This window comes from Squalius cephalus (genome assembly GCF_949319135.1).
Source record: "Squalius cephalus genome assembly, chromosome: 14".
In the NCBI taxonomy this organism is placed as follows: Eukaryota; Metazoa; Chordata; class Actinopteri; order Cypriniformes; family Leuciscidae; genus Squalius; species Squalius cephalus.
In genome coordinates this window covers 23,184,925-23,473,282 of record NC_137135.1, presented here as the reverse complement: position 1 = coordinate 23,473,282, position 288,358 = coordinate 23,184,925, and the positions used below count along the sequence as shown (strand labels likewise).

The following is a 288,358-nucleotide window of genomic DNA, read 5'->3' as shown; positions in this document are numbered from 1 at the left end:
ATTGAAGTACATAAATAAAATATGCAAGATACTTTGTACATCAACGACAATACACACCTTGTTTGTCTCGTATGGTATTAATTTTCAGGTTACTGAAGCATCTAGTTCTGTGGCCATGGAGCCAATAGGTTTCAAGAGAGGTGTGAACAAACTACTAGAACAAGTAATCAAATAGATGCTCTGACCACAGACAGATCGTCATCTATTCGAAAGATTTTGCATGTCGATTATCCCAACATTCAACACGAATTTGACATCTGGCATGTAGTCAAAGGTAACTGTCGCACAAATTAAAAATCATGTCTAAATACATATAATTATATTAATCATGAAATACACAAAAAGCAGCATAGTACAAAGGTTATTCTCAAGATGAAAAAATCTCAACTTTTCAGAATGTCGCAAGCAGGTCATGTGACATCAAACCAACCGATCAGCTTTGGCCTTTCCGTAACAACATTGAAAGCTCAGATGATCATAGCTGTACAGGGCAGGTTTATTATTTATTTATCTCCATAAATATATCTAGCAGTAGAGCTAATGCAAGGGCTCGAAATCCATTTATCCTTTGCTGAAACTTCTTCATCATCATGGCTCATGATTGCTTAGCAACGGCAGACACCACGAGAGCGTTTAGTTTGTCGGTTTCATTTGTTCTGCAAACTAGGTGTATGCGAGGAAAATGTGGCAGGAACATCTGTTTGTGTATGCATTTGTAGATTAGCCTAAATTGCAAACAAATCATTGATATTCACTGTACTGTATACTGATACTGTAATGGGAAATCCAACTAGAAAACAGTTGTGCACATTTTTTTCAGGATTCTTTGATGAATAGAAAGTAAAAAAAAAAAACAGCATTAATCTGAAATAGAAAGCTTTTGTAACATTAAAATGTCTTTACTGTCACTTTTGACACATTTAATGCATTCTTGCTGAATAAAACTATTCATTTCTTTAAAACAAATTATTACTAATCCCAAACTTTAGAACGGTAACAATTGACATTTATTTATATGACGTTAAAATTCCTTTTAGGATTAAATTGTGCATTGATAGGTTAAGCAAAACAAATGTGTTTATATCTGAGAAACTTTTATACACACACTTAACTGCAGACACTGAAATGACATACACTGTGTGGTACAGTACAAATATTTCGAGTGTTCCTTATAAAGAACCATGATTGTCCCTTATTTTCCTTTTCTGAAGTTGGCAACCCTACCTCCAAAACTCTGTTGCTCAGTAACAGAGCAAAACCATTGTGTTCGGTAATGCAGCGAGGATGACATATTGGATGACATGGGGGTGAGTAAATTATCAGGAAATTTTATTTGAAAGTGAACTAATCCTTTAAGAAAGGTTTGACTCTTTGACTGATGATTCCCACACTTTATTTGAATGTCCGTCGTCACAGATAAGATCACCTTTGGACGCCATAAGGCATATTACACCACCATGACTCGTTGAGAATCAACGTAAGAGCTTGTACAAAAAGAAAAGAAAACACCAAAATGAATAAACCTTGAAATAAACATACATCAAAACTAAATAAGTAAGATTAATGACTTAAAGGCACACTATGCAATAATTTTACCTTAATATAACAGCTTCAAAGTCATTTCAGTGGTAAACAAACTCATAGTAGGGCGAATCATCCTGGTAGTAAAGCTTGGGGGGGGGACGCCGCTGGAAAAACCAGCAATGCAAGTTTGAGAAGAGTGCCCCAGACAAATCTCGCGAGAATCACGACTTGCTTTACGGCAACGACGTCACACACATCAACAACATATGAAGCACGAAGACACTTGCGCGCATTTCAGACATGATTCTTGGAAGACTCGACGATGGAAAAAACAAAGAAAGCGCGGTTGGAAGAGTGTAGGAAAAGGAAAAGAGAATCTGACCGCGTGAGGAAACGGACAAGAGTCCCACTCGGCTTTCACTCGTTGGCGCAAGCTAAAAAGCAGCACTGGATGCAACAGCGATGCTGACCTGGCGATCTTGTTGATGGACTAGTAAGTAAATCTCTTATTTGTAAACTTGTTTGCGTTCTATGTTGTATGTCGTTGCGCTTGTTTGTAGTATGTCATTTTTTTGCGATGCTTTTATCCATCCATTTTATTCATTTATCCATTGTTGATAATTAGACCAGTCCAATAATTTCCACTTATGTAGCTAGCTTTCGATTATCAGAGCTGTTAGCAGACTTGCTAACAATCACTCGTTTCTCTTACGTGTTTTTGCGTTATGTTTTATTGCCTAGCTTGCCACACGAGCTAGTTTGACATAAACTTATTATTATCCTATTACCATCATCAGTAGTTCAGTAGACTATGCAGTATGCAGTAGCCTAATATTTGTATGAAATCGTGAAACATTACCTGGTCAATATCTTCAGAGTCTATCTGTGCCTGTTCCATGCCCGACGCTTCTATCCTACCGAACAGGTACCGGTGTACAGGGTGGGGGTGGGTATTTACGGCAGTGCAAGTATTCCACAGCGACTCTAGGGGTCGCTGTTTGACAAAAACACAATTTCTACATAGTGTGCTTTTAAACATACCTAAACATCATACAAAACAACAACCAACAAGTAATCTTGATACAAAGAAAACAACAACATAAAGATAACAGAGAGTCTATAACCATAATGTTACCTTGTTCTCCATTTAAACCAGGAGCTAAATCCTTTTAAACTCCTTGCAAACCGTAAATCTTTGACGCCATGACTATGTACTGTATATCTGGGTCTCCTTCCGTACTGAAATGTTTGGAGCACACGCGCATTAATCCCGTTCACGCGAGTGAACGTCAAATAAAAGACCTCGTTACCACAACACCAATGAAACCCAAGATCAGAAAATGAAATAGGATACAAAAATAAACAATAAATACATCATTTAAGGACTATGAAAATTTGAAAATAATAAAGCAGACAATATAACAAAGTCATTAACAATGCATAAAACTTGGCGTGACCGGGTGAAATATCCTATTTATGCATTTGACATGGCCCGAAGTGCTCCACGTCCATCATTCCTTCATCACTCTTATATTCTTCAAGATTTCTTTCTTGTAAATGTTGAGTGCGAAAAAACTATGAATAAAAACAAATCACACCTTTTATCTCGAAATCAAAATATTAATTTCATACTGCTAAAGATTTTACGTAAAGCACCTAAAGCTGCCAAATTTTGTTTTTCAGGTTTTTGTTTTATTTTCTATTGATTGAGCTTGGTCCTTCTATAAACAAATAGTGTTGCACACTATCTTCCAAGCAAACTGTAATGTCTGTAGGATTAGCTAAGAAGCTAACTGGCTAGCATTTCAGCAGACCAATTCTATATTCAAAATGCTTTTTGATGCAAATATCTCAGTTTCTGTGTGAAAGAAATTGCCAACATTTCTTCATGTTAATGTTTCTGCCCGAGGCCATGCTGAATGAAGAAGGTTGCTCAACATGCCTGTGCCAAAAAAAAAAAAAAAAAAAAAAAAAATTGTCTGAAACCATTCTCCGACTACTGCATGTTAGATACACAGTAGCCTTTCCTCTTTACATTCAGTTAATATTTGCCTCATTTTAGCATGGGAATATATCTTTGAAGGCTGAAATGAATACATTGCAACTGAATGGACAAGCCTCTGTATATAGACATAATAAAGTATGAAAAAAAAAAAAATTCTAAGTGAGAGTGAATCTGAAGGCAAATGATTTGCAAGGTTACGGAGGAGAACTCTTTGAGTTTGTAGAAACAAGGCATAAACAAAAAGTGATGCAATTTGGAATGTATTTGTGTATGAAAGGAAGAGACAGAAGAAGACAAGACAAATGGCACAAGCACAGGAATTAGTGGGCGAAAACCCGGGGCCCTTTAGTGTATCATGTGAAAGCTCAGTGGGTTTCACTCACTATTAATTGAGTACAAGTGTTCCTAATTCTGAGTGCAGAAAAGTTCATACAAAGTTTCCAACAAATTTACAACATGTGTGTACACAATTGTCATTTGAATGAATCTCAATAATAAATAAGGAGGCTCATGGACACTGCTTATTGTGTAAACTTAGCACTTTATTTAATTTCAAATTAATTTGCATTTCTGTATATATTATTATGACTATACTTTAATCCATAGGCTCCAGCATCCATGTGACCCTGGATAAAGCGGATGGATGGATGGATAGGAATAGGATGGATTTAGGCTTAACATTTGGGCAACATAACCTTTTAGCCTAAATTCAGAAGAAAAACTGCATGTGTAAACTTATTATTTCTGCATGAAAACCAGTTTTACACTCAAAAATATATAGGTACACAGTTAGTGAATGATACTGAGACCACTGAGTCAGCCCGTTCTCATCCCAAGGCGTCATATACTGACGCTTTTGACATTTCGTCTACATCCAACGCACATGGCACCCTTTAGCGTCAATATGAGACGCAGATAGATATGGGCCAGAAGGCGCCTCCTAGCAGTCTAACCCTAACCCTACCCCAGACCTAATCCTACCCATAACCGAACAAAGCTATCTCCGTCTCATATTGACGCTAAAGGGTGCCATGTGCGTTGGATGTAGACGAAATGTCAAAAGCGTCAGTATATGACGCCCTAGGATGAGAATGCGTTGACTGAGTCTACTGAGTCTACCCTGTCCACAAAGAAACACACTTCAACCTAAATGTTCACACTCTCAGACGAATATACCTGGTTCTCAGGTTTTGTACACCCTTGAATCCACTTAGAGACATCAGTTATCCCCAGAGCTTAAACTTGCTTCACTTTCATCTGTTTTCAAAAATTTATGAATTCTTGACAAGTCAGCAGATAACACATCCTCTTACATCACCGTCAAGCTTGTCAAAGAGATGTTGCAGATGGGGTCAAAAATGTGTGCGCGCAGTTGTGTAGATGTTGTGTGTAAGAGTTTGAGAAAGACAGAGGATCTGGATAATTGTAACTCTGCATGGTAATGTGGGCATACTTAGTCCTCAGTATAATTTCTTCCTCTCTCCTTCCTTTCATTCTTAGCAGCACCTATGCTTTCTGTGATACTTGGTTTGGGAGATTAAATGATTAAAATTCTGCTGCACGTCTTACCTAAACTGGTACACAGTGATTCTGCATACTAAAAGTCACTTTCAGGTTGACAGGAAAAGGCAGAAGCTTCTTACAACTGCATTAGTGAAATGACCAAGACATCTAAATTTAAGTAGCTCATTATAAGGGCCTTGATAAAAAATAGTTTCTTATTTTTATTGTAGCAAACAAAAATAAATGCATGTCATCTATAAATTAAAAATAAAATCAAACAAAATGTCATATCAAATTAGCAAAAAAACCTGATTTGTTATATTAATAGTACATTACATGTAATATTTAAGTTTATTTATTATTATTTATTTTATTACTACATTCTAATGTATTAAATGTATAATTTTTTTTTATTTAATCTTTATATATATATATATATATATATATATATATATATATATATATATATATATTAAACCTTGTGCAAAATTCTCCAATGCTGCTACACTAAATTAGTACTGTAAGCACCAGAGTTTAAACTCAGGGAAATCAACCAATAAACGGCTTGCTTACAGCTATAGTCTCTGCTGGGATGGAATTATTTTAATATTGGAGAAATATAACCTGCTTTAAAGAAACAAATAATTATTTTCTGATTATGATTTCAAATCTGAACATGCATATGTTGTAAATGGACAGCACAACATTTAAAGATTTAACACAAAAATTTACCATGTCTTGCTCGAGGGTACAGCCATTATCGCTGAAGCAGGGTGGTAACATCATTGTTATAAACTGAAATCCCAGAGAACCCTGTGAGTGGTGGTTCCAGGGTTTTAATAGAAACCAGGGGAATATAAGAACACAGATATATTCCATTTGTGCATCGGTTCTTAACATGTATTTTGACAGCAGCCAACTAACACTGCAACAAGGGAGAACAGTGCAATGATCAATGATTCCCTCTTGGGAAAACAGTCAATGTGAGGCTTAGTTAGTTCTTAAGAGTGTCAAGAAGATTGTACACTACTGTATAGAGAGGAAGTAATTTATTTTGAAATCCCACAGTAGAACATCATGCATCTCTCTGCTCTTGCATGAATGTCTCTGGGCTTTCATTAATGCACAATAATCACAGCTGAGTCTAATGGTTTCTCTGTCTCTCTCTCTCTTTCTCTCTCTCTCTTCCCACTCTCCCTCCAGGCAATGTATCTCATGCACGAGATGTGTCACGCTAAGCAGAATGAATGGCCACACTCCGAAAACACAAATTGCAAAGTAAACAGATTAGGGTGGAAAACTACTCCTCCATCCCCTTCCCTACCTCCTCCTTCCCGCTCATTTCTTCCTCTCATCTCCCTCTGGACCAACAGGATGGGACGGATGATGAAGGGGACTCTCTCACGCTGAGCGGTCAACTAGTCTGGGCTCTACTGGTTTAACCCTGAAATCAGTATGCAGTTTCCCTCACATGACTAAAAGATCACTTGCTTGGAATCCATCCCACTGGCTCGAAGTAATGGAGCATCTAGGCTGTGCACTACTGTAATTTTCATTACACCCCAGCAGACACTAAATTGTGATAAAAGGATTCATATTGTGGGTACATGCTTCCACTGGAGCAGAGACAGAGAGAGTGATAAAGAAAGAGAAAATGCTGTTTTTTATTTATGTTTGTTCACAGTATTTTATCTTGCCCTACTTGGGAGCAAAACAAAAGAAGTTACCGTCCAATGAAGCGACATTCGTTCATTCCTCTGAGGCAGAGTGTATAGGAAATTACATTTGGAAGTCTATTTTTCTGCACCAGAAACATTACGACACTGCTGACCTCATTTTGCTCTCCTCGGCCAGAGTTCTAAGTACAAACCCTACAATAAATTATAATATCTTAAGTTCAAACATTTATTCACTTATTGGCCTATTTCATTACCACATTGTGCAAAACTGTAGCTTCTACATATTTGGCATTCAGAAACATAAAAACAGTAAAAGCATTAACATTATCTCGAGCTTTAAACAGTCCAATGCGTTGTACCAACTATTTATTATAGGTTTTCTTCATTTGATAAGCAGCTGACTTCCTTGCTAACCCATCTTAACACTTCTTTCGATGCCATGTTTCTCTCAAATGTTGACAAAATATTCCCATATTTGTCTGCTGCTGATTATTATCCATTATTGGGAATCTTTGTGAATCCAGTAAAATTATAACGGCCGTTGTTACATCCCTCCCCGTCTGATTAGACTTGAAAATCTTGATGCTATATATCAACTTAAATAAAAGGCTTCAATTTGTTTTATTTACATTCGATAAGCCAGTTCGGCCATTTCCGGTGAACTGTCAGCTGAGCTGTGGCTGCCTTCAAGATCTCCCTTGGGTCAATATCAATGATGTACACCACCTGATCCAGACAAACTCTGAGGATTCATCAAGCAAACGAGAGAAATGATTTAAGCTGACCATTTCCAGCTATATCCATAGCCGCTTTCCGACCAAGTAGTTACAGGAACTTAGTTATAGAACTGTCCACTTCTAAACAGTTCTATGAACTACTCTTCCCCAAACTCGGTTTTGCTGTTTGCGTTTGCACTGGCCAAGTGGCCATAGGAACTGGTAGGAGGGGTAAGGGAGTGACGCAAGCACGCCGACTTTTATTTTGACGGAGCGACGGACCTTTATTTTTGACGGCGCTGAGAACGCCAGAGCAAACAATGCTCACATTCTCTGTGTTCATTAGTTAGCGATCTGTCTAACTGTACTGTTTAACATGTTATTAGATAGAATTGTTATAGAAAGTACACAGTATATGAAAAAAAAAGTTATTAACCTATGCCGTGTGGTTGATGTCCAGTGTTGCTAGCTGAGCAGAAATACATAATCATGTTTGACTTGGTCCCCTCAAAGTTGCGTTGGATTTTCTCTTCAGCATAAAGGTTTAGAGGCCCATCTATCACTGTTTTCCATGTTTGTATCTAGTTTCTGGAGTAAATCTGTGTGTTTACATAGCTGTTTTAAAAATGGCAGGTGCTGGTGTTTTGCGTGCGTTCGGTCATCAGCGTACACTAACGTCACGGGTAGTTCCTATAGTGCTGGTTTAGACCCTACTCTGAAGTAGGAGCTAAATTAGTTCCTCCAAATGGAGTTCCTAGTCGTTCCTAGTCGGCGTGTTCGCACCACAGGAACATACGGGTACTTTAGCCAATAGTTCTAGGAACTGTGAAAAGGTTCCTCCGGTCGGAAAGCGGCTCATAACTATGAAGGTAAGTGTAGTAAACAAAGTAACATAGGCTACCAGAAAGCTAGCTATTGTTATCGCTATACAGAGCATAAACAGTAACGATAGTGTATCGTCGCTAAATGGAATATAAAGTGTGCAGGATTGAAATATAGTAGGGCTGAGTAAAAACATTGATTTCTCGATTTGAATCGATTCTCATTTTGATGATAAACATGAATGAACATCAGAAGGTTAAAAGATATAGAATGACACTGAAATGAATCATGACTCATGTCATCACTCAATCAGTATTTCACCTGCGGAAAGACATACTAAACAGATTTTAAGGTATTTACCTCAGAATAGCCATTCAATGTCAATAAACTCATTAGTCAGCTAGAAAAATGAAACTCTAGAGAGAAGCATTTTGATAAATATGCACTATTTTGCATAATAATTGTATTTTTACATAACCTGGCTACACACACAGGTATGGTGAGATATGATTAGGTTGTCTCCTCTTATATTTATGATCCATTTCTTTCGCTGCGCGGAAAGTGTGAAAACTGATGGTAGACTCAACAGTGCTCAGCTGTTGTCCCCTCACGACACTGAAATGTAAATGTCTTTTTTCATCTAGTTTTACGTATGAACAAATTATTTATGCCAGGCCTGAATATTTAACGGATTATATTCTGATTATAGACTATCATTGGTTTCTTATGCGTAGAGTCAACACAGAAGATTTGAACATGTGAAAGGGAACCAAATTTGAAACCCTTCTCAATTTGAGAACTAATCTTTCCTCCAAGCTGAAACCATCATGCAGTAGTCCCATCACAAATAAGGATTACAAAAATCACCTGTAATATGGCCAAAAGTGGCAACCAATCAGGTTTTGTTTTTTTGCGGAGAATGAGTCAGTTGCATCACATTTCATGTAATGCCTGATTGGTTATCAAAGCAGTGTGAGGATTATGAGACAACAATGAAATTTGTAAGCACACAAAGAATTCAGAAACCAGAACAATCTTCTCCCTTTGGCTTCAGCCACATGTCAGCTTAGCATGTCATTGTTTGAAGGCCTCGACCCTAACCGCCCGCCTGCCCCTGACTCCAGTTATGGGGCTTAAGGTTGAAGCAATACTTTAATGAATCCAATGTGGGGAATTTTCAATATACAGTTCACACTCAACTAGTTATCCTGAACAATGAGAGCTGGAGAGACCCACAGCTGGCCAGAGTACAGCAAGACAGGGCTGCCAAACGTTTATGATAATGCCCATTTAGTAGCACAATGCAGGATTAGCACTGCAATGAACTTGGAAAGTGTCCACCTCAGTTCTTGCTCCCACTCTCTTACTCTCCCAGTCTCTCATGAAAACCTTTATTATAAAGATTAATCTGACATAAACAGCTATTTACAGTTAATATGCTTAATAAAGGGAGTGTGCATCCACTGCAAAAAATAAATAAATAAATCAGAGAATATAACAAATGAAGCTAATTTAAACAAGGAAAAGAACATATTTGCATTGGTCTAAGGGAATGGTATATACAGTATGAAAAATATATATTTATATAATAACATAATAAGAAAATCTTAACTGGAAAAAAAGAAATACTGATTAAAACTATTTTGGCTGTGTTTAAAATGCATACGTGTTTATGTGTTTATATTTACATATCATTTTTTAAATTACTTCATAGAGCCCTCTGTTGACAAGTTTTCATTGTGTGCACATCTGATCGTACTTCTGATGTGGATTTATTGTGCGTTTGTGTGGATTTTCGTGAGTCTTATTTGAGAGCTACTGCCATATTCTCTCTGTATTTTCTCATTTCAGAGGGTGATTGGTATTTGGATGGATTTGTCTATCAGACTCAGAGAGTGATGGCTAGAGCTTTTAACAAGTTAATTTTCTAGTCCAGTTTCCCTGTGATTGCTGGGAGACAGCGCAATCCTGGGAGAATTAAGTCTTGCTATCTCCAGTGCTGCATTGTATTGGAGCCCTGCAAACCGCTCCGCTCCAAAGAAAGAGATTTAGATGTTGTGTCGTTGACTGATAAAACCCTCCATCCATACAGATTCAGACAGAAAGAGACAGAGAAAGAGAAAGGAAAACATTAACATATATTGGGAAATAAATATCTAACTCACATTCTTACAGCATGTACATTAAAAGCCCACTGTATCATATTCCATACATCAATTTCTAATTCCTCTAAATGATCAGCATGATCAAAACTTTACTAAAAATCCTGTTGTACACAATCTTTTTCATGGATTCTGCCTCTGACTTATAGTTCATACTTTTTTAATAAGTAAAATTGATTTAGTGTAATTTTAATAATATCCAATTTCAGTGTGTCTTTCATGTCTTTTTTTCTGTGAAATCATTAAAAATAAAAATTATAAAGTAAATGTAATTACTAACTGGAATCAAGCTGCTTTTGAGGAATGCGTATTTGTAAATCAGCATCGTATTGCACTTGATTATATGTTTTTGATTATAAAATACATTCATTTAAATATAGGCCTAGAGTGACAACTGATATTTTTACTGTATATGCATTTTATAAAATTGATCTACATCACAAGCTTTCAGAATTTCATTGTACTTGTTGGTCATATACTGTAAAGAACAACTACAGCACCAAAGTGCATACTTTTACTCCGTTTGGCAACACATTAAGCGGCCTTTGAATAAAATAGAGGGTTTTTTTTTTCCATTTTTGAGTTTGAGCTCCATATTCTCACTATATCATATTATATGAGCATAAAATCCTGATGTGATGTATTAATTAAACAAAACATAAAACATATGCAATCCTTTTTGTTTATATTATTATTATTATTATTATTATTATTATTATGTCTAAAGGTTAAATATACAGTTGCATTTAAAAAACAAAATCTGACTCTAAGGTTTTACAGGGTTAAAAAATATCAGCTGCATTGTAACTTTGTAAATAATTCATATTTCATAATAGGAGGCAACGTGTTCCAAAAGACCTTACATAACAGAACTTTTAATAAAAAAGAAAACGTTTTTTTTTTCTTTATTAAGCTATTTTTCTTCCCACCCTCTCCATTTACTGTATATGGTTCCTGGAGAATTTAATGGCCATCCACCATTTGAGTAATTTCATACACCCAGGTCATATATAACCAAGACAGAAACAAATGAAGACTTTAACACCTGCTGCTCCTGGTGTCCAGCGTAGAGTTTGATAGATCAGGGGATGTCTGAAGAAATCCTCCTCAGGCGAGTTCCCCAACTCTCCGTCAGGAGACAGGGGTCATTAAGCGCTTTCATTTTTTTAAAGCAGAATTAATCCATTCTAATAGGTCACTCAGTTCAGAGGCAAATATAAGTAAGGCAAGAGAACAGAGCAATACATCTGCCTGCTAAACATACTAATCTGTCTGTTATTATTATTCTGGAAATAATTACCTCAGCCCTGAGAGGCATACCCGGAAAAATGAGGCGATCAGGAACGTCGGGGACGAGAGAGGGCCTCTAAGCTGAATTAAGTAGGGACGAGCCCCGCAGGATTGCTGCTTGACACAGACTGAGAGAAGATGAGATGGCGTCCTCAGGCCTCTTCATACTGACGGAGCTCTTGGGAGGCAGAAAGAGATGAAGGCTGGGAGAAAGAAGAGGCTGCCGCATGTGACCAACTGTCAAATTCAGTCCTAGAAGAAAAAAAAAGCCATGGTATATGTTAGGAAATCTCCTGAAATGATACAAACACTAGAGTAAATGATCTGAGGGGGACAGGAGACATTGGTGAGGTGTGTGTTTGTACATTTTCTATACAAATATGTGTGTTGGTAAGTTTATAGATCAACAAGTAAGCTGAATATAATGGGCTTTCATATTAGAAATAGATAACAAAGGGATTTAAACCATGGGCAATCATAATTCTGGGTTGTCTTGATCCATTTTTTACATGGTTCATACTTTATCGTGGGTTGGTAATTAATCCTGGGTTATCAAGTTTCAAGATTTCAGACTGCACACTTTTAAACCCCAGGTTAACATTCTAATTTGCATATTTAACATCGACGCCAGCGATGTTATGCATAAGGCATGCCCTAAATTAATACATGATTAACTAACTTTATTTTTCTATGTACATTTCTGAAATGCACTTTCTGTAAAGCTGCTTTGAAACAATGTGTATTGTGAAAAGTGCTATACAAATAAATTTGAATTGAATTGAATATTTATGAGGTAAATAAAAAATATTTTAAAATCGCAATAACTTCAATAATTTTACTGTATTTTGATTTTTTTTTTTTACAATTGAGTGTAAATTCTCAAAAACTACTTTCAAGAACATTTTTTAAAAATCACCTTTTTATGTTCGGATTTTTCTCTTAAAGGGATGGTTCGAAGTAAAATCAACCTAGGGTCCTTTGCACCATGACCTCGAGCCCGGACGTCGACGTCACTTCAGTGATTTGGGAAAAGCACGTAAAAGTCCTGGCAGAAAGCGATGCATAAGGATGTAGTGTAACGACGAATTATAATTTTTTTCCGAAGTGTTGACAACTTAGTGTTAACTAATAATTGTTGCAAACTGGTACTACCAACAAAATATTAGTGCATTCCTGGAACTGGGTGTCGTTACACTACATCCTTACAGTATGCATCGCTTTCTGCCAGGACTTTTACGTGCTTTTCCCAAATCAATGAAGTGACGTCGACGTCCGGGTTAGCAGTAGCATGAGCCGTCAGGCAAGTGTTATTTACATAAACTCCTGATGTACTTACAAACTTTCTAATGCCTCGTTTTATGAGTACATAACCTATTTGTACTACTGTATAAGTTTGGTTTGGGTGTTTGGCTCGAGGTCATGGTGCAAAGGACCCTAGGTTGATTGTACTCCGAACCATCCCTTTAAACACTGATAATAAACAGCATGCACATGTTTCTGTATAAAGCACAAGCATATGTAATAATGATTAATAAGTTTATGATTGGTTGTCTGTTGCTAAACAACATTCAAACAATGCGTCATTTCACACTGCATACCTTTGTTGGAATTTGGTGCTAACCCTGCTCTAGAGGGTTAACCGTGCTATAGCTGCTAAAATCACAACTGTGAAATGCTGGTAGGCTTAAAAGTGAGAATTTCCTATGTTTTAAAAAGATGATAACCCAGGATTAAACACAGTCTGAAACACCCTTGAGAGTGCTTGTTTGAATGAACTATTGGAGAGCAATTCCCTAAAATGCAAAAAGAGATGGACAGAATGTGAGTGTGTGTGTTTATCAGTGCACTTTAGGTCTCAGGGCTAACAGAGGTTCTGAACTATCTCTAGGCCTGACAGTGCCCTGAGCCCTCTGATGTCAATGTCCTCGTCACTTAGAAGCCAGCCATACATACACATGAGGACCTGTCACGACCAGGGCAACCTGTCACCTAGCAACACCTGCAAGCCCGTGACACCTGTCCTCACTGCTTCTCCAATCTCACCCTGTTTCACCCCGATGGCATCCTGTCACACCCTGTGCCATCTTATGACAACCTTATGTCACGCTGTCATAGATGGTGTCAAGCGGTGGCAGGGCAATACACCATGTCCTAATTTGTACGGGAGCAAAGAGGAGAATGCATGGCAGAAAATGAGCTAATATTTGAAAGAGGTGTCTTGCGTCGCTAAAGGAGATGTTTCACACTGCGTCGGATGCTGTGAAGTACTAAAATGTCCTGCAGTCAATGCCACATATAATATTAGCGAGTCTAGCGCTGAATAAATTGCAACACAACTTCGTCACTAGTTGTCATCTGTGATCCACACTTGCAATGACAGGTGCCACTGAATATACAGATAAATTTGTGACACCGATGGTTGGCAGTGTTTAGGTTTTGCAGTGAATAAATAAGTGCTACGTTGACTATCAAGAGTTTGTGTGCTACTACGGCTCAGGCACAACTTCTACGGTGCCATCCATCACAGTGAGCTTTCTGAGGGAACCTGCGAGGGGAAGATGTTCGGGTCATTTGCCTGAGAATGCGGAGAATGATGGCCCATTCCTGCCCAACAACGCTATCAGTCTTTGTTGAACGAGAAAGTGAAGCACGAGAGGGTTTTGGCGCGATCACAGAGGCACACCGTCCCTCGTTCCCTGTTGCCTCCATCACACGGCCTCTGCCAAGCGTTTCGCTTTGAAGTGCATCAAAGAAAGATTGCCCTGCCCCCACTTATGATAGAGAGGCAGCCGAGAGAGGAGTGGGAGTGGAGGAGTGTTTTGCGTAAGATGAATTTTAATTGTCTTTTCCCAGGGCTGATGATGTTTTCCGTTTAAAAACAGAAAAGGAGACGAGAAAGATGTAACTGATGAATTAGCCTTATGAGACTGAGGGTAGTGCCATAGCTTCACGAGACAGAGACAAAGAGAGAGAGAGAGAGAGAGACAGAGACACACAGAGAGACACAGAGACACACAGAGAGACACAGAGAGAGAGACACAGAGAGACACAGAGAGAGAGAGAGAGAGAGAGAGAGAGAGAGAGAGAGAGAGAGAGAGAGAGAGAGAGAGAGAGAGATCACCATCAGAGATACAAAGCAGAAATAGATTTAAAAAAACAAACAAAAAAACAAAAAACAAAAAAAACAACACACACATAATCCGTGACCAGCAAAAGCAGACACACGCAAACTTGGCTTCCAGATGAAGAAAGAATAATAAAAAGTAAAATAAAATAGATTAAATAATAAAATACATATATATATATATATATTTCTGTATTCTGACACTGTTTGTCTCAATCTATGCAAGACAATCATGCCAATAAAGAAAGTGTCGCAGGCCAGTTGTATAATAACATACATGAAGATGAAGATGAGGGCAAAAAGGTAATATTTAATAAATCCAACAGGTAATCCAAACGAACAGCACAACATACATGCATACATGCACATACAACATATCCACAATAGACTAAATATATTCCATTCAAGAAATTTTTAATTGAGTGAGAAAGAGGGAAAAGAAATAAATGTAAGGCAATAACCATGAATATATATATATATATATATATATATATATATATATATATATATATATATATATATATATATATATATATATATATATATAAAATACAATAAAATGCAAATAAAATAAAAATAATATTTTTTTTTAGAGAACAATTCTTTGTGAGTGACAAAAGTGTTCCCCATCTACAAAATGATCCATATAGTGTAAAAAGCAGCATATGCAACCACACACATGCAGCACCTGAATAAGCAAAAAAGTTAACAGTTTGGTTCTCTCTTGAAAGATCTCTTGGTTCTCTCCAAATTACACCGTTTCTTTTATGGCCTTGCAATATGTTGTACAGTGGGTAGCAAAAGTGAGACCACTTGTGAAAATACTATTAAAAATAAAGGATTAATAATGATAGTAATTTTAGTTTAATTTAGGTTTCAGTCAATGTCTTTCTTTGTGTTTTGAAACTTTGGAAATATTCTATGCAAGACAATGCCATTGAAATTGAAATATCATCATGAAATTGACTGAGAAAGAGAGATGGGAGGAAGGAAAGTATCATGAATAGGTAACCCAAAAGCCAGTAGAGGGCCCACCTCCCCTTAGGACAAGCTTTTCCACCATGGACCCTCAGAAAATAAAGCCAACAAAAAAGGAACATAAAGCATCAAAAAGACAAACCCTAGGGAGGAGTCCAGAAAGTTTGAGAAACAGACACATCTATTCACAGAGCTTAATTCATCAATAACTACGGCTTAATAGTAGGCATCTTGTGTTATGCAAAAAAACAAAAGGCATAATGCCAAATCAGCCTGAGCACATAATAAAGATCAATACATTTACAGGTAATCCATTTGATAGATCCATATATCGAGTTGCAATTAGCACAGTCATTTAAGAATGAGCACCTGACATTTGAAGATAAAGTAATCTGGTGGTTTAACCTCCACCGCAGTCACCCAGAGCACAGCTATCAATCAAATCAATAGATCTTTGCCTGCTAAACTAAACGTGGCATTCTTACTATTAGTTTGTTGCTTCCATTTGCATAGGCCGTTCAAATTTCTTATGCTTATACTATAAAGTAAAAACAGCAATATTGTAAAATATTATTACGATTTATAATGACTGTTTTCTATTTAAATACACTTTAATATGAAATTTAATCCTGTTATGAGTTACTCCAGGCTTCCAAAATCATTCTACTGTAATATGCTGATTTGCTGCTGAAGAAACATTTCTTATTATTATCATCAATGTGAAAAACAGTTGATTAATATTTTTGTGGAAACCATACATTTTTCCAGTTTCTTTGACAGAATAAAAAGTTAAAAAGAGCAGTATTTATTTGAAATATAAATATTTTGTAACATTGTAAATACTGTCACTTTTGAGCAATATTAATTTCCTTCTGAATTTATGCAAGTTGAAAATGCTTTCGATTTAATGTTCTCTTTAATTATGGCAGATGATTCCTTAATAGTATCATTGAAAAAAAACAAAACAAAAAAAAAACAATGCAGATGAACTTTTCAAACTAAGTGGTTTTATGAGATATAGTACGCTGAGGAGAGCCGTCAAATCATGTAAAAGATTAATCAAATCTTGCTTCAGCTCTGCTGGTAACTCAAGCCCACCTTGTAACAACAGTTCTAATTGGGCCACAACATTCTCTGAGGGTAAATAGTAAATCTCCTGAAGACAAAAACAACAAAACATTCAGACCCGTGCTGTGTGCTTTATGTGTGTGTGCCTGAGCAGTGGAGGAGCTGTGGGTAGGTGTGTGCGCTATCCAGAAAATTGTATACCAAATGTTTGTGCACTTTCATGTAAATAATGCTTATAACGTCCCTGTCCAATCTATCCACCAGAAACCTCCACTGTAATTAAAGTCTTTTAATATAGAAAATTAGAGTGTGTGATCTTTATATAGCAGCTAATTAACAGGGAACCAGTCCTCACTAATGAGACCCCAGGAAAGTAAGCACCCAACAAAATCTAAACAATCAGTAAGTTACACTATATTATGTAAGAAATGCATACGGTCAAGCTAAGGTGAATTAGGGTGATAGGCAAGGCAAGGCAAGTTTATTTATATAGCACATTTCATACACAATGGCAATTCGAAGTGCTTTACATAGAAGAAATTAAAATAATAAAAAGAAATAAGAATAATTAAAACAGTTTAGAAAAATAAAATAAAATACAGTACAGTACAAACAGTCGGACGGACAGCGGCACAGTGCTCATTCAGTAAATGCATAGCTAAACAGATGTGTTTTGAGTCTGGATTTGAATGTGACTACTGTAGGAGCACGTCTGATTTCCTCTGGAAGCTGGTTCCAGCTGCGGCTGGCATAATAGCTAAAAGCGGACTCGCCATGCGTAGAGTGAACCCTTGGTATTTCTAGCTGATATGATGCTAATGATCTGAGTGATCTGTTGGGTTTATATATTCAGTGAGCATATCTGCAATGTATTGAGGTCCTAGGCCATTGAATGATTTATATACCAGTAATAATACTTCCTAAATCTAACTGGGAGCCAGTGTAAAGACCTGAGGACTGGTGCGATATGTTGATATTTTCTGGTTCTGCTCAGAGTCCTGGCGGCAGCGTTCTGTATGAGCTGCAACTGTCTTATGGTCTTTTTGGGAAGGCCAGTGAGGAGTCCATTACAATAATCCACCCTGCTGATGATGAAAGCATGAACATTAAGTGATAGTGTGATTTCACCAAAAAACTTCAGACCAACATATATGACAGGATCACATCCTAAAATATGGTATTGTTAAAATTCGGCAGTGCTGGAGCAAGAAATGTCATCAAAATATGACTGTCCTAATGTTGTTATTAACACAAACTAAAACTATTAGAAATTGTTTTCAGTTAATGGAATAAATCTAAAATAAAATACATAAATAATTTTTTAAAAAAAATTAAGCTGAAGTACCAAAATTAAACTAAAATTAAATCAATTAAGGTTAAATAGAAATATATATATATATATAAAAAAAAACTAATAACAATATCAAAAGCACATAAAATGACTAAAATGTAAACTAAAATGAATATGAAAAATAAAAATAAAAGCTAATGCTATTTACTAATTACTATAATAATATATAAATTAGGGCTATCAAACAATTAATCGCGATTAATTGCATCCAAAATAAAAGTTTGTTTTTACATAATATATGTGTGTGTACGGTGTATAATTATTTTCTATATATAAATACACACACATGCATGTATATATTTAAGAAATATTTGCATGCATATACTGTGTATATATATTTATATTATATATAATTTATATTATATATAAATATTTTATATATAAATGACACATTTTTCTTAAATATATATGCATGTGTGTGTGTATATAGAAAATAATTATACTCCATACACACACATATATTATGTAAACACAAACTTTTATTTTGGATGCGATTAATCGCGATTAATCGTTTGACAGCCCTAATATAAATAATTCTAAAATTACACTGGACTCTCTAACATTAGTGTGAAAGATTACCCTATTCATCCTACATCAAAAGTAAAAATGGAATCAGAAAGTAGGTTACAGTACTTTAGTTTTCACAAATCACATCCTTAACTAATTGTAAGAGTCAACTAACATCATTAAAGTAAGAGTCAACTAACATCAAAGGGGAAGCTCCCCCCCAAAAATGTAATTCTGTCATCATTTACTCGCCATCATGTCGCTCCAAACTTCACACCAACAGTCTATTTGACTTTGGAAAACAAAAGAAGTTATTTAGAAAAATGTGTCAAATATTTTTGTCCATAAAATTAAAGTCAAATGGGACCAAAACAGCACAGACCCCACTGACTTTCATTGTATGGCCAAACAAAAAAAAAGAAAAAACCCTGGTGCATGTATGCATACTACATCCAATCTAACACACTAACCACAAAATCAACAGGAAGCAACCGACTGCATAATGCAGCAACGCCACCATGTCTGCCCAGTTTTTACAAATGTCTTCAAATTATATGCAAACAATATGTTTTATATCTGATGATCGAGACTGTCCTCAACAAATAAAGAAGTCTTTTAGACCGCAGAATGCGATAGCACTTGATTTCCAGCTATTTATTTTGGAAGGGTCTCACTGTTAAAGTAAGCTACCTCTGGCTGGTTTCAAAAGATTAAGAAAGAATAGGCCCAAAGGAGGGAATGCGGTGTCCTTTTTCAGATTTACCGCATTATTGGATCAAACACGTCTATCTTGCCTTTACAGGTACAATAGAGTCTTCTATGCTCCACTATCGAGGAAGGATGGAGTGCGGCACCAGGGAAACAGGATTCCAGAGCGGCTAAACTGAGAGGTGGGTATTCTCTCCCTGATCGGGTTCCTTCTGAAGCGTAGACCCTTGTTTGCTGCTAACTGGGCGAGAGGTAATTAGGCCCGGCTTCACAAAAGGCCCCACACTATGAGAGCAGACTGGATGACTCATTAGGAGATGAGAGATTAGATTAAGTTCAGGTATCCTCAGACCTCAGCTATCCACCTGCCCGGTGGAGTACACAGCCAGGCAGGTGATCCCTTCCCCTATCTCTGTGGCCCTTTGGTTACCTGACCCACAAGAAAAGGTCAGACTCCCTTGGGGTGACTAATGGATGTTAAAGGAAGAGGAGGGCAGGCAGAGTATCATTTCAATGCAGGCAGTCACGTCCATGGTGATTACTTCCAATTGTGAGAGCATGTAAAATGTGTGTGCATCAAAAAACATCCAATGCAGATTATGTCATTTAAATTATTGACGCGACATTCTTTTTGTGGAAGACTTGGTTAGACCATCTGACCTCAATGAAAAGTTACATCTACAGGTTTTGTTTTGACAGGCAGACTAACACAGGCGGGCAGCAAGTGTCAAAGTCTGTCATTGACAGGATTGTTAAACAATGAAAACAGTTTTGTCTCTCAGAAAACAAAGCGCTTCTTTGTGAGTGACAGAAAAGTGTTCCCATCTACACAATTAGCCATATTGTGTAAAGGTGTTGTGCGCAACCACAGGCATGCAGCACCTGAATAGGGTTTTTGAAACTTTTGAAAAGCCTTGACAGTTTGGTTCAATCTTGAAAGATAATCCTTTTCCACAACATATAAAGTACTAGCCTGGAAATCCAGACAAAAATCTGAAAGATTAAGGGTCTGGCATTGAGTAATGAAAATCACCCAACTCGAGGGGCGGCACCAAGCATGCATTTGAAAATCTAACTGCATGCAATTGGATAACACTACGACCAATCACAACAATACACGGGGTGCCGTATCCTTAGCTTAGCTACCAGCGGAGCTAACTGGTAGATTAGACTCTTGCCGTATCCGGTCGGCAAAACAGCAAAAACGTCCTTTTTGCAAAGGAAGGATTCGAGCGCCGTCTTCTGTTCCTCTTTTAGATAAAAAGCCAAGTCTAACTTGTTCATTGTAACGGCCAAAGCCGTTTCAAGCAACTGGTGTTCATTCACAGCCATCTTGCAATGTTTACTAATGACTTCGACGTCGCAGCGCGACCAAATATAGTACCTACTATTCAGTATGCGATTTCGGATGCAGCACGTTTCTACATTGAACGTGAACAGCTAGAAGCTTTTCCACACTGGACACGATTAAGCGACCGTTGCACCACTATATTACACCATTTCAACACCGGACGTAATCATGCCATGCCGCAACAGCTTTAGGCTGTCTACACTGGATGTGACAAAGCGACCATTGCAAAATAATTTGTTCTCCGTGTCAGAAATAGCATGAGCACTTGGAGTATGTTAGAATAGAATAGAATGGGGAATCAGTTTACTGTTGGGAATTTGCCATGTTGCGTTGTGCTGTGTAGACAGCATCACTGATTATAATGGGTTCAATTCTAATAATAATAATAATAATAATAATAATAATTATATATTTGCCATGGACTCCATATGTTTATACCTGATGATCTTTGATATCCCAGCATTATTCATTGTAATGTACATAATTTGTCTATTTTAAAAGGTCTGTTTTATTTCTAAAAAAAAAAAACTTTATTTAAAGGTTTATATTAAATGTTCAGTATGCTCTTTCTTTGAACCTTTTATCACTTATTCCACATTCACTGATCTTGTGTATGAAAACTAAGCACTGCACTGAAATGTAATTTGCACAGTGTTTGCTCAGCCCTAACCCTGTGCACACAAAGCAAGCTTTGACATGTTAAGAACTCCTCTAAAACCCCGAGAACTCTTATCTCACAACACAAAAGGCAATTGGTCGCCACAGAAACGGAGCATGATTTGCTCAGAGGATGAAGGGGTTCTTTAGTTTTATTAAAACACAAACCCTTTTCCCTCCCTCTCTCTCTCTGTGGCCTGTAGCCGGCACAATGCCCAGGTTTGCCTCATTTAAACTGTCTTCACATTGGCAGATTTGACAAGCAAGCAAAATGGCCAGGTTCCTCTGTCTCACCCACTTCTCAGAGGAGACTAAATGAACCGGCCGTCAAAAGCCAGTCAAACCAAACTGTCAGGCCAGGCACAGCGCCTCAGCTTGCCATGTACGCTGGGGTCCAGTTTATCTGGCGGTACCAAGAGGAAATAATGAGGGGAGAAGACTAATGTACACGCTGAATGAAAAGTACAAGAGGGGGTTACGTTTAAGTGCCGAAACGTCCTTTAGTTTTAAGGGTCTACAAAAGATGGATAATTGGCAGCAGTCTTTCACCATATGCTGAATGGAGAGCTGGAAAAAGAAGCATTATATTTTTACACTCAGGGCTGGCCCGCAGCATAGAAATAGGCAAATGCTAGGGGCGCCACTCATTCATAGGGGCAACAAAATTATTATATATATTTTTTACCAATATTATTTTAATACTATTAATTCAAAATATACACTGTTAGACCTTACCAGGTTTTTTTTACAGTACAATACTGGCAACACTGTTGCCAGCTAGTTGCTGTAATGAATCTTCAACAGTGACACATGCTGTAACTGAACCATTACGGTGACTAACTGGCAACAGTGTTGCCAGTTATATACTGTAAATAAAGAATTACAGTGAATAAGTGGCAGGGGTGTTTGCAGTTATTTACTGTAATGACACGAAACCACTCAGTATAATACTGCATATAAATTTACAGTATATAATATTTGCATAACGCCAGAATGACTACTGTATGATGCAATATTCTTCACTGTTATTGTCTTTAAAAAAAGAGAAAGCATATAAAATGTTCATACAAATATATTTTATTACTTTGGCAAAACAAATACACAACACAAAAGATTTCACAAAAATTAAACAAGAACAAATACTGAAAGAAAAAACAACAACAACACTGCTAGTGCATGACCAAGTAAATCAACCTCATTATCTGGCCATGTAATGGATGGATGTTCAGAATTGGCAAAATTACATCCTACAACCTCAGTAAAAAATGATAAACAAATTACAAGCATTCTTTTTTCCTTAACAATATAACAAAAAAGTAAAATAAATAAACATCAACGCCAGTGTATTTTAGTAACTTAACAATTCATCAAGCATATTTTCAATACAAATGCAAATTAAAGAAATCAATATTTACAATAAAAATATAACCAAATAGAAATAATGTTTTCTTCTTTTATAATATTATACACACACACACACACACATTAAAAAAGCCAGCGCATTTTAGTGAATTCTAGCCATTTATCTGGCATATTTCCAAGGGAACTGGCAAAATAATTACATCGTATCACCACAATATGAAATTATAACCAAAAAACGAAAAAAACAAAACAAAAAAACACCAACAATATGAAACAATAAAAAATATACACCATCCAAAATATAATAATCAGTCACCATTGACCCTCATGTTGTTCCAAACCTGTAATAATTCAACAAAAATGTAATTACCCGTTTATCTCTTTATAATTAAAGTCTTAATAAATACTACTTTTGCTTACTTAATTAGATGTTTTCCATTCAAATTCGGTGAGGCTCTGCAAAAATGTATGGACATGTGGATTAACATTTTGAACCTTTCTTTTAACTGTAGACCCAGTTTTGCGGCTAGTTTCAGATTTTGCAGCACACTTTGTCCCCTCAGGATTAATCCTCACAAAGAACCTAATGATCAAATCAGACAATATCAGTTTTAGAATGTTATCAGTTGTAAAAAAAAAAAAAAAAAAAAAAACAGTATTATGAGAAACAAGTGCAACTACAACAAATACAAAAAAATATGCTCGCACACACATATACAGTATTGGCAAAAATGTTTCAGAACAGTAGTTGTTCCCGTGTGTATTTGGACTAGCCGTTACTTAAATAAAACCATGATTGGACATAATGGTTTTTAACACTTACCTTTGAATTAGCTCAAGTGTGGCACTGGCTCCTGGTACTCAATGTTAAAAAACATAAAAGCAGCCAAAAAGCGCAGAGAGTACTGCAGCAAAATCCAGCTTCTCTTCAATGCAATGTGTCACTTTCCCCTCAATGCTGACCATCCACTTAGATGAAGTTAGAAGTTTATCTCCTGAAACCATAAAAACTGCAAAGAAACATATAGGTTGTTTACTATAGATTTTCTGCAAAAAAAATAAAAATAAAATAAATAAATAAATAAATAAATAAATAAATAAATAAATAAATAAATAAATAAATAAATAAAGATTACGCAGCAAAACCTTATCAATGTTCTTTTTAAAAAGGTTATTTTATTAGTTTTATTTAATTATACATTTAACAAAAAAAAAAAAAAAAAAAAAAAAAAAAGAGTGCATTAAAGGGACAGTCTTACACAAAATGTAAAAAAAAAAAATATGTACTTTACTCTCCATAATGTTGTTAGAAACCTATTTGTGCCATATACGAATGTAAGTGTAATCTATGTAACTGGTCTGTTTTATTTATTTGTTTAGTCTTCTTAAGAAATTCAATTATTTTGGATGCATTAAAAAAAGTTTTAACCATGCATTAGAGAGAAGTTTATAATCCCTTAAACCCAAGGGTGTTTTCCATACCATAATATATATATATATATATATATATATATATATATATTATAATATATATTTATTATATATTATAATATATATATATATATATATATATATATATATATATATATATATATATATATATATATATATATATATATATTTATTTATATTATATAAACTGATTTACTGCCCCATTTTATAGGCAAGACTAAAAATAAATGTCTTAACTGAAAGCAACTTGCACTGACATTTAAGATATGTCAGTGCAAGTGTTTTGTCTCAAGATGCACACTCAAGATGTAATGGTGTTTTCTAAGGCATGTTTATAAAATATTCTTAAATGTCCTAGTATAACTAAGGCCTAATCCTGGCTTAATTTTAAGCCATATCTGTGAAACCAGGACATTTATTATTTGAATGGGTTACTTTAGTGCTGTAATGTTATAATTACTTACATCTACTAAAATGAAGAGAGAGTTTTCTTTTTCTTTGAAGTATTTCATTGTCAGTAGGATGGCTGATATGGCAGTCTTGTTATTAGTTGCTGGTGTGGCTTCAATTTCTTTTAGGAGAGCCTGGACCTCTGCATCCATTTTAATGTCTGTTTTTGAAAGTAGTTCACAATCCTATTGCTTTTGCCAATCAGGCATTCACTGAGGCGACTGTTTACGTCAATCCCTGTAAGGGTTTCAAAATGATTGCATAGGCCTCTTTTAGTGAATAAGTATGGCCACTCAACTTCTATGTCACTAATGGCTGGAGGGGGACATGAATTAATCATTTGTCGCTGATAAATGTAAGTCTCTTGCATTAGGTTGTCCACATCAGACAATTCAGTAGAACAGTGGTTCTCAACTCCAGTCCTCGGGACCCACTCGCACATTTTGTATGTCTCCCTTATTTAACACACCTGAACCAGATCATCAGACTCCATGAACTGATTTGAGTGTGTCAGATAAGAGAGACATACAAAATGTGAAGAGCAGTGGGTCCCGAGGACTGGAGTTGAGAACCACTGCAGTAGAACATGGGCCTCTAGACTGAACTTTTCTAATACAAACTTTCTCTTCATTTCAAGAGATTCTGTGGTCTCTCCATCAGGCATGGAGGTAGGTTGCCAATTAATGCATCCATAACTATCAATTTTACATCTAACGTTTTTGACTGTGCAGCTGTTCAGTTCTTGTTCTGCTGGGGTTTTTTTTTGGGGTTGATGTATCCTGTGTTCTACATTGTCTCTATTAACATGTTCTACTCTGGTTTTCAGCTGTCTTTGAAGTGAACTATAGCCTTTTGCCAGTTGTTCCCCTTGTCAGCTGAGTTTGGGTTTGGGCAAAGTTCTCTCATGGCTGCCACAACATTTCTTACAAACTCTCTCCTCGGTCCAAGTGGAGCCTTCTCCTTATTGGATGCTGCATGTAGAAGGGCAGCAGGCATGCGTTCCCAAGGAATCTGGAACATACTGCGCCAATCAGATATGCAGGGGTGTAAGAAGTGGATGGTTGTTCAGATAGTAAGTCGTGTGGTAGTAATGGGGTGAATGTGGTCTCAATTGGCATTTCATCCACTTGGCCTCTAGATGCTTTGAAAAAATACATCCAGAGAAACAAAGTGAAAAGTTTTATACACTAAAACAGTGGCGGCTGCTGGTCTTTCAAGGAGGGGAAGCTAATTTCCGGCTTACATCATAAAAATTGTCCATTTATTTATACGTAAATATTATATTATACGTAATAATATAACAAAGGTATAAATGTATAATTGTGTGAAATGTATTATGAAAATTGGCTAGCAATTTCGAAGAGAAAATACCAAGAAATAGGTTGCAGCAGTTTGTCTTTCGACTACACTTGCAAAATCCGCGATGGGACTGAGCTCGAATAGCTTCAGCATCAGCGACTTTTTATTGTATGAAATCGCTGTCAATCAAAAGGAGATGCAGCCTTTCGACAGACCCTCCAATCATCACGCAGAAGCCCGGAGTCCAGGCCAGCCCATGATATGAACGTTTTTTTTAGTCAATAAAATGTTAACACAATAGTACATATTTGACCATTAATTTTTTTACATTATAGGGGAAGCCGAGCTTCCCTTGCAGTCTTAAAGAAATCCCCACTGCACTAAGCAGACTTTACGGCCTGGTTTTACAGACAGGGCTTAGCCAGATTTTATAAACGTGCCTTAGAAAAAACAATGAGACAAAACAATGGCACTGACATATTTTAAGATACTGTATGTTAGTGCAAGTTGATTTCAGTTAAAACAGCTCAAACATGCCTTTTAGTCTGGGACTAGCTAAAGCCTTGTCTGTGAAACCATTTTTTTACATTTAAATTCTGTAGGACTTTTATAATAACTTTTAACTATACATGGAACAGCTGTATGTAAATTATTTCTCTGTTATGAGTGTTATGAAATTTTAAGGAACATGATGGTGAAATTAATGAGCAAAAACATGGTTTAGCAGCATTTTTTGTCTTACCTCTTTGTTTGAAGTCCATTAGTAGTTTTCGACATTGTATAGGGAATAAGAAGTCCTGAAGATCTGTTACCTCCACTAGCGCAAGATCCTGTGTCTTCTGAACACCCACCACAAAACAAAGATGATTGACCACATCTTGAAGTTTGTTGACATCTAATTCTGGGAGAACTCTTTTGATTTCTTGTTCTATCTGCTCTGTGTCTGAAGTTAAAAAGAACACACTGAGTGATGTAATGACACCACAGAAAGGCCTGCCACTTCATACACTGGAAGGGGATAGTAATCCAACAGACTGTCAGCATTAACACACACACACTTCGGATCAGATTTTTGCAGAGAGTGAACTCCAAGGTCAGACAAAAGCACAGATTCATACAATTCAACAACAAAGTGGACATCGGTTAGACTAATGAGTATCAGTGATATTTTTCCAAAGATATGCCCACAGCTGTTGTGGTCTACAACAAAAACAAAGCCATTGGTATATTTGGTTCCTTTATAAACAACCCCTGATATCTCTGAAGTACTTTGAGTGACACAGTTAGCTGCCCTTATTGCAGTTTGTGTTGTTGTATTGTATAACTGGGCATTGTGTATATGTGTTTCACTGACATATTGAATTTTAGGAGGAAATAACTGACCACAAGCTAGATAGGACTGCATCATCTGGTGCCTTTCTGCCAAAGTTTTACAAAGATGCAAAAAATTGCGCAGTTTTCTTGCACAGTTCTTAAAATATGAATGTTTACTTTCAAACCTGAGGGTTCACAGGCGAATCAATGGTCCAAACTGTATAAGGTCTGCATGGTGCAACAAGTAATGATGCTTTGCTTTCAGACTCTCATAAGGAAACAAGGAGCTTCTTACAGAGGCATATTCATGTGTTAAAAACTTGAGGTAGCCAATCTCCATTTCCTTCAGTTTAAGGCACAATTGCCAAGCATCACTATCAATTGGATTTTGAATTTTACTTCCTACATAAATTGGTAAGACCCTCAATGGACACCAATTCTGTGTAGCAGAACCAGCAAGTCGTCGGCCATCTGCTTTAACAGCACATGGTGCATTGTGAAAGTCACTTCCTAAATGCCTGAATTGTGCAATGGCTCTATTCAGCTCATTGTAGGTGAAGTGCTTTTCAACTGTGACCAAATGTTTTTTGTAAACTGCCAAAATCATTAGCCAAAATACCTTCACATAAATCATGTCCTAAGCATGGAGGGAGTCCACCACACACATGAAAAAATTGAAGGGAATTGAAAACTGAATTGAATTTGATGCCATCTACCATACATTGATCAGTAGTTGTGAGCTGATCAACACTATGTGCATAATTTATGTTTGTTCTTTTTAGGCCAAGATTTAAACGTTGTTGGCGAAAAGTGTCTCTGTCAATTAGACAGTCCCGACAGAAATACTTGTTGGTACTGACATTTTCAGAAAAAAACACCTATACAATGAGACCCAAGATTATCCTCACAAATGACAATTAGCCCTGCTTTAAGAATAGTGCCATCTACAGACTGAAATCCAGAATCCTCTAAATATTTCAGATAAGCAACAAGGCTGGAAAAGACCAGCTGAACAAACTGTTTAAAGTTCTCATCTCTACACAGTAAAACAAGCTGCACTGGGTCAACTAATGAGCGGTACTGTGGCAGAATCTCAGTGGTCATGAACACTGCCAGGATTTTATGTTTCTTTTTACCCGAGCCAAGTGGATTTACAACTTCAAATGCATCCTGGTACAACATAATTGATAATGATGATGGATGCTCATGAAAGATGGCATTTTGCTTGCTGCATGTACCATCCTTTATATCCTCCATCACTTTGTCAACAGAATCAAGCATTTTTGACTGGTTGTACTGTTCCCTCACTGATGTTTGCCTAAACAGAGATGCAAGGGTTTCTTTAACTGGCACATGCTGACAAAAGCCTTCTTTACCAGCTGTGTCCAGGTATATCTGTTTTGGGTCAACAAAGTTGAACTTTTGTTTGAAGAAGTGTTTTCTGGTTTTGTCAGACTTTAACTGACCTTCATTGTACAAAGTTAAAAGATCTTATGTAACCAGTTCATCAATAATTTTGTCTATGTCACATGATGTCATATATCTGACGATAATAACAGCTTTTCTTTCATTCTAACAAGCATGGCCTGCATTCCATCAACATGAACTGCTTGAAATTCCTCGATAATGGATTGAATTGTACTGGCAGGTAACAACATTTTGCCTTTCATCTTCAGGTAAAACAGAGCCAAGTTATGTAAAAAAGCCTCTTCATCCGTATTTACATGACTTTCAAAAGACAATGTAGATGGTACCTCACTATTAAGGAATAGATCTGTAGGAGGTAGTTGACCATCAAGAGACAGATATGTTGGTGTTGCTTTCTCACACAGTTTGTGGAGACAAGACTGCTGTACTGGACCTGGCTGCTTATGCTTCCGCGATATAGGGTATGAGTGGTGAATGATGTTCTCACTCTAAAATATTTCAAGCAGCCTTCAACTGGACAGCAAACTTTTCTACCATCTCTAATATGAATTCGCAAGTGGAAGCTCAGCTCTGAAAAATTACTGGCCACAAATGCACACCCTGGGACCTGACAGTGGAGGTTCGCCTGTGGATGTCTATGTGTAACGTTATCCTGTTTTTGGGACTGCCTGTGATTTCTGTGCATATGTGACCTAACTGAGGAGAATGTCTTAAATGTACAAGGGCACTTCTGCATTCCACAGGTAAATTGAAAATTTGCTCTATGTTGGTGTATTTTTATATGTGTATAAAAAAACGCTTAGTTGGTGGAAAGGAACATTGCACAGTTTGCATCTGTACATTGTGGCAAATGTTGACAAACCAATTAAATGAATAAATAAAACATTACTAAATAAATAAACAAATTGAGTTGGTCAATTATTGATAAATTCAGTTAGGCAAAAATATTGTGCAATGCCAAGGGATGTAACTGAAAGTTGTGAGGAGAGGCAGCAAATTGGTTTCACACTTAAACTGAAGATACAGGGTTGTAATTCTTTCATTATGCTAATTTACATGTATGTTTTGAAAGATTTTTTCCACAGAATACACAAAAACTGTTTACTTAATTGTATTTAACTAACTCCAAACGTATCAAACAACACAATAAATGATAGATGGCAGCTTGCGTTCATTTAAGGCTAACAGAAACAGGCTAAAGCAAACAACTTCAGTAAGGTCATTGGCTTTGTTTGAACTTGTTGAATATGATTGTGATTACTTAATTATCAAGTTGAAAGGCTCATTCTCAGTTTATAGATGGATGACTGAAGACGAGGCAGTTTACTATAAATAATCAAACAGAGGTCCAGCTTTATGTGCTGCAAGTTTGCTACATCGTGACAAACAAGTAAAATTCTATTCTATTCTATTCTATTCTATTCTATTCTATTCTATTCTATTCTATTCTATTCTGATTATTAAATGGCATCTTGTGGTATTGTCATATCAAAAGATTAGTATTTTGGCAATATAAATATTTCTGTACACAACAGCAGGGTTTTAGATAGAAATAGAACTATCAAATGAGACAGGATAATGAGGGTATAAAAAGATTCACTTCACTGCAAAAGAAAGTCATTGTACTGAGTATTTTCATTGCTTTGTGCACCAAAATGATCACTTACATGATCAGAAGATGAGCTCCAAATCACCTTCTTATGATTTAGCTTGATGAACATATCTAGATCATCCCTTGATGAACAAAAAACATGCATTTTCAGATAACACCCAATTGTCTTTGTTCACTGGCTCCACCCGTCCCACTCTCTCCCTTCTATCATCAACAGTCTCTAAATCGAGCAGTGCATTTGCTCTGCAGAACTCTTACGCTTGTAGGCAATAAAACACATTGTTAAAGTGACATGTAATTACCCAGGCTCTTATGAATAATTAAGTCACTGCTGCTTATTATGTGCAAATGCATGAGGATGTCAGGTGATCAATAATGAGAGAGGATAGACATTACATAGCAAGCACTTAAATCCTGTCCAGTCTCTGCACGATATTTACATTGACTTCAGCGATTCAGATATTTGATCTGTTCTTTCAGATGTAAAATGTCAGTGAAAGCAGTCTTTGACATAAAAAAGGTTAAAAAAATAAAAAAAATAAAAAAAATGGGGCAAATAAATTCAGTTAGATAAATTAGGGCTACATATCTCCTTAAAGAACATGTAAGTGTTTTTGTTGTTGTTTTTGTTTTGGTCTCTAAATATAATGAGTGATTAAAAAAAGTATTAAATACTGATAACATCATTTGTTATAAAAATACAAATAATACACTACTGCTCAAGTTTGGGGTAAGATTTTTAAGGGAAATTAATACTTTTATTAACAAGGATGCATACTAAAAAGTTTCATTAAAAAAGTTACAGTAAATATTTTGTGCAAAGTCTCCAGGGGGATAACAATGATATATTGAAGAATTAAGGCACAATTTAGCTATATCAAAAATTTCACATTTAATACATAGGCTACTCAAAACAGCTTCAGCCAATGTAAATGTTCTCTTTGTTTAAACACTTTTGGCGTTTCATAACTTCTTAAATTCTTCTCAAGTATTTAATAAGAACTCCTGAATTATTTCTGCTTTTAGTAAAGGAATAGGGTACAGTAGATCTTGGAGCTACAACACCTACAGAACATTTAATTTAAAACACCTTGTCTCAAAGGACTTGAAATCTGAACTTCGGTCACTGCACCCAGTGATTTCATGAATCAGGACAATTTTAGGGCAAACTTATTTAAAAAAGTGCTGTGGTGGCTTTTCTTGCTATTTACTGTTTTGGGAGAAGGTACAATCAAACGGGTCCTGTATCCCACAGAGCCTTTAGCTTTGTTGTACCCTACCCTACAATCAAAGTGAATGACACTTTTTAAATGGCCGGTGTCATATTCCTTTTCAATCTGTTCACTGTTTGTTTTCTTGCCACTCCACACTTGTTGAATGACTGAAGGGATTTATGAAAGAAAGAGAGGAGCACTAGACATTGAAGGATGTAAGTTTAACCCATCTACAGGTAAATACACAACTCTAGGTTCATACAGTACATACAAGAGGTTCAGACATGCAACACAAATAAATGGACAGATTCACTGTAACAGTTTCAATGTAACTTTAGTAGGAAAATAATTTTGTACAGAGTCACAAAACCTGCCACCACACAAATATCCTCTAAAGGAACTCTAAAGCCTGGGAGGAAGCGATACTTCTAGATGAAGGAAGCTTCCGCACCTCATAAGCCAGGGAAATTGCGTCTCTCACCCAGTGAGAGATCCTGTGCTTAGAGGCGTCGAGCCCTCGGCGGCCAGCCCCAAAGCATACGAACAATTGAGACGACTTGCACCACTGGCCAGAGCGGTCCATGTATGCCTTTAAAGCCCGAACAGGGCAAAGCAAATTATGCTTCTCTTCCTCAGCAGAGGAAAAAGGAGGGGGACAGAAAGAGTGAAGCACGACCACTTGAGAGCTGAATGATGTGGACAAAACTTTGGTGACATATCCAGTTGTAGGCTGTAGAAACACCTTTACAAGACCTGGGGCAAAATCCATACAAGACTGACCCACAGAAAGAGCCTGCAGATCCCCCACGCGCTCCCCCACGAGAGGCCAACACTAACAAAAGTGCCACATTGAGAGTCAGAATCCGGTCCGGAGCTGACTCCAAGGGTTCAAAGGGAGGCTCTAATAGCCCCTCCAGAACAACTGATAAATCCCAGGTGACGTGCAGGCCTCAAGCGTCTAACTCCACGCATAAACGAGGAGACCAGATGGTGTCTACCTAAGGGGACCTCATCTGACTCCCGATAGGCGGCGATAGCCGCGACATAAACTCTCAAGGTGGTAGCAGCTGCTCCAGCCACAAATTTATCCAGCAGGAATTCCAGCACTGAACCGACTGGGCAGCTGACTGGGTCCACTGCATGAGTCGACCACTTAGAGAAATACAGCATTCTAGTAGAAGGCGCACAAGCGTTATCAATGGACTCCAGAACATCAGCGGGAAGACCAGACGCCACTGTCGCTAGCGATTGTCTCTTATCGGCCACAGCCTCCATATCTCGGGTCGAGGATGCCAAATCCTGCCCTGGAGCTGAGACAGCAGATCTCTCCTGATAGGAATCTGCCAAGGGGACCCCTACACCAGGGAGCTCAGTTCCGAGAACCACGTCTGGGATGGCCAGAATGGGGCTACCAGAAGGAGGCAGATTCCACACTCCCTCACTCGGCAAAAGACTGCAGGAATTAGCTTGACCGGAGGGAATGCATACAGTCTCAACTCCGGCCATGGATGAGCGAGGGCATCTATCCCCAGAGGCGTCAGATGAGACAGGGAAAACCACAGGGGGCATTGTGTCGAGCTTTGCGATGCAAAGAGGTCCCCCTCCGCCTCTCCGAACATGCTCCAAATTTTAGCCACTGTTTGGCGGTGCAACATCCATTCCTCCAACTTGAGCTTCCGTCTCGACAGAAAGTCCGCTGCGACCTTCAGGTCCCCTGGAACGTGAACTGCTCTCAGCGAAAGAAACCTGTCTTGAGCCCAAAGGAGGAGGTGGCATGCATGCCTGTCGAGGGTGCACGACCGTGAGCCTCCCTGCCGATTTACATGGGACACCACTGCCACGTTGCCCGTCCTGACAATGACATGACAGCCCATCAGGGCCGGGAGAAAATTATCCAAGGCCAGAGAGACGGCTTGCAACTCAAGGCAATTTATGTGCCACGAGAGAAGCTCGCCCGTCCAAACACCGCACGCAGGTCTGCCCTCGAAGACCGCACCCCAACCAGTCAAAGAGGCATTCGTCGTGACAACCTGGCGACAGCAAACTACACCCATCTTGACCCCCTGAAGTAAAAAGGGGGAGTCTTTCCACCTCCAAAGCGCGCGAAAGCAACTGCGCGACACTCTCAGCAGGCAGAAGACAGACCAAGAAGGGCGGATGCCCCTGAGTTTCATCCACCACAGGAATGGTCTCATATGAAGGAGACCCAAGGGCAGCACAGGAGAGGCTGCTGCCATGAGCCCCAGAAGCCTGTGACATATGCCCACCGCTACATGATGGCAGAGCCTGAAACGGGCCAAGCACGCACGGAGACTGGAAACTCGAGCAAGGGCCAGACGGGCCTGCATCGAGAGAGAATCTAGTTGGACACCCAGGAAAGTGGTCTGCTGAGAAGGAGTTAAGATGCAACAGACTGCATTATGCAGTAAGATAGCACATGGTTTAGCAAATTATGCTAATCAGATCAAAATCACTCAATATGACAAATAAAAGATAAAACTCACCTAGATACACAGGAATCCGATCAATAATAGATAATTAATAATGAATAAACAAGCGATGAAATTTCACACAATCTTCCAAGCATATGTGTATATATTTCCTGGATCAGCAGTACGATGTACTCTCTCTCTCTCTACCTGTTGCGATCTGTTTTGTATACGGATCGGCACGGAGCCGATTCAAACAATGAACAATGCAGCAAGGCGGGACATGGACAATACAGCATTTTGATTGGCTTAGAGAAAGTGAGTAATCAATTTTTTTATTTATTTTTTTACATTATCTCAAACACTATATTTTGCAACTGGGTTACACCAGCAAAGGACAAAACAAGCCATGCTTAGAAAATGAGCACGGGACAGAGAATGAAAGAGGCGAGGAAACGTGTGCAATAGATGGAGACGGTGGCATAAACACAATACGCTTGGCTCTCTTAAATGAAAATCCAATTTCGAAAAGGCTCACAGAGTTTATGTGAAAAAAAGCAAACAAAAAAGAGAGGCCAGAATTGGCCAGTGAGCTGAGAATACTCACACAGATGAGCTATGGTGAAAAAGCATTGCAAATCCTGAGGGCCCAGAGAGAGACAATGATCTTCAATTACCAGCTGCTCTGTTCCCAATTTCAGACAAGAGAAAAAAGGGATGGGGGTAAAGAGAATGAGGTTGAGCTGAGGAAGGCATTAGGAAAAAAAAAAAAAAAAAGAAAAAGAAAGAAAGAAAAGAAAAGTAAAAAAAAAGCTGGAGATTGTTAAATAGGAAATGAGACAGATGGAGAGATTGGCTGATGGTGAAAAAAGTGATATGCAGGGAAAAATTGATAAAGAGAGATAGAATTGTGGATGTGCAAATCAGAGCGGGAGAAAAGGGATGGATGTATAATTTCTAATTCATTCTATTAGATGGTGAGGGCCAAAGTAGCATCTCGCTCTCTCGCATTCCCCATCCGTTTCAAGTTGCTTTGTAGCCGAATCTCCATTTCCAGATCATATCATCTGTAAACACACTGCTACACTTGTCTGTGCGCTGTGCTCTCCTTGAATTCCTCTCATCTGTCCTCCATTTTAAAGAATGTAAATAAGTTAGCAATCTGTATAAGCAAGGGAATAACAATAACAATAAAGATGCATGCCTGCATCCAACCCTTTCTCACTGGAGGGAGTGTCTGCAATACCTTTAAAGGGATACTTCACCTCTGGGAAGATGAATGTGTATTTAAAATAGGTCATTTAAGTAGAAGAAATGTGAAGAAATTTTTGAATTTGGAGCTTTCTAGACTGAGAAAAGCCAGAAAATGTATTTTTGGCTTATGTGGATGAAAGACAACAACTCCCAGAATGCACTTGCTTCGCTGCCTTAGGAGGCCACGCCTACCGGTAAGAGTGCGCAGTTGTAAACAACAAAGCTAGCCTACGTGATGAGTTTGCGAGGGATTTAGAGATCGTACAAAATGTCCGGGATTCGGCTTTTGCGTTCTACAGTGGCCATTCATCATGCTTACTGTGGCGAGCAGGACGAGGCTGACGGCCGCGGGAGAACAGCGCGAGGGCGGTGGCGTCATTACTGAGACGCGCCGGGTCTCGCATCTCTCACGGAGGAGCGGGAATTTTTCTTAGCAATGGTAAAACGCACATCAACCCATCACTTGTTTAGCGTTCATGTAAACACTACATTCACATTCACCAATCGGAATGAATTCAGTTAGATTGAAAGGTGTGCATGTAAACAATGAATGGCGACCGCAGAAAGCAAAAGCTGAATCCCGGACATTTTGAACGATCTCGCCCGCCGGACAAGTCCGGGAAAAGGAGGATGGTTACTTACTCAGCTTTCTCCTACTATTCAGCTTTCTCCACAGAACAAGAGCCTGCTAGCTTAGCTTCCAAAGAAAGACGGCTGATACTGTGTACATTCTGTGAGTGAGATCCCACCCTGTATGGGCGGGCTGAAAACATGCGGAACAACGCCATCTACTGGCTGTAGTCTTTAGCCTCTGTCCAGAAAATCCTCCGATGACGCAAAATGACGATTTTTGCGTCATCGGAGGATTTTTTCCAGACAAAAAATACATAAATCTCTTGTCTCAGGGGGATATGAGGGTGGAAAGCATGGTAATTCGAAAATACTACAGGTTTTCTACTAATACAAAGCTTAATGCTAAATCCTGAAGTAACCCTTTAACTTAATGAAACCTCTAGAAAGAATGTCTGGGTTTACTGGGTTTACTGGGTTTACTGGGTAAACTCTCAAAAGGAACGGTTCTACAAGTTGAAATACCTGAGCGACCAACTTTGTGAATGCTGCATGCATTTCTGGCATTGCTACACAAATTTGTCATGTTGCAAAATGCTCGAGGGGAATTCAGTGAGAATGAATAGCGCCCAATGAAACCGATGTTTATTTTCACGCACTGTCTGCTTTGTTTTAGCACCTGAATTTAAAAAGGATTGTGTGTGGGCATTGAATGAAACGCAGGCTTTTATACTGAAATGCTGTTCTAAAAAATGCTTTTGCCTCACAATATATAATAAATTACTTTTAAAAATATATTAAAATAGATATTAGTTATATTGAGCTATAACAATTTTTCACAATATCACTGTTTATTGTACTTTTTGAGCAAATAAATGCAGCCTTGGTGAGCATAAGAGGTATACCAGTGATATACTGAAGAAAAAAAGCCGCAATATGCAAAATATCTTGCTATGTCAAAACTATAAATCACATTTAATATAGAAATTATGCAAAACAACCACTTCAGCCAATGTTACATCAATTGACCTTGCATATGTTTGTACTTTAGCTATGGTTTAATGATGATGTTTAGAGAGACAGGCAGATGATTACTGACTCTTATTCTTTCCTTATATGATCCAGAGCTGTTTTGTCAAGCATTTCCATGAAGTCTTAGCGATTTACTTGTTTGTATTAGCAGAGCAAAGGCGATTCTTACCTAGCATTGCAGCTGTCACAACACTAATTGCAGTTTCTTCTCAGTTCATTGAACAATAATATTTCTTTTCTTTTACATAGCGGTTATATTTCCACGTTTTTTTTTTTTTTCTTTTCTTTTCTTTTCTTTTTAATACCTGTGAGTATTGTTACCGGTTGATGGTCGGTTTTGCGTCAGAACTCTAGCGAACAAAGGCATCAAATTTGAAGCCTCTTTAAATCCTTTTCTGAGTGCCTTGGGTCATTATTGCCCTAATTAAATCAGATTTTATTTATTTTTTTATTTTTTTTTATTTTTTTTGAGATTCTGCATTTGATTACATGTCAGATGAAGTGCAGCATTTATTTATTTCTTTGTCTCGCCCACAAGGGAACAAACATTGCTTAAGATTCATCAGCAACTGTCATGTTCCAGGCACTCTCGCCGCGCCGGCTTGAAAGAGGTGCCGGAGGGCTTCCTTAACACGAGCCTCGCTAGTAAACCACGTTAATTACACTCATACTCACAGTTGCTGTCTCTTTTCTCTCATATTCTCATTCCCTCCCTCATTTTCCTTGTCTTTGTCCATAATGCACAGCGGCCTCATATTTACTAGAGGAAGGATGCTTATTTCCACTGCTATTCCACTTTCTCTTTGCTGTTAATTCTACTCTTGGCAGAGCTCCCAACATCTTACTCATCTCTCTCTCTCTCTCTCTCTCTCTCTCTCTGTGTGTGTGTATGGAACAGGTGGGAACAGAGAATCATAGAAATCGATTCTTCTTCATTTGGGTAAATGAAATAGGAAACAATCCCCTCTGAAAATCATAGAAAGGGCTTCTGAAGCACTTCCCTTCTCCTACATCTGGAGACTGGCAGACCGCTCTGCTCGCTGGCATCGCCTCACAGCTGATGCCATTCTCTGGCCAGGCACATCCTCAGAGGAGCCCACCAATCAGAGCTCGGCTGACTCCACTCTGACATCAGACAACCCTCGGCAGGAATGACAATGAGATTCAATGAAGATTCAATGAGATGAAGACGTGTGTGTCGCGTTCTTTAACGGTCCGCCTGGAAACAAAAATGCCGTGACGGCAAACACCCTCATGGAAGAAGAACGCTGTCATGTTTACAACAATGTTACAATGTTTTCAAAAGTATGTGATGAATGGAAAGTTTGCAGCATAGATCTCTTTAAAATACATCCAAGGGGTTTTCTCACTGGTCTGTTATTGTAGGGACATCGAAGTCACATTTTCACGCTACGCGAGACATCTATCTATACATATATCAGCACATCAGAATCTTTGACATGAACAAAATCTAACCAAAATTTTGCCAATGTCGTCTCTCTGACTTCTTTTAAGGGAGCAGATTTAGATAACCGCATGGCATGATACAGTCAATAAAACAGTACATTTGCAAGCAGGTTATGAATCATCACAGCACTCTGTGTTCCCGTCTGTGTACAAAATGATACAAGTTACCAGGCTTCATAACTTACCTGAGTCACTTTGAGAGCACTGTTCGACTGTAATGAAAAATAGAGACAACAAATAATACATCTTGCAAATAAAACACACTCTGCTCATTGTTCTAACATCAGGTCATACCTCACACTGTACAACAATATTGATTCACGGCATTTCTAAAAAAGTCTGTCTGTGCAGCGAAGCATTTAAGATGTAAGTTTAAAGTAATACTTACAAAAATGTCTAGATCACTTCCATTATTTCCATGGCTGCAGACTGATGAATTGAGACTGTCAAAAGGCCAATTCCATCTCTCCTTCTATCTACAGTTGGTATTACAGTGATGACATTTCTATTAGACTTCATCTCTATGGTGATACCTAAACAGGCACCCTCAGACTGGCTGGCAGGGCATGGACAACATGATGTTGTCGCTTTTATTATAGCAAAAAAAAAAAAAAAAAAAAAAAAAGAGAAAAAAAAAAGGAATTTTCTTATTCAGTAGTTGGGTCTTATTTTCCAGAAAAGCACAATATCAAAACATATACAAACAAGGGGGGAAATGTTTAAGGGGAAATTTTGTTTTGGTTTATTTTCAGATAACCGTATATTTCTACTAAATTTCTACAAACACTACCTAACTGACTAACTACTAAATAACTACACAATTTAGATCAAGCAAACATTATTATTATTATTATTATTATTACTATTATTATTATTATTATTACTATTATTATTATTTTTATCCTACTGACCAACTGCTTTATAGTTGTTTTAAGCATAAATCAAATCAATTTAGCGTAGATTGTTTAAAAAAGTTTGCTTAGATACGGCAATTGTCACAATCATGTCAGTTTCTGTATCTTGTTATGTTTAGTTTCATGGTCTTGTTCTATTTTGTTTCCCTGTCACCATTTCTTTCTCATTCATATTTTGTTACCATGGTTTCTGATTGAGTTACAAACCTGTTTCTTGTTCCTTTAATCATTCCTTCGGTGTATTTAAGTCCTCAGTTCTTTTCTTTCTGTCCATTGTTTGGTGTCGTCAATGGTTAATGTGTATATGTTTGTAATTCTTGGTGTTTATTAAAAAGTATATATCATTCATGTTGCATCACACAGTCTCTCTTGGATTTAACTACACAGCCCGGTGACAGTAATAACATATTAAGATTATGCTGATTTATGCAGAAAATCAATAATGTTTATTTTGACTGGAAAGTGAGAAAACACTTAAAGGAGAACTCCGGTCAATTTTAACATTGAGCTAATTTTTTTGTAAATTTGGAGTGCTGTCAGTACAGAGAACAACGACAAAAATCGGTGTTGCCTACACCGTGTTATCCTCTTTTTAAAATTTGCACCCTGTTGACTTCAATGGGGCAAGTTTTAAACCTGCTTTTAGTCTCTTTTAAAAAAAATTTAAAAAGAGGATAACACGGTGTAGGCAACACCGATTTTTGTCGTTGTTCTCTGTACTGACAGCACTCCAAATTTACAAAAAAATTAGCTCAATGTTAAAATTGACCAGAGTTCTCCTTTAAGAAAATTACTTGCAATGTGGTCATGAAACCTCAGAGAATAGGAATAGTGTATGTTTGAGTAAGATCAACAAGCTTATTCATTTCTTAGTCTTTCCATCCATTATTGAAAGAACATTTGAAAATCTAAAGGATGCAGAGCCTTGAAAGAAACTGAGAATATGAATGCATATATTTTTTCTCAGTTTTTGCCATTACAGAGTTTCAAAAAGAGACTCAAATATTGTTTGCCAAAAGGCCTTGGGAGAATGTCCACGATTCTAATGAAACAAGCAATAAGGGAAGAAAATAGAAAATCGCTAGTTCACAAGAGGACGAGAACTCACCACCTCTTCATCTGATACCCAGAGATCAGTGCAACACTGAAGAAAAGCTTCACCCATATCTGACTCAGATCTACTAAGCAGTGAAGTTCTTTGCTCTCCATCTGTCTGCTTGATCTTTGCTTAAAGTAATTGGCATGAATGTTACTTTAACTTGTGGTAACTGGAACTGCTGCTGAACTATCATGAACCGTGTCTTCACAAAGTAGGTTTCAATTTTAAATTGGCCAATACAATCTGCAGTGGAAATATAGTGCTCTGAGGTACAAATTGAATTTCGCCATGTTAAAATTGGATTTTGATATGCTAATTCACTTTTCGCAAATGATCATTTAAATCTTTTTTTGTACAGGCTTTCATTTAGGATGTGGCAAATTTACTTTATACTATCAGACAATCTAATTTATGTGACCACATAAAAAGGAATAAACGGCTTAACAGCTTCCTATACTCTCCTCTTCCCTCTCCTCCCATGTCTCGCTGCTATCAGGCTGTGATACTGTGAAATTCCCACACGAAACACATCTACCTCTGTGTAAAATCATGAAGGCCCACATAGGAGCGGGACCAACAGGCTTACTAACACCACAAAGCTGCCAACAGCTCACCGCTAGTGTAAGGACGGCAGCATGCAATTGTTATTCCTTCACGGCCTTTCTGGTTAATGCAGTTATGCAGCTGAAACACGCTAACCCTTCACCATGCACACACACACACACACACACACATTCCCATCTGAGAATTAAGCAGGCTTTGAGAGAGATGAGTCCCCGTTGATAGAGACAGCCCTCGTGATAACTGTGCGCTTCGACATCCAGCTTAATGAAACTCCCGAGATTTCCATCAATCTTCTTTCCTCCACTTTCTACTCCCCCTCTCTTTCTCTCTTTCCCTTTACTATGCTGACTCTACCCGCCCATCTCCCTGACTCCATCTCTCTTTCTCTCTCGCCGCGAATCTCTCATTTCAAATAAGTCCCTGTCTTCCACTCCCACCTCTCTCGCTTACTTTCTGCTTTTATTCTCTCTCTTTCCTTCTGTATAATGTCTTTGGATCATGGTATGTTGGCAGTCTTGAGCTCCAGCGTTGATCAGCTTCACTGTATTCTCATGAAATGGCAGCGTGCTGTACCCTTGAGCCTATAGCTACAGTATTTGGATGCTTGCAAAATGAAAGAAGTCAGCTCACATGGCGTGAAATGAAAGAAAAGAATAAGCTGATGCATGCGAAAGAAAGAAAGAAAAGAGAAAGGCTGAGCTGTTCTGCATGACGGAGATGAATCGAGCAGGGTGGGAGATTGGGGTTTTCTGCTAGACCACAAAATGGTAGATGATGCAATGATGCTACAATGCATAAATAAATAAATAACCAAATAAATGGATAAATTGTATTTTTGTCTTGTTTTGCAATATAGCGAATTCATATAAAATATCAAAATAAACAAAAAGGTAATAACCTCACTATTTTTTTTTTTATTATTTAGTTTTATTTAAAAATAATTACAGGCTATATAAAATGCTCAAAAATTTAAATAAATATTAATAAAAATAAAGTAGAGAGGTAAATGTTACTTTGTTTATTCTTATTTTCTTATAGTTGGCAAAGATTTCCTGAAAACAAGTCTTAATTTATTAAAAATGTCTTTTAAACAAGACAAAAAATACCAGTTGTGTTTCTTTTTTTTTCTTTCTGCAGTTTAAATGCATCCAGTTCAAATGCATCCAATGCAATTTGGCACTAAAAATGATGTGCTGTATTCATTCAGTTCGACAGAATTTCATTATTTCTGCACATGACAACAGAGTGGAGATAGTTCATAAATGTAGCTATTGCACTTTCTCCCAACAGGCTTTAAATGGCTCGTTCGGCTTCCTGCTGCTAACTGCCAGATGTGTTTAGCCATGTCCTTGGTGTAGCTTATTCTCTCTTAGACTTATATTTGAAACAGACACACGTCCATACATGAGGGATTGACGTGTTATATCACTCCTGAATAAGCAAGTGCCCTGGTGACCTTTAAGACTGTTATAGATGTTATTTATTTATAAGTATGTATAGTGACTTGATCCATGCACTTAAATGGTTCTAGAGGAAGAAGACATATCACAAACACTTCTGTATCTGGATTTTGAAGTGAATGTGTCTTTATTTTCTTCTCAATGAGTGTGGCTATGGAGATCACTGACAGCAGTTAAGGAATGACACTGTGCTTAAGCATTGGAGCCCTGCGTGCATTACTTTGTGATCTAATGCCCATCTCAACATAAAGGGGGAGGCCGGGTCCAGTGATCATTTCTTGGTATAGGTTTATTTTTGAAAGTACATACAAAAACCTCAGTCTTCACTAGAAGAAGAAGAAGAAGAAGAAGAAGATACAGCTCATTCAAAACATGCTAATGTAGTCACAATAGAACCTGCAAAACTGTCTATTGAAAATTAAAACAAAAACTATTAATGTTCGGTAATTTAAACAACTCTAAAATAAAATATTAATATTAGATGAAAAAATTCTAATTATTTCAGTTAGTTAGCTATAACTATAACTATAAATTACAGCTAAAAAGACCATTTAAATGAAAACTGAATGAAATCTTTTTCAAAATAGTAATAAATACTAATAGAATTAAAAAAAAAAATATTTACAGATGAAAGTTTTCTAGCAGAATTTAAACTGTACATTTACTGATTTTTGTACTCTGGAATTCATTTTTTTGTACATATAAATCAATATAAAAAGACACGAGAAACAGCAAGCATTTTATAGTTGGACTTACAACTAAACAGCCTGTGACAACAAGCCCTGGCCTCCGCTATACATCACAGAAACAAAGGGAGATGCTCAATACCATGGACAACTAATATCCATTCAGATGACAGTTTTACCATGTTTTAACTCACTTAGCACTACATTTCCCTTCACAGATAGGAGACTCCCATCCATTCTCCTATCATATTTTTACTCTCTTTCTCATGCTTTTCCTGTATTATTTTTAAGAGTCAAGAGAGGTTGACACAAAATTTAGTGCTTAATTTCCTTAATATCATAGCATAGTTGTGGTGATTTACGGTGTTAAGCCTGTGATTGAGTTAAGAATTTGGGAGCACATGGGCTTTGAACCGCTCTGCATTACTTTGCACAGGCTCATATATATCAATGCAGACTGGCTTTTAATGCAAATGGCCCAATGGTCGATATTGCTGTGCTTGCTTTCCTTGACATCTTCCCATTTCCGCCCTCAGCAACAGAGCATGTAGCATTTGAAATACAAATCACACAATACATACGCAGGAGAGGTGTTTAAGTGCACGAGCCAACTGCAGGAATTCTCCATTTTTTTTAACCCATTTACACTATTGATTTTCAAAATCAAAACACCCTGCCTTTAAGCAATGTTAAGATGGTGAAAATCAGTGAAACTGGGTCTATTTGTGAGCAATACTGTATGTGAAGATCAAGGAGAGAGTCTGAAATTAGGGGTCACAATTAGAACATTTGTAAGTGCTTATCCTTGATTTAGCAGTCAGAGGTCACATAAAGGGTACAGTTAATATGTGTGTATGAGGTGGTCATAGTGAGCTTATATGGCAGACCAGCCTTAAAATACTAAATGCTGGGGAGCACTATGTTGTGTGTGATGAAATGGATAAAGTAGGATAAGGTTTTGCCTCCAAAGCAAACATATGCGATGATATTAATCTATAGAGTGTGGCTGTTGGAGTAATTTCCCAAAGGGTAAGAAGATATTATTACATTCATCTTGAGTGCACGGATACACAATACAATATGATGATATACCATGACCACAACATAGGTAAGACACAGCTTCATAATTCAAAAACTTTGCTCCCCCACTTTTTTCAGTCTTATTTCCTCTCTCTTACTTTATTCATAACTTTGTCCCTATATAATAATGATTATCACATTAAAAGTAAAGTGGGTTAAGCAATCATATTACTTTTTTCCCAAGTATTGGATGTAGTAGGGCATTACTTTTTAAATATTATTCTAATCATGCTAATTTATGCTTTCTGACTGCTCAAGAAATACAAAAAATTGGTAACATACTTGGTAACATCTTTAATGTAATGTTGTAACAAGTTACTTTTAAATGCAACAATCCCAAATACTTTGTGTACGCCTGTTGTATGGAAGTGCCACAGTGAGGGCGTCTCAAGCAGGGATACGTCATGCCACTTCTGACCACAATGAATCACTGCTGAATGGATCGAAGTGCCAGAAATTGCTGACATTATGAAGCATGGCGTGCTCCTGGCGAGTAAATCTCACAGAGCTTCAAAATAAATGACCAACCACAAATGACCAACCTACAGGAACAAACTCGCTCTCTCTCTTCCTCATTCTCAATCAAACAGTCAATCAATCATACACACATTTAGAAACACATCTGTTTCTAGATGAAACCACACAGATGTTTTGCATCTCGCCGTATATTTTGCGGGTTTTGATGTTGCGCTGTGAGGGCTTCCGTTTACAAGCTTTGAGGGAGATTTTCATCACAACACAAACATGAAATATGGCGCACCCTTCTGAGAAGAAATTCATATATTAACAGACGGCTGTGTGCTGATAAAGAACTCTTTTCTGAACATGTGAATATATGACCACGCAAGAATTTCAAAAGAGATATAACATATCTGCACAATAATAAGACGTGTTTAACTTTGGTGAGAAAGGCAATGTGGGATATTATACAAGTTGTTTAATCACATCTAAACAACAATTACAAAAAAATCATTAGAATATGGGTGCAGTTCTTATTAATAGTAACAGTCTAATAAGTGACACTTTATTTTATGTTTTTAACACAGCCTTCTTGTCATAAAATACATAAACTTTTATGTAGGTGGGTGGGAGACATGACATGCAATTCTACCCGTCCATAATGTCATTACCTACTAAAAATAGGTATTTGTTAAAAATATATATCTTCATGTTGTTCCTCTGATAATATATTATTACAGCATGCCATAACTGTAGTTGGTGTATAAAGACCTCTACTTCAAATTTTTATCTAAACATCAAAATTGTCATGTGGTGTGACTGTCCGGGATATGTGTGACCTTACTAATATGACAAGATATATCAGAAAAGTATAAATAATTGATTGATTTACAGCTTAAGTAACAGAATTAGGCCATTTCAACAGACACAGAAAGTGTTGATGTCTGTGGATGATTTTTAAGCAAGTTCTGGCCAAATACATTTTGTCCGTAAAATGGGTGTCATATGGTGTGACACTGCAATCTATATTTTGAACGGGGAATAATTTGGACATCATTATGATGAAGAGGTCCACACTCAACCAGGAAGTTACAGTGTCATCTCTGGAGCGGTTTGCAAGGTCAAGAGTTGAGTTCTGGCTTTTTAATTTTTAATTAAAAAGCTCTGTATCTGATATGCTCACTAGTGGTCAATGTTTTGTGTCTTATGGTGTGACATTATTTACATAAAAATGAAACACTTTTATACAAATTTTACTTCTTAATTCTTAAAAATCATTCCTGCCATGTGGCAATTTACATGCCAAGTATAAGCTAGCTGTTTTTAGTTAACCAAGAGATTAGCTTAACTGAACAAAACGTCATATGGTGTGACACTGTATCATATGGTGTGACTTGTTTTTCTAGTCACACCATATTATATATTTGTCACACAATATTACATACACCTTTTTAAATGATAAATAAATAACTATTCAAAACATATTCAATGATAATAGTGAATGTTTAATAGTGAACATTAAATTACCTATACAATTAATGTATTTCTTCTCAATTTTATACTTAATTTAATGTTCTTGAAGTGAGATGGTGTTTGATTTACTCATATTTATGAGTTTCTTATAATTGTAAAAATTTTTGATTAATGTTTTGATTAATGTTAACTGAATTGAATTAAATAAATGTTGAATGCAAATAAAATATTTTTTTTTGCATTGACAAATTGTGGAGTGGTGCAGTTCATCATATAGCGTGACACTATATCATGTGGTGTGACATCCAGAATTGTGCCAGTAAAAATACTTTCTTAATTATAAATCATAAAAAAGTCAACGGAAGACAAGAGAAATAGTATCAGCAAGAGTCACAAGCATTTTCATAGATTTATAACCGGGTTTAACATAATTAATCTAAAATATATGGAAAGGTTGAGGATAGATGACTTACTTTGCATGATGATTTAGAAAAACAATACAAAATCTAATGAATCTGCACAAAAGAAATGTTAAATCTTAAGATAGTAATGAAAACAATTTATGTTGAAGTTAGTTACTTAGGGAGAGTATATCACATTTTCATTTTATATAGAATAACTTTTATGTCACACCATATGACAATTTTAGGCACTAATGCAACAAATTGGTGAATAAATCCAATTTAAAATACAAAATCTAAAAGACCACATATATTGTGGGAAATGTAAGAGTCAGTACAACACAACTCAATATTTTTTATGCCTAATATTTGAAGTAAAAAATAAAAACTTTTTTCAGGCTTATATGTCTCCCACCCAGGTGCCAAAATTCCTCTCTTTAATCTAAGGTTTCTAGCTCACTGTAATAGAATGGTAATGAGCCTTCATTTTAAGATGAGGTAATGAGACAGCAACTAGTATCAACCTAATCATGTTATAAAATATGTTATATTACATTAAAGAAGCCTTTAGTTGTAGCATCTTTTTGCCATGAATTCTATCATCATCATCAGCGTTTGAGCTCCAAACTGACTGGAGGCAACCTTCAGTAACTACTGACCTTAAAAATCAGAGTAATAGCTTTGTAATTGATAATGTCAAATGATCACACGATTCACACTTTTTTTCCCCCTCCCTCCAAACAACCATTTTGTGCATTCATTAGTGTGGAGTGCTTTCCAGACTTTCACAAGAATATCAAAGGTCACACTATAATGTCAGCCAGAGTACATGAGCTGTAGAGAGAGAGGGAGTGTTTCAGAAGTGCTGTGTGAAAGTCATTGGAGTGGAGTGAAGTCAGGCAGGGCCGGGCTGGAACAGACTGTGGCTGATTGACTGTGATCTGCAGGCCATCTTTCATGTGCTTTGAAGGCAGGGGGAGGGTCTCGCTACCTACTGACAGACGGAGCAAGGCCGGCTGAAATTGATATGACGGGCTTCCCCTTTCTAGACGAGCAGCTTTCCTTCTCCTTTTCCATTTCTTTTCATTTATTTGCTCTACCTTCAACACGTTTATCTCTTATCACAACCGAACTGTTTTTTGTAATACGCAGGCACTTATTTATCCCCTTTCTTTAATATGTGCACAAACTTGTGATCGAAACTTCTTATGCACACCAAAGCACCCTTTTCAGAGTGCATAGTGCAACAGCAAAGAACTTGTTTATATTTCAGATGTCCAAGGCGTGAGGGTCCACGCTCTTCAAAGCAGTCACAGAACATGATTTGCGTTTTAAAGGGAAACACACTGGAAAGAATAATTCACTGAAAACGCAAGGTGAGTCTCTGCCATCTCACTCTGTCCATCAGCCTGGACTTCTAAGATCATCTAACTTTGTGACGTAAATTACGTTAATGGCGCAATTTCACGTGCTTTAGAGATTTAAATGTGTCATTTGCATTAATGATTTAGAATTAATCACATGCGTTAATATATTCTTGTATTGTAATACATATTTTTACATTGAATTTCCAAAATAATGTTCAAACAACATGAACGTTATATTTTGAAAATTTGTTTAATGGCATCTTTTTTTACTAAGTACTGTGAATGAAGGCCAGTAGGCAATCACTGATACCAATGATGTCTCTATTATTGTAAATGGAGTTTTCTGGAAATTAAATGAATAATTATAGCTATTCAACATTACAGTATAATTGAAAGCCATATTTTTAAACATGTAATAGCTTTAAGAAAATTACTATAACACATTTTAATGTAAATACACTTAAAACAATCTTCTAAAAAAAACCCCATTATAATAAATTTAGCTATGCCTTTGATATTGTCATGAAGTCAACACCATCAACACCCTTCAGCTCCGCCCACTCGATCATCAGCCTCACCCGAAATTCTAATTCATCACACCTGTCACCATCACAGCATTTAAGCAGTCACTCTCTACACCATCACTGTCTGGTCTTGTTGATCACTACCACTCAATTTACCCGACTACCTACCAGTTCCGCTCACCTGTTGAAATCCCTGTTTGTCAGCCTTCGCCATCATCAGTCTTCTTCAGTTCAGCTTCACCGCCTTCAGTCACCTTGGTCTGCCAGGCACCTGCAAATGACAAAGAGAGTTATGCACGAGCTAAGTCATTCAACCAGACCTCTCACTAGGCGCGTTTCCATTACAGATTTGCGCAAAACTTTCGCGATTTTTATTTTATTTATTTTTTCTTCTAAATGTCGACAAAAAACTATTGTGAAATGACGGCGTTTCCATTAACCGATGTTATGCGACTAAAACTAAAAAAAAATTCCTCTCGCGATAAGTCATTCCAAAAATCATAGCAACGGACGTTGGTAGGTTTATGTAGGCTATATCTCAGCCACTGCACTGGCCATTATTATTTAACAAAGGAGACGTATGTGTGTTATCCAATCATTAATGGCAAAGAAAGACCCTTACACTTGAGAGCGGCACATATGAGGTTTTTCTGGGTGTTTCTCACTCATTTCTGCTTCGAGGTCTTGATTGTGGCATTTCTTAGGTTTAGAATCCAGTGTTCCTGTAATTCTTCTGTCTTTTATGAATTTAATAAAGAACTCTGTCTCGTATACTGTCCAAACATACCACGTCATCAAAATTTCCATTGCAGTTTTGCGAAATATTTCTTTTTTCGAATTGGCTGAAAAAACACCTCATGCGAGCGTAAACTTTTTTTTTTGCGATAAATGGGAGTTTTTGCGAAATTGACGTGTTTCCATTGGGCATATTTTCAATTAGCAATTTCAATTTGCGCAATTTGAAGGGTAATGGAAACGCGGCTAGTGAAAGCTTACCTGTTTCTCCTGCTTGTTCTCTGCTTCCTGTAAATAAACCATCAATGTGATTGCATTACCTGTGTTGTCTCCTTCCGTCCGCTGACAGATATAGTGTGTTGTACATATAAAATAGTGATGTTTATGTCTCTGTCAATATCAGCTCGCTCTGTCTGAATAAGAGCTGTCAGTTCGTTGTTTCCCCACTAAGTTTATTTTGTGCATTCATTTTCACAATAAGTAAGAAAATTACCAGTTAAAACATTCGCATGGTATCAATATTTTTATGCAAGAATGGATCTACGGTTGCCCAGTAGTAAAGCCACAACACAACAGAAATGATCCCGACCACTAGAGAGCTCTCAGAATGCGGTAAAATTAGTTTTCCTTTCCACTGTTCTATAGAGTCGGCAGTCTTACAAAGATATCAATACCATGATTACTTTTAACAGTATGTTGTATATCGACATGAAATATTACTTCAAAATCACCTATGTGCATTAGCTGCGTTTTTATACTCGAATGTTTGACACGCTACCACAGTGCTGATGCCTAAGGGAACGTCCGCATATTCCACCAAGTGGTTAAAAAGTATAATTTGTATTAATTAAAATGACTTTTAACATTTAAATACAGACATGTTCAAAATCCAAAGCTTGACTGTATTGGTAAGACTGACTTACTACAGGTGACATTTTTTCCAATACATCCTTTCATGTATTTACAGTAAACAATTATTTTTAGGAAAAATGACTAATATAACAAAAGGTTTTTTTCTTTTTTCATGTTTCAAAGGCTGTAGTACGTTCCTAGTGACCAGACTGACTTACTACTGGTGAAAATGTGCCATATTTATCAAATTATATTATATTAAATTATACGTTTTAACCACTTGGTGGAATTGGCAGACTTCCCTTAAGCATCATGCGCTGTGGTAGCAGGTCAAAGGATTCTCGAGTATAAATACGCCGCTATAATGCATGTAGGTGATTTTGAAGTAATATATCATGTTGATATACAATGGTTACATTCTCTTAAAACTAATCGTGGTATTGATATCTTTGTAAGACTGCCAAATCTACAGAACAGTGGCAAGAAAAAAATATTTTACCGCACTCCGAGAGCCCTCTAGTGGTCGGGAACATTTCCGTTGTATATTGGCTTATTTCCGTTGTGTTGTGGCTTGATTTTGTTGTGTTGTGAACTTAATTTAGTTGTGTTGTGCTCTACTGGGCCACCGTATGGATCCTCTCATACAACATCATCATCGTGACATATTCTATTTTTATATTAATTTCTTTCTTTTTTTAAAGGAAAAAAATACAGTTAGCAACCAACATTTTCTTTTACTTATTGGATATATTATTATTTAATAGTTTCAACTCATTTTTCAGCTAACCATAAGATCTCTAGTTCCACTCAAAAAAGTGCAGTAGTTTTAAAACTGCTGGGCCTCTTTTCAGCTCATCCACATTGTTGCAGCAGCTTTTGATATGTACATTATTCATTTTTAGTGGCATGCATATACCCTTGACAACACTACTGCATATACTCTATATATTGCCTGGCACACCCTTGTTGATTTTTTATCTCTTGTGTTTGATTAAATAAGAGGTAAGAATGGGAGAACAAGGCCCTGTGGAGAGCCAGGTGCACGATTATTAACCTCTCTGCCGGATGGATGTCTTTTTCACCACAGGCCTGCTGTGAAGAGCCAGCCAAGGTGGACGTCCAGACGAAGAATGGGCCAGAAGGGGAGAGAGGAACATTATCCTTGTGGCAGTCTCCCCCTGCTTTAGACACACACACACACACACACACACACACACACACACACACACACACACACACACACACACACACACACACACAGAGTGTAAGCATTACCTGATAAAATGTCCTTCACTATGACTTATACTGCTGTTCCTCTCATCTGTCAGGGTTTGTCAAAGTAAGTAGGGAAGCTGGCATCAGATAGCATTTGATATGTGCCAAGTCTAATTTAAATTCATTTATCAATTCACTGGTATGGATTTGCTTAATTGTACCACAGATTTCATGAAATATGAATTCGGAGAGCACTTTAACTTTTTGTCTTCCTGAGCTGAGGAGTCAAAAGGTTCTGTTTGCCCTCTTCTTCACACTTCTTATCAACTTCCTAAACCAACTCTTCAGACGTCGCTATAATTACTCTTGTGGGCTACACATTGGAAAACCATGTCCCTTCACAAAAGTCTCTCAAACTAAACTTCTTGTGGCTTTTTAATTAGGCTATTAATATGCGGTTAGCTCATAAAGGCCATGCCAAAAGGTATAAGTGACATAATTGAGCGAGCCACATTCGTGAGTTCAGGCCTGCACAGATTTTTTTTTTTTTTTTTTTTTTTTTTTTTGATGTCTAATAATTGCTTATTAGACATCAACAATTGCTTTAAGAAGTAAACTGGGTAAGAAAAATGCAATAAATAAATAAATAAATCTATCTAATGCCACCCTGCAAATAAAATGGGAGAGAACCTTAGGAAATGCTGATTGTGATTGACACTGAAGGTGATTTAAACTGATTTTGTACAGACATGTTAAGAAAGAGGGAGTGTGTTATTGTGGAACTGCTGAGCCACATTTAATGAGAAGCTTCAATCTTCATACTGTGGCTCCTTCTGGATCTTCAAAGCTCGGAGAAATAATTTCTCCAGAGATGTTCGTTGTTGATTATGTTCTCAGAGATATTATGTCAATAAAACATATGACTCTGTAACCTTAAATTCAGAGATGTTTTTAACCCGGTTTTTATTTTCTTTTTGAAATCTGAGATACCACAATGCATTACTAAACATTTTAGCATCACATTGATTCTTCACACATTTTGCTGATCTTAAGAAAACTGATTGTATACAGTACATAATTTTCCATTTCATCAAACATCATCCATGGAAAATTTTACAGTATGCTATGAATAATTGTTTATGAACTATTGTTTATTGAAATATGAACAATTAATTTTCACATGCAAACAGCTAAGCTCAGGTACACCTTTTTTTAAAGTCTACTTTATTTATTTTATTATCATTTTTTACCATCAGAGTAAAACAATACTAAAATTAATACAATTCTATTTCTAAAAAAGTATGCATACTTCAATAGTATCTGCTTAAAATGTTTTGGGTTCCTTAAATAGAGCAATTGCTGAAGGAAACACACACCTTTCTGAGGTTCAAGGTAAAGAAAATAACTTAAAAGAATAGGTTTTTGGGTAACACTTTACAATAAGGTTCTAAACATTTAAAGTTTAATTAAGTTGCGATGAAATGCAAGTATCAACAGATCCTTTTTATCCCCTTTTCTATACTGCATCAGAGTGTAATGAATTATCGAATTATCAGATATAGGGTAGGGACTTGGTTCTAGTCTTAATGGTGATGGTTAATGGTAAAAAGCCCAAGAGGAAATGGTTTTTGATCCCAAGTTAGTAGGCAACCACTCACCTTTCATGATCGACAGTGAGCCCATTAGATACGTTTCTTCGTATAAGTACATATGTTTATTTATTGATAATAACCTATTGTGAGATGTGTATGTTGATAACCTTTGTCAAAAAATTGCAAAAAAATAAAATAAAAAATTCTCCTATGGTATATCTGCTTGGTTTGGTAATCTGACAATTACCCTCAGATCTCATCTGAACCATAGTGCACACAGCAATGAAGTTGGTTGGTCTGGGGGTTTATTCCCCCTTCAGTCTATATTTAACAGAATTATATTCAAACAGGCAAGGAAACTCTGACTCCGGACACTTCTCATGAGCTCTATCCAGAATTCGAACAACTCCCATCTCCCAACTCCAAGGTCTAGATGCAACCGCTATAACAATTAGTTGGTTCCTTCGGCTACAAAATGACTGAACTCTAGTCTGAAGGACATGACTGTGTGATTGTTATTGATGTGTTTATCGTGTTATAGCTTCATATGTATTGCCCAAAACAAATTTCGCTTAGAGTACAAATAAAGAATCATCGTCATTATTTTTACATGGGGACCACAAATAACATAGTTGAGTCATTCTCACCAGAATATTATGGTTAAAATCAGTGAAATCTAAAGTTCCAGATTTGGAAAGGACATTTTTAGAAGCTACCAGCTTCTGACCAATGAGAGTGTTGCTGACTGTGCCTGTCCCTGTCCGCAGGTGTGTGTGCTGTCGGGGTGTGGGCTGATGTATGGGCAGAGGCCTTGCTCAGGTGTGAGCTAATCGAGTGTCAAATGAGCCTGAGAGGAAGCTTGCGCTGAACGGTTCAACGATGCAGCTGTGGCCTCCTCCAAACTTGCACACAAACACACACACACACACACACACACACACACACACACACACACACACACACACACACACACACACACACACACACACACACACACACACACACACACAGACATTCACTTTTCCGCACACACGCACAATGGACAACAAAAGAGTGGAGCTGAAAACGTTCACCTGGATGCACTCAGTAGTACCAGGCTGTGTCACGACATACATGTAAGTAGGACTGTCCATAAATCTAAACAAACGGAAAATACGATTTGCGGTGAAGCGAGTCAGTTTCGGCTTCTTTAATTCAACTGAACGGCTCATTACTTAGACTTGAAGGAAGGCACATTGTTTAAGGTCTCTTTTGCTGTCTCGCGCTCTGTCTGTTTGGGCTGCTTGCGCTAGGAAGGTCAGGGCAGGTGAAGGTTTCTTCACCAGTGTGGAAGGACCATCTGTGTGCGACTGGTGAACCGGCTGCAGACGGTCTTCTTGACCAGCCAAGGATGGCTGAGAAAGGACTGAGCTGAAACAAACTTTTTTCCATTCTATTGTCAGTCTACTTCTTTCAGCTCTTTCTTCTTCATTTTGCTCCCCGGAGACCGAGGGACGTGCAGCAGCTGTGCCCCAGTGAAAAGGGAAAGATTTAAGAAAAGGACTGAAAAAAACAGAAAGAGAAGGCAGGGTAGGAGATCGACCATGACCCATAAGTGTCACGGCATTGAACGGTGCACAGCATTTCTTATTCCATACCTTTTTGTGTGGCCATTTGGGCATCGGTGTATATTTAAATGCAAGGCGTACAGGAGTTTGATACCTCTATCACCCCCAGTTAATTGTGCCTCTTTCCTTCTTTAACTGTCTGCTCTCCACAGATTCACTTTTAATTAGTTGCCACGCTGGTGTGTCAGTGCAATGGGGAGATGTGCCTGACACACTCTCAGTCAGAAGCGAAAGATCTGCATCCTGTCACGAGAGGCAAATACAGGAAGTCTGGAATAAGTTCTGCCTCTCACAAATGATGCCAATGCTTGTTTTCATAGTGATTGTTCTCTAAACTTACATGTAAATAGCATCATGGAGAAATTAGCCATTTTCGGCAACCTAGAAAGCTACATTGCTGCCTACATAGGAAGCAGCCTTCTAAGGTCATGGAACACACTACATAGCATGAGCATTTTTTGTATGAGTTCCTGTTTAAGCACGCAGGAGACTCAAAACATAATTCAATTGAATACACGTGACCTGACAGGAATGATGGAATATTCAAAGAAACATAAATACAAATTTTGAATAAAAAGTAATTTAACTATTTAAAACAACAATTTAATAAAAAAAAGAAAATAAATAAATTGACAGATGAACGAAAAGTTAGCTCAGTAAATATACTGAAACACAGTATGAAAATATATGATTTATCAAAGTTCTTGTGTATTTATAGAAGAACACTGGATATTTGTGAGACATTCTAAGCAGATTCATCCTTTTGTGTAGTGTGTAAAAAGCTATAAATATTAAATGTTCTTCCTCATATGATGAAAAGACATCCATCCATCCAAGCAAGCCATTCGGCAATAATCTCCTGTACTCCAAAGCATTAAATGACTTTTCACAGTGAAGTAGCTTCACCAATACCAGCAGCTAAAAATGCTCCCCACACAATGACACCGGTTCCTCCATGCTTCACTGTGGTAGAGATGCATTTATTTATTTCTCACCAGATTTTATGGAGCATCACCATGCAACTCGTGTTTCATTGTGATTCATCACTCCACATACAACTTCCCATATTCTGCCATTTAGCCATTTGGGCTTTAGCTTTTTTTTTTTTTTTTTTTTTTTTGCCCAGGAGTGTATACACATTACACACTTCATGTTTTATTTAATTAAATTTATTCTACCCAAACAATTCTTCCTACTGTACTGGAGAGAAAGCAAGTAGCATGTTGATCTGCAACTCGAGGGCCTTCCATGCTGAGAACTCTGCTCTTGTTTTTTGCATAATGATGCTTTTAGTATTATGCTATTTGTATCTTTATAAAAGTTGCAGATGAAATATAATGCAGATAACATTAAGTAAATATTTTTCATCAGGTTAGATATGTATTATTAATAACTCAAACCCCCAGACCTGGAGCCAGGACAAAACAACTTGTGTGTAATTTAGTTTAATTACTCATTTATTTAATAATTTACTTGATTTTATTATCACGGGATATGACGCACACAAAATGTGCATCATTGTCCATCATTTTGCAAGCAATTGTTGATAAAGAAAAATGTTACTTCGCAATATTGGAAATATTTCCGTTTTAAACCATGAAGACAAGCCAGTGGATATTACACAAGCAATGTGCAAACTTTGCGCGAGAGTGAAGGAGTCTGAAATTCCAGTCAATTATTCACTACAGAAAGTGAAAGTAAAAACTGTCCGATAAGAGCTAGCAGAAACTACTTATTATTTATTTTGTGGCAATTACGTAGTGAAAAAAAAAAAATAGAAGAGAAGTATTTTATATATATCTATTAAATGAGTAAGCTAATGTAACATCATCACAGCATCAGTTATGCGGTGATGCGCTATGAAATTATTGTGGGGCAAATTAATTGTAATATTAATTTAATAATAAAAGTAGCCTAATACAAAGTTTTGTCATGAAACTCTAGTTGGAGCATCTGCTAGGTCCTTAACTCGATACAAAGCACAGCTGATTGGTTGCCGTGGCATCAGCAGCCAATGAGCTTGCTGCTCAGCATTCACATACTTGGCATTATTTGCTGTTAGCAGTCTTCAGCGCGCTTTCAGAAACCCTCCACCTTCCCCAGCTCCACCTGTATAGATCTGCTACAGGGTTATTTATTGTATGTTATATGTGCAGTAGCAGCATGTCTTACATGCTCACAGCAGCATGTCTGTGAATGTATTGGCAGCAGCAAGTCTCTGTACTTGCTCTGCAGCAGCAGCAGCAATAATCAACAGCAGCAGCAGCATAGCAGATTTATACGCCAAGACCAAATACATTAATATTGCCATATCCATTACCATGACAATCTCTCAGAGAGTTGTCATGACAGAAATAATAATACTAAATATAGCTGCAAGCAGCAATACGGGGCCAAGCCCTGCAAGGCAGAGCAAGCAACAGCCGCTGTAGCGCAATGCGGAGCCAGAAGAGCAAAACATCAGAAATTTAATGTACATCAAGCACAGTAAGCACATCAATTACAGCAGCACAGCTAGCATTTAAGCACCAACAGCAGTGCAGAGCCGGAAGGAATTTAAATTATTATTTTATACACAATTTCAAAGTCGCCCCACACTGGTCTCGAACCCACGACCACAATGGTTCGGGATTCATGACGCATGGTTGAACCACTTGCGCCACCCAGAGGACATGTTTTACAAAGCTGCAGAGGAGAGGCATCAGTGTGTGAATGAGCACACAAAATCATGTTAACGAGATTAGCATGCTAAGCTAACTTAATGCTAATATAGCTTATGATGTGGTACATCCAATGCTGGCAAAATAGATATCCTCAGATTCGACATGACGCAAGGAATCGATAGACACCAATTTTATGATTTTGTGACAAACTGTTCACAAGTTACAGCCTCTGAACCAATTATGGGTTGACCTCATTAAGTTTGCGACATCATAACTTTTTTTTTCCAGTATAGCAAAAAAATCGGGGACAGTACTTTTATGCGGCTCAGTCCGAAGATCATTTGAGTACATGTTTGGACAAAATTAGACCAATTTTGAAGGAGGAGTAGCGAAAAAACTGTTTTACATTCACTCCAATATGGCGGCCAGTCACATTGTTGATAAATAACATATGAGATATCGTTGAAATCGGCATAAGCCAAGGAATATATTGACATAAAGAAATCAAATTTCAAGCAATGTTAGCAAAAGTTATAAGCGTTTTTTCAAAAAACAATGATATCTCTGGAACACTAGGTGGCGCTGTGATCAAATTTCTCAGGTACCTTCGGGCCATGCTAATGATGATCCATACCAAATTTGGTGAAGAAATTTCAAATAGTTTAAAAGATATTGCAAATTATGACATCATTCAAAATGGCGGACACGTGGTACATCCCATCATGGCAAAATCGATATCCACGGATTTGTCATGACCCAAGGAATCGATAGACACCAAGTTTATAATTTTCTGACAAACTGTTCATAAGTTATTGGCCAAAATATGCATTTTCCATATCTCATGACCCGTAGGTGGCGCTGTTCCCAACTTTGGCATGGAACCTCAGATCATGCTTCCGATGAAGTGTACCAATTTTCGTTTCGATTGATCAAAGTTTGGCCGAGCTATAGCTTCTGAACCAATTTTGGGTCGACCTCGTTAAGTTTGCGACATCATAACTTTTTTTTTTCCAATATAGCAAAAAAATCGGGGACAGTACTTTTATGCGGCTCAGTCCGAAGATCATTTGAGTACATGTTTGGACAAAATTAGACCAATTTTGAAGGAGGAGTAGCAAAAAAACTGCATACTGTACTTTTCAAAATGGCCACTACTGTAATGGGCGGAGTCTTGATGTAAGATATTGGTTCTGATCAGCATGATGAGATAAATCAGGTGTACTAAGTTTCATTTTTCTAGATCAAAGGGTTCAAAAGTTATAACCATTTCAATGTTGGATTTTTGAACTGCTGGTGGCGCTATAGAGTTGGTCCTAGAGACTCAAAAATTGCTACAATTACTTTTCATTACCATCACTACAAGTGTGCCAAATTTCATCATTTTCCTATGTATGGTTCATAGGGCTGCCATAGACTTCAAGAGGAGGAAGAAGAATAATAATAATAAATATAGCTGCAAGCAGCAATACGGGGCCAAGCCCTGCAAGGCAGAGCAAGCAACAGCCGCTGTAGCGCAATGCGGAGCCAGAAGAGCAAAACATCAGAAATTTAATGTACATCAAGCACAGTAAGCACATCAATTACAGCAGCACAGCTAGCATTTAAGCACCAACAGCAGTGCAGAGCCGGAAGGAATTTAAATTATTATTTTATACACAATTTCAAAGTCGCCCCACACTGGTCTCGAACCCACGACCACAATGGTTCGGGATTCATGACGCATGGTTGAACCACTTGCGCCACCCAGAGGACATGTTTTACAAAGCTGCAGAGGAGAGGCTTCAGTGTGTGAATGAGCACACAAAATCATGTTAACGAGATTAGCATGCTAAGCTAACTTAATGCTAATATAGCTTATGATGTGGTACATCCAATGCTGGCAAAATAGATATCCTCAGATTCGACATGACGCAAGGAATCGATAGACACCAATTTTATGATTTTGTGACAAACTGTTCACAAGTTACAGCCTCTGAACCAATTATGGGTTGACCTCATTAAGTTTGCGACATCATAACTTTTTTTTTCCAGTATAGCAAAAAAATCGGGGACAGTACTTTTATGCGGCTCAGTCCGAAGATCATTTGAGTACATGTTTGGACAAAATTAGACCAATTTTGAAGGAGGAGTAGCGAAAAAACTGTTTTACATTCACTCCAATATGGCGGCCAGTCACATTGTTGATAAATAACATATGAGATATCGTTGAAATCGGCATAAGCCAAGGAATATATTGACATAAAGAAATCAAATTTCAAGCAATGTTAGCAAAAGTTATAAGCGTTTTTTCAAAAAACAATGATATCTCTGGAACACTAGGTGGCGCTGTGATCAAATTTCTCAGGTACCTTCGGGCCATGCTAATGATGATCCATACCAAATTTGGTGAAGAAATTTCAAATAGTTTAAAAGATATTGCAAATTATGACATCATTCAAAATGGCGGACACGTGGTACATCCCATCATGGCAAAATCGATATCCACGGATTTGTCATGACCCAAGGAATCGATAGACACCAAGTTTATAATTTTCTGACAAACTGTTCATAAGTTATTGGCCAAAATATGCATTTTCCATATCTCATGACCCGTAGGTGGCGCTGTTCCCAACTTTGGCATGGAACCTCAGATCATGCTTCCGATGAAGTGTACCAATTTTCGTTTCGATTGATCAAAGTTTGGCCGAGCTATAGCTTCTGAACCAATTTTGGGTCGACCTCGTTAAGTTTGCGACATCATAACTTTTTTTTTTCCAATATAGCAAAAAAATCGGGGACAGTACTTTTATGCGGCTCAGTCCGAAGATCATTTGAGTACATGTTTGGACAAAATTAGACCAATTTTGAAGGAGGAGTAGCAAAAAAACTGCATACTGTACTTTTCAAAATGGCCACTACTGTAATGGGCGGAGTCTTGATGTAAGATATTGGTTCTGATCAGCATGATGAGATAAATCAGGTGTACTAAGTTTCATTTTTCTAGATCAAAGGGTTCAAAAGTTATAACCATTTCAATGTTGGATTTTTGAACTGCTGGTGGCGCTATAGAGTTGGTCCTAGAGACTCAAAAATTGCTACAATTACTTTTCATTACCATCACTACAAGTGTGCCAAATTTCATCATTTTCCTATGTATGGTTCATAGGGCTGCCATAGACTTCAAGAGGAGGAAGAAGAATAATAATAATAAATATAGCTGCAAGCAGCAATACGGGGCCAAGCCCTGCAAGGCAGAGCAAGCAACAGCCGCTGTAGCGCAATGCGGAGCCAGAAGAGCAAAACATCAGAAATTTAATGTACATCAAGCACAGTAAGCACATCAATTACAGCAGCACAGCTAGCATTTAAGCACCAACAGCAGTGCAGAGCCGGAAGGAATTTAAATTATTATTTTATACACAATTTCAAAGTCGCCCCACACTGGTCTCGAACCCACGACCACAATGGTTCGGGATTCATGACGCATGGTTGAACCACTTGCGCCACCCAGAGGACATGTTTTACAAAGCTGCAGAGGAGAGGCTTCAGTGTGTGAATGAGCACACAAAATCATGTTAACGAGATTAGCATGCTAAGCTAACTTAATGCTAATATAGCTTATGATGTGGTACATCCAATGCTGGCAAAATAGATATCCTCAGATTCGACATGACGCAAGGAATCGATAGACACCAATTTTATGATTTTGTGACAAACTGTTCACAAGTTACAGCCTCTGAACCAATTATGGGTTGACCTCATTAAGTTTGCGACATCATAACTTTTTTTTTCCAGTATAGCAAAAAAATCGGGGACAGTACTTTTATGCGGCTCAGTCCGAAGATCATTTGAGTACATGTTTGGACAAAATTAGACCAATTTTGAAGGAGGAGTAGCGAAAAAACTGTTTTACATTCACTCCAATATGGCGGCCAGTCACATTGTTGATAAATAACATATGAGATATCGTTGAAATCGGCATAAGCCAAGGAATATATTGACATAAAGAAATCAAATTTCAAGCAATGTTAGCAAAAGTTATAAGCGTTTTTTCAAAAAACAATGATATCTCTGGAACACTAGGTGGCGCTGTGATCAAATTTCTCAGGTACCTTCGGGCCATGCTAATGATGATCCATACCAAATTTGGTGAAGAAATTTCAAATAGTTTAAAAGATATTGCAAATTATGACATCATTCAAAATGGCGGACACGTGGTACATCCCATCATGGCAAAATCGATATCCACGGATTTGTCATGACCCAAGGAATCGATAGACACCAAGTTTATAATTTTCTGACAAACTGTTCATAAGTTATTGGCCAAAATATGCATTTTCCATATCTCATGACCCGTAGGTGGCGCTGTTCCCAACTTTGGCATGGAACCTCAGATCATGCTTCCGATGAAGTGTACCAATTTTCGTTTCGATTGATCAAAGTTTGGCCGAGCTATAGCTTCTGAACCAATTTTGGGTCGACCTCGTTAAGTTTGCGACATCATAACTTTTTTTTTTCCAATATAGCAAAAAAATCGGGGACAGTACTTTTATGCGGCTCAGTCCGAAGATCATTTGAGTACATGTTTGGACAAAATTAGACCAATTTTGAAGGAGGAGTAGCAAAAAAACTGCATACTGTACTTTTCAAAATGGCCACTACTGTAATGGGCGGAGTCTTGATGTAAGATATTGGTTCTGATCAGCATGATGAGATAAATCAGGTGTACTAAGTTTCATTTTTCTAGATCAAAGGGTTCAAAAGTTATAACCATTTCAATGTTGGATTTTTGAACTGCTGGTGGCGCTATAGAGTTGGTCCTAGAGACTCAAAAATTGCTACAATTACTTTTCATTACCATCACTACAAGTGTGCCAAATTTCATCATTTTCCTATGTATGGTTCATAGGGCTGCCATAGACTTCAAGAGGAGGAAGAATAATAATAATAATAATAATAATAAGAAAACTAACAGATACAATAGGTGCCATAGCCCCTTCGGGGCTTGGCCCCTAATAATAATAAGAAAACTAACAGATACAATAGGTGCCATAGCCCCTTCGGGGCTTGGCCCCTAATAATAATAAGAAAACTAACAGATACAATAGGTGCCATAGCCCCTTCGGGGCTTGGCCCCTAATAATACTAATAATTATAATAATAATAATCAGTAGTTCTGTACCGAAACCTCCTCCAAAGGGCAATGGATTGTGGGCAATATTAGCCGTTAGAGATCCACACTTCGAAAATCTACTGGAAATCGAAGACCATCCGGGGACTCTTTTCAACATGCTATGCTTAGGGACACAGCATACTGAGATATTGTGAGATATTCCTATCTCACATACTATTTAGGATGGATAGTATGCACATTGGGGCACAGGGAACATATTTTACGAGGCAGCATAATTAAAGTCCACAACCGTTTGGAACAGCATTTTTGATGTCTCAAAATGGTGCTTCCGTGGGCAGCTCACTAGGTTTTGGAACAAAGCAAGGGAGTCGGTAAGACAGCAGGCTCAAGCAAGTTCACGTTTTCACTCCTGACCTTCAAATCTCTTTGGTGTGTTAAAACCTGGTTTCCATTGTGATTATGTACTCTGAGCGTTATGATGAGCTGTAGAAACAAGTTATGCATGGCTGCACCACAGGTGTCCCTGCACTGAAGGATGTTAGTTTTCCCCACACATTCTCTGAAGAGGACCCTCTCCATTCCCCGCAGTCACTTCACACTCAAACACCCTGAATACTAATGCACGATGTCCCTCTCCTGTTGATCCAAATCCGCATGCAGTTTATGAAAATCAATGCGTGCAACTGACCCCTGTCTGGCACTGATGGCTTATAAGAGGTCTATCGGAATTATTATTGATGGCACCTTAGTAATTAAGCGCTAAGATGCACACCCAGGATTGTATTTAGATGTCCTCGCATGCATCGTCTCAGAGGAGTTGGTTTAGTGCTCTGACATTGATACATCCACAGTTCAATCAATGTATAACAAATTATAGTTTAGATACTGTAATTAGAAGTTTTCTCCGAGCTGCATCCTATTGAGTCTGTCTCGCTTGGTTTTTATTTTTCCCAATCTCTCACCCACATTGCATACTATACAGCTTCAATTAAGAGTTCCTCTACTAGCAATTAGAAAAGAGAGCTTGAAGTACAGGACAGAACACGTTTTAATAGAGTTTCCAATTAAATGGTGTCAAACAACCATGTCACTGGAAAACTCCAGCGATGGTGGTGGAGGTGGTGTGGGTATGAAAGTGTGGGAAAGAGTGAAAGATAGAGGGACGGTGAGAGAGGTTGAGGGAATATAAAAGAGCATAGGCAAGGTAATTGCAGTAGTGGCCCATACACGTCTCATCTGCAGAGGGATTTAGGTTGTACTTTCAGCTGTGACAGTTCGCTAATGCTTCAACAGTCACTCAGCCTCGTGCCGTTATGCCACCGCAATCGACTGCTATACAGGGTAATAGAACAAAATAAATTATGATCTAACTGCACAAAGACTTCATGTCTCCGTTGTTTCTGTTGTGCTATACTAAAATAGACAACATGACATCAAAACTGACCCTGAATGGTTTATTTGTCTTTCTTAGGCGCCGTCATAGACTGTAAAAAAAGATGCACAACGCCCCTTCGCTCTCTTCCATTGGTGAGAACTGATATATTTTTATGTGGCCTATGTCTGCTCCGTTTCTCCGTTCCGCTCCAATTTTGATGTCTGTTGATTGCAGTACGACAAGATGCTTGTTCAAATAAAGTAAATACAATCTCCTCAGGCGGGGTTTATGACCTATACTAGGACCAGTCACCGGGGGGCGATCGAGACGCTTTGGCTTAACTTTTCAGGGCTTGTGCGGCACGCTTGGGCCCCGTTCACACAGAATCCGTTTTTCCGATGAGATACCTTTATATTGTTTTTCTATGTAAACGCGCTAGATGGACGTGTATTACTGTTGCACTCGCGTCTTTTGGAGCATCTCGCTCATGACAGTTAAAATCAGTTCAACTTTTTTTTAAAATGCATCTCTAGACACTGAGTTTTTTCCCCATTCCACTGCCCGCGTCTCATGTTTTTCAAAGCAAAAACACGTTCTGTTTGAAAGACACTTAAACGGTAGTAATATGCCATTACACTCAACTGGGTCTTTAAAAAATACATATTTCAACATCCAAAATGTAAAATGATTTTTTAAATTTGAGCAGATTAAATAGTTAATGGTTAGAGTGGTGTCACTGGTCTGCTTGCAGCAAAGACATCTATAAGCAGCAGTCTTTATTAATCATAAACTCAAACTTTGATACTCTGAAATTTCTAAAACACAGGACAGAACAACCAGGCTAAAAGCAACAACGACAGACAACTAGACAGCACTAAACTCAGACTTAAATACACAGGAAAACAAGAGGAACTAATGAAACTAATTAACAAGACACACCTAAAGGAAGGACTAGCACAATCAGTAACCAAGGATACAAACAGACAGGTGATGGAGGAAGATTAATTACTACCTAATTAATAGGTAGAAGATAGGGTTGCCAACTTCAGAAAAGAAAAATGCGGGACAATGCGTGGTTCTGCAGGAAAATAAGGGACACTCAAAATATTTGTACTGTATCACACAGTATATGTCATTTCAGGTTTGTATGTGTTTAAAATTTTCTCAGATATAAACACATTTGTTTTGCTTAACCTATTTATATACAATTTAATTCTAAAACAAATTTTAAGGTCACACAAAAAAGTCACATTACACACAAACCATAGTTCAAAATAATAGCATTTATCTGAAATAGAAAGCTTTTGTAACATTATACACTACATTTGAAAGAAATTAAAGAAAGTAATAGCATACTTTTCCTTCAGGAAGATTTCATGTTTTCTTGCGTGGCTGGATGTTGGACTCATGAACAATAATCACGTTGTTTGAATTCACCAAAACTGATTTGCCGAAATCAAAACACGGCCGGACAGTGAAAGGGATTTGCCGTTAGCGCGGGTCGGGGATCAAACCGGGAGCGACAGCAGAGGAGTCTGTTCGCAAATCAAACAATAATTTGTCCCAAAAGAATAATTAATTCTCAATTTAGAGTTTGTTATTCCAATGCGTGTGAGTGTGGGCTGTGATTGGTTGAGTGGGCTCAAGTGTCGTGTTGCTGTTGTTGTTGTATCAGTCAGTGGTTAGATCAGCGTAGCAGTCTATTTAATTGGGACAAATAAATAAGACCCAAAATACGGGACGTCCCGGCTAATTCGGGACAGTTGGCAACCCTAGTAGAAGATTAGCTAGGAGATAAACTGAGATGACATAGAAAACTCAGACAGGAACTGAACAGAAAAAAAAAAAAAAAAGGACAAAAACAAACTCTAAACATGACCAAATAATCTCAAATCCTGACAAGTGGTGCAGGTATGATGTCAGAACCTGGAAGACTAATTCACCACTGGTTCCTTCGAGATTTTCCTATGTTTTTTCCTAAGCCTGTGGTAAACATAGCTTTGCTGATACTTTGACATTTTGTTCTACAGTGTAAATCACACACACCCTTATCGAAAACGTGAATTTTGAAGCAGTTATATTATTTTTTAGAACATATTTTTCTAAGTCACTACAAGACATTTTGGGGTGTGTGTGAAATTTAATGTAAAATCCCTATAGTAAAACTCCAAACAAAAATCTCGAAGAAACCAGCAGCGGATTAGTATTCCGGGTTCTGACATCATCCTATGAACCAAGTTGTAATGTTATAAATTGTAAGTTGAACGTTGTAAGGCAAATATTTAGCTTTATTCTAAACTACAATGATAATTTCTTTCCCTTTATGCACATTTTATCAGTGAATTATTACAATGATACAATTTATCACATTTTTACAATGAATTCTATAAAATACAATTAAAAATATATATGTCAGATCAAATGTTTTTCTTATAGTAAAACATTGGCTTCAATGGAAAATACAGCAAAAGCAATTTTTAGGAGTGTCCTGGAAAATATGTAGATAAAAGACATACAGTATGTACTCAGAAGTGTCACATGATGGAAAATTTAGTTGTAAGTGCCAAGTTATCTTTAAAACGTATGTCCAACAGACAAAGAATGAACAAATTAATGAAGTAGAAAGTGTTTTAGACAACTCAAACATTACGTGCTAAATGTTGAGAGAACTACACGTTATAATAATGATGCATATCAACAAGAGCTGTAGCTCAACATCTTCATGGAAAATGAACATGTTTCAGACTGACAGTTATTCATCGGTGTCATGCCTGATTTAAGGCCCACCTCCAGCAGACATTACCTGGGTGGGCTCAGTAACACCTCACCCTTTCTAGAGAGGAACTGTCTTTGTTTTTCAATGTGAGGCCCTGATTGCAGTGGCAAACAGCTCTTTTATACCGCAGCCTAGTGGATCTGTTTAATACACTTGGCTGACTTTGATAAAGCGTTGCATAGAAAAGCCTGGCTCGCTACCCAGCTTTCTTCCCCCAGTTAAATTCATGATATGCCTATTCAGCGGAATTATAGCCGTGCTTTCAGGGTGAGAGAGACAGGAACATGGGTAGCAAGAGAGATACAGAGAGAGAGAGAGCGCCTTCGGCATAGTTCTCAGAATGTGACTTTAATGGTGTTGCAGCATGGTAAAATAAGAATCGGCCTCTTTTTCCCATGTTTTCCCATCATGCATTGCTCTGTAGCAACGAATGGCAAATTACAACACAGAACAGTGTAACATCATGTATAAACAGACATTTCAATTGATGTATAGGTCTCATATAGGTCTTATAGGGATTCTGGATAAAGAGTACAAATGAACATCATCTGCTTAATTAAATCTGAATGAATCATTTATAAATCTCAAAGTGTCCTTGGACTGGACGGCCAATTTTGACAAACAAATAAATTAATAAATGCATACATACATACGTACATACATGCATACATACAGGCATACATACATGCATACATACATACATACATAATCGGTTGTATCATTAAGGAAGAACCCTGAGCATCATTTGCCAGTAACAATGAGCAAGCATCTGTCAAGCCCCCTCCTCTGACTTCATATGATAAATCGAGTAAATTAGAAACAAACAAACACAACTTGAGCTCATTAGCATTTGTAGGCATATGTAGGCTATATACTTGTAAATTTTTTTATTTATTTAAACTGATGCTCAAATGTACAGTATGGGCAGCTTCTGAAGCATAAACTAGTTTACTTGAGTACAGTTTTAGAGATGCATAAATCTTTATGAATGTTACGAGTTCTATACTGCAAAAACTAAGAACTGTTCTAAAGATGAGTCTCAGATGGATTTGCCATACCTTTGCGAGAGGACTGCAGGTAAGTTCAATGCTCAGCCAAAATAAGGCCCTGATTCAAAACGTTTATCAGGAAATGGAGACCATTTGTCCATTTTAATGGCAAATATCTAGATAGCACTTTTATTAAGTCATTTGCAGTTTTTGATTGGTGGAATTAATTCCATTATTAGGCTCAATAAGTATGAAATAAGTTAAATACAGCGTCAGTGTTATGGTGTAATATTAACATCTGTTTTACTAATTTATGCTTGTGAGCTCTCACAAAGGTTCTGACATTTCTGGCCAGTCTTTAAGTATCACACAGAACAGAATGGAATGCTTATAAAGTCAACATATGTAATTGTGTTAAAGAAGTGCAATAAGTGTGTGTGTATATATATATATATATATATATATATATATATATATATATATATATATATATATATATATATATATATATATATATATATATATATATATATACACACTGTATAATACATAATAATAATAATACTGTATAATAAAATAAATTCCATAAAATAATCTACATGATTCATCAGTTTCAGTTGGTTATACCATTTCATGGACATCTGCTTCATAAATACTACAACATGACTACTGTGAAAAAGTGCTTTAGAATGCCAGTCTACAAAGTTGTCTAAACACCATACTGAATAAGCATGGTAGAGTAAATTGCCCAGTCTGTCTTTGCACAACTTGTAAAGCATATTTAGACATGATAAATGATTCCTTATTGGTTGTGTGATCTGTAAAAATCTGAGCTTCTGGTACATATATGCGGTTGAACAATTATGCCAGAATTCTAATTAAATCAAGTTAAATGTGAGAACTTCTAATACACTATTGCAAAAACAAAGCTTCATTAAAATATGGGCATATAAAAATAGCTGCATGCAAAACGCAGGTTTACGGCAAGATAAAAGAGAGACATTTATTCATTCTGTTACTGCTGTTATAAATATTTATCTTTTGATTAACACAGGAACCATTTCATCTACTCCATTTTTAGAAACAGACTGTATACATGACTGTTTTCAACATTTTTAGGTGGGCATCATTGTGTATATGCACACTTGTTTGTTTGCACTTGTACTTCCACATCCCAGCCAGTGAAGAGGATGTAATATACGCTCTGTCTCAGGTGTTAGTGCTGTATATAGGGCAGTGAACTGGTTAAATTTGGTCACCTGTGTGATTTGTGTGTTCATACAGCATTTCGTGTGTCAAACTAAGAACTGGCAGTGATTAAAAATAAAAATTTACATTGTGATTCGCAAGGTACACGATAATACAATTAAAATAGCATAAGCTGTCATATGTGTGCAATAATAAGCTGTCTCACGCCACATAAATTAACATACATACATTAATTAACATACATACATTAACATACAGTACATACATTCATTAGTATTATCCATACACTTTAAAAAAAAGAAAACACACAAAGTGCTGATTTGTGACACATTTCTTGGTTTCCGCATCATGTCTGCTTTTACATAAGTAATACGACCTCCATTTTAGAACTGTAAATACCCACAAGTAAGCATACTTTTTGTACAAGGTCATTTATCTTTTCAAAAGTTGTTGTGTTCATGAGTGAGTTGTGTTGTGGAAAAGGAAGTTTGAACAGTTGTTTTCTGACATGATTTGTGATGAGAACAGGAGAACAGAAGTGATGAGAATGAAGATTGATGGATAAAGTTTGCTATTCCTGTCTCGTAATTGACATGAATAACTCCTGACAGATACCACAAAAGTTTTAACTGAAAAAATTAACGTTTTGAAGGAAAAACATTCACAGTTACTTTTATAGGTAGTGTTAGGAATAATAACACTATAGGCTATTTTATTTTTATTATTAAAATGTAATGATTTTATGTTATACTGGTTAAAATGTTATTTTTTTAACGTTAATAATTCATTACTTTTTTTCCTCAATATTCTGCCTTCAAAGGTCAATGCTTTTCTTCGGTGGTCATAACCCCAAATTACAACTTTGACAAAACTTACCAACTGCTTTTAGCTACAGTATAGTTCATTGTCTTATAGAAAAGTGAGGATATATCTAACATTGTATATCTAACATGGTATGACAGCCTTTGAGCTCTGACAGCACTAATCTTCAGTGTTGGGGGTAACGCACAAGTAACGCACGTTACGTAATCAGATTACTTTTTTCAAGTAACTAGTGAAGTAATAAATTCAATTCACAACATACTGAATGTGTGGATTTGAGTTTCCTTCAGTCTGAGGCTTCATTTCATTTTTAGTGTGAAAGGGACTTGCCAATTTTTATTATTATTATTATAAATGAACAAACCAGCCAGGTGAGAAAAAGTAATGCAATTAGTTACTTTTTAGGGAGTAACGCCATATTACAAAACATTACTTCTAAAAGTAACTTTCTCAACACTGCTAATCTTGAAGTCTACACTAGCTTCCCTTTAGCTTTGCACCATGCAATCATAACTAATATATTTGCCACATAGCAAGATCTTCATTTGCGTCACTCTGAAACCCCTTGACATTTGTAATGATTTATCTCACTTTCTCCACTAACCTACATTCGAAAATTAAAAACCTATAATTATCTTCAATTAACGAGTTGAGAGTAATCAGTGATTAAGGGAATAAAGTGAAGGGGAGGGGGACTATTTTCATTATAATTTCGCTCTCCTTTTCTTAACTTTCACCTTTTATCGTAGCTGGTGTCGGTATGGTACAACATTTTTAATTAACCTTGTAAGTGCGTGTTTGAGTGTTTCCTCTCTCTGGTGGCCAGAGCTGTCTGTAAACCTCATTACAAAACTGGTACTCTTCTGTGGTATGATGGGACTGGTGACAGTTGTGTCCACTGAGCATTCATTACATCGCCGCTGGGTGACCAGGAATCGACTATGCCAGCTTGAAGTAGAACAAGCTGAGCAGAAGTGTAGCAAGCCAGTCCTCAGCTTTTGAAAGAGCTGCTGGGACACATACAAGTTAAAAACTTGTCAGAAAAAAAACAAAACAAAAGAATAACAGGGAAGTTATCTCTGCTGGATTTTTAAAAACATGCTTGCATGAGAACACCGCAAAAAATAGGTGTTCAGGGAAAATGGGAAAAGTAAATATTTTACAAAACTTAAAATGGCACTTTGTCATGACTTTAGTCAACATGAAGTCATGAAGTTGTCAACATTAAAAGTTCTATGAAAACTGCTCTCTTTATTTACATGGTTTTTGATGTGTTCAATATTATGTGATTAATCTTATTTCCTCTTTAAGAAACACACTAGCATTCAAAGGTTTAGGGTCAGTAAGATTTTTCTCTGTTTTATAAATGAAGTTTTTTATGGTCACCAAGGCTGCATTCATTTGCTCAAAATACAATAAAAAAACAGTAATATTGTGAAATATTACATGTTAAATATTTATTTTTCCTATTTTAATTCCATTCTTATTTTTTCAATTCTATTATCATCATCAATGTTGAAAAATGTGCTTTCCGTATTTTGATCAATTTAATGCATCCTTGCTGAACAAAAGTAAACTTACTAAAATCTTAAAATATTAAACTATTGACGTCACATGAAAACGCATGAGACAAAAAAAAAACAGAAAACAAAAAAACTTGTTATATGCCATAGATACAAAAGAGTCCTCAACATGTGGTATGCGAGAGAGAGAGAAAAAAAAGGGACAAATCTGAGATCATATGACAAGTATAAGTGAAAAAACAAAAAGGAAAAAAGGAACATGGACAACAAACAATGCAAACGTAAGTAATCTTGCACCAGTGAGTGTTGGGAAGGTAGTGCATGAGAAATAAATAATATGTTATAGTCATATTAAATAATACAAATAATACATACTTAAAGATGTAAGTATGTATTACCCCCCCCCCCCCCCAACATTTTACATATTCAAAATGAGTTTTTACAGAAAAATAAATAAATAATAATAATCAGAAAAATAATTACCGTATGCATAAACTACCTAAACACAGCCTCTTTTTCAATACATAGCACATCGTGTGATACAAGAGCCGTTCTTCTGCAGGTGCTCCATGTGTGCTGAGGATTAGTGGAGGCTGAAAAGGTCATGCACCCTTCCTGGCATTTCTGAGTCAGCCCCGATCCTGTAAGCTCAGATGCAATAACCTCCAGTTTTAAATGCTCAGCCCCAAAGTCTACTAAGAAAATCCCCCCCACAAAGTGCCCTCTGGAGTGTAATATTGTGACAATATCAGAACAGTTTCTCAGATGCCGACCAACAATGTTGCAATGAGAACTGACTTCCATTTGAGTGCACAAGCTTCTTACAGACTCCCTCTTTTGCAATCCACCCGAGCCTTGTCAGATTTAGTTGGCGTTATTGACAAACAATATTTGTATGGAGCAATGCCTTCAGTGCTGGATAAAAAAGTGCATTTATTATTAAACATGCAACTGTTTGACTAATGATCATAAATGATCTTGAATGAATGTTATATTGACCATGAGGGCTTTCAAAATTGCATTTGGCTTGTGACAAAAATACTTTAATCCATGTTTTATTTTTATTTTATTAATATTAATTCACAAGCTCAAAGCAAATAACTGTTCATGTGATTCTGACATGAAAGCACAAACTAGAGACTAAGCTGGGCTGAAAAAAGGATGCAAAGATAATCAACAGTACAAAAAAAAGTGACAAAATATTAAGTCGAATGCTTTTAAGTGATATTGTTCAAAGACAGTGTAGAGAAGACTGTCTGTAAACTTCTCATTCTTTTTTTATTGTAAAAAACGCTGTATAAATAAAAGCGACTTGACTATTTGAATCTAAATTCTAAAACAAAATCTGTAAACAAAATGGAAAGCATTATTATTATTATTATTATTATTATTATTATTTGAATCACTTGTTTAAAAATAATTAAATAAAAAAATAGCAAACACAGGATAGTCAGCTGGCAAAAAGAGAACACAACAGAGCTTGTAATAAAACGAGAATCAACATTGGCTTGGCTTTTCGGAAATGGTGAGACCTTAGTGATTTCAAATGTTATGAATTGAAATATGTAGCTCTCTAACAGAGTTCATTTTAAAGTGTTATCTATTGCGAAGGGTCATATTCATCCGCACAGTCACGCAGAGCTATAGCACAACCAAAACAATTTCTTCCGTAAAATGGATGCAGTTACTTGGTGTACCTTGTATGTTTATTTAGGCAATTGTGAAACATTAAGCAGTAGACTAAAAACCATCCTAGTATATTTCTACAAATGAATATAAGGGAAAGAAGGTGATTATTTTGTTGTTTATTAGGGGTATGCTTGCTATTACATGTACAGTATAATAATATTCCAATAGTTTTTTTTTTATTTTTTTTTTTTAAACTGCTTAAATAGAAAATTTACTTTACTCAGAAAGTTGCATTAAAAATATATTTGAGTAGGATCTTTAGGAAGAAAAAAATATGGCCGGGCATCCATTGGAATCTCAGTTTCACAATTCTTACGATAATATATAATATATTACAGGACTGTGCTACTTAAGATGGTATAATGTATAAAAGACCCCCATAGCTCTCTTTTAGATCTGAAGGGAAAGTTTATCCCATGTGTGCCTGGCACCAAGTCCCTGGTTATGCAAGAAAATATGAATCATTCATGCTTTCAGCCCGTGAGCTACAGCTCTGAGAACAGGGGAAGTGACATCAGTAATGAAGCCAGCCACAATGACCCACTCACAGAGACACATCCATTTGCAACCTAAAATGACCATTTCATGTGTTCGTATGCGTATTTGGGACTCTTGAAATGTTTAGCAATATGACAATGCAGATTATTCCGATGGATACATGTGTGAATGTCATTGCATTAGATAACAAAATATCATACCTAGTGGCATTTATTTTAAAGCAATCTGGGGAAATACTGTATGCTTCTGTAATGCCTTAATCATAATAGCCAGTAAATGGACATGCTATGTTAGAAAACTGGGGGCAGGCAACATGTTTGAGACAGATCCAAAGATGTCCATGCATAAACAGGAACCTGTTATTAGGACTGTGAAACAGAGATACAGTAGTAGGAAAAAGACATGGAGCTTCTGGAGCTAATGCTGCAGGCAATGCCTGCTGGGCAAGAGGTTTGAAGACAGCAGGTTAGTCTCCTAGAAACAAACTCACACAAACACACAACACACACACATCCTCAAAGGCATGAATTGAATGTATTTAAGCAGCTTGCATAAAAGACATTGAGTAATAATGTATACACACACAAGCACTTCGACTTTTTTAAAGTCTCAAATCTCCATTTTACCACAATGAATAATGAAGAGCGCAGCTAAAATGCAGCAATTAGCTCTGTCGATTTGCACCACACATCTGCGGCAGACATGCTCTCCTCGGATATAAAACGCAGCTTTTAGAGACTTTCACACTTCATGAAAATCCAATGCTTCACCGTGAGCACACTATGGGGCAAACGCTCACAGTCAGCACAGCGGAGTGAGCACTTCTTCTGGAGAGAGCGAAAATGCATATGAGCGTGCATTTAATCTTTATAGCAATTGGCCAAAGCTCCACCTCTGCCTGTTTTCTGATGAACACTCACTTATTGTTTGAAATTTGTCTATGAGCTAAAAAAAGATGCCATCTTGCATATTTTCATATATTTATTTCTTTATTTATGTTTGCTGTTGGAAATAGCCTCACTGCTTAACAATGGCTCAGCATAATTGCGCTGATAATGAACTTGTTTAGTGGACTGTTATGCCGAGTATTTGCAAAATATTGCATTTGGAAAATGATAGCATTAAAAGCAGTTCCAGACTCTGAGCGCATACCATGAATCACATAGAGCTGAGTCGACAGGCACAGCAGCTTGTGCGCATATAAAGACGTTTTTAAACAACAAGAAGAATCACTTTATGTGTACACTGAACTTCTCATTTAAAATGGGAACAATGATTGTTTGTAAGTGTTATTAACATAGCGTGTGGTAGTATAATGTGTACTACGTCCTGTGTCCAGTAATGCAAGTCTTTATAATGTTATGACTCTGGCGTATAGAACTCCAGCAGTATGTCAAAGCCAGGGTCAAATAGTACAGCCTCAAAACAGCTTTTGAATGTAACTTCCAATAAATAAACAAATAATTTTGTTTATTCATTTGAATAATTACAGTAGGTAAAAAGTGGCAGAAATTACCTTATTTTAAATAGTTTCAGTATGATCGATTCACACCACATTTCTATAAAACTACTTTGACTAATTAATTGTTATCTTCATTTTATTTCCCCAAAGTAGGTTTACTACTACTACTACTACTACTACTACTACTATATGCATAGAACGTTTTTGGCTGTACAGTAAGTTATTCACATTTTATTGAAAATGTGAAATTTCTAAAAAATAAGTCCATTTAAAAATAAATGTAAAAAAATACAACATTTACAATTAAAAAGCAAGTCATGATAATAAAATAACAAATTATAAATACAATCCTAAGATGAAACAAATAAATGAAAAAAAAAAAAAAAAAAAAGAAACACAACAACAAAAAACAAAATCCCAAAGAAAGGCCCCTGCCCTAATAAGCATCATATAAGTCTAGCTCTATATCAATAACACTATTGTAAAACAGGGTTCAAATAACATTCAGTAAAATAACCCCAAAATATTGCCAGTAATATTTACCTAAACGAACAAATTTAACCATAACAAAACTAACACACCATGCATCTAGCGTCAAAACTATTGCAAAAAAGAGAACATGTAAATTAGGGTCTCTCTTTTCTGACTGAAGTGGTACAATTTTCTGCTGGAGCAGCATACAGTAAAGGTGAAGTCAAATCACCACTTAATATGTCGCCTCATGCTTCGCCAGAGATGCTGCAATCACTCCTTTAAAATGCCTTGTGTGTTTATTTGAAACATTTGTCATGATTACAAATTGCATGCACAACTCAAACGTTAGCAGCAAATTCGAACAAACGGTTGCTAGAACCAGTTATCAGTTTAGTGAAATATGCTGTGTGTGTGACACACCTGTCAGATCCTAAAGGCCCTTTCACACTGAGCCTGACGAGATAAAGCTAAGCGAATGGCAGACGAACGAAGCTTTCACACTGAAACGATTGATTGCCTTCAGCTAATTCACGCCTGAACGATAGGGGGCGCTGACCGAGAATACGTTTTTCCTCATGTATGCATCTCGTAGGTTTTCACCGTTGGCTTTAATCTCATCCGCTGTACAGCATACAATAGGATAAATAGTTTGGTACTACACATAAACTAGCATCGTGTGCCTTTAATAACTTCCAACTGTGATCAAAAGTGGACGCTACACCTTTTCTCGTGTAAGCATTTGTCATTCTTTATTGTTATAAAAAATACAGTGAAAAACACATAACATATATTGTCGCAATCATATTTATTTGGCTTCATGTTTCATCTGTAGAAACATTACTCTCAGTTGTTTATGGGCAGATCTCAAAATGAGGAAATGAAAACTTCCGAATGACGTCATTCGTCTTCATTCTATCATATTATGAACGCATAATATGATTGACAGCTCTAGAGCGAATGAGCTCTCTGACTCATAACAGACATGCAAGGAAGAAAACAGCATGTACACTGTTTCAAGCTCTCCAGATCGCATAATTCAGTGAAAAAAAGAACAGAAATGATAATCTGTATAAAGAACATGTGAGAATAGATCTGTTCTCAGACACCAATAATAACTCAACATTCAATCCGGAATGGGCGGCTCGTTTTATCGACACTCTGGTCGAATAAAAAAAATCTTGCTTTGTCGTGCTGCGATTGATCGTGCCAGGTGTGAATAGCTCCACAGGGATCTGTTGTTTTGATTCAAGAGCTTCACATTCGCGAATTTCGCGTCGCTTAATCACGCTTGCGTGTGGCCTGAAGGGTCATAATGACCAAAACACTACATTTCTCCTACAACACTGACTATAATCCTCACCACTCCATTAAACTCGGTTCAATCCTAATCCCATCCCCTTCATCAAAGAGTTGTGTTTTTATTGTGTGAGTGTGTGTGTGTTGACAGATTGAAAGGAGGAGCCATGTTAAAAGAAGTGTTAATGTGTTTATTTGTTTTAGCAAGGACTAAGATCCGCCTCTTTCCTTCTGCTATCTGACTGAAGCTCTAGCTCTAGGGTCTCATTTATAATACTGTGCGTAGGATCCTTACTAGAAATGTGCGTTCACCCGAAAGCCAAAAATATTCAGACTTATAAAACCGTGCGTACGCCAGAACCTGCGCAAAATTCCCTTTATAAATCCCAGTCAGCAGAAGATTGTGCGTCTCCTCCCGAAATAACCATATATAACCTACTTTTACTATGCATATCCTCATCTGCATATCATTTGCATATGCGTGATAACGTGTTTAACGTAAGACATTTGGAAAGTATGAGATACAGATGTACCGTCACATTAGCCTACATTGCTAAAAATAATTTAGTAGCCTATCCTTGCCTTGTTTTTTAATAATAAATCAAAATAGTATAAAATACATTTCAGAGAAAGTGTTTCTCGATCTTTTCCACTGGCCAAATAGTATTTTTAATTTCTTTATATTTTTAATGGAAACTGATAGGCCTTATTGTGCATTATTGATCATTATTTGCGCGAAAATATTTCCTCAGACCATATCATGCGCTAAGGAATCCTCAATGTAGTTAAACATTAAAACACAGCATGCCAAGTGTTCAAAAGCATTGCATCCACTACAAATATTTATATTTATTATAATATAAAAAAATGTTGTAACTTCCTGGTAATGATTTCATGTAATTTAAGTGCTTAACTTCATTAATGAGAATATGTAACCAGGGGGTCTTGAGCCCCTGGCCCTTTAATCGTAAAAGGGAGTGCCGGCCCTTTTCGGTCATATTGCAGTGCCCCGCAGAACTCGATTTCTAGGGGGACCATAAGGAAAATGTTAAATTTTACTTGGTCACACCACTTGACATTTTAGAAGTCATTAAATCAAAACTTTTGATAAATGGTAGCCTATAAAGGTTTTTTTTTTTTTTTTTTTTTTTTAACCCAACATGAATACAAATGACATTTCTAAGAAGCTGGCACTTGCATTTTGAGTTAGATTTGAAAAAAAGATTTCTCCTTTTCATTATCCTTATTTGCCTTTTACCAACTTATCTATCATCTGCCAGGGTTTAGTAAATGCAAATAAACAATGTTTTTCTCTGGTCAGATGTTCCTGAGAATCAACATTCTGTCTACTAAACTGTCTACTGTAGCCAGTGACCATATAGCACTGACAGGTGAATTATAACCTTGATCTCAGTATCACCACCAAAAACACCTATATTTCAAAACACATAAATTATAACATGTTACATTTAGTATGCTGTCAAGCACATATTATATTTCATGACGGATCTCTTGATATTGATTTTACACAGCCTGATCATAGTTTAAGAATGTCAGACACAAGCATTTTTCACCCGCTGGGTATTTCACTGATCCATCAAATGTGTATGAATAATTTTTCATGTATAAATAATTTTCACATTCTCAATGTGGAAATATGGTCCCGCTGTCTCACAAACATAGCCAACTCAGTGGTGGTTACCATGACTGCATTGGTCACCTGAAACAATTATTTTTCTAAATGAAAAAAAAATAAAAAATAAAAATAATAATAGCAATAATACTAATAATAAAAATCATAAATGAATAAATATATTATTATTATTAAAGAAAACTTTACAGTCTGATGTTTCCATGCTTCAGTCTGTTCAACCTTTTGTTTGAATATTTTATGGTTATTATTATTATTATTATTATGCCTCTTCTTGGTTCACAGATTAAGTGTGTGTTTTTATAGTTCTGTCATTGTTGCCAAAAACAGATGGTTGATGATTTTATCTATTTATGAAACTTTGTTTACCGCTATTTGTTTTGACTACTAAAACTCTCCAACAGTTATTTGCCTTGTTGTTTCTAAGAAACAGTCAATAGGTCAATTTCTTCCCTGAAATACAATTTACTTTCCCTCTGTTCTTCAGTCAGCAATAGTTCCTGTTGTCAATTTTAGGCTCTCTCTCTCCCCGTGCAAACAGCTTTTCTTGTAAAACAAAAAGCAAAGTGAAAGCAATACTGACAAACTACACTTTGACTTGCTGCTCTTGTCACATATATTCAGATTAGAAGACATGAGCTGGTGTCCCCACTTTGGAAATTGCTACATTGCCTGGAAATATGAAAAGAGTGAAAGTTCAAGAAGCTTATCATGCTTGTACATAAAAGTGAAAATTTACAGTTTGGCTTTGACATATTAAGATATTCAAAACCTAAGGAGCACTTTTGGGTGAAGTTGATACAACACAGAGGTTAAGGCACATTTTTAAACATTTTTACCTTAAACAGATGCTGATAGATGGAGCAATTCTATTTTATTCACTTTTTATCTCTAATGTTTTTATTACAATTGCATATGTATGCAGAGTCTCAATTACTTAATGTGTCTCATTTGACAATTTGACTGGTTATTACAGACTGGTGCTGAACATACAAATGTAATGGAGATAGCATCAATTACTTGCATTCTAACATTATTAATGATAATATATTTATATATAAAAAATCAAATACAGAAATATGTGACTCCCCACTGCTCCATCTGAGCTTGAACTGATTAAAATGCACATCCGAACACTCATTTTCATCAATAGTTAATTATAAGAAATAGATATTTTACTAGCTTAAGATGCCTCCATGGCCTGTAATAGACTCGTAATAAACCCACATACACAAATGACATAAATTTCGAGCGCGCGCACACACGCACGCACGCACGCACACACGCACGCACGCACGCGCACACACACACACACACACACACTTCGCTTCCAGGTTCAGTGAGATTAAACAGGAGAGAGGCACACTTCAGCAGAACCCTGGGAGGAAGCGATATATTACTTCTCTCTGCTTCCCCAATATGAGACAATAAAAGCCCAGTGTGCTCTGCAGTCTGCAGTTTCCAGAGCTTATTTCAACCCCGAGGAACTCTGGTTCCAGCCCCAAACTCTGGCCAAGATGAAGTGCAAAACTTGCAGCGCCTAAAGACATTGTTACAAATCTGAAACTCTTGAAGCAGCTGAACTGATATTCCGTACTCAAATGGGCTAAAATAAAATAAAATTAAGTTTTATTACAATCAAGAATCAATTATTTGAAATCACCACCTAACTCTCTCTGTCTCTTTCTCTCTCGTTTAGATGCCTTAGTGCATTGCTGTGACTTTCCAGACAGATCTTGTATTTTCCTCTTTCCATTCTTTTACCAAGACTTGACTATACTGAATTTTTACCTTTCATACTAGATGAATCATATTTTGCATGATAATTCCTTCTCAGAATTAAAATAAATAAATAAATAGTCTTCAATTGAGTGGAATAATTCTGCAGTTCACTTACTGGCCAACAGGGGTCAACACAAGACCCACAGCTCATATAAACTTTAAAGAACTGCCAAAACCGCTTCTGCTCCTCAGCAAGCTCTCATTACACAACCATAAATATTTCAAACAGTAGTACACTTCATTGTTGTCACATGACCTCAACACACTGCATGACCAGTTAGATAAAAAGATAAAAAAAATTCTGTTTGAAATTTTGTGTATAAATTACTTTTGGCAGTGCAATCATAAAAATCTAACAAAAAATGTGTTCATTCATCACACTGAAAATGTACCGTCGTCAGCTATGATCACAGGTTTGATTCTGACTGTTAAAATTGTTCTCATAATCATAAGTCCTTGAATTTCATGCTACTTAAGATATCAGTAAGGCAATATGAATTTCAAAAAAGTACTTATACATATCTTAGATTTCTAATAGAGTTCACTTTGCAGACTATGCTAAAATTTTTGACCACATCAAAGGGAAAAAAGGGAAAGTGAACTTTAGCAAAATGTAAATTACACATTCACAATGATAATATGAAAGACAAACAAAAAAAATATGACACAACACTCAAAGAATCTCTCTCTCTCTCTCTCTCTCTCTCTCTCTCTCTCTCTCTCTCTCTCTCTCTCTCTCTCTCTCTCTCTCTCTCTCTCTCTCTCTCTCTATCTCTCTCCATCTCTCTCGAAACTCTCCAGTCATTTTCGGCCCACACATGAAAACCACAGAGTCTGGTTTCATTGCCCCCAGAGCTCCAAACTTGAGATGCTTTGGACCCTGCAAAGCGCATTAAGTCTGTCACCATGCCAGCTTTAGTCAAACCACAAAATTAAAGAGAGTATTATATCTCCTGATATTCTTACACCCGAGACAAGATGGGATTGTCCGAGATCATCTTTGTGAAAGGCTTTTTCCAAGAACAGGGCGATTGAAAGCAATACAATGTGAGTGATTCTGCTGTATGCTACTGGCAGTGTCACTAATACGACACTCATTTAGATAATAGCAAGGCCCTCTCACAAATGACGTTACGTCGGCCTGTTTGTTGGTTACTTGCCACGTGGAGCCGCAAACTGATATACGTGGCGATCTCCAGGCAATATGCTGCCGCATGTTGGCCGTCAAATCCCCCTCTGTGTATGATTATTCACCAGCCTCGAACAGGTGCAGCCACGCTCTGGCAAATATGAAGTGAGAAAGAGAGACTCGCGTTCCACTGCCCAACCCCACGGCCCCTCCCTCGCTTTGCAGGCAGCCTGTCCAACGTAATAGAATCTGCTGACAGCAAATTGCTCACCTGCACATTTGAGGGAAAAAAGCACACTTTCAAAATGTCCCCCATATGGCCCAGACAGGTGTCGGTAAGTGGTCGACACTTGCACGAATGCTGGTGCAGATGCCATGGAGAAAAGTTTCTTTGGTTGTTATGGGAGAGGAAATGTTCAGAACAATCTGATGTTTTTATGACTATGCTCATTTAAAATGAATAAAAAAATAAAAAATAATTCGAAAAATTCTGTATAGTTCTGTATACAGAGCATTTCCACCATTATTGGGAAGGGTAGTTATTAGCAAAAATATAGTAAAAATATATTAAAAAAAATATAAAAATCATAGATTCGTACCACACGTTGCATTTCTGTGACAACATACCAAAATTGTGGGGTATACGTTGTTACAATTGGGACTTATAAATCAGCCTATTATATATATATATATATATATATATATATATATATATATATATATATATATATATACAGCATTTATTAACTTTTGTTAAAGGGGTGATTGAATATGATTTCACTTTTTTAACTTTAGTTAGTGTGAAATGTTGCTGTTTGAGCATAAACAACATCTGCAAAGTTACAATGCTCAAAGTTCAAAGCAAAGGGAGATATTTTCTTTTAAAGAAATTGCTTTTTAAGGACTACAACAAACGGCTGGTAGGGACTATACCACATTCCTCCCGGGTTAGTGACATCACTAACCCTAAAATTTACATTTTTACATAAACCAACCCCCGGAACATGATTTATAGATTATCAAGACAGAATATGCTAATCAATGACTAGAAGATAACTACACATAAGCTACATAAATTCATCAACTAACCATTCAGAAATATTGTCTACATGTTGTCACTTCTTCTTGAGTCTATCCATCTTTCTGACTTCGGTTTGAACATAAAATTGAAATTTGAAATTTTCCGTGCATGTCTGTGTGAGGTAAAAGGACACAAGCTGTTGAAGCTCTGCCCTCTGTGCCGGGAGCAGCAGCCCATTTGCATTTAAAGGTACAGACACAAAAATGGTGCGTTTTTTGCTCATCCTCAAAAAGTGACAACTGTAACGTGCTAAAAAATATCCGTGGGGTATTTTGAGCTAAATCTTCACATACACACTCTGGAGACATCAAAGACTTATTTTACATCTTGTGGAAAGGCATTATACCACCCCTTTAATAAAAATGTTTACTTTCATGTTAGTTCACAATGCATTGATGTTAACAGTTACAAATTTTGATCTTAAAATGTTTAGATTAACATTTGCTAAATGCTGTAGAAGTGTTGTTCATTTGTAGGTCGTGTTAAGTAATGTAGTTACGCAGTAGGCAAAGGATGTCAATATGACGTCAGATTGACGTTGGACCCCAACACCGTCGCATTTTGGTTGGAAATGAAACTCGGGTTGACGTCAGAACCCGACGTCAGGTTGACATCATAAACCGACATCAGATTGACGTCAGAACCTGACATCAGATTCACGTCAACATCCAACGTTGGATAGACAATATGCTTGCTTGAGATGCGCCTCGCCTGAAATGTATGCGAGAGTAGGTGGTTGCAGTGAGGGGAGGAGTGAAAAAAGTGTTCTCAGTTCTCTCTTCTCGTAGTGGATCACCGGCGAGATCAAAGACGGATATTGCGGTATTCACACTTGTGCAAGGTGTTGCTAATAAACTGGATGTAATTTATGTTCTGTTGCCTTTATATGGAAATAAATATAATGAACAAGACACATTAAAGTACTTATTTAATTCCATTCCAGAGACGAGTTTATCAATCATTTTTACTTTAATGCAGACATATGTTTTTATATTTTTCTTTGTATAAAAATGACATCACATAACCCATATAGAGATCACACTGTCAGAGAGTTTAGGAATATTCACACATAATTTATACTTATAAAAACATGATATCAGAGTTTTAAAATCAAACATTTTAAAAGAGAACAATACATCACGGTTGTTTAAACCACTGAGCATTAAGCTGTGTTTCCCATCATGCTTTTGATCAGCGCAGTCGGTGGAGAGCAACTGCTCCCAGTTGCAGAATCCGGCACATCCACCTTGACATCGCGAGAGTTTTTTGACATACATCAGCATGACATCAGAGCAAGTCGGATCACACTCGGACACATTTCTAACCTGCATGCATCACCGGTGATCGGTTCTGCGCAGATTTTGCTCATCTCAAAGTCAGAACCCAACATCAGATTAAAGAAAACAAAGCATTTGGAAATGCAAAACAAATGTGAAAATGGGGCATACCATGACACAACACAACACAGTCACAGAAAATCAGAACTGTTCTCACTGTTTGCGTAAACCTAAAAACACATACAGTACCTCGTAAATTCATGAGGGCCGTATGTCTTAATTTAATGGATTTGTTTGTCAGGTTCTAAATATACACAATCAGTCTCTGCTCGTCCATATTTAATAATTAATATACATAAGAATAGCTAGTTTGGACCAATGAGTTTTTGGTGTGGACGAGGCTACCCAGCACGAGTCACCCGGCGTAAAACGTTGAAGGTGCATTAGATAGCATTTATCCTTTGTAGCTTTATTGCATTTTCAATTTGCACTTTTTAGACCATATTGAAGTCAATTAGTTTTGACATAAGACTCATAATTCATAAAATCAATTATTTAAATGGATGACAATAATGCTGATTAAGCATAGTTAGCACAGTTATTAGCAGCAACTTTTGTGGCTACGTCCGCCATTGCGCAGACTCGCCTCATGCAAACAAAGGAGATAGCGGCGCACAATCTGATGTCAAACAAAAGAGATAACAGTGCACACTCTGACATCACAAGCCAACGGTTTGACCTGCTACACGACCCACTGCAACCGGCAGGAGTTTTCAAAAAGTTCGGTTTCAGTGACCTGTCTTGAAAATACCCCTGTTCGTGTGGACAGGGTCTTAGGGGCTGTTTACACGACACCGATTTCAACTAAAAATGTAAAACTTTGTATGTGTTTTGGCTGTTCATTTAGATGGGTGCCAGAAAATGCAAACTTTTGAAAACGTGTTTCAAAATGCAAGTTTTTGGAAATGGTCTCTGTGTAAACAACAAAAACGTGAATCTTTGAAGACGATGACATCATGCACATGCGTATGTGTTCAATCTATAATGTTTCATCACCATTGAATGGCCTGGCAGCAGAATTCAGCTTTTTCAGTCTTTTTAGTGGATCCGTGTGAATGGGGATCGGTTTGACAATGGTGTCTTCTGTACGCGGAAAACGTTTCAACTCTAATCAAACACACCTGAACCGACTAATCAAGGTCTTTGAGTTCACTTGAAAATTGCAGGCAGGTGTGCCAGGGCAGGGATGGAACGAAACTCTGCAGAATGATAGATTTCCAATAACATGATTGAGCAGTCCTGTTCCGGAGCACATGATGATAGTTCTAGCCCACACTGTTTTTTAATGACCAGTCCATTCCGTGCAATCTTCCTTAAATTGAACTCTCCACTTGATTGAATCTAGTGCCATTTTACATTAATTTCCATAGCAATTAAGATAGTGAGTGCAAACAGTGCTTAGCCATAAGCTCTTGCAGTCTAAATAAATAAAAACATCAGTCATTTGATGGTAGGATGGACTGACTTGGAGATAACTCTCTGGAAGCACATCAAGGGAATGTATACATCTCCCACATCTTCACTGTGGAGGATGCACTGCTACACTCCTAATTACATACTCCTCCATCCAACCTTAATTAGCTGTGCTTTGCACTGAACCTCAATCAATCAGTCACGTTTTATTAAAGTTAGGCAGGGTTTCGAACAGGCCTCATCATGGAAACGATAATTAAACTGTACAGAGACAACCAAACTTCCAATAAAAGTGTTTGATGGACACTAATGTGAGTCAATTTCTCATTTTTGGTTAATAAATATTAATGGATAAAAACTGTTAATGTGCCTATGTGACTTTGCAGTCTGATTTTGACCATTCAAATATTTTTTTTGATTTGATTTATAAACCATTCAAACAGTGGTGACAAGATAGAAAATTACTACTTTGATGTTTTTAATTGCACTTAATTGGCTCATGTAAACATTCTAATTACTCATCTGAAAGTGTGACCACTCTTAATGCAGGTTTCCCTTAGCAAACACTAGCACACTCCTGAACAACTGACGCATCAGACCAAAATAGAAAAACGATAAATAATGAATTATTTTTCTTTCATGCGTATACTCAATGCCCATTTTGCCGGCCTGATGAGAGGCCTTTTCCCCGTGTTACTCTCGCAACTCTGTAATAAATCCCAGATCTCAGCAGCTGCCAAAAATGTCCTGGCAATCTGCACATTGTTACTGTCACACTACTGCACAGCCATATCCCTGCTTCATTATTTAACTTAGCCAAATCTCCCCCCACAGTCAGCTCCAAAGTTATACGGACATTTTAATGAATTGTCAGCAGCTAATATTCATAAGATATTGAACTTGCAGATCGCTCATACAATAGGACCTAATTAACAACAGGTCCAATCTCTTGTGTAAATCCGTTGTCACCTCCATAGCTTTCATTGAGTGCTTGTGTGTGTGGAAATGATTGATGGGCCGTCAAGTGGTGGACCTGGGGATTATTTGACTTCTAAATGGAATAGCCGATGTACTTACCAAGCATACTTTAGCTAAGCATTCACATAATGCACCTCATAGCCTTGTACTCCAGTTATATCAGATGAAATGCACATGATTATCCTTATCCTTGAAACGTTATGAACAGCAGCTACACTAATTGTCTTTGCTTTTCTGTCTGGGATGCCCATCCAGTGGTAACTAGATTACACAAGCTCCAGTTTAAAGATTTCAGATGCTCCAACACCTGTGAAGAGATGACCAACCCCTGCCAGGACTTCAGATGATGCCAACTCTGAATCAACATGCACCACTGCCAAATTGTTTATATATTGTAATCATTATGATCACAACTTGCCTAAATGAATACATGAAATTGGCTAACAGCATGATTTGTATTATCTTAGAACTGTGCATTTTTGACATATGGACATTACTTTGACACAGTCACTTCTGATAACAGATTACTCAAAACTGTAATGTAGAAACATGCATTTTTCTGTAAAGCTGCTTTGAAACGATATGTGAAAAGCACACAAATGTGAATTGAATTAAATTACTACTGCAAGGCTTGACCTCAGACCTTCCCAACACTATTGAGAACACATTATAATATTATGTTTTCATGGTACATCAATCCTTATGTGAACTAATTTAACCATATACTGGATTACACCAACATTACAGTTCTAGGTTCAAATTATACTGAAAGTAAACATAAATCAATTTAGTGATAAAAATCAATCAGTCACATTTTATTAAACTTTAACAGAGTTTGGAACTGGCCTCTTCATGGAAATGATAATTAAACTGCACAGAGACAACCAAACTTCCAATAAAAGTGTTTGATGGACACTAATTTGAGTCAAACAATAAAAACTAAATAAAAACTCTGGTAATGTGCCTATATAAATTTGCATTCTGAATATGACCGTTCGTATATTTTAACAGTGCGGTGACAAGAAAATGACTACTTTGATACTTATAATTGCATTTAATTGGCTCATGTAAACAGATTGTAATTACTCATTTGAAACAGCGCAACAACTCATAGTGTAGATTTTCCTTAGCAAAACTTACAGAAAACATATAGCACAAAATATTACTAGCACATCAATCCTTATGTGAACTAATTTAACATACCATACCATAGAGTGCAAGTCTGGTTCCAGAAGAGAAAAAATAATATTTTTTTTCCACAGGGCACTGTTGAACTCCATTACAGTTCTAGGTTCTGCTTACACTGAAGATAAACAAAACTCAGCCAAGTGATTAAAAAAGATCATTATAATATATTTATTTTAGTGGTGGGCCGTTATCAGCGTTAACGTGCTGCTAACGTGAGACTCTTATCGGGCGATAAAAAAAATATCGCCGTTAATCTATTCTCAAATTTGGGTTGGGAGCTGGGTCTATACTACAAGCTATGATGACTTTCACCTTGATATTTTATCGCGGATGTATAGCTAGCCAAATTCGGTTCGGTGTTCGGTACGCATTTTCAAACCGAACGGTTCGTTGGATCATTTTTCCTGCCGACCAAAATTTCGCTATTTCAAATGTAGGCGGGTCGCGCATGGCAAGCATGCTCATAATGTAAGAGACGCCGGCGCGACCACAACATTGTCCAACATCAAATGGCAAACGTAATGTAAGCGGAACGAAACTGAGCTACTCCTTATTGTGTGGTTGAAGGACCGTTTATCAGTTTGGACCAAAGCAGCGCGAGCCGATCGTGATCATGCGACACTGTTACTACACAGCGCTAAGAGATCCAGTAAAGAAAGCATTTGAATTCGCCACTGAAGTAATAACATCGCTGCGAGATCTAGTGAGAAACATTCACATTTCTCCGTTATTAACGGATCAAACAGTGCGTGGAAGCCAGGAAGAAACATTGTGCCATGAATGAACTATCCAGTGTCCACAGATCTGCAACATTTACCATGGATTTACTGTTGTACTGTAAGTTTGGCAGGAATAGTAGGCTATAATGCTTTCAAGTAACATTACGTTGGTTTTATTTTGACATTATGAATAAAATTGCTGCCCTCAAATGTTAATCTGAACTAAAAATAGACATTTGTTTATAACTACTACAATATTAGGCTACATTTCATTTTTTCCAAGGAGCTGTTTTGTTTTATATGCTCATAAGAAGAGTCTATTATAGCTCCATCATTGCTCAAAGTAAAAAATCATACTTTATGTTAGTTTTAATAATAATTAAAAAAATCTCTGCCATTTTTTCACAAGTTCTTATAAATGTCACTTTGTATTTAAGAAACACGTGCCCTTTAGTCATTATTTGGGTAGCACACATATTCTGAATTCCTTCGGCAGAATTCAAATGAGCCATTTTAATCTAGATTAATCTAGATTAATTCCAAGATTACAGTGAGATTAATCTAGATTAAAAAAAATAATCTATGCCCACCACTAATTTATTTATTTATTTATTATTATTATTATTTTTTTCTTATTATTATTCTTTCAGTACTTTAGCAAGGACAAGATAACATCATTGCAGTTGACTGCATATTTTCAGCTTGTTTTATTCATATTTGTCCTGCGTGACCACTAGATTTAAAGCTTATTATCACAAGTTATCGCATAAACAGATAATTTGAGAAGAATCCTTTCATCATTCAGTGACATACTGAAGAACATTAGTAACAGCCGTGATGGACTTGTTCAAGTCCATTATGTCAGATGATGTCTGACTATAGGGAGATGAGTATGACGGCTCATACTAGGCCAGGGTTGTAGGGGAAGGTCACCCCATAAAAGGAGGAGTGCAGGCTTTAAATCACATCCCTCATTGTTGGCTGTCTTTTATCCGACATCCTTGGAGGTCATCATGCGAATGCGGACAGCTATCTCATAACTAATGAATATCCATTCCAGTGTCCTCTCCTCCGACGAAGCACCTCCTCACAGCTGGCTCTGAACGGAAGGTCAAGCAGCATATCACTGAAGATAAGACTGTGCGATCACAGGTGGAAAACAGATAAAGAGAGAGAGAGGGGGGGATAGAAGGAATAAGAGAGAAAGATACCCAGGTTTGTGGTGCTAATAAGCCTGGGTAACACTTTGATTTGATATGGGTCAGGGTCACATTGCACTCTTTTTAAGATGAAATAAAGATGGAAAAAACTATTCATTTGAAAAGAAAAGAGAATAGCAAAGGACTGATCACTCTCAGCCCAGCTCAAAGCAGAGCCGGGAAAAATGAGATGTACTCTGACTTTTGCACCAATAGGCACCTGTAGATTCTTGGCCCAATGAGAAATAGTATGATTGTGGTTGCCTCTGAATTGGCTTCATGTTAAAATCTTCACATTACCAACATAATCCCGGGATGTGCAATATCCAGCATGCAATTTAGTCCAATGCTGACCGCAATCAAACACTGAATTTTTTTTCACAAAAGTCATTATGTGCTTTTTCAAATAGGACATGACGTAATAATGGCTAGGGACATCCCACTTATGAGAGAGGTGTAAGGAAAATCTACTTAAGCAGAATATATATGCTGCATCATACTGTTTGTTACCAACGACCTCCCTTATGTTGCATTGCGTGCAAGCTCGGTTTCTAATTGTTTCCTGTTAATGAACCTGCGGTTTCAAGTGGCAAGTCTAAGCAAGTCTGCAAACAACTGGTATTGTGACTAATTTTTCCAAGCAGCAAAATATAAACCCTTGGGATAAGGAAGAGAAAACTCAAGTGAGACAGCGAAAGATAAAACGAAAACCACGCTGTGTGATGGAACAATGTAAATGCTCCATTTCATGACAAAACGACTCTTATGAACCGATTCTTCTATCAACGACTCACCAAAAAGACAGACTGACAGACTAACTAACTAACTAATTAACTAACTGTCTGTCTGTCTGTCTATCTATCTATCTATCTATCTATCTATCTATCTATCTATCTATCTATCTATCTATCTATCTATCTATCTATCTATCTATCTATCTATCTATCTATCTATCTATCTATCTATCTATCTATCTATCAGCAGTCACTGTTGATAAATCTTTATTGAGTGCTTCTGTAATTTGTCTTCTTTTATTTTAGAAGCTACTTTTTTGTTTGTCTGGAGCCCTGACCTTAATTATAGTCCCCTTTATAGTGGACCACTAAAAATGCTCTCGATTTTCATCCTCACGTCCGTAAACACCTTGACAGTCTATTTCCCAATGCAAAACAACACAGAGACAAATCGCATTACTCACACTTTGCTTTGCCAGAGACTCCCACCATCAGGTTGAGGCTAATGGAACTCGATTTGCAGGGGTCTGGCAAAAGCCAGAGAATGACAGCCAACAGAGGGTCAAGATTAAGATGGAATGAGCGTGTTTATAAGAAAGAGATCAGAGGAGGATGTTGTTTGGGGAGGTGGATGCTAGGAGTTTCTTTAATGCTCCAGCCCTGAGTGGATAATGGCAGTCAGAGTCTGTCTTTAGCTCTCTGCCTGTGGAGTGATTGATATGAAAAGAACTACAGAAGCGGCATGGGGGCGGCTCCCTCTGCCCTCGCCCACACAACATGCACCGGTTCCCCTCTGCAGTCAGCCGGACGACACTGATGGAGAGGAAGGGCTGGTGATGGCGGGGCATTACAACATGGCCCCTCAGGACAGACCTCCCTCCACCCTCCATCACAGCAAGGTTCATCTTCTTCACCTCATCTTTCCATCTATACTCATCCGTCCATCCATCTTATCATCCAAGGCTTTACGAAGTGGCGTGATTGTAATTATGAGGTAGAAGTAAGAGGTGGACACTCTCTCTGTCAAATCACTATCATTATCATCATCATTAAGATGATTTACCATCATTATAGTGTTTTTATACAACAGTTAGATTCAGTCTTCTAATTTGAATGGACAAGAGGAATTCCAAATGATCAGTGATGATCTTTAGCATAACACAACTCTTCAGTATTTTGCTATCAAGTTTGTTTGTGTTTGCAGCATTCAAAACAGGCTTCCAATCCGTGCACTGGTTGGCAAAACATCAATCATCAAATCATCAAAACAGTTGATCCTGCTATGGCTTCCTTTTGAGTCACTTTCTTTGGCGAAGCAAAACTAAATAATATGCAATAATATTTTTTTAATTTCTAGTGTTTATTATAAAATATTATTATCAAAATTCTGAGATATTAAGATAAAAATATGACATAAATCTAAATCTAAATTATGGTATAAATGTAAAAACTATGAGAAATGTCATAATTATAAGATTTCTGAAATTAATTTCAATGCTTCGTTGTGTTGTAACGGTGGTGGCCGCCCTAACCTAAATTAATTATTTTAAAGAAAACCTTCGGGCGCCAGACAGGATTAAACCTGTCAAAAATTAACTTAACCCAGGATAGCAGAAAATGTAACCACCTGTTACACAACAAATAATAATAATAATCCCAGAAAAAAGGTCATTTCACAAGGAATATTTATTCTTCCATATGTTCAAAATCATAATCACACAGAAAACGAAATGGACAAAAAAATAAAATTAAACAAAATAAGAAATGAAGTTCACAGCGGTCTCTGGTCTTTGAGATCCGAGCCCCGTGCCAGGAACCGACCGCGTCACGCTAATCCACGTTCGCAGATTCGTGTCCACATTCATTCACAAAAAATGTCCATAAAAAAAGAAAAGAGAGAACAAAGAAAACATTGGATAAACATCTCATAAATCTTGTGGTAAATCACCAACATTAAATCAACAGCAACAATAATTTTAACGGCAACAACAATTATAAACAAAATACTAAGCACACAGAATGTGCGAATATGAAAGCTATGCGAGTGGGTGCGTGCGTGTGTAGGAGTGTGTGTAATGGCGGCGCAGAGGTACTGACCACGTTTGCAGGTATTGAAAGCACCAATGAGTATTGCGAGTCACCAGACACCAAGATAAGTGGATAAGCGGTTTTTGCCTTGTCTTCAGGACAGCTCATGACAGTTGGTCTGGAAGTGCAATGCTTCAGTCACGCACCAGACATACACGTGAAACAGCTGATTGACACGCAGCCGTCTTTCCACCATAACCTCACTCATACGGGCAACATCATGTGCAAACAAACGGATGACGCTTCTGATTCAGGTACGACACACTCCCTTTAAATACAACTTCCTTCCGTTGTTAATTGACACTCCACCCAAAATCACGCTAAAATGAAAGTGAAAGTAAACAATGTTGTGGGACAGATTCTCTTGTTTGCCACACTCTCCCCCCCTAGAAGAAAACAACCTATGGTTGTTTAGAAGAGAGAAAACGCAGATTAAAATCCTAGAAAATCTTCGTCATCAGAGGATTCTTGAAATATATCCAGGAGTTTTTTCTTTTCTTGCATCTCCAATTCCTCAGCCGTTGGATAACACATTTTTATGTTGCAAACATGCGCTGTACGTACGTCTTCTCCAGTGTCTTCAAGGGCTATTTGATAGTTCAACGGACCCAGCTGCTTGATAATGCGGTAAGGACCTTTCCATTTTTGGGCTAGTTTTGCGCTAAATTTACGCTGTGCATTAGACTGTGGAAAGTTACGCAACCATACTCGATCCTTGCTTTTGAATGTTACATCTCTCCTATTCTTGTTATAGTTCCTCAGTTGTCTCATTTTGGCTTTCTTGCTGTTTTCTTTGGCTTGAGTTTGCAGATGATGAAGATGATGCACTACATCATACGAGGCGGCGTCTGGGGTTAGATTAGGCCCAGAGAGTATTTTGTCCATTGGACTTTGGAGTTTTCTACCCAGCTGGAGTTCTGCTGGGGTTAATCCAGTGGTCTCTTGAACGGCTGAATTAAGGGCGAATCTGAATTCTGGTAAGAACTGGTCCCACCTCTGATGGTTGTCGTCCACATAGGCTGCCATCATGCTCTTGAGATTTCGATTAACTCTTTCTGTCATGTTGGTTTGGGGGTGATAGGATGTAGTTAATTTGGGAGTAACACTCCAGTTCTCACATAACTCTCTGAAAACAGATGAAACAAACTGAGCGCCTCTGTCTGAGAGAACGAAGTCTGGTACGCCCCACCGTGTCAGAATGTCTTTTCTGAAGATGGATGCAACATTCTTCGCTGTGGCACTCCGAATGGGGAACAACTCAACCCATCGAGAATAATAATCAATAAAGACCAGCAGGTATTCATTTTGATTTGGGCTACGTGGCAACGGACCCATGAGGTCGACTCCCAGCATTTGGTTTGGGCGGCTTGTTGTGATTTGCTGTAGTTTTCCAGCATGCTTCCTGTTATCACTTTTCAGAGTTTGACATTTAACACAGGTCCTCACATGCTGTTTCACCGCTGACCACATGCCTGGCCAAAATGCTACTTCCTGAAGTCGCTTATAGGTCTTGTAGATTCCTCCATGGCCACAGATGGGAGTGGAGTGATAGTACTGGAGAAGAGTGGATCGGAGACTACTGGGAATGTAGATTCTGTAATGCAGTTGGTTATTTGTCAGGTATGTTTTGTGATACAATTTGTCCTCAATTATTTCGTACCGGTCAATCAGACTGGCACAATTATCTGCAACTGCTTGCAATAATTTTGTAACTTCGGGGTCTTTGTGCTGTTCTTCCCACAGGACAACATCTGATACAGGCAGTGCTGGATCTTTTCCGCTGGTGTACAAGTTGCATCCTGGGGTAACCGAAGATCTGGATAGAGCATCCGGAGCTACATTTAGCTTCCCTTTTCGGTACTCAATAACAAAATCGAATTTCTGCAATCGCAGGACCCAACGAATGAGGCGGCTGGTGGTTTTCGTGGAGTTCATGACCCATTGTAGTGCAGCATGGTCGGTAACAACTGTAAAAAGCTTGTGCTCCAAGTAATGTTGCCACTTTTCCAGGGCCCAGATAACTGCAAGACATTCCTTCTCCGTTGCAGTATAATTGAGTTCGGCCCCAGTTAAGGTTCGGCTTGCATAGGCGATAACCTCCTCTCTGCCTACATCCCTCCGTTGGGCTAATATGGCACCCAGGCCGATGTCACTGGCATCGGTGTATACCATGAATGGCCGCTGAAGATCGGGATGTCCCAGAATGGGAGGTGAGGTGAGGTGAGATTTTAACTGGTCGAAAGCTTGCTGACACTGAATTGACCAATGAAAGCTATGTCCCTTCTTTTTCAGTGCGTTGAGGGGTTCAGTAATCTTGGAGAAATTCGGGACGAAACGGTGATACCACCCTGCTAACCCGAGGAACCGCTGAACTTCCTTCAAGTTCGTAGGCACAGGATAGGCATGAATGGCTTCAGTCTTACATGGGTCTGCTGAAATGCCCTTGACACTTACAACATGTCCTAGGAAGGTGAGTTCTTGAAGACAGAATTTACTTTTCCTCAAGTTTATGGTGAGACCAGCAGTTTCTAGTCTATGGAGGACAGTCTGGAGGTCGTGGAAATGCTGAGTTATTGAAGACGAGTACACAATGATGTCATCGATGTACACAAAGCATATTTTTCTCCTTAGTTCTCCCAGAACTGTCTCCATGAGCCTCTGAAAAGTTGCGGGAGCATTTTTGAGACCAAACGGCATAACATTAAATTGATAGAGACCTGCAGGAGTGATGAAGGCTGTCTTGGTTTTGCTGTTGGAGTCCATGGTCACCTGCCAATATCCGCTGTTTAGATCAATCGTTGAGAAGATGGCTGCCCCAGAGAGTGATTCCAGAATTTCTGTTATATTGGGAAGAGGGTAAGCGTCACTTTCTGTTACAGAATTAACTTTTCTATAATCCACACAGAATCTAAATTTGCCGTCTTTTTTGGGTACTAAGACCACCGGTGATGCCCAACCAGAGTGGGATGGTTCAACTATTCCTTGCCTCAACATCTCATCAAGTTGCTCCTCCAGGGCAAGTTGCTTGAGGGGAGACAAACGGTATGGCCGTTGTTTAATGGGGACTTGGCTGGTGGCATAGATGCTGTGTTGGAGAACCTCAGTACGTCCAGTACGGAGAGTACACACCTGTGGGCTTTCGTTCAGGATTTGGAGTAACTGTAGCTTTTCATCAAAAGGTAAATGAGCAGCGTCCACAGCATTTTTTATCAATGTCTTTTCATCAATACCGTCCGGGTGTTGAATTTGCAATGGTGATGATGGAGGGGGCACAGAAGTTAATAAGGAAAGGTTTTGTGTGGCTTCCTTAAATTGACACCTCTCTTTTTGGGGACTTACATTTGGCACACTTGGATTTCCTGGTTGAAAGGGGTACTCTTTTGAAGGATCCAGCTTGAAGGAGTATTTTTGATCAATGACATTGAGTTGCAGCCCACTGAAGAAAATAAAGTCCAACCCCAAGACTACAGCATAAGCTAGAGCTTGGGATGAAAGTACAGCAGTAGGTAAGGTAAATGCTTGGCCATGTAAATTTATGGTGGTATTCAGCCATCCTAATGGAATCTCTGCTTTTCCATTCGCCAGATAAAGAGGACCACGGCACCATGGTTGCAGCTGGTCTGGGGATGTAAGCTGCCTCATGAGATTCTCATTGATGAGTGTGTAGCTTGCACCCGTGTCCACAATGGCCTTACCTGACCAGGCATTGATGCAAAGGGGAACAACTAGTTGTTGAGGTATCGCTACACGTTCATTAGAGCTTGTAGATGAGGAGGAGGTTGTCTTGGTTGCTGATTGTGACTTATGAATTCTTGTTGCAGCAACAGAGTTGTTGGACGGATGACCACCTAACTTGGGGTGATAAGGTTGTTTGCCGCTGGTGGAATACTGTGGACCAGATGTTTGAGGTGACTGGGGAGAGGTATAGTGTGGACATTTTCCTGGTGGATGCTGTCCTCTACATCTCCAACACTGAACTGGGATTTTCTCAGTAGGTTGGTTTGAGGAGGGTCTTTGTGATGTGGCTTGATGCTTTGGGCCCATTCGACCACAATCATAACGAAGCTGTTGCTCATAATCTCTTTCCAGTTGATGTCCTAATTTTACCAGCTCTTCCACAGTATTCACCCGGCTACGCAATTGGCTGGCAAGGTACGGCTTAATATTCTTGAGTATCATCTTCACAATCTCACCCTCTGTAAGATCTGCCTTCCATCTTTTACAGAGAGCTCTGTAAGAAAACGCAAAGTCTCTAATAGATTCTGTTTCTCTTTGGATCCTAGTACGGACACGTTCAGCCAGTTCGTCCTCATAATCCTCAGAAAGGAAAGCAGATAGAAATGCAGTCTCAAACTCATTCCAAGTGGTTATGGTGGACCGTCTGACTTCCCACCAGTCACGTGCTGTTCCGTACAAGACAGTACGGAAGGTAGCCAGGATGTCTGCGTCTGTCAGGGGATGTATAGCCAAAAAATCCTGACATTTGGTTAAGTACAATAGGGGGTCTACATCGTCTGAAGGCCTTCCAAATGTGGGGAAATTTAATTTGATATGGTCACTTTTAATCACAGATGTTAAAGGAGGGGTTGAAGAAGTTGAAGGAGTCACTGGAGCAGAAGGAGATGGCTGGGATGAAGTACTGCTAGTGCTGGGATCTGATGGTGTCAATACACTTAACTTTTGTTGATCTGCACTTTTTTTGACACTTTGAAATCCTTTCTCCACTTCACTTTTCAACTCTTTGAAACCGGTGAGACATTGGTCAGTTTGGGTAACACATTGTTGGAGTTGTGAAGTTATCTTATTATGGCTTGTTTGGAAAGTGTTCTGAACAGCTTTGATGTCCTGCTGAACCTCTGCTTGGAGTTGATCAACCATGAATCGTAGTTCGGACACCAAGGTAGATTCCACCTTCTGGAGTTCTTCCGTAATCATTAACTTCATCGCTTTAGTCAGGTTATCTGCTTCAGTTTCCTCTTGTTGCTTAGTGGTAGTAAACAGGGTTAATACTTGATTTTTGTTATCCTCCACTTTTGCAGCAAGATCAGCAATCTGGCTCTGGTGATGAGAAGAGGTATCTTTCACTTCCTGGGTAAGTTCATTCACTTTTCTTTCTTGTCTTGCCATTAAGTCAAACAAGGTATCCCAGTTCCCTTGTACCCGGGCAGTGACTTCTTGTATTTCCCTTCCAGGAGTTGGTAGAATGTTGGGCAGGTCATGTTGTGCTACTGAAGAAGGAGTTCCACCTTCAGATGAGGTGCAAAGTTGCATGTTATCCACTTGTGGTGCCCAGGTGAGAGTTTGCACTGGAGTGCTCCCAGCCGGAACAGGAGTGGACATGTGCACACGGGTTCCAGGATGAACAGGGCTGAGTGGAGTGGGGGTATGGTAGAACACAGGAGCACATGGAGGTGGTACCAGAGGCATCCACGGTCGCAGTGCAGGCGGCCATACTGGAGTTGAGATGTCTGGTGGAGGCTCAATTTCCACAAAAGTAGTTTGGGAAGGAGGGGTATGCGCCATGATTGTTGTGATTGAGTGTAAGAATGTTGAGTGTGAAAAACAATAAATATCAGTAAATGTGTGTCAGTTTGTTTGTCCCTGAAATATTTCTACTAAACAACAAAATACAACTTTTCACAACTGTTCAATCAGTATTATCTCAAAAACACTAAGTAAATCAAAAACAATAAGTATTCAAAGTAAGTCACCTTCACTTATTTCAATTATTCAAACGTTTATCAATTACTGTGACACCTTAGAGATAACACTCTAATTGTTCAATTAGCGTTCACAGGTTATACACACAAAAAAAAAACAATTTGCACAAGCATAAACAATTTCAATTTCAAACAACAGACAATTTCATTGTTTCACCAATTTTCTATCAAAAAAAAAGTATATATAAAGTTTTCAAATCACAATACTGTTTTTTTTTTTTTTTTTCTTAAGTGTTCAATCAGGTTTCAAACCCGTTTCAATTCATGTCCCTGTTCGGGCGCCACTCTGTAACGGTGGTGGCCGCCCTAACCTAAATTAATTATTTTAAAGAAAACCTTCGGGCGCCAGACAGGATTAAACCTGTCAAAAATTAACTTAACCCAGGATAGCAGAAAATGTAACCACCTGTTACACAACAAATAATAATAATAATCCCAGAAAAAAGGTCATTTCACAAGGAATATTTATTCTTCCATATGTTCAAAATCATAATCACACAGAAAACGAAATGGACAAAAAAATAAAATTAAACAAAATAAGAAATGAAGTTCACAGCGGTCTCTGGTCTTTGAGATCCGAGCCCCGTGCCAGGAACCGACCGCGTCACGCTAATCCACGTTCGCAGATTCGTGTCCACATTCATTCACAAAAAATGTCCATAAAAAAAGAAAAGAGAGAACAAAGAAAACATTGGATAAACATCTCATAAATCTTGTGGTAAATCACCAACATTAAATCAACAGCAACAATAATTTTAACGGCAACAACAATTATAAACAAAATACTAAGCACACAGAATGTGCGAATATGAAAGCTATGCGAGTGGGTGCGTGCGTGTGTAGGAGTGTGTGTAATGGCGGCGCAGAGGTACTGACCACGTTTGCAGGTATTGAAAGCACCAATGAGTATTGCGAGTCACCAGACACCAAGATAAGTGGATAAGCGGTTTTTGCCTTGTCTTCAGGACAGCTCATGACAGTTGGTCTGGAAGTGCAATGCTTCAGTCACGCACCAGACATACACGTGAAACAGCTGATTGACACGCAGCCGTCTTTCCACCATAACCTCACTCATACGGGCAACATCATGTGCAAACAAACGGATGACGCTTCTGATTCAGGTACGACACACTCCCTTTAAATACAACTTCCTTCCGTTGTTAATTGACACTCCACCCAAAATCACGCTAAAATGAAAGTGAAAGTAAACAATGTTGTGGGACAGATTCTCTTGTTTGCCACAGTGTTGTCCGACATCCAGTACGAGCTGGTGAACCGCCGAAGAGAGACTTTCAAGCAGCGTTTCAGTTGCGTTTCAGTTGTCATTTCAATTATTGCAATTTTTTTCTCTTATCAAGCTTTCGTATTGCAGGAAACTCGCACTTACGTCATTTCTTCTGGTCCTCTTTCCTCTTGTTGCTTGTTTTTATTTTTAGATAATTTTAAGATACAAAGTTGAATTTCTGGCATGAAAATGACCTAAAGTCAAAAGCATCAAAAAATGTAGTTTCTACTCGTCTTGTAATTATGAATTACCACAGCATGTTTTTTTTTTTTTTTTTTTTTTTTTTTTTTGTGGTGGAATAGGGCTAAGGAATATACAGTATATATATACACTCACCTAAAGGATTATTAGGAACACCTGTTCAATTTCTCATCAATGCAAGTATCTAATCAACCAATCACATGGCAGTTGCTTCAATGCATTTAGGGGTGTGGTCCTGGTCAAGACAATCTCCTGAACTCCAAACTGAATGTCAGAATGGGAAAGAAAGGTGATTTAAGCAATTTTGAGCGTGGCATGGTTGTTGGTGCCAGACGGGCCGGTCTGAGTATTTCACAATCTGCTAAGTTACTGGGATTTTCACGCACAACTATTTCTAGGGTTTACAAAGAATGGTGTGAAAAGGGAAAAACATCCAGTATGCGGCAGTCCTGTGGGCGAAAATGCCTTGTTGATGCTAGAGGTCAGAGGAGAATGGGCCGACTGATTCAAGCTGATAGAAGAGCCACTTTGACTGAAATAACCACTCGTTACAACCGAGGTATGCAGCAAAGCATTTGTGAAGCCACAACACGCACAACCTTGAGGCGGATGGGCTACAACAGCAGAAGACCCCACCGGGTACCACTCATCTCCACTACAAATAGGAAAAAGAGGCTACAATTTGCACGAGCTCACCAAAATTGGACAGTTGAAGACTAGAAAAATGTTGCCTGGTCTGATGAGTCTTGATTTCTGTTGAGACATTCAGATGGTAGAGTCAGAATTTGGCATAAACAGAATGAAAACATGGATCCATCATGCCTTGTTACCAATGTGCAGGCTGGTGGTGGTGGTGTAATGGTGTGGGGGATGTTTTCTTGGCACACTTTAGGCCCCTTAGTGCCAATTGGGCATCGTTTAAATGCCACGGCCTACCTGAGCATTGTTTCTGACCATGTCCATCCCTTTATGACCACCATGTACCCATCCTCTGATGGCTACTTCCAGCAGGATAATGCACCATGTCACAAAGCTCGAATCATTTCAAATTGGTTTCTTGAACATGACAATGAGTTCACTGTACTAAAATGGCCCCCACAGTCACCAGATCTCAACCCAATAGAGCATCTTTGGGATGTGGTGGAACGGGAGCTTCGTGCACTGGATGTGCATCCCACAAATCTCCATCAACTGCAAGATGCTATCCTATCAATATGGGCCAACATATATATATATATATATATATATATATATATATATATATATATATATATATATATATATATATATATATATGTATGTGTGTGTGTGTGTGTGTGAATAAATGTGCAAATAACTCCAAAGTGTGCATCCAGCTTTGGAAAATAAATATTTTTCATTCATATCATCTACACTGGGAATACCTAAACAAATCTTCAAATGCTTATGTTCTCCCACTACGTGTGGGATTCCTTCCATCAGCAAAGAGAACCTTGGAATAGCTGGAGACTGCAAGCACTGTTCCTAATCATCACAGAGATGTGCAGCAGTAGGCTAATCTCATTTTAACATTACATACAGCGCCTGCAGTTATGTGCCTTCCTCATAAAGCAAACCACAAGCAAAAGAGAGGTGGAGTCAGGCTTAACGGAGAGATATGGTAAGCAGAGGAATGGGGTAAATAGATGGCCTAGTCCTACAATATACACAAGCTTTGAGTGATTAGCATTAACATTTATGCAAATGCCTCTCAAGTCAGCAACCGACCTTCTGTCGGAGTCATTGGCCACACACTGAGAAAAGCAATAATGCGCAAACAGGTTGTCCTTTCAAAAAATATTCATAGCCATGGCATATTCTTAGGAGGAAAACAAGGTATATCTGGAATTTCCACACAGAAGTTCCCCAGTGTCTAGGTCATGAATTAAACGTATTACTTATTCCAATGCGACAGCAGATGTATAAATAGGTCTTTCTATTTCTCTTTCCCGCGACGCTCTCCCTCATTGAGGGACTGTGCCGTTTTTAATGTTATTTTCTCCTTTATATTTTCAAGCTATCTCAGTTTTTCTCTCTATCATCACATATTCAGCTGCCTTCAGATGGCCTGGCTGGCTGGCTGGCATCAGGTGAGGGCTTATTTCAAAACCCCATCATTAGACACTTCATTTGCTTGCACGGAAGAGCCAATATTTACAGTTGGTGAAGGCGGCCACTGTGCTGTGGAGTAAAACCTCTGCTCTATCGGCCTAGAGGCTGATAACACTGACCCTCAGTCAAGCACGGTAAATCCTCCTCATGCACACAGCAGCAGTGGAAGGAAATGAAGAACTCTTCAATAAATAACCCTTGACAAAAAGTGCAGCAGAGTTTGAACTGCTGTGAAACTTTTACTGAATGTATCTTAGTTTTGTTGATATATTTCTCATGAACTCCAGCAGTGCGAAGCTGTCATTTTTGAAAACACTATGTCATTTCATTCGGTTTAAAAGTAATAGTCTTTTATGGTAAATTTTAGAGTTTGCTGCTGTGGATTAGTTGCACTTGAACAGGTTCAAAGGAAATCAAAAACAAAATTCTGTCATCATTTATGACTTGATGCTTCCATAGACGACAAAAGATGATGTTTGGCAGGATATTCATGTTGCTCTCAATGCCTGCATCACAGATGTCTAAACTGTGGCGACACATCTTCATGTACCATATTCAAATATACTGTTCAAAGGTCTGGGGTCAGTAAGATTTTTCTTTACTTTTCTTTTTGAAAGAAATGATTACTTTTATTCAGCAAGGACACATTGAATTTGTCAAAAGTGTCAGTAAATACATTTATAATGTTTCAAATAAATGCTATTCTTCCTGACTTTCTATTCATTAAAGAATCCTGAAAAAATGCATCACAGTCTCCACAAAACTATTAAGCAGCATAACTGTTTTCAACATTGTTAATAATAAGAAATATTTCTTGGGCACCAAATCAGCATATATATATATATATATATATATATATATATATATATATATATTTTTTTTTTAAGGATCATACTGATCTAATATAATATATAACATTTTAAATTGTAGTAATATTTTAAAATATTACTATTTATATATTGTATATTTATTTACTGTATACTGTATTTTTTTAAAATTATTATTGTATTATACCCTGTCCATAATCCACATTAGAAAAGAGCAGCATCAACATTAGGCTAAGGGAAAGTTTACACAACAAAGATGTACTAAAATCGGAAAAGTACTTCATGTACAGATGACAATGTTGTAAAAAAAAAAAAATATATATATATATATATATATAATTCATGCCAGGCCAGTAGTTGGTGATGTCACTTTGTAAAGAAACACTACGCGCATATAGACTGAACAATATGCATGCGCATGATGTCACAAATTCGTTTAGAAAAATTCACGTTTTTGTAGCTTACACGGAGACAATAACGGTATCGTTTTCAAAAACTCGCACTTTGAAACCCGTGTTCAAAGGTTTGCGTTTTCAGGCTCCCAAAATGCTATTGTCGTGTAAATGAACAGACAAAACGCATAAAAAGTTTTCCATTTTTAGTTGAAAACGGTGCAATGTAAACGGCCCCTAATTTCTCATTTGGTGCATAAAAAAATAGGTTTGCAACAACATGAGCTAATGATGGCTAATAATGATTCAAATGCTGCTAGCTTTGAATTCCAGAATGCTTTGTGATCTACATTGGTTTTGTTTTTTTTTAACATGATTTATTGCAATACCCGATTAGTTAAAAAAAGCCTTGCAACCCAACAAATCTCTGGGGTCCCAAGAGATTTGCATGGCATCAATGCACGGTATGGATGTGGCATATGAGAGCCCGTTTGATAGGGTGTTTGGACTCTAGGTCCTGTTGTGTGCATGTCGATCGATGAAACCCATGCTTGGCAGTGCCACTGGCACGTTACGAAATCCAATGGGGTTAACGGGGCTTTATTCTCCCAAGGAACAAATGCCACACATTAAGAACAAGCTGAAGAACCTTAGGAGAATTTAAATTCTGCCAGGTCTGCTAAGACTGAAGAAAGAAACACAGCTTTTCAGCAGCTCCCTGGCAGTGGACATGTGCTGAATCAGGAAGTTCACTTGTAGTTGTTTGCAAGATGGTGGTACAATGTGGTAAATGTGTTCCCCAAAGAATGGACTTAAAAAAAGAACACATTTTCAAAGCAATTTCCCTCATGAAATAAAAAGAAACTGTGTTAATCAAAGCTATTTAAAGCCACTAAAAAATCATGAAGGACAGTGTTTTACAGAATGTATTTTATTGTAAAGCTATAAGGAAGGAGTACTTACAAGATAGTATTTCTTTGATTTGCTCAGCAAAAATAAAAGACAACTTTTTTTTTTTCCTCTTTTTTCTTCCTCATCGTGTTTAACATGCGGATATTGATAAGAACATAATGGAACAAATAAGGGCTAAAACTCTTCAAAGCCACTATTTTGCAAATAACACAAAACTCAGGAAAAAAATAAGACTCATAAAAAGAGACAGTAAAACTTTAAAATAGACTAGAAGCCAGTGAATGGCTACTGATGACATTTTAGACACAGGCACTCCTTTGTGCCCCCAACCACTCTCATTCTAACACATTCTACTATTAAAAATATTTTACAATTTCAGTTTGTCTTTCAACATGTTCTTGTTTTTGTTCTCTTTTTTTTTTTTTTTTTTAAAGCCACGTTATTAGCATGTACATAAAACTGTACAAAGAAAACAAGGCATCACAAGCGTTTCGATATAAATATAACCAACACTTAGGCTACAAACTTGTACTTCCTGTAATTATCTATTTAAATGGTGGCTGTTCTTTAGTTACATACCATAGAGTTTTTAATATCGAGATCATATGAAGGCAGACGCCCACAAACCGCTAAAGCACTATCAGTTCATTTCAGAGCCAAACTCATAGTAATGAAGCCACTCAGCCACCGCTTCACAAAATAAATTACCGATTTCGTTTTTAATCTTTTTCGCGGGGTAGAATGATGCTGTTTACTCTCTACTTCTATTATGTGCAGAGATGCATGGTGAGCCTCATTATGCACGGTGACATTACAACACGATGACATGTTCGTTCATAACTCCTAATACCTGGACAAATGCAGCGGGTGGCTCTGCTCCAAAATGAGTCCATGTGTCAGACAAAGAACTGATTCTTAAGTCACATTGGATTTGATTGATTTCCATGTAATCAAAGATACGATTCAGCACAAATGAAATAGAGCTTACAGTAGGATGAAATTGAACATCAGTCATAAGCAGGCCCACATGGAATCTGTGCCGGCAGAAAGCTCTATAGATTTTCACAGAACTGGAACGCCCATTATTTAAAATGCCATACACATCATCCACCCCTTGTGTGTTCATTTATTAAATATTTGGCTAATTTGATAGAGCTTAATCGGTAGCTGAAAGCACTATTTAACCCATTTTACCATGTTCAAATCCATTGCGCAGAATTTTTTTCCTTCAAAAAATCAAGGCAAGAAATGAAGATTCCATTTGGGCCTGGTCATAAAGTAGACAAAAGCCTAAATAAAAAAAGGATGCAGTGTAAAGTATCTGTTTTAGGTACAAAAAAGGTGATTGTTCACATTATTTGTGCATGACTGTGCTGCATTAGACATCCTCATAAAATAAATAAAAAAATCAACACATATATGTATAGAATAAATAACTATTGTCAATTTTGCTGTAAGAGTGTTAAAGTGTGGAAGCAGGACAGATTTGTATTGCTGATAACAAAACTGTTTAACAGGGTTGTGTGGAATGTACCTTAAATGAGCTTAAAAACAACTAATTAGAGATTATGCTTGGTATAAAACAACAGTAGTTCAATAGTTCAAAATAAAATAAAAAGACTGGTTGAGTATACATTTTTGAGCCACAGATTCAGTCAGACTTAGAAACTTTCCAAATAAATTCAAAACAAAAAAATGACAGAATCCCACACATGAGTAAAACATGTTACTGTCAAATAACAAACTAACAGCTACAATTGCATGATTATAACACTAGACCATTTCCCCCCTTATACAATGTGTCTTTTTCTTGCTTTTCACCCTATGACAATTTTTTACGCCCAGTGTATAAGACATGTTTTTTGTTTTCCATCAGATTCTCTGCACCACAGTCAAATGTTTCACACAGTAAGAACCATTTTATTCAATGAGATGCCACAACACAATTTGGCCATTGAAAATCCTAGCAAAAATAAAAAATGAATGTGTAGAGTTTAAAATTCCTTGCTTTAAAGGTAGTGAGCGGATCCCTCTGTGTACCTACACTGTTACAGAGGTGTGCAAAGACGCACACGTTCACATGCACTCCGAGTGATTTGACCTATCAGTATCTGTGACAGTTGCTCTCCAGGGATAAACTCCAGGTTTTCCCAGAGGGAGTGAAAGACTGTCTAACTGTCATACAGCATTTGAGGTCCTGAGCAGCTTCTGTTTGTCACTGCAGGAAACGGCTCTAAGGTCAGTAGTTGCTGGGATGATTAAAAGAACATGAAGTTATATGTGTACAATGAAGTACAATGGTACTCAGCAATTCTTGTTTAAAAAAACGGTGTCGCATGGCACACAGGGACCAAATAGCCAGTATTATTGTATTTGTATTTGTAACTGGAAATACGTCTTATTTACTTAGTCATTCAAGTGTTTGGTCTTCCAGTGTTCAAAATAAGTGGGTCAGCTGTGAACTAAATTAATTCACACTCACAAAAGGAAGTGCAATGTCTGAAGTGTTACACCAAACATACCTCACCTGAGACAACAGCCTTTCGCATTGGGTCATTTTGTCTGTAGTTGTTGTTTTTTTGTTTTGTTTTTTTTCAAAAAAGGAGACTTTATCGCATACTGAACCCAAAGCACAGATCTCTGAGAACGTTGAATCAACATCTACAGAGTTATAATCACCCTTTTTTCACCGGAGTCGGTTTTAAGTGGCGACTTAGCTGTGTGACATGGTGTAAATTATAGTGCACTTAGCGTGTGTATAGCTCAGGCCTCGAATACTCATTATAGCTTTTGCTGACCTGCGTCGCAACTGAAGCAATCCCTGTTACCGTCAGCCGCTATTAATAACGGCCCTAAATGAACTTCCTGTAAACTTTCTGAAAGACCTTCCTTTTAGATGTGCAAATGAGCATTTCCAACAAAAGCTCCCTGGTTAGACGAGTGCCAGTGTGACATTGCGGTAATAGGTTAGCACAATTTAGACGTTTCTAAGCTCGCTGCAGAAACCTTGTTATGTCATATGCTCAAAGTACACTTAAAACAGAATCTCAGATGTTCTAAAATATACTGGATTTGTTGAATACAACTTTAATGTGGTCAAACACGAGAGAAATGTTCTGCTGTCATGATTTTTGAACTTGTCTATCTCTTGTGAGCATTCATTTGACAGGGTCACCACAGAGTAGAGCAAAAATCTCTGAAAAAACCACACATCTACACAACAGAGTTTGACATGTCCGAAAACAAGTAGGCTATTGCACAGCACATGGGACAGTTCAGGTCATTTCTTTCTTTCCCTTTTTTCTTTTTTTTGCTTTTTTTTTTGTAAAAGTTGTTGCTCCTTCCTAAGGATTGGACGTGTTGAACAAAGCTCTTCCAGAGGGCAACTCACCTAAAACCTCCTGGTATATTGTCTTCTTATGAAGCAAAGGAGTATTACAGTCACTGGGAGAGCTTCCTATGGGAACCGATGAAGCCTGTCAAATTTGTCTGAAATGACAAATGGCATCATGCAAACCTGCTGTAATTAATTTCTTTCCGTTGGATTTTGCTCCAAATTCCATGTTCGCGCGAGTCCCATGAAGTCAGACTGTGGAGGCTCATACTGTGGATTATCTTTAGCATTCCGTGGTCCAAAACTGTTGTCCTTCTTTTACTAACAGGGAGGCAAATCCTCTGAGCAATGTTCCTTCTACTACCATCAATAGAAGGAAGTCGCGGCTACGTGGGTCTGTACAGCTAAATCATAAATCAAAACTGTTCTGTCAGACGTGTAGTATTTACATCACTGTACATTAAGAAAAGAGTTTCCTATGAAAAAAGACAAATGTAAGAAACAATTACCCTTCAGCAATTTAAGAAAGGTGAATATGTTTTCTCTTCAGTAAAGTATACATGTTGAGAATGTATTTCACTCTTGGATTGCCAGTATTTGGTTTGCCAGTTCTTCTGGCTCAAGTTCATAGTAGACATACACACATATGGGAACAAAAAGGTACTATTTGGATGTGTAGGTCAGTGTATATGTTTTTAGGTAAGCATAACTAGTCTGATCATAAGTAATATATATATATATTTATATATATAAACAAACAAACAAAATTCAGAATCAAATAGGAATATAACCTTGACATTAAATTATCACAATGTTCACTTAAAAATTGTCCTTACATTCTTTCATTAGATGTTTACATGGGGATTGTGTTCTTCATTTTATATTCACAAAATTGTTTTCTATTTTTTTTTTTTTCTATTCGGCTTCCAGAGCCTCTAACAACGTGCAGGGTTGTATATAACCCCAAGGGTTTTAAAGAAGGTCTCTAGCTGTTTTGTGTCAGCCATTAGGATTATGGATGAGGGGAATGGAGATGCACGTCGAGACGTCTGTGTAAATCGGGGTCTGGTGGTGTAGTAGAATTAGCAGGTGTTCTGAAAACAAGGCCTTTTATCCTCTCACAGGCATTGCTGATCACAAGTAAATTGGATCAAATGTGGAATCGAACCTAGGCGGTTGACAGATGAATCACAGGTAGATTTCTCTTTTGGAGCCTTGGCTGGAGGGTGTAGTGGCAGGGACGTAATCGGCTGTCTGACTGAGGGGGATCTCCTCCCGGGCGCAGTCCTTGCCGGAGTCGCCGCCTGTAGAATAGGCACTAGTGTAGGGAGGCAAAAAGCGAATGCTGGCCACTTTGTTGCTCCCGCCTCCGCTCCGCTCCTCTCCGTGAGGCTTAGAGCTGCTGTCAGCCATCAGACGCTCCTGACCCTCCCTCTCCTGGTAAGGCACGAAGGTGGAGAGCTTGGGCCCACTCTTGTCACTCTTGGTGCGGTTGGGTGAGGGCTGTCCGGGCATCCAGCAGGAATCCGAGTGGCCATATTCCGTACACTCGCGCGTGCATTTTCCCGTCATGGCCACGTCAGGTAGAGGCCTCAGATCTGGAAGAAATGAGAACAGAACAATGAGGTCATTTTTATACATTTAAAACAATTTGTGCAAAAGGTGCGTTTACTCATAAGAGTCACTTTGTGATTCAGAATACCACTGGTTGTGCTGTATGCTTTTGATTCACTACAAGGAACAGACTAATAAGATTAATTTGGGAATCAGGATCCACCATGTGTGCCGTGTTCTTTTAAATTGAACTACACTGGTCTTGCTGTGTCTCTGTGTTGAAGTGTCATTGAATAAGTATTGCAGGAAACTCTGTCAGAGTATTTTTACAGTAGTACGAAATTCCATCCACATTCATTTCAATTCACATTTATTTATATAGCGCTTTTCGCAATACATATCGTTTCAAAACAGCTTTAGAGACAAAAAAAAGCATGTTTCTACATTACAATTTAGAGAAATCATCTGTTATCGGAGGTGACTGTGTCAAAGTAATGTCCATATGTCAAAAATGTACAGTTCTAAGATAATACAAATCATACACTTAGCTAACATCATGTATTTATTTAGGCAGAAACAATGATCTCATTAAAGCAATTATTACAAGTTGATATCATAATGATTACATATGGAACATTTGGCAGTGGTGCATGTTGATTCAGTAGCCTATTTTTTTTAAAAAAAAAGCTGCACTCGACATTAGTCAGTATTAAACATAATTCATTGACTAACCCATTTCAATTGACAAATTAAACAGAAACCTTACTATTTAAAAACATAACTGAGATCATCCCAGTTTTATTAGGAAGCTTCACTTTTGTAGTCAATCAAAGCTGCATGCACGAACAACTCTACAGCCTATTCTAACCCTTGTTCACTGTAACCAATCAGTGCAATGGATGCTAATCTTCACTATAAAAGGTTGTTGAAGCTGGATGGCATCACAAGAAGCGAAAATAACGGTCTGATCTGCAAAGGTCAAACTCTCTGACTGGAAAATATAAATGCAAAAACTGAGCCTAACCTTTCCTCTCAAAGTGACATTAGATTAGTTTGATAGTGTGCATGTGAAAAGAGGGCAGGCAGAATGGCGAGTTCTGGAGGGGAAACATTTATTTCCTGAAATGTCTGCGCTCTATGAAAGGCCTGTGATTTAAGGCAGCGGATGCCATTATTTTGTCCCTTATATTGGACCATCACAGAACACACTTTAAGAAATCATTCTCTTTTTTTCATTTACACATTCTACACTTTTTTTTCTGAGATAGATAGATAGATAGATAGATAGATAGATAGATAGATAGATAGATAGATAGATAGATATGATCCAAGCTATAAAAATAGTGTTTAGAAAAAAGAGACTATACTGAGAGCCAAACTATATATGCCCCCTTTTTGCTCTTAGATCTTATATTTCTCTTTTACTATCACTCAGAGAAGAATATTCAAAGTTTGGGCTCTGAGAGACCAATAGAGACCTTTGTCTCTGGCATACGGCACCTGAATCCCTCTCTCTCCTTTTCTTATCTCCTTCCTTCGAGTTGCAGTTAACCTCAGGAGTGTTCCCGCTGAGCCTGAAGGCTGGAGAGCTGGCCCTGCACCACTGCCCCTATCACCAATCACTCCCAATCCGGCTCTCTGGCACTTTTTTTCAGCTAATTAGATTCTGTTGGCCCCTTGTCACCATAATAGAATGGAAATTATTTCCAGATGAGTATCTGACATTTGGTGCTGTCTAAAGTAAAGAGGAAAGATGTGTTAAGACTGGGCTCTGTGCGTTTTCTCTGCTCTTCTCCTCTGTGATGGAGGGCTGGCACAAGAGATTTGCTTTATGTCATTTTCATTCAACTGTCGTGCCCCTGGGGTGTGATATGGATGGAAATATACATACAAGGTCCAAGCTGTTTTCTGATTCCATGTCCAATTGTGCAGCTGTCAAAATGTCCATTTGACCATTTCATTGTAGGTAAGAAGTCCTATTCAACATGCAGATGGATAATTTTCATATGAAAGAATCATAATGATTTGATCAAAATGGCAGTAATGAATAAAATGACCATTGTTTGTGTATTAGGGGATGAAAAAAAAAAAAAAAAAAAAAAAAAATCAAAGCTATTATTCAGTATCCACCGTACTAAGCCCTTGCTATCAATCAGAGGCAATTATTTCCCATTTAGCTACTATTTTACGCAGTTTATGAATATTCAGGGTAGACTCAGGGATATAAATTGAATATATATGTCTACTGTGCATGTGTGTGTATAATAACTAATATCAATAATAATAATAATAATAATAAATATATATATATATATATATATATATATATATATATATTCATGGCACATATATCACAGTTCGGTGCAAACAGTCAGATGACAAATACAGTTAGTCACAGGCGATCCACACTCCAATCCAGAAGGGGGCGCACACGGTAATAAACGCTGTTTGCTAACCGCCACAACAGGAAAAAGCTGAAGAAGAAGAGACGATCTATGCACCAGCACAAAACAAGAGTTCAGATGGTACGCAAGACCTTGCTAGTAGCCTATACGCTCAGTTTCTGTTCATTTTTGTGATGCGCTCCACAAACTTCACGTAAAGGAAACCTGACCTAGCCTGGCTAACGTCAGACCTCGTCTTATTGAGACGTGGTCTGGGAACCACATGCTCATTTTCTCGTATTTGAGGCGTGGTTTACGAATGCCCAGAGCCGTTTATTGGGCGCTACGAATGTCTATCAAATGCGCCTGTACGTAGCTCATAGCCAATCGTTTCAATTATACCAGATGACGTATGTAGAGCGACAGAAATTCGATGAGGAAGAAGACGAAACAAACTTGCGTTCTAAACTACTTAGAACACCATCTAAGGCTGCATCGAAAGGTAACTTCGCGTCTGCTGCCATGTTGGATCCATAGATATAAACAAACTGCTTCGGTGTGTCGCATAGACGTCGTCATCGTCTTGCTGCTCCCTCCCCGTTCTGTGATTGGTTCCCTTTTTGAGGGGAAAATCTGGTTCATGGTGTCCAGGCTGCCTAGCAGCATGAATAAAATCGCGCTGCGCGCAAGGCAGCATGGGGAAACCCAGGCTAAACCTGACCATAAATGACAGAGTATTTTAAGTTGTTTCCGCTGTTATAATAAGACAAAGTCATTTGGCATTGTGCCGTAGCAGTCTCACTACTACAGTCCAGTGATGAATTATGCGTGTCCTTGAGTCCATTTTGGATGTCTAGTCATATATAATATTTGGATATCATATTATTTATTTATATAATAATAACAAGAACAACAATAATAATAAATTATTTAAATGTATTTAAAACAATTTTTATTGTTATTATTATTATTATTATTATGTTCTCCAGTCCATGTGGGAAGTGCAGTCATTGTAAGAGGGCAGTGCTGTAGTCAATAGCTCATTGTTCATTTACCCCAGGGACCTCTAAGCGAATACCTAATATATGCAGCCTCTTCGCTTCATTCCATAACAGTTTTAGCCAATTGATTTTCAGTTTTGGCTGTGCCTTAAAGCCACCCAGAGGAGCCAACCGCTCAGGCCACAACACACAGGTTTGCCCCGGGTGACAGGTGTGGAGGATAGCAGTGGGAAAACCAGTCTTTATTTGACAGTTAACACCAACACTCCAACTTTCCCAGAATCCCTTGCTGATCCTGTGCACGGATGGAAGCACACAGGCAGAGTTGATGGAGCCTGTGCTCTACCCTTCCCAACCCTCCGTTCCATTGCCATTCGCTCGGGTGTCCTCTCCCCCTGACCCCACGTCTGCTTGTATGCAAACCTCGCTGAGACTAATTAAACTTTGGGCAGATTAGAACTTTGCCTTGTCAGTCTTTATTCGTGCTTAAACAAGTTATTACTTTTAGGAAAATTAAATTAGGCAGCTATTAATTAATCGACACGCTGCTTTTGAGAGGATAGAAGATGGGGGGGAAATGTATTAAGTAAAACAAGAAGTAATGACTTGAAAGGGAATTAAAGGTGAAAAAGTTATTAGGATTCCTGTACAAAATCCAAAAAGGAAAAAGGTTTAATATAGGTTATGAATGTTTATTTAATAATACAGTTTATTTAAATTTATTTTTATGCAGATATATTTCTAATCATATTATCAATATTATATTATTTCATGGGTATTGTATTATTGATGTACAGTCAAGTGCAATACCACGAATATAACCTGCAATCAAAGTGCCTATATGCAGAGTGAAATTACATTAGACAGATGAAGTGCAAAAAAAAAAAAAAAAAGTCCGCAAGCAGTACTTTTACTCCTGGCTGGGTTAACAGCAGCTCAGAATAACGGGAGGTTAGACGCAGCAGGAGACCGAGGAAGAGGCATTGCACTTTCTAATGGCAGCAAGCATAAAATATAACCAGTAGCTACAACACTAAAGAGATACATTAGTGAGTAACCACAAGAGCAAAACACAAGCAAGACATGCAGAAACGCTGTTGTCTTACATAAGCCAAAGCTTATCATGTACACATTTTGCTTCTCATACCTGTATGAAGCTTCATATGCAAGTTTGATGATGCAAATACAGGGGTTCAGGGCTATCAAGACAAGTCACTACAGTCTTTTCCATATTAAACTACAAAATAACATTTAACACAGAGCAAGACTGATCCAATAGATAGTCATTTGGGAATCTAATGATTGGGTCAGGCGTGCAAGTCTTGCTCCACATTCAAACATTCCCACTCGGCTGATGGTTTGCTCGTGACGTCAATCTATTGATGAAGGTTTAAATTTAGACTTGTTCCATTGCCAGTTTCAATACATTCTGTACTACATAATAAAAAATGCACTGCATGAACAACAGTTACAAAAATAGAGATTCTTATAATATATATTTTTTTGGAATATAAATCAGATTTTTGAGAGAGCTACATGAGCCCAATTTCATTTATAGCACATTTCCCACATGCCAGTAGTTTCACTTTTTATAATAAATGTTGTTTATAACAATAATTTATGTTTGTTTCATACTTACAGTATATTTTTCATCCATGACCTGTTCTGATTATCGTTAAACTTAAACATTTTGTTGCGGAATGAGGGGAACTAAAATCAATTTTTATAGTGTTTGCAAACGATTAGTTGTATTTCCCGGTATTTTCAGTTATTGTATGCTAAAGGAATATTTTGCCCAAAAATGAAAATTCTGTCATTATTTGCTCACCCTCATGTTGTCCCAACCCTGTATGACTTCCTCTTTTCTGTGGATCACAAAAAAAAAAAAAAATCTACAAAAAAAAAAATATATATATATACATATATACAGTATATATTGAAAAACGACTCTGTGTTCTTTGTTTTTGTCCATACAATAAAAGTTGATGAGGAGGACACTGTTTTTTTTAACCCCAGTGACTCATAGGCATGTAAATAGTTGAAATCTTCTTCAAAATATCTTATGTCATACAGGTTTGAAACAAGTATGTTTTCATTTAATTTTTATTTTAAACAAGTAAGTTATTTTTATTTTTCTGTGATTACATTTGGTGTAATAAAATGATGTGGTGTACATTAGACTTGTTCATGCTCCATGCAGCATTGCATGTCAATACAGTCATGGCTACACAATGGCCAAAGCCTGCCAGGCATAAATGTGGTCTTCAATAATGTTCGAATAAATATCTTTCGAAAGCAGATCATGTCACAGAGTTCATTCATAGAACCCCAAATAAATTCTACTCCTATCATTTAACTGCAGGTGGATTGAGGGATTTCAAACATTAAATATTTCAGCCCTTTTTAGATGACGTTCTGTTCTTTTCCAGCACTCTCACTGGCTCAGAGGAGCTGTTTAAACCTCTGCAGCATTTTTGTGTGCGTATGTTCCACAGTGCTCTTTGCCAGAATGACACATCCTCTTTGCCAAAGCTTCACTTACGGGATAAACAAGTTCTGAGCGGAGTCAGAGAGTACCATCATTTGGACCATGTCCCATTAGCCTACATCTGTTAAACACGGAACTTGTCTGATCCGCAAAAATCAATGTCCTCGCCCGCTGACCAAATTTGCTCTCCCGACTCTGCCAGCCGAGGGGAGCGACGTGTGTCATTTTGCAAACCTCCACATGTTGGCACACTGTGTTTCAGTATGCATCAGCTGCATAGAAAACTCCTTCTGGCTTAGGAAGATAAGCACATGGAGAAAGGCTGTAGCCTGCGGCTAAATCAACTAGGGTAAGCTGCACAACATCTTCCACTCATGAATGTTTTAAAGTTGAGTTTGTATGCGTACAAGCTGAATCATTGAAGATGAAACAAGGGTGTAGTGTTTGATTGTGCTCCAGGCCTAAACAACTGCCTTTCTACAGAAGAAAAGCGAGCACAAAAGCCTTCTGTAAGTTAGATACAGACAAATGGATAGATAAAAAAGGGAGCAAATTCAACTGATCAATGTCCATGGACCATCACGGCACCCAAAGTCTTCATAAAAATTGCAGTGAACTTACATCATTGATGATTCGAGAATGCTTTGTAATTGCTTTGGTACAAACTGTAGTCCATTCTTGGACTCAGCTCCACTGTAAGTAGTGATTCACCATCCAAAACCTTGTTTTCAGCTAGAAAAAGACTTAATCACTGTACAGAAATCCAGACTGATTGGACAAGTCTAATGAAATTAGCCAGTCCACTGACAAGTGCGATAAGACTTCAGTTCAATTTTTGGAGGTGTGATAGGCATTATAAGTTGGTTTTTGCTACAAGAGTATTTCAGTGAAGTTTCATTATGCCATAGAAAATGAATAACTGTAATTATAGCTTATGTCTAAATGACGTTTGACAGAGAGGGAGAGGAACACAGCTATAAATATAAAACTCTGCCATTAGTACAGCCTCTAACACTTTACTTTCTCTTTCATACCACCCTTTTTTTGGCTCATGTATATAGAAATACACAATAGCTATGTGTGCATGCACAAATATTCACCAATCCAAATGAATCCAATCCCATTTCAGATTCTAAAAGTTATGAACCCTAAACTTTGCATTTTCGTTTACGTGTATATTTACATATTCTGAACCAAAATTCAGCGTATGCACAGCGTCCCAGTCACTATGTTCACAACTGAACAACGTCATCACTATAATGTCCCTATCCACATAATTCCTACGCCCCATGACGCTTTGCGCGAATAAACTGTGTACAATGACATTACATTATTCTACTCACTCTTCAACCATTGAACAATCAACCAAGGACATTTAAAAGTGTAAAAGCATCAACAAGTTACTTTCAACAGACCATGAATAACCCCAAAAGCATGAATTTTTCCACAGCAAAATCGGATCACTGTGGTAATCTGTATTATGTAACATAATACGTTGCCTTAGTAAAAAAAATAAAATTATATATATATTCATTCTGACACATAATAAATTGTATACCTGTGAACAAACCTGGAAAGAGATGTGAGGATTTGGGGAGAAAAAAAAGAGAGATTCTTCGTGCATTCCAGTGAATTATTAATGGCATATATCGTAAATTAAATCGGGAGAACAGACCACAAATGTGCAGTATATGTTGACCTTTTGCATACTATTTGCATACCAGCGGGATGCAAAAGGAAAAAAATAAAATAATCATGAGGAAAATAATGCGACAGAAAAGAGCTATATAGAACATCACGTTAAAATACTAAGTGTTACGTTATTCTCATGTTTTTCTTAAATAAAACATGACAAAAAAAAAAAAACTGACGGATATTTGTAGGGCAACCTTATGATTTGAAATGATTCGTTTCAGTCTTTTTGAATGGAAGTTCCCCAAAACGGAAGTGACACCCATAAACGCAGTAAGCTCGTCAGGAATAAGGTGGATACCATGAGTATAATTATAATTTTTTCCTTGATGACACTTAAAAGGATAGCTGACCATTTTTTTTTCAGCAAGGATGCATTAAATTGATCAAAAGTGACAGTAAAGACATTTATAATTTTACATGAGATTTCTATTTCAAATAAATGCTGTTCTTTTGAACTTTCTACTTATAAAATTATACACATAAATTATAAGCAGTACAACTGTTTTCAACATTGATAATAATAAAAATGTTTCTTGAGCACCAAATCAGCATATTAGATATTTCACAATATTACTGTTTTTACTGTATTTTTGATCCAATAAATGCAGCCTTTGTGAGCACAACAGACTTCTGTCAAAAACATTCAAATGTATTACTGACCCCAAACTTTTAAACAGTAATGTAGCTGCACGTACAATGAGAGTTGAGATTAAATTATAGCTATACATTTGACTAAAAAGTAGAGTTGTCGATCATGTAGAATTTTTAACTGAATTAATCACACGGTATGCTGAAAAATGAATCAAATTAATCACAATTAATCATTCCGCTCTCATTGTGGACACGCAAAAACATGAATCGCTCCAATAGCCATAAATTCCATGTGTGTAATTTTACATAGGGGTCATTGCAATGTTATTTTTTAAAATCATGGTATAATTAATCGTCATAAATGATCACACTAACTGACAGGCCAACTAAAAAGGAGAAAAAGGAGACCCCAGAAAAATCTCACAAGAAACAGACTCAAAGGCAAATGCCATGCAGCACAAAATCATTTTCATTATTAATGAAGAAGAACTAAGGGACACAGAAAAAAGAAGGGAAGAATGAGAGAAAATTTCTTTTTTTTAAGGAAAGAGCCTCTCCCTCTCTCTCTCCAGAAATCAGTGTAGGGAAACTTCAATCATGTTACAAAAGTGAATAAATGTATGGCTGCAGCGAGCTGCCCTCAGGCCTACGCTCTCTCCCGTCTCAATAAGCTTTTAGGACCACAGTTGAGAGAGAACCGCATAACTGAGACAAGCTGAATTTTTGAGGATAGCAGCCAACTTTAATTTAGGAGAAACAAGCGCGCACATCCACGCACACTCACAAACGTTCTGCCTTATCTGTCATCATTAGAGAGCTTTGATTTCTCTTTGAAAAGAACAGTAATATTTATGGTTTGGGGTAATTCATATTATAACATGGGATAAAGGCAGGATGGTGGAGAATGTGGGATGAATATGGATATCCTTAAATATCCAGCATTTTCCTTCCAACCAAACAAAAAGATTGAGCTTATACCCAGTAAACTTCATTGTTTGATTCTGAGGGAACGAGAGTGAGAGAAAATCATTCCAGAATTCATAATATAAAAAAAACCGCACACCAAAAACAGGAAAAACACCCTAAAGCAAAACAAACAACAACAACAACAACTGAATAGCAGAATATTTTTAATAGATGTCTCAACTGAATGGTAATGGTCCAAGTTATCTATTCAATGCAAAGACGCAGGCGTTTAGAAACACTGAATGGTTGTTTTATTATTTTTTTCAGATGTCTTTTCCCCTGGCGTCTTACTTTAAACACACACCTCACTGACACATTGTGAATCTCAGGCCTGTGTCATACCACACACACACACACACACACACACACACACACACACACACACACACACACACACACATGCATTTCTGTGCCCATATTAACCGGTTACTGTATTCAAACTGCCTGCGTGACAGAAGCATATAGATTTGAGTAGAGATTCGCTGCAGACCCTATGCTAACCATGTGTAGCGAGCTGAAAAAAGCGAGCTTTTACAATAAAGGCTTTCACAGAGCAAAATAAAAACTGTAGCCAACTACTCTTCGATTGTTTGAAAAAATGTATATAATCTGTTGGGCTTGATGCCAGTGCACACATAGTGACAGGTACACAAACATTACTTTATGTTATAGGCTAACTGACCGATTCCAGATTATTTAAGGAGTTTCCTACCACACTTTGGAGTTTGGGTTCTATGCAGATTAAAGTGAGAGTAAAACAGTTTTAGTCACCATGTATTTGATGAAAAAAATAAAAATAATAATAATTTCTCAAAATATCGTCAGTCACACTTTATATAAGGTGTCTTTAAGTACTATGTACTTTCATTAAAAAACAATTACAATGTACTTATGTCCATGAAGTTTTGCAAAACACTTGTGCAAGTATTGAGGTGGGATACAAGTAAGGTTAGGGACATGTTTGGTGGTATGGGTAGGTTTAATTGTGGGTTAAGCGGTAAGGGAAGGGTCAACAGTGTAATTACAGATGCAATTACATATACAATTATATGTGTTTTTTTTTTTTTTATATAAGAACAATGTAACAACATGTATGTACACAATAAGTGCATTGTATCAAATGATTAATGTAGGGTACAACGGGGCTAAAAGCACACCTTAAGAAAAAGTGATTTTCACTATTCACATAGTGTATGATTGCAGAATGTTTTTATTGAACATTGATGGAACAACAGATTTTGTGTGAAAATAAATCATAAAAGTGGTTTGTTTGTTTAAAAATGATATAAATGTATGAGGTGGCAAGTTGGGCCTTTTACCCCACAAATGGGGCACCAGCATGGGGCAACACAGTATTGATACAAATATTTTAGCTAAAGTACGTTTTGAATAATGTCAAAAAATAAAGTTAATACTTGTTCAAAACAATCACTTTAGAAAAGTTTGTACTATTTTCTGTTTATTTTGATAAATAAAGGAATTCATTTTTGTTTAATAAAGGTACTGTCATTAAAATGTTAATTTGAAAAATAAAGCATCTTTTTAAACGTAAAGATCTGAAAGCACTAAATTAGATCCTATAATCATTTAATAGCTTTACAGTAGTAACAATAAATATATTTTATTATATATGATTAAAATCACATTTTTAAATATGATGGTTTCATTATAAATATGATGATTATCTCTAAAGAGGACACCCAATATAATATATGATATTTACCATCTGAATCTAACCATGTCATGTCAACAAATAGAAAAGTCTGCCTGCTGTTTATCATCATCTTAATAATTGTGCCTTTATCCCTAACAGCAGGGGCGCCTTTTACACCAAATAGCATACTTTTACATATTCTTCCGTTATTGAAAAACTGTAGCTTTAAGGGACTGTTAGTTTTTTATTTAAGGGGCCACCGGAGGAGTTTTGAGATCTGTAGTAAAAAAATACATGACCCTCCCTTCGCCAGCAATACATTTTTCTATGACCCTCCAAAATGATTGTGAAAAAAGGCATGACCCTCCCCGATAATTTATTGATTAGCCTACTTCTGGTTTGCGCTTGGCAAAGATGTCCAGATAGCCATTGTTTTTTTTACAACCATAAACTCCTGCTTTCTCATCTTACTAGGGCTGTAACGATAGACCAAACCTACGATTCGGTTCGTATCACGATTTTTGATTTTAGATTTGAAAAAAATCTTGTTTTCGGTGCTGATGCGGTGTGACTCGTTCAACATGTGGGTGGCGCTGCCAATAAAGCATCTAAAAGCTGTCACAAAGAACCGGCAAAAGTAATGATTATGAATATGTCAAATATAGCAAGGAGACATTTTAATTGTTTATTAATAGGCTAAACAAGTGTTTTCTGTGTCAACTGCAAAGATGAAGAACGATGCTGACTCGCGATCTTCGCAGTAGTGAACACGCCAGAGAGAAATGCACATTTCATACGGATTAAGTAGAGAGCAGTCTGTTTTCTTTCGTTTTGAATTGTTCTGTTTAAAAGTAGACATTTCAAGCTTTCTATATATTTCTCAGGTCTGTGAGGCAAGTACCTTTACGCTGAGTTTCGGTTAATTTATGAGACGAGAGTCCAGTTCACTCGCCGGCACCTCTGTGTCATGATTATCTATTTTCTACTATATTTACTTAAATCCAGGCAATTGATTGATGAAACATTGATTAAAAATCAGATACAATTAATAAAAAAAACGAAATTCACTTTAAAGAAAGGCTTTGTGCTTTCTGCGGAGAACTGTCACGTCCATAACATTATTTTTTTCCTCATAAAAGCGAACACGACAAATAAAATAAAAAGAATATTTTATGTTCTGTGGAGGCCGACCCTTCTTCATCCGGTGGGTATATTACTTTTGGTTTGCGAAGTGTAATTCATAGAATTACTAAAAAATATTTTGCCACCTAAAAGTTAAAGATTTTTTGTGTCACGTCACATGTATTTCCCTCATATTAAATATAAAACGCATGTGTAGACTGATATTTTTCTAATGTCTTGACTCCTTTATTAAGGGAGTATGATATAAACAGACGTTTCAATATATTGGTATTAAATGCATTTTCTGAGAATTTATATTTCAAGTTTTGACTGCAAATGTCACGTCCATAACGCTGGATTTGCCCAATTTTAACGAATTTATCCTCAACTATTTTTTTGGTCTAGGTCTAGGTATTTTATTATGTAGCCTACCTTAGTAATTTAAAGATGTGGTAGCCCTACATCTTACACATCACACTCCACTGTTATGGTGGCAATTTTCAGTAGATTTACTCACTAACATTATTGTGGAAACAAAATAAGAATGGAAACTAAAATATGGTAGTATTGCGCTACAGCGCACATTCTATCAGCAGCAGTTCTGGCGCCTCAGTCCCAATACTGTAAAACTCGACGTACATTCACATCACATGTTAATGCAGCGGTAGAGTTACACTCACAGGACACAGCACTTTATATTCGCAATCATAAAAGTTCATTATTTGCTCGTGCTTTAAAGCTTTGCCGGGGTAAACATTTCATTGGCGTTCTGTTCTGACATGATGCACGCGCGCGCACTGTCAAACAGCGCCAAACTGGATTTTTGTTGGGTCAGACGCATCTGATAGCGATGGGGGGCCGAGACCGCGGGAGCTACATGGAGCTACATGTAAAAAAATATGCACCAAACAAGCCACTTTGAAATGTTGCTGTTTTCACAAAAGTTGGGTGACCCTCCCCCTAGACTAAAAAAAGTTGGATGACCCTCCCCTCAACAAAGAATAAAAAGACATGACCCTCCCCTATTTTCCTCCGGTGGCCCCTTCCATAAATACCGAACGGTCCCTAAGTACCTTGAACAAAGCTGAAAATCATTAACAAGACCTTTGTCTCAAAATATGTAAAATCATTTTAGCAATTTACTTTGCTAAAACATAAAATATTAAATCAACTTTGCGCTGTTGCCTGCGATCATGTCAAAGATCAGCCAAATTTCCTTGTGTATCTTGAAAAGCGGATGTTTAGGAAAGTGCTGCAGCAAGTTCATGTGCCATCTAGTGGTTTAGAGGAGAAAACCATAAAATGTACCTTTTACCCGGGTGCGCCTTTAAACCCGTTGTACCTTACATGTTAGTACGTAGTAAAGTCTACACCTAATATAAAGTGGGACCATATCTTCTTTTGTGTTCCAAAGAAGAAATTAAGTCATACCGGTTTAGAAGACATGAGGATGAGAAAATTATTGTAATGAGAATTGTAAATTAAATTTTATAGTTTATGAAACAGAAGTTACACCACCACCCATTAGTAATGTATTTTATAAAATATATATTATTATTTATTTATTTTTCATAAATTTAATTCATTATATATTTACATACCTCCTGAATATTACATCAATGTCACTGTGGGATGTGTTTGACCAACTAATTAAAAAAACAAACAAAAAAAAACCATCTGTTGTTTCTAATCATAGGCATACAGTAATATAACATTATATATTATGTAAATAATAAAAAAAAACTAAAAAAACTAAAGTGTATAGTTTTACACCCATTTTATCAAGTAGTAGTAGTAGCATACTGATCAGTGTTAGTGAACATTGAGATTTTGTGCAGCTTCCAGTACACTTCCAGTGCTGACGGACGAGACGTTGTGGCACAACACATCGCAACACTTCATCGCTAGCTACTAGTGTAGACACGGTGTTACACACCATGACAGATAAGAAAGGAAAAGAGAAGGCTTGGGAGGCAAGAGCTGACGAACACATGTAAAAAGATGCTCATTTACTCTTACCAGCGTGCGCGCGCACACACACACACACACACACACACACACACACACACACACACACACACACACACACACACACACACACACACACAGAGATTGAATCGAGTGGTTACTGTTGAGTGTCATATTGCTGAGTGCGTTTTTGCGATGCTGTCTTTCTTTCTGTTGGCCAAGAGCCTCAAAGGAGAAAGGGTCATGTATGAGGTTAGAGGTGGGGTCATTCAGAATGACAAAATGTCACAGCACTGCCTTCCATGAGCCCTGGTGCCCTTGCTATAAAAAACAAAAAACAAACAAAAAAACACTGTAAGCATATGTGTGTGCATAAAAGAGAGTACAAAAGAGTCCTGAAACCATGGGCAGCTTCGGGCGAACTTTCATAGATTGTTGGTGTGTGAATATGAGATTAGATCACCAAAAGGGTGACGTGTTTGTGATGGTGTGTGTGTGTGTGTAACCTGCATGCAAACATATGGCTGTCGGACATCTTGTTTTGAGAGAGACCATATGCTGGTTTTGGGCATGAGCCTTTTTTTCTGAAGCACAGCACACATTATACACTCTCATACACACACACGCAAGCACAGGATTTCTATTCTTCTGTATCTAGGGAACCAACATCTATCCCTCCTCCAGAGGGAGCAAGCTACTCTTATCTTAGCAGGTCAGGGATGCACGGGCTCAATATATCCCGAACATTCACCTTATATTGATCTGGCAACCCAGCATCATCCTTTTCTTCACCTTTCCCAATAGAACACTCAAAAGCTCCAGAACACAGACGAGGAATCCTTACAAAGACGTGTAATGGTAACCGTAGGTTCGGCTGAAATGTAGATGCTACAATCAAAAAAAAAAAAAAAAAAAAAAAAGATAAAATGGCAAAGCCTCAGATAGTTTCTTACACTGTTTCAAGGAGATCCCATTTTGGTTTACAACAAACTAGTCTTTGGGACTAACTTTCTGCACTGTCATTTTGTAAGCGGCAAAACTGGATCTGTTTGCTTAGCTCAATGGACATGTATATCTACATTGGTTGCTATGGTAATGATGCAAACGTCAGCACAATGCCAAGAGAATTTCTCATGCAACAACTGAGAGTAGCTGTCACTGACAGGTTGTCAGTATGGAAAAAAGACATACAACTGGAAGTTTTTCCTCTGCTTATGTATACAATGACATCTCGCTGCAGTGTTGAACTCGCAATGTGGATGAGAGAATATCAGCAACAGATAGGCTACATTTTACACATTCATGCATACTGTGTGCTGACTTGTTTGTTCATTCTCTACATGGCATGTATCACATAGTTCAGGCACATGATGTTACGTGAGAATGTGGAGAGTGTCAAAATAAAGGTGTATATCGATATTTTAAGTGTGGAATCGATGCATCGTATCGTTAGACGTTATATCGATGCATCGATCCATATCAATGTATCGTTACACCCCTAGTTTTAAATATGTTGGTTAAATGAATTATTCAGTTAATCACAGTCACGTTTCATTTCTTAATTAATCAGTGGTTTTGATAAATAGTTTGAATGAATAAATAAATTAATAACTCGTAAATACACTTGTCGCCACCTACCGGTTTAACTATGTAACCTGTAGAAAGAGTCACTGAAAAATCCCACTACTAACACCGATACATAAAGTATGTCTGGAACAAACACAAACAATCAGAGTGATACAAAAATACCAGTGATGTTGAATGGTAGGCTATGTAATCTACTTGATTTGATGATTAGAAAATATAATATAACAGTTATTAAAAGAGATTATGTGTTAGAAAAGCATTGTTTTGTTAGAGGAGGCTCTTGGCCTTACAAACAGCACAAGAATAAAAGCAATAACTAAAATAATGTTCTCACTAAATCCACATCGAGCGCTGAGAGAAGAAGCGTATAACAAGCTATTCTCTCATTAACTTATTCGTTGCTTTATGCTGTTGTTGTTTAGAGGAACATATTAAAGCAGTCGGCTTCCCATCCCGCCTATAAGAGTGCAGTCATGCAGATAAGTTTTGACCTTTTTGAAAGATTCTTCCCCTCAATAGGACACGTTCAGCTTTCAGAACTGCAATATGATTGTTTTGTTTGCTTCACAGTTGTGTGATGTCTCTGTTGTTATCCTTTTCTTGCTGTTGTTCTTATTCTCTCTCTCTTTCCCCCTCACTCTCTCTGCCGCTGTAGCATCATTTCATGCTCCAAATTCCAAATTTACCATCATTATCTGAGAAAATGGAAAGACAAAAAAGCAGCATTGCTTTCATTTAGCATTTTCTCTCTCCACACTGAACATGAAAACAGAACTGAGTTCTGTATTTGATCTGCGTGATGATTAGCTCCTGAAGACACAAACTTCAGGAGATAAGTCAGATCTGCCATCATTTCACATACTGTTCACATAGTAAAATGGCGTGCTGTATTAAACAGAGTTAATACAAGTTAAATCGAATAATGCCTTGGGCAAGTATCTCTCAAGTTAGACTGCCTGTGTTTCTTTTTCTATCTTGTTAGAGGCTGAAACGAGATAAGATAAACGAGAAAAAAAAAAAAAAAAAAAACTTCCAAAAGAAATCATAAGACGTCTTTTTTAGTGAGTAAGATTAGAGTAAAAACTCAAAGGAGTGAAATTTTAACTAAAATGTACCAGTGATTATCTTAAATGCCTGATTTATTGTTTTTCAATAAATAATGTGCTCTATCTCACATATCCTTCTCATAGGGGTACATTAGTTATGAATCAATGTGCACCATTGCTTACAATTCAACTTATCTTCCTTATTCTCTCTTTCTCAGGCCTCTGGGGGAGGGATGGAGCTACTGGAAGGTTTTGTGAGAGAGGAAATAGATTTGTGTCAGTATGTTATTGTTCTGGGTCAAACCCCACATTGGTCTAAATCAGTGGTTCTCAACTGGTTATTGCTTCAAGACCCAGATTCTACATCGGGAATCAAGCGTGACCCAACACACTGACAAAAAAAGTTTATTGTACAAAGCGCCATAGGAATTAAAAATGTATAAAATATAATTAGGAACCGAATGGGGCCAAAATAATAACAATTACTAAAATAAAACAAGGGTAAAATAAGGGTACAAAAGTATACATGTAATTTACCAGCTTAACACATGGAACAAAAAATAGGCAAAATAATTTATTGGCATTAGCCATGTCATAAGTAAAAAATAAAACAAAAAATAATTTGCACCAACATACCATAAAATTTGATTGAATAAGCATTCTGTCTTGCCTCATAAGTTTATGCACCCATTTATTACTTTTGTATCCTAATGATGCATGATAATATGGCTAGATCAATTTTAATACTAGCATTTAACAAATATTCCCTCCTGTTTGCGAAACAGATTTGCAACACTTTTTTTTTTTTTTCAACTGGTTGGGAGACAAATCACTAATTTAAAATATAGTCTAATGGCAGAATAGTCTATCTATCAATTAGCACAAGATTCTAAAGTTGGGACGCCCACCTGAATTCACAGGATTTGGAAACCAGTGACTCTTCAAAGGAAAACAACGCAGAACAGCCCAAAGAACCCTTATATGCTCCATATCTCTTCTGTTTTGTCTTCTCCTTTCTTCTCCACCAAAAAAAGTGTGCACAGAATCAAGGGCTTTCAACATTTAAGGTGAAATATAGGAAGTGTGTATGCTGTATGTGTGTGTGTGCTGCCGAACTTGTTTGATTCATTATTAAACACAATCCATTTTTACCTCTGCTACTGATAGTGGGCAAAGCTCCCAGCTTTAATTCCCTTGCATTGCAGATTAGAAGCTGAATAACAATAGAAAAGAGTGAGACAAGAAAGTTGAGTGCACAATGCCATTATTACTTTTCAGTTTTTTTTCCCCTCCACTTCACTTCCACTATGTATCTCTCTGACAAGTACGGTGCTAATGTTTGAGGTTGAAAGACGGGGAACATCCTATCATCCATTTTCAGCTCAGCACGATGTATGATGCTTTCTGACTCTCCCTAGCAGAACATCGAGGACAGGTCATTGTTATGATTCCCTTGGCTTTGGGGTCTTATAAGGTAACGTAGTAGGGTAGGAATGAAATAGGGATGGTTGAAAAAAATTAAACTACCTCCTTTCTGGATTTGCTGATTACAAAGTGATTTTAGGGAGAAAATAAATTAGATTGATTCAAAAAGCCACAGAGGCTCTAACAAGCAAATGTGCACAAGTCTCATACACTCTATTTGCAACATTGCATCCGACCAAGTACAACTTGTACCACACTTCCTCTGCAAGTTGCAAAACAAGAAACAACCATAAATAAAAGCTTTGTGTCTGACTGCTATCCCCGCTCTAGAAACCTTAAGGAAAGAGCTTTGATTTTAAATGGAAATTAATGCCATTTTCCTCTTGAGGGAACCCCTAAAGTCAAATACAGTTGCTCACTCTACTGATAATAAAGGGCAGAACGAGCATAAATATGCATTTCATAAGATCTTAAAGGCGACATAACATTAAAAGCCTTGACAGTTTGAGCAACACTGGTAGTTTAAGAGTAAAAACAGTCTGATGAGGGTGAAATTACATAACTATTGATAATAATAAATGTTTCTTGAGCACCACATTAGCATATTCAAATGGATTCTGAAGGATCATGTGACACTGAAGACTGGAGTAAGGATGCTGAACACCTTTCCATCACAGGAATGTGATGTGTGGGGGAAAAGAATTGTGTATTTTAAATGTAATATTTAATTGTGTGTATTTAGGATACATAACATTCTAGTCATGAAATTAGTTTTAGCAAAACAAACATGTTGGCCATTTTTACAATGTTTAAATAAAACAGAATGTTTACAGAATGTTATCAAATAAAAAATGTGATTTAAAACGCGATGGAAATGAGAATTCTCCTATGGTGCATGGGCGTCCCATGTTGAACATTGAAAGTTTGAAAAATGAGGCTTGTGGGAGTTAAAAAAGTGTGTTTTAAGAAAGTCCACAGAGTCAAAGGTGCTGATAGCTGAAGAAGAGGAACTGGTTAAAAGAACAAAGCTCATGGTGATGTTTAAAGTTGATAGAAAGAGTAGTTTTAGGAGGCAAAAACGGACAGAGAAGAGCCACAAACAATACTGAAGGACATGTCAGTGTTAGTGTGGTGTAAGTGTGTAAAGCATACAGACACAATATACTCACAATTGTGTGTGTGTTTCGTGTGTCAGAGAGCTCTGAAGGCCAGTGTGTGGATATGACCGCTGTGCTGCTAATTAACCAGGACAATACTTCTATTGGCCACACACTGTGAGATCTCTCCGAGGTACACATCTTTATACACACACACACACACACACACACACACACACACACACACACACACACACACACACACACACACACTCTGCGGGAACTCGCCCACAGAGAGATCCAGCACAGAGGAGCAAAGTGTCCCCTGATAGCACTGCTAGCACTCTCTCACACACAAGCACACGCTACACACCCTGACTTCAAAGGGTAACAATCACACCTGTGAAGCCTGGGATATTCATTTTAGCCTCTGAAATGGCTGATAACTTAATATAAGTGCATATCTGAAATAACAAGTCTAGCTTTTTTGGAGGCTAAATACTAAAGTATTTTAGATGACTGTTAGCTTCGAAGCTATCAATATGCTAATGTGCATTTTTTTAATTTGCTAGAAAACAGCCAAAATGTTAAGATAGATAGCTATTCTGCTCAGTGGTATATACATATTTTTGACAATAAAATGTTCTTCTGAATAAGTCCAACTAGTGATAGCAAGTAGCAAATTATTCATTTGCGGTGTACCATTAAATAAAAGCTACTGGCTATTTAAAAATGAAAAGTTTGATATTTTATAATAAAATACTCAATTCTATCTCAGCTGTAGAGGGGGGAAAAAAACAGTTATTTCTCCAGAAAGTGAAAAGTGCCAAATTAGTGCTCAACTAGCTTTAAAGAGCACAGTTTCTTTTGATTTAAAACATTACATTTGTCAAACCACTTCATGAGTTCTTTAAGGTACAGATTTCAGTTTGTGATCTCACTGCTTTACATATTGTAAATTGACAGGACAAAAAAGAATAAAGGCATTTGTTTCAACACTCTTTGGCTGAAAGCAGTAGTATTTTCAGCTCAAAGCGAATTTGTTCTCTGACATTTAGGAATGAGCAAGACTTTGGCCCACCAACGCTGACCTGAGTTCAGAACGTAGAGGTGTTCGGTGACTGATGTTTGTGGGGCTTTTCGTTACAAGTGTCTGCCCACGTCCTCTGTGCTCTAGAATAACAAGTGCCCACGGGTATCAGTGGCACACTCATGCCAGTTCAAGCCATGCCAGGGCAGAGCGGCCTAACTGGGGCAGAAACACATTCGCCCTGTGGCTTAACAGAAACCCTATCCAAAGAAAACACGCCCACACATGAAATCCTATACCCTCATCCAAAAGCACTAGGGGTGTAAGAAATAAACTGGTTGTGAGTGAGTGAGTGCGTGTTTGTGTCCAAGACTTCATTTTCAATTCAGCTGTACACCTGTGCTAAGCACCACTACCAAAGAGTCTGTGTGAGCCACTATAACAGGGCAGCTCAGTAATAGTCTCCCCTCTGACCCACATGAGGCTAGAACAACATAACACAGGAGGAGAGACAAACAACAGCTAATCCTCTGCGCACACAACAGCACTGCAATGGAGCCCATTAATAAGAGAGGATTAGCCAATGCTAACGCTAACGAGCGTCTTCGCCACAGGAGCACATTTCCTCTCTATCAGATATCTGCTTATCCCTGCCTGTCCCTCACTCCCTTCTCAACCTGTCTGTCTGTCACGCATAGCGCTGTAAGGTTTGCAGAGACTGAAAACAATTAAGGGCATATGGCGAGCAGCGGGAGACAGGACAGAAGTGAAAGAAAACAAATTGAGATGAACTCTGACAAGTGAAGAAAACAGTGGCAACTCTTACAAAAAACTAAATGTGACCTGTGGTGAGAACATGAAATAAATATTTTTCTATTTTTGGAGCTGTGGTGTGCCAACTTTCTCTTCCTATCTCACGGTTGAGACTTTTTTACTTGTAATTGTGACTTTAAATCTCACAATGTGACTATTTTTATAATAATTGCAACTTTATATCGCACATTGTGACTTTGTTTCTCATAATTTTGACTTATATCTCACAATGTGATATTTTCTCGTAATTCATACTTTATATTACATCCCGCATTTGCGATTTAAACCTTCCTTACATTGTAACGGAAGTAGTGGCAGACAATTTCTTCCATATTGTGACGTACATCTGAGTGAAACAAATCATCAAGGGAGTGGACTTAGTTTTATCTATTAGAAGGGGTTGAAGACAGATCTGAATGCGAGCTTGCAGTTGATTGTACAAAAGGGGCGGGATTTAAACAGACAAAATCATTGGAGGAGTATGGCATACGCCACCAGAGAAGTCATTTTCCCAAAGATCGGGTCTAAATAAATTTACTCTAAATAAATAAATATATAAAAGGAAACATTTCCATGGATGTATTGTTCATAATAAGATGCATTTAGAAAATAGAAAAGGTGATTTTCATTTCATACCTACTTTAATTTCATAATTATTATTATTATTGTTACTTTTATTTTGAGGCAGGAACTAATTTCCATAAAAAGATGACAGAATATGTGAAGTGAGTCAATCTAAATCTGAACATTTGAATAATGCTCAGTCAAAATGGAATGGATTAACAAACAAACTGCCAATCTTTACCCTGTGTGAAGATGGTGGAATAAGTCAAATCTGCATATGCAAAAGAAAGGGATAGTCTGTGGAGTGTGAGAGATGGAAGGTAATTTGGAAAACAGTGAGGAAGGAGGTGGAGAGAGTGGATTATGCTGTGAGCTGGCGCTGTCAGGCTTGGCTAGGCTGGCACAGAAGCGCAGCACTGTAATAAGCACCCTCTGTTTGCCCAGCACTAGCCCAGCATTGTGCCAGTTCGAGTGGACGGGCCAAAACCGACCCACAAAACACTAAAGACCTCGCTAATGGGATTCTCTTTACAGTCAGGCATGTCCTTAGCCAGCCTGAGCAGGGCACTGGGATATAGTCGTGTGAGGACCCTGGGGGATATACAGATCTGAGAATAGCGTGGCTGTGTCCGTATATTTGAAACTAGAACACATCTGTGCTAGAGGTGTTGGAAACGCGCTGAGCATGTGAGTTTGCCTGTACTGATTGATAGTGTGGTAACAGGTAAATGCCCTGTTTAGCCAAACACTGCCTCACACCATCTGTCTGAGAGCATTCACAGCCGGTTCACGTAGGTAGTGCCCTTAAGACAAACATACAAATGCAGACGCACATATACACACATGCCGCAAAGACTTAATGTTCACTCAAGCCTACTTATGCAGACAAAATGATTGTGTGTGTAAGTCGGGAGGCCTTTTGCCACAGGGCAGCACCTAGCATGTCAAACAGCATTTTAGAGGCAAGAGTCAACGTTGTTTATTTGCTTATACAGTGCAGGGTGACTGAAGGAAAAAAAAAGATATTGCTTTGATATCATTTGTACTCACAATTATGATTTAAGTAAACTTAAACCTGATTACCACTGGAAAGGATCAGGAAACAAGGATTTTTATAGGGCAAGAAAAATGCCAAAATATTGTATATTTGTAAAACTTGTTGCAAACTTATTTTTTATGTATATTTTAGAAATAGAATTGTATATGAATTCATTTAACAAAATTGCTAAATTAAATTGCTTTGTATTTTTAAACAGATATAATTGATTAATTTACTTTTTAAAACAGCATTATGCTGAAGCTGCAAATTTTATCTGAATATTTAGTTAATTTCACCTCAACAAAAGAATCTACAAAATCTATAAAATGCCACAAAAAAAAAACAAAAAAAAATTACAGTTAACATCTAAAACTCAAATTTAAAAATTCTAAACTTTAATATATACAGTACATCATAAAAAAATAAAATAAACTTGTCAAATCACATCTAGAATTAAAATGTACAAACTTTAAATTCAAAACCATGGAATGTTGCAAAAACAATGTTTTTACGTCACATTTAGATATTTGCAAAAAAAAAAAAAATAAATAAAAAATAAAAATAATTACTAGCTCCATATATTTTTTTCATGTGAGACCAATCGTATTCCTTTAAAAAGAAAAACGTGAGAAGCTCAGATCTTCTCTAGAGGAGCTGTAGCTCTGGTGGACAATGATATATATCATTAATTAGGCCTGCAAGTTATGGTTTAATTAAATTCAGTTGGATTTTAAATACCTTCAGTTGCTAGCTGACATCACCGCTATCTCTCACAGCCCACTCGTACACACATGCACGATGTGTTTGTGCAAGGTGTGAGTGGAAATACAAAAAGCATGTCTTTCATCTTGTCATCAAGCTCTGCCTGAATTAGAACGTGAAAATAGAGTCGCAGTTTCCTGGGATGTGTTTTGTGATTACTGCTACTACACCCTCTCAAGCAAAACACACGCACAAACACACACACCTGTACCCTCACCCTGCACTCCTTTAATGATCCATTCAATATTGTTTTGGACCTTAAATACTACTCAGAAATAGGGATAGCAGTAACAATAGCTCTGTTGATTTCTTCCTGCTGAACAAAAATGTCACATTCTGTCGTCTCTCTCCTTGACCACCTTTTGGGTACTGATATGCAAATGCCGGAGTGTTGTTCTTTTCGCTCTGAGAAAGGAAAAAAAAATTGTTGATCGCTGCTTTATGATTCAACAGAGACTGTGAAGGAAAAAAAAAAATACAAAAGCACTGTCTATTTCAAAAACACATTTACAGTTCACCTAAATAACAATTCAAATGTGTTTTTGCATTATGCATTTTTGTCTTTCATCAGCTCTTCATCAGTCTTCTTTTGCAGTTGTCATATTCGACATTCTCAGTTTCTTGTGACTTATAAAAGACTTACAGTATAAAAAACACCATCAAGATTACTGTTACTATGTGTAGAGTTTTTTTGTTTGTTTGTTTTTTGTCACTTTTGATCAATTTAATGCATCCTTATCCAAATGTATTAATGCATTATATAAAATATCAAACCAAATACATTTCTTTTAGAAAAAGATTAAACAGACCTAAAGTAAAACTTTTTTTTTACTTTCTGATTTCATACTGTACCTGCAAAATTTGTTTGGCAAATTGTTTATAAAACTATATATATATTAGTGGTGGGCCGTTATCGGCGTTAACGTGCTGCGTTAACGTGAGACTCTTATCGGGCGATAAAAAAAATATCGCCGTTAATCTATTCTCAAAGTTGGGTTGGGAGCTGGGTCTATACTACAAGCTATGATGACTTTCACCTTGATATTTTATCGCGGATGTATACCTAGCCGAATTCGGTTCGGTGTTCGGTACGCATTTTCAAACCGATGGATCATTGGATCATTTTTCCTGCCGACCAAAATTTCGTTATTTCAAATGTAGGCGGGTCGCGCATGGCAAGCGCGCTCATAATGTAAGAGACGCCGGCGCGACCACAACATTGTCCGACATCAAATGGCAATTTGGCAAACGTAATGTAAGCGGAACGAAACTGAGCTACTCCTTATTGTGTGGTTGAAGGACCGTTTATCAGTTTGGACCAAAGCAGCGCGAGCCGATCGTGATCATGCGACACTGTTACTACACAGCGCTAAGAGATCCAGTAAAGAAAGCATTTGAATTCGCCACTGAAGTAATAACATCGCTGCGAGATCTAGTGAGAAACATTCACATTTCTCCTTATTAAAAATAGACCTTTGTTTATAACTACTACAATATTAGGCTACATTTCATTTTTTCCAAGGAGCTGTTTTGTTTTATATGCTCATAAGAAGAGTCTATTATAGCTCCATCATTGCTCAAAGTAAAAAAAAATATATATACAAAAATCATACTTTATTATGTTAGTTTTAATAATAATAATAAAAATCTCTGGCATTTCTTCACAAGTTCTTTTAAATGTCACTTTGTATTTAAGAAACACGTGCCCTTTAGTCATTATTTGGGTAGCACACATTCTGAATGCCTTCGGCAGAATTCAAATGAGCCACTTTAATCTAGATTAATCTAGATTAATTCAAAGATTACAGTGATATTAATCTAGATTAAAAAAATAATCTATGACCACCACAAATATATATATATATATATATAGGAAATGCATGAAGTACCTAGGAGTATTATGCCAATACCATGATGCATGACTATGGTGATCATTCAGTACCATAGTATATATTAAAATACCATGGTACTGTATCAGCATCTAATGTCATCACATTATGTTTTGTTTTTTCTGTTTTTTTTATTTTTTATTTTTCTATGTCAATCCAAAAACAGCTGGTCTCATGCATTTAAACTGCTATTAGTAAAACTACAGACACAGCAAGTGGATGTTGATAAGTCCATTTATTGTACTAAAAATGGCTGAATACAAAGTACATTCACAAGAACAGCACTTTCTGCTAGACTGTCTGCAGAGCCGACAGAATCTCTATCACTGGCTTAATGTAAGTAAATGACTCATGACATTAATCTAACCTTCCTATCTACTGCTTTTGTAATCACTGTCTCAGACATACAGAGAAGTAAAATTCCATACTGTATGTGATCATAAAATAACTTTTCACATTACGGACGTACTGTCAGGTGTACCATATATTCATATATATTTGATAAATATCATTCAAAGCTAGTTACATATTTACACATTCCCAATGTAGAGACGGAGGAACGTCAATGACTACAATATTCACATCAGTATGTGTTCTCAGTTCAAAGGCAAACGTGTATTTGGCGTCTGTGTTACATTGTGGCACAGTCATTGGTGTGAGGCAAAGTGGTCATTGCCTTCATAGCGCGAGAGAGAGAGAGAGAGAGAGAGAGAGAGAGAGAGAGAGAGAGAGAGAGAGAGAGAGAGAGAGAGAGAGAGAGAGAGACTGGAATGAAGTTTATGTTACAGTCAAACAATCTAATTAACAAACGTGACTGGCTGATACTCTATGGCACTGAGCTCCGTTTGGTTTAGAGTAGCCAAAACAGAGATAATGTTCTCACCTAAGCATAATCTTTGCTCTTGCTTCTTTTCACTAAGGGGCTTTTGGAGGGGAGACGAGAATGAGAAAGGGGAAAATATAAACTGAAATGTGAAGTCTTCATTCGATTCGGCTGCAAAGCAGTCTTTCCTCTTTCTCATAAACCATTCCCCGTTTTTTGTGTAGCAAGATGAGAAAGACTGAGTTATGGGAGGAAAATAGCATTGCCATATTTGATAAGAGGTCAGAGTGCATTAGAGAAGCTATTAAGTCCTCTTAGGTGGTTTTTCAATTAATGTGAATGGTCTGGCTGTGGTAGAGAAAAGGAGACAGAGAGTGAGGAGAGTGAAAAGGAGTAAGAAGGACAGAGGAAAGACATACCTACCAAACCTTGGGTGATTGCAATGATAGTAAGACTCCAGTGGGGTTCAAAGAGGACAGGAGAAGAGAGGAAGGGGGTAAGTCCATATACAAGAGTTCATAGCAAAGGGAAGAAATGCACAGCAGAGGAGAGGCAAAAATGGAGATATCACAAATCCATTAGTCCAAATTTCTTGCAGTGTCCTTAGACGAAAGATATCCGCTCCCAAAAAGCTACGGAGGAAAAAAAAACGTCATGGTTGGGGTGACAAACATCAGCGGACAGATGCCCGTTTTCAGTCAGCTTTTCCTTTCCGACTTTGTCCATTTGGTTTTCTCATTGTTTATGTATGAAAAAGGTAGTTATATATATATTTCAGAGATGAAGAGATAGGTGAAATGGCAATCTGTGACAAGAGGCAAGCTCTGTCTTACTCCCGCAGAGCAAAAAGAAAAACCTTTTGGAAAAAGAAGAATGTTTAAGGCAGTCTTTTTTGGCCGGCCCCCTTCTCTTGGTCAACGCCCGTTACTGCACCTACAAGAGGATAGATACGACTTACTACTCACGTACTGGAACGCAATACATTCCATGCAAAATATTTCTATTAAAAATAAATAAATATATATATTAATAGTGCAATTAAAACATATATTTGGACGAATATGTGTAAACAACATTAGGTGGTGAGAAGAGCAAGGGGGCAAGACCAAAAACCTGCTCTATCCATTCAAAATTTGGGATTAGAGCTCCTTTACTGTTATCAATTATTACATTTATTTTGCTGTAATGAACAGTTTTACATTGTAACTGTATATTAATGCCATTTATGTCACACAGAGAATGTACAGAACTTTTTTTTGAGGGTAAGTTGCCTTTGCAAAGTTTATTCAGAGACTGATTTGAACAAACCTGCCCCCCTATAGTCCACACTTGTATGACAGCACTGCCCAGATGGCCATGCTCTCGGTTGTTTTTTTCTCTCTGTGCTGTTGACCATTACAATATAGAAACCTAGCATTATTATTGCCAGGAAACACAAAATGAAAAAGTCATAAGTCCCCAAAAAGTTTCCATAAAATCCCTGTTACTCATCGCTAAGATACAATGTTGAGATAGACTCGTTACACAAAATAGAGCAACAGTGACTACGCTATTTTTCCACAACAGTTCCTGCTGGCCCACACTGCTTTTTACAGCAAATGACTGATCCAGAGGTCTCTCACAATGTTAGGACACAGACTCCTTTCGCAGTAGGCACAGCTTGCCTACCGGGTGCAGATCAGCAGGAGAAATGCAACTGACATTTCATCTCATCAGTAGGCAATGAGGCACTGCACAGTAACAGTTTCAGCCACTGCTTCACTGTACCCTGCTGACACAAACACCAGCTGCTGCAATCTGTCCAGAGACCAGTGCGCGCCTTACGGATCCTGCATGTCACTAATGCAGACACAGACTTTTTATCACTGCATTAAAGGTGACGCGTTGGCTTTGTATTCAGGACGGCCTGCTGCTGACCCATCGTTTTTGACGCGCAGGTGTAAGGTGCGGATGTTATGTAATGCAAAGTTTGAGATTTATTTAGGATGATTTAAACTTAAATGTACGCAGGGCTCAACAATAAGGATGGCACACATATTATATACATTTCACATACATAATATTATATTATATAAATATATATTACTCTAAAATAATAATACAAAAATCTGAGAAGCTAATAAAATCTTGTTGAGCCCTGCTTTTATTTATTTTTTATTTTTTTTAAGGTGGACAGGAATGGAATGCAAGGATAAAAGACGAAGGAAATAACATAGGCTGCAGAAATTATACAGTGAACATGACCATAATTCTACTATTGGATACAAGATGTTTTTTTTGTTTTTTTTAATGAGTGCATATGCACATATATACACAACGTCATTGGTTTATGGCTTCAGGTGCACCCAACAGGGCTTTTAGTGGCCTTGCTCAAGCTGTTTTCTCAGATCTAATCACTGAGACAAGAGCCCTTCCCTAATCCTGGTCCTCACCTCTGCAACCTCGACATCTGTCGAAGTGTGTGTATGCAGGCAGGCCCGTGAGTGTGTCGGGTAGCATCTGGGCCTAATGAGGCTCACAGCCTGCCACTGCACCCGTTTAGCACCTTCCCATGAGCACCTGCGTCAGAGGTTACCTCCTGACGTGATGTACCATTGTTGTTCTTGCAACGGGATCCCTTCCACCCGTCTCAACCCAATGATTTTCAATGAGGTTTGACTCTATAGATGGATGACCACGGAGTTATCTCAGTGCACAAGGTTTATACTCTAGTCATCAAAGATGTTACAACAATTAGTACATTTTAAAAAAGGTAGACGAATACAAAATAAAGTGTTAAAATAAGTGAGAGGGAAAAAAAGACGAAGAGGGAAAAATAGGTACAGTACCATTAAAGTTTGGATTGATGGCATTTTTGTAAAAATGACCATGAAATGATGGTCTTCATTGTCACATGATCCATCAGATATATAATAACTGTGTGTATATATATATATATATATATATATATATATATATATATATGCAAGGTAAACTTCTGATAGTAAATCTAACAAACATAAAATATGTTTGAATTATGGTCTAAAATACACAAACTGTTCACACCACTTACATCAATGAGGGACTGATTAACTTTTTTAATATACAGTTTTAACCATATATTAATTGCAGTTCTTAGTAAAGTCACCGGCCAATTGCATGCCGTTTTATTTACTTTATTCCAATTTTTCCAATGTGCTTTTTAAGCCATTCCCCAAAAACAACAACAAAAGGATGACTTTGTCCAATTGGACAACATTCCCATCTATGTATCTGCTATCTATTATTGGATGTATTGTGGTAAAATAAATAAAAGTTAACTAACCATCTGCTTACAGTGATCCCTGTACACCCCAGCCAGCTGGCTTAATAAATTACACATCCTAATAAAAACATTTTCTGGTAAAATAAAATAAAAAACAAACAACAATAAAATTTGCAACTCTTCAAAAGCCCCAAATCAAGGAAAATTAGAGGCCTCCAACCTTGTTCTGATTATTCACAATGACGACACATGGGGATAATCAACAGGCACTTGTTCAAAACCTTTAACAGGAAATGGAGTAAAAAGCGTGTTACGCCAAAGGCAGATGGCCGCAGTAAGTGGGAGTGTGACTGTTGTCAGCCTGAGCGAGATGCATTTTTCTGTTGTTAGCACTTTAAATAATTGTGCTGAGGCTAGTGATTATTTGCATAAACACCACTTAAACATAACTCAAGAGCTCTAATCCCACACCAAACAGCGTGAAAGAGAGAGATATGGAATACATTGAGACTGAGAGGGAAGGAGAGATTGCAGAGTGATTTGCTTATTTCCAGGCATTTAAATAAGTATGCTGGAAAATAAAGCAAATAAAATAAAAATAAAATAAAATTCTCCCCTATATTTTTATTTACTTTTTTGCATCCAATTTTTTGCAGCATAGCTAGCAAACCAATAAGTCTGCCCGAACGCATTCGAGTAAAACAACTAAGCTGTCTGTCAAAAATGGCAATAATGACAATTTTGAATATGGGGTCAACTTTCATTCTCCCTCCTGCTATCTGCCTTTCAGAAGGAGGATAAATGGTGCACCGGCGTCTGCCTGGCAAATGTGATCATACTTGCACTGACGCCTCATTGTTTGTTGATGTCTTTATTTATCTCTTCCTCCATTCGTCTACTTTCTTAGGGCCATTATTCATGTTGTCTAACAATCATAACCGAGCCGTTCATCAGATGGCTGAAAATAAAACCGTCTCTGTCTAAATAGGTGCGAACAAAGTGTTGGCCTCACAAAATCTCCATATCCTCCATTTCGTATCAACAGCTGAATGACTAACTGTGATTTATTGCTGCGGAAGTGTCATAGCAACAGATTTTAAGAGACGACGATGAATTGACTTGTGGTCTATAGACAATCTACTGTCTGAGAAATGTTTGCTTTGACAGCAGTGCGACTATTTGTTTGCTTTATGACTGGAGCAGCTACAGGATTTGCTTTAGTGGCCTTGCGATACTTCAGACAGTCAGCAGTCACTTGGCTCGGCAAAAAGTTCAGAAACTCTGAACTTCATTTAGAGGCTACGAGACATTCAAGGTCCTTCTTTTGTCCAGGCGGCAAATTCTTTTCTGTACTGTGAAACATACGGCTCTGTGAGAGACATGTTATGGGCAGTGCGGGGGAGGTTTGAGGGTCGACCGCATAAGTAACATTTGTTATTAATTCCACGCAGTGAGACGACGCAGCATGGATGCACGTTAGACATGTGCGTGTGCCATTGGCCCAGCATGGTACATTGAAGCATAGTGAGGGTACCTGGTTCCAGTGGGAGACAGTATGTGTGTGTCTGGGTTTGCCTTCCAAAACCCATTGAGGGTGCCTAGGAAAGGGGATGCACCCTTGGCATCACACAGGGTACAGCAGCTGTCGTGATGACCTATCCATAACACCGTGTCCTAACCAGACGCGACATGACACTGCGACATGCGATAAAAGGTATCTTTTCTGTTAAGAGTTTTCGACAACGATACGCGACAAGTATGTGCAATGCCACAGCTGGAACAACAACATACAAAGTATGACAGTGATAATATCAGTTAGTGATTGTGTGCTTTCTTTATTGTTAAAAGAATTGAATGTGTTTAAATACATTTTGCTTGACCTTGATCATAGCCTCTGAAAGCAACAATGGATAATTCACCTCAGATCTGGAAAATAAAGGCAACGAGAACTTTCAAACTGTGAATTCAACATAAACAAAGTGTGTTCTATGTCAAAGATGGTTTCAGTCACTCACTATGTAGTTTTATTCATTTTAAAATTGTGTAATATTTATGAATTTGATTATTTACTTATCCATTTCAGTCATGGAATGAATGGACCTTAGTGCTGTGAGGGATAGAAGTACAGTGTGTTCAATGGAACGCACTATTGTTTACTATTGTAACATACTGATTGTTCAGATGATGAAATGTCTTTCTGAAAAAAAAAAAAAAAAAAGCAGTAAAAAAAAAAAAAAAAAAATACAGTTTAAAAAAAAAAAAGAAAAAAAAAAAGAAATACAGTGCATGCAGTTGTAAAGACTGGAAGTCAATACCCGCAGCCTCGTTTTCATCCGCGTTAAATGCAATATGATATCTAACCAAAGGTCTATGAATCAGTGTGTTTGGAGAGGAACTCATTAAGGAGACGCTAATACCCGACTTTAGTTGTCTTTTTATCTTTTTAAACTAGATGAACGCAATAGTGGAACCGACAGCTTAAACTTTGCACAGAAATTTGCCCAAAAAAGTCTAAATAATTTACTGTTTTCATAGTCAGAATAGCTCACTTCTTGAAGAAAAACCTGGGGCTATAAGATTTTTCTCTTTAGCCAAACCCAACAAGCATTTAAGTCTTATTATTCAACTCTCTCTGCATTATGATGACACTGAAATGTCAAAGTAAAATAAAAAAAATGTAAACCCTAGTGCATATTTTCTCTATAACATCATAAAGTTGTGTGTCTACTGTATGTGTGTGTGGGCCTAGTTGAGATGCCGCACAGATAGTTCATCCATGAGCGCTCAGCTGTAACTGCCATGATGTCAGAGGATCTATCCAGCCCAGAGACAAAAGTACTGTGAGTGACTGTTTAGAGATCCAGGCGGCACTGACAATGCCTCTGTGAAGGGAGGGGGAAAGATTCTGTAACTGTCGAAGCACCGGATCTGAAAGAGACTTCTTAGACTGCTGGAGTGTTTCATGCATTCCTCTTTCATTCGTTCTGCACTTCCTGCTTTGGATTTTCTCAGACGACAGCTCACTCATCAGACTCTGTAAAGAAGTGGCTGATACAATAAAGGCAAGGTTGTCTAATCGTGTGGCCAACTTCGTCTCCATGCTAACATATGACTATTAATCCTCTTAGCTAGCACTGGGTCTCTTCATCTCATGTTTTTATGTCTACCTCCCTCTCATCCTTTTGCCATCCTCCGTTTTTCTTTCCTACGGATTAAGTATTTATGGGACAGGGGTTGTTTAAGCTTCATGTTGAGCCAGATGTCAAAACTTTTTTTCACTGCTCTATAGAATATTCGGTTTTGAATGGCCAATTGCAGTATTTTGTAGTGAAATATTTTGCTAAACATTGTTCAAGGAAAGGGATTGCCTTCCTAACATGTGTCATACATATACATGTTATCATATGCAATCTCACCACGCCATCTCGCCACTACACTTATAAAAGACACCAATAATGTATTATTGTTAATTATTGACTGACACAAATCTTGCACCAATTAATATTGTTATTAGCCTAACTAGAGTTGCCAAGTGGTGTAGCAACTTATGGCTTTGATATATAACATGCGGTCGCGTGTGCATTTATCAGTATTTTAAAATGACTTTAAAATGAGAGCGGTCTCATCGAATCAGGATTTAAAACTGTTTTAGAATCAGTATATACATTATGACTGGCTGACTGCACATTACCACTTACATATTTCATTTCTCTTTGCTAGTATTCATTGCAAAAGCTATCTGGAAAACTGTCAACTGTCATAGGCTTCTGTAAAAAATAATAAATATACTTTTAAAATAGGTAAAAACATCTAGCCCAGAAAAATAAAAAAATACAAATCAATAACATTTTCACAAGGATGAGGTTTTGGTGATCACACAAATCTACAGAGTAGATGGTAAGAGACTGTTTCCTTCCTGCCACTGGCTTCCACTCGTCAGATCACAGTCTTTAAAAACTCTTTGATCACTAGAGACGAGAGAAAAGTGAGAGAGAGGCAGCTAATTGCTTGTTGACGGAGATAAAATCCATGTTTTTCACATGAACTGGCATCGGTCATTAAACTGACATGCTTCGTTAACAACTGTGCATTCTGTTGATTTTCGTTGCAACAAATGTTTACAGTGAAGACCGCTGTCAGATACCGACTACAAACCTGGTTAGACCTCAATTAGATATTGAAAGCTTTGATCCATTTATTTATTTTATTTCCTATAGTTTGAGCTATTTACTTGGTTTTCTTCTCCTTTTGCTACCCTGGTTCTACCTTGGGATGTCCATCCCACAGTTACTACAGGTTGCACCAGCTCCAGTTTGGATCCAACCTTTGCAATGTTTTCAGGTGACACTGACAATTCTGAACATTAACTTTGGATTGACATGAACAACTTTCAATTATCCTAATACTGTAATATTATTCTTATATTGTAATCATTACAAGCACAAGTTGTAGTTGCTACCTAAGGGCCGTGACACACCAAGAGCCTTCAGTGAATGTCTGTGGGTTTTTGCTGTGTGTTTTCTTCACGTCCGCTCTATTCCTTTGTTATGCACTTTCTGCTTTTCTCAGATGACAGCTCACTCATTAGACTCTGTAAAGTAGTGGCTGATACAATAAAGGCAAGGTTGACTAATCGTGTGGCCAACTTCGTCTCCATGCCAACATATGACTATTAATCCTCTTAGCTAGCACAGGGTCTCTTCATCTCATGTTTTTATGTCTACCTCCCTCTCATCCTTTTGCCATCCTCCGTTTTTCTTTCCTACAGTTTAAGTATTTATGGGACAGGAGATATTGATTTGAGATGAAACCGTTTTTAAATCGTACCTGTTTGTTATCTTATGATCCATTACAGTGTACAAAACAATCTTCACAAAATGGCAGCAACTGCGTTTGTATGAAACAAAAGAGAGCGAGTCTGCGATTACATAATTAAATAACTGTACACAAAATACTGATTTGAGTTTTAATAGCCTATTTTATTAGCTCACCAAACGCAAAACTTCCACGAGGAAAAACTGTTCCTAGCGAGCGTAAAGCACCGACATCAGTTATCAATTTTTACCGGTTGTTATCAGGGGATAACATATCACTGGATGGCAGGATTGACCAATCAGAATCAAGTATTCCACAGAGCCATGTAATAAAGATAGATATTTCCTCACAAGCAGGTGCAGAACACACATGCTAGTTGGCAATCGCCTGTAGACCTTTTGGTGTGTTCAAGCGCATCTTTTTAGCCGATGCAAAGCGACAACACAGTGTAACTGAATGTAACACAGTGTAACAACACACTGAATAATGAAGTATATAACATGTACTGTATCATAGATGTATACTCTTAAAAATAAAGGTTCCAAAAAGGTTTTTTTTTTTTTTTTACAGCAATGCCATTTTTTACAGCAAATTTTTTTCTAAATGCTAAAGAACCATTCTGTGAACATAACATTTTTTTTTCCCAAAGAACAATTTAATAATCTAATGAACCTTTTTCAACTAAAGAACCTTTTGTGCATAGGATATTAAAGGTTATTCATGGGACCATTAAGAACCTTTATTTTTAAGAGTGTATATTACTGCAAAATGGACATATTGATACACACATTTATGGCTAATAGCAAAATCCTTCTTAAACTGTGACTTTAAAACAAGCATTTTATGTAAAGCTGCTTTGAAACATTATGTATTGTGAAAAGCACAATACAAATAAACCTGAATTGAGTTAAATGATGTGTGATAGGATTGTTAGTATGCAGGATGGGTCGATATATTGATGTATCTTTTTGTATGAATCAATGTTGTAAACACGTATACCGCTTATACAAGGGATTTCCTCTTTCAACAACACCGACATGTATTCAGTGCAGAGTATCTCTCTCCCATCTACCACTAGCTCAAATTCCTCCAGATGAGTGGATGTGCTCTAGTGACAGCAGCTGACCCGTGATGTGTATTTCCTCCCCCTAAGGAGTTGTTAGTGTGGCGATATACACATGCACGGATGCACTGTGCAGCCTCCGAGCACTGTGGGACCTCTCTACAATCACTGGCTCCTTTCCACAGTGTGAGCACGACTCCCTGTGCCCTGGGCAAGATCAGACCCCACTGTTCCTCAAAGTGTGTGAGCCTGTGTATAAAGCTGGAAAAAGAGGGAGACAGATGATAGAGACACCCCTCTGTTTTAAAATCTGCTGTAAGCTCACATATAAATGTTACTCAGCCATCCTTTGTGTGTAACTACTATGTTTCAGTGAAGCTCTCTTTGTTTTGCAAAAAAGCCTATTATAACTGCAGATTTGTATTGGGTCAGCGGCATGTAATCATTATCTGGGAAAACACATGGAGATGAAAAGGAAAGAATTGATCTTTTTCCTGAACTCCAAAAGAGAGAAGGTCTCTGGGTAATTAGCAGCTCATTTCCAATAAATTATGCTGAATTCATCTGTGAAGTTCAACTGCTGTATACTAAAGAGAGAGAGGAAAATATAAAAACAGAGGGAGAGAAAGAGAATAGTGCGAGACAGACCCGGTGTGCCAGTGGGAAATACTGTAGGTAGCCAGACGCCACCCAGCATGGCCCCTAGTGACCCCTGGAAAGCAGCCAACACAATGCCTCAATGACAAAAAAAAAAAAAAAAGTTGTTTTTTTTTTCTTCTTTTCAACGCACTTTGTTTTATGGTAACCCACTCTTGTTGTCATTTAGTAATAAATGTGCACTCAATCAGCTCTTGTTTGTCTCAGTAGTTTTGGTTTATTATGACACCTACTGGCATGGATGAATGAAGTTTTGTACTTAAACTTCATAATGGAAATCTATCCAAATAAATGCATCACTACATTATTGACACTGCGCTGATTTAGTGTCTTGAATGGATGCATTTGGTAATTTTTTTTTTTTTTTTTTTTTTCAGTTTAACACATTAAAATTAATAAATGCAATTAACAATTAATCCTTTTTTTCTGTCATCTTTTGGCTGCGCTACAGTATATGATCACACTATCATCAAGTGCTATTAAACCGTTCAAACGCACAAAGACACAAAAAATGTCTGTATATTTACAGTACCTGTTAGACATACCTGGAAATCTTAAAGCACTGTTTACAAGTTTATATGAGTCAAAAAACAATGAAAACAATAACTTTTTTCTGCATCTTAACAGGGCACATACAAATCTGAACCGACCAGTAGAAAAAAACCTTAGCGTTGAGCCCTGATATATTAAAGACACACCTAAATAAGACATTTATTACACTGTAATAAATTGTTTTAAGTTTACTTAAATTAAAAGTGATTATAGTTTTTAAAACCTATTAAATGTTAAAATGTATAGCTTGCAATAATATTGTAATGTTGAATTATTATAATTAATGGCCAAAATTTAATGGGGAAAAAAATCTATTCAGTATCAGACATCAGTATCAGTACTGGTATCAGTGATACTGGCATTCAATCATAGTGCTCAGCAAAAGTATGCCATTAAATAAATATTTAAAATATACTGTATATATGACACAGACACATCTTAATGTGTCTGAGGTTATGGTTTTGTCTGAACACAATATGATGTATGTAAGACCACAACTATTTCTGCCACCAGCCAGAGGTGACAGAATTGCAGAAAGAGAGAAGAGCAGAGAAGAAAGACCACCAGAAAATCCTGTGAGAATGAAGAGGTGGTCAAAAGAATAACAGTGTCGTCATGTGGTTACAGTGTTTCTAATGAGAGAAATCTGGGTGTTTGTGTTGCATCACATTTCACCGCTCACTCCCAGCGCTAACAGGATGTAAAAGTTAAATGTTCATTAAAATTTTGTGAGAGAAAGAGACAAACTTTTTTTTTTTTTTTGACATTGTCTAAAGTTCTGGATTTTCTCACTGTGATTTTGGAGAGGACGGGAGAGACTGCAGGCTCTTGCCCATTCTGACCTGTCTGTATCATGCAGCTACAGGCAGTGCTGTAATGGTGAAGTATGAAGCCTTCCAGTGTGACCTCTCATAAGGCCTTCAGTGACAGCTTTGAATGACAACATGAGTGACTGTTCGACATGCTGCACTCGAGAGAGGATGTCTCCAGGGCATGATGTGCTGGTTTTGTATGAAAATGTACACATACTTGCTTGCTGAGCAAAATACAAATTCATGAGGGTCTTATGACATCAAACAAGTCGGAAGAATGGACTTTTGCTAAAAGAAAGGGAAAACAGTTATATGAAATAAAACTACATCATAAATAAACAACCTTACATAACTAAAGCACTTAAAATAGCTCCCCTTATCTCTTTCAGTCAGACCTCAGGATTTGGGCCTGGGTCGGACTCAAAGCCCCTCACATGCTGTGAGGACTTCAGAAGTCTTAGCCCCATGAATCTGTGGTCAGATGGTCTAAAACTGAGCAAGTTGGTGGAGACCAAGTTAAAATGAACTAGATCATAAAGCATTCTGTACAATTCAGTTTATTAAGTGTCTAACGCACCGCTTCTACTTTCATGCTTCGATGCACCTTTTTATTTATTTAATCATTCTTATGCATCTATATGATTACTTATTTATTCATTTGAAATTTGGTTAGAGTCTTTCAATCGGTCCCAATCTGTTGCCAGCGTAATCCTAATCTTTCGTTCAATAATCAGCAGTCCTTCTGGTAGATACAGGGGTGGCTATGCTCTGCCTTTGATGGGATTATATAGCGCTCACAGCAGGATCCAGACACAGGAGCGGGCAAACAAAAGATGAGCCCTGTAACTCCCCTTATCCGCTCATTCTCTAAGTGGATTTGATGCGTGGCTATCGTACCATCATGTCTTTTTCTCCATATGCTTCGCTTCAATAAAGGAGAATGACGACGCATTGCCGTAGGTGCAATCGACCCTCTAAACATTGTTCCATACATGTGACTTCATCCAGCCAGACTGACTGGTTTAGTGAGAAAGACTCCCTGAAAGAGTTGTAGCCTCATGTAAGAGCTCTTACAAGTTGCCAATAACTGGGGGCATGTAAAAGATCTTTAATCTGTTTGTTTATACTTTATCCTGTTTATTTTTTTAACCTAAATCCTAATAAGGTGTGCCGAGACATACGCCTTAATTCCAAAGGCCAAACCCATCCTGACTAACTTTGAACAAAGCTGTTTGAATATACAGTAATAAATGAATGTTAGCGTTTACACTAAATAAATACAATTACTCAATAGGTGACATGTTTTGCTTGCAATCTTGCACCTGTTTTGTGTACAGACGGTGTCGAACAATACTCGCTGCTGCTTCAACAATGTCTGCTACGCTTTAGCTAAATGCTAGCAATTGAAAATATGCTACATCCAACACATTCTCATGGCAATTCGTAACTGTTTTAAGTTTTGGTGAATTGGTGGCCAATTCATATGAATTCATACAATCTGCTTATGCCCCAATGGCGGTTAGGTTTAGGCGTAGACCTTAATGCTTATTTTTTTCCCTAACAATTCCATACAAACTTCTCTCTATAGTAAATAGTTGTTTTTTCATGAAATCGAGTTGAGCATTTCTTAATGAAAAAAAACCAACAACAAAATGTTGTTCTTTGACCAAATACAAGCTATATGTCATCTGATTGGTTGTTGGGGGGATTACTGTACACTTAAAATAAATTACTTTTCAGTGTTCATAGTGTTACAGAAAATCACATGATCAACACATGATATGTAATAGTTACATCACTAAGTTATCCAGATATTATGTTTGCCAGAGCAGATGGTATTCCTTGTCGTTTATGTTTTTTTTATTTTATTCGTCCAAACATTTTACCGCCTAGATGTTTTTGAAAAATAAATTACATAGACATCTGATTGGATTTTGATAAAATAAAATAATCTATGCTTGTCCAATTACATCAAACAGCTGCAAAATAACTTTATATAAAACAAATAAAATATTGCACAAATCAGCAAACTGCATAGTGTCAGTATTTTAATGCAAGGGCATCGCAGAACGGGAAACTCGCAGGCACTAGTGTAAGGCACTAGTGTTAAGCTGAGATGAGCATTAGACAGTAGTGTTTGACAATGAGCTAATGATAAGCTTAAAGATACAGTTGGGAAGAACCAAATCTTCTCCTTTTAAAGTGATATGATAACTCAAGCATAGTATTCGATTAGAGCTGTGTAATTTTTGCATGTTGGTGTAGGCCTATGTGTGTGTTCACATTAGAAACCTAACATATTTCACATTCCATAGGCAGTGTAAGACCACACACTCTCTTTCTCCATATATCTCTCACACACATATACACATTAACAAACACTTCTACAAAGAAACATACAGCATTCAGAAGAAGGGTATCACCCGAAGCGAAAAATGGCTTAAAAAACCAAGCACCCACCCTGAAAAAAAAAAAAAAAAAAAAAACTGAAATCAATAGCCACAGATGGTCTTACATCAGAACCAAATATCCTACTTCTTAAGACTTCTCTTTCTCTAAACCATTAAAGTGCCCTGAGCTACAGAGCCTAGACAGATAACACACACACACACACACACACACACACACACACACACACACACACACACACACACACACACACACACACACACACACACACACACACACACACACACACACACACACACACACACATTCTCTAACACTACTTTCACAAATTGTGGACAAACACAGGACTAGTTTCACTAGTTTGGTGAAGAACTGACGCCTAAATATATACACACTTCATAATTAGCAAAGTGAGTAGCAAAGTATTGGAAAGCTCAATGGACCTTGCTTGATTCTGATTGGTTGAGACCTCAGGAAGGGCTAAGCAAGCCTTCAGCTTCACAGTGACATATAAAACCCCACAACCTGCAAGTCAACCCTACCTCAAGAAATGCTAAAGCAAAAAATACGTTTGGTGTGTAGCGTGGGTGTGCGTGGGAGTCTGTATGTGCCTATCTCAGGGAATAAGAGCTGGGAGATATTCCAGGAAGTTTTTCTGCACAGCCGGCACAGTTGCTCAATAAAAGCTCCTGTGTGCATAAGCCGCTTGTACCGCAGAGCATATTTTAATGAGCTCTATCCCTCTCTACCTGACTTTTGCATGCTGGGATTACCTGGGGTCACGTCCACCCTAATCCCATCAGCGCAACATGGCTCAGAAACCAACAAGCCACTGCTTACCTCCATAGGTAGACCTTGTGCTACAAAGCCCTGACTACATTCCTCACCTGTTTTATTTAAAGCATTCAGCAGGTAGATGAGAGGAAAGTTTGGAAGGAGTGAACTAAAATCAATGTTCTGAACCTTATAAACCAGCTTCTGATTGTTTTGACGGAGATCGACCTTACTGAGGTTTTTTTTTTTTTTCAATAAGCTTGTGATCCTATAGTGCATTGCAGCAGGTGAAAGTAGCACACATGCATGCATTATAGATGTAAACTGGGATTGCTTGATACAAGAGGAGAACGAGAGAGTGAAGGAGTGAGCCATGATGGATTGCAGAGAGGAAGCAGTGGTTCAAAAGTCTTTACTGTAACGAACAGATGAAGGAAGGAAAAATTACATGGAAATACATTAAATACATGTGATTAAAAGCATGTATAACAGCTTTCAGGTGAGGCAAACTGAAATTACACTCCACGCACACACCTATCAGTCCATTCCTCTCTTGGTCCTTTAGTTTCACGCAGTGTAAAAAACAAAGCCCACAATGGTTTGGACCAATTAAAATGAGCACACATCCATCCATCCATTGATGTAATATATGTCTCAGAAGAAGCAGAGACTGCATATTTGAGCTTTTTGCATCTGTTTCATGCACAATATGAACCTATACCGATTCATATATTCAGTCTGATATGTCTCATTATTAGTAAAAAAGTCAGCATTGCATTTCTGAGGATCAATCTCAGTTAGAGTGAAACACATTGTCTCCAGAACAACCAACTGAAATGGCTGCTTATCCATCCATCCGCCTGTCCATCCATTCATTCAGTCAGTCTACTCCATTCAGTCTCTTCTCTGGTGAAAATGTAAGTGATTAATTTTTGAATGTGTTGATCTTAGTTTCATGCACTATAAAGACAAAAACATGGTTTCCATAAGAATAAGAATCTAATTTACTTTCCTATTTAAATTTCCACCCATCCATTTTGTCCATCCAATCAAAAAATCAACAGTAGTGGAACATTTAGAAGAATGTTTTTGATTGTGTTAATTGAAATGGCTGCTAATTTATCTTTCTATTTGTCAGTTCATATAGTAAGAAATATCTTACCAGTAGCCGAATAGTGAGCACAGCAGCGTATTTTTAAGTGTGCGTATCTCAGTTCAGATCAGATGTTTTTTTCTTCCAGTGTTTAACATCCACTAGCTGTTTTTGATGTCATGTTTAAACCTGTTTCATCTGCCAGATATACTGTCTTCTTATCTGAAAGTACAAGCCTATTTCCTTTCATTGCAGAGATGCTTGCGCTCAATGTGCAGTTACCTGTTTTAGTCACTTTTACACACATACATCAAGCCCTAATCAATGCAGAGAGGGGAAAAAGAGGAAAACAGCACAAAGTCAAGCTGAGTAGGCTAATAATACTGACACTCCAGTGCAAACTGTAAATCAACATTAAATCAATGCTTAATCAATGTATTCCTCCCCCTTCTTATCAACCTGTCAATGAATTACTAAAGACTAGCTCCAGATAAATGCTGACCCCACGAGTCTTCCCTCTCACTAAGCTCGCAGCAGAGGGTCTCTGGTTTAATATAGAAGGGATTGTTGCTGTTGAACCTGCTGAACCAGTGGATTATGAGTAGGTTAAACCCAGTTAAAATCCAGCTAAGTGCCAAACCCAATGCCAGAGGTAAAACTAAGCACAGTTTGACCTCAAGATAATGCTAAAAATGTAAGTGCCTCAGTTGAAGTAATTGCTTGAGGAATATGTCTGATTTGCAGAGGAATGCATGGAGCGGACCACCAAGGATGCATTAAATAGATAGAAAGTGACAAAGACATTTAGTAAAGCTACAAAGGATGTTCATTTAAAACAAATGCCATTCTTTTGAACTTTCTATTCATCAAAGAATCCTGAAAAAGGTGTGTTATGGGTTCCACAAAAATATTAAGTAGCACAACTGTTTTCAACACTGATGATGATCAGCTTATTAGAATGATTTCTGAAGGATCATGTGACACTGAAGACTGGAGTAATGATGCTGAAAAACAGCATTGCCATCACATGAATAGATAAATATATTAAAACAGAAATAAATACAGCATTGGTGTGCATAAGAGACTTCTTTCAAAAACAAAAAAATCTTATGGACCAACAACTTTGAAATGGAAGTAGTTACCCATAAAAAGACCATATATCTAAAACTACTGTTATACCTACCTAAAACTGAAAAGAGCTGTTTATTTCGTTTGTCTTTGTTCTATTGTATTTATACGAGTACAAAAAGCGTCAGAGTCCAAAAAAAAAAGAAAAAAAGAAAAAAAGAAAAGGCTGCCATTGGTTCATTATTATCTGCGATGAGCCAGGACAGGAGTAATATCGCTGCTAGAGAGAATTCATAGGTCTTCATGTCGACTGAAAAAATTGAAACTTAAAAGCAGGAAAACTGAGGGTGTAGCGGTGGAACACATTCTTAGTCCTACACAGGAAATTGATTCTGGCCCCAGCGGTCACAAGGACATTGCGTGAGAAGTGTGCGATTGCTGGCTTGTGTATGTATTTTGGCAGTGGGCTGGTCAAACAGTCAAGCTTCGGACATGATAAAGCCAGATCTCTGTGGCACGCAACAACAGCAGGCTGCATCAATAACATGATAAGAGACGATTGCTTACAAATACAATTGCTAGAAGGCGAGTACATTCAAACACATGCAGAAGGGGAGATACATTCACTCAAACACGTCATGGAAAACACTGCATGGGGAATGAGCTTTTGACACCAATGTTCTTCTTTCCCTTTAGTTAGATGCATCACCACCCCACCATTCGCAGAGACTTTTTCTTAACAAATGCCTGATGTGCATGGATTTACTGACCAAAGATACCGCTTAAATATGGATGTTTCACTGAGCACTTTTGGCTTTGTGGACTTTTGGAACACACTTTTAAGACTCTTACATATATGACAACAGTTGTGTATTCTCTTTTTCTCCCAAGAAATGTTTTGAAACATCAAAAACATTTTCGCTAAAATCACAGCTTATATTATCTATTATAACAATCTGTTTTGGATGACTTATTAGTTCTTCTAATCTCTCTATATTAGTGCAACTTCTAATATCATATCTAGTTATTTATATATCTGAAATATAAATAATAAAATAACACTTCCACACATTCCGCACAAAATCATTGGTGGATTAGACATGAAGCACAGTCAAAATATATTATTTTATTTACTATAATTTTACAATGAACTTTACAAATTATGTCTATTTTTTCATCTCAAGCACGCTCTTTTTTTATTGGTAACTAAGTAAACTCACTTTTAACAAAAAATGTTGGTTGTGATGGAAATTATGCTACAACTAAGGAACAGGCTTTATTTTTATAAAATGAATATAACACTTCACAGTATCAATTAATATCAAAATGATTGAAGATTACCTCTACTGTTTTGGATAATATATCATTGCTTAATTGCAATTTATATTTTTAATTATGGATTTTCATATTTTTATATTAGTAGTGAAACATAAAGGCCATAGGTTTAATTGCCAGAAAATGCTTTTCATAAAAGCATTTGCTAAATGCATAAATGTAAAAGAATATAAATTCATGATAAAATGTTTCAATATTACCTTCACATAGCAAAAAGAAAACAGTTGAATCTGTTTTAATAAAAAATCAACCCATTGATTTTGAATCAACCAATGTGGCTGCACTTAAAAATACCTGGTCTCCATCCCTCCAAATGTGGCTTTAATAACTATACAGCACAATGAGTGCAGACAAAACATCCTGAGAATATTCAAAGATTGCACAGGCAGAAAAAAAAAACATCTCAAACTTACCCCACTATGCCTATTTTGGCACTGTTTTGCATCACTACTTTAGCTTTTCCGATGACAATTAGCCTCCCGTTTAGATACTTACAAACATCATCCCACGTTTAATCAACTGTCTCATTCATTTCCGATTCTAGAACACAGACAGCGTGAGTCCAAAAGCTAGCTAATTTAACAACTAATCTGCTGATTAACACCGAGTTGTATTAACTGTAACGTAAATGATAGGGCGAGGCTTTTTAGGACTCAGCATGGAGGGGAAACACCTCAAGTCCGCTTCAAGATGAAGTGAGAGAGAGTAATTTGATTAAGGGAAACACACTTCTGTACGTGTTAAGTCTTTCTACTGGAGACTCAAAGCAGTATTCAATTACCTGCTCAATCAAGCCCAATTTACTGCTAGAGTGGAAGGAAAACATACAGACTGTAGTGGGACTGAACCTCACTTTTCTAACAGAGCAAAAAGAGAGATAGAGAGAGTCAGGCTTCACACCAAGAGTCAGTATTGATCTTGAATCTATAGTGCCTGGGTGAGGTGAGGTGATATGGGTTCAAACATAAGAGCTCTTCATATCTGGAAACAGCTTACTGCCTACTGAGACACTATGGCATTAAGTAGGCAATAGACAGCATGAGCCATTCTAGTACACCTACCATTACTGGTGTATGTGTGAGACACTCCGTTAGGTAAGCGGAGTTTCGAGCACACCCAGCAGCTCAAACCCCCAATCCCCCCCCCCCTACCCCCATCCATCACCCCCCCCAACCCCCCCCCCCCCAACCAGCAGGGCCCCGTTTCCATGACAACCCTAGCCGAGAGCCCCAGCAGGACAGGAGATAAACAAGAAGCCATATCCCTACCACTGGGATGGGAGGTGTGCGCGCCTGTGCGTGTCAGGCTAGTCCTTTGAGATCCACCTAGCTGGCTTTATCCTCTGAAGTTGACGGACAACAACAACACTATCCTTTAGATTAGAAGCAGCCGCCAGTCCCTCGGGAAACAGCAGGCCTGGCAACAGTGGCATGATCGGCAGTGGCTAACTCCCTAAGCTCCTCTCCGAACTGGCAATGGCTGTGGTGGCTAATTCCCCACACTGGCCATGAACCTGGCAACAGCGGCTAACTCAGTGGACTAGACACAAAGGTTGCGATAGCAGCAGAAGCTAACTCCCAGAGCGAGGTGTAAAGCTGGCAAAAAACTCCCTCTGGACTATAGTGGGGACCAGCAACGAGCCCTAGGGATGACAAATATAAAGTAGCAAACCGGCCCTGAGGCGTGAACTGTTACAAACACAAACTCTGCAAATTTCAGCTGTGTACACTTAAAGCTTGATGATCCATCTATTTCAAATTCTGTGAAATGTAAAAGTTCCTCAAAATTTGATTCTAATAACTATGGACTGAGGTATAAATGTAAAGAAAAATAAACAAGACATGATAGTGGGATATACGATAATGTCACAATTAACTGTGAGAATATAGTACGTATGGTATGTGAAGTCGCAATTGCGAGATATAAAGTCATAAATGTGATATACAGTCACAATGAAATATAAAACTGCATTTCGAGAAATACTGTAAAGAAATAAAGTCATAATTGTTATACATTAAGTCACAGTAGTGAGATATGAAATCAAATTGTGGGATATAATGTCATAAGGGAAATATAAAGTCACAGATGTGAGATATATATTTATATTGTGAGATATAAAGTCACAATTGTGTGACATGAAATAATATTGTGCGATATAATGTCATAAGTGAAATATAAAGTCACAATCTTGAGATATATAGTCATATTGTGAGGTATGAAAAATTAATCGTGATTTTCTTTTTCCCTAGAATTTTGACTTCTCACAACTGACTTTATCTCTCAAAACTGCAACTTCATATCTCACAATTTGACTAATGTTTTGTAATATAGATTTTTTTTTCTACTCTGAGGCGGAAACCATAATAACCTCAGCATGTGCGAGAGAGGGGAAGAAATCCACTGTATTCTTTCACTGTGAGAATCTCTCAGATCCTGCAAAACGAATAAATAATTCATACCCCATATTTGGTTAATCAAACAAATTAGATAAAAGGACTTCTATTTTCAATTCAAACACAGGGGAAGAGGAACATTTAAAATTTCGGTTCCTTCCTATGTGAGCGAGGATGGTACATTTGCCACACCATCATAATCCATATACTACTTATCCAGTTACATCCAGAGACCTTCACACTTCTCATCTCAAATTCCTTCATTCGGACTGCCGGAACTCAAAACCCGGAGAGCCTTTTAAAGGTCCAGTCCCATTTATTGAAGCCACAGTGCTTCTGGTTACTTGAGCTAGGCCACAGATACACGATACTAAGATTTCCCTGATCAAATATGATTACAGCAGTTATTCTCTTGGTGGGGAAGCCAGCCATCGGCTTCTAACCCGGAATGACAGAGTGGCACAGAAGCAGGGAGGAAAGGATGCGAGTGTGGTTACAGGCCTGCGGAAGGGAGAAAGAGTATATGGGGTTGGAAAGTGAGAGAGAGAGACATCAAGGCCACGGTAAAATCAATGCATGCAGAGCATGAAGAGATAATTAAGGAAGGAAAGAAAAGAACGAGAGAAAGAAAGAGTGAATTTAATCCGTCCTTACATGACTCCACATCACGTTCGCTAATTAGATGAGTTACATCTTAATGTTAGTAGCCATTAAACACAATGGCGATGTTCCCAGAATCCTTTGCTCTTAAACAAACCCCCCCTATCAAGTTATCTGGGATTGTGAATTGTATAGCCTCAGTGTTTTGTCAACGTCGATAAAGGCATAGCATGGGATGTTAGTGATGTCTTGCTCACTGATTCAGAGGTGTGTGTGTGTGTGTGGTGGTCTGGCAGGCCCTTTGTAGGCTGTGTGCTCAATTACACGCTGACATAACAGGGATGTACAATTACTGCGTGACACTGCGTTCACTGTACTGCACCTGTCAAACAGCCTGGCAAGGGATGACCCAGGGATCCTTAGATGATGAAGAGGTAGGGGTGGTCGCTTATACACACACACACACTGCTTGTACTCCAGTGCATTTTATACTTCCACATTCACGGTCCCATTTTCCACGGCCACCTCTCTCTCTCTCTCTCTCTCTCTCTCTCTCTCTCTCTCTCTCTCTCTCTCTCTCTCTCTCTCTCTCTCTCTCTCTCTCTCTCTCTCTCTCCCTCTCTCTGTCGTTCTCTCGTTGCAGGAGAACTGCAGTGATCAGCACTCTAGTCATTGTTGTGATTCAGGAGTGGAGCTCCTGTCTGCCAGCTCTGCTCCAATTTACAACAGCGGCCCACAATGCACTGCTCTGGGCGAAGCAAGAATACAACCACACCTCTCTCTCTCTTCTCAGGACTCAATCTTTCGCTCACTACCGTAGAACAGCAGACCACCATCAAATAAGCACAAATAAACAAGCTGCACTCCTGAAATAAACCCCTCCATGAATCTTCTCTCGCTGTCTACTACTTCTCCTCCTCCTCTGTATCTGTCGTCTCATACATGAGCAACACACAGATCTGCAGCCGGTTCCACCTAGCATTAAAAACTGTAAAGTGTGTTTGGTGACTCAAAGAAATAAAGCAATGGTACAAGACTTAAGTTTTAACATGGGGGATGCACCTTTATTAAAAGTCTGGTCACTAATAATAAGCTGATTATTTTCATGTTGTGGCCAATAACCTATACTCTTAAAAATAACATTTATTTATGGGCATCTATGGTTCATTGAAGAACCCTTAACATCTATGGAACCTTTCCATTGCACAAAGAAAGTTATTTAAGGTTCTACTAATATAAATATATATTAAATTGTTCTTCTATGGGATCCTTTAAAAAACACACACACACACACACTTTTGGAACCTTTATTTTTATGAGGATATTAGGTTAAAGTCAATAAAAAAAAATATTGACTTTCATTGTAAACATTAAATGAATAATTTTGTAGTTATGTTTGGCACATAAATGACACACTTCACCTTTCAAAGAAACCTGAAATTACAAAACTTCAAACAAACTGCTGCATAATGGACTGGCATTTATTGTTCAAAATTGATAAATTCCTGCTCTGCCCCAGCAGTCTTGATGGGCTGTTTTTAGTAAAAAAGCTTTGAGAGCGTCTCTAGTGAAGGCACTAACAATCTCGTCGGCATCCATTGTTAGCACTGAGAGCAGGGACCACTACAGTGGCTGTGAGGAGAGAAAGAGAGCAGGGCTCTGTGGGGGAGATCACCCACTTTCCCTATGCACAAGCCTTTCATCTAGCAGCTATAGCAAAACAGCACAGCTAATTAAGAAGAACTAAGGAATGTCCAAAACAGACTCACGCGCACACATACACGCATCGCTCCCTACTTTTCCTTCCTCATGGGGACGGGAGGATAAATTCAGCTTGGAAACAAGTGCTCAGCATTACTTAAAAAGTCTAACGATAGCTGTGTGTGTGTGTGTGTGTGTGTGTGTGTGTGTGTGTGTGTGTGTGTGTGTGTGTGTGTGTGTGTGTGTGTGTGTGTGTTTGAGGGAGGGAGGGAGGGAGAGAGAGAGAGAGAGAGAGAGAGAGAGAGAGAGAGAGAGAGAGAGAGAGAGAGAGAGAGAGAGAGAGAGAGAGAGAGAGAGAGAGAGAGAGAGAGAGATTGGTCCACTGCTGCTCACTTTTTATACAATTTGTAGAGGCATTAGATCTACTTCCAAAGTCTACAGGGCTTTCACAAGCATCCCACAATTCCAACTAAGTTGTGTGCATATATGTACCTGTTTCATCCTCAGATAACAAGATATCAAAATGTAATTTTGACTTTATTTCTCACTATTGCAACTTTCTCTCAAAATGTGACTATCTCTCACAATTGCAACTTTATTTCTAATAATTTCGACTTCATCTCAAAATGTGACTCACAATTGTGTCTTTTTAATTACATTTTTTCCTCATAATTGTGAACCGATATCTCAAAATGTGATCTCTCACATAACTGCAAATTTATATATCATAATGTGGATTCATATCTGATATGAAGTTGCAATTGTGATATATGACTTGTAAAGTCACAATTGTAAGAAAACCTTATACCGCATATCACAACTGCAACTTCATATCTCACAATTACAACTTTATATTCCACAGTTGTGATTTTATATCTCACAATGTAACCATTTCATATATTACACTTGATCTTATATTTACCCATTTTCATTTTTAAAAATAAATATCAAAAACATCAATTTATCAATATAAAACAATAGGAGTCAATGGAAAGTGTCCATCATGACAGAAAAACACAGCTGCATATGTATGTGTGCTCTCCGTTGAGGTTGATCAGGACGAGATGACCCATTGCCTGGATGTTTTGTGGTTGCTCATTTTAGTGAAGACCCCAAGCTGCCCCACAAGCGCCTGTCAGAGTGGAGCCATGACAGATAATCACAGTCACACTCATCACAATGAAGGGGAAATGATAGAGAGAGAGAACGCTGAGGATGGGGTCAAGCGCAAAGAGACAGTTTTAGAAACAATTTTGTATCACTTTGTATTTAGGAAGAACGTCACGGTGGGAAAACTAGTGAGTGGGGACAGGAAGTAACAGAGACTCTGTGTGTGGGAAACACTTCCAGAACACAGTGCATCTGCTTTTGATTAGCTTACACGCACCCGGTGCAGTTCTCTTTCACTCTGTTCTTCCATCCATCTTAAGGTTCAACATTCAGGGGGCGGTCAGCGGGTTAAACCTCCTTCGAGACTTTCACAGGCCATCCCGAGAGGAACGAAGAGACAGTGGTGAACACTCAAGCATACTTCCTGACCAAACCATGAATTCTCTTCCTCTTTGTCTATATCCTCTCCAGCCGCTTCATTAACTCCAGCTTTAGCCTTTTAATTAGGGTTACCATGGCGCCCTCGGCATATAACAAAGCGTTTCTGAGCTTCGAGAGAAAGTGGCAAGGTGCATGTTTCTGGCATCATAAAAGGATCTGACCAATTAGTCATTGTGCAACATGGAGCATGATTAAGCTAGCCTTTCTGTGTTTAGTACATTTTTTATGGTATGGTTTGATGTGTAAGATTAAATAAATATGAGTGGAATTGTGGGCTGAGCGAGGAGTGATTCAGAATCTCTGGTGTCTGCATGATCGTTAAAGGAAAGCCACATAAAGTCTGTAATTAAAGGATGTGCATGACAGACATAATCATAAATGCATTACCCCAGTCTACACGAATCAAGGTTTGCATTTAATATAAATGTTCTAGACATTATCGCGCAATTCTTTTTAAAGACTTGTAAAGACGCAATTATTTTTAAAGACGTGGAATGGAGATTGAATACCCTGTTTCAAGAATCGTCTAAAATGGTTGCATTTCTGTGTAATTTATGTTTACCATCTCAAAATCTCTGGGCAAATTGTCAACGGTAGAAATGCTGTCTGTGGTTAGTTGGAAGCATTAAAAACAGCTCAAATTTCTCTCGTTTTTTTCCCTCTATGTGTGTACATTTGGTTCAGTGCATCGGAACGTCAAAACAATTTTCCTGTTTTCCAGCTTAAAGAAGTGGCCTGATTGAATGGTATGGGACAGATTGGATGTTGCCGTTATGGAGATGGCTTGTTTGCTCATTTGAGACGAATGATTGCCTTCATTTCCCCTGATATGGGCGTGATGGCGGTAGAACGGCAGCCTATTTGCTCTCCTAAACGAGGGCGTAATGGACGCTTTGTGCAACGTTAGAGCGCTCTGCGGTTGCCTTTGAGAGGCTCTTGAGAAATGAACCCTGACAACTGCACAGATGTTCAAAAGGCCTTTCTTCTGTTTAGATGCGTAGACCGTTCGTTTGTTTTTTGTTTGTTTGCTTGTTTGAGGAAGCCATTACCAGGCGGCTGATAAGAACACTAGGTCTGTCTTTAGAGGAGAGATGAGAGACAGAAATTCAAATAGATCCATAACTGCTCATAAATGCTCAGGCAGCATCTCGCTCAGACGAATGACATCAAACCACACGTCTGCCGTTCCTGGCTTTTACCGCATAATCACTTTCTGCTTTGAGCTAGTCTCATCTTTTCCATCTCGGCTCATTCCGTCAAATTATTCTCCAAAACATTTCACACCATCCCCTATTTCTGTGTATCTCTTTCTCTCCATTGTCTCTCTTGCTTTATCCCACTCTTCCCAGAGAAGACCCACAGACCCATCCATTTCTATTAGGCAGGGGAAATGAGCACATTAGGGAAGAGAAGGGGGTGTCGGGCGGAAATGCCCCCCCCCCCGGGACGCTGAGCTGGGGTAATGGAATTACACTCCATTATCAAACGGAGATGATTCCATTTAGCTGGAGAGGAACGAGCTACGGTGGAGTAAGAGAAAGGGATGGAGAGAGGAAGAGAGCGAGTTCAGTCCATTTTGCTTCATCTAAGCTAATCTAAACAACAGCCACCGTGTGTTGGATATCACACTATTTCTCCAAGGCCAACTTCTAAGGGCTCACTGAGCTCCATGCAGTGGTTCTTAAATGGTTTCATTTCAGGACACAGGATTTACACAAAATGGTACCAAAAAGGTTCAGAAATACAAAGGTAACAAAAATATCCTTAATATTTCGCCTAGTTTGATTGGACGCACAGCAACATTTAAATGAAAATGGAAATGTTGCCTTATATAGATAGATAGAACGATAGATAGAGCGATAGATAGAATGATAGAACGATAGATGGAACGATAGAACGAACGATAGAACGATAGAACGATAGATAGATAGATAGATAGATACATTGGCTATACAGTTGTATTACAAAAATACAGAAAAAAATTATAATATTAACACAAAGTTAAACTAGCAACATAAAAATGAAGTCTTTAGTACGTATTCAAAGTGTATACTCCTGTTCATTTCCTCATGGAATATGAGCTATAGGTAAATGAGCAATAGCTATAGCAGAAGTGATGTTTTTCTGTTTCAGGAGTAAGGCAGAACCCATCAGAGACAACATCTACTTCAGCAAAGACAACCTGGTCCATGTCTTCTACAGCGACTGGATGATAGTTTTGCTAAGTCACCCCCCAGGATCTTTCTCTTCTCAGAGCAATGAACAGAAAGAATAAAGATTGAAAGTGAGACGAATCTTTGTCTTGTTGTAAGGGGTCTCTGGAAGAGAGAGAGGAACGAAGCAGAGCCTGTTCTGACTCCTGCTGGTCTAATGCAAAAGATTCTCGTTGGAAACATGAAGATATCTGAAATTTCGCTTTTTATCTGCACCTCTCTTCTTCAGGTATAATACAGGTGGATTTCTAAAATGGATCTGGCAAATTCAGGAAACTAAATATCACATCTTGTTTAACAAGAATATTTGCACAATGCGCCATGGTTTAATCTGCAAATATTCTTATAATGAATTATTGAAAGGTGAAGTGTGTAATTTCTGTGCAACTAGTGGCACCAAACATAATTGCATGAATGACAAATAAATAAATGTCTCCTAAACACTCCCCCTGTCTGCCATTGGTCAAACAAGCAAATAGTCCCGCCCCAAATTGGCTGGTTAACATGCTCCAGTTTGCCCCTGGGAGTAGATGCTGTATTTTATTAAATTAAAGTAAATGTTTTGCAAGTGATTGATTGTCATTTATTTATTTAGTGCTCTTCATGTATTATATATTATAGACCTCCTCGGGCTGGTCAAGAAGGTCAAATAAACAGGATAATATCTTGGTTTATCAGCACAGAGTCGCAGTGTTTACTCTATTCAGGGAAATCAACCTACGAGTAGCTTATTTAGAGTTGTCTCTGCACATTAAAGTGGGATTGGAGAAAATATTTCAACATGGAAAAAAACACATTACACACATCATCTTTAAATTATTCATGTTCACATCATTGTGAAGTGACACAATGAAGCTAATTAAATTTGATGTGTGCAATTTTTTCAGTGTTAAACTACTTTTTAATGTGCAGAGACAACTATAAGTAAGCCATTCGTGGGTTGATTTCCCCAAAGAGCGTAAACACTCTAGTTTTATAGCATTTTCATAAAAATGCTTTTTGTCTGAAAAGTCTGGCATGTGGCACCTCTCAACCAATGGTGTGAGCTCAGGGACGGGGCTACCTGTTTGTGCAAATGGCTGATGGAGGAAGCATTTCACCTTTAAAGTATTTTAAAATTCTAGGAAAAATGCAGTTCTTTCTCATCACCAAAGAATCCTGGAAAAAATGCCTCGCAGTTTCCACAAAAATAGTAGTCAGCACAACTGTTTATAACACTGATAAGAAATGTATCTTAAGCAGCAAATCAACATTTTAGTATGATTTTTGAAGAATCATGTGAGGCTGAAGACTGGACTGCTGAAATAAATTACATTTAAACACATATTAAAACAGAAAACAGTTACTGTACAGGGCTCCAGACTAACTTTTCCACTGGTTGCACTGGTGCTACCAACTTTCTCAGTTGGTCGCACCAGCACATGATTTGGTCGCACCAAATTGTTTTTTTTTTACAACATGGAATTAATCAATGCATGCTGATGAATAGTTGTCCTAATCTGCGTACCCTAGTTTTGCACGGATGTAAAAAGACTGACAGTGACACAAGACCTAATGTTGGCAAAATGTTTTAATCTTTTAAATGAAAACCATTAAAAATAACTATATATAAAAAAACACCACGTATGATTTTTAATGTTTGATTGTATTTTATTTAGTACTGTCAGTCGATTAAAACAATTAACTAGCCTATTCGCGATTAATCACACTTAACATTAAAGTTTTTAATATATTTTTATATTGTAATAATTTCACATTTAATCTCCAAATTAATGTAGAAACAACAAAGTATATTTTAAATATTTGATCTATTAGGTAGGAAATATACATAAATTGAATAAAGTTATCAAACACCTCTGACTTCACTGTAATTTTCTCTGACTTTTTTCTTTGAATTGATTTTTTTACAATAGTGTATCACAGAAGCGGATTTATTAGGCTGCTGTCGCTTTAAGATCTGATGCACACAATGCGGATCTGGATTTGACAAGCATCCGATGTTGTCACAACTATTTGCGTTCATTTAACACTTTTTAACTAATTTAATACTGTGCTTACGAGGATACTCGACAAAGTGAACATTTTGGCATACTTTTGTGTGTTTTTGTCCCTTCAAGTGTGAAAGAGAACTCAATGCGGCTGCGCGCTGTCTGAAGCGGCATTCTGTGAGCATGAGTCCTGTGTGTGTGTGTATCACACAGACAGGAGATTTACAGACAGCGCGCCGCCAGTACAGATTTAAGTTCTTATTTTTGCGTTTTATCGTGCTTGAATTGTTTATTAGCACTTGAATGAATGATAGCATGATAAAATACTATAGAGCAGCCAATGGATGAAAGAAAAAAATCTGATGCTGCATTAATTGCGTTAAATATTTTTAACGCGTTTAACTGAAAAAATGAATCGCATGCGTAAACGTGTTCATTTTGACAGCCCTAATTTTTGTATAATCAAGCATAAACATAATATGTATTTGTTACATTCCTTTGCTCACTTGGTTCCTCCCTGTCCGCACCTGTGCTCTCGTCATCAGTTGTGTCTGAGGCTGTATGCTGGCTCGTTGGCTTGTAATTCCTGAATTCCTAATTGGCGCGTTTCACCATCAGTGTGCAATGCATGTGACGTGTACGTAACTTAATTAGCTGAGATGAGAACGACTGACATCTCTCTCTTTACATACATATTATATAAACTGTGAATATTTGTTTTTTATAAAAATTACTTCATTTGAAAGAAGATAATTCAAGCTTCATGCCTGTGTGACTGTATGCCTGTTTGACTGAGTATTTGCTGAGTTACAGTTCATTTTCGGACGCGTTTCAGAATTGACTTCACTGACGGAGAGTAGGCAGAACTCGCATCATGTTTATTTTTCTTTATTTGGCGAAAAGCACAACACTTTGTTTTTATTATGAGCATACACAAAAAAAATACACACTAAACAGGATCGATTGATGTATAACACAAGCATATAAGATAAAAATTAATATTTATTTTTTTTTTTTTTTTTGCACTCATACGAAAAAAAACGAGCCTATCGCGCCGGCGCGATAGCCGACCTCAGGGGGTTAATAAATAAACTGCAAGTGTCTTGCGGAAGAACATTGTAGCCAGAGCTACTTCTCTCCGTTAATGTCTATGGCGAGTCGCAGGCACTGGGCAACTCCGCAGCCGAGCCGACCCCGGGATAAAATAGTCCGAATATAAACACGTATTATAGGCGTACCGTAGTGATTCAGGATTCAAGTCATTCAAGTCAAAAACACGGTTTGGAAAATGGATTCATGATTTACTCGTTCAGTTTGAACATAAGTTACGGACTGGAGCAGCTGCTGATACAACGGCGTTCTGTTGCGCATGCGTGAATTTAACTGAGTAGTACATGACCATGCACTCGCACAAATGCGACCACATACAATTTTAACTCGCACATTCTCAAAAAATGGTCGCAGTCTGGAACCCTGCTGTAATAATATTTCACAGTATTGCTGTTTTTACTGTATTTTTGATCAAATAAATGCAGCCTTTGTGAGCATAAGATACCTCTTTCAAAACCATTCAAAAATGTTACCAACCCCAAACTTTTGACTTGTAAAATCTTAATAGTGAGATATGAAGGGTACTGTTTTCATGTCAATTAATAACTTAATTATTACTAATGCAGTACATTTTTAAATAAAATTGAATATGAAGCGAGTAATTTCTGGTGGCATCAAATAGAACAAACTGTTTCTTTGAGTGACTGACTGGGGTGAGCTTAGAACAGAACTTCCTGACCAATTGCAGATGGGTGTTTGAAGCTTAAATGCAATTATTTTCACAGGTCTGTTTGGTGCTACTAGTAACGCATAGATTACACACTTCACCTTTAAAGAATCAGAAGGCAGCGGCTTTATTCCATGTACCATAAATGTTTCACAACATTAGTCCTTGTCTTGCACGTTGCCTCATTTCTCATGCTTTGACAATGTTCTTTAAAAGGTGCATGAGCCAAATCAAGGGTTGCCAGGCAGACTCATCAAAACGTGTTTGTGCAAACTCAGTTGCCCTGTCACCTTCATGCTTCACAGTATCATTCCACACCCACCCTGCCCTCTTTTACACATTACATCCATGCATTATCTATAGTGGCTATATGAGGCAGAGCTCATTTGAAGAGCAGTGCTGTGGCAGCGCAGTATTTATAGACTAGCACTGCTGCGTTGCGCAGCTGCTAAAGTCATTTTGAACGCTGGGACTATTTATTTTAAGATCCCTGCTCTTTTATTAGCTCTATTGTGTATAGTGATGTAAGGGAGTACAGTAAAACTCTTCCCTCAGCATCAGCGATGTCGACCCCAGGAAGCTGGCAGCAATCCATGAAGACAAACCACCACAGTCAGGGTCAACAGGCACAAGTAGAGTCTGTCTACAAGGATAACACACGCAAGCACACATACATGCCCATATATACACATTCTAAGGAAATACCAGGAAATCGGTTGAATATCCTGCCTAACCCCCATTGCACCTGACCTAATTTCTGCAATCACAGAAACGCATACTGTCCTTCTTCTCAGTGTGTGTGTGTGTGTGTGAGGCTAAGGTTGGTGGCACCTGCCAGGGGCTTCTGTGCCCAGCTGTGTGTGTACAGATGCCATAAGTGAGACCTGTCTGGGTGACCCTCCCTGCAGACACACACACACACACACACACTGTCCTGCAGCTGCAGTAAAAGCACTGATGTGGGAAGACAGCCATGACATTTAGGCCTCAGTCCACCTCACTTTCTTAGTCATACTTCTCTTTTTCTTTCTTCAATTCTACATCCTTCAGCTGATTCTCAGTATCCTCAGTCTCTTTCCATGCATCTTGACCTCTTTCACAGAATATTCTGTTCAATCCACCAAAAAAAAAAGGTTTTATTTTATTTTATTTTTTTATCGAGGTTATGGCACCTACAGAGTATTTGAAAGAAATGAAACAGTTTCCTCAAACTTTTCCCTTTAAAACGTGTATTATTTCTGCTTTACAGTTCGTCTTTTTATTTTTAAAGTCATTTTCCGCAATGTGTTATCATGGAAGCGCAGCTGTACAATTGGAAATACATCACCGTTCAAAATATGGTATTGTTTAGATTTTTTTATGTTTTTGAGAGAAGTCACTTATGCTCACCAAGGCTGCATTTATTTGATAAAAAATACAGTAAAACCAGTAATACTGTGGAGTATTATTACAATGTAAAGTAAGTATTTAAAATATATTTTAAAAAGTAATTTCTTCCTGAAATGGCAAAGCTGAATATTCAGCAGACATTACTCCAGTCCAATCATATAAATATGCTGATTTGGTGCTCAAGAAACATTGCTTATTATCATCAATTAAACAGTTGTGCTGTTATTTATGAAAACTGTGAAACATTTTTATGAATAGAAAGTTCGAAATAACAGCATTTTTGATATATATATATATAAATCTGTTTTAAAAATGTAAAAGCCTTCACTGTCACTTTTGCTCCATTTAATGCACTCTGGCTGAATAAAAAATATGAATAAGTGATTTTTCCTTTCCACACCAAAAACATATTAACCCTCATATTGTAAACCAGGGTTGTTGTTATTTTATTATTAAAAAACAAAAAAATACATAAAGGAAGGACATAACATTATAACACAAGTGCTGTTTACTGAACTCAACTTGTATTGACCCCAAAATATTCCTTTAAGAGTGTGTGTTGTGTGTACACATACACAGCACTGAATAATTCCACTGTAATTGAAATGCTAAATGCTTTCAATGTGAGCCTGCCATTTGGCTATGACTTCCACCCTCTCAGAAGCTGTTGCTGAGGATTCTTGGTTTGTAGCACCTCGCCTGGGCGTAAAGGAGAGACGGCATCCCTCACTATAGGAGAACTACAGTAGCTGATCCCTACAGCTACAACAGAGGAGGATTACATCAGGTTTTCCTGGTTTGTGTGTGTGCTAATATGAATGGGTAATTGCACTATCTTGCCAAGAATTAATGCTTTTTGTATATGTAGATGAGTGTTGACGAGGTCTATACAGTTTTCAACGAAAAACATATTCAAATCAGTGGTTAATTTGCTTAAATTCTAACATTTAGTTCACAGTGCCTAAGAATTCAGATTGACCTTATTTGACTATTTTTTTGTTTTAAAGCAAAACGAGCATGAGTGAAGGGCATACAAGTAAACCGCGCAGCGTAGCTCATTACCAGCCGTTACTTAACAACAACAAAAAAGCTGTAAGATGTAGAAGATCTAAAGAGAAATTTCTGAAAGAGAGTAGAAGGAGTTCATTTCTTCTTACCATTCTCGGGGTGTTCCATCTCTCCGATGCTGCCATCCGGGGTGGTGCGTTCATAGTGGTCTTCAGGTAGGGCGAGGGGCCCGATACGCGGCCCTGAAGAGCTCTTACTGCTGGGTGTCTCTGACTCTTCCAGACCGCTGTCATAGTAACTGTGCTGAGAAGGATCCTGCAGATCTTGCGCCTGGTTGGCTGTGGAGAAGGTCACTCGGCGATGCGGGAGCTGTGATTTGACAGAGACAGAGAGAGAGGTCAAAGGTCAGCGTGCATGTTGATAACATCATCAGGTATCTTGGTGAATGATTGAATAGTTTTCAATCTAATATACAACAACTTTGTAAAGTGAATCAGTATTGATCAGTTTTTAGCTCTGCTAGTGCACCATTTGTTCCACAGACATGTATGATAAATTATGTGTATTATAAAAAAAAAGGTGTTAATTTGTAAGCGACCTGAATTACAATTTTAAACGAAATAATATTTTGAGAGACCATAATATTAGAGACTTGGCCATGGGCTTTTTGGCAAGTAAGCAACTCATTCAATCAATAAACATTCCTATTTTCTTCATGAAAATAATAATAATAATAATAATAATAATAATATTACAATTAAATTCAATTCAATTATCACAATTAAAATATTAAAATAAATAAATTACAAATCATATAATACTTGATCTGAATAATAACTTTAAGTGCACAACAGTTTATCATCACTGATCATAATAAGAAATTCAGACTTGAAGTGTGTTAAAGACATCCTTAAAAAAATACATTTAAAAAATCGTGCTGACCCCAAACTTTTAAACGAGAGTAAATATCATGCATTCCTAACTTACATACCTAACCATTTCTAAGCAACACACACTAACAGCATAGGCAATGTTGATCTATGTATTAATATAGTAACTCAAATTGCATCTTTATGAAGATCCACAGCCGTTAGCCATTGCACGTACGTTATTTCCCTTACATCTACATAATACATCCCTGACATGAGCAAATCCCTCAGCACACACTCGTTGTACATCCCTGAGTCATACACACAGATCCCTAAACACACACTCTCTCTCTCTCTCTTACACACACACACACACACACACACACACACACACACACACACACACACACACACACACACACACACACACACACACACACACACACACACACACACACACACACCTAAGGCTCAGTGAGGAGTGTATTAAGCAAGTGTTAGCTAAATCCAGTGTGACTGCAGAAGCCAGGTTTGATAAGGATGATAGAAGCCACAGCTCTCCCACAGGAGAAGCCCACTTCACACCCCACCCCTCCCTCAAGCAGTACCAGCGAGAGAATAGGACATTTCGTCAAGATGGAATGAGACAGCTCGCAAATTGGCATTTGGAGCTAGACGGAGACCACTGTCAGCCACCCAGCTCTCCAAGGCACATCCACCCCTCCACATACCAATCACAAAACACAAACCTTTAGAGAGAGTAGAAAGAAAAGGAGTTGGAAAGTAAAAACAGGTAAAAGAAATCTACTCATCCTCTCACTGTTATCAATAATACAGAGATGCTCCTCAACCACATCTCTCTTTTTATTTTCTGACTCTCTCTCTTTCTCTCTCTCCCCTGTGCCATGTGGAGTAGCCACAGGGATACACAACCAGTTCATTTCTCCCTCCCTTTCCACTTCTCAGCCTCCTCTTCACCCGCCACACATTCGGTTTGAGAGCTAAGCTGTGATGTTTGTTTTGGTTATTTTTACAAGGTAAACATTTTCTTGTGCAACACTCCGCTCTGAACACCCAAAGCTGCTTGCGTCACACGCAAATTATTTGTGAGTGCGAGGAGAAACTCCTAAAGAAATACACAAATAAATAACTGAACTCACTTCTCTTAAATCTCACTTCTGCTGGAGACAATGAAGAAATCCTGGAAAACACAAAGCATTTCTCAAGACAGGCCAGATGACCCTGCCGTTCAGAACATAAGTGTTTCCATTGGTTATATGTTATCAGTTCTCATAATGTTGCTCAGAGGACAGATAATGACTATACCACTGTGAATGTGATGCTTTTACATTTGCTGAAAGAAATGACGATTGTTCAGCGGGGCGTCATTACTGTAGGTCTGCTTTTCTGTAATTGCAATTTTCTAAAGTGCTGTAAATTCTACACATTTGTAATTGATGTAAGTTCAGCACAATTTCGAGCAACATCAGCTGTTCCAATATGATTTTATGACTTTATTACCTTAAATAGAATGACACTTTCTAAAACTCAGATGACTGACAATCTGATTGAATTAGTTACTTTTGTATGCACACCTGTGACTATACTAGGGGTTACACAGACTGATGCTTTAAGCTTGACTAGTCGCTGATCATGACCTATAGAGGGCGGAACAGGATAAGAAATCTTTGAAGTCCACATTGACGCTGCGTTTCCAACAGTCAAAATGACAAATAAATGCATTCTCCAAGAGCGCTCCACAAGACATGTTTGATTACACCATCTGGATGCTCAAAATTGATCGGGTGAATGCATGTTTTTTTTAAACAGCTTATTGTACACATAAGTTAATCACCGTTCTAAAAAAATACTATCATTATCATACTACATTCTAAAAAATTCTAAACATCAATACAGATATATATATATATATATATATATATATATATATATATCTGTATTGATGTTTAGAATTTTTTAGAATGTAGTATGATAATGATAGTATTTTTTTAAGTCTTTACTTGCAATCAATCTAATGTGTCCATGCTAATTAAAAAGTATTAATTTCTAAAAAAAATAATAATAATATAATAAACAAAACTGTGGTTTGTTGCTTTATTAAGCAAAAGCAATGAAGCTAACTTTTATTTTCAACTGAATGTCTATGCTGCAACATAGCATTGAGGATTTCAGCATGGGTGAATGGATATTTTCACCACACAAACAAGAAAGATTCTTCCATAAGTAAATAAATGAGGAGGAGACATCACCTTTATTGCATCTGTGTTGCAGTTGCTAAATTTAATGAATGGAAAAGGAATAGCTGGAGATAATTAGCCAGTCCTTAAGTGCATCTGATGTATCAGAGGATGGGCGTTAGTTGAGCCATCTTGATGCATGCAAAGGCTCAAGGGAGGCTTCAAAACCTTCGGTTGCTGCATGTCACACTGTGGCCTGACTTTTTTAGCACTCCTAACACATGGCTCATCTCCTCTGTTCCAGATAAAATAAAGATAAGCCGGCACAGTGCACATTTGTGACCCTGGACCACAAAACCAGTCATAAGTCGCACGGGTATATTTGTGGCAATAGCCACAATACAATGTATGGGTCAAAATGATCAATTTTTATTTTATGCCAAAAATCATTAGGCTATTACATAAAAATCATGTTCCTTGAAGATATTTTGTAAATTTCCAACCGAAAATATATCAAATTAAATATAAATAAATACATTTAAATAAATACATCAATGGAAAGTTTATTTATTCAGCTTTCAGATGATATAAATCTCAATTTCAAAAAATCGACCCTTATGACTGGTTTTGTGGTCCAGGGTCACATTTGTGTAAAGCACAACACTTCTATTCAGAGGGGTGAATCGTTTTTGCTGAGGGATTTGTTTTAAGGCTCTTGCTGTGTCTGCTACGAAACCTGCCATCCCCTTACGCTGATAAACAAGAGTGTGCAGAGTGTCCGGTGGATGTGTATAGATGGATACACAAACACACTGGTCTATTGTCCTCCCTGTTCAGTAAGAAGGGAGGTGAATAATACCAGACGAGCAGCTCTGAGCTTATTAGATTTGTGCATCTGTATCTTTCTGTGTGCGTTTCATTGTATCCTGTTCCTCATTAGTTTTCTCTCTCTGTGAGGATAAGACAGTGAAGGGCTATTTTGTGAGACTATAATCCATACTCTCACACAGACACATATGCAGAGATGATACTGTGGATGCGCTGATATGATAATATGATTTCTGTATCTCATTCTCAAACTGAGATGAGTAAAAGTGGATCAGAATATAGAGAAGGTTTTGAGTGCAGTGTGTGTGTGTTGTGTGTGTGTGTGAAAGAGTTTCTTTCGCTGTACTTTCTGTAAAAGCTGCTTTTGTTCCCCCTCTTGGGGTACTTCTACTATTTTAGCCCCCAGCTAAGACAGCACTCACTCACAAACAAAACCAGCTCCCACTACTAACCTCCCCTCTCCCTCCCTTGTGCTGTCGGTCTTACTCTCCCTCCCTCTGTTCCAGGCTAGAGGGTAGGTGCCAGGGTTGAGTTATGTAAGGAATGACAGCTATGCCTGAGGACGGGATTGGTTAGCTGGGAAAATGCACCTGTGGGACTCAGGTACCTGCCTCAGTCCTCAGACTGCAGAAAAGCTTTGATTCCTGTTAACAGCATCAGAGAGATGTGTAGAGAGAGACAAGAGTGCAGGGAGACGAAAGTGGGAGTGAATTCTGTGACTATGAGGGATGGAAATGCCGAGGCGCCGGCAAGCCAAATAGGAGAGTGAGATGAGCAGATAAGGTGAAGAATAAAGTATGGAGAGAGTGATTCATGCGATTGGGTGGGAATGACACCGAACTGATTCTTAAAGACAATGTGAAGTCAAAATTGACCTATTTAATTTTTTTTAATAAATTCCAAAGAAATATTGGACGAAGAACATTTATTCTCGTCTATAATGAATTTCTTGACGTCACCAATCCATCTGTCATACTGAAACCGCATCCTGCTAAGGAAGTCTATAATACCTGGGTAAGGCTAGCAATCTGTGATCATTCTCATTTGTTTATTTATATTTATCATATACAAATATAATACAAAATATAATATAATTAAAACTACAACCTGAGGGTATGTGGTTTTAAAATCAAGATACAAATGTGACTAGTTTCTCTTCAGAAAGGCAGCATTGCGCTGTCAAAACTCACAGATACGTATCCCTCCATCATTTCTAATGGAGTGAAGACTCATTTGCACTCTTGGAGGCTTTCAGCAGATACATCCTCCCCTGAGGAGCAGGAAGACAACACTCCACTCTCTATAGCCGTGTCACACACTCCCTTCCCATCCACTGCCTCGCCGACACTGGCTCTTAATGCTACATTAGCATGTGTGTCTTATTCAACTAAAAGCCAGAGGCCCAGGTCTAAAGTCTGCCTGTGGATTAGAGAGATGAGATGTGAGCAGACAGCAGCTGCCCAATCACCTGACTTAAGACTAACAACCTCTAACAGGCCCTCAAACAGACATGTTCGGCAAACGCTCCGCCAAGGCACATTTCGGATGGTGCTAGTGTCTTAGTGATGAAGAGGCGGCCAGATTGTCATTTTTCCATGTTAAATTAGCTATCAAAAGCTAAAAGAATTTGTACAGAACTTCATTTTATCATGCCTTCAAATGCATGTTTTCGTCACTGTCACGGATGGGGCACATCTGTTTTGCTAAATAAATGGGCATTATGTAAATTCTAAATGGAAATGAAGTGTGACCTACTAAACATAACTCAAATGGAAATGAGTGGTCAGACTAGAGGAGAAAAAAACAACAATACACATCTAACAATGCCTTGTTTTGACTTAAACACACACACAATATTCACCAATATTCAGTTGTGTTATCATTTGAATTCCTTTCACATGAACTGAGGTGCAGCTAAACGCAACATGAAGTGACGGGTCTGAAGGTTTGCCATGGCAACAGGGATCTGTGATGGATACACTACAGTACTGACAGAGGTAGACCGACGCTCGCATTTTCACACATACGCACACAGCCCCCCAAATCTCGCTTCAACACAACAAATCAACTTTAAAAACATCAAGAGTGTCTGTGAATATATTTTCAATTTACTGGCTCAATGCACCAAACATATCAGCTCTCAAATGCTCAGATATCGCTGGCAACACAACGGCAGCATGCCAATCACACACTTATCAGCTCAGTTTAGATTACTCTGGAAGTTACAGTGTCAAGGGTATTTCCGATCAGCGAGTGCGCGCGCACACACACACGCATCTGGGGGACAATTGTGAACTGGTATTAAAACACCTGAGCTCTGCTACAGAAATTTTTCATTCCAATATCCCTGCAAACTCAAATCCCCTCCCAAAAATGAAAGCTACAAGAAGTCATGTGTAAATACTTTGGCATTATGCATTTCACTAGAGTCATCCCCCTCCCAACAGATACAAAAAAAAAACATGTTTACTGGGAAACATGTTCACCCAAAAAATTTAAATTGTGCCATCATTTACTAACCCTCCATTTGTTCCAACCCTACACAAGCATTCAAAAGTTTAGGGTGAATAAGATTTTTTTTTATTATTATTATTATAATTTTTTAGAAATTAACACTTTTATTTAGCACGAATGCATTAAAATTGATCAAAAGTGACAGTTTACATTGTTACAAAAGATTTCTATATCAAATGAATGCTGTTGGATTTAACTTTTTTATTCGTCAAAGAATCCTGATAAAAAAAGAGCTTCTTTCAAAAGATCTTACCATCCCTAAACTTTTGAACTAGCGTAGGCTTATATCTCTTTCTTTTTTGGAACACAAAAGAGAAATTTAGCAAAACGTTGAGCTATTTTCAATAAGATGAAAGTGAATGGGGATCCCAAATGTTCAATAGTCTTAAATTTAAGATATTATCCACTTCTATCTCTCATATATCTTATTCATATTTCTGTATACTCAGACTTGCCGAGCCACGATCAGTTACATGACATGTAATCATCTGGACTGGTGTGTTAATGGTACAGTAGTTTAGCCTGTTCCTCTCACAAAACTATTGTATGATTTCCATTCCAAAAATGGACCACTTTTTATGATGAACTCGACAGGCCAAACCTCCATTCACTTTCATTATAAAGACAAGGTGGGGGAAATGATTCAAGAAAAGCATCTTTCTCTCTCTTACATTTTGTTGTCTCTCTCCAAGGAATGCTAAAACCAAATGCAGGTGGGGAGGAGAAAAAAAAATCTACTGTGGGCCCATAAATAGACAACTAATACTCTATCATGCTGGGGACTTTCTATTGTTTTCTATACTGAGTTAATGCTATAGTAGTATTTTCTATGCCATAAAACTACCCTCACAGAAACCTTTCTGCATTTTTAAATTTAAATTACTTAGTATGTTTATGGTCCCCACAATTTTCAGGTTTTACAATCCTTGCTGGGACCAACTGTTTGTGTGGATAACAAACTCCACCCCCCCCCCACCCCAACCCCACCCAACCCCACCCCACCCCACCCCACCCCACCCGACCCCACCCGACCCCACCCCACCCCACCCCACCCCACACACACATTTTAGTGTTGCCAGATCTCGAGAGACAAATAAGCAACCAGGCCTGTGAAAACAAGCCCAAAACAAGCGACTTTTTTACGGAGCACCCCTAGGTTCCGAGAAGAGAAAAATAAATAAACTGTGTGCACGTGGGTACAGATTGTCAATTTACATCCATGTGGACACTGGACAGATTGGTAAACTGTGCGCAGTTTTGCAAAACTGTACACATGGTAGCCTACAGTTTATTTATTTTTCTCCCCCCTGAGCTTCAGGACATTATATACACAGTAAACCTGATAATTAAAAATTAAACTAAAATTAAAATTTGCACACAAATAAATATCATCCTGAATTCACAAATTCTTTATTTATTATTGCAGGGACTGCAGAAGATCCCATTTTTAAATAACTATAACCCAGAAACAGGAGAAATTATTGATAATCTAGTGTGCAGCAATAAAGTGGCTCCTGCTCTGATTAACAATAGAGTGAGCTAGAAAAGACTTAACTAAATAAACTAAACTGGTTTAAAAACCATTCCAGTCAAAACCATTTGAACAGGTGAGGATGAGGCTTGGTCTAAAACATTTTTCTTAAGACTCATAACACTTTAGCCTCATTATATATAAAGAATAACACCACCATTATCTTTCTCTTTCTCCCAGTCTGTTATATTTCTTCCCGTATTTCGCCCACTTTGTCCCGGGCATTTTTGTTCCTCGAAAAACTCTCCTACAGTCCAGTCACCATCAGTCGCGCGTATTTTCATTTAAACGTTACTCACTGACGTTTCCAAACCAGAAAAAAAAAACGATTGCCCTACTTTGCCTCTGATTGGCTAGTACTCGTTGCACTCTGCTGTATCATGTGTGTATGGGGAAAGGGGAGGGATAGAGGGAACAGGCAAGACAAACTCCCACGTTTAAAAAACATATCGAAAATTTCTGCTTGACAACTTATTATGGAGCTGGGAACAAGCCCAAATAAGCAACTACACTTTAGAAACAAGCCCAAAAAAACCGCGACCCGCGACTACCAATATTTGTAAGCGACTTTACAGAAAAACAAGCCCAAAGTCGCTTATAATAAGCGGACTTGGCAACACTGTTTAGCATACACTAGTTTCAACTGAAGTAAATTCTTTTAAAGGCATACACTTACAAAGAGAGGGTGAGTTTTTAAGCTGTTCAGATATATGTTTTCCTTCAGGCAAACTTCAGAAAACAAACACACACAAACTCACAGAACCTGATACCTCCCTCTCTTTAAACGATACTATGATTCCACAGTGTAACGGCTCAGTTAACCCCTCTCAATATTCTTTGTGTTTGAAAGAATTGAGCAATTGCTACATTAGATGACTATTGGCCCTTTGAGGCTGTAATATAAACATTGAAATGATGCATACGAAAGGCATACATAGCCTTTTCTCAGATTGTGGCGATTAATGCCATGGAAACGATGCTGGCTGATGCAAATTTATGGTTATGTCAACTAAAATTGGAAATTTGTGCATTGAAACCTATCTATCTTCCTCTTTCTTTTGCAAACACACACTTACTTAAAACACAGGATAAGCCATGGTCTGCTAGTATCTTGTTTCAGGGCAATTTTTCAACCCAGGCTCAATGGTAAAACGTGCCCGTATGTTTGCTTCTTGCACTTCCTACTAAGCCTACACATATGAAGCTAAACATCAAAATGCATTAGTTTACAAATCATGCACAATGGTAAAAGTGTGTTAAGGTTATAAGATAGAATTTTGTAAGAAACCTCACAAAAATAAGTCCTCATTAACCGATTATCTTCCCCGTAATTATAATTTGTGTGAAAGTTGTTGGTGTTTACTGCCACTTCTGTTAATTGCAGGTGGAAATTGCAGTGAATTATACTTATAGGTACGTTTTACCTAGTTTATTTAGCTAGTGGCACATTTTTGGTATGAGCCTGTGTTGCAATTATCTCCGGGTTAGGCCAGCCCGCTGAACACCAGCAGACCAGCTTAGGCTGGTTAAAATGTTTCTACCAACATCGTCAACCTTCAGTCTTCAGTAATTCCTACATTCTCTTTCTCAATCTCTGTCATTCCTTTAGCCCATCTCTTCTTCTGATGAAGAGAGAGGAAAATAAAGATGGAAGAAGAGTGAAAGAGACAGAGATAAAGTGATGAGCAGCAGTCAGTCACTGTGTCTCTTTGAAGGACATCGATTGAGTCATCTATTCCCGACGGTTTATACGGCCCTCAGTATTTTCAGACAGGTTTGGTGCGTGTATGTATGTGTGTGTGTTTGTACGTGTAAATGATTTTTTTCTCTGGAGGGAAAGGGAAGAAAGAGTCTTGATGGAAGGACATCAAAAGTCAACCAAACGACAGGTCTCTGATTAGTGCTTAGCAACACACAAACAGTCATTAGCCAAATTTAACCAATATAAAATTTCCAAAACAGAAATTGTCTGAGGTCTAAATAGAAATGCAAAATGCATTTAGTGTTTAAATGTAAAAGATTCAAAGCTGTAAAAACAAAAAAACAAAACAAAAACAACAACAATTGACAGCCTTCTGTTTAGCATTAGCACAGCATCACACACACAGCATTTAGCCAAATTTAACCAATATAAAACTTCCAAAAAAAATTGGTCTGTACGGTGACATGTTCGGTTCACTTAGGTTTGTTGTGGCCACAACATATAAACTCGTGGGAACGTAATAATATGTTGTTACCATGAGATATTAATTTGTGTGAACGTGATAATAAATCGGGGCCACAAGATCATTTTGTTGAGGTAACGACATCATTATGTCTTGGCCACGCGATGTAAAGTCGTGGCCTCGAGATCATATGTTGAGGGAACGATATATTTTTCTCGTGGCCACGACTTCATATTGAGTTATGTTGAGGGAACCACACCGGTCAATACTGTAAACATACAGCAGTCAGAGATGGAGATGGAGATGACTGATGAAATAACATAGACAAATAAATAACATAACCCAAAGACATGGGTACGTTATAAGTGAAAGACACCTGAAGTGCATTCTTAAGTTGAATGGGCTTTATCGTCGAAAATTTGCTGGCTTGAATGAAATACTCAGGTCACGAATAAAGTCCCGTTTGCATTAGTAGCATTGGGTTGAATCTGTTGTAACCATGGTAACGTCTTTGTAAGGGTTACTAAATGATGAATAATAGGTGTAAATCGTTCATTAGTGCTTAAATGCTTTGTTCTCTCACAATGACCTCGTGTGGGAATCGTAAGCACTTTTGGCTTTAGCTAGTTAGACTCTGTGGCTTCACCTTCACAATGGCCACTGCTGTGTTAATGTGTGTGACTTTCACAGAATGTGCTATAGACCTGGGAGGCAGGTCACCTCCTCTGGTGTTTCTGTCGTCCTCTCCCCATGGTCCTCTCTTTCCCCGGTTCCCTCTCCACTTCCATTTTTCCTTCCCTCTTTCTGAGCAGGACATTAATCAGCCAGAAACTCGTGAGTATCTCTTTCTTTCTCCCTCTATCTCTACTTACAATCAACACCATAACCTCTTATTTCTCTGAAGAAAATCGGGAGGTCATTTTAGAGATGCGCATGTGTATCTGCGTGTGTTGGTAAGTGTTTGGGAAAGAGCTGAGTGGTGCTCTCTGTTAGCTAGACATCCTGCTATCAGATAGCTGCTGGCAATACACAGATAAAACCAGATTAACTCTCTCTCTCTCTCTCTCTCTCTCTCTCTCTCTCTCTCTCTCTCTCTCTCTCTCTCTCTCTCTCACACACACACACACACGCATAGTGTGAGATCTAAAGCTACTGTAAATGACTGCTGTTTGATATATAGCCTAATAGACGGCAGCAAGAATGGATAATACTACAAATGTATATTACTACAGTATATTCTTATCTAGAGGTTAATGAAGGGCCTTCTTCCTATGTGTGATTGGGTTCGTGGACAGTTAGGTCTGAAACCAGTTTAAGTGTTTCTATTTATCAAAGTGTTTCTATTTATCCATTTTTTTCTAAATGTAATATATTAGCATAACAATTATCAAACATGAAATGTAATAATATGTATTATTTAAACTAATGACATATATATATATATATATATATATATACACACACACACACACACACATACATACATATATATATACATATACACACACAAAAATATAAGTATATATAAAATCATTATTCTAAATAATATTCTTATATTTGTGTGTGTGTGTGTGTGTGTGTGCGTGTGTGTGTGTGCGCGAGTTGAAAGGTTAATTACGTGAGCATTTTGCTTTGTAAGAGCAATATTAGCTTATCATTAGGAATCTGCAAAGAAGTGCAAAAACCCAAGCAAGGTTAATCATTTTCACATACTGCAATGGTGGTCAACGTCAACGCTCCCGTGAGAAAGAACTGCTCTAAACAGATCATGTTACATCCAAGGTGTAGTGTTGTTAGAATTTGGTAGTATCCCTTTAAGGGACTGAGGAAGTCATGTTGTGGTTTTGTACAGTCTGAGTTAGTTGCTACTGCACGAGTTGAGTGAATGCAAAAGTTACCTGTGATGATATCACTGAGAGTTTATTAAAGCTTCAAGTCCAAACACACGAAACAGTGAGGACATTGAGTTTCTACAAAAGGCTAAGTTCAAAGTAAACTTAATCTAACACATGTGTGCTTTGAAGTTAATCTTAAATTTTCAGATTTAAATTTAGTGCTCCCTTTGATTATTACACGGTGACAATCAAAGTCAAATTACTTTTAAATGTATGAGGTAACTGGCGACGTCACTCAAGCAGACCTAAACACTGATGCTTCCCCTAAGAGCTTCAGGGTTCAGTGGTTGGAATAGACTCAACACAGACCTCATGTCAGGAAAGGCACTACAGTAGTTGAGAAAATGCAGGTGAACATCAGTAATTGCTCCTTTGGCCTCTACTGCAATGAAGCAATAGGTTTCAGGCAGTTCTGTGGACGGCCGTGTGTGTGTGTTCACCTGCCTGTAAATCAGTGGAACGACTTCATGGGCTTCACAAAACACATTGGCAAGTCTTCAGCATCCACTTGTTATGGGAACTGTGCCATCGCCGGGACATTCAAGGGTTGTTGTGAAATTCAATGCAGTAAAAAAAAAAATATCATGGAAAACCCAGACAGAATATATATTAAATTTACTGTAATTTCAATGTATCAGTGGAATCAACTGCTTACCCATCACCCCGTGCAATTTTTCTTATACCTTCAAATGTGCTGATATCAAACAAATGGAGAGGAAGATGAAAGGTGTTTGAAGGAAGGAGGAAATGAAAGGCAGATGAGACGATGTGCACGTGTGAAGACGCAGAAAAAGGAGCAGCACGTGTGTATATGCCTTGTGTTCCCCTCTACTTCACTTTTCATTATTTTATGCTTGCTGCGTCTTTTTAAAGGTGCTCTCCTTCTTTGTCACTTTCTTGCCGGCACCTCATTTTTTTTCTCCCGTTGCCGCTCTTTGTGGCCTCGGCAGGAAGGATGACGGGTGACTACTCCATCGCCGCCTGCAGCGCTGGTCTTTATCACACTGTACACGCTAAATATAGCCCACTTCGTATACAAATGATTTAGTGTGTGCATGCATGTTTGCATCGAGGAGTGTTATAAAACCTGGGGAAGGCTAACGGTTAGCAGTAGCGTTCATCTCAAAGGCAGTTGCTTGGCTAGGGCAGGACCCCCTTGGAATTAGCCTATGCAATTTAAAATCTGCCAAACCTAGACGTTTTGAATTCGCACGCCAAAGTATACTTCGGTTCATGCTACGTGATGCGTACAGTATGTGACACAAATTGCATTATCAGCACATTACACGCATACTGTACTTATGCAGAACGACTTTTTAAACCGCATTTTTCCACATATTTCCGCATTTCTTTATACGTTTGTCCACAAGGTGGCAACGTTTCACACGTACAGTTCACACGTTCAGTACTTGCACAGATCGGATTTTCGAACTGATTTTTCACACATGCGCCTCAAATTTTTTCAAACTAATTAGTTTGTCCACAAGGCCCCAGGCAGTTGTTTCACAGTCGCAAAATAAACAGGAGACAACAACAGCAAACTACTGGAGACGGCAACAACAACAGATGCCCATGTTGACTGCTTGTGTGAAGGGGGTTAAGAGACTCCAGTTTAAACAAGTACGTACATTTTAAGGGCTTTACCAGGCAAGGCCTTCCCAAACCAACTTTCAAATTCAAACTTGGTTAGCCTGTTAACTGTCAGCATGCTTTTTCTTGCCTTTTTTCCCTCCCACAGACTTTAGTAATCTATACACTCAAAAAAATGCTGGGTTGTTTCTGTAAACAAATTGTTGGGTTGATTGTGCTGGGTCAAAAAGTTGGGCTGTTTGGGGTACTGTAAACACATTATTGGGTTGATCATGCTGGGTCAAATGAGTTGTAAGGGGGTCATTCACAAATAAACCGCTGGCTGGGTTATTTTGACCCAGCAACTGGTTACTTTTTTCATTCTTTGCGGAACTTTCTGGATTCTTCACTTCTGACTCGAGGAGCACGCCACTCGGAGCAGGCAGTGTTTTATGGTAAGTTAATATGAATGTTTACCTATATTTTTAATAAGTTGTGGTGGTAGCAGCAAGCTAATTTCACTGTTCAACATACAGTCTTTGATATGGAAGTGTGAGGGGTAACTATTTATTTCTGTGAAACATTAAATAGCCACAGCTAGCCGGTTAGAATTTTTTGACAAAATGCCACGTTTAATCCTTAGTTGAAATTAAACCAGCTATATCAGCAGCCTTTTTGAAATATGCAGTTTAAATTCTAAATTCATCATGTAATTATCGTAAGCCTATTCATTGTGGACGTTGCGTATTTAAAAGTGAGATAAGCGTTTTGTATGAAATCCATATGCGCACTTTCCTCACAGGGCTCGCACGTAAAATCAGCGGGAAATGAGTCTCTAATGTAGGCTAGCTAGTGAGTTGTGAGTGAAAAGTCTGCTGGCGTAGTTTTAGAAATACTCGTCAGAAGAAGTGACTGAGGTAAGTTCCAGCACAGTCTGCGTGTGTTTTAATAAGAAGAATGGCATCTATGCTAATTTTTGTCTTTCTGTTCATTCTAAAGTTTACTGAAGTCAGCCGGATCCAGGCCATATCCAGATCAGAACATGGACCTGCGCCTGGACCCATCCATGACGCATCCCTGAAGTGCCAGCCTCATCAGCCCTGTGAAGGCCTCATCGACACGACTGATCCTCAACAAACTCGTCTCCATACCGATGTGATGACTCCGACTTCCAACCAGATGGAACTGGATAAATATTCTGAATTTTCTTATTCAATCTGACCTCTGACCTGTAATGCTGCCTGGATCATAATCATACACTGTTCGCTCGATGGCCAGAGGAGAACTGAACGACTGAGCCTGGTTTCTCCCAAGGTTTTTTTCTCCATTCTGTCTCCTGATGGAGTTTTGGTTCCTTGCCACTGTTGCCTTGGCTTTTGGCTTGCTTAGTTGGGGACATTTAATATTCAACAATATTATTGATTTGCCTTAAGGTGGACGATGACGCAATTGTCTTCTAGAAACAAACTTTGTTGTATTATATTCATGTTACAGTATTACTGTGAAGCTGCTTTGATACAATCTGTATTGTAAAAAGTGCTATATAATTAAAGATGACTCTACTTGACTTGTGTAATCAACAGGTGAGGACCAACATGGTTGAATATTTACAAAATGAGATGACTGGGGAATTGCTGCACATTCTGTGCCTCAGGGATGAAATGAGGGGGACATGTCAGACCTTTGACATTGATTAACATTTGTATTCAATAACGAAAAGTATTAAAGAAATGTATAAAATTTTAAAAAAATTAAATGAGATTGAAATCATATACTGTGGCCTCTCTGGTTTATTGTATTACAGAGATAATAATTATTTTACATTCGTAATATAACAAATATTTGTTACTAATTTTATTAAGGCAATGAGACAAGAAATAACCCAGCACATGAGTAAGACTTAACCCAGCAAGAGGGTTAATTTCACCCACTGGTTGAGTCAAATGAATGACCCAGAAATATGGGTTAAATGGTAAAACCCAGCACTTGGGTCAAACCAACCCAGCGCGTGTTCTGTCCAATAGTGACCCAGCGGTGTGGTTAAGGTTGGGTTATTTTTTAACCCAGCAGTTTTTAGAGTGTAGGTATCATTCAAAAGCTTAAAAACTCAAAATTCATCCTGTGAAAACCATTTTGGAACTGGACATTGCGTTAAACTGTGCCTTAATGCCTTTTAGCTTGCTTCAAATTTGAAACACAGCTTGGTTATGCACAAGGCTTTGATCTTCTTTTAAATATATTATTTTGCATATATTTCTTTTACAGAACATCTGCTTTACAGTAAACAAACGTATTTACACTTTCATTTTTTTAAGCTGCTTTCCTTAAAAAAAGAGACCTTAGGTCTGTATTCCAAAGCATTCATGAATTACAACCAATTCAGATTCAGATTATCCTCTACAAAGAGTGTGACAGTGAACAGTTTAAACCCCAAAGAGAACAGAAGAAGTGCTTATCCAAGTTATCTAAGCAATACCAGGGGACACGATGCTTAATATATCCCTCAGTTGGTCAGCTTTCTCATTCTGCCTCCACAAATGCAAAATATCTCAGTCTGTTTGTGAAACTCTGCAGACCAGGGCTGGGAATATCTGATCTTAAAGACCCGGTTACTTTGCATACATATCTGATGTGGGTTTTGGTGGAGACTCAAAGTCTCTCTCTCTATCTCTCGGTATCTCACTGTGCACTTGCATGCAGAATGATGAATCTGTACACATGGTGCTGGTGTCAGAGAGAGTGGGGAACAGATGGTGCTCTACGCTCAGAGGAGAGGTTGCGGACGCCAATAGGCAGGCAAATGCAGCCCAACACAATTACAGACATCCACTCTCTATTCCTCCAGCTGAATTATGAATACAGGACTATGTTCTTTTGGATAGGCAAATGAGAGATATGGTGAGGTCACTGCAAGCCACTGCTGACATCTTGATGTTTTTTTTTTATGCTTACAAAATACATGGCAGGGCAGACGTCACCATTCATGATGACTGTGTATGTATTTAAGCAGACAGAATGCAAACTAGGCCTGCTTTAGTTTGCATTTCAAAATGGCCACATAAAGATGCAAAAGCGATAGACACGGAACAAATGAAGCTCAAAGAGTTTGAAAAGGCTCAAACCTAAACAGTAATTTGTGTCTGTAGCCTAAGGTGTATTTATACTGAAACAGATTGTGTGAGGAGGGGAAAAAAGTCAAGTTTTCTTAACGATCACACAGACTATTACATAATGTCAACTGGTTCATTTTTGGAATACTGTAGTGTACCAGTCTAAACATGTCTAACAGAGCCAAGGGTTTGGTGACAACGAGAGCGAGGGCGACATTGGCAGGGATCGAGGGATGACATGCTACTGTCAAAAGAACCCAAAGCCATGAAGCCATTAGCTTGTTTTCCAGCTACAATTTGTTATGCAAACTTTACCATAAAAATGCTGGATGGAAACATTACTAGAAATAAATAAACCATAAATAAATACAAATTTAAATCCCAAAATGTGCATTAAAAAACACTCCCTTAAGGTCATCCTTAGGCCAGTGTGAAAGTTTAGGGTCAGTAAGAATTTTTTTTTTTGTTTTTTTTTTAAATGAAGTCTCTAATGCTCACCAAGGCTGCATTTATTTGATCAAAGAGACAATAAAACAATTTGAAATATTAATCTTTTGTAATAGCATAAATATCTTTACTGTCACTTTTTTTGTCAATTTAATTCATCCTTGTTGAATAGAAGTATGCATTTCTTAATTAAAAATAAATTAAATTAAATTAAAAAAACCTGACCCCTAACTTTTAAACGGTAGTCTGGCTAATGCCACAAACACACACCCTGAGAACTGCTAAATAAAGCAATGGGATGGGAAGCTGTCTGGGTGATGACAAATGCAATGATCCCAAGAGGAATTCTGACAAAAAAAAAAAAAAAAAAAAAATTCTCAAAGGACTGCTACATATGTGCAAAACTATGGAATGCCTGAACTCTGATGTTGGACAGCCGCAGGGTACAAAATGTCTGGCTAAAATACAAACTTCAGTATGCAAAAAGGCTTCCTCAGCTAGCCTATAAGATACTGAAACTAAGAGACACTAGAGAATTCCACAGAAACAGGGGATGACAAACAAACATTCCGACAAACAAACATGTAAACACAATCTCTCTCACATTCAAAGTATGAAAGCTGCTTTTCATCTCTATGTTGTGTTTGTAGGGCCACTGCTGTAACTCCACGTGTACACACTCATACTCACTAATGCACAAAAATAAACATTCTCATGGGAGATGGAGAGATCAAAACAATACTGGCACCATTTAAAGTACTTCATCAGCATTGACACTATCGTTTCACTGTACTAAGGCCCTCTGTTGAGCCTTATCTCAGCCCTCCGTAAACCTGATGGCACGAGCACACACAACAAGGTATTTGTCATTCCTGAATCCTTAACAGTCATCTTTGACTGCTATCTCAGATCTGTATCTAGATTGCTACAAAGTTTCAGCAGCATAATGCTTTCAGCTGAACATCATGTTGTCAACCAATATAAAACTATAAATCTGATAAAATCTTTCCAAATCAGAATAGAGTGAAATTGAGCTTTTCCACAAACAGAAACGTTTCATGTCGAGACGCTCAGACGCATCAGTAAACTTCAGGCATCCATAAACGTGTTGCTGCGAAACACGACATACATTTAACAGTTGTTAATTTTACGGAATTATTTGAACTTGTGTTCTCAAAAAGATTATACAATCTGTAAACCCAATGACAAACTGCTCTGGTCATAAAAATAAATTAAGTTTTGGTTTGGTTGCTTTACTTTTACTTTTTATTCCCAGATGTCACCTATGTGGCTATAGTGAGCAAAGGTAAAAGTAGATCTATGAGGCAGCAAAGAAATAAGAAATAAAAGAGAGAGAGAGAGAGAGAGAGAAAAAAGAGTGAGTTTTCTTTGTGTTCTTAGACAAGCATCTGATTTGAACCCACAGTTCAAGACCTCTTCCCAGAATACAAAGCACTCTTTTATGCACCTCAGACAAAGCGGCGGTCTCTTCCATGTGCACACAAAGCCTGCTCCTCTCACTTTGTACACCTTTTGTTTGTTTTAAGTGCTATATTTTCCAATGTTAGCACACTGGTATGAGATACTGATGTCTGTTGTGTCCACTTCTGCTTTCAGTGAGGGCCTGTATTGTTTTTTTATTGTTTTTTTAACTTATTTTTACCTCAAAAAGATTGAAGCACATTACTAGTCATGCAAGGTGGCACTGAAAGAACTGTGTGTGTGTGTGTGTGTGTGTGTGTGTGTGTGTGTGTGTGTGTGTGTGTGTGTGTGTGTGTGTGTGTGTGTGTGTGTGTGTGTGTGTGTGTGTGTGTGTCTATAAAAGCAATGTCACAGTAATGAAAAAGCCCCTTTTAAATACTTCTAAAATGATGACAGGACGCATCATACCATCTGTTATGAGAGAGAGAGAGAGAGAGAGAGAGAGAGAGAGAGAGAGAGAGAGAGAGAGAGAGAGAGAGAGAGAGAGAGAGATCGAAATCATATCACGAATAAGCAAGCAAAACACCACGCTACTGCAAACCCAACAATCAAACGATATCGACCTGCTCTTGCTAATCAAGCCAGACTGCGTTTTCACAGAAAACATGATGTGTGTGCATGCTAGGAAGTGTATTAGAGCTTCTACTTCCTGATTAGGCACATTTGCTCGTTTCCCGTAATGCCTTGAAATTAATGAACAAACAAGTGACCAGCAAAACCTCAATGATAATTAGCACAATTATGAAGCGACTCCCAATAGCTCTCATATGCCAGAGCCTTACAGTCGTGTTTATGTGCAAATTATGAGCTGTGTGATTTATTGGCTTTTGTCTCCAAAGCCTCCAGTGGGTTACAGGGAGTGAAGTTATTGGTTTCATATTTTGAAGAGGTTCTAATTTGCTAAAGGGAAATTATGGAACTCAGTCCTGTTCGTTTTAGAGCATTTGGTTAGAAAACAAGATGCCGTCATTTGAAGTACAGATGGTAAACCCCCTTGCCAGCATTCAAACTTCCTCCTAGAGTCTGGCAAGACCAAAACTTCAAAAAGTTACAGGGTCACCTCATCGAGGAGGAGGGATATTTCTGAACACAGTGATTGACAGGCAGACATCATGCACCACATTTCTGGTACAGAGTATTAGCCAAGAATTAAGAATAGTTTTAATTGCAGAAATGGAGAAAATACTGTGATAAATATCAATACCAGATCATCCTTGTATAGACTACCGTTCAAAACGTTTGTACATTTTGTTGAAAGAAGTCTCTTATGCTCAATTAAAAACTAAATAAAAAAAAAAAAAAAAAAAAAAAAAAAAAAAAATATATATATATATATATATATATATATATATATATATATATATATATATATATATATATATATATATATACATTACTACAATTTAAAACAATCTCATTACTCAAACATTAATCTAGTCTTCAGTGTCACATGATCCTTCAGAAATCATTATAATATTCTGATCTGGTGCTCAAGAAACATTTCTTATTATTGTCAATGTTAAAAACAGTTGTGCTGCTTAGCCTAATATTTTTGTGGAAACTATGATCATTTTTGTTCATGATTATTTGATGAATATAAAATTAAATTATTTAAAAGAGAAATCTTTTATGAAATGATAAATGTATTTACTTTCACCTTTGATCAATTTAATATGCACTTTCTGAATTAAAAGTTGAAATATTTTTTTATTATAACACATTTTTTTTTAACGGTAGCATAATACTGACTTCCTCAACATCCTTCAAACATCAAACATCCTTCAAGTCTTTTAAACAACACTAAAAATGATTTGATCTGATGCAACCAACAGGAATAGTTCAGCTGTGAACGGATGATTCACAAATCATCCCTCAGAAAAATGATGGCATTTACGTCAATCATTAGATTTAAAATGCATCAACACACCATGCTCATCTACACACAAGCATATCTTTATGGTACAGACAAAACAATAGTGTGAATTCACAAACTGAGGTGAGGCACTGTTGAGAATGTTTATGACTTATATTGTTATTTTTTATCAGTCTTTGTCTTTGGTTTTTGTGTTTGACGCATATATACACTCTAAGGAATGCTAGTCAGAACAATAGCCACAGCTGGCCAGGACATTGACCATTGTATGGTCTGTTTTGGCAATGACACTGTTTTATAAATCAGTATGACTTAACAGGAAAAGCATGAGAATACAAACTAGACAGATTGAATTTCCACTTCCTCGCACAAACTCGGCACAACCTTCTCATGACTATCTTAATTAGCGATAGCAATCAGTTAATTAGTAGAACCCTTGATATTAGCTCCTGGTGATGATGACTATTTGTGCAAACGTTCAGTTGAATTCTGTCCATGTTCATGTTCCACGTTCCTCCCTATATGTTTACTTATTTCTTATTCATACAAGTAAGTACAAAGTTCCACAATACACATGCAGAAGAAAAGACTTTGCCCTATTCAGAAAAGCATTTTCACCACTTCAACTAATGCGTAAATACTTAAATAGATGCTAGGCTACATTTTTCCTTTAACGTGAGCTTTTTGGATGTTCTCTTTCAACAAATCGGGAATAAGATTCCAGCTATATATTAGCATTTGCCAGAACCAAAAACTTATCTTGTTCCATCAAAGAGTGCCAAGTTATTGGTACTGTTGGAGAGTTATTTGATCTGAAATATGCAAGTAAAGGTCTATACACCTCTGAGGCACGGATCAATACTCTTCTTTTCCTATTCTGTTCTCCCTGCATCCCTCCTTCCCAGCCTTTCGTCGTTTTTTTTCATTGAACAGCAAGCTCTTTCATACCGGCACTGCCCATTAGGATTCAAGTGTGCTGGTGAGGCAAGCTCTCAGACTTAAACAAATGACAGTCTCTTCGTCATTTCCATGTCTTACTGTCAGACTCTGTTTTTCGGCAATCCATGGAGGCTGTTATACATAAATAGTTTGAGTCAACCGAAGAACAGTTCACGAATGATTGAACTTGTACAGGTGATGTCTTGTGTTTGCTTATGGGTTTGTGCACAAGTTGCAGTGTTTACACACTCTGTGTGCGCTGGCTATCACATTTACACACACGCAAAGACTCAGAGTTCACACAGCGAACTCCAGCATGCAAAGACGAAATCATGCAAATGCACAGTGTGTCCAGGCAAACAAACCCATCACATGAGCTTTTGTTTGCAAATGACATCATAACACAGATGCACACACAAATTCAAAATTTTAGGAAATTTTAGTTTAAAACATGCGCCAAGTTCTTAAAATGTCCTCTTTGTATTCGTGATGGTTTCAATTGGTTTAGAAAAACTAGATCATGTTTTTTTTTATCAATGTGTAGATAGATAGATAGATAGATAGATAGATAGATAGATAGATAGATAGATAGATAGATAGATAGATAGATAGATAGATAGATAGATAGATAGATAGATAGATAGATAGATAGATAGATAGATAGATAGATAGATAGATAGATTAGATAGATAGATAGATAGATAGATAGAATGTCATTGTATGAATAAATTAACAAGTGTTATGTCATTACCCTAATTTCAATTGTTTATGGCTGACGTCAATAGCCAGGCAATGTCTGTGACATGCACTCGTTCACCGAGGGGAACATCAACTTCAAAGAGAAAACCAGGAACTGGCCCCAGTAACAATGGATGAGTTCTACCACCGAGCATCCTGAGAGGAAGACTTGTGCTTGCATATGTGTTTTTGCATTTCCATATTTTAATGTTATTGTTGATAAGAGGAAGTTTAGCGAGGAGTGGCTTCTAACTGAGTTGTGTATAGTGCTAGTTGACTAAAGATATGGAAAGTTTGCATAGTAGTGCACTTCAAAGCCTGCTTTCTCATATCAGGCTTGTGCATTAGTGCATGTTCTCAAATGGCCCAGAGGGCCTCGACTAGTTGTGCATATGTATCTGAAATTACCATAACTATGACTAAAGCGTTAAAGTGGACGTAGTTGCCATCAAGTCCAACATCACATATGGCGTGGTACCCGAGTCTCCCTACTGGGCTCATCGTTTGGCCTAGTTCTCTGTGGTCAGCCCAGATGGAGGGGCCTTTATTTTGGCTCTTTCAGTCGATCGCAACACACAATAGGTTGAATGGTCACTTTTCTTACGTTCCGCTAAAACAATCCTTCAGTAATTGGAGACTCTGATCAGCCTGCCAAAGACAATAAGCAAGATCAAAGCAGTAATCCATTTCTGTTCTATTTGAGTCTGTTTGTGAGTGTGTGTTTATTTGCATTAGGCCGCTGGCCCATTTTGAGTGTGAGCGCTACAACAGCAATGTTAATGGTCGTATCACATGGCATGCAGAGCGGGCTGGAGTCTAGGGGCTGAGGGCTGTGCCGTATAAACAAAACTCATCCAAAGAGATAAAAAGAGAGAAAGGACACAAAAAAAGAGGGAGAGAAAAACTGAGTGAGTGATGACCGCCAATCAAAACGGCTCTATCTCTCTGAGCAAGTGTCACGTTTCTGGCACGAAGGCCAGAGGAGATGGAAACATAAGAGGGATGGGGCAGGGGAAATTGGCGACTTAACAGCAGTGAAAGCCCATTATCATGCTGTGGCACAGCTAGAAAAAAATGGACAAAAAATAATAACATAATAAATAAAGAAAAACAAATAGGAAGGCAGGAAATGGAAAGGAAGCAGACCTGGCAGGGGCATCTTGGCTTCTCTCTAGAACCCATCTGCATTTCTTTACAATCATAAAACAACACTAGGGCAGCATTTATCAGCCTGATACAGCCTCTGGAAAGAGGCGAATTAAAGAGCCAAAATGAGATATGGAGAGATAAAGACGCTATGTGCGCAACGGCTGCCATTTGCTGCGAGATGTCCCCAAGGGGAGCAGGTTGTGATGGAGAGCCACAAATTTACACTTCGAATGCTTTCCGAGTAAGTAAAACAACAGCCGTGCCTTGCGCGAGACAGGTTCAACCAGCCGTTCTTTGGGAGACCCATGCTGGGAATGCAGTCGAACGGGAATGATTCAAGTTCTGGACCCGTGCCAGCACCGATACCTCGTCTGTTTCCTGCGGTGCGGGCTCTGGGTGACCCCTGTGGCGGGCGTGTTAGAACATGCATGGAGATGGTTTGAGAGAGGTTAGTGTCGGAAAAGAATGATATTGTCAACACAGGTTGTCATGGCTTTTAAATGGCAATAGGTAGAAAGAAAACATAGGGTTAATTGGTTTAACAGTGCGAGGGTGCGCCTACATGTGTTTTGTACCGTTTTTTTTTTTTTGTTTTTTTTCATGCCACAGTACAAATGTCAATCAAATCATCCATTCAAACCAGGTTTGTGCACCATTCAGAATTCAATTGAGAATGTCCTTTAAATAATTACATTTGAATTGAGGCAGCAATAACTGCTTTTTGAATTTGAATGCAAGGAAGCAGAATTAAAATGATCTGAAACTCATATAACTTTTTTTAACCTAAAAAGGAAATCTTTTCAAGACAAACTTTTAATATTGACTTGAAAAGTCCTTTTTTGAAATGTTTTGAAAAAAGTAAAGCCTTGAAGTAAGATTTTTTTTTTTTTATGTATATGAACTTGAATAGAATTTGAACTGAAGTATGAAAAATAAGAATAGTAAATTAAAATTGAATGTAAAGAAACTGTAACTGTAGAAAAGAAAAATGTAGTAAAGTAACTAGAAAATAAATTGGGTCAATATAAACCTAAATCTTGGTTTGACAAACCTTGTTTTTTTTTTTGGGGGGGGGGGAGGGGGGGGTTATAGGGCAGAAAAACAGACACAGACAGACAGATAAATAGACAGATGACATTTCTTTGAATTGCAAATCAGTAAATTCTTCCTCTTCCAGTTCAGTTCGAATTCATTCTCATGAACTGAAAGGGAGCCAGTTCTTCAATTCCAAATTTTGTACAACCCTGGTTCAAACACACAACACAAAGCCACTAAGCAAATTCGACAACGCAGGTGTGTCTTTCTTCCACTCTTAGGCTCCTGTCAGCCTGTGGGAGAGGAGTGTGTTGACAAGCGCAACCCCTGTCTTTGTCCCTGTTTGTTTGTGTATAAACAGCGGCAAGGGCAGAGACACTGAAACACCAGAACTCCAAACAAATGACCCAAATGAAGAGCTCACTTGCCAGTGTTAAAGGGACAGAGTTCACTACGCATCTGTCTGCTAACAAGCACCCTGCTGGAGAGCCTTTTGTGCTCCAATTTGCGACCTCACTGGCCTGAGAATGAAGAGAGGTGATCGACACAGGGTCACTTAAAATCACAATCTCAGCCACTGCCAGATCATGAAACAACCTTTAAGCTGGACGCAACCATTTGTTTGTTTCAGACTTCATCAAACAGGGTGGAGACCACAATAGATGTAAGATGCTTTCAAAAGCATTGGCAAACTTAGGCTACCGCTACATTACAATACCCAGGGGCTCGTCCATATCAAAGCAGCAATTTAAGAGTGTGTTTAACCACACAAGCCCCTTATAATTCTATTTCTAAGAGTGACTTTTCTGTCTGAGCAGGATAAATGAAGTCTGTACAAAGTCAAACTTTGTCTATTTAATGCAAATGTACAAAAACTGATTATTCCACTGTGGCCATTTTGGCAAATTCAACTGACAATGCAGTCAGTTTTTTCCATATCAGAGGACAAAAAAGAGAGAGAGAGAGAGAGAGAGAAAGAGAGAGAGAGAGAGAGAGAGAGAGAGAGAGAGAGAGAGAGAGAGAGAGAGAGAGATAAACATCATTCTGTCTGAGTGAATCAATCGTTTACCTTGTCATTATTATTCGGTTTGCATACCAAATGTGTTTACATAAGAATAACAGACTTGAGGGAACAAAAACAATTCCCTTGTCAGCCTGAATATTTTCTTGTTGAAGTCTGGCCTTCGCTAAACGGTCCGTTCAATCTCAATACATCTTCTAAATGTGGCGTGACAATTTAGGCATAATTACGTGGCTAATACGTTATTAACAGAGACATGGTAATGTATTTGGACGCCGAGAAGTGTTATCTCCAATTACCTTCATTTGGGCTTTGTAAAACGATCAGGTAAAGTGTGAAATAAGAGAGTCAGATAAGAGGGAGGGTTTGCAGGTGGAAATGTAAATATGCGTTCGATTGAGGTCGGAATGTCGAGGATATTTCATTAAGCTTGCCCGCTGCTTGCTGTGATAGCTGGGATTGGATAAAAAGGGAGGGAGGAATGGCTAGGATTGGATAGGTGGAACAGAAAGAGAGGAAGAACACAATTCATGAGAAATTATCTATCATCTAATAAACTTTCACTTTAAAGTTTTTTTTTTTTCTCTTCAAATCTTTTGAACAATGCGTTTGCTCTCAAGATTTTTTTTTTCTTTTCTGGAAAAACTTGGTTTTCTAATTTAAAATGACATTACATGAATTTTTTCAAATTTCAATGATTTTGAATTCTATATACAGTGGGGAGAACAAGTATTTGATACACTGCTGATTTTGCAGGTTTTCCCACTTACAAAGCATGTAGAAGTCTGTCATTTTTATCATATGTACTTTTCAACTGTGAGTGACGGAATCTAAAACAAAAATCCAGAAAATCACATTGTATGATTTTTAAGTAATTAATTTGCATTTTATTGGATGACATAAGTATTTGATACATCAGAAAAGCAGAACTTAATATTTGTTACAGAAACCTTTGTTTGCGATTACAGAGATCATACGTTTCCTGTAGTTCTTGACCAGGTTTGCACACACTGCAGCAGGGATTTTGGCCCACTCCTCCATACAGACCTTCTCCAGATCCTTCAGGTTTCGGGGCTGTCGCTTGGCAATACGGACTTTCAGCTCCCTCCAAAGATTTTCTATTGGGTTCAGGTCTGGAGACTGGCTAGGCCACTCCAAGACCTTGAGATGCTTCTTACAGAGCCACTCCTTAGTTGCCCTGGCTGTGTGTTTCGGGTCGTTGTCATGCTGGAAGACCCAGCCACGACCCATCTTCAATGCTCTTACTGAGGGAAGGAGGTTGTTGGCCAAGATCTCGCGATACTTGGCCCCATCCATCCTCCCTCAATACGATGCAGTCGTCCTGTCCTCTTTGCAGAAAATCATCCCCAAAGAATGAAGTTTCCACCTCCATGCTTCACGGTTGGGATGGTGTTCTTGGGGTTGTACCCGGCGAGTCGAGTTTAGACCAAAAAGCTCTATTTTTGTCTCACCAGACCACATGACCTTCTCCCATTCCTCCTTTGGATCATCCAGATGGTCATTGGCAAACTTCAGACGGGCCTGGACATTTGCTGGCTTGAGCAGGGGGACCTTGCGTGCGCTGCAGGATTTTAATCCATGACGGCGTAGTGTGTTACTAATGGTTTTCTTTGAGACTGTGGTCCCAGCTCTCTTCAGGTAATTGACCAGGTCCTGCCGTGTAGTTCTGGGCTGATCCCTCACCTTCCTCATGATCATTGATGCACCACGAGGTGAGATCTTGCATGGTGCCCCAGACCGAGGGAGATTGACCGTCATCTTGAACTTCTTCCATTTTCTAATAATTGCGCCAACAGTTGTTGCCTTCTCACCAAGCTGCTTGCCTATTGTCCTGTAGCCCATCCCAGCCTTGTGCAGGTCTACAATTTTATCCCTGATGTCCTTACACAGCTCTCTGGTCTGGGCCATTGTGGAGAGGTTGGAGTCTGTTTGATTGAGTGTGTGGACGGGTGTCTTTTATACAGGTAATGAGTTCAAACAAGTGCAGTTAATACAGGTAATGAGTGGAGAACAGGAGGGCTTCTTAAAGAAAAACTAACAGGTCTGTGAGAGCCGGAATTCTTACTGGTTGGTAGGTGATAAAATACTTATGTCATCCAATAAAATGCAAATTAACTATTTAAAAATCATACAATGTGGTTTTCTGGATTTTTGTTTTAGATTCCGTCTCTCACAGTTGAAGTGTACCTATGATAAGAATTACAGACCTCTACATGCTTTGTAAGTAGGAAAACCTGCAAAATCAGCAGTGTATCAAATACTTGTTCTCCCCACTGTATTTGCATCCAATCTCAAGTTGCTATTCTGCATACTGTTTTTCACCTCTGTTTAAAATCCAGGGGGAAAAAAGCCTTTTTGGAGGCAAAATAAATTTGGCAAAATAATTTGCAAGATGGGCCAATTTCAAACCTTTAATTTCTCACTTAAGCAGCAATGCACATGTTCTAACCACTATGTCACAGGTCTTTTTACCTCCGGCTTTGGGCAGGCAGTAATAGCTCAACGTTATCTGCGGTAGGCAATAAGGTGCAACTGTTTAGTCATTTTGTACGGTTGTGTTTTGACACATGGACCTTCACACGCGCATACGTTACTTGTACTTCGGTACAAAGTGACCAGCGTTGCATTGTTAATAAGGATATCAGCTTGATTAAAACATGCCTGGGGCACTTTCACATTTGTCATTGTTAGATTAAATGCAGTTTGAGGCTTTTATATTTTGTCTCCTTGATTTTCTCTCTCCCACACACACACACACACACACACACACACACACACACACACACACACACACATACACACACACACTTTGTCAGGCACCAGTGGCCAGTGGTCAGGGAGAGAGGATGCATTGCGAACATCATCTCGTTCATCATGAGTTGGACAGGGGGCAGTAGAGTTGACAGAGCTGTTCCATCAGTCACAGCAAAGACACACACACACACACACACACACACAGACAGCACCACACACTCTCGCCGGAGATAGATCAGGTTGAGGTCCAGTGAACAGTGTTTATCCACTTTCAACATGCATCGTTTACTACATGGAGATCTTTCTTTCATCATAACTTATGCACCATAATTCACACGTTAACAGACACACACATATCGTGGAACACTTATTCCCCAGTGTCTTCTTGAGACATTCAAAGAGGAGACAACCACACACACATAATTGTTCCAGGGGCCATTGTATTGTTGGCTCAGACAGGGCCAGTTGCTGACGGAGATGGTTACCTTGGCGTTGGGTGATAGCGGATCAATCTGTAATCTGTGTCTGTTATTGATGATGGTGTGTGAAAGAGATAGTGGAGCTCGATTCCACCACCTTTCATCTCGCCGTTGTTTCTGAACTGATTCTGCTTGATTTCTGAAGCCAGGCATTTTGCATAGAATTCCACTGCAAATCAGATAGTTGAATGAGAGATTATCCTTCTGAAGAGACTGACAAAGTTTGTCATATATTGTGTTTTGGATGCTGGCGTGCTTCCCAGCTTCACCAGGAAAAACTATAGTGGCTGACTAACTTCACTAGCTAAGGTTCACTGGTGAACAGTAAACTAAACTAGCATTTATGGCAGGATATACTATTTCTTTAAAGATAATGACACTGAAAGCAGAGTAAAGAGATGAAAGGAAATTATTTAAAGAGATTGCTGCAGGACACAAGGCACGACCTAAACTTGATTTAAATCTTAATTTCTCACTTGAACACCAAGCACATGCCATAATTCTGACTTAAAGTGAAAGAGATTTCTGAGAAAAAAAACATTTAAGGAGAAATCAACTCCCCCACTTTTCAGAAAGGATCCCTGATGCCAGTAAATGCCGAAGAAGGAATGAGGGTGGAGGCTTTGCACGTATAATAATATTAGATAGAGATAAAGTGGCTTTGAGGCCAGCCAGTTTCTCTCTCTCTCTCTCTCTCTCTCTCTCTCTCTCTCTCTCTCTCTCTCTCTCTCTCTCTCTCTCTCTCTCTCTCTCTCTCTCTCTCTCTCTCTCACCACCCACGTTATGTATTGATATACTCTCATGGCATACCCGAACGTGCCCCGCCCAACTCTGGTCTATAGAGGTTGACCTCACAAAACTAATTTTTCTTCCTTGACATTTGATTACTAATAGTAATTAGGGGTGTAACGGTACACGTATTCATCCCGCAAATTATCTTGTCTCTTATGTGTACAAGACGAATAACTGACCACCATTAACCACCAATAATCGCAATAAGCTCCGTGTTTTGTTTCTTTTGATAAGAAACAAAGGGTCATTTTTCAAAGTATGTCCATATGTCCCATCCATAAATTACTTGATCACAAAATTCAAACAATGAATGCCATTTTGACGCTCTGTAATGTGGCATGACAAATAGCAGCAGTGAACACGATCATCTCTTCCTAATAAACATGAATGAGCATCAGAAGGTATGTTGACTTACTGTAATGTAGGCTATAATATCTCGTGTAATCGCTCAATCAGTGATTCAACGGCGGAAAAACATCAGTAAAACAGCTTGTAAACAATATGCCACGTTACGTAGAATTACATCATTTTCCTCAGGCAAGTCATTCATTGTCCACAGTTAGTCAGCTAGAGAAATTGACTCTTTCGCTAAATATATGCACTATATTAGCCTATATATTCATTATATTTTACTTAACCTGTTAGTGATGTCTTGATTATTATCAGTCATGAAAATGACAGTCAGTGTGTAAATTATATTATTTCAACAACGAATTGGAATAAAAACATATAGCCTAATTACATTTAGAAGTTAATGCAAAAACTGCCTTATGCGCAGTTTACATGTTTGCATACAATGTGTTATTTGAGTGTTGATTATTATATGTAAAAAATAAATAGCAAATGGTTTTAGGCTGATAGTTTGGGCTACGTTGTTAACCTTTAATGTGCAAGTAATGGCTCCCTAAATAGTTTACAGCATTAGCAGAGATAAAACAAAACTTAATCCTTAAGAAACTTTTCATTATAACAGAATTAATTTAAAGACAGAGACAAAATTTGTTCACTAACCCACTGTTTAATAATAAATAAAAAAAAACGATTTTATGTTTAGTTAACCCCTTCTACAATGTTGAATCTTCCCACTATGCTAAAGTGAGTTAAGATGCTATGAGTATGTATATGTGTGTGCGTGAGGGTTTGTGCCTGCGGTGGTGATTGACAGCTCAGTGCTCTGATTAATGTGACTGGGCTTTGCGCTTCAGAGAAAAGGAGAGAGAGAGAGAGAGAGAGAGAGAGAGAGAGAGAGAGAGAGAGAGAGAGAGAGAGAGAGAGAGAGAGAGAGAGAGAGAGGGAGAGAGGGAGAGCTCCCATTCCAGCTCTCAGCCACGTACGACACTGAGAGCGAGATAGAGAGGAGAGATCATGAAAGAAGCGAAGGAGGGACTGAGGGACAGAGAGACTGGGGAATTCTCACTCCTATTCATCAAAAACACTTTTAATTATACCATATTGCCTCCTCTAGATTTCGCCCATTTACTCCCTAGATTTAGATGCAAGACTGCACTGAGTGGCTCTGAATCTAAAACAGCAATCTGCTTCTCTCTTCCTCTCATTTTCATTTTATCTCTGTCTTTCTTTCTCTCTCGCTCTCGATGACACTTCAGTATGTCTGTCTTTAGCATTCTGGTGTTAGAGTCGTCAGGAGCAGGTCGAAATCATTATTCAGGACAGAAATGTGATGTGGCCTCTTTCACTCTTTCTCGCCCTTTCATCTGGCTGTGTGCTGTGGTGGAATAGAAAAGGAGCAGATACCCTAATCTGATTTACTAATCAAATGTCAGCATTAAGCATACATGATAGCCAACTTAAAAAAAAAAAAAAAAAAAAAAATTGAAGGACCTTATCTACAATAATCATGATGCCAGACCATAATATTGATTAGCATTTTCCTGAGTGAAGGGCAAAGTTTGTGTGTGCGACACATTTACATGGGTCAAGTAGTTCAAGCTTGAATTATCTTTACATAGCTGCGCGTTGCATCATTACTTAGCAGGAATTTAGCTGGTAGATGATTGCTGACGCACACACCCATCCACACACAACAGCCACAAAGAGATTTTTTTTTTTTTTTTCACAAAGTTACGCTCACACATTTCAGCTGCCTTTATACTACGAACAAAGACGAAGAAGGAAAATACAAAGAGGCAAAGAATTCTCCTTAATTAAAGTTTCCAATCTGTAAATCGATTAAATTAAATTCTGTAACAAAAGAGGGGAGAGACTGCGCTACAGCACAAGCCCACACAAATAGCCAGCAGGTGGAGTGTGAGTGTGTGTGTACTGGCTCCTGCTTTAAAATGATGTGTGTTTGGTTGAGATTAAGCACAAGGTTTAGCAGGGTAGGATATTAACTTCACATTAGACCTGCTTTCTAAATGCGGTGAGAGGAAGGGATGCTTCCAAACATAAACAGATTGACAACATTTCACAGCTGGACTGTCGTGAAATCATAAACTAGGGTGTTACGTATTTACTTTGTTGTGGGAACTAGAGTTGGGGAGTGACAAACTAAAATATGCGTAGAGTGACACAACAACACATTCTCTGTGCTCTCTCTTACATAATTTTTTGTTCCGTAAAAAATATTCACTGATTGATATGAGGTGCTGGGAAGTCAGATTCATTTTACTGAACTGGTTCCTTCAGTTCATGTAAATGAATCTGTTTTAAAGAAAGAAAAAAAAAGAAAAAAAAACTAAAACCAATTAACTGGTTCATGAGGCAATTTTTTTTTTTTTTTTTTTTGTACTATAATAATTCAGTGTAAAAGTACCAATTTTAAGATCTTCATTGTTTATACCCCAGCGGCTGGTTGCAACAAATGTAAGGAAACTCTTAAAATCAATCCCAAGGGTTTTCCTAACAGGTTTCATGAACTCTCTTTGGGTCTCATAACTTTCAATATAAAAATTAATTGCATAATCTGACATTTAGACCTATATTCAAAAATGTATTGCTTCATTAAATAGCATTAATATAATTGCTACTTGATAGAGTATCCTGAAACACTAACTGTCTTTCAAAAGGTAGTTCATCTAAATTAACAACTTTGAAATTACAGAATAGCTTCCCCAACACTGGTGGGAAAATATGTCTGGCAAGAAAAAAAGATTCTGTGTGATTATAATATCATGCATAACTTGTCACATCTGTCTATATTTTGTAAATATAGAATAAAGCGGTGTTGTTGTAAGTAAACAACCATCATGGTGTGATTTCATTTAAAGCATTCTCGCTGTCTGTTTAATCTTTGATTCACGGACAAAGAAGAACCCTGTCCAAGACTGTGGCGTATTCCAGAATCAATATATCCAAGTATGTGGGCTGCCAGAGTGTTTTTGTTTAAGCAAACCTGCTTTATCAATATTATTCATCAGTGACGGTACTCTTGTGAGCTCACAGGCCTGGAATGATGGAGAAGAGGAGTGGAGAGGAGAAGAGAAGAGGAAAGTGATAAAGCAAGTGGGTAAAATGATAGACAGGTGTGTCAGTTTTTGTGTGAGAATGTGTGTTTGTTCAAGCACATGTAAAAGCTGATAAGCTTCCAAAAAAAGCAAAACAGTATGAAAGGACATGAAGAGAGCAAACAGTGGTGATATTAAACACCTGGTTCACATTTTCAAACACACACACACACACACACACACACACACACACACACACTTCACTCTGTTAGTTATTTAGTCATGCCATGGGTGAATTGGGCTGGAATGGTTCACATATTTCACAGAAGTAAAGTGCAGCCTGCATCCACTAAATATATACACACCCACCCACTTTCCCATAAACCCCCACGTTCTGCACAAAATCCAAGAACAACTTGTGCTAAATATTTTTCTACTATTAATTTGCGTTCTTCTCTCTCTCACTATAAATGGTCAGATCTCAGGATAATGTATTACTCTTAGGCCTACTTGATGCCAAAAGCTTTCTCAGACCTTAGATCTTACATCTGCTTTACCTGGACAGAGATACAGCATTTATAAATCAAACCCCTTTGGACTGAATCATCAGTACACTGGAGTTCTGATCAGACCGTTCTTTTAGTTTATTGAGCCTGTTCTGAGAATTTTGAGACACTTTATCTTCTGACTAGTTCAACATATAAATCCTACCACACAATGCAAAAAAAAAAAAAAAAAAAAAAAAAAAAAAAAAAGAAGAAAAGAAAAAGCAAATGTAGCATGTATATGACTCTATATCATGTCTTATGGGGATATTTCAAAAACAAATTAAACTTTTTATTAATTACTCTGATGTACATTACTGTTCAAAAGTTCAGTCAGTAAGTTTTTATAAAAAAATATATATATAAAAAAAATAATTCCGCAAGGGTCCATTAAATTAATCAAAAGCGACAGTAAATATATAGCCTATTTAAAAAAAAAAAAAACATTTACAAAATATTTATATGGCAAATGTTTATATTCTTCAAACAATTCAGAAAAATATATCATGGTTTCCACAAAACTATTAAGCAGCACAACTGCTTTCAACATTGACTAGCCTATACAAAAAAAAAAAAAAAAAAAAAAAAAAAAATCTTGAGCACCAGATCAACATATTAAAATAATTTCTGACGGATCATGTGACACTGAAGACTGGAGGGTACTGATGCTGAAAATTAAAACATTAAACATTAAAAAAACTTTTTTTTTTTTTGAACAGTAGTAGTTACAAACCCGTTTGACTTCTTTCATTTTTTAATACAATGGAAGTGAATAAGGGCTGGGGTGGTAAAGCTCTAAAAATAGCAAAAAAAAAAGAACCATAGTAGTATCATTACATTATAGGTTCTCTTTGAAGCTTGAAAGCTTCAGCCCCCATTCACTGTAATTCTATGGGGGAAAAAACAACAACCAAATGTCATTCAAAATATCTTCTTTTCTGCTCAACATAAAAAAAAAAAATGTAAAAAAAGATATTCATACAGGTTTGGAACTGCATGAGGGAGAGTAAATGATGTCATAATTTTCACTCTTGGGTGAACTATTCTTTTAAAACTATTTTGATTTAATCAGTAAGGATCAGGACCCATATCTAATTATATGGAGAGAGCATTTGTATGTGTCAGTGTGAATTCATGAAAGAGAGGTGAGAGGCCAGCGAATGAAGCCCCCCAGTGTTGGTTTGGTCCAGTGTGATATTGTACAGCTGGGTAAGAAACAGGGAGTCTTTGTTTCAGGTAGTGCGCTGAACGCTCGTTAGCCTAATTAGCGCAGCGGCATGCTACTTTGCTTACAGGGCAGCCCTCAGTAATGAGGCCACAACCTCATTTCCTGTGGTGACGTCACACAAAGAAGGGACAGAACGCTTGTGTTTCACCAGTCTTAGCTTCCACACAAATCCTTGTCGGACACACACACATTCATAGCCACCATCCCAGTGTCTGCTGGCAGGCTTTTGGCTAGCAGAGTCATATTTGGTACGCTCTGGTTGTTTCTTTAGGCAAACACACAAGCCCGAAAGGAATCCATCTCAAGAATAGCATTAGATGACTCAACATTTGCTGTTCAAAGACCCACAAAAAAGCAGTAAAAGACGATAGAGTCACCTTACCGGACAGGAAAGTAGACACTTCCACAAGATACTTCCCCACAGATTCAGTTACCAAACTTTAAATAACACCGAGACACAAATCCAGCCTGTGTGGGCATATTTGTGGGAAGATTACAAAACGGAAATGGTGTGCTTATATCCTCCGGGCATTTACATTTATTTTAGAGCTCCATCTCTAATGGGAAAAGCCAATATTTTTTTTTGTTTTTTTTTGGTTTGTGCTCAAATGAAAAGTCTGTCGACTTTGGCTAATTTCCATCTTTTAATTTTTAACCTATTTTCTCTGATCATTTCTGCCTAAAAAAAAAAAAAAAAAAAAAAAGGCAAAACATTTCTCCAGAGTGATGATGATGACATAGCCAGCAGAGGCTTTACAAGAACATCAGCAGACAGGATCAATAAATCAAAGTCTTATTTGTGTCTGATTGCCTTTGAACCAGTTTAGACCAGACCAATGGTCAGTGTCCTATTTGGGAGACAAAAGCTCACAGGCGTTTGACAGCTCTAGAGGCTTGTAGCTGTGGTATCATGGCTCGTGTCAATCAGAGGAAGGCATCAGGGACATCCTATGAATAATGCCTGAAGCGGCCGTCTGTCCTGTATAAAGTTTTTATGAGGTGGCTGGTCACTGAGACTGGCAGTGCGTAATTGACTCCTTACAGTCCTCCCTTAAAAAACTGCATAAAGTAAAGAATTGTTGGGAGGAGAGAAGGAGAGAGTCCACTTCCTGATTTACAAGGTCACTGATAACAGTTGTATGTAGAGAGTTATAAATGATCATACAGCGTCAGTGCAAGAGATCATGCGGTGGAATGCTCTAGAAGACCCCTCATGTAAGGCAGGTTGAACAAACTCAGCTTTTATTTATTTATTTATTTATTTCCAAATAATTGTGGGAATTTTGCATGATAATGAGGGCTGTCGCTTAAGAAAAGTTCACCCAAAAATATTTTTTTGTCTCCCTTTACTCACCCTCATGTTGTTCCAAACCTGTTATGACTTACTTTCTTCTGTGGAAGACAAATGGAGAAATTCTGAACACCGGGCTGATCGCTGTTTTCACATACAATAAATATGGACTGAAGGTCTTAAACTTCATAAAAAGGATGCAAAAACACAACATACATTGTTCAAATTCAAAATATACTGTTAAAATACAGACCCGACTTTTGAATGGTAGTGTAAATCTGAAGCCATATAGTAGCTTTGTGTGAGAAACAGGCCAAAATGATGTTGTAATTCACTGATAACCACCTTTAGTTAGCTGTTAACCACTGCGACTGGATCACTGAATCAGAGCGTTGAACTCGAGTAACGGATAAGTCAAATTCATGAATGAATCATTCAGGCCAGTTCTGTGAAGCGCATAAAAGTTCTTACTCCAAAGATCAAAATATTTGTTCGGAAACACATGACCTTGCATGTAAAATATGTCCATCACCAGTGTTGGGGCTAGTTACTCAAAAAAGTAATATATTACATATTACATATTAATCTCAAAAATAGTAATGCCTTACTTTACTTTATTACTCCCTGGAGAAAGTAACTAGTTATATTACTAGTTATATTACTAGTTACATTTTTTTTTTCTTAATTACTCTATAATTGCCTGAGATTCATCAGATGGAGGGAGAACATACAAAGGAGGAGTGTTCTTTAGGGTCTTTATTACGCCAACAACAGACTGGCACTGTCTAGCACAAATAACTACAAACAACTGTACTTGTACTTGCCGTTGTTGACGCTTCCATTTTTCCCCATCTGTCCCAATAATATCTGTCTGCAGAGCCGCAGAGCCACAGTTTCACCCCAGCAGTTTCACCACAGCAGTTTTACCCGCGCATGCGCAGTTTCAGGTTGTAATTCAAGCCCTATAAATAGTCATTTATATGCAAAATTGTCTATAAAACACAACCGGTCTTCCGACCTTTTACTATATGCGCGAGGGAGAGAGAGCAATACAGCGCTCGTGTTGTTTGAAGGCGGTGAGAGTGAACGGGCTGCGCGCGCGCGTCCGGGGCGCTATATTTTTTTTCCCAGGATGGTAGGGGAAGACTCATGAATATTCATTAGGGAAGTCATCCCTGATTGGCCTTAACTGCCGCGTGTCGACCAATCGGTGATGGTAAATGATACCTCGTGCCAAACCCAGACCAATCACTGTTCCATTCACGCCCTCCTCCCCTTCCCTTCTGTTCTCTGTGTTGCGTGCCTTGTGTGTGATGAAGGTGCTACTGGCAAATGTAACGCAAGTAACTAGCTCGGGAAAACTGTAATAATATTACCATTTTCAGACGAGTAATGCCTTACACTACTAGTTACTGAAAAAAGTAATATTATTACTTTGTAACGCGTTACACCCAACACTGTCCATCACACAAAGCTATCATATGATTTCAGAAGACTGGGACAATGTGGGACAAAAGTTGTATGGACCACGTTTATGGTCATTTTTCGATGTTTTTTTGTAGCTCAAAAGCCTCAATCCCCATTCATTGTAATTGAACGGCAAACAGTCTTCAAGTGCTATAGTCAGTTTGGAATAACATGATAAGTAAATGATAACAACATGTACATGATTGGGTGATCCCTTTAAATGAACTATTCCTAATGAGTGTGGCTATAGATTAGAGTATCTTGCATTATCCGATGTCCACCCCTGACGACAGCCATATGAATGGAACCAAACACAAACATGAATATGAAAGAATATGGAAGAATTCAAAAGAATTGCACATCTGATTCTCTAGAGGTGATTTGAGTTTCTTTCATAATCAGTGACTAAAATAATAATTTTGCTCTTGCAGAACAGGGAAGGTGACACCCTCACATCCTCCATGATGATCTACTTGTCTAGCCTGAGGGACTTGTAGCTACAAAAACTCTTCCAAGTGCTATGAAAGCTGTGAGTGCACAAACACACATACTCACGTCCCACAAGGACCTCTACCTCTGGTGTGTGTATGTGTGTGTGTGAGAGAGAGAGAGAGAGAGAGAGAGAGAGAGAGAGAGAGAGAGAGAGAGAGAGAGAGAGAGAGAGAGAGAGAGAGAGAGAGAGAGAGAGAAAGAGAGAGATTTTCTCTCTCATTTATTCTAAAAATGCACAGATGAAAGGCCTGAGAACAGAGGGTAGCTGAAATCATGAGAATATTAGTGTGCATATGTGTGTGTTTGTGAGTCCAGGTGTGTGGAGCTTTTAAACTGAGGTAAACTCTTAAGTTGCTGTGTGTGTCTGTGTCTGTTGCAAGATTATCTGTGTGCAACCATGTGTGTGTGCAAGAAAGAACGTTTCTGGGCTGAACGTGTATAACGTCCCCTTTGCCTGGCACAGAGAGATACATATGTTTTGAACAGGGTCTCTGCAAGAGATATGAAGACTCCTCGCATGCAAAATGAGATGGATAGATGGGAGTGAATCATTGTGTTTGTAGGATTTCACATAGGATAGAAGAAAAAGAAAAAAGAAAAGCTGCAGGAAATAGCAGGTGATTATAAGAGTGAAGGGCCATAAGGAGCATACAGTTAACTGTGGTGCGCTATAAGTAGCGCAGAGAATGAGAGGGAACTGTGAGCACATTGCTCACTGGTTTATTTTGAATGTAGGGCACCTCATATCACAGGCCGTTATAGAAAATTCCAGAGTCAGCAAAATCCTGCTGCGAATGGAGATGATGTTTTATGTGGGCTGTAAAGGCTCAATGAAAGTTCTTCTATAACTGGAAGAGGTGGAAGGGAAAAAGCAGCCGTTTAATGAGCCTGTTTAATTTGTCCATGAAAAACATAAAGCAAATATGCACCTTAATTTGCCACCATGTTTTATGGTAATGTTCTCCACAACAAGAGTATAAAAAAAAATATTCTGTATTTTGCGAGAATTGACAATATTCATTCCAGAATTCAAATTCCGACCTTCTTTCTGAAACATTCCGACAACTTGCAGAGGAAATGAAAAGTATGTCACTATGACAACGAGAGTAAGACTGGCCCCTCAGACTCGCCAACCCTTCCTGACAATAAGAGAGTGACTGAAATAAAGAAATGAGTAATCTCTTATATGAGATATAAATATTAGATGAAAAACATAACTTAAAAAAAAAAATAGAAATGTTAACTTGGCAAGTAACTGAAATAAATAAGCTTAAAATACAACTAGATAAAACTGAAAAAAAAAAAAAAATACAAACTAATAAAAATGACAAAAGTGTGTAACTAAAATGACTTTACCCACCATTATTATTTTTTTTACTTAAGTTGCCAGCCACTGGCAGCATATTATTATTTTTTTTCATCATTTTCACAAAACTTTCATGGTCCCCAAAATATTTTGTTTGTATGAATATCTGGACATGCAATATATCAAAAGAAAGAACAGAGTATCTGTTTAGAAATGCCTACCTTCATGCATTCTTTTTTTTTTTTTTATCAACACTTGAAAGTGTGTAAGTTTTATAAGAAACGTAGTTTCATTTTGATTGTTTCTGCTTCTTTTTCACCTGTGTTTTTCAGATGCAGTACTCTTTCAGAAGATCCGTAATAGCTCCCCCTACCATATAACAGTGAAAACATGGATTGCCGGTCAATGGTGGGGAAGCGTTGTATCATTAATGATGGAAAATTCTGTCACTGGCACTGTCCAATCAATGCCTCAATGGCAACAATAAATTGCCTATTCATAGGCCACCGATTTCCCAATCATGGTTCCAAAGCGGCTTCATTTAGAGATGTTTCCATGGTAGAGGCACGCACGTGAGCGCAGTTATGCATGACACAGGTTGTCTTTCTTCCACTGTTTACCGTTATGCAATGAGGGAACCAGTATGAAGCCCACCTCATCCTTTATTCAGAAGGGTGGTTGCTTCTCTTCCGCTTTCTCGCTGTCTGTTGATTTATTTATTCATACTGGCCTTTTTTTCACCGTGCACATTTTGTAATCCCATCTAGAGTGAAATGTCAATTTGATGACGGTTTTATGTTTTGACTTGACAGGTACTGAATGGATTTTGTCTGATAATTGCCACCACGCTAATTTAACAAACTTCATGTGCGCTAACCCCTCTAGGCCTGATGAGTGTCCACAGCCCAGCCCAGCCCCCCCGAGAAACAAAGAATCCTGCAGAAAAACTTAGCCGAAGCTTGTTTAGCTGGTCGTGATGTTCAAGTTTGCTGGTTTTAGAAGAGTTTCGAGTACTTATCAGACTGGGACAACAGACAGACCATCTTATGCTGGTTTAAAACTTTTTTTAACAGGGATGACCTTTACAAATTCTCTCGACACTGACTAACTCTACTCTCACAGTTCAGTGAGTCACTGCAGCTGGTCTTTTCACCTTTAACTCAATCTTTAGAGTATTTATACATATAGAGGAAAGGAGAGTGTAAAGGAGGAGGATATACTTCCTGTCTCTTTCTGTATCCTGTTCGTCTTGTGGGCCTCTATCTTCTGGAGAAGCAAAGAGGGGACTAAAATACTTTTCTGCCCCAACAAAACATAAGATTCAGAGCTGCCGAGCCAGAAAAAGTGCCTCTTTATATTCTGTTCTGTTCCTAGTTCAATCACCGGAGAGGCTTCAGGCCAGTGCAGAGCCCAAACATGCTACAATAAAGAGAAAGAGAGAAGAAATATAGCACCTTTTAGGTGAAATATTGTTGTTTTGGACTGGCACAGTGGCAATGAGAACAGATATGGCACAAAAAAAAAAAATTGTAGATGGTTTGCCTCCCTGTAAAGCAATAGAGCGAGATTGAGAGAAAGAGAGAGCGTGAGAAAAAGCAAAACAGAGTCAGTCAGCCACATTGAGAATGAAAAAAAAAAAGAAGAGAAAAAAAAACAGAAAAAATGAGCAACAGTTGACACCCATTTGACTCCTTTTTAAATGAAAACGGAGAACAGAAGTCATGAGCTGTGCTGAGATTTGGAACGGATTGTGACAGCTACGCGTTCACTAAAAGGTTTTCAAGCTTGCAGAGGAAGGTTTCCCTCACCTTCATTGTGCCACCTCAGGGACAGACACTCTGCTAACATACAAAAAAACACCAGAACAATGCAGCAAAATAAATTGCTTGACATCACAGTGTCCTATTGATGCCATAAACTCTCTCTAGCGCTTTCCTTCACCCTCTGCTCTGTCACTATTTATTCTGCAATTTATTTGACTTGTGCACATTTGTCGTGTGTCTAGCCGTGCCTGAATTCTTCCTTACATCAACTCAACTTCCCCAACAAGTACAATAAACAGCTTCTTGATACTTTACCCCATTAATCAGTGACAGATTTCATTCATTTGGTCCAAAAAAAGTCACAGGGAACTTCGGTGTGCCGTCTCAGCATAGCTTCCCATTTGGGGGCATATGAACAGGAAGGAATGGGATACAAAAAGCGGACAAGACAAGCAGGCATTAAATACATTTGTTTTCTTCCTCAAGAAATGACCATTGACACAGGGAAGGAGCCAAGGAGGCAGGCGGGCAAGTAGGCAGACAGGCAGCAGCCCCTTTTCCCTCTTACACAAGCACCACGCACCGACAGCCAGGGTGAAAATTAATTACTCAAGAGGGGGTGTGTGAGCAAAAAAACAGGCAGCAGCAGGAGAGGATGTACGCCTGTGTGAGCATGTGTGTGTGGAGAAGACGTGCAATAGCACACCACTTTACCTGACTTAAAATATCACACATACATATTTATCCAAATACAGGTTTTATGCCACATACATGCTTGCAACACTTTATCTTCTTACATCTTCTAGCCTAGGCTATATCTCGCTGTGCTTATCTCAACATCACCCGTGAAGCTTATTTGAAGCATATGTCCAATGGCCACCCATTAGCCCAGAGCAACTGTGCAATTATCTGCTGTCAGGATATTTACACCAATCACTCACATCCTGTTCAATTATGCATGATTTTTAGCCTGAATGCTTTATCCTTGTCTCTTTTGTTTTTGTTGTTGTAGTAGACATGCTTTAAAGTGGATACTCTAACCTACATGGTCCTTGGGTGTTGATGTTGATTCTAATTCCCTTTTTTTTTTATTTTTTTTTTATCAATACCACATAAAAAAAAAAAAAAAAAAATCTTGGCTTTTAGAAGCAAATAGTGTAAATCTCAGCATACACTACGTATCCATTGTCCAAAACAGTACAAAGTATGCTTTCGTTGGCCACTAGCCGTGAAGTTTAATCCCCTTAGGTGGGATGTCACAGGGTCGAGGGTGAAGGGATGGGAACACAATGCACGGACAAGACTACTGCTGTGCTGGAGAGATGGGAATATCCATCACCCGATTTCAGTGCTACCCTTGTCATGACCCCAAACATCCCAAAGTGCTTTTAATGTATATTTAGGCATAGCATCAACAGCAGCGCTAATGAATGGAGCTAAGCTTAGCACTAGCAGATGGTAGCACATATGATTATAATGCTTCAAGGTCGTTAGCTTAGATATGATGATAAGGCTTCAAGTGGGTAAAAAAATAGGCCTAAATAACAATAATATATATATATATATACTGAACAAAATTATAAACGCAACACTTTTGTTTTTGCCCCCATTTTGCATGAGTTGAACTCAAAGATCTAAGACTTTTTCTATGTACACAAAAGGCCTATTTCTCTCAAATATTGTTCACAAACTTGTCTAAATCTGTGTTAGTGAGCACTTCTCCTTTGCCGAGATAATCCATCAACCTCACAGGTATGGCATATCAAGATGCTGATAAGACAGCATGATTATTGCACAGGTGTGCCTTAGGCTGGCCACAATAAAAGGCCACTCTAAAATGTCCAGTTTTACTGTTTTTTTTTTTTTTTTGGGGGGGGGGGGGGGGGTCCGAAAACCAGTCAGTATCTGGTGTGACTGGTGGATGTACTGGCAAATTCTCTGAAACGCCTTTTGAGATGGCTTATGGTAGAGAAATGAACATTCAATTCACGGATGAATTCAATTCATTCAAATGAACATTCAATTCAACAGCTCTGGTGGACATTCCTGCAGTCAGCATGCCAATTGCATGCTCCAAAAACTTGCGACATCTGTGGCATTGTGCTGTGTGATAAAACTGCACATTTTAGAGTGGCCTTTTATTGTGGCCAGCCTAAGGCACACCTGTGCAATAATCATGCTGTCTAATCAGCATCTTGATATGCCATACCTGTGAAGTGGATGGATTATCTCGGCAAAGGAGAAGTGCTCACTAACACAGATCTAGACAGATTTGTGAACAATATTTGAGAGAAATAGGCCTTTTGTGTACATAGAAAAAGTCTTAGATCTTTGAGTTCAGCTCATGAAAAATGGGGGCAAAAACAAAAGTGTTGTGTTTATAATTTTGTTCAGTGTATATGGATATATTATATTTTACACTTTAAAGTAAGCATCACTATGAAGTTCTGGTATTTTAAAATGTAAATCAAGCACTAGTTTATTTTTGGCTTATTTTGGCTAGTGCAATAAAGCATAATTAATTTAATTAGGTTATGTTTGGGATGGGGGACCCAAAGGTAACACCTTTTCCTGTCAACAAGCCCTGTAGTAACCATGGGATCTCAAGGGGGAGAGGGGGAGAGAGAGAGAGAGAGAGAGAGAGAGAGAGAGAGAGAGAGAGAGAGAGAGAGAGAGAGAGAGAGAGAGAGAGAGAGAGAGAGAGAGAGAGAGAGAGAGAGAGAGAGAGAGAGAGAGAGAGAGAGAGAGAGAGAGAGAGAGAGAGAAATGGAGGAAGCTACAAAGCAAGATGCAACAATTCCCACCGGTTCTACATAGTGACCCATTCCCAATAGGCAGAGATAGGCTGGGTCTGGCTTTCATCCTCCGCTAAACTATAAATCTCAATGCCTTTCTGTGGCTTTACTGAAGTCAACCTCATTTATCTCCCGTTACATTTTTGTTTGTTTAAAATTAATGTGATGAATAGAATTACCTCTAAAAAATATCAGGCCATTAAAGACACTGTGGTTGAGGCAGATACAGTCAGCCTAGTATCTTTTTCTCCCTGCCGACTGGCCTTTTATTGTTTGTCCTTGCGGTTTTTAAATGGCAGCCATTAAGTCAGGCCAAAAGCAGGTTTGGGTCTTCAGAAGAACCACAGGGGCCGGTTTGCAGTTCACAGCCCACTGACGGAGCTGCAAGTCCCCCACAGATCGCTTGCATTCAACCGGGCTTCCTGCTGGGACGGGCCCTCTTAAGACACAAAGCTGTCTCAATCCCCTCCTTGCACATACAAGCAGTGGTCTGGAGCGAAGCCTTTATCATTCTAAGCAGAGACATTGTTGACTATCAACAGCTGATTCCGCAGACGAGGTCCCCCGCATGTCTCGGCTTTACATCTTAAAAGCCTCCGACATCTACCGGAATCTGAATAGCATTAACATTTCAACAGACTGGAATATTGAAACAAGCCAGCTCTGACAGAAGAACAAGTTTTGTCTGAAAGAAATGCAGACAACGAGATGTCAAAATGCTTGTTGCCAACTTCTCCTGAAGAACAGGCTGATGTAAACAAGGTCGAAGAGATTGATCAAAATGAAACATGTTACAGCATGTAAAAAGAGATGGGATACTGCAAATGTGTAAATGGGTAATTGACGCATTGCAGGTCGACTTCCATATCAAGATGTTAGGATAAAAATATTGTATAGATAAAAGGCTGTGATGGTAAGGCTTTAAGTAAGTAATACATTAATAAATAATAATTTCATAGTATGTCATTTAATATTTAAGAGACCATTACAAAAATACAGGCACAACTAATAAATAAATAATTATTTCACATTAACTGCCCAAATATCTTAAATATCCCTGTGTTTCATTTATGGTATTGGAGTAGGCTATGACTTACGTGTTATTGAAGCAGAACGGCATGGTGCAGTCACATGACCTAATTGGTTAATATTGCCTTAACGTAGGTGTTTAATTTAGGGTTCCGCAGATCAATAGAAAGATCTAAATATAGCTGTGAAATGACAAAAGTGAAGGATCACCAGGTGGCTCTTAACTACTGCAGAAAGACTTTCTGCTGAGACTGAGAATGGAATCCTACTGTCTTTGCTCATTTACAGTACTGTACTTACTGTACACTATTGTTTTGTACATACAATTTAACCTAGACAGGCTGAATACAATTTACTGATGTATGTACTGCAAAAGCTTTTCAAGGCATGGATAAGCAGGTAAGATGAGGAAGAGGATGAGAACTATAAAGAGAATTGACCATTTTTTGTAACCAATGCCATAGTACTATTTACCATCAGCCATTATTAAATTATTCCATAAGCAAAATTTCTCCAATAATAGGGTGTTACTAAGATAAAATAAGTAGTGGCTGGTCATGTGATCTAATCTGCCCCATAAATTAATCAGCTTTTATTAAGCTACTGATATGACCACCAGTGTCTTCATCCCATGTGAGTGTACATCCTTTTAAACAGATTCGCCTAAAGTACTGATTTCTTTACGGGCAGAACTTTTTAATGAGGAAAACAATTACTGAGTGTGCCTTTAAAAATACATAAAACACATGCCATATGGACACACATTTTCATGGATCCACACACACACTTGCAGAAAACAGTAAGAACATCATCCATCACCCTCTAAATGCGCAGTTCAGTCCCGTCAGATAAATGCCTCATTAGTGCTGCTGTATCCAGAAAACTGCGCGCACACACACACACACACACACACACACACACACACACACACACACACACACACACACACACACACACACACACAAACACACACTGGTAAAGACATTATACATAAGTTTACTCATCCAAATGTCCATTTATTGGCTTTGATTAATCAAATAAGGATAAATAAAGATGGGGAAACAAATCACAATGGCTTCATTTTGTCTGTTGTTTCTCTGCCTCTTTTATCTCCAAACATAATGGCTAATGAGATGCAGATGATGGCACTTCAGGAGTGGGCTGGAAAGAGAGGGCACAAGGATGGCAGAGAGGATGGAGGGAAGCGGGGAGGTTTGGAAAAGAGGGAGGGAGGGGGAGGGTGTGTTTACCTGGCCCCTGATCTCGATTTTAGAGGCCTTTCACAAGCAAATCAAGCCGTCTACAATTGTCCGACCTTTTGAAAAGGTGTGTGTGTGTGTGTGTGTGTGTGTGTGTGTGTGTGTGTGTGTGTGTGTGTGTGTGTGTGTGCGTGTGTGTGTGTTTAGCGACCCTTCAATCAAAGACAAGCCCTTTAAACAAATATCCACAGCAAGAGCCCACCGACTTAACTAAAAATCCTGTTCAAGTGAGAATTATAGATGTCCCACACCTATGGCTTGTCATTTAGGATGTGTATAAAATTGTTGTGTCTATCTAAATGACTGAGTGCAGGTGTTTGAGTGCCGTTTTTCTTCCCTTTATAATCTACATGCAAAAGATTCAAAGTCTAAGTGCAAACAGGCACACATACAAACTAGCACCATTCAACACTGCAGTGAGATATTAGTATGGATGAGAGGAAAGCTGCACGTGCAGCCCTAACTACATTGAATACCAGAGGACTCTCTCCCTCTCAGCAATTCACCCAGTCCTTTATCTGTCCTTTTAGAGTTACATAAAAACGAGAAACCCCTAATTTCTCGGTGGATCCTCAAGTGTTTGCGTGTCTCAGTGTGCGGTGTGGGAGGAGAAAACGAAATCAATTGTCTCCTGCTTCTCACATCTCATTTGGGCTCTGACGCTCCAAAAGTCCATTACCGAAACAAGAGAATAATTAAACCGAAGCACAAGTCGCTCTGATAAGAACAGATCTGTCCTGTCATATGCTCGCCCAATAAAGCAACAGATCCGTCCTGTCATCCTTTCCCCAGTGCTCAGTTTCCCTGTGGGGGACCGCCTTAAACAACAGCCTGTGTTGTAGAAGCGACTCTCGTGAGCGTAGAAACGCAAGCTCAGCATTTAATTAAGAGAAACACAGTCTTACATGCTCTATAAATGAGGGAAGTGAGGGTGGAAAAAAGAGAAAAAAGAAGAAAAAGTACATGCCAGATTGATTAGGAGAGTCGAGAGTGGTTGGGAGGGAGAACCGCAGACCGATGGCTAAAGGAACAAGGAGAGAACAAGCAGCTGAGAGAGAGAGAGGGAGAGAGGGAGCGAGGGGGGGGGGGGGGGTAAAGCAGAAGAGAGATGAGAAAGGAGTGAAAAATGGAGGGAATGCAGATTTATGGAGTGATATTTTTCTCTCGGGCGGTAGGGATGTCAGCTCGCCGCGCTTTCACCTCATATAAGTAAGCGGGGCTGAACCAATCACAAGGGTTTAGCTGAAGTACTGTGCTGACATTATAACCTCAATTTGACCTCTGACCTCTCAACCTGCGTCATTAAACACAGAGGTATATCACAGAAATATTATGGCACCATTAAGTGCCCATATGTGCTTCTATGGTTGATGACTACAGTTTTGGATCAATAGATAAATCTGTGTGGGACAATCAAAGGACGTTCTTGACATTTAGCATGCTGATTGTCATGAATGTCCTTTGATTGACATAGAGATGATGTGATTTGTGAAAATATTAATGAATGAAAGCATGAAATATTAATCAATGAGATCAGATTTGAAGCCTTTTAACAATGAAAACACTTGACGAGAAACAAATGGTCGCACTTTCTGGGGACTAAACCGACTAATGAATTCATTTGTGGGGTTCACTTGTCAATCTAATCAGAAGAAATGGGATAATTAAGACAAAGCATGTGGGAGAACCCTGGAAACCCCCCCTAACTTGTTTACTTGACTTGAGGTAATTAATATCACACAAGTGGGAGTTAAAGGCAATTGATTCCAGGGCCAGCCCACAGCATTAGCGTAATCAGTCTCGAGTAATTGGCTATGATATGAGTGACATCTTCTAAAGCCAAGCATATGTTATGCTCAACCCAACTAAAAGCTGTGTCATACTGACAGTGAACAAATTAAATTCAAACTAAAATTGAAATAATTTTATCCAACCCACTTTCTTAATACTAACAATGAGAGACTTGTTGAGCTAAAACCACCTGCTGAGATGGAGGCACAATGAAGCTTATTTATATCTGCAATGGTGAACGGTGTAACAAAGAGTGAGCTGTTGGAAATGTGCTATTGAACAAAGTCCAGACAATTTTTAAACTGAACAGATACAAAATACTCACTCACATATTACCAACAAATACTGCAAAAAATAAACTACTTTAAACTTTAATTTGTCCATGAGGAACTATTTAAAAATATGTGTATGTATATATATATATATGTGTGTGTGTGTGTGTGTGTGTGTGTGTGTGTGTGTGTGTGTGTGTGTGTGTATTTAAGGGATTGACTAAATAGCACTTAGTATACACACACAGATATTTAGGCTATATCTGCAATATTGGTCAATGGGTCTTTAGAACAAAGAATAAGCTATGTAAAGTGCCTAAAAGTCCAGATTTTGTATTACTGCATGGACACACATATTAAAAGTAGGGGGTTTTAAAGCCTGATTAGGTCAGAGGGCACTGGTGGCCATTTCCTGTCAATTAAGAGCTGAGAGCTAGTCATCAATCAGACTTTTCTCTATGAAACACACACACATGCTGAAAACAAAAACAAAACAAAGGATTTCTTTTATGTAAAAATATTTGGCTGATTTTCATTCACAAGACCATAGCAAGCTATTATTACAATCAGGCACAGGCAATTTCTTTTAGAGAAACCCGATAATATACACACATATCTTAAAGTTCAAGTACCAAAATACTTGAACTGAAATTCGCATGAGCAAAGCCATGTTGACATTCAGTGTATTCAGCATTCTCACAGTTCCCAGTGTGAAAATGGAGACATGTCACAGATCAAGTTATACAGCTCACCATGTTAGCATTTCCACTTCAGCGCGTCCTCAAGGTCAGGCATGATACCTTATACGCCACAATCAACACATTCAGTAGCGCAACTTCCAACATCAACAAGACCTTCAAACAAAGATCCTGTCTATCTCTCACCAACTAGCCTTCGCTAAGCAGACACTAGATTGAAAAAAAGAAGGCATCTGCAGACTGATGGATGGATGGGGAGATGGACAGATGGATGGATGGATGAAGAAATGGATAGTTGGATGGATGGCCACCCAGGGTTGTCAATATCCACGGGATGCACGTGGGAGGGGGGAAAGAAGCTGTTTACGTTCACTCTAAGGCTCTGTCAGTCCTAATCAATCAATCACTGAGCGGGCAATAAATCACCATTCTCTTCAAAGCGCTGGTGTGGGAGCAGATTCGCAGAGTCTGGTGATACACACAGAGATGTCATAGGGACACATACTAGCTTGCCGAAAGAGAAAGAAGTCCAGATGGAGGGGTGAATGGAGGGATAAACAAGCAGGGATGGATGATTGCTTGAGATTTTGACAATTTGTCAATCTGGCATACTGCCATAAACAAAAACCATTACATATTTTTAACCCAAAAAAAGTTAATGTATTTTAGACATACACACATAGATGAAAAAGCCCATACTTGAAAAAGCAGTATTTTCAAATCGAACAGCTCCTCAACTCCCTGATGGGACAGCAAAGCATAAACTGGCTGCAGAATGGATCATAAACTATTCGGACATCCTATTTATTTGACGTATGACTTTTTCACACTGTGCATATATGGATATAAGTATGTATATTTGGACACAGATATACATTTTGAAGACATAAACATATTGTATACAATCCTGCAGGTTTTACAATCCATCCAGGTTGGTATGAACTTACAATACAAAAAGTCACATTCTTTCTTGGTATGTTATCTTGTTTTCCATTTCCAACATTTAGCCTAAATCATCCTTAAAATGTGATGCATTTACTTGAGAAGTAAATCTTGAGATATTGAAAGAATTTTAAATATTTTATCTAGAGTTTATCTTGAATTTATATTTTTTCTTACCAATTCTTTAAACAATTTCAAATTTCAATCTCAATAAGATTTGTGTTTTGATGATGTTTGTAATGAAAACTATTGATTAAGAGCTTGATTTGTTGCAGTGTAGCAAGCTGGTGGTTCAGAGGTTGCTCTTGAAGAACCTTAGAGCTACTCTCGTTATCTCTAGGGCAGTGACTGTAACCTAGATATGTGAACAGGTTGAGCTCAGATATTACCCTAAAGACCTCCACACAGAATAAGGTTATCACAATGCAGTGTGTGTATGTGTGAGAGATGGTCATGGCTGGGGAAAAACGGAGGATTACACATTTGTCACTGTCAGCTATGCTTGCCTCTTGCACGTAAGTACAGTGCTTCCTTCTCCTCTGTCTCCTTTAGAGTCCTTCTCCACGTCTGTTTATAGAAATATATCACCTATACCTTCAGCAAAAATACAAGACACTTGCTTGTGAAGTCTCAAAGGCACATATGCAATAGTTTGTGAATAGCATCCAAATAGTCAAGACACGCACAACACACACACACACAACACACCTTTCTAAAGAACAACAATACCTGTTAACCTTGATCTGTGATCATTCAATGCTAAAATGTTTGTGTGTGGGCTTATCAATTACAAATAATAGATTTCCCTCAATGTGCCCAACAAAAAAACGTCAATACACCACTACCTTTGTAGGTCATTGATCTGACCCAAAGCACACTAATTCATATAAGAATAAACCCATCTGTCTGTGAATGTCTTTGTCAATGGCATCATGCTATTCTTTTGGTCTGGGTGAGATTGTCGCTTTATCCATTTCCCCATTAATCTCTTCGACACAAACCACGTTTCCTTTCTTTCTCTTTTTTCTCCTTCCTTTGGTCATTATGAAAGTAGAAAATGTGACTAACTCCGTACACATTGTGGCGGTACAAAGAATGAATTGCATCTACTGATGCCATTGTTTATGTGCACATGATATCTGTTTGGTTTTAGCACAAAATTCACTAAAAAAGTCATGCAAATCATGTAATGATCCAAATGCAGCAACAAAATCTGTTCTGAATGCAATTTTCACAACAATTTCCCATCTTGCAGGTCAGTTCTAAGAGCTTTACTTAGACTGCACTGCAGTTTGGCATACTACACTGGGATTGTACACCATCTCTCAAACCAAAAGCACACATATCGCTCTTTAAACTGCAGAAAGTATGTTCAATACACTGTATACCTGGATATATTCCTGTCATAGTGCTTGTCTCCATTTGATATACGTTTTTTCTCTAAGAAAAGTATGTTACCTCGTGATTTCTTACAGGTGCTAATAGCACAATGCTAATTGCTAGTTTTGTACATAAGGCACATTCTATAACAAGCCTAATTTGCAAACAAAGGAGATGTGTTTGTGTTTAAAAAATATGACACTGAATCAATTTAAGCACTGTATAGTGCTATTTCAGCACATTTAGTGTCTGGTTATACAGGGTTTTATGCTGGGCTAAAGTGGCACAACCCCATGTGCATTTTCACCTCCTCATTTCCTGCACCATCTTTTCATCAGAAGAGCTTTAGACACTTCTGATACAATAACAAGCGATATAATTACTCCAAATGCTCTATGGCATAGTTCATTTTGAACAAATTATCTGTTATATTTACAGAGTGCACAAATTAAATTAGATTTTGAGATCCTGAATTTAAGAGAAATAAAATGGGAAATTGAACGTGGGCGTTTGTAGATCTCTTCTCAGACTTGATGATAGTGAGGTTCATCACAACAGTTAGCATGTGCGATAAAGCCCATCATTAAATAATACAAATGACAACACAAAGCAACGCTCTGTGTATACAAAATGGATGCTGTAATCTTTATTACTGTTATTCTATTATTATCATCATCATAATATTAATTCAAACACAGGAGATAATGAATAAGCTATTCTCTCTCTCTCACACACATTCTTGCTCGTTAAAGATGAAGAGAAAGACAGAGATTTGGCAGGCAGCCATGGTTCAATAAACTCCACTTGGTAGCACAGCCATGCAGCAGTCTGTTCTGTTTGGCTTAGGAAAGTGTGCTACGCTATTCAAATTAAATATGACTGTCCTAAACATATACACTAATGGGACAGGTGCTTAGACACACATGCATATGAAAACTCCCATCCTCCTCAACCCACCAATAACGGTCTCCACTGCTACAAAACTAGCGCTATATAGGCCTAACAGTGTTTACACAAGCACTCCAATGAGCCTATTTACATTTTTATTTCTTACACCCCAGACTCACGAAATCCAGACAGATTCACACAGCGTGATATCTGCCTCGGGGCACCAAACAAAATCAATTTCACCATCAAAAGAACACAGAAAACACATTCGAAGGGTAAAACTTACAGTAAATCTGGACTTCACGTTAGCTAACAGCTATAAGTTTTCGTACATGGAACACGTGTAGGTCTGAAACTGTTTGTGACAAACTGAGTCAGATTTGTTTTCAGTTCACGTTGGATCTATCATATTTTATTGATATGTCTAGCAGATTCTTGGTGAGACACCAGATTGGGAGGGCAGAAGTCATACAGGTGGAATCTGCCTGGGATACCTACAGGTAGTTTGTGAAGGGCTGAAGTAGCCTCTGGGTTGCCCTCAGGAACTGAAGACATGAAACGACACACACAGAGATACAAAGAAGTAAATAAATAAATAAACAAAATAAAAACAACTCCCCATGTGCAAAGTGCATGAAAGGGGTGAAAAACTATCACAAGTCTCCACAGAGAAGAAAACACATGGTATGTAATTTTTTTCGTGGTTGGGCACTGACAAACACTAGTTTGTATGCACAAATGGAGGGAACAGGTTTATTGTGACTTTTAAGGACACTGACACAGTAAGTTATCATACCTAAACGCATACCAAACAACTTGCAAACCCCTAACGTACAAAATAATACAAAAAAAGCATATGTGCATCACAGTGCGACACAAACGCTGCTTTCGCATGCCTCCTTTCATGCAGCATTCATTTCTCCGTAACGGTTGCGATTTGACTCCCTTCCCTGTCGTCACAAAAAGCTCTCTTCCTCCCTGAGCACTCCGACCTGCAGCCACAATACAGTCTTCCCTCCTTCCTTCAGTTATTCTCTTTCTTTTTCTTTCTGTTCAGCGTGGCCCAACATACGAAGCGCGGCGCCGTGTATCTCTCTTTGGGGAAAGGCAAAGTTATTGGATTGTGAAATTACAAAATAATGAGGCAAAAATGAAAGCGCCACACTCTTTGTTTTCTTTCGCGTGCACACATCTGATAAGAAGAGCGGCGGAGGGCTGGGGGGACGAGAGAGGGGGAGGAGGGAGGGGGAAAGCACAGAAGACGGGGCATGATGAACTGACGGGGTAGATGACAGGAGGAATGTTTGGATAAAGATTCTCCTTCCTCTGTATTCACAGACATAGCATGGCAGTAAGAGAATAGAACAGGTTATCACACAGAAGGATCAATGCTCCGCTCTGTACACACAGCTATTCAGGTGGAAGCATATGTGTGTGTGCCTGAGGCATGTGAGCATGCATACCAATAACACTGCCCACAAAGAGGGCACAAACACAGGCCAACAACCCAACAGATTAAACACGGTTTCCACCTGGCACTAGATTCACACATAAATGTCATTAGTAACTGCACCACCAATGAACAGACCACCGTCTCAACAGCTGAAAAACTGACAAGAACGACCCCCCCCCCCCCCCCCCCCCCCAAAAAAACAAAAAAAAAAAACGAACACAAATGGTGGGAACAGGTTTATTGTGGCTTTTAAAGACACAGTATGGTATCATACCTAAACGCATATGAATGAAACAACTCACAAACCCCTAACGTGTACAAAAGAATACAGAAAAAGCATATGTATATCACAGTGTGGCACAAACGTGGCTTTCGTTCTGCCTTCTTTACCGCCCAGAACCTGGTTCACACAAAAAGGTCATTAGTGACCACACCACCATTGAACAGACCACATTTCTCAACAGCTGAAAAACTATCAACAGCTCTGCTCTAAAATCTAGTAAACTACCCTAGCTGTCTACATAGAGAGAAGCCTTTTAAATCTAAATGAATCCTAACTGAAGTTAAACCTCTTAAGAAACTGATTTGAAATACTCTACAAATAGCCAGAGACAATATGAGGAAGAGATGTAGCCTACCACTTGTATAAATATGCATGCTAAAAACCTGAGCTGTATTCATAATAAGCTGTATAAGCGTATAAAAAGCTGTATTCTTAGTCCCATCACTCAGTTAAAACAAAATCACTTTAGTTTGTTTACTCTAGTTTCTCACTTGAAATTACAGTTGTTTAGTGTGATTTGAATGCTGTCGCTATTGAAATAGGCTATTATCATGAGAAACAGTTTTGGAGATTTTGGTCTTTTTACATTAAGATAGATATGAGTTGTACTAAATAGCTGCCAGGAATCATTGCCAAGATGGCCGCAGAGTGAACTGACTAAAGATATTAGGCTGCATCCAAATACCCGGATGACCTACTACTTCCATAAGATTCTGAAGTGTGCATCCAGTAGACACTTAACTATCCCATGAGGCCACAGGAGAGGATTTATGAATGGCAGTTAAGTGACACCATAGGTCACATGACGAATGTAGTACATCCCTATATACTGCACACATTCATACTACATAGCGCATACAGTATTTGTTAAAGGTTGCAAACTACTTATTCCGTCATTAATGAATAACTACACAGGAACAAATGAGTAACCCAGTGGTTCCCAATCCTGGTCCTGGGGACCCACAGCTCTGCACATTTTATATGTTTCCTTTATCTGACACACCCAGTTCAGTTCATAGAGCTCTTTCCTAACGAGATGATGATCTGAATCAGGTGTGTTAAATGAGGGAGACATACAAACTGTGCAGAGCTGTGGGTCCCCAGGACCAGGATTGGGAACCACTGGAGTAACCCAATATTAACATTCTAGTAACTACTATTAACTACTATAAACTAACAAGAAACTCTGATTAACGAATTAGTGAGTAATAGCACTCAGTTGAATGAGGTAGTTCACTATTAGCTAATCAGCTACTATTTTTTCATACCTCTTGGAGAAATAATAATAATTAATCGTACTAGTTTAGTGTCCAATTTTCACTATTAACTAGTTGCTTATAAGCATGCATATTATATTGGCTGTTTATTAGTACTTACCAAGCACATATTAATGCCTTATTCTGCATGACCATATTCCTATTCCTACCCAATACCTAAACTTAACAACTACCTTACTATTAGTTAATAATACTTGATAGTTAGAATTGGACCCCAATCTAAAGTGTGACCAAACTACTACAGGTTCATAATTAATGTGAGTAATGCATAATGTATAATTAATTCTAGAGTGAAGATCATGGTAACCCACTAGTAATGACTCCCTAATAATGAATATCACTGAAGTCATTCAGTTTTTGTAAGGTTTTGGATAACAATGACTCAAGTGTTACTGCATCCTTCTAAAGGAATTACTAATTATTTGGAACAGCATTCAAAAGTGAAGAAAATGGTAACTCCCTAATAAGGAATAGGGACAGTAATGAAGTGTTATCAAATCCATCAGAAGTAATTACTCGGAGAGAGAGAATTTCAGATGCAGCATTAGATTGCACTTTGCAGTATACTTGATTCGAAAATTGATGCATGTTGGCACATTAACATGTTGCTGAACTAATTCACAATACTCTTACAAACATAAAATACACAGGAATGTTGGGTGTGTTGTACCCTGAAGCCCTCTAGCTTTCAGTTACTTTGTCTCTCTCAGGTCTGTCCACTCAGACACATTCGTCCCTCTAACCCAAGTAGGCACTGATTGATAATTTTTGCATGCGCTGCCATTGATCGTCTGCGGAGACGGCTGGCGTGTTACCCGAAGTGTTATCCTCCATAAACATCGTCTAATCATGCGCAGCTACGGCCAAAAGAAAGTAATTACAGCCTAAGAACAAAGGGATCGATGAAGAATACAAGCACAGACGCAGGAGATTATTGGGAAATGGATTGGCTCAGATCAGAAGCTAAAGGAAACTTAATGAAGAGCAATCATACATTAAAACAGCTGAGCATCCGCATTATCCATTGTTTCATCCTGGAAGATGCAAGAGGAAGTCCAAAAATAGGAGAGTTTAGAGGACGGCTGTCTTTGTATTGTTCTTGCTATTGTTTTTTCCTGTGTTTTTCTTTGTCTGTCTTGGTCTTATGCTTGTTCAGATATTTTGCTGATATTAAATATGCATATTTAACACACTTTCCATCTGTATGAAATGTATTGTGTATTGATTACAAGTAAAAGTCTTCCGGAAAACATGACATTGACAATAGTCAAAACTGAATAGGCTTAAAAATTAATAATTCATGTTACATTTACCCTAGATGGACTGACAAACTCAGCTGAAAGACAATACATGTTTGACATATGACTTCACTAAAGAATGGAAAAAAAGCCATGAATTTGTGCTCTTAAAATGACCATAACTTGATGGCCTGGGGGTGTGACCTAGTTCCTGTTCCAGCTGTGGCTTTCAGGAAGCATCTTCATTGAGGTTTAGATGAGATTTAAATAAAAAAAAAAGTATTATTTCTCACAACTTACTGTTCAAACTTCACTGACAGTCTTGAGGGAAGTCATGTGACTCTTTAAACACTGAATGATTCATTTCTTAATCTGAGGAAATGATCAGCTGTGGGGCTTGTATGTCGAGCGGGGGAGTTGGACTCTGGCAAATCTGAATTGGGGAATTGTCTGTCAGTCATCGGAGAGCCTGGGGGAGCCTTGGGTCCCAGCCCTGGGCAGAGACTCTGGGGAGGCCATGGGGAATGGAGCAGTGCACAGAAACCCTACTGTGACCACCAACAGCAAAAAAGTAGGAGAGCCAGGGAAACTATTACACTAGGAGACCCGAGCACAGTGAGTCACTACAATGCCATCAACATTTTGTACCCCGATTGCATGGAAGGACACACCTAAGCCCTAACAGATGGAGAGAACAGAAGCAAGGGTGTTTGAAAATACAGAATGAAGAAAGATGTTCTTCGGGTCAGCAGGGACATTGAGTGTGGTCGAACGGCCCGGGTTTAATAGCGAGAGCGTTTCTTACTAAAGCAGCAGTGACACCTGTGCTTCCAGTAGACTAGGATTGTGTTTGAGAGGAAGCAGAGAGAGAAAAAGAGTGATGAATGACAGCAAATGGAGTGTGACCACAGAGGACGAAGACAACATTGTGAGAGAGAGAGAGAGAGAGAGAGAGAGAGAGAGAGAGAGAGAGAGAGAGAGAGAGAGAGAGAGAGAGAGAGACAGGCGGTAAGGCAGGTTTCTCAAAACCCCTCCAGACTCTATCAGGACCCAATTACTGCACCTGCTGGGCCCTCAAAACCACAAGCCACAGAGATGACCACACCACACCAGAGGCAGATTTCATTCACCAATGCACACTTGGAGATTTGAAAGCTTGTTGCAACAGAAAGGTGTACTTACAACATACCAACAGGGGCTAACTGGGCTAAACTAAATTATATATATAGTAATTGTATATATAGTAATTATACTATATATATATATATATATATATATATATATATATATATATATATATATATATATATATATTTATATATATATATATATATATAGTACACACATATACAAATTTTGTGAAATATGTTTTTAATATATGTAATGCAATACATCACATCAAATCTATATAGTAAAGCCTAGATTAAATAAAGCAATATAAATATAATGCAATATAACTACCTGTCTGTAAATATAATGTACGGACAGAAAGACGGATAGGTACGCTGCATCCTTGACATTGTAATGTGGTCTAAAGGCTAGTCTGGATATGATTAGTTTGGCAAATAGTTAGCTAGAAATTAAACTGGCCAGGCAGTTAGCATAACAATGAGATTTGCCCGGCCAAGGCAGTGAAATTAGTTTGGCGTCGGGTTTGCACAGGACAATAGAACGGCTATGCGCACGGATGATAGGGGATATTTGTCAGATATCTTTTGAAATACATATGGCATTAAACTGCAAAAGACCGGTTTCAAAGCGACCATTACCATATTCTCTGCCGATTAAAATTATCTCCCTCTCTAATACATTTTTGTATCCATGCACAAAGTCACTGTGATGTCATTAAATGTCACCGGTGGGTAAAGAGTTTTCACTGAAATAGATTGGCCCTCAGAATAAAAGTACTTACTGATGTCAAGAGTTATATTTTCATAGAGCACCATCCCCTCTTACTGTCATAAATGGAGGGACTGGAGAATTAAATATCATTAAATATCACCCTTCTCATTACACCATGCAATTACACTGGGATCTGGGTTTCAAAGTCCGCACCAGTTGCCTAGCAGTCAAATTATGCCTCAGACAACCGTGTCGATCAAATAAAGAGACGGAGGGTAGAAGGAGAGGAGACCTCTGGGTAAATGAAAATGGCTAATGACTCACCTCTATCTTTCTGTCTCTGTATCTCTGTCTCTTTCTATCACTCTCTAAAGAAACTTTTTTTTTTTTTTTTAATAAGAGGAAGTCATTCGATCTAGCCATTCATTTTATCAGTGTTTAAAGTTGACATCTTTAATAAATGTGTGTGATGGGAGCCAAAAGGGAAGGTAGAATCAATTTAAAACATGGTTACTACTTACACTCATTTGCCAGACATGCACCCCTTCCTTTTGTCAGGACGGGAATCCGGCAACACAGAGTGATTGATCGCGGGCACGGTTAAACAAGACACACATTAAAATGCTGATCACAGAGTATGGATATTTGCAATACTACCATGGTTTATTCTCATATTTCATATTCATCTGTGAGACAGAGAGTTTGTTCGAGTTATTGAGCGTAATGAGCCATGGGGGCGACCGAGTTTACACAAGACAAGCAGTTGACTGCTGCACCATTCAATATTCACTAGTACACCGGATCGGAGCGTAGAGCATGTATGACTTGCAGTGTTCAATAAAAACAGAGCAAAGAGCATAATTACTAAAGATGTTAACTGAGGCCGTCCAGCCACTTAGAGAGAAGGGTTAACCAATCCACTCTTTCCCACTTTACACAACATCTACAGTCAATAAACGCCTCAGCCCACATAGATGAGTCGAAACAGGAATATTTACAGGGAAGAAACCAAGCTAAGAAATGGAGGGATGTAATACAGAATCCTTAAAATGCATTATTTAAAACTCATTCCATTCAATGTGTCACACAATAGCTAAATGTGAATTCTTTCTCATTAGCACTCTTGTGCTTCCCTCAGGACTGTACTGAGCACTAACTATGTCTGTGTGACAGAGACAAACGAGTAATGTGTTTTAAAAGGATATAGCCCAAAGCTTCAGGCTAAATAGCAGCGACAAAATACCATTTGTTTGGCAATGGGGTGAAGTCACCAGTTGACTCGGGTGAGTCAGGACACACGTATCATGTTACTGGTGACAAGAAGCAGGTCAAACCAGTATTTGACTCAAGACAACTTCATTGGAAACAATAATATTAGGGTCAGGTAATCAACAGAAGTAAGCATGTGGAGGTGAGAGGGTATGTGAAGTGGAGCTGAAGTGTGGGGGTAGGGAGAAAATTTCCTGGCAACGCAAGGACATTTGTCACTCAGTGTGTTTTGATGGGTGTTTGTGTTCAAATTTGTGAGGGAAATGTAAACATTACGAATGATAATGTGACAACAGAAGTGTCATGAAAAGCAACAGGGAAAACTATAGTTCCATTTCATGAACTCATAATCAGTGACTAGAGCAGTAAAATATCTGCTAACAAAATTAGCAAGTAAAGTTTTTTTTATTTTTATTTTTATTAAGTTTTAATGTAAAGGTCTTAACAAATAAATTGTACACTGTAAGAAAAAGTTGCCTTACATTTTTAAGTACAATCAACTTGGATGTTTAAGTCATTTCAACTTAAATTACATTACATTGACTTGTTGAATCTTGTCTAGAACATATAAAAAAAAGTTGCAAATTACTTAACTTATTTTTATGAATTAAAGCAATGTAAAAACATATTTTGTCATAACATATTGATCATATATTTGTTACAGTGTATTTATCATTATTATTACACACTGCTTAATAATAATGATAATGCATTATATAAATATAATTGTACAATTGACATACTACTCTTCTTCTTTGCAGTGTGTCCCTTCAGCGTACAAAAGATATAGCCAAGTCCCCATAGCGACTCATGGGCTGTCAGACTGTAATCTGGAGTGACTGAATGTGATTGGATGTGGCTGACTTTAACCAACACACATAAAATGACACACCCTCTCTCTTTCTAACACACACACATACACACACACACACACATTTCCTGAAGCTACAGCTGAAGTATTCCACGCCACACTTTCCAAAAACAGACAGCCAATCTGCCTCAGGGCGATCACACGTTAACCAACCAATTTACAGTGGCACCTCGTACACCGCGGCAAATGCAAACTCATTAGGATTCAACAACATACAACACCACCTCACACGCAAATAGAATCTCATTAAAAACAAGGAAATCATTTTGAAAAAGTTCCACTCAAGTCACTCATGCATCTTACATGGCCATTAACGCTCTGTTAGCTAAGTAAGTCTGTGCATTTTCCTTATTAAGGCACATTATCATCAAATGTGAATGTAAGAGCACAGTTAGCCACACACACTGGGGTCCTTTCACACCCCGCTCCCTCTCGTTCTCTCTTCAGACGTGACATAAAAGTGTGAAAGAGGGCTGAGTGAAAGGAAAGAGCGTGGACAGGAATGAATTTCATGGTTATAACTCAGGAGAGAGCCGGTATTGTGAGGCTTTGCTGGGGAACGTGGTGTGTGTCACTGACGCCATGACTCTGGTGTGAATAAAGTCTAGTCCTGTATTATTTTTTCCCCCGTGTATGAGGGACTGTGTTGTGTTTTTGATCTAAATCACTTAGAATATTTCAATGGCAAGTGGATGGCACAGAGCTTGATATATCTGGCTCAAGCTGAATTTGAGGAGGATTTGTGTTTAGTGGCCCGTTCCTGGGGCGGTTTTGGCCTGTGGCATTTAATGAAAAGACAATTGGGGCAAATGCACTTAGTTGTACAACTTGTGTATGATTGTTTTCAATGTATTCACAAACGGGCGGATGGACGGACGGATGGATGTGAGAAGCTGAAACGCATGATTATAAAAAGGAACATGACATTACCGAAACACACTCAAAGCATTTGACCAATCACAACACAGTGGTCTAGCTGACCAATCAGAGCACATTGTGCTTTTTAGAAGGAGGGGCTTCATAGAGACAAAAACTAAACAGAGATTCTCTGACTAGGAAGAGAGGTGCTGCAACAATGTAAAATATGAAGAAATAAGGTGTTTTTTTGAACATTCAAGCTTTATAACCCACCCACCCATCCATATATATATATATATATATATATATATATATATATGGGCCATTCTACAGATACTTTTTTGGATGTTATTCTATAAAACGTAGTTTTTATGTGTGTACAACTGTTCAGAACTGTGCTAGGTAACCATGTGCTGGCTATCATCTTTGAACTAGGCTCAAAAGTATCTTAAAATGTCACTACCGAAACATGTCATATATAAACATATATATATATATATATATATATATATGAAGAAGTGTGTGGATGTTGGATGTTGTTTCTACACCCAATCAAGGAAGACCAAGATTTCGCTGAAGATGCATGTGTATCTGTGAGTGTGTGTATACGTGGGTGAAGAGGTTTGTACATAACCAACAAAGATTTTTTGCTAAATTAAATCTCCCATTCGGAGATGATTTTATCCAATATAACAGTTATTTCCCCCCTTGTCAGACGCACCAACCAAACTGAACGGTAATAGGTTTTGTGCATTTATTTTTAGATGGCAAATGGGCGTGATGTAAATTTCTCGCCTTTTGGTGCATTTAATGCACGATCACTGCCTCATGCTAAATGGCCGTTATCTGTGGACACAAGTCAGCAGGTGTTCACTGAAGCCGTTAACTGGGTCTAAATGAACAGGGCTGGAGGGAAGGATCCATTCTCTTGATGGGCTGTTGCACAGTAAACACTGACCCGGGCCTGACCTGATCAGACAAGTGCTTTTACTCATCAGCTCTGCAAATAGGTACGAGTGCCATTAAGACATTAATTTGGACCTCCCAACAATCTAACTAAGGACAATGTGCACAACACACACACATAATTAATGACACACACGTCAGTGGGACGGTAATCAGAGGGATCGTAATGCGTCAGAGTAACAAGGACCACACACGTGAAGACAAGCCAGATGCTAATGAAGCGCAGAAAAGGGTGTGTGTACTTAGACTATGTACTTACACTATGAAAAAATGGTCAGCAACCACTGGCACATGAACGGTAAATTTATGTAAGCAAACTTTTATATATACATTACTGTTCAAAAGTTTGCAGTCAGTAACATTTTTGAAGGACAATGTGACACTAAATACTGGTGTAATGGCTGCTGAAAATTCAGCTTTGCTATCACAGGAATACATTTTTAAAATATTAAGATATACAACAGATATTTTAAATTGTATTCTTAATTCACAGTATTGCTGTGTATTGTGGATCAGATAAATGCAGTCTTGGGTGAGCATAAGATACTTAAAAAAAAAAAAAAAAAAAAAAAAACGCCTTTTGAACTGTGGTATGTGTGTATGCATAAACTGTTTTAAAAATCTAACGTGATTAAAACATGGTTTAAAAAACATAAAAATGTGGTTGTGTAATTGATAGATTTAACATATTAGCTCCTCCCGTTCCGCCACAGAAAAACCTGTTTTTTTATGGTTTTTAAACCTCACGCTCCGCCAAAAAAAACCTGTTTTTATATGTTTTTTAAGCCTTTTTTAAGCCACAGAAAACAAACTGTGACTGTTAATATTCCACTTTGCTTTCGCTCAAACATAGGCTACTACATCATGTACATACTATGCCGCATTGCATTTTTCAAAGTGAATACACTACTTACACTGCTAATAATACAAAATAGCACAGAATAGATTATAATTGTGTTTCTGGAGGTAGTGTAACCACACATACAAGTCGATGACTTCTTCTCCTAAGTAGGCAAACACTTACCTAGACAATATCAGTACTGTTAGTAGCAGCTCATCAAAACAAACACGTACACACCACACAAAAAAAAATACCCTCCCTGCTGTAGATTGGTTTGGTCTGAAACTGCCTCTGCCTTTGTCCCCATGTCCATCCTTCTGTCCAGACAGGACAGCCCACGTTTCCTTTTATTTACCTCACTCTGTCTCACACACAAAGCAAAGCAGTTGTTGAGGAGTTCCCCTCCCCAAATATCACCAGTACACTGCCATTGTCACAATGCATCCTGCTGCTACAGAGCTTGTGTGTGTGTGTGTGTGTGTGTGTGTGTGTGTGTGTGTGTGTGTGTGTGTGTGTGTGTGTGTGTGTGTGTGTGTGTGTGTATGTTTTAGTGTGATCGACAGAGGTTTACGGCTAAATGAGGGGTGTGAAAAAGACAAAGACGGAGAGGAGAGTGGGAGGCTGACAGAGCAGCACCACAAAAGCACTTAACAACTTCACACACACCCTCTCTCTCCCTCTCTCTCTTCCTCTCTTTAAGTGGTGACAGACTGGCAGCTCCTCTCCGTGAAGTTAAATGTCAGATTCAGTACTCGGCTTCTCCCTCTGTCTTCACTCCTCTCTTTTCACCATGTCTTGACAGGTGCCACTGCCTCGTTTTTATGTTCTGCAAAAAATGAGCCCAAACTCAGCCGCTCACCAACTCACTTACAGCTTCCTTTCTGACCTCTGTCCACTCCATCTCCACTTTATCGGATCATTTGCTCCTTCCCAGTTTCCCTCGCTGGATTTTCCTCCTTGTGTAGGATATTTCTGGTTTAAGCACTTTTTTTGTCAGGCCTGCAGGGCAATCTCACAATTGTTACCAAGTTTTCAACTTCCTGACACAGCAGATATCCAGAGCCCACTGAGCCCACACGTCAGCAAGATCAGTAAAAAAATTCTTAATAATGTTCCCCGAGAGTTTGGAGAAAGCATATCACAAGTCAACAATCCATGAAAAGGTGATTATGAATCTCTTTTGTGTTTCGCTGTGGTGCCAAATGCACCTCTTGCAGTATTTCACACTGTCATCTGCGTCAGGAACCCAGGGATTGTTTCTGTTCTACGACATGTTCATTATCACACGTTCCCATCTTCCCACAGTTTGCAAGTAAATATTAATTACCCTTAGTGTATGCAACATCTACGTTAGATATTAAAGAAGAAAAACAGAAGATTGAATAAAAATAAAATATGAAGAGACAAAATGTCCATCCCGACTAGACTGGGTAAACCCAGCCCGATTTGATTTCGCCCTGCAGCTCAGGCTGGAAACCTGTACATTTATTTCTCCTGCTTCGGTTACAAATTTGCGGGAACCAATCACAAACTGGCTTATCCACCTGGCATGCTATTGGCGGGTTTAACCCAATGACGATAGAGAAGCACACACTCTTTCTGATTTACCCGTCTCTCGCACGACCGTCAATACAATTTCATGTAACCTCTCGACGATGCTCAATGGCTTATTTAGTTTAGCAAACAAATCGCTCGAGTGGGTGTAAATACCACTCACTTTCATGTTTTTTTTTTTTTTTTTTTTTCACAACCTGCAAAAATTGCTCAGTGCCATTGCTGCTTCTGCAAACCACTGATCAATGCTACAAACCAACACGTTTGTTGACACGTTTCCTGCCTGGAGTTTTCGCGTCGTTTATTGGTTGAAGGACTATCCAATTGCGTACAGAGTCATTTGAACTATGCCCGTTGATCACGCCTCTTGTGCAGTAAAAATACAGAGCAGACTCCCCAGACCAATGTTCAATCTTAAAAGATTGAGCTTGGTCTGGTGATAGCCAGACTACATCTCGACCTGAGATCAAAAGAAAACTAAGAGAATAAAGTGAGTCATCCTGTCATTCTGTTCTTATGAAGGCAAGAGGAAGTAAGAATCATATTGTTAAGAATACTAAACTCTTCTGAAAGAGGCTGACAGGTCTCCACTGCTGAGATAAGAACCTCAAAGACTAAGCCAGCAATAGAACAGCAATTGATGTAAGCGGACGCCAATCGCTACTGTTTACCAACTCTATACTTGTAGGCTATCATTATTTTTCATGCTGAGTCTTCAGCATCATTAAGCTTGGGGTTAGTAAGATTTTCTTAATGTATTTGAAAGAAGCCTCTTATGCTCACTAAGGCTGCATTTATTGATCAAGTAAATAAAAAAACAGCAATATTGTGAAATATTACAATTTAAAATAACATATATAAATCAGAAATCATTCTAATATGCTGTTTTGCTGCTCAATAAACATTTCTTAGTCTTATCAATGTTAAAAACAGTTGTGCTGCTTATTTTTTTATACATTTTTTTTTTTAAATCCAATATTTTATGATGAATGGAAAGTTCATAAGAACAGCTTTGAAATAGAAATATTTTGTAACATAATAAATGTCTTTACTCTTTACTGTCACTTTTGATCAGTTCAATGTGTCTTTGCTAAGTTAAAGTATTGATTTCTTTCAAAAAAAAGAAGAAAAAAAATAAATGTATGGATCCCAAACCTAACAACGGTAGTGTATTTAGAGGTGAATTCACTAAAAAAGGCATAGTATTATTCAGAAACCACTCACAATCCAGTTTTTCTGTATACAACGAAACAGGCATTCTAATAGGTTTTCTTGCATGTTTTTGCCATTTCCTAATTTGCATAATTCCTTTAGTGAACCCAGTGCTAAAACTACAGACATGATTGTACTGCATACATGTTTCCCACACTTAAATGTAGAGAACAAAAAGAAGTAAACTATGATTTGTGGGGTCTTAGTGACAGTTAGTCCACAGGACACCGAGATGAAGTACACGCTTGACTGGATTGTGCCACCTCATTTGAATAAGAAAAGCAAAAATTTGGCAAAGACCATAACAGCAGAACTAACAGTTTAGAGCTACAAAAGCATGTTGTTACAAACCTGTGTGAGTTTCTTTCTTCTTGGAAACATAAATTAAGATATTTTAAGAAATATCTAGGTGTTTTTTTGTCCTTACAATGGACAAAAGTCAGTGATCACCAAAACGGTTACCAAAAACATTCTTCAAAATATCTTCACTTGTGTTATGCAGACATATAGTTTTGGGATGACATGCAATTAAATAATGATTTTTTTTATTTATTTTTTATTTATGAACTATCCCTTTAAGAGTAAAAACCATCTTCAACTCTTTATGCAGAAGTACAGATGGCATTTTTCAAAATTCAATTCAATCAATTCCTTAAAGTGTAAACAAAAAATAGACTGCATTATCAACAAAATCAAGTGTGATTGGTTGCTTAATTACATTAATCAGTTCACACTGAATTAACTGCAAAACAGGAGAAGAAGTATAGAAAGCAGTAGGAATGTCAATACTGAGCCTTTTTGAATGACAATGCTGACAAGTTCAGTACTTTTAGGAGGAGACTGTGGGAACGAGGGGGACGTCAGCACAGTCCTCTTGCCTTAAAAACCAAGGAGGACAGTCAAAGAGTAAACGCTGCCGTTATCACTTTTACATGTGTGCAAGAAACATCCACTCTGGTCTTATCTTCAGCTGTGAGCAATGAATAAGGCACTGGTATGGGAGTGGTGCTAGGGTGGATGTTGGTATAAAATCACCTACAGGTTTCGATTAGGAATTTTAAGGAGAAAGAAAATCAAAACCTTGACCTCTTTCCTCCTCCCTGCACAGTTTCTGCTCTCTTTTTATCACTCTTCCCCTATTTCTCTGCACAGATCACCTCTACTCTGTCCGTTTCTCTCTCTCTCCATCTCTCTCGGGTTATATGAGGCTGAAGATGCAGCTGGGGAACGTAGGGATTAGAAACACACTCCTACATAAATACGTCACAAATACGGCATGTCATTCAGGACCCAGAAAGAGAGTGTGTGTGTGTGTGTGTGTGTGTGTGTGTGTGTGTGTGTGTGTGTGTGTGTGTGTGTGTGTGTGTGTGTGTGTGTGTGTGTGTGTGTGTGTGTGTGTGTTTCTCAGGGTCAAAGCTGGGACTGACACACATCCATGCTGTCTGACGATCCTGGATTAGAGTCTGTTGATGTGTTTTGGAAGCACGAGTGTGTGTCTGTGGGTGTGTGGGTGTGTGTGTGTGTGTGTGTGTGTGTGTGTGTGTGTGTGTGTGTGTGTGCGTGTGTGAGAGAGAGAGAGAGTGCATCCCCTGGCACTGCTAATGCTACATTTGTGCTGAGATATGCCTGTTCTGAATCTGCTCTCAAAGGCTTATTTGGGTTCCATTAATGATGGCCTCACCCAGTAATCTCTCTAAATTGGAAATCTGATGAGAAGTATAAAAAAAAAAAAAAAATCACTTTCAGTTGGGAGAGTGCATATGCTGCTGTTCCTTCCCATAGGAGGAGGGGATGTAGGGCGCGAGAGGAAGAGAGAGAAGTAATCGTGTCTCCGATTTAGCCTGCTTTGCATTTAGTGGAGTCAGGACCAGGATGCTCACTGCTCTATCGTCATTTGAGACGCAAAATGACGCTGCTCAGGAAAGTACATGCAGTTCCACAGCTTTTCCTGAATCCTTTTACAGCTTTCAAACCACATCACAGATAAGAGTATCTCTGCAAATCTTTCATTTTTACCATCATGACGTACGGCGGGGATTAGAAACCTTTTTGGACTGCTGAACCTCTGTGACCTAAATTATTTACTGAACCACCCGATGAGATTTTAAATAATGTTTTGGATGTTCAATCAATTTATATCATGACTCCCTGGAATATTTGATTCCTGATTGGTCAATCATAACATTCTGTGGTCAAATCATTTTATATAAAGACCGCTTAACTGTATATTTGGTGGTTGTCACTGTTTCATGTCTCTCATACTGCTCTGCATTCTCTTTATTCTCACATAATAAAATAATTTCAACTCATATTAATATTTATAAAATGTGTGTTTTTTTTACATAATTGATAAGCAGCTGTGTAAGCAGCATAATGACAGTCACCTACAACAAAATAGTATAATACAATAAAATATTAGTATAAGTTAAAATATCTTTTTGCAACAACAAACTGACTGTACATTATTCTATACATAAATGTAAATTTGTTTTTTGTATATAATGGATCAAAATCAAAAATGTTATATTTATTGACCAAATATTACACATTTTATTTTTACAATTTTTGTTTCTATAGAAATATCCTGAACCTGCAGTTCCAACCTAAACCACTAGAGTTGGAACTGTAACTGAAGTGAGAATACTTTAGAACTGTGAATTTAATTATAACAATTTATGCCCAATGAGTTTACCGACATATGGCCAGATTTACTAAACAAGGCAAATTAATTTGAAAGCGCAATCCCACAAAAGTGCCGATGGGAGTGGAAAGTTCTGCGCGTGATCTAGTCTACAGACAATGCAAAAATTAAAGAACACAGCTGGATAGTTTCCATAATGACCAACGCAATCTACCAAGATTGGGAGGTAAATAATGGCGAAAATATCAGTAAATTGACAAGGGCAAACCTTAGTAAATCACCTTGCATGATTCATTTTCTCTCCTCGCATAAATTTTGCATCTGAAAGGGAAACTCCTACAAATGCATATGCAATAATGTCAACCGTAAAAATAACTGTGTCCACACCTTTTAAGCGATAATTATTCACAGTGTGTCTTGTAGTAAATCCTGACAGTAGTTTTTTGACACCAAAAGAGGGTTTGCGCTGGCGCAAGCTGTTAGTAAATCTGGCCCATGGAATTTAAAAATTCCCTGATATGTTTTGAGTGTGGAAATTCTGCAGCATGCCAGTTCAAAGTTTGGTAATACACCTTGTTAACTGCTAACAAACTATTAACTGCACAGTTCTGCTTCCATGGTCTCATCTCTTTATTATTGTCAGATACGATGTAATAGTTTTCATGTACTGTCACACTGAAAAAGAAAAGACATCAATATATTTTTCCAGCTGAAATGCTAGCCTACATTAAAACACCGGAGATGTGTGTTGCCTTGTAGCTGACAAACATGTGCTAGAAACAAGTGTCACGGGAAGCCCAACCCAGCCACCAGGCCCACAGAGACCAACGCATGACTTCCCAAAGTCTTTTTCCCGTTCACAGGCCACGGCAAATTTATGGGATTTACAAACGCAGTGGAGAGGAGGGCAGCAAGAGGCGAAGAAGAGTGAGATGGAATGACAGAGCAGGAGGGGAGGAGAGGAGGAGGGCAGCGAGAAATGAGGATCAGAGGAGGTCAAGCAGAGGATTGGAAATGGAGGCGCAAAGGAGACAGAGAAGAGTGAGAGTGACAAAAAAGAGCAGAGATGAGAAAAAATGAAGAAAAGAGACAGAAAGAGAAGAGATGAAACAACAAGAGGAAAATTAAGACAAAATGGACACAGAAGAAAAAAATGCCATGTTGAGACAAATCAAGATGAAAAGAGAACAAATGAAAAGACTAGAAGAGATGAACAGAGAAGAGACTATATGAAATGACAGGGGGAAAAAAGGAACAGACTAAAACAAACAAAAAATAAATAAAGAAAAGAAAAGCACAAAAAAATGTTGGGTTACATTTTAGACACTACTAACTAGGCCTATAAGTAACTATGTCAACTAGCCTACCTCTCAGATAATTAGTAGACTGTTAGGTTAGGATTGGGTGTTATGGTTCAGGTTAGAAGAATGAGTTGACATGTAGTTGCAAAGTCACTTATAGGTGTGTCTAAATGTCTAAAGTGGACCATCGGAATAAAGTGTTTACACGAGTGGAGAAGAAACGAGAAGAGAGACGAGTATAGAAAAAAGGGAAGAGGAGTAGAGCATACAAAGTGATGAGACAAGTAGTGAAGAAGAAAAAAAAAAAGGTGAACAGAGAAGAGACAATTAGAGAAGAAAAGAGAAAAGACGAGTAGAGAAGAGATGAGACATGATGAAAAGAGAAGAGAAAACAGAAGTGGCCCACATGTTATCATGTGTGTAATGTCCACTCTTATCCCCTTATCACTGTGAAATGGAATTTGCCCAATGACATGGAAATCATCATTCAGGGGTGAGACGGAGACTCTCCCCCACAGGCCAACAGAGAATATCCATCTCTCTCTCTCTCTCTCTCTTTCTCGTGCGCATGCGTGAGCGTCTGTTGAGTGAGCGTCTGTTGAGTGAGCGAGCGTGGAGAGCGTGTGGTGAGTTTGAATGAGTTTTCTGCCCGCTGTGGCCTTTTTTTCTTAGTTGAATATCGCTATTTTTTGACGTTTAATCTGTATTGAGTAGATAAAACAATATAGTGTTTTTTTCTGGCCGTTGATTATCAGTGTATCACCGAGGGCATGGCGGCCCAAGGTGTTGAGTCACTTGATTCATTAACACGGCGTCACGGGGTTAAAGTGACGGCCGCAGCAAGTGTGGAAGATTGTGTCTTAGCTATCGGTGAGATTGTTGGACATAAGAGTATTTTAGCAGCGTCAAGAATGAGCAATGCGGTTGTTTGTTTTTTGAACACTGTTGAAAATGCCAATAATGTTGTAGAAAGAGGAGTTGTAATTCGTGGTCTTTTTACACCTGTGCTTTCTCTTTCAACACCTGCGAGGAAAGTTATTTTGTCTAATATTCCACCTTTTATCAAAGATGAAGCTTTGGTTAAAGAATTGTCACGTTTCGGGAAGCTAGTTGCTCCTGTGAGAAAGATCGCGATCGGGAGTAAATCGGACTTAATCAAACATGTGGTGTCTTTTAGGAGATTCACTTATATGATTTTGAGTGAGAACAGAACTGAACTGAATTTAAATCTGAAATTCAGATTTGATGATTTTGACTATACTGTCTATGTATCCACTGACACTACAATGAAGTGTTTTGGATGTGGAAAAACGGGGCATTTGGCTCGTGCTTGTCCCGAAAATACACGTACAAGGCAGGACATGATAGATGAGAGTGTGGTGCAAGATGTGGAAAGTGTTGCTGGAACATCTGTGTCAGTACCTGTGGTTTCAGTAAGCCTACCTGTAAACTCAGCAACTGTGAATTCAGCACAGAGTGTCAAAGACACAATTAACAAAGTTGCCTGTGAACAAACAGTTGAAACTGTTGTTAAAACTATGATGGTAGTGAAAGATTCGGATTTGACTGATAAGGGTCAGGCAAAGTCAAATGTAAGCTTGCTTCAAGAAGCTAATGTGATTTTTGAAGAATTGATGGACACACAAAGCAGTTCAACGAATTGTTTATCTGATATAGAGTCTGTATCAGACAGTGTAAATATGTGTGAAGTAGACCTAGATCAAGCTGTCTTTAAAACTCCTCTAAAAAGGAGAAACAACGATAAAGAAAGAGTTTCAAAACAAGCAAGAAAAGATCAGAAAAATGATACAGATAATATTGAAAGTGAAAGTGAATTGTCTGATTCTAGTGCTTCAAGTTGTTCACAAAGCGAGTGGATATGTAATGATTACAGTGCTGAAGAAATTAAGAAGTTTTTAAAAGTAACAAAAAATCAGAGAGGAGTACAGGTTGCTGATTTTTTCCCAGACCTGAAACGGTTTGCAGAAAGTACTAAGAATCTGATGAGTGAAGGTTCCTTTCTGGATAAAGAAGTATATCGACTGAAAAAATTTGTTACAAAAATCCAAAACCAGCTGAATAATGATGATAAAGTGGCATAGATCCTTTGCCTTGAGTGGCTGTGTGTTTCTGTATAGATTATTTTTTGTAAGTTTCTTTTTTTCTTTACACATGGCAGATATCCGTATAGCATCTTTAAATGTGAACGGAGCCAGAGATGATGTAAAGAGAATGCAAGTGCATGAAACAATAAGGCAGAAACAACTTGATGTTCTTTTTTTACAAGAAACACACAGTGATGATAGAAATGCTACAGACTGGATAAAAGAATGGAATGGTCATATATTTCTAAGTCATAAAACTTCACGTAGTGGAGGAGTTGCCATCATGTTTGCAAAGAAGTTTAATCCATGCTCTTTTAAGATAGAAGAAATAGTGAAGGGGAGACTTTTAAAAATTCAAGCTTTTTTTGAAAAATATGTTTTGGTTTTTATTTGTGTGTATGCTCCCACTTTTCCAATAGAGAGAGTTGCTTTTTTAGATATTCTATGCTCAACTTTAGATAAATGTAATAGCGAAGAGTATTTATTTCTTGGTGGTGATTTTAATTGTGTTGAACAAAATATTGATCGCAATCATATAGAGCCACATATGCCTTCTCGTAAGCGGCTTTGTGAAATAATAGAAAGAAACGATCTATGTGATGTCTGGAGAAGCATAAACGGAGATTTACGGCAATATACATGGGCTCATGCACACGAAAATCTATTGTCTTTAGCAAGACTAGATAGATTTTACAGTTTTAAACACCATCACAGTGTTTTTAAGAGCTGTATAATAAATCCGGTTGGTTTTTCAGACCACAGTTTAGTTATTTGCAGTGTTTTCTTCAATTCTGTCTCACCAAGGAGTGCGTATTGGCATTTTAACACTGCTTTGATAAATGATGCCTTTTTTAAAGAGACTTTTGATTTTTTTTGGAAAAATTTTAAAAATGAAAAAGTTTCTTTTTCTTCTCTGCAGAGTTGGTGGGATTTTGGCAAGACTCAAATCAAGGTTTTTTGTCAACAGTATACTCAAAATATCACAAAGGAGACCGCTAAGTCAATAAGAGTTTTAGAAGCTGAAATTCTTAATCTTCAAGATATGGCACAATTAAGTGAAAATCAAGCGTATGTCGATTCTCTTTTTTTAAAGAAAACTGCTTTATCTGACCTACAAGAGATGAAGGCACAGGGGGCGCTGGTCAGATCGCGTTTTAAAACCATAGAACAGATGGATGTACCATCGAAATATTTCTTTGGTTTAGAAAAAAAGAATGGCCAGAAACGTTTTATTCATTCATTACTTTCTGAGTCTGGATCCTTGTTGTCAGACTCTAAGGAAATAAGAGAAAGAGCAGTTCGTTTTTATGAAAAACTTTACAAGTCTGAATATAAAGAAGATAAAGACTTAGAGAAGGCTTTTTTTGGACAATTACCAAAAATGTCAAAAAAAGCAAATATAGCACTTTCAAAGCCTATTGGCCTGGAAGAATTGTTTAAAGCTCTTCAAAGTATGGACAATGGTAAAGTTCCTGGATTAGATGGAATCCCGATTGAGTTTTACAAAAGTTTTTGGTCTGTTATAGGAGAAGATTTGTTATTAGTTCTTAATGACAGTTTAACAAAAGGACGATTGCCAATAAGTTGTAGAAGAGCGGTCTTGACCCTTTTGCCTAAGAAAGGTAATTTAAGTGATATTAAAAATTGGAGACCCGTGTCCTTATTGTGTTGTGATTATAAACTGTTATCTAAAGTACTAGCTACCCGTTTGGGTGAGTTTTTAGATGAAGTCATTCATCCTGACCAGTCATATTGTGTGCCTGGTAGGTCAATTTTTGACAACATTCATTTAATCAGAGATTTGTTTGATGTAACTAAAATGTTTGGTCTTGACATAGGCTTGATTTCCTTAGATCAAGAAAAAGCTTTTGATCGCGTCGAACACAACTATTTGTGGAAGACGCTTCAGGCTTTTGGTTTTAACTCAGATTTTTTATCTTATGTTAAAATCCTATATTGTGATATTGAGAGTATTCTGAAGATTAATGGTGGCTTATGTGCTCCTTTCAAAGTGGGTCGAGGAGTACGACAAGGCTGTTCACTCTCAGGGTTATTATACACACTTGCAATAGAACCACTTTTAAGTGTTTTAAGGAGAGTTCTAGAAGGAGTGTCTCTACAGAATTGTAAGATTCCTCTGTGTCTGTCTGCATATGCAGATGATGTAGTGGTGATGATTAATAAACAAAGTGATGTTGATGTATTACTTGAGACACTAAAAGATTTTGGATCAATTTCATCTGCAAGAATTAATTGGAATAAAAGTGAGGCAGTTTTGATGGGAGAGTGGAAATGTAGAGCACTACCAAATCTTCCAGGAGGTCTATGCTGGACAAGAGATGGTTTGAGATACTTGGGAGTTTTTTTAGGAAATGAAACAGTATCTCAAAAAAACTGGATCGGAACTGTTGAAAAGCTTAAGAGCCGACTTGAAAAATGGAAATGGCTTGTACCAAATTTATCATACAGAGGACGTACTTTGGTGATTAATAATTTGGTGGCTTCCTCTTTGTGGCACCGGATGGCCTGCATTGACCCACCAGCTTATTTACTTGCAAAGATCCAGTCTGTTTTATTGGACTTTTTTTGGGACAAGTTACACTGGATACCGCACAATATCTTGTATTTAAAAAAAGAAGAAGGGGGTCAAGGACTCATACATGTACAAAGCAGGACTGCGGCCTTTCGGCTACAATTTATACAACGCTTGCTTACCAGCTCAGAGAACATGGCCTGGAAGTCAGTGGCCTGTGTTATACTTCAGTCCGTTGATGAACTCTGTTTAAGCGAAAATTTATTTTTGATGGATCCAAAGAGAATCAGTACAACGGAGCTTCCTGTTTTTTATAGAAATCTGTTTAAAGTTTGGGACCTTTTTAAAGTGAAAAGAACTGAGACAGATTCTCTTTTTTGGTTACTCGAAGAACCCATGATTTATGGTGCTCGTCTGGATATCTCACATGCATGTGGACTATCAAATGGTGCTCTTATTAAATCCAAAATTGTAACACTGGGGCGTTTAATTAATGTGACTGGTCCCTGTTTTAAAAATGTGGAAAATGTGGCTGCCTTATTAGGTATTAAATCAGTTCGAATTGTTGAAAGATTTCTTCAGAATTTGCAGTCTGTATTTACAGCGAAAGAGTTGAACATGCTTGGAAACTGTTTTGCTAAGAAACTTCTGCCTAGCGATAAAGATGCTTTTCCAAAGTGTTTTTTGTCCCCAAATATAGGGGAAAATTCTGGAGTTTTTTTGGAAAATGTATCCGATATGGATTTATATAAAGTTGGGGGAAAAGTTTTTTACAATGCTTGTGTAAAAGTTTTCAACAAAAAAGGGTTGCATGAAAGAGTTGATTCACCTTGGCGCACTATTCTTGAAGTTCATGAAAATGTAAAACCAGAGTGGAGGGCACTTTATAAGCCACCATTAACAAAAAGAATTGGAGACTTACAATGGAGAATTGTACATGGTATAATTGCTGTTAATTCTTTTATTTCTATTTTAAATCCAAATGTTAATCAAGAGTGCCCTTTTTGTTCTCAAAGAGAAACAGTTTTTCACATGTTTATGCACTGCTCAAGACTTAAGCCTTTATTTGACTTGTTGAAGGATATTTTCATTCGTTTTGATGAGAATTTTACTGTAACAGTTTTTATTTTTGGTTTTAAATATACCAGAAGAAGACAAGATGAATGCCAATTGATTAATTTTATTGTAGGCAAGGCAAAAATGGCAGTATATGTTAGCAGAAAGAGGAAAATTGAACAAAAAGGTGATTATGATGTTGTGATGATGTTTAGAGCCATGATCAAAGCTAGACTGCTAATTGATTTTTATTTTTATAAAGCTACTAACTGTCTAGAAGCGTTTGAAAAGATATGGTGCCATAGAGGGGCATTGTGTTCCGTTATGGACAGTGAAATTGATTTTTCATATTTTCTATAAACATTTACATTTGAAAGTTTTTAAAATTGTTAAATATTTTTGTAATAAATGTTTTTTGAAAAATCAAATCTCTCTCTCTCTCTCTCTCTCTCTCTCTCTCTCTCTCTCTCTCTCTCTCTCTCTGTGAGACAGAGTAAAGAACAGAGGGCCGAGAGTTAACAGGCATAAAAAGCAGTGTGCTTCACTGAGAGTGCGGATAAATGTCACACACAGCGGCCTTTCATTGAGCCTTCGGAGCGCTCTAAAGGTGCCTCTCACTAGATAAACCAAAAGAGACCTTACGGTGTGTGTATGTGCACGTTCTTTCCTTAACACACATCTTATCTACTTCAAAATCTACATCTCTTTCACCCCGAGACCCTGTGCTTTTTCCCCGCAACATGAGATGTCGATGGAAGTCAATGGCTGTTTGAGAAAAGAGAGAGATAGAGAAGGGGGGAAACAAAAGCTGTCCATGAATAACTCTGACTCCAGCAGTTTTGTGGGGTTTGAAAGAGTCACTTGAATAATGGACTGCCTTTCCCCAACAATGGCGACAAGCCTCAGACAAACTTATTTATAAACATGAAAACAATGGACAGAAGAAAAGAAACACACTTCTAGAAGAGAAGACAGATGTGGGTATTGACATCCCAGGCTTATTTCCCAGTGACGATGAGACAAATAACAAACACAAGGACACTACCTGTCATCATGATGTGGTGGTTTGCTCAGGGGCCAAATATGAATATAGCTCCAAAAAAATCCACGTCTGATATTTATGGATAGAGGACTGAATTTCAAATTCGCCTAATTCATTATGCTATGACAGCCTCATTGAAAGGGTGGAAGTCTTCAAAGAATTTCCTTCTCTGCTCGATACATCAAACTTATGCCCCTTACACTCCACCATTAGCTCCTTAAAGGCGGAATAGGTCAATCTGTCACTCATACAAATAGGCTGACCCTCTTTCAAGGAAAAAAATTCTCCCTGTCATCCTCTTTTCCTCGCTCGTACACTCATTTATATGCAGCAGATAAAGGCATGATGGTTATTTCACATATTGACTTCTGGTGTGTGACAAACAGGAGCTACATTTAATTAGCCTTTAGTCATTGAAGACATGCTGATCAAGGATGATAAAGCAAGAGGCAGAGAGAGAGAGAGAGAGAGAGAGAGAGAGAGAGAGAGAGAGAGAGAAATGCGAATCGTTCTGACCTCTTGCATTGCAATGTCTAAAGGGGTGTCCGTACATGCATCGATCTGGAAGTTTAATTTAACGGCTTAAATTGGGAGAGAAGACTGTGAGATAGGCCTACTGTGGGTAGGATGTTAAAGTTACTCTTTTTCTTCAATAATCTCTATTTTTTTCAATAATGTTTCTTGAACACCAAATCAGCATATTATAATGTTTTCAAAAGGATCATGTGACAATAATGACTAGATAATGATCTTTGCCATCACATAAATTACAATTTTAAAACACATTAAACTGTTCAACAATTTTTTCATGAATTAACTGAATCCATCGATTAGTTACAACATAAACATCCAGATATCATTACTTCCAAGTTCCAATAATTTCATATTTCAATATATTACATGATTTAATAATGATTTAAATGTATATTACACATACACAATATGGAAACATATATGCTACATAGTTATACCCCTTTCATATGAAAGTAAAATGGTTATTGTAACTGATATATCCAAATTAACTGGATTTGAATCAAAACAGATTGAACTGGATCAAGAGTTTGTGAATCAGAAAATGTCTATTGATACTCAGCCAGAGTAAATCATGATTTTGACTCATGACTTTGATAAAAGTTCAAGATATTATGTATTATGTACAACACACCCTCTGTTTCCTCTACAAATGGCATTATTTTTATTGTCAGCACATTCCATTTGAAAAGTTTTGCTTAGGGATGCACCGATATCGGCTCCGATACTGCCATTTTTGGCGGATCGGGTATCGGTCAGACGAGGCCGATCCAAATCATAGACTGTAAAAAAAGATGGACGACGCCCCTTCGCTCTCTTCCATTGATGAGAACTGAAGCCGCCAGAGTCCCGATATGGCGCTGACATATTGGAACTTGAGTCTGCGCAGTAGCGATCTCGGGACCAGACCTGCGCAGTAGTGAGCAGGAAGTAAAGCCGCGAAATAAACGCTCCGCCCTCACTCTCGCAGAATGCACTTGGGGAGAGTGGATTCTGCACACTTTTTAAAAAAATGATTGCAGTACGACAAGAGGCTTGTTAAAATAAAGTAAATACAATCTCCTCAGTCCTCCGAAGATCCCGAAAAAAATGTCCGTTGGTGCTTCAGTGACTACTTCGCTCGGAGAACCTGTCAATCACAGCTGTCAATCATGACGTTACACCACTGCATCACGTAACTAACTAAAAACCAACTTATTTTTGAAACAGACACTTGAACTTACATCAGCGTGATAAAAACGACAGCAAATGAAAGAAACCACCTTTGGAAAAAAGATATTTGAGGTGTAATTTAATTGTTTAGTTGGCCTCACGTCCCGTTGAATAACACGGGGAGGCGGGGCTTATGACCTATACTAAGACCAGTCACCGGGGGGCGATCGAGACGTTTTGGCTTCACTTTTCAGGGCTTGTGCGGCACGCTTGATCCAAATCCGATATTGTGCGTATACTATTCTGTGTTATTGTTAAGCCCCACAAAAGGCACACAAACATTAGCCTATAAAGCACCATAAGTTTTCTTGCACAATATTATAAGTGTTCTGAAGCCATTATATAGTATAATGTGAGATATAAATTAATATTTAAGTCGTTAAATTCAAACTCACGTAAACGTTTCCCTCTGCTGCGGCTGTCAATCATTCTTCATTCAGCATTCAAACAGCGCGTCGCGTTCGGTGATGACAGTTAACACGATGAAACTCTCTCCAAGATGATTCAATGTTACTATTATTATACTTGATCTGTAGATAAGGATCTATGGTTTCGCATAAAACAACTTTATCTTGCTGGACTTTATTGCTGTAACGTTACCTTAATCATGTTACTTTCTACCGGGTGTCTGTTAGATCACAACACTGGAGTAAAGTCAGAGCACTATTTGTCACACGCACAGTAACTGAAATTTAAAACTGTTAAAAGAAAATGCTGAATAAACTATTACATAGATAATACTCTACGGATCAATATGTATTTTCTTTGTGCTTTAAACTTTTCAATGCGGACTCGACGCGCTGCGCGCTGTGACTCATGTTGCTTCAAGCGCGTCATTCTGCGCTCAGGATGCGCATAAGCGCTTTGTGCCGCACTGTATTGGAGCCTTTCATATAATACAGTGACGAAATGAAAGATTATTAATAGCCGTTCTTGTTCTGTCCTATTCCTATCTATCATATGTTGCTACCTCATTAAACAGCTGTGCTATACATTTAAAAAATGTCTCAATTTTATAGTAGGCTATATATATAAAATAATTGCTATTTTTGATTATTATCTTGTTTTTCATTAATGTATTTTACAACAATACAAAGAGCAATGTGTAAAGTTTTACCAGATTTAGGGTTACACTTATTGTCTCTAATTTGTTCCCCACTAAACATTTTTTTTTTTCACAAAATGTTCAGATTTTGTACAATTATTGTGCACTCGTGATTTTTCTAGACTAAATTTTACTGGTGAATTATCCACTAACCTAGTTTATAAAAGCATTTGTCAGATTATGATCATATATTTTTTTGTTGTTGTTTTTCTTTTTTTCAGTTCTTATTATCAGTTCAACACAGAGTTATAGAAATTCTACTTGATTAAAAAAAAACTGCGCTGGTATCGGTATGGATCGGTATCAGCCGATACTCAGAATTTTTGGTATCGGATCGGATCGATTCTGAAAAAATGGTATCGTTGCATCCCTAGTTTTGCTTGACCACCAATAACATTAGGGAACACCTACCAATGACCACCAATAGGGACTTTAATCAACAGCTGCTGATGGAACGGCAACGGCAGCCGTAAAGTAAACGGTTAACTGCCGTAGCTAAAGGATGCAAAAATCACTAAGCAACAGTAAAGAGTATGGTGTAGGGGACAGTTTAATCATTTGACAAAATACAAATAAAGAAAGTGATTTTAAAAAGCATGAGAGGGTTGCTTTGGGCATTTAATGATATAAATAAACAATGCCACATACCTTAAAACATAACATTAACTTTCACGTAGTAACGACTACGGCAAATCAGCTGTTCTCCTGTAGTAGACGGTTACAGTAGAACGTCGCGAAGTAGCAGTTAAAGTTGTGCATGCGCAATAGAACGCCAGAATGCCATTGCCGTTCCACCAGAGGCTGTTGCTTAAAGTCCCTAATACTGCAACTTGGCGACCTCCAACGATAAAATCAGTGTATGTGTGAACGGGGCATAGACCACACTGCAACAAGGCCAGAACTCATTTCTCCATTTATTACTTGGGTCAGGCAATCAGACTGACACACTTCTTGTTCCCAGACCTCTGCCCTTGCCCTCCAAAATGAGAGAAATGGAAAGCGAAAGAGGAAAAACAATGCTTACAAGAAAAGCTCCAGATTTTGTTGTGGAAATTAGATTTTCTGTTTTGAAGTCTGCATGACTCACACTTTGAAGTTGTTGGGGTATTTAAATTGTCTGTTGGTTCAATTTTCTTTGGGCTATGATTATTTCCTTTAGTGCTTTGCTCTTTTTTTTCCCTCATCTGTCTCTCTCTTCTGTTCTTGTCCTTTTTTCTGCCTTCTCGTTTTTGATGAGTGTTTACGAGTATCTCAGGGGAAACAGAGGCTGCTTGCTGAGGAGCGAGGACGGAGATGGAAAGAACGGCAAGCTTAGCCGCGACGCATTCATCTGTCACACCAATCCCACGGTTGCGTGGACACACTCCTTTATGAAACACGGACAGAAAGAGTGAGGTACGATGGACTAGGGAGAAAGATGGACGAGGAAAGGAATGTGGCACTCTCTTAATTAAAGGATGCTGCCGAAGTGTCTTCTGAAGCAGGGATAATAGCCATAAGCTCTTTGTCCTGTCTAATCTCCTGCGTTACTACATTAAAGACAGCCTTAATTAAGCCCCTTAGGACCCCTGTCGTAGAGCTTATAGGAAACAGTAGCTGTCCGTTTGCCTCCCAAAAAACACACGACGAGACCTAGCATGCAGCCACTGCCAACGCACACATAAGTAAGCATGTAATCGTATATCGCTATCCCCCAACTGCAAGACGCCCCCTCGAACTCCTGTTCTGAGTGATCAAACCTAACAAGGGTGGAAGCTACACTATGATGCTTCTCCCTCCCTCTGTTTTAATGCAACGATTAGACTGGCTAAATATCGAAAAGAGGATCTTGTATGCCTTAATCTCCTGCTAAGCTCCATTTGTGAGATGGGTGTGTACCGGTGGCTAAGACGATCAGGCAGTAAATAAGGGCTTTAGTACCTGGTTTGGCCTGATATCCGATTGTAAACAGCAGCTGCCACCCTTTCCAGCACAACTAGCTTGACTTCAGACCTGAATGTGACTCGACAGACGACATTGCTTGATTTCAGCGTAACAAATACTACAGTACTGTTCATGTAGACTAGACGCACCAGGTCTACATATGTAATCAATTCAGGGGGGGTTTTTATTCTTTTTTTTACTGATTTCAGGAGAAATGTGTGCATTATATAGACAAGGGTGCAATTTGAATGCCCAGTTGACAGCTTCAGACCTCCTTTAACTCCCTTTCTTGTGTTTCTCTCTGTCGTGCTCAGGCCTTTTGGCAGATTTCTGGCAGAAAGGAATAGACAGAGCAGTGATTAAGACCAAGGCACACATTTAGCCTTCAACCCTGCCTAATGCTGAGAGATTAAAGCCAAGGGATGTAGACGAGAGGGAGAGAAAGATATGCCTTAGTGCCCTGCTTTCTGCATCGCTCTGATTAAAGGATGGCCAGGTCAGTGAGGCTGTGAATCACCCAAAAAGGAGGCAAGGGTCAGCACAAAAAGGCTGGAGGTTGTCACCAGTAGGTCTTCTTTCAGGGTGAAAAAAATGCCCTTGTCACAGTTTTACATTGCAGGATTCACAAATAGAAAATGTGAATAAATGGAGGGTGGCTGCCGCAGTGAATTAAGGGCATTCTATACAGTACATGATAGGTGACATTAGGCTTCATATATTTTTACATTTTGTGAGGAACTAATTTTTTTCTAGTACACAAAGTAGTAGCTGAATGGAATAAATAAATAAATGTCCACCAATTATTTGTGGGGTCTCCAAATGGGTCAATCAATAAAATTGTTCTATCTATCTAGGCTATATCGTTCTATCTATCAAGTCCACCAATTGGTCAGTGAGTACTATCAGTAAAAGGATACAATCTTTATCTTAACCGGTGTGCTGTTAGCAGCCATGTATGTAACAAAAAAAAAAAAAAAGCAGGATTCATGTGACCGAGCCTCACAAGTAGTGATGTTTTCAGTTCCACACTCATTCTGCAGCCTCTCTCCTGATGAATACCAAAACTAGGAATCCCCGGTTATGCCGTACCATGTCAAGGGGCCTTTTAAGACAACAGGAAACTGACAAAGAATATTCAGGGGTTTTTACAAAGCGACATACAGTGCATGGGTGGTTTGTACCTGGATCAGCACATGCAGACAGAAAGTGGACAAAGTGTATACCCTTTGCTAAAACCTCATTGAAGAGCATGCTGACCTTGAGACAGAGAGTGTAGATTACTCAAAGCCGGGATGGGAGAAAAACTAGCGTCAAACAGCTCGGAGACACCCTGTGTTCTTCACTACACCTCTCACTATCGCTCTTTCTTTATCCACAGAATAGATTACACCTCCCCACTAACGGCTGACTGACATATCACCACGCATATGCAAGCAGTCTGCTGCCCTCAAGACAGAGAGGAAAAAAAGAATTTGAGGGAGAGGAGGAGAGAGAGAGAGAAGGATGGTAGAACAAAAGTGTCATAATGATTCAGCTTTACAGGAAGACACATCGTGCCCTGCTGAAAAGACTAATGTGCCTAATGAATTTTGATTACGTGTGAGAAGAGGCTGTGAAGAAACATCACTAAATAATCTCTCTCTCTCTCTCTCTCTCTCTCTCTCTCTCTCTCTCTCTCTCTCTCTCTCTCTCTCTCTCTCTCTCTCTCTCTCTCTCTCTCTCTCTCTCTCTCTCTCTTTTATTTCTTTATTTATCTCTCCTGTAAGATTGTGTTATCTCAGGCAAACAGTTTGCAGCTGAGGGAAGAAAGCTCAAGGTGAGACTAGCAGTGGCAATATTAAATAAAGTAAGGAGTGCAGAGATAGATGGGATGTGTGTGTTTGGGGCGAGGACTGACCACAGCTATGAGCAAAAGCAAGCACAAAAGCAGTGTGTCCCTGGAGACCAAACTGAAAACAGAATCATAAACTACTGTGCAATCGTAAATTATTAAATAAAAAATTGAAACTAGTGAGTTAAGTTATATACAAGTGATTATATGACACAAAATCTACTATATTATACCATACTACAATATACTACAATACTGTATAACTTTTGATCAATTAAATGCATCCTAGTAATAATATATATATAGGCCTATATATTTTATATTTTATATATAAATATATATATATATATATATATATATATATATATATATATATATATATATATATATATATATATATATATATATATATTATATATAAATATATTTTAAGATAATTTCTATATTATATATATATGTATATGTATATGTATATATATATATATATATATATATATATATATATATATATATATACATATTATGAGGTCTTGAATATTTGAGTAAATCAAAGCAAACGCACACCTTATGACGTGCAAGTTAAAGGGGAAAACTTGATACAGAGAATGCAAACTAGTGTACACTCTTTGCACACATACTCTCACACATATATGAAGGCAGAGGACAGGGCTTGTAGCAGCAGGAGCTGAGAGGATCTGTTGTGGATAAACAGATGGACAGTGTCTACTTCTTGCGGTTATGGTGAGGAGGTGTATGCTCAAGTGATCTGCAGAGACCCGGGCAAACACAACACACATACATACAACTGTGCAAACACACACACACACACACACACACACACACACACACACACACACACCCACAAACAAAACATTAAATGCACTTGAATATTCATTATACAAGATATGAAACTGAAAAAGGGGAATATTGATGAATAAATATATAATGATAATGTTTATAATGATAAAACATCTACATTCATCTTGCGCCTTATTTACACACTCACAACTTATTACCTCCAACTCATCAGCCTAAAACCTCAACCTAACCTGTCAGAGTGATTCATAATCATAACCATTGTAGTCATACTCAGAACAACCCAAGGCTATACCCACTCTTCTGTCTCGTATCCTCTCATGTGTCCAGCCACATCTGGTGAAAAGTGCTTTGTTTTAGAGAGTCAACAGTCTCAGAGTTGAGTGGGGTGGAAAAACGGAGCTGACCAACAGCCAGAAATGGTGACATGGAGGGAAAGAGGAATAAAATGGAGCCCACACAGAGCAAATTGAGAAGGTATGCTGTGAAAGTGACTTTTAGCAGTACGTAAGTTCTGAGTAGTTGAGAAGCGACTGAAAGACAGAGCAAGTAGTGAGACAGCGAATGACCTCTCTGAGAGTGGTGTCCGGTCAAGCAGAAGGAGGAGTGGATTGACCATGACCCACACGGACCCGTGCTGACGCTGTTCCTCAATCCCTCGCTCCACACACATGTACTGCTGAAAATTCAGCTTTGCCATCACAGGAATAAATTACATTTTAAAATATATTAAAAAAGAAAACAGATATTTTAATAAAAATTAAAAAAATCACAATATTACTGTTTTCATTTGTGATCAAATAAATGCAGCCTTTGGCGAACTTAAGACAATTCTCTCAAAAACAATAAAAAACAAAAAACACAAAATGTGGCTAGTCGCGTATGTGGATTTCTCACCGTCGATAGGTGCTGCCATGAGGCTGAAAAAGACCCCCACAGGGACTGGTAAAGATTGACCGATATAGATTGAGAGATCAATAGATGAGTAAGAGATACTTCCTCTTGTGTTCATTTAAAACCCCATCTTAATTTTCCATTCCTTTACTCATCTCACCATCTCTCTTACACCTTATAAGAATAGTTCATCATTTGCTCAATCTCATATTGTTCTAAATGTGTTTGACCTTGTTCTACGGAACAAAGAAGGTGATTTTCATTGAAAAAAATGCTAGCAATTTTTTGAGTACAATAACTGTCAAGCTTCAAAATATCAAAAAAGCATGTACCATACAAGTGATCTGTCGGACTCATGGACTATATTCCAACACATCAATTAAGCCATAGAGTATCTCTATCCTGTCACAACAGTAGCATAATAGATTATCAATGAATAAAGACTTTTAGGGCCCTATTTTAACGATCTAAGCGTATGGTCTAAAACGTATGGCACAAGTGCACTTAGGGCGTGTCCGAATACATTTTTGCTAGTTTAACAATGGGTAAAATGGTTGGCACGCCCAGCGCATGGTCTAAAAGTGTTGTCCCTATTCTCTTAATGAGTAATGGGTGTGTTTTGGGCATAACGTGCAATAAACCAATCAGAGTCTCATCTCCCATTCCATTTGAAAGCCAGTTAAAAAAAGATTCGCTATTTACATGGCGGAATTTGCAAGTGGAAAGACTGAACGCGTCTCCAGAGTGGAAATGGATATTCTCATGCTCAAGGTTAAAGCGAGCAAACAGAACATCTACGGGACAGGCCGGATTCCACCATATCTTTATGTACACAATAACAATATTTTACATTGTAATCCTTTTATTTGGAATATTTGGCATGTCTGTGTGCTGCTGAACGTCCCTGTGTGTGTAATAAGCAGTGTGTATGAGTGTTGTGCCCGCCTATAGGCACATATTGTGCCCTTTAAATAACAAAGAAAATACTGCGTAAAATATTGTTTTACCAACAAAAACTTGGTCTAAAGTCAATGGCGCAGTCTATTTCAGTTGCCTCAAATTAGCAATGTGCCAACAATGCGCCTGAACACACCTCGTTTTTAGACCAGCATGCCCATGGGCGCAAATGCATTTGCTATTTAAACAACGTGGCACAGGATGTGAAAATGATAACTGCGTCACGCTGAAACTAACTAGCAAAAAAAACACTTGTGTCGTGCCTAGCGCTGCATTGCGTTGGGTGTATAATAGGGGCCTTAGACATCTTAAAACATAATTTATGTGTATAATCATCATATAGCTTTAGAAGACTGAGAAAAGTGGCCTTCTTTTTTTTTTTTTTTTGGCGGGGGGGGGGGGGGGTAACTTATCCCTTTCAGGTGCTGAGATGAATATTCTCACCGAGCTCTTCCAGTTAAATCTTTCTTTCTTTATCATTACCTTCTCATTTCTCTCACCCGCTCCTTTCATTCACTCTCCAAATGCATTTTCCTTTGAGAAAAAAAAAAAAAAAAATCAACCTTTACCCCATCACAGTCCCCCTTTCTCTGATTCCCTTCCCGTTTCCTCATTCCTCTAACAAACCCCCCGTTGACTGCAATCACACACCAGTATGCAGCAACGCCTGCCTCACGCCAGCCGAACGCAAGACCAATTCTCACCCCGCAGATGAAGGCAGCAGTGATGGCAGTTGAATACTCTCCATCCTATCTATGAGACTTTCTTTCTCCAATCTCTCGTTTTTTTCCAATCGCTTCTCTTTTCTCTGCCAAGTTGGCACATGAAAGGTGGGCACTAGTGCAGAGCTAGGTTAAATATAGACATGACTAATGGCTCCTCTAAGGTATGCCAACGAAATCACATGCCCTGATGCCCGAGCCCAGTCGCTTGTCACTCAAAAGTTGATTCGAGATGAAGGGAGTTGAAGTGAGAGTCTACTTGTGTGCGACAGACAGAAAGAGACATGAAATCAGAGATGAGCTGTACGGTTTCATCTTGGGGGTAAAACATGAGGGGGATGTGAAAGGAAGTGTTTACAAATGTCTATGGCCGGTTTACTATACCCTTTAAACCACATCCTGACTAGGAGAAATGCAACAAGTTTGCAGCATCAAGTAATAGATCTGTCCACAGTCGAAAAAAAAGAAAATATTAAGACAAAATCACATCCAGTTTTTTGATGTATTTGACGTGGAAAGGAATTTTGAGCCAACTAGGATTTGCTGTGGGCGTGGCTACACAGCAAAAAAATAAAAGAAAAAAATAAACAAGAACCACTGATTTGCATTTTTATATATAACTTGATCAAATAATTGCTTAAAACAAGGAAAGTCGTTTAAAAATAATAATTTTATTTTCTGAAAATATTGTATTACACACCTTGTTTTATTAATATTTTTAGAGGAAACCAGACAAAAATACTGATTAAGAAATAAATTCCCATAGTACCCAGAAAAGTGCAACAAACAAAGTGACCAATCAAATGTCTTGTTGCTAGTTGCAGTCATGGCTGGTTGGAACAAAAATAAACAATTATTTATTTAATAATTAATTTAACTAATTAATATAGAATAGATTTTAGTGCTTAATGCCTTATCGGAAATGGAAACAAAAATAGGAGGATAAAAAGGATATAATACCTAGTGTGACCATCAGGAAAATGTAAAACCCACAAGTATATGTGTCAGCATAGCCACATCCTGTAAGTGTTACTATGCTTCTGGCCTTATAGTTTGCCTTAAATGAACCACATGCTTTATACAGTAGTAGAATCTCTCTTCAACATCAATCACACTAAAGACCTGGAAAAAATCATTATGAGGAGCACAAAAGGGCAGCAGATTCCTTGTGTATCAGTCTCGCAAAAACACCCACACACAGACGGCGAGTGTTGGTGGTTGTAGCACAGGTCAGTGAGCGCACGCCTTGGCAGATCCGTGCCACCTGCTAACAGCCTGGCACAGGCCCAAGAGATGTCTGCAACATACCGGAGACTACTGCACAGGTCAAAGATCATCAAGGCCCCACCCTGTGCTCAGAGGACTAAGCAACAAAGCAATTCACATTACACGCATCTACATTCACCGCAGCAAAATCCATTAACCTGTCTGCAACATGTTTACTCCTTTCTATGCGGGTCCAGATTGTTCCATCTTAATGCGAGAGAGTATGTATGTAAGTGTGTGTGCCATTATGCTAAAAAAACATCTGTTCTGTCACTGCCGTTTACTAGCAATACGAGCCAAATCACCTACGGCCATTTAGGCTCTGTCCGTATGGCTTCTTGGTTTGCTCTAAATATTGGGTTTGCAGACTTAAAGTTGTGGGGCTTTAAGTCAACGTGCGTTAACTGCTATCCTATATGCTAGGGTCCTCCTAAAAATGTACACAATTGCAAATGATCGTTCAAAAGTGTGGGGACAATAAGATTTATTATTTTACTTAAAAAAAAAAAGAATGCTTTTATTCAGCAAGGATGCATCTGATCAAAAGTGACAAAAAAAAAACAGTTTCCACAAAAGTATTAAGCAGAACAACCGTTTTCAACATTGATAAAAAGATTTTTTTGTTTTGTGCACTAAACCAGTATACTAGAATGATTTCTGAAGGATCTCTACGTTTCTCTCTGTGTCCTTATTGTGAAATTAAAAGCAGATCTGTAGACACAGCGAGCAGCAAGTGCCTTCTGAGGCAGAAGAGCAGAGCAGTGAGGCAGAACGCTAAATGTGCCATAAACACGCACCATGCAAATCTTTGTAACATCATTGGACTAAAATTCTCTTAATGGCTATGCAAAGTGAATTCTGTTTTTTTTTTAATTTTTTTTTTATTTAGAGCTAGCAAATGCATAAATAAAGGGATTAAACTCTGTTGACTGTGCACATGAAGGGTTTGATTGGATTTCATGTTCGTTTTTACGATTATGAGGCTAATTTCTGTCCATGCAGCCGAGCGCATCTGGGTGTGTGTATTTGTCTGAGCGAGTAGTTGAGCAAGCGCAAGCGAGTTCATTCATCCGCTGTCAGGAGCTATAAAGATGGACGCTGTCAGCGTCTGTGCGGAAAGCGAGTATGTGTGTGTGCGCAGGAGGGGGACAGCCAGGCGTAATTTCAGCAGATGTTGCCTGACAATGCCAGGGTGTGTGGATGGGCCTCCGGGGAGGAGAGAAGTGGAGTAGCAGTCGGATTCTGCAGTTGCACAGGCAAAGAGTGCAGTCACCACACGGCACACGACACCTCGCCCAGAAACAATGACAGCCCACAAGAGTAAAGTGACAGGGGAGAGAACAAGAGAGAGGGAGATAAAGAGAAACGTTTTATGCACCGCTTGGGCCTTTATCAACCTGAGAAAGACCCCAGAGGACAACTTTATATGCTCAGTTTATAGCTCAGGAGAACCAATAGGCTACATGTCAGCTTTGTCTCAAATGTAATCTCTAAAATCCCTTAATAGAAATAAAAATAGAAACAATTCAGACATAAAATTAAGTGTGTACGTACACATAAGCTACTCCTGAGACTGGAATAATTAAGTAATATATAATAATTATATTTTTAAAATGTTTTTCAAAGAAGTCTTCTATGCTCACTATGATGTTTGTTGATGATATATACAATGAAACAGTAATATAGTGAAATAATACAATGTAAAGTATGTAATTCCTTCCAGTGATGGGAAAGCTGAATTTTCAGCAGCCATTACACAACTATTATTCAGCAAAGACGCATTATATCAGTGTTTCTCCACCGGTGGGTCGCGACACAAAAATGCTAGTTAAAGAAACAACAGCAGAAACAAGCGTAATTGTATGTTTTTCTGATGCAAGACTTTTATTTTAAGAGACGCGAGTGAAATCTGAGGAGTGTGGACACTTCTGTCCGAAGCAGTTTAAGTAAAGAGTACCTGAGAAAAACGCGTTGTCCTGATTCAGTATCTGCCGATCTGCTATCTGTCAGATGAGATGTGGTCAGGCTGTGTGTCAGTGTCATTGCTCTTAAGTAATTTTTTTTCTTAAAGAAATAGAAAGTCTCTGACCTCAGAAAAACGAACTTTCCCGTCCATCCACTCAATTGCTCACGCAAATGTGGAGCCACGCGCTGTATAGTATCACTTCACTGCTATACCGAACAAAGAGATAATGAAATTATGAGCTTGCAACGTCATTTACGTTTTCATTTAGCAAGTCGAGAAATAACCAAAAGGTACAAATAAATGACATTAGTTGTACGTTGTGTGTTGGCTGGGATGGATTTGATATGTTTTATTATTAGTTTATGTTATATATGTTTACCATGGTAACTGTAGTTTCCAGAATACCATTTTATTTTCCACTTGTTTTGTTATTTCCTATATGTTTGATGACTGTGGTGGTTCATACCAACTTACAAACTTCATTGTATTAACAAATAGCTGCTACTAGTTTGGGGTAGCTATTTAAAGAGAGGCTATAGCAAGCTAGCTTTGAAAGCATAAGATCCAACCCCAGTCTGCATTAAGAGACTACATTACGTTAAATTACCTTATGTCACAAAGTACATAACATTACAATAATAATTAACTTAAATGACTTACAGAGCTCTAGTTGTTCCACCTGACTGCTGCAGATTCATTTCTGTGTTGATAGAGTTGACATTGAAACGCCTAATTCCGAGGTCTGAGGACATGAGCAGCTCCGGGTGCAACGTCACGGGTTGTCATATCTCGTAATTACGGTTATGACATGGCATGAACACAGCATAAACTTGTTGCATTGGTTCAGGAGGAACTGTAAAAGGCGGCTGCTGTTTGTTTGTGGCGCTGGGTCTACAACTCTGCATAGCCTTAACGGAAAACGCTGATGACGTATGATGTGTACGCGAGCAGGGTGCACGGAGGTATGAAAATACATGTGTGGTGACAGTATGACATTGTATCACTGCATTCGGACTGAAGATATAAGTGCATTTATATATAATATATATATATATATATATATACATATATATAGACCACTTCTATTATTGATTGCTATCAGGATATGAGGAGAGTTCATACCAGTAGCCAGGGATGGATTACTGACCGGGCCTATGGGGCCAGTGCCCAGGGACCCTTGACTGCCAGAAGCCCGGGGGGCACTGGGGTTTAAGGCCACGCAATCCAGTTTGGTTCAGAAAACCCATTAACAATGAAAACAAATGTTTATTAATGCTGTAATATATGTGTCCCATAGCCTACACAAGGCCTCTTAAACAAGGCTCTTGGACTATGAGGGCTCCCTGGAACTTACTGTTGGGCCCTATGTGAATATGAAGGCCCTGTGGAGTTACAAATTTAAGAATCTGTATAAGATCTGCTGATCTTATGTCCTTACAGCTACCGACAGCTCGTGTTCTCAATGAAGAATCCTGCTGAAGATACAACCAAGTCTCCTGGTCTTCGCTTCTGAGTTTCCTACAGCCCCAAAACATCTTACAGATGTCACATTCACCGCCTTCTTCCTCGTCTGTGTCTGCACTACACTTCCCAGAATTCTCCGTCTTCATCACCTTCACCTGCACGTCGTCATCATCATCCTCATCACCTGTGTTCATCATCACCATCACCTGTTGTCGTGTCATTATCACCTCTGTATTTAAGTTCCCCTTCTCACTCATGTCTTTGTCGGCTATTGTTTGTGCATTGCACACTGTTTCGTGTATTCGCCTGTTGGAATCTATTGTGAGAATTAAACCTTTATTATTATTTGTATCTTCGTGTTTGCCTTCTTCTTCATCTACCTGGAGACGTTACAACAGAAATATTGTCCCATCCTGTTTAAAATTATATTTATTAGAACCACTCTTTGATCTTATTTTTGTGTGTGAAAGGTATTGGAAAAATAACTATTTATTATTACAGCATAACTGCTGTAATAAAGCTATATATATATATTGCCTAATTATAAATTATCCAACAAAATGGGCCTAGAGAGAGCAATAGAGTATGTTTTAGCATAGCTATTATTTAACTGTAAAAAGTAAAAGCGTACACCCTTCACTCTACAGTTGTTTGAACGACTGTAAAAGATGCACATTCAAATAAAAAAGGCAATAACGCAGAGTGTATATTGGAAATTACAGCTTCTTTTACAGGTCAAACAAAATTTTAGTAGCCACAGCACTCGAAACGACTGGTCCAATCAGATTGTAATACCTATCACAACTAGACTAGTGACGTCAAAACAATCCACAGGATTTTATGAGACTATGAAGGGTGGACCTCAGTTCTTCTAGATTTGGGGGCAAGATATTTTCTACATTTTAATGCATTAATCTGAACTTTGAGAGTTCAGAACTATAAGAGCTCAAACCCATGTTCAGCAGGCAGCCTATGAATATAAATCAAACTTGCATCACAAGTGTATTGTTATTCTCAAACCATTTGCTGACCAAACAGAATTTCATTAAGTTTAGTAACAACATGTAACAATGTTTACATCAATTAATTTGGATAAATATCAGGTACCATATATAGCTACATGTTAATTTTTCTCAAGGAAAAATCTCTCACTAATGCTGTAAACAAACAGGGAGTTGATATTATTATTAAAAGTTGAAATTAACAACTCAAATATAACATGTTTTTTATAATAATAACGTTTTAATATTTTTAATGATATGAGTAAAATTATTATATGTAATATAGTGCATATATTTAGCAAAAATACTCCTCTCTATAGGCCAAGTTAATTTTAAATGCTGTGGTCATGGCTTTTCTGAGGTAAATGTTACGTTACGTGACATATTGTTCTCCAGTTGTTTTATTGACCTATTTCCGTGGTTGAAGCACTGATTGAGTGATTACATGAGACATGATACATTTCAGCAAGTTGTAGGCTACTGTATCTTCCAACATAGTTCATTCGAATTTATTTACTAACTAAAGAAGAGCTTTGACTCGCCAAAACGGTCTTTATTCTTTGAATTTCGTAATAATATTGACATAATTTGAAAGCTGAGACTATGTTTCATATCAAAAGCAGGGGCGTTTCTAGGTTTTTAAAACATCAGGGGCTGAGCCCGAAACGTCAGGGTCTGGGGTTATAAGATAACATGATTCGATACAGAGAATAATATTGTAGGCCTATATGCAGGGGGCAGACTGGTTTGAAAATTCAGCCCTGGCACTGTAGCCACATCAGCCCACATTACCACACAAACACACACATTGAAATGTGAGGTATTAGGGGAGTTCTAAAATTTGGATTTCTCGGACCTACAGTACATGTGCATTTTAAGGTGTTTGAAGGCCAACAAAAAATTGGATAACAATAGCTTACAATAACAATAGAGATAACTGGCCCCAGGGCCTTTACAAGTCATAATCCATCCCTGCCAGTAGCCTATAACAAAAAGTGTTTATTATAATTAAAAATATGCCTACCCTACCTCCTTATACTGTTATTCATCAGCGTTATATTCTTACAATTTATGTGTATGTTAAGTAAAAAAGGATGGCACTTCTGGTGGCAATTTGAGGATTAAATTAGCTTGGTTCAAATTCCTAAAAATTTGGGAATGACCATGGAAAAATGTGGGTTTCATGGCCAAACCAGTTGAGAACACTGCATTAAATTGATCAAAAGTGGCAGAAAAATAGGCTACATAATGTTACAAAGGATTTCCATATAGAAAAAAATACTGTCCTTTTAAACATTCTATTAATCAAGGAATCCTGAAAAAAATATATATCATGGTTTCCACAAAAGTATTAAGAAACAAAACATTTTAATTTAACATTGATAATAATGAGAATTATTAATAATTGAACTCTGTTTTCCTCAGAGGCTCTCTGTTTTAGCAAAAAGTTGTATGTACTTTTGGTTAAAAATCTGGCATGTCCTTTGGTCTCCACCCAGCTGGCCAAGCCTTAAACCCTAAAGGCTAACCGGAAACATTTCCCAATTAGCATGTCCTAACACACTAATCACTAATCAGAGGCCATTCAAATAATGGTACACATATGCCCAGAGAGAGCCATATGGCCTCAGTCCCAACTGAGCAGCAACTGACAGTCGACTAGTTCTTTAACATTGACCACAGAGCTGAACTTTGCTAATACTTATCATTAGATCAGCTCAGATAATCTAGATAATAGAGCTAAATGAAAGCTAATGTGTTCGACCTTGATGTCGGGTTGTAGTGTGATCCCAGAGACAGGCTCCTTAATGAGAGAGGCTCTGACAGTGAATGTCAGAGTTCCACATAGAGGAACCTTTGTGTTCTTGCTCACCTTCGTACATGCGTGTCCCCTTATCTTTCCCCCAGAGAGCTGGAAGGGCTTGCACACGTGCCTTCGCTGTGACTCACTCACACACCAGCAAGGCTAGAGTAATTCTCCTTCGCTGAGTGATTTGTACTCTCAGGAATTCACTGATTACAGAGAGGCAAAAACACTCCTTTGTGTGTGCGTCAAGATGGCCATCTACCTGTCTGCCACTGTTGTCCCAGATTTAAGCCCACAGGACAGCAACGTATCTTGTGAAACAAGTACAGTAATAACATAGAGGTGCTAAGGGGACAGCATTTTAAGCCATGGAAAGAGAGACATCTTCATGGCAGTACCACGTTCAAATTTTAGGAGTACAGCACATGAAGACTTACAAAAAGCATGTTATGAAAGGCACTGGCAACTAATTAGCATATTACAACAGAGTGTCAACATGGCCCAACACAAACAAAAAGACAAGCTTAGTTATGTGTCTCATTAAGTTCACACCTCAAATGCCATGAAGCAACAGGGCTATCCAGAACTCATTCCTTCCTTTCTTTTCTCAACAAACTTGTAAACCTCAAAAGGCAGAAATATCAGTGTCCTTTATTTTTTCCTTTATTCCTTCCATTCCATTCTTTTTTAATGGCAATGCACTGGCACAGATGCCACTGTCACTTCCTTCCACTTCTTTCCTCTCTTATTTCCTTCCCTCAACAAAACGTGAAGGAAAGCTCAAAACACAGATATGTCACTGTTACTGCCTTCATTTCTTATCTATGCTTCCTTCTCTTCTTAAAACAAAACTCAAAAGAATGGATGCAGTGACAGAAAATGTGGGAGCACATTTCTGCAACATTAGAAAAAGTCATGCTTTGGGAAAGTATGAGTCTGAAATGAGTCAAAATTGAGATAATTATGACATAAAAAACATAAAAAGTAAAATATGACAATTTTTAGCAACTTTTTATGTCATGTATTTTTATCTCATAAAGACTCATTTCAATTTTTTATTTTCTTAGTTGTTTTCGTGTTAAAGTCAACTTTTTTTTCAACTGTCAATGTATATTTTTCATCAAATAATTAGGACTTATATAGCTCATCATTTTGAGATAATGAAATGCACATGCATTAAATAGCACATGTAAAACAAAGAGTGCAAAGAGTGCAATTTAGCAGCATCACTCCAAATGGTGTAATTTCCCTTGTAAAATGCATACAAAGGATGCTGTCAGTCTGGTGCTTCTTGCTGGTGTTAGGCACAGCAAAGCTAATGATTCTCCATATTCTCTATGTGTTAAAAAATTAAAGTCAAGGTGAATGGCGGAAAAGGGGCTTCATCGCAATTAACAGCTCTTTATTTTAATTAGATGCATTGTCAACTAAAACACTTGAATAATGCAAATGAAGCTGGTTGCTTAATATTCCATCATAGTTTCTTTGAAACAATTTTGTTTTCCTCTTTCCCCCTTCAGCTATATTGTCTCCGTATGAGTCACGATTATTACTGGCGAGTTTGTTCTGCCTGATTAAGCGCTAAGCAATGGTAGGCACTTATTTGCTTATTTAAAGGAAAGAAAGGTGGACAGACTGCTGAGATAAAGATACTACTGAAGCTGCTAAAGGGTGACTCGCAGCTGCTGTAGCCTACCGCAGCCCAGACCACAGAACTGTTTTGCATAATTGACTTTACATTTCAAAAAATAGATTTTTGCTCTATAACAGGTACAGTCACAAGACCACACCACACGAGAGCGAGAAGAAGCGGGAACAAATGGACAGCCTCTTGTTTTATCTTTTAATTCATGTTTTCCTAAAATGAAAGGGACCGACATCAAAGCGACATCCACTAATTCTCAATCACGCTCTGACTGAAGTTTTTACAACTGGGAGAACCGAGTGGAGGCTAAACAAGCACAATAGGATGAAACTCTTATGAAGGTAAAAGGTAGAATTTATAAATGTGTATATAAGACTTTGCGGACTAGTTAAATAACACGGTATGCTATATTTTGTATGATTTTTCATACCAAACAATGTATAGAAATGAAATGCTATGCGAGCACATACAGGAACTGGTTTAAGGCTGCATTATCCCCTCTTCTTTGATTTCTGTCATTGAAAGCAGATCACAGGGACAATGACAATCTTAAGGTACAGTAGAGTCCAATATTCAATATATGACCACATTCAAAGTTAATTTTAATGAAATGTAAAGTGGACAGTGCTAGCCCATGATAGAAGGGAATGTGACCAAATGAATGAATGAATGAATGAATGGCCTGTTTCTTCCATTAGCATGAAGCACCTAGGGTGTCATGAACAGAGTACATGGAATAATGGTGTGGAATGACCATCTCTCTATCTCTCTCTCTCTCTCTCTCTCTCTCTCTCTCTCTCTCTCTCTCTCTCTCTCTCTCTCTCTCTCTCTCTCTGTCCCCCCACCTGCACTCAGAGCAGTCTGTGAGTCAGCATACAACACACACTGGTCAGTCCGTTGCCATGGTGACGGTGCAAGCTGAGGGCAAAATCGTCCAGCTTTTAAGAAGCGCAGACGCTGCTAGAATTTAAATGTTCAGCAACGGCAGGAAAGGCTGCATGTGTGTGTGTGTGTGTGTCTTTTTCTTTTTTTTTTTTGTGGCCCAGATTAGCTGCCGGCATACAATGAGCCAATCGGATTGTACAAAAAAACGTAACAAGACCTCTGACAACCATACCTTGATCCTATTCCTTGAATCTAAAAATGGGGCCCAAAAAAATGGGCTTTGATTGACAGGACCTGTACAAAACACCTCACTTTCCTCTAGGGTCATTCAGATACGCCAAGTCTGCACTGCTCAAATCCTCTTGGAACATGATTTTGTTCCTGTGATGTGCAGTAGGAATGAGAAAAACAAAAACACACAGAAATACACAAAAAAAGCAAATGACTACATGTTTGGCTCAATCCCAGAGGAGTGATGTTGTAAATGTGTCGTATTAATTGTGTTAAGATATGGATCACTCAAAACGGACATTTTGGCATTTCGTGAATACTATAAAACTTAACTTGCTGAGAAGTTAAGCAAAATCAATCCATTTGTCTAGATATCAGCTTAAAATAAAAGCTGCGGTAATGCAACCACATCGACCTGTGCTCACTGGTACTGTGAGAATTTTAAAAAGCTTTTGAAGTAGACATTTTATGGTGTCAGATAATAAATAAAAAGTGAATGTTTACAGGTAAAATGTGATGCATTGAAAGGGCAATGTCATAAATAAATATGGGAATATGGAAATGAAATACTGTACCTTAAGAATTAGTGTCCCCTGCTGAGTAATTTCAATGCACTGATTCTGTTTAACATTAAATCCACAATGTAAAACCTTCACAAAAGTTTTATTGAAAGCCAACTTCTTTACTTGTAAAAAATACAAAATACAAATTGCAAATCAACAGAAACAAAAGAACACATGACAGAAATTAAACAGAAGTGGGGATGTCTGCAGCTTTAAACAGTTCCACAGATGATACACGCTCTACACAGAATGCAAAGTGTTGTGTCATATTCAACTTGTATGATGCGTGTGCTGCGTTGTATAAATGTGCCGCTCCTGCAGGACATCATTTTAACATTGCATCTTTCCACACAAGTGATTATTGCTTTAAATATGAACACGCGTCTCACTTTGAACATCAAATGTACAAAAATTAAAAGATGGAGCCACTATCAAAGCAGCTGAGATCTATTATTTATCTAGTTGGTTCTAAACTGTATATTTACAAATTTGGTATCAAAACATGTTTGGTGTGTTAAGAACGAATTAAGTACATTTTTCTGTATAAAGCTTTTCTGTAAGTTGTTCATCGCCATTCCACAAAACAAACATAATAAGGGATGAACACACACACACACACACACACACACACACACACACACACACACACACACACACACACACACACACACACACAACAAACAGGTTGTTATTAATATTCACAATATACAACTTGCATAACAAAAAACTTTTTCCAATGATTGTCTCCAAAGGTTTGCTAATAAAATCCAAGACAAAGTAAACTATACTCATTTTTGGTTTTCTTGTTCAGTATTATAGAAAAGTGATCTATGTTACATTTAAATGTCAAGTAGCTTTCTATTTACAATGAATGTGAATTATTCACAGCCTGACTGAAAATCCCGCAGTTAATTCAAAAATGCTTGATGGCACACTTTGACATCAGTAGCTAATGTATCTGCATTAAGCCATTTCATTTATGAACATAACAAAAAGAAGGCACTTTTTGCATGCACAATCAATGAAGCTTGAGAAAGAAGGTGGGAAATATCAGTCATTAATCTGTATAAATAATTGAACTCTGACTAACAAGGTCCAAATAATTAAAGACATTTTTAAAGGTCTGTCAAAATGTGCCATGGAAACGTTCAAATACGTTCAGTTTAATTGACCGGCCTTCCTGTGTATTTTATTCTATTCAGCACACTTTCTTTTTTATGCAAAAATACAACGTGAAAGTTTTGCTTTTTAGAATAATTTTGACACATTAACAAGTGTGCAAATACCTGAAGCTAGCCTAACAAAAGATATCAAAACAATGACTGCTATTATTTGTTGTTTTTCAGGGCAAAAAAAAGAAAAGAAAAAAAGGCACATCACCCTGGTCTGAAGGTTATTACACCAAAAATGTGTTTTTACACCACAAATGTGTTTCATAGGCTATTAAGTAGTTATGTTCATCTTTTGAGGGGCAGAAATAAACACTGTCCAAATGAAAACGTCTCTCTAAGAAAATAAAAATAAGAATGTGCGCTATTGTCTCCTTCATTTAAATGATTAATAATTAAATTAAATCATATGTTTCCTTCAGGATATGAATGATACTACAGAACTGCAAAAACAAAAAAAAACAAAAAAAAGGATTGACAAATAAAAACAAATTTCTTTCAATCAAGTGATGAGCATGCTTTGTGATCAGTGCAGCTTTGGTTTGACATTCATTCAGTTCCCGCCTAATACATGCCCTTAGTCCACACCATGTTGCTGTGATACCCGTTGCTTTGATACCCTGGGCTGAGGTACTCTGGGCTGTGGTACCCTCTATGGTACTCTGGGCTGTGGTACCCTCTATGGTACTCTGGGCTGTGGTACCCTCTGTGGTTCTCTGGACTGTGGTACCCTGCCATGCTTTCGAAGTCGTCTCCTACCTGTTTGGTGCTATATTTTGAAGAGTTGGCCTTGTAGCTGTAATCCGAATACTGGTCTGAGCCTGTTGAGTTGTTGTCCCCGGTTCCTACAAAGGTGTTGGTGGCCGGCAGGTCCTGCACTGCCTGGTGTTTCTTTGAGGCAGAAGGTGACTGAGGTTGGAGCTGAATGGATGGCAGAGGAGAATTAGACCGATAGTGTCGCCCCAGGTCTGGGCTCCCAGGGGGGTAGTTGAGCGGCAGGTGAATCCTAGGGCTATCGTTGACGTTATCATCCATGAGGTTGAACTTTAGGCCTTTTTGAAGACTTCCCCCCTCGTCCTCTTCAGATGGGTTGGTAGGCTTTGGAGCTTTGCTTTTCTTTGCCTTCTTGTTCTTATTACTCTTAGGTCCTGGTTTGGGAGCATAAAGGTCTTTGGTCTCCTTCTTGCCTGCTTGGTAGCCACTTTTATTCTCCTTCAGCACATGCCTGATGATCACTGCCACCACAATGATTAGAATGACCACAAAAAGGCCGCCCAAGACTCCAAAGAGAATGTTACTATGCTGGTCATGAGAATAATCTGGATCTCCTGCAATGTCCATTTCAAGTGGCGTATAAAGACTATGTCCAACAAGTCCTTCGACATGTGAGACATTGCCGATGGTCTCATTGACATAGATGTGAACCAGTGCAGTCGTATGGCGTGGCGGTGTGCCTCTGTCCCTAACTTTTACTACCAGACGGTGGAGACCAATGTGTTTGGGTGTGAACTCTTTAGCCAACGTAACCTCACCTTCTGAAGAGATGCGGAACAAGCCATGAGGGTTACCCCCTACAATACTGAACTCCAGCTCAGAATTTAAACCAATATCAATGTCTTCAGCCTCAACGTGTTCTACATGGGTTTCTGGGCTGGTGCGGGGATTCAAGAACTTGTATGAGGAGTTCGAGGGCTTGGTGACATAAGGAGCATTGTCATTCTCGTCAAGAACATTAATAGTAATGCCAACGTAGGAGGAACGTGGTGGGTCACCTCCATCAACAGCTTTAAGTCGGAAACTGTAGGTACTCTCCTTTTCCCTGTCAAAGGAAATAGTCGAAAGGATGGTGTACGTTCCATTTTGAATCATAAACTTGCCATTGTCTGGTTCTACAGAGAGTTGAACACGAGCATTGTCACCCTCATCGTGATCGGTGACTGTTACCATTCCAACAGGACTAAGGGGTGGCATGTTCTCTTGGACTGAGAAGCTGTAACCATTGAGCATAAATTTGGGGTCATTGTCGTTTCTGTCGAGCACCTTAACAACAACAGTGGCAGTTCCTCTCAAGCTTGGTACACCTTTATCAGCTGCTGCAACTAGAAACTGATAGTGATCTAATTGTTCACGGTCCAACTGGCTCATGACACGTACTTCTCCTGTGTTAGGGTTAATTTCAAACAGTCCCTCAGGGACTGATCCACCAGTTATACTGTATGTCAGCTCTGCATTAGTCCCGCTGTCAGCATCCGTGGCTAACACATCCAGAACCTTGTCACCTGGCTGGTTCTCCTCAGCAAATTCCACCTGGTACAAGGATGGTGAGAAGACCGGGGAGTTGTCATTCATGTCTGTCACTTGCACCCTCAGGGAATTTGTGCTGGATAGTGCAGGATTGCCAGAGTCCACTGCCACAATTTCAATCCTGTAGTCTTTGATCCGTTCATAGTCTAGTAGCGTGGTTGTCTGGAGGAAGTACTTCCTCTTGCGGTCATTGCCAGTTTCGCTAGCTGAACGCAACTGAAATGGGACGTCCCCTGCAACCACACAGGTCACAACTGCATTTTCGCCCTCATCATTATCTAATACCTCCACCAGAGCCACAGCTGTGCCCACAGGCATGTCCTCCGATATGTTAGCGACACCATCTTCATGTGTCACAAGACCAATGCCCCGGATCCTGATTAAGGGTGCATTGTCATTCTGGTCCTTCACTGTGATAGTCACAAGTGATTTGGAGCTTTTTGATTGGGGACCATTGTCTTTAGCTTGGACATAGAACTTGAGCATGCTGATTTCTTCACGATCCACCGAGCCTTTGACAAAAATGGTGCCTGTGTTGCGGTCAATGCTAAGAAGCCTTTGGACTGCTGATGGTGCCTGATGAAGGCTGTAGGTCACCTCTCCATTAGGCCCCATGTCAGAGTCATTGGCCTTCACCTAAATCCACAAAACACAAAATGAAACTAAGCAAAGCACTGAAACATCAGTTTACAAAACAGATTATATAATCACAGTTTTACACATCAGAGTCAATACAAGGGTTAAAATGCGTAGTCAGGAATATCAGAACTAGGTGTAGCTCATTGTAAACTGCATAAAATAAGCATGGCAAAAAAACATGCTTTATTAACCGGAAAAAAAAAGACCTAGAAGCTCATCCAACCACAAGACTAATTTAGTCTAATTAATAAATATACTGAATCTTCTAGGAATTTAATATCAAGCACACCTCAATTGATTTTAGAAAGGCAGTTTGTGCTTTCACTAATTAGCGGTACAATTATGCATAAACAATTTATTATTATTCAATATTCAATATAAGAAGAGAAATGAGAAATGTATTTACTCAGTGGGATTAATCATGATTAGACTGAGTCAAATTATCCAAAATTAGCAGTAGTTTGCTAGATGAAGTCAATTTGAGTTACTCAGTCTTGGCAAAGATTTCTACTGTATAAATCCTTCAGGTCTATTGTGAAATTGGGAATAATTTTAAACTACTATAAATCAAAGTGTGGCTTGATTAAAGCTTTCAAATAATCAAGATTTCCTTGTTCCTCTCCTCTTTTTGTCCTTGGGTGTGTATGAAACATGCATGGTGTTTCAGCCCATGTATTACAGAGAACAGCCTTAATCTGAGTCAGTCATAAGATTATTCATGGTGCTTAAGTTATTATTGCTCTATATGAGTCACTCCATTTCATCCGCCATGAAAACTGGGAATTCATTTTATTTAATGTATTTGAAGAGCATTTCTCTGAACAAGCTAAAACACTCCATCAACACTTACAACCCTCTGAAATCATAAAATTAAGCTGTTTTAATACCACTACTGCTTATTTACTTTGGCTTCAAAGGATGCTTATGAGGACTTAGAGGAAAATAAAGTCTTCTGACATGCTTTTTGAATACAACTTGGTTGCATGGATTAATTGTTGACAGAGATTAACAGTCATTAAAATTTTTGTTTTGCGTGGACACTTGCTTCAGATTGATCTTGGAAAGCTTCCAGCATTCACGGCTATCCTAATCTTAGCAGCGCATTCGTTTCCACAACAGTTCAAAATGTAATTCTCACCGCCAGTCAATACCTCTCTCCTGTTTTGTAAAGCTTGTGTTTAAAGGGACCATGAGGGATCAATCGATTGCCCGTGAAAATATGATTTGGCTTTCCCATTTCTTCCGCTTTAACCCTGTTGTGTGGGAACCGAGGCTAAAGCCCATTGGGATAACTGAGACTTCCATTTACAAGTGCTTGTCAGACTCTGTATGTTGGGCTTGAGTGCACTTCTATCTCCAGGCTGTCAAATCAGCTCCTATATTACTTATTGCCCAATTTTCTTAAGGTTTAGCATAACATATACTTGCTTATAGGTGAGTTCAATGCGAAACTTACATCATGACCTTATAAGAAAGGGAAATAATAATAATAATAATGTAAAATAAATGTATTTAAGGTATATACATTTTGCCAGTATGTGTGTTCTGAGACAACTGACCCCCTTGCTGGCATCATGCTATTCTATTTGTTTAGTTTTAGATCGAAAGTTTATATATATATATATATATATATATATAAAAGATGACTTACTTGTAGAACAGAGTGACCCGGTGGGCTGTTTTCTGGCAGCTCACCCTCGTAGTGTGTCTTCTCAAATTTGGGCACATTGTCATTGGCATCTGTAATGGTGATCCTGAGCAGGGCACTACTCTGGCGAGGTGGAGAGCCGCCGTCGATCACTTTTATGTTGAGGTCATATGAATCTCGCTGCTCTCTATCCAGGTTACCCAATACTATGAGTTGTGGCAATTTCTCATCTGAGTCTTGCGCCACCTGCAGGCTGAAAAGGTTGGCAGCTTCAGGGCCAGTCGTTAGCGCGTAATCGGCGATGCCATTGCTTCCAGAATCCTTGTCGGTGGCCACAGGAATTGAGAATAGCACACCCACATGCGTGTTCTCAGGGATCGACAATGTCAAGACAGGTGAAGAGAACTGTGGAGTGTTGTCGTTCTCATCCAAGATCTCTATGCGGCCTTCGATGAGCCGAGGTCCTGTGCCTTTCATCAGATCTGTAATAGACACCTCAAATTCTAGGAAACAAGGATCACCCTCGAAAAGGTTGCGACAGTCCTTGAGAGTCTCACGATCGATCGGGGTCTCCGTGGTGTAGATTTCCCCTGTTTTGCCATCCACACGGAGGTAAGGAGCGCCCACCTCAAGCTTGTAAAGGTGACCTGTGTCTGGAAGGCCCTGGTCAGATGCCAAGCTGCCAATCAGGGTGTTGGGCGGCTGCTCCTCGGTCACCTGGTAGAGGATGGTGTTGACTACATTTGCAGAGCAACAGAGGAGAAGCAAAATCCACACTAGCATGGCACTCCACCGTGACCACATCGCATTGGCACTCTGGCACATCGTCAGTCTGTTGCTGCAAAAGATCAAGCAAACAAACAAATAAGATTAATGAAACGTTCATTCTTCATACACAATCCTTTAAAGTATCTGACAGTGCCAAGAACCCTGTAAAGCGATGGCAGCCAGAGTTTTATGGTACTGATTCCCTGGGATTTATGATTGATCGTCCCTTCATGTGTTGTAAACCTCTCCATTTTAGAGGCAGTAAATGTGTCACAAACAGTTACTTGTGTTTGACCTTGATTCTGCAAACTTTGTGTCAAGTCTAATTCGTAAAAACAACATATGTCCATATTCCTAAGAGGTGTATTGGCTGATGTACCCTAAGAGAGGAGGAAGCTAGCAGACAAGTGATGTCCATTCAAATAATAATTTCTACACTACTTGATCTACCTTTCCCAAGCTATTGATACACTGTCTCAGCTCTAATTTCTAGAATCATGCCTAGGGGACAACGAAAGGGTGAAATCCATCAAAATCAACCTGCATGATTTTTCCCCATCTCTCCAAGCCCAACATATTTTTTGGCCAAAACCAAAAAATCTAATATCTAAGGCAGTACAATTAAAATGAGCTTTTGGCTCATGCTATTTTCAGCTTATAGAAATAAATCTGTTCTTCATTTTATTAATGGCTAGTTATTATATTTACCTTTTAGGTCAATTCTCCCTCTTTTATTCTGTATTATTCTTTTATTCTCACTAATTTATTCTGTAATTAAATTATTTCCAGAGCACAGTGAAAAATGGAGGGCAAAACAACAAAGTAGAAATTAGGAGCAAAAAACAAAGATTAGAAAGTGAATCTTTGGTTTCATTCATTCATTCATTCATTCATTCATTCATTCATTTCTGAGTGTTCACTGCCCACTTCCTTCACACATGTATTGTCACTCCTTTTCTTGTCACCATGTTCTTCTTCTAGCTCTTCTTCTTACATATGTTTTATGCCATACATAAACAGGCTGTGTAAAGAGACAGAATAGTAGCCAGACAAAGAAGGATTACCATCATATTAGGACCAATAAAAAAAAAAAAAAAAGATATTTAACGGGGAAAAGAAACCAAAAGCATTCTTGAAGACAAATTTACATGTGAATCTTCCCTTTCCTGTCCGAGTCTTTAAGTTATTGAACACATGGTAGAAGAGTGTGGTTTTCTAATCTTCCAATGGCCACTTCACAGCAAATGGCCCCCAAATTGTGGCAACATCACACGCCCATGAGGAAGTAATAGACGGGGTTATAGAAGGCATATTGACAACGGCCCCCTCCTGCCACCTTGCCAAACATTAACAACTTCAGTATGAGCAACTACAAAAGAACATAAAAAAATATAATAAATAAATCAGATTCTGTTAATCCATCATGTTTAAGGTCATGTTACTTTGATGTTTCCCACTGTGGTAATTGCAGACCCCTCTAACATATGGGGTATGTTATCCCACCACACTCCCCATGGCTAATGAGGCAGGGCTGCTAGATTACTGTCCAGAGGAGACAGACACCTCAACTCGACCCAGCGGTGAACCAATGGGGGATGTGAGAGCACTGCCACCAGTTCTGTACACATTCTGCCTGTGAATACCAAACCTAAAGAATCAAAATCAAAGTCTTTACATGTCACTTTCTATGAGGTTGGGGGAAAAATCATATTATTGTACAACTTGGCTAAAAAAAAAAGCACAAATATAGAAAGAAAAATGACTGTCAGCAAAATGGACTGTTATTTGGTGACTAATAGGAAATGGGTTCATCCATACTCTCATCAGTATTGATTGGTTGTAGTAGTTTAGTGCATGTTCCATTCAATATTTTTCCATTAGCAAACACATGACATTGTGAGTCTCTCACAAACACATTACAAAGAAAATTCATGTGGTTAGAGCATCAAAAAATGGCTAATGTAACTGCATCAGACACTGTGCACCTCACACACTCCCCTATACATGGGAAATGCAGTTTTAATACGCACAAATTAGACACCAACAAATACAAAAACACTTGCACAACTGCAGCCACAAGGCAATGACACGGCAGGGACCACAATGCACTAATGAGGCTGAAATGAAGGGTGGGATGTGTGACCCTGTTCACACATATGATGAGATCTTGACTCATTTCTCACTAATTTCACAGTCTAATTTTGAATCTGTCGAGACAGACGACTCTGGCACACTTTTATGTGACTAATTAAACAGTGTGGACCACAAAAGGAGCTAGAGAGGTGAAAAAAACCTCACCTTTAAAGCAACGTATCCCTTATTGTGATTTTGAACGACCATCTTATGGAGTTGGCATTTCACAGAGATGTGTCAGAGCCTTCGCTGAAGGTGTGTGTTGAATTTTGTACTGTGTGTTGACGAAAAAAGGTCAACAGGAAAAAGCAGGGCAGGGACCTCAGAAGCACTGGGTGAAGGATTAACCGGGCAGTAAAAATAGCACTAAAATGCTTCTTTTTTTTGTTTTTTAAACATAAAACAAAAAGAACAAGATCTATATATAAACTAAACCAAAACATCCCATCTTCATCATGCACTGGAAAATTCAAAAAAGTTCAAAAACCTTCTGGCAAAATGAAAAGCGTGTGAATCTGTTTGTTGCGATGAAGAGTTTGAGAAGCTCTCACGACATTTGCTCTCAAGGGCCCAGTGTAAAGAGTCTGTGTTCAAGGGTCACTGTACACTGGGAACCCTAATGTGGGCTGTAGACATCCTTTCCCACACTCTTCTGTGAATGTGAACGCATGTGCGCACATATATATGTCTGTGGGTGTGTAAAACTTACACACAAGATCTAAAAACAAACACAGCAAAGGAATGTCAGTGTGTGTCTGTGAGCAGGCGCTCAGGCAAATGGAAAATCTTAGGGAAAAACATGAAGGTCATGAAAAAAAGAAAAACTACTGAACGTGTTTGAGTATATAAAATATAAAGGTGGCAACAGCTTAGGCTTTTGGCTAAGAACTCTCCTTTGTAATGGAAATGCATAAGTGCATATCAGTGGTGTGCCCTAATGACAGCAATATTTACAAGACACAGGAGGCCTTAACAGAGTCAAATCAAGCACGGCTACCTAGCAGACAGCTTTCCTTTCAGTTGCAGAGAGTTAGCACTTCGCCTTCACACAGGTACACAATAAGCCTAGCCATTACAATGACAATGGGCCGTCAGTGGGGCTTTCCCTCACCTCAGAGTTTTGATCGTCATCCTTACATGGTCAGAGAGCAGATTTATGACAGGCCCTGAATCAACATGCAGCGTCCGCTTCTCTAATAACGTCTTCAAATATGGCATTGTCGAGCCATGGCTAAGATCTCCTCACAGGGAGACAGGCGTCGCCAGAGTGCGGTATTTATGACTACTGTCATAATCCTGCGAGAATTTATTCTCGGCTCTCAGGCTGTGCAGCCTAATTCATCTTGTACTGCTGTGTATAAGCTGGATGTCATTAATACAATCAATAGCTGTGAGCGCAGGGGAAGGTGTGAATCGGAGTTCCTTTATGGAGCCTCACCATCGGCTCTTTGCGCATTATTCACAGTGCATTTGGTAAGAATTTTTGCATCAGCCTTCGGGGGAACATGGTTCCCCTCTCATTTCCTGTTTGCAAAAAACATATTATGTTCATTTCACACCTGGTCTCTGTAAACAACATCACATACATCTCTCTGTCTTTCTCTTTCATATGCACACCATCATTTTATGCCTTTCCGTGCCCTCTCAGAGATGCGCTCATACACTGTCGAGAAGGCCATTGTGTTGTAAGCGCAGGGGGAGGTTAACAGATTTAACGGGCTAATTACTATTCTAAAGCCTCCCCCGCTGACATGCTTTAAAATTGCTGTATGATTTTCTCTCTCCCTCTCTCACAGTCTCGCTCTCCTTCTTTTCCTCTTTAGAGACTTGTAAGGAGGAATTCATCATTGTACCAATGCTCACCCTTCCCCTGCCAGCAAAAGACCCTCATGGGAATATGAGGATGGCATACCTCTGCCAAGACACCCCCCAGGTGGCATCCAGCTCAGCATGAAACTGCAAGGTGATTCTAGGGAAAATAAGCAATAAAAGTATTTACGTAACCGCCGTAGCAGGAGTCGGATTCCTGGTTGAGGCACTGCGTCATGGTAACGCACTGAGTCCTTAGTCAATGATTGTTCTAACCCCTCCCCATCCCGGTTTCGATGCGATAATTAAAGAATTAAATTAAAGCGCTGACATTTATGAGGGTTCAGGAGTCAGCTCTTGTCTAAAGCCAGGATAATGATTGACTCAGAAGGAAGTAAGAGTGCAGCATCTGTCTCAGGTTAATGGTTAACTCAACCGGCTCAACTGACATTTTAGTACACATCTGAAGTGTCTTCAAAAACTAGCAGTGAAGCTGAAGAATTATTTGCTTACAGTTACTCGAGGTGAGCCGATAGACTCACCAACTGAGTAATGCTGCCGATTAATCAGCAAGGAAATCGAAAAAGTGTGTAGTGAGCTCCTTCGAATAAAATGCATTCATGTTTACTCATTCTAAAACAGAATGAGCTAAAATAAATAGTAGCAGGCGACAAACACTAACCAACCACATCCTAAATACTGAGTGCTTTGTGATTCAAGACTTGCAGCACCCACAGCCACAGAGTTGAGTTCACGTGAGCTTTTGTCCTCGGCTGCAGCCATCCAGGCTCTATGGGCCACCAGCTCCATGGCGCTCAGTGACCCGTTCAGGATGGGTGGTCCAAGGCCCTCCTCCCTAGCCAAGTGCGAGGCACAGAGGATTACTTTAATTATTTCATTCAGCCATTGTGGGGCCAGATTAGTCTGCGCCCGCTTTCAGACGAGATGAACTGCTGCCCCGCTGCTGTCTACCAGTCTGTTACACAGAGAGAGCTGGCCAGTCACAAGGCTGGCACACAAACTCTCACACACCATTACACACAGCTAACACACACACACACACACACACACACACACACACACACACACACACTGATAGCATAGACAAAGACTGGAGGACTGCTACTGTTATGGTTACACAGACATAGAGGTTGTAATAAAATCAATAAAATAGGCTTAACATTTTTACTTGATGTATGCATATTTGTTTTGTAACTGTAAAATGGGAATATAATGATGGGCAGTAAAGCTCAACAATGGGTCTTATCTTGTTATTTAGTTGTTTTGATCAACAGACATTAATTGTTTTTCCTTGAACAATGTAGGATGATGCCTATTATTTTCTATATGTTGAAGCAACGAAACTGAAAGATATTTGTATATGTACAACTGACCCATGAACACAGAAATGCTGAAATGTCCCATTTCAAGTTGGTTTTGACAGTGGGGATTGTCAACATACATGTGTGTGTGTGTGTGTGTGTATGAGAGGAAATGAGAGGTAATTAAACTTGTACGTCATGGCATGGACATGTTGTCTTTTTCACATTTAAATGTCAAGCTGTCAAATCTGCATGTAATTTCTAATAAGACCAATTTAAACATTTACACCAGGATACGTTGAATAAAGTGAGGTAACACATTTTAACCCCAAAGAAAACATCCCTATGTCTTTTTCGGTTCACTCGAAGGTTGTTGTTTTTTTTTTACTCTGTAGCTGTGAAGCTTCTCGTTTTCTCCAGTTTTTTGCTGGACTAAATATGCAGCGCTGACGCCCATCAATATAAGGACAGTTTAATGGCGCGACTCGTTGTTTTACGATCAACTGCACGAAATGCAAATCATTCGGTGTTTTTTATATATAGAATATAGGCTATAGTATACAAGGTGCAATTAGTTGAGGTTGACAAAGCACATAACCTATGTCCAAACGTCAACAAAAGGATTAAGCCACTAAAGTTGAATCTCACGGAAACGTTCATACTAGTAAAACATGTACTACTGCCAAAGCAAGTCAGAACCCAAGTTTGGTGGTCTTATTACACGACTTTATAAGGGGGTCAGCGCCCCCCACCCTATTCAAATCGCATTCACCTATAACCGCCGGGGTGAGTGACGAATTAGGCTATATTAAAGACATGGATGGGGGGGAAATAAAAGAACGTGCTTATAAGATCCACAGATCAATAATCTACTGGAACAGCACGAGAAGCTCTTCCAAGTGCCGGTGTGTGTGTGTGTGTGTGCGCGCGGGCGCTTGTGCTGATGCCTACAGAACACGATCTCGATGAGAGAGGAAAGGAAATGACTTTTACCTGCGGGTGAATGCGCTCCGAGTTAGACCAGATCATTTGCAAGCAATTGTGGGCTTCTGTACAAGTTTACATCCGTCTGAACGCTTTGCCTACAGATGAACCGCAGAAAGATTCGAGATGTCCGATCACAGAAGGGCGGAATGAAGCCCGAGCCTTCCCGTGTTTTCACACCTGTCTCTCCCGGCCGGACCGGACGAACAGGTTTAAAAGTAACCTGACGGCGGGAGCGGCTAGAAAGACCGGATTCCGTTGTTATGATGACAGGCAATGCTTTCGATAGTAGCCTACCAAGGAAGGAAATTAGTGCGTCTCGTGAAATGTTGACTAGTTGACATTCTGCGGGTTAGAATTAATAGGAATAACAGCAGCATTTTTCAACCATCACGCTCTGAGGCGGAAATGGAGCTACGTGAGAAATGCGCAAAAACGAGTGCAACAGGTGTTGTGGGAGCGAGGAATAGACTAAACAAATAAGATAGTTGCCTAAATTTAAGGTTTTACCCATAATAGTTCACACAAATATAAAAACTAATTAGAATCAGCGCTTCCAAGCATTGAACAAGTTTATACGCAAGTAAGCGCAATTCATGTGAGGGTTTGCTGACAGAGATTTTTTCCATGGACTATGGACGGACGTTCGCGAGCGCACAAGAAAGAGTTGAATATATGAGAGCGAGGAATCGATTAAAATCTACGTGAAGATCCACTGGCTGGAACTTGAGCTAGATGAAGAATTTATAGGCTATAGCCTATGTGAATTAATTGGTCAAGGGCTAGTTTTCTATATGTGGAAATGTAATAGACTAGAAAGCGAGATTGGCGATCCACTAGAGCGCTCGGTAGAAAAATCTTTTCTTGTAAAAAAAAAAAAAAAAAAAAAAAAAATCAATAGCAGTAGTGTAGGGAAAACATGTCACATGAGCGCTAATCAGCTCTAAGGACGACCGCGGTCGATGTTAACTTTCGAGTATCGATACATTCATGATATTTAATCGGAGGCGTGCAGCACTTTACAGTTATTTGCTCAGCATTTATTGTAAAGATAAATTAAATAATCACACAACCTTGTTATAGTAGGCTATGTCGAGTGGTATATTTCTGCCACAATTACAATTTAAACACATGCACAGACACACACACACACACACATAGACTACCCCTCTATAAAGAAAAGTATCTTTATATGACTCCTAATGTTAGCCTACCTCATTTTATGTTAAGAATCAAAGGAGAGCGCATACATTGGCAGGAGAGAAACTGTGGAAATGCGTAAATATTAATAGAAAAAAAATCTCATATACCTTGAAGGATATCACTCCTCTCAGTTAGTTAGTCTTGGCTGATAGAGTCGGACCAAAAGCCGTGTTCCCTTTCCAGACCACAAATCAAGTCCTTTGGAAATACAAAATTCAGCACCACCGCAATCCTGTCGATACAAAAACAGCAATCTTTTCCGCTGTCAGCTCTCTTGTTTTCTTTTTCTCTAAAATTCCTCTTTTTTTTAACACGGATGGTTCACTAAAATTGAATCGAAAAAAGTGTCACGTCAGAAAATAAGAGCGCGTAACTTGGCTGATGGTTACGCACATCAGAGAGAAGTGTCCTCTCCTTGCGCACGAAAGGAAAACCCCGAACCAGCGCTACTCCGGACCGGGCTCACAGCATCCCGAAACGTCCAATTCCACACGACAGCATCCTCCAAAACTTCAGCCTTCAGTCACCAACTGTCTGTGCATACAAGTGAAAACAGAAAAAATCTTCCACGGCTATGTCCGGTAGTGTCCAGTGTGCGTGCTCTCATCATCAGTTCACCATTCAGTGTTGAGGACGCCGGGGCTCGCGCTCTTGCCGCAGCTCACCGCGCGCGTCTATTCTGTGGATAGCCTATGTGAGAGTGAAGTGATTTCCGACCGATTGCGCTCTCGCTCTCCCCCTCTCTCGCTCACTCGCTCGCCGAGTCCCTCATACAAGAACATCATTTTGAATCGTCGAGGGCGGAGCTTTGTGAGACGTGCTTGTGTGGACTCCACAACAATACCTCATTCGTATTTACCCAAACATTACCAAGTCCCAGTGTTGCCATGTCCGCTTATTATAAGCGACTAGGCTTGCTTTGTCATAAAAATGGCAGTAAATAAAATGAGTAGTCGCAAGTTGAGTTTTGGGGGCTCCATGGAACACAGTAGCGTTTTGACTAAAGCGTGATCAACTACTTAGCCTGCTAATCGCAGCTGTCATTTACAGTTTTAGTCTTGCTCTAGCTTCATAATTCCCACGTACACATATGCATACTTCGCTACTTTATAGTATGCAAATGAATATGATGTCTAAAAACACTGAATCTATTCTTGAATAGATGAATCCTATAGGCTACTATCCAAATGTCAGATGTTTTTACGTGTTAGTGCTACCAAGAAAGTAGTAGCCTACAAGGGTCAATGGCAACATGGTCAATGCAATGTAATGTATTTAAACCACTCACAGAATGTGATTCGTCAACAATCAAGACTTCCCGACCATTGATGAATATGCTAATGTACCACTGCGATTTATTAATTGATTTAAATAGACAATTGTATGCAACATATGGATTTTATGGATTGAACCCCCTCCCTCTCATTTTGGTGGGGAAAGTCACTTTGGGCTTGTTGTTTCTCTTCTGTGATCTGGCAACACTGCAAAGAGGGATACCTCCGATTCTTTCCAGGCAGAAAAACTTTGGAATGTGTCTTATAACCCCACGGAATAACCAATTATTCCCGTCCCCTTTTCAACCCCTTACACTATGCGCGCGCATCCCCCGTGCAGGTGCAATTCTCATACCCCTTATCTAGAAGACATTTTAATGACCAATTTATGACGACTAACTTTTCAAATATATAACTTATTAAGCATGCAGGTAGACGTGTTGTCCATCTACCATTGAGGGTCTCAGTCGTTTCATCGAAACTCAAAGCAAAATGCACAATAGTCGCGCATGAAAGTTGCGATTGCAGGCACGATTGAGTCATAGTCACGTCGAGATGTTTCGACTCGGCGCGGGTTTCAATCACTCTCGACTTTGTTTAAAGGGATCAGCTGCGTCAACACACCATGTTAAATGATATTATGTAGTTTATCACGCTGTCATGAGGGCACTAAATAGGAGGGAGAGGGGGAAATTCTCAGATCCATGAACGCCACTCTACAGGAGCGCTGCAGGAAATGTTCATTGTGCTCTTAGCGGCATCTAGAGGTCACAAGAGGAGTAATTATTACACACCCACGGTGAACCAAACTAGTAGGTCTACGCGTTACGGCGTTCCTGAGATAAACTGAACTGAGTGTGCTGTTTACCATTGTACTTTTTTGTTCTTTCACAGACAGCTAAGCAATTGGTTGCATCATCGATGTAGGTTTCTAGTTACACAGACTCTGAAATGCAGAAAACAGAACTAGACTGTTTAAAGTAGGTTTACATAGTTTAAGAGGGGGGCAATTAACGATTTTACATTCACTATCTTTTTTTTTTTTTAAATAATGGCAATCAAAAACATACAAACCAATCCAAAGATTGTGAAACATTCCAGTGTATTTCAAAGTTATCAGGGGAGGGGAGCATTTGTTGTTGTAGCACATTTCATTTTAAGTATAGTTTAGAGATATACTATCTATAAATGGTTTACTGTAAATGTATTATGCCAGCAAAATGTTGCCATGTATGTCACTCCTGTAGCTCTTTTTTAATTGGTTGAACACAGGGTCACAACACTTCCTGGTCTCATTATGTAAAATACTATATTAAAATGTTAATTAAAGGCATAGATTTGTGCCCCAGTTCACACTATGCAATAAAGCTTATATGGAGTCACAAAAGTATAGAGTAACTCAATATACAGTATATACTGAAGGGGGGACTATTCAGTATTTAAGAGACGAGTTAAACAAGTTTAAGCCAGTCCTATAGGCCATTTACAACAGGAAGGATAACGATACAAATATAGTTCTAAAAACCATTCTAAATACAAAAGAATAGAGTCTACACTACAAATACAGTAACAATAACGGAACAGAGAAACGATTTCGCTAGAATCACTTTCAGAAAGATTTTTTTTTTTCCAGCTGACAAAACCCAAGCATTTAAAGTGGCAGACGAAAAGGCTGCAGCATGCGCTTATAATAAGCAGAATGATATTGTCTGCCGTTGTGGATGCTGATTTACCGTTATCATTTTCTTTACTTATCATTCTTGGTGTAAAAAGGGCTTTAATCTGGTTTCCTGTCTTATGGAAAGAAGGAAAGTGGTCTCTGAATTTAACTAATCTACATTTTGAGAAAAAAGGTCCAACCAGGGGTTTTAAAAAGGAACAGTCCATCAGCAAGTTTAACTCGGAGTCACATTGAAGGGAGAATGAATCATATCATGATTCAGTCCCCGTTCAATGCGACTTGAATTTGAGTGTGTTAAACTGGCTGATGGACTGTTCATTTGCAAAGCGCTGGTTGGTCCTTTTGTCTCAAGGTGTAGATTATTTAAATTCAGAGACTAGACTTTCCTCATTTCCTCAGAAGAATTACAGGTACAGCACTCTGAAATTAGTTCACCAGCACAGCTGAGCTCCGAGAATGGAAGCTTCACACTTTTCCATTAAAAAAAGGATTGTTTCTTCTTGTCTGTATAACCAGGAACGAGATGATTATTGCCAATATTAATAGCGTGAAAATGAGCGCTTTGTCATTCAGTGAGATTGTTTCATGATGAAGTTGGGCGTTTTCTTGTTCGGCCGGTAATTTTAGAGGAATGTGAGACCTGCAGTCCTTTTGCCTTTCAGGTGTTTAGAAGTCTGTAATTAATGCATGTCACTTTGAAGCAAGGCCGACTTCGGAATTATGGGTCTTGCCTTTTGGACAGAACGAACAGACTCAGATGCACTGAGCGAGAGAAAAGGAGGGAGGTATAACGCAGACACATAGGAGTCACACTTGTGGATGAAGCCACAGGCAGCAGGAAGTGCTTTAAATAATCCGTACTAATGAGACCGTGTACCTGCTTACTGTCAGAAAAACTGACATGGACACACACACACAACACACACAGACTGTTCCTGCCAGTTTTCAGCCTCACACCTTGCTGACTCCTTTTGACGTACCACAGCCGCATGAATGCATTTTTGCCCTTTGACTTCAATTTCAGCCTAATTTCGATTCTGGTCTACCCTGGAAATCCAGAGTTCTCACGAGAGCACAAATTGAATTTGCTCAGCGAGTTACTCTGGCGTCGAGTAAGGATGCTCATTAACTATGCCCTTGTATCTGAGCTGCACCAATCACATCGGGTTATCTGATATAGGCGGGCCAGAGGTGAGCTTAACAGATGACGACAGCGTTGCAACGTCGAAGTCATTAGTAAACATTGCAAGATGGCTATGGATGAACACCAGTTGTTTGAAACGGCTTTGGCCACTACAATGAACGAGTTAGACTTGGCTTTTTATCTAAAAGAGGAACAGAAGACGGCACTCGAATCCTTCCTTTGCAAGAAGGACGTTTTTGCTGTTTTGCCGACCGGATACGGCAAGAGTCTAATCTACCAGTTAGCTCCGCTGGTAGCTAAGCGTATGGGACTTATTGTTGTGATTGGTCGTAGTGTTATCCAGTTGCTTGCAGTGAGATTTTCAAATACATGTTTACAAGTACACGTCGCCTCGGGCTGGGCGATTTCATTAGTCGATGCCAGACCCTTAATCTTTCAGATTTGGGTCTGGATTTTCAGGCTAATTCTGGTCCACAGTGAGCTTTGACTCTTTGGTATTGGGGAGAAGGCAAAGCAAGCATTAGAGATTTGTATCGGGGCCCATGAGATAAGAACTCCGTCAGCTTATCATAAAACAAACAACCATCAGACCCGATCCCCCTGATACGCCACTGTTATTAACTCCAACAAGAGGATGAATAATTCAACATGTTAATCTCTCTCTCAACACTCACTCCCACACACATTAAAATTTTATTTGCAAACACACGTGAATGCATGGACACAGGAAGACTCATCTTATGAGAATGTAAATCTTTGTATACCTCAATGTTGCCCCACAAGTTGGTATCACAGAAGTGGACACTTCACTTGTGTGTGTACTGTTGCGAGCCAGCTGAGAGGGGTGGCCATATGTCACAACTATAATAATGTGTGCTGGAAAGATCTTGCTGAAGGTGAAGTGTGTCTGGTGCCACTAATTGCGCTGAAATTATGCACTTCACCTTTGGTAAGGTCTTTCAAGCAAACATGACACAAAAATAATGAATGTTTCTAAACACATTTCAAACACTCCGCCTGTCTTTCATTGTTTGGACAATGCAAATGTCCACACCCGTAGTTGGGTCACTCAAATTTACAGATTACTGAGAGGACAATGGGATGCATTCAGGAAGAACTGCAGTAGTGAAAATGTGTGTGTCAAACTAGTAGGAGACGATTTAAAGTCTGCTGAAATAAAATCTATACTAAACTGCCACTTCAGGTTTGAGCCAACAAAGACACATATTCATTTCTGTTTCTGTATATGGAGATTGCATTTGTAGTTCATCAATAGCTCATTATTCGTGTCATTTCTCTGTTATTGTAACTTGCAGTAAGAAATTCATCACTCAGTCATTCTTGTTATCACATATCGGTAACCTTTACAACAGTTACATAAGATAGATTTTGTTATGTGAATGGTTATATGATAAATGATCACATTACTAAAAGATTCATTCCTCTAAACTTTATCACCTTTTCATTTTTAATATTCTGCTATAGGCACACTTAATTTTGCGAGTAAAGTTTCACTCTTGTGCTGGTTCCCTTTCAAGGGAACTCGAGCTGCGTCGAGACGCGGTGGGAACGCCCTGCGTGATTGCGTCGTGAAGCACGTGTATAATCAGTCCAATGGAAAGACGAGATGTCATAGTGACGTCACCGACCAGGAAACTATAAGGCAGCCCCGCTGACACAGATCGCGTTAGCTTCTGTGCCTTCAGCAAGCGCTCTCTGTATATCTGTCCCTGTCATATTTATTGTTGTCTGTCAAGCTCAATATATATATATCTATTATGGCGAATAAGCAAGAATACAGGCGTTGTGTTGTTCCCTGCCCTCGTTACATCACGGGTGGGGACACACATCTGCTTTGTGTTTTTTGTTTGGGAGTGGAGCATGCCCAGTCAGTTTTCGAGGGATCTGACTGTGAGCATTGTGTAAAGCTGTCCTTGCGGACGCTCCGCTCTCGCCGGGCGTTCTTTGAGGAGGACGGTTCGGTTCGCGTTCCCCGAGGTGCGGGTCCCGCTGCTGCCGAGGCACAGCGGAGGCTTTCATCTTGGGGTTCGCATATGGATTTAGTAGCGGGGCTTGAGACGGGCTCCGCCCTTTCTCAACCCTTACCTGCTGAATCCGGTGCTTCAGCCCAGGAAGGAGCCCGCGCTGCGGCTTCTCCTTCCCAGACTGAAGCACCAATGTTGCGACTATCCAGTTCTGAGGAACTGGATGTCGTCAGTGTTGAGCAAAATATTGATGAGTGTTCGCCAGCTCGTATTTCTGGGGATGAGGAGCTTATGGAGGTTTTAACTCGTGCTGTTGCCAAGTTAAATATTGAATGGCCATCTGATGATATTGAAACTGTGTCTAATAAAAGTCTTTTAGATGAACGTTTTTTGCCATCAAAATCACGACCTCCTCGTCGGGAACTGCCGTTTTTTCCTGATCTTCACACTGAGGTGTCTAGATCATGGATTAAACCGGCGTCTTTCAGAGTGCACAATCCACAAACACACAACTATAGTAATATTAAAGATATTTCACACTATGGTTATTTGACGATGCCTCCGGCGGAAGAGACGCTTGCGAGCCATCTTTCCCCCGAGTCATCGTCATCACTGAAAGCCCCGACGTTACCCACCAAGCCATTAAAAGCTACATCAATGATGGTGGGTAAAGCATATTCGGCAGCAGGTCAGGCAGCAGCATGTTTACACACTATGTCGATTTTGCAAGCATATCAGGCTGACCTGCTGAGGGACATGGATGATTGTGAGGAAGTTAGTGCTGACGCAATTCGAGAATTGCGTCGGGCGACAGATCTATCTCTCCGGGCCACCAAGGAGACGGCAAAATCTGTGGGCCGTTCTATGGCAGCCCTGGTGGTCACGGAGCGTCATTTATGGTTACATTTATCTGATATAAAGGATAAAGATAGATCTGTTCTTCTGGATGCCCCGCTTTCGCCTTCAAGTCTGTTCGGCGATGCTATAAATTGTGTTGTTGACAGATTCACTGAGTCAAAGAAACAGGCGGCGGCATTTCAGAGGTTTCTTCCTCGCCGATCCAGTGTCCCAGAGACTGCTGGGCGTAATGTTAAATCCGAGCAGTCTCGGCCGTCTACGAGCTCCGCACAGCACAGAGTGCAACAAAAACAGAGCGTCGCCTCTCGGGTTCCTCCTCAGTCTGGGGAGTCCAGGGGGCGGGCGCAGTTTAAGCCAGTTAGAGGTAGACAAGATCTGAGGACTGTCCTCTCTAGGAAGGCTTGGGACAAGAAGAAGTCCTGACGCCAGTGGTGTCAAAATGTTGAGGGTGGTCCCCTCAGGGGAGGGACGGTTTCGAGGGATCGTTCCTCCTCTGCGCCCGCTGGGGGGCGGCTCTCTGAGGAGAGTCGCAGCGCTGCCACATCGGTTGTTCCCTGCCGGTTCGCCGTTTCAGGGCACCGATGTGTCAGCGTCCCCGTACGATCCTCCGAGGAGGGTCGTAAAACGGTCAGTTCGGTTGTTCCCTGCCGGTTCGCCGCTTCAGGGCACCGAAATGTCTGTTCAACTAAATCCAGAGACCAGTCTCGAGAGACTGGTTCCCTTAGCAGAATTTCTGGTAGCGTGGAAACTTCTACCAAATATTTCTCAATGGGTCCTGCATATAGTGGAAAAGGGTTACAGAATTCAGTTCGGTTCTCGTCCGCCCAGATTTCAAGGAGTTCTGCCCACAGTGGTGGACTCCGAGCAGGCTCTGGTTATGGAGCAGGAAGTACTGACGCTTCTTCGAAAAGGAGCTATAGAAAGGGTTTCTCCTCCCAGCAGAGAGTCAGGGTTTTACAGCCGTTATTTCATTGTTCCAAAGAAGGATGGGGGGTTGCGTCCTATTCTAGATCTGCGGCAGTTAAACCGCAGAGTTCAGAAACTCAAGTTCAAGATGCTTACACTCAAACAGATTGTATCTCAGATTCAGTCCGAGGACTGGTTTGTCACAATAGACTTGAAGGACGCATACTTCCATGTATCTATTCATCCTCATCACAGGAAGTTCCTGAGGTTTGCTTTCGGGGGCGAAGCATACCAGTATCGGGTTCTTCCCTTCGGCCTAGGTCTATCACCCCGCACCTTTACAAAATGTGTGGATGCAGCTTTGGCTCCTCTAAGACTCCAGGGCATTCGCATATTAAACTATATAGACGATTGGTTGATTCTAGCTCAGTCAGAGCAGATGGCAGTTCGGCATCGAGGTGTCGTTCTGTCTCATATAGAGAAGTTGGGGTTGCGGCTCAACGCCAAAAAGAGTGTGCTCCTCCCAGCTCAGAGGACCACTTTTCTAGGCGTAATTTGGGATTCAACAACAATGCAGGCACGTCTGTCTCCTGCACGTATATCAGCGATTCTCACAGCCGTAAGAGGAATAAAACTAGGCCAGTCACTCACTGTAAAACAGTTTCAGAAACTGTTGGGGCTTATGGCAGCGGCGTCCAACGTAATTACTTTTGGCCTTCTGTACATGAGACCTCTGCAGTGGTGGCTCAGGACCAAGGGGTTTTCTCCGAGGGGAAATCCGTTTCGCATGATCAAGGTCACGCGGCGTTGCCTTCGTGCTTTGGTCATGTGGAAGAAACCTTGGTTCCTCGCCCAGGGCCCAGTGTTGGGGGCTTCTTGTCGACGCGTAACGCTTTCGACAGACGCTTCCCTCACGGGGTGGGGCGCAGTCATGAGCGGTCGCTCGGTGTCAGGTCTTTGGCAGGACCATCAACTGTCTTGGCACATAAATCGGTTAGAAATGATGGCCGTATTTCATGCTCTCAAATACTTCCTGCCAGACCTGAGAGGCCATCACGTGTTGGTCCGCACGGACAACACATCGGTGGTTTCGTACATCAACCATCAGGGGGGTCTGAGGTCTCGACTATTATGCAATCTGGCTCATCAGATCCTCCTATGGGCCCAGGGAAAATTACTGTCACTGAGGGCAGTATATATTCCAGGGCATCTGAATGTAGGAGCAGATATCCTGTCAAGGCAGGGGCTGAGGCCCGGGGAGTGGAGGCTTCACCCCGAGGTGGTGGAGCTCCTATGGAAGAAATATGGTCGAGCTCGAGTAGACCTTTTCGCATCATCAGATTCAACCCATTGTCCGCTTTGGTTCTCTCTCACACATCCAGCTCCTCTCGGACTGGATGCAATGGTGCAGGTGTGGCCGAGGCTACACCTGTACGGATTTCCCCCCGTATCGATGCTCCCGGGAGTTCTGGAGAGGGTTCGCCGGGAAGGGGCTCATCTACTGTTAATAGCCCCGTACTGGCCGACACGAGTCTGGTTCTCGGACCTAGTATCTCTTCTGGACGGCTCTCCGATGGAGATTCCCGTCAGGAGGGACTTGCTGTCCCAAGCAAGGGGCACGATATTTCACCCTCACCCAGAGTTATGGAAGTTGTGGGCTTGGCCTCTGAGGGGGCCCAGCTCATAGAATCCGGTCTCTCGACTGAGGTCGTTGAGACCATCCTTCAATCCAGAGCTCCCTCCACGAGGAAACTTTATGCTTTGAAATGGAAATTATTTTCTACCTGGTGTGGAAATCGTAATTTGAATCCTGTTAACTGCCCTGTTGGTACAGTTCTCGAATTTCTACAAGACCGTTTCTCTGCTGGATTATCTCCTTCCACCTTAAAGGTGTATGTTGCTGCTATATCTGCTTATCACACCCCTCTGGCGGGCACTTCAGTTGGGAGAGATCCTCTAATTATTCGTTTTCTCCGTGGCACTTTGAGGTTGAGACCTGCATTGCACTCTAGAGCACCGGCATGGGATTTGGCCATTGTACTTGAGGGTCTGGCCTTGGCTCCCTTCGAACCCATCGAAGAGGTTTCAGAAAAGTTCCTCACTCTAAAAACTTTATTTCTTCTTGCTATTTCGTCTATCAAGAGAATTGGAGATTTACAAGCTTTGTCGGTGGCTCCATCATGTCTGGAATTTGCACCTGGTATGGTGAAGGCATTTCTTCACCCTAGACTAGGTTACATACCTAAGGTCCCTACTAATGTTGGGGGCCCAATAGTGCTGCAGGCCTTTTATCCTCCACCATTTAATACCCCAGACCAGGAAAACCTTAATCTGTTGTGCCCTGTGCGGGCGTTGGATGCTTACGTCCACAGAGCTGCCCTGTGGCGTAAATCGGAACAATTATTTGTCTGCTTTGGTGCACCTAAGAGAGGGTGCCCTGCATCTAAACAGATAATGAGCAAGTGGATAGTTGAGGCGATCTCACTTGCATATGAAGCGGCCGGACAGCCTTCACCTTTGACTGTTCGGGCCCATTCTACGAGGAGTATGGCTGCCTCTACGGCTTTAATTTCGGGAGTTTCCCTTCATGACATTTGTAATGCGGCAGGATGGTCTTCTCCGCATACATTTGTGAGGTTTTATGACTTGGACCTCTCCACTCCTGGGGTCAAATTGCTTGCTTCTTAGTATGCGCTTGGTACTTCATACAGAACAGGCACATCGTCATTATGGCATAGTGGGTATGGGGTTCCCACCGCGTCTCGACGCAGCTCGAGTTCCCTTGAAAGGGAACGTCTCAGGTTACGTATGTAACCCTGGTTCCCTGAGAGGGAACGAGACGCTGCGTCGCCTTGCCATACTTCCTGCATGCCCTGACCGACTTGCTTCAGGCTTTTTCAGAAGCTAACGCGATCTGTGTCAGCGGGGCTGCCTTATAGTTTCCTGGTCGGTGACGTCACTATGACATCTCGTCTTTCCATTGGACTGATTATACACGTGCTTCACGACGCAATCACGCAGGGCGTTCCCACCGCGTCTCGACGCAGCGTCTCGTTCCCTCTCAGGGAACCAGGGTTACATACGTAACCTGAGACGTTTTCCAGCTGAGCTTTCAGTAAACCC

The 288,358-nt window shown here is 38.5% G+C and overlaps 1 protein-coding gene across 3 annotated transcripts; it reads right to left on the bottom strand.

Moving 5' to 3' along the window:
- Positions 1-105,610: 105,610 nt before the first annotated feature.
- pcdh1b (protocadherin 1b) lies at positions 105,611-278,158 on the bottom strand. 3 transcript variants are annotated; one of them, XM_079893439.1, is made up of 5 exons: positions 277,495-278,158; positions 269,172-270,006; positions 265,337-267,517; positions 166,435-166,654; positions 105,611-107,943 (listed from the first exon to the last, which is right to left on the bottom strand). In XM_079893439.1, the coding sequence occupies exons 2-5, from the start codon at positions 269,991-269,993 to the stop codon at positions 107,534-107,536; spliced, it is 3,633 nt and encodes a 1,210-aa protein (XP_079749565.1). In that variant the 5' UTR covers positions 269,994-270,006; positions 277,495-278,158; the 3' UTR covers positions 105,611-107,533. The 3 variants fall into 3 exon arrangements, with proteins under 3 accessions (XP_079749565.1, XP_079749566.1, XP_079749567.1); XM_079893440.1 differs by lacking the exon at positions 105,611-107,943 and adding an exon at positions 133,240-134,776; XM_079893441.1 differs by lacking the exon at positions 105,611-107,943 and adding an exon at positions 133,240-134,475.
- Between the last annotated feature and the right edge of the window lie 10,200 nt (positions 278,159-288,358).

What these genes read in the sequence shown, in the direction of transcription:
- pcdh1b (XM_079893439.1), bottom strand. Translation starts at nt 269,993, where the DNA reads ATGTGCCAGAGTGCCAATGCGATGTGGTCACGGTGGAGTGCCATGCTA. An exon ending in CGGGTCACTCTGTTCTACAA is followed by an intron (nt 267,518 to 269,171) that starts GTAAGTCATCTT and finishes TTGTGGATTTAG; the next exon opens with GTGAAGGCCAATGACTCTGA. An exon ending in CAAAATATAGCACCAAACAG is followed by an intron (nt 166,655 to 265,336) that starts GTAGGAGACGAC and finishes GTCAAATCACAG; the next exon opens with CTCCCGCATCGCCGAGTGAC.